This window comes from Schistocerca cancellata, chromosome 2 (assembly GCF_023864275.1).
Source record: "Schistocerca cancellata isolate TAMUIC-IGC-003103 chromosome 2, iqSchCanc2.1, whole genome shotgun sequence".
Classification (NCBI taxonomy): domain Eukaryota; kingdom Metazoa; phylum Arthropoda; class Insecta; order Orthoptera; family Acrididae; genus Schistocerca; species Schistocerca cancellata.
Window position 1 is genome coordinate 905,050,777 of NC_064627.1, and position 288,358 is coordinate 905,339,134.

Genomic DNA, 288,358 nt, shown 5'->3' on the forward strand with positions numbered 1-288,358 from the left:
AAGCGTTCCACAGTTAAAAAAAAAAAAAAAAAAAAAAAACAGTACATAGCATGTCATTTTCAATGGAGAGAATTCTTCCGAAGTAAGAGTGATATCAGGTGTGCCGCAGGGGAGTGTCGTAGGACCGTTGCTATTCACAATATACATAAATGACGTTATGGATAACATCGGAAGTTCACTGAGGCTTTTAGCGGATGATGCTGTAGTATATCCAGAGGTTGTAACAATGGAAAATTGTACTGAAATGCAGGAGGATCTGCAACGAATTGACGCATGGTGCAGGGAATGGCAATTGAATCTAAATGTAGACAAGTGTAATGTGCTGAAAATATATAGAAAGAAAGATCCTTTATCATTTAGCTACAATGTAGCAGGTCAGCAACTGGAAGCAGTTAATTCCATATATTATCTGGGAGTAGACATTAGGAGTGATTTAAAATGGAATGATCATATAAAATTAATCGTCGGTAAAGCAGATGCCAGGCTGAGAGTCATTGGAAGAATCCTAAGAAAATGAAGTCCGAAAACATAGGAAGTAGGTTACAGTACACTTGTTCGCCCACTGCTTGAATACTGCTCACCGGTGTGGGATCCGTACCAGATGGGATTGATAGAAGAGATAGAGAAGATCCAACGGAGAGCAGCGCGCTTCGTTACAGGATCATTTAGTAATCGCGAAAGCATTACGGAGATGATAGATAATATTCAGTTGAAGACTCTGATAGAGAGACGCTCAGTATCTCGATACTGGCTTTTGTTGAAGTTTTGAGAACATACCTTCACCGAGGAGTCAAGCAGTATATTGCTTCCTCCTGCGTATATCTCGCGAAGAGACCATGAGGATAAAATCAGAGAGATAAGAGCCTACACAGAGGCATACCGAAAATATTTCTTTCCACGAACAATACGAGACTGGAATAGAAGGGAGAACCGATAGAGGTACTCAAAGTACTCTCCGCCACACACCATGATGTGGCTTTCGGAGTATGGATGTAGATGTAGATGTAGATATCACAAAAGATATTGGATTTAATTGATGAAAGGAGAAAGTATAAAAATGAGGCACATATAACATACTATAAACTTCAAAAGATGATGTTCACAGAAAGTGCAGCATGGCACGCAAGTGTGGCTACAGAATAAATGCAAGACTGCAGAAACATGCATTGATAGGAGGAAAATAGATACAGTACATAGGTAAATTGCAGAGACCTATGGGGAAAAGAGTATTAGCTGAGTGAATATCAAACTCTCTCATGCTAGCCAGTAATAAGCAAAGAATGAAGAGCTCAAAGGTGGAAGGAATTAACAAATGTACTGAACAAGGAAAATGAAGTCAGTATGATAGAAATGAAGGTCGTAATAAATGAAGATGAGATGGAAAACATGAAACAGAGAAGAATGTGACAGAGCTCTGAAAGTCTTCTAAGCTGAACCTAGGCCTCTGCAGTAGGCGACATGTTGGCGGGCCCATATCTAGTTGTAGAAGTTTCGCTGGGAAGCCCGCCCTGCACAACCTTGACACAGTCCCGATCGCTACACAAGTGCTTTCTATAATTTTGGATCCCTGAAGAAAGACGTTCGTGGCCGTCGATTTTCTTCCGACGAAGATGTGCAGCCGGCCTGGTGGCCGAGCGGTTCTAGGCGCTACAGTCTGGAACCGCGCGACCGCTACGGTCGCAGGTTCGAATCCTGCCTCGGGCATGGATGTGTGTGTATGTCCCTAGGTTAGCTAGGTTTAAGTAGTTCTAAGTTGTAGGGGACTGATGACCTTAGCAGTTAAGTCCCATAGTGCTCAGAGCCATTTGAACCATTTTTTTTTTTTTATAAGATGTGCTCGCCTGGTTACAGCCATGGTTCCGTAGCCAACTGCAAAAATTTTTCCATGAAGGCATTGACCGTCTTGTCTCATGTGGGATAGATGTCTTAACATTCATGGTGATCACTTTTGAAATAATAATGAGTTTACTTAGTTTTTTTTTCCATCTGTGTCGTTTTCGTTTGACTGCTCCTTATATTTAGAAATATCGGAAATATTTACTCTCACACTTCGTTCCCCTTTAAGACTTAAATGTCTTGAAACACAAACTTCACTAAAGTTAGCTGTATAATAAGCCTGAAAAGTAAGTTTCTTCAAAAGTTGCAAGATTCTGTCTTAAATAATTTTGAATTTTATAAACCGTCACGTGAAATAGAATTTTTCTGCGTAGGGGACTACCCATTTATTGTTAAGACATGAGAAGAGAGGCGATAAAATCATATATAACTTAACTGCTGAAATTCCTAGAACATACAATCCAACAAGTGTCGGGTTATATATTACGTCCTCTCTCATTTGTATCGAGAAATTGTCATTACGAGAAAAACAAAGAAAATACTCATACAGATTTTAACCGGCAGTTATTCTTCCGACGCATCATTAGCGAATACAGGAGGTGGGAGATTGGGCGAGGGGCGGAGGTAGTGGTTCCAGAAATATCCTCTGGGAGTGTACAGCGTCTTGGGGAGTGTAGACGAAAATGCAGAAATTTTATTCACAGTTTCATACCCCAATTCAACAATGCAATTGTGCCCAGGTTTAACAAATGTCTCGTCACGTGTTCTGTTTTCGCATCACACTATATATATCGGGCGCTGAGAACATTTTCTAGACGTCCTTCACTGTGTACCACACCCACGTTAGAGCAGATATTAACCTGGTTAACATGGAGTCCATTGAACGATGAGTGAATGGAGAATCTGAGAAGTTTTATGCTTGTGTATGCAGAATGGTTATTGTCAACAGATTTTACCGACTTGAACCTGTTGGTCTTATGAAGGTTCACATTTTTGTTGCAGGCAGAGCAATACTTGTAAGTCACGCTGTGTGTACATAACGCCAGTACACATGCAACTATTCAGAGGAAGCATACAGATAATTCCAGTACACATGCCAATATTCAGATGTCCAGTTAGTCTAGAACAACTTTTTATCGACGATAACGCGTTAGTGGATAAATTTATTACGGGATACACCTCACACGGATTGGGAATCATGATTCACGTATGACCTCATTACATTGTGGCTGTGAACGCTATTGCACAATAATGTTTAGAATGCACAATTATATTTAGAACCCCTTTTGTTGGTATTCATGCTAACATCTATTCTGCTACAACTATATTTCCAAGATGGAGGAAGCAAATGGAATAGTCAGTAGCCATAGTTTTCTGGCATTTTCTCACATAATTTTTTCTTCTATGAGCAAGCAAAGAAGGCAGTCACAAGATTGTCCTCCCAGTATCACTCTTGATACAGCCTCCACACGTCTTTGTACATCTGCTGGCCATTAGTAATAATAGGCGTCTAAGTAATGGCTCGCAATAATCGTGTAGTTAACGAAAAGTGGGCTCCGTCAACATATTTCTCACTGCAGTTCAATTGGTTCATATGGCTCTGAGCACTATGGGACTTAACATGTGAGGTCATCAGTCCCCTAGAACTTAGAACTACTTAAACCTAACTAACATAAGGACATCACACACATCCATGCCCGGGGGAGGATTCTAACCTGCGAACGTAGCAGTCGAGCGGTTCCGGACTGTAGCGCCTAGAACTGCTCGGTCACCGCGGCGGGCTCACTGTAGTACATTACTGGAATACAATCATCTGACACATACACATGTACGGTGACATCCCGTTAGAATAAATAACTAAAACACATTGGTAGCTAAATGGAGGACGACAACCTATTTAAGCGTTTTGCATCATCCAGGTATATAAACTTGTCTACTGGTTGCAATGACTTTGTTGTTAGACAGAGCTTGAGTACCAGTTGAGAGAAAAATGTCCTAACACCACAGAGTTTTAAATTCTGTGCCCATTATTAGTATAAAACAATGATTAACAGTATTCGCTTTCCAGGAAGCACAATTACATGTTAGTCTTTACTCAAGCGCGTTTCTCCACATTTCACCACATTTCGGTGTCATTATGGGGTTTTTTGGATCTCCTATGAAAACCTATTAGAAATGATGGAAATTTTTAATACGTCAATTGTAGGTTATCTCTAATACTTGCTTTATGTTTATATATGTATCGATGAGAATAAATTGGTCTAAATACGTTTCTGTTTATTGCTACTCTTCGTCTACCATGAGATCAAAGCTGAGCGTGCATAAAACAGAATTCAATCTACGTTGTAATATAAGCTATGTCTGTGCTTCCTGCAGACTTATTTGCACGATTTATCTCATTTATTAGTATGTCTTACATTTAAATTACATTTTGTTTACTGTGACTATCTATGTTGGGTCGGCAGAAGAGCCAACACCGTGTTACTAGAGGAGGCCGAAATGCACGCGTTTTAACTCACGCCGGTTGGCCTGAGGAGGGAAGAACTATAATAACGTGAGGTCTGGAACATGACAAGGAATTAGAATTCAGAAAGCGGACGAAGTTAGTTTGATACTTAACTTTCGTCCATTAATGATGAACGTCACTCTTGACGGTTCGTGATTCATAATATTATCTGTTCAGAATACATTCTGGAAGTAACTGAATATGGCGCCTTGCTAGGTCGTAGCAAATGACGTAGCTGAAGGCTATGCTAAACTGTCGTCTCGGCAAATGAGAGCGTATGTAGACAGTGAACCATCGCTAGCAAAGTCGGCTGTATAACTGGGGCGAGTGCTAGGGAGTCTCTCTAGACTAGACCTGCCGTGTGGCGGCGCTCGGTCTGCAATCACTAATAGTGGCGTCACGCGGGTCCGATGTATACTAACGGATCTCGGCCGATTTAAAGGCTACCATCTAGCAAGTGTGGTGTCTGGCGGTGACACCACAATCTATTCATTTCAGACACAGGTGTACAATAAATTCAGCGATCATCTCTACATCTACATCTACATACATACTCCGCAATCCAGCATATGGTGCGTGGCAGAGGGTACCTCGTACCACAACTAGCATCTTCTCTCCCTGTTCCACTCCGAAACAGAACGAGGGAAAAATGACTGCATATATGCCTCTGTACGAACCCTAACCTCTCTTATCTTTGTGGTCTTTCCGCGAAATATAAGTTGGCGACAGTAAAATTGTACTGCCGCCAGCCTCAAATGCTGGTTCTCTAAATTTCCTCAGTAGCAGTTCACGAAAAGAACGCCTCCTTTCCTCTAGAGACTCCCACCCGAGTTCCTGAAGCATTTCCGTAACACTCGCGTGATGATCAAACCTACCAGTAACAAATCTAGCAGCCCGCCTCTGAATTGCTTCTATGTGCTCCCTCACTCCGATCTGATAGGGATCCCAAACGCTCGAGCAGTACTCAAGAATAGGTCGTATTAGTGTTTTATAAGCGGTCTCCTTTACAGATGAACCACATCTTCCCAAAATTCTACCAATGAACCGAAGCCGACTATCCGCCTTCCCCACAACTGCCATTACATGCTTGTCCCACTTCATATCGCTCTGCAGTGTTACGCCCAAATATTTAATCGACGTGACTGTGTCAAGCGCTACACTACAAATGGAGTATTCAAACATTACAGGATTCTTTTTCCTATTCATCTGCATTAATTTACATTTATCTATATTTAGAGATTTCCTGTAGACAATATTTGCATCCTAGAATTAGCTCTAATTTGTAAAGACTGAAATTTATGCACTGAAACAAGAAAAGTTAGCCTACGTCAACACTGACAAATCCTGTTCCTGTAGTGGATCGGCTCAGAGCCTCCTGATATCTATTGTTAGACATTTGGATCCTTTCGCTAAAGGTTGCGACTTGTGGAAGTCAGTCAATACAGTTATCACAGCTCATTTCTGGAAACAGTTAAATGTAGTTCTTAAGTGTTACTATAATGGAGTTTGTGTGTTTTCGTCTTGCACGGTTTTAGTTGTTACTCGTTTGACGGTGTGATTCCATGGCTGCCTCAGTGTATTTTTTTTTTTTTTGCTACTGTGTGGGTGTGTTGTTTAGTATTCTAATTACAAAACGTTGTTTGTGTGTTGATGAGAGTTTCATTTGCATAAGTGTTCGCTGAATGTTGTTGTTTTCTTCATTCGCGTCTTCTGGCACTGGCGATGTACGTGCTTCAATATACCGAGGTCTGTTTTTGTGCCGGGTTGCTGGTAATTGTGTACTGTGAAGTGGTCTCTAAGTGTGGATTGTGCGCTTTCTTTTTGTCCGGAAGCAATTCTTCAGTTGCTCTGGGCTCTCCTCTCTCCAGAGCTCCAGAGGCGTGAGGCAGCCTTGTAACAGGATGCTGCGGTATCTGTGCTGCGCCTGGTGACTATGTCTGGAGACTGTGTCTGGAGATGGCAGTCCGGAGGATGGAGGCGCTATCGCGCCTTCCGCACTTCCTGCAAGTTCAGTGGCTCGAACACAATGGCTGGCGTGGAAGCTGCAGCAGGCCGCCTGAAATGAAACGCAGCCGCAGCGCATGGCCTTGGTCCGCAGCAATGGCGGCCTTGTGAGACTAAGCGGTTCCGGTGCAAGAAGTCAAAATTTTGCTTTCCGTAATCAAACAAAGCGTTGAAGATTTCGTGTTTTATATTTAGCGACAGTCATGGTTTCAAGTCATAAATTTCCCTTTTCTCTTCTGTTATTGTGCCTTATTTTCTGTCTGTTATCGGAGCTGTATCCCGAAAAATAATACTCATACATACCGAATGTGTATATTACTACTTATATGCGGCTTTGAGTAACGAGAAGTTACTGTCTTCTTTACAGAAAACTAAATGAGGAAGTTCCAGAATGGCCGGCCGGGGTGGCCGAGCGGTTCTAGGCGCTACAGTCTGGAACCGCGCGACCACTACGGTCGCAGGTTCGAATCCTGCCTCGGGCATGTGTGTGTGTGATGTCCTTAGGTTAGATAGGTTTAAGTAGTTCTAAGTTCTAGGGGACTGATGACCTTATAAGTTAAGTCCCATGGTGCTCAGAGCCATTTTGAAGTTCCAGAATGAATTGTGGAATAGCAGGGCGAGAGTTCTCTTCTACCTTTATTCTACAGTAACTATGTGAAGGGCAGTTCCCCCAAGGGATTCAAAGTTGCACGCAAGGGCAGGTCTATACAATGAGGCTACAAAAGTCATGGGTTACCTCCTAATATCATGTCGGACCACTTTTTTCCAGGCGTAATGCAGCGACTCGACATGTTGTGGACCCAACAAGTCGTTGGAAGTCTCCTCCAGAAACGTTGAGCCATGCTGCATCTACAGCCGTCCGTAATTGCGAAAGATTTGCCTGTACAGGATTTTGTGCACGATCTGACCGCTTGATTATGTGCCATAAACGTTGAGTGGGTTTCATGTTGGGCTTTATTGGTGGCCAGATCATTCAACCGAATTGTCCATAATGTTCTTCAGAGCAATCGGGGACAACTGTGGCCAGGTGACATGGCAGACTGTCATCCATAAAAATTCCATCGTTGTTTGGGACATAAAGTACATGAATGATTGCAAATGATCTCCCAGAAACCGACCATAATTGTTTCCAGTCAAAGATCGTCTCAGCTGGACCAGAGCACCAAGTACTTTCCATGTAAATACAGCCCACATGACAGATAATTTTAAAAAAGTGCCAACCACAGCTAAAAATTTTTATGCAGGGTGTTCAAAAAATCACTTCGCAGTGCCGTATGATTGTTATCCGCGCGTGCCGTATGATTTTTCGCCTGCCTGGGTTACTTACCTTCACGTGGACTCTCCCAACATTCCTTCCACTGTTTCGTTTATCTCAGCCAGCGTCCGTAGTATAGTTGCTGTTTGTCGTTATGTGTTGACTTCAACGTTTAAGCTTAGTTCCTTTGTTCGTTTGTTTCGTTTTTGTCACTGTTAAGACGCTAACCATTGAAGAACGTGTGTTTTTAGTCGAACAAATGTTCAGAGCTGACGGTAAGTACACAGTTTCAGTTCGTCAAACATTTAATTCAGTTTTCCCGGAGACAACACTCCCACTTAGCGATACTGTGCGAGATTTGATTAACAAATTTCGAAGTGTGGTTCAGTAACAGATGCACCGAGAAGTGGTCGTCGTAGCGTATTGTCTAAAGATAAACTACTAGATATTTCCGATAAAATGGCCATTAGTCCGAACTACTCAGTACGAAAACTCGACCTGGAAATCGATGTTAGTGTCGGAACGGCCTGCACAGCTGTAATAAAGAAATTAGAACCTTTCCCATACAAAGTGACGGTCGTGCAAGAACTGAAAAATACTGATCATGTCTAGAGGCTGCATTATTGTCAATTGTTAAAAAATTTCGTTCAACAAAATGGAAGGGATATTTATATGAGGCGTGGTTTCATTTATCCAGGTACATGAACTTGCAAATTCTCGTATGTGGAGTACTGAAAATCCATTGTATATTCATGAGGAACCACTTCATTCTATGAAATTAGGAGTTCGTATGGCAGTTTCTATACGTCAGATTGAGGGTCCCATATTTTTCATAGAAACAATATACGCACAAGGATACTGCAGTAATATTCTGTACCCATGCATAGGAGACCTTGTGTTAAGTGAAATACTGAACGGTTATTTTCAACAAGATGGTGCAACCGCGCATACAGCTCGCGTTTCAGTGTCGCTGCTTTCTGATGTTTTTAGTGATCGCATAGTTTCACAGGGACTTTGGCCTCCACGTTCGCCTGACCGTCGGCCGGAGTGGCCAATCGGTTCTAGGCGCTACAGTCTGGAACCGCGCGACCGCTACAGTCGCAGGTTCGAATCCTGTCTCTGGAATGGATGTGTGTGATGTCCTTATGTTAGTTTAGTTTAAGTAGTTCTAAGTTCTAGGGGACTGATGACTTCAGCAGTTAAGTCCCATAGTGCTCAGGGTCATTTGAACAATTTTGAACAATCGCCTACTTAACACCACCTGACTTTGTCTTCTGGGGTGCAGCGAAAGCAACTGTCTATAAAAACCGTCCAAAATCAATCGATGAATTGAAAACTGCAATATCCACTTTCACTACTTCTGTTACAGAATAAATGTTACAGCTCGTGCTTAGAAACGTGATTAGACGAATTGGAGTGTGTACTCAACAACAGGGGGGACAGATTCAACATTTAATGTGAAAATTTGTAAGTAAAAATGTATATTCAATAAATTAATAATTTCTGTTTCACTGAGTTTCATTTCGATATATTCACTGCGGCATATGGCACGCGCCGCTAACAATCATACGGCACTGCGGAGAGACTTTTGATTACCCCGTACATGACTGATTGACGAATCACCCAGTAAACAGTTTTTTTAATAACCGTGTTAAAATTATTAAACATAAAACTGAATTAAAGGTCCAATAATGTGCTGTAGCTGTATTTATTTAAGTCGATTACAGATGCAAGCAACCTGTTTCGCAACTTTTAAGATGCATCTTCTGTTGCATATAAATGCTGTCATGGGCTCTGGGGAGTAACTACATGATGCCTCAGAGTTAATGTTGGCGTGGCTAGGCAGAGTTCTCAACCCTCCTGAATCGATAAAAAACCATTATCAATTGCTAAACAAAACATCATCTATGATAAATGTCATGTCTGTGTTAAAATCACGAACTTTCAAATCATTACTGAGTAAAATATATTCCGCTGCTAGACATTTATATACACTAGAAGATGCTGTTTTAAAGTTGCGAAAATGGTTGTATGGGTCTATAATTGACTTGAATATATACAGCTATTGCCGACTATTGAACTTTTCATTCAGTTTTATATTTAGTAATTTTAGTACTTTTATGAAAGTCTGTTTACTGTATCAATTGTCAATCAATCATGTACAGCCACCAGCTTGCACAGTGTCTTAACAACTTAGGTCCATGGCTGCTTGGGGTTGGCGTCGCACTCGAACCGTACTATCAGCTCGTGCATACCGAAATCAGGGCTCATCCGACGATGCTACGGTTTTCCAGTTATCTAGGACCCAATTGAGGTAGTCACGAACCCAGGACAGGTGCTGCAGGTGATATTATGCTGTTAGTTAGCGAAGGCACTCGTGTCAGTCAAATTCAAATGGCTCCAAGCACTATGGGACTTAACATCTGAGGTCATCAGTCCCCTAGACTCAGAAACCTAACTAACCTAAGGACATCACACACATCCATGCCCGAGGCAGGATCTGACGTGGAAAAGTATTTAGCACGGCGGTTTTCTTCCTCAATAGTTCTTTATTAGCCAGTTTCTTGTCCACTCCAGCTAAGTGACCTGGCCGACCTGGCTCTCTCTGTCACTGTAAAAAGATTTTATCTTTATTTATTTTCGTTAACTGAAGTACATCGGCGTGTGCAATATCGAACAAATCATTCAACATGACAAACTCTTGGCGGAGCTGCTCAAATACCTTTTGGGTTTTTTGTGCATTTTTTTGCAACTCCCTACAAACTTAAGATAGGTCCACTAATTTCTTCACGCAATTAGGCACAGATTTGGTAGGTATACGTGCCTTTTCCCAAAAGATAATACATTCCTGAATAGTGAGATCTGCACTTTCACTGACAGTTAAATTCACATCTCGAAAATTATAAAATAAAACTGCTAGAACTTGTCCATTAGATGGCAGTTTTGAACATTTTATCTTACGTTTTACAGCACCTATTAAAAATATACGCCTTTTAGAACTAGTGCGTAATTCCGCTGACATTTTCACTTGCTGACAACAATTATGACTAACAATGTCAGAGACACACCGACACGAGGGCGCGCGCCTTCGTCTTTCTTACCAAGTACAGCCAACCTGACATGTTTCAATGCAATCAGCACGGTTTGCCTACATCCCAAGGTTCTGAAATTTTACTTGTTGTTTTGGCATCGTACAAATAAATTAAGAGGGTATGCGTTCAAATGGAAAATACTTAGAATTTTTGGGACACCCTGCCTTACATGTCCATCTGCTCGATATAATTCTAAAGGAGATTCTTCCGACCAGGCAACATGCTTCCCTTTCATCAACAGTCCTACGCCGGTGTTGACGGGTCCAGGCGAGCCTCAAGTCTTTGTGTAGTGCAGTAATGAAGGGTACACGAGTGGGCCCTTATCTCCGAAAGCCCATATCGATGATGTTTCGTTGAATGGTTCGCACGCTAACACATGTTGATGGCCCAGCTTTGAAATCTACAGCAATTTGTGGAAGGATTGTACTTCTGTTCTTCAGTAGTCGTTGGTCCCGTTCTTGCAGGATCTTTTTCTGGCCGCGGCGATGTCGGAGATTTCATGTTTTACCGGATTCCTGACATTCACGGTACACTCGTGAAATGGTGTGACAAGAAAATGCCCATTTCATCGCTACGTCAGAGATGCTGTGTCCCATCGCTCGTACGCCTACTACACCACCACGTCCAGTCTCACTTAAGTCTTGATAACCTGCCATTGTAGCAGCAGTAACCAATATAACCACTGCGCCAGACACTTGTTGTCTCATGTAAGCGTTGCCAACAGGAACGTCGTATTCTTCCTGTTTACTTGTCTCTGTATTTGAATACGCATACCTATAAAAGCTTTTGGCGCTTCAGTGTAACTGTATTCGGTCAATACAAATTAAATTGAGTAAGGGAGACCCTGATGTTGAAAAAAAGCCGAAGTTGGAAAAATACTGTAACTCAAGCGAATAAAGTTCAATGTTGAGGTTAGGAATGAAATTTACAGAATACATCGTAAATTAGAAACTGAGTGTTCTACATTGTATGTAAGTAAACTGCGTGTACATCTGCAGCAGCCAGATACTATGAATGAATGGGATACAGTAAAGGCAGTTGAGGCCTCATTCCGTGCAGCATACGGTGGCCGACGGGCAGTGACCAGTTTTCAACCAAAGCGGTGGGCGAATTGACCCGTTTGTTCGGAAGGGGAACACACCACTTGCTTTCGGCGCACGCCCTGTAATCTTTTTCAGTTTACAGAAACAATTCGGAAAAAAAGGATTATGCGTTACTTATAGCTATATATGTCAGCTTCATGATGGAGTTCCCATCATGCAATTAATGGTTGTAGCTTGTGATGCACTGACGTGAGGCGCTACACGAAATTCGAAAAGGTCTGGAATCAAAAATAGGAGTCGCTACGATTTTGCGTTTGGTGCATTTTACGGCAATATGTTGCTGTGTATGAAACTAAGCTAATGTAATGAATTTTTTTAGACTTGGGTGGACGTCTCTATCTCTCTCAAGTCTCGAGAAAATTTATCTCATGTAGCACACTCATTTGCGATCACGCCCAGCCAGCAGTTAAGCCAGAATGAAATTTCCACAACATTCACCATATTTCATAAACGGTATGAGATATCGAAATGAGATTTTGGCAAATAACAGCACGCAGGAAAGAGAGTATTTGGCTTATGGTTATTACGCGAAACTTCATGATGTACCCCGTCATTCCATAAAATAGAGGGTTTGTAGGTGAAAGAATGCAATTTTTAAGGGCCAGCAATAGATGGTGAAACAAGAAATCCTGTGGATTTTGGAGCAACATAACTGAAGACATTACATGTTAATGTCATAATGTATTGAACTTACTTTTCCTTAGTTCCTCAAATTGACGAACCGCTGTTTCAGAATTCTCTCGGAACTGCGTCTGCACAGCACGTTAGTGAGGTGACGTTGTGTAAACTCCGCTTTCGACAGAAGAAGCAAGTTTTAACATGGCTGCAAAAGAAACGTAGGGTTTACTCAAAATTCAACACTATGATGTTTCTCGTAAGTTACAAATGATTAACAAGACAGGCGATAGTAAACTGATATTTTTTTGCAAGTTCATCAGAATTATTTTTAGATGCTAACCAAAATTTTGGAATGGTGACAGTGCAAGTGTGGGCAAGCAGGTGCTCCACCACACATTTAGAAAAAAGTGAGCATAGGCTTTAGTTTAGAACGGTACTTCCCCTCCAGTGCACGCTATTTCCTCTACAGCGCCTGCCTACAACCACCACTGTTCTTCCCAGGCGAGCCTTGACGATTGCGCATCTATCATCCACATTATTCTGCTTCCACTCTAATATCCATCACAATGTACATCAAAATTACATTGATTTTCAGGTAAAAGGTATCCCTCATAATTTTGCTGATGTTTGTGTTGATGTGGTTGATAGTTTTATTTCTGTTAATATTGAAATCAGTGCTAATGGAGCTATGAGTGCTGTAGTTGGTATTGATGCAAACAGTCATGTAGCTATTAACGGCATTGTTGATTTTCCTGACAATGTAGGGAATATTGATAAGGCAGAGGTCATTATTGTGGAAAAATCTGATGCAAGGGATGGGTAAATAATGTATGGTTCTGTGAAACCAAGAGGGATTATTTGAAACATTGGAACACCTTTGGTAATTATTACACAGTGTTAAGTAGCTAACATTGTACGTGCTGCCGAACTAATGGACATGGGGTTTTTTTATGAAATGATTATGACGTTGCGGTAAGCAGGTGACAACGAAAAGGAAGATGATCAGATTTACGATGATTACTATAAGAGAGACCGGAAAAAATTTACCCGTCTGTGACAGCAAACAAGACCGAATTATTGGATAGCCAATTGGTTCACCTTTCCCAGAGAGTTGTTATGTAAAGTAAATGGAAATAGGTAATGCAAGGAGACATATGATATTATTATAAAGTGAACTGGAAACAGAACTATTTCAAGACGAATGTACGTGAAAGAGGAAAGAGCCAGTCAGTTGCTTATAAACACATGTTTTTTAAGAAATTCACTATGATTTTTAACTGAAAGAAAAAGTCTTTTGGAACGAACGAGAAGCTAGGTTTTAGCCAGAGTTAAAGTAAGTCATATACTTCATAGGGCTTACAGAAGTCAGGCAATTTGCTGATTTGAATGTGTGATGAAGTGCTCAAGTGTGGATGGAGTGTTTACGAATTTTGATTGACGTGTTATATTGTTTACATGTGACTTTGCCTGACTTTAAGTTTTATTAATGGATATTGTTTCACCATATCTGGGTATGTTTACTGAAGAATTTTGGGGGATAGCATTTATTGTTTTCATAATTTTAAAGTTAATAATTATTTGTTGGTTCTGTAGTAATCTAAAACATGCTGATGAATGGAAAATGAGCATAAAATGTAAGGTTTCTGTGTTCTGATTGAGGAGATATGAGTGTATTATTTCTGTGGGTCATGTACATGTAATATATTTTGCTGCCGTGTGGAACAAGTAATGTTACGTTACGTGGGAGGTAGCATTTTGTCACCTGAGTAATTCTTGGTGTAGTAATGACCATATGTGTTTATTTCTCATTGCTTCTTTAAATTTCTTATATTGGCTAAGATATAAACTTGATACATTAAATATATTACCACCAACTTAAATCTGCAGATCAAATCATGAGCTAAGGCTTTCAACTGATCATTCAGTTTTACGAATTTAGTTCTTTTAGTAATGTCTGTATAGTTTTCAGTATTTTTTGTTGCAACTGTTCACTTCAATTTGGCAGCTTGTTATCAGTTTCATATTAGAGAGAATGATGAATTTGATGGGTCAGTGAATAATAGACTGGAAGCAAATGTAGGTTCATTTTTATGTCCAAAAATCGGAAGCTTTCCTGAGCCTGAGCGCTGGATGTATCACAGGAGGTTCAGCTATGGTACTATGTACCAATGCGATAAACAGTTATGAGAATACTCCCAAGAAATGAAGAACAAGTAATTGAATGTGTTGAAAGTGCTTTTATGAAAATTTAAGGAGGAAATGTTCTGTAGTTATCTCTGTTTTTCTTATGAGTACTCTGTGATGAGAATCTGTGTTACTTTTAAGAAATCTTTTTATCAAAGATTCAAACTGAATTTTTCTTGTAAATTTTTGTTTCTTCGGATGGAATATTTATTCCCAGTATAACTGTTTTGAAGACTAAATAGTAAATTATAGATACAAAAACCCAGTTGAAGAGGAAATTTTGGTTTGTTTGATATTCTATAGAGTTTGTAGAAAATTTTCTTTAAAATTGATTTTTGGTACCATTTTCGTAGACAAGAGCCTTCTTATGCTAGCTTCTTACCATATTTGAATAAAACCATGAATTAAAACTACTGGTATGAATCTAAGGCTTTGATGCTCAGAGTTTCGTATTTAAGTACCTTCAGCATATTATTATTCTTATTGTTCTGATATCTGCTTTTATCACTATAAATGACAATTTATTCTCTCTGAACGCCTGTTTTTATTTCATTACAGTGTTAGACTAGTGTGCAAAACTTGCAGACGATAGTAACATCCATATAATGTGTCAGTGAAAACTAAATTAGCAAGATAAAACTTGAACCGTCCATAGAAAGACGTGCTACGGTCTAGTGCAGAATGTAACTGGTAGAAACACCCAATGAGACCGATAGAAACCGCATTTCTATACAAAGAGAATAATCAAACAGTAGTGACTGTATTTCACAATGATCCCCAGCGCGTTACAAAACGTGGAGAATGGTTCTGCGGTGATCACTTTGAATGGCAATGCGTAATCTGTCATGTCCCCCCACGCTGGCCACTAGGTTGGTAAGGTGTTCTTGTGGCTGAACGTTCCATTACTCCAACAGCGCGGTTGGCAATTGCTGGATGGCCATTGGTGCATGTGGATGTGCTGTAAGACGTCTCTTCAAAGGAACCCTGCACGTTCTAGATGGAATTTAATTTGAGAACATGAGCAGGCCAATCCATGCACGAAATATCTTCTTGTTACAAGACGCCTTCCACTTGCGCATTTCGATGTAGTCGAGCACTGTCATCAATAAAATGAAGTGAAGGCCGAATGCAGACCTGAGATGATACTCATGGAGAAAAGGTACAGTGTCACAATAACGCTGAAGTTTAGTTTACCACGTTCAACGATCTGGAAGTCAGTACGCTCATGTAGCATTATGAATTCTCACAGCATAGCACCTGGTCCTCCAAATCGATCATGTTTGACAATATAGGACATACCCTCACATGCACACAAAAACAGTGCCGAACATGATCGTTTTGGTGGTCCTTTTGCTATGGTGTTAGGAGGCATAATGTTGCGTGGGTATACTGATCTCTAAATCTTTCAATACAGTACACCAACGGGTCAACGTTGTTGTGATACTGTACTCCTTCCTGCGTGCATCTTTTCATAGAGTGAATTTGGTTAACTTCATTTTTCTGGATGACAGTGGGCAACCGCACAGAGCAACTTAGGTGGAGACTAGAGGATATTCAGCCATCGGAATGGCCTGCCTAATCGCCTAACCTAAAGCCCACCGAAAACATGTAGGATCTGGTGGGAAGACGTCTTGCAGCTTGTCTAGTTGCACCAACGACCATCTAGCATTTGGCAACCTTACTGGTGGAGGAATGAAATGCTCTACCACAAGAACTCCTTAACAACCTAATGGTCAGCACGGAAACATGTTGCAGAGCATGCATTGCTATCCATGGTGATCACATGCCCTGTAGGAACCGAGCCTCCTCTTTTCTAATGACCTGGGGGCGTCATAAATCATGGTGACTTAAAATTAATTATGGTCTTCGGATAAGTGTTCTTTGTGTTTGTCTCATTGTGTATTTCTTTCAATTACTTTTATACTACGCTGTAGTACTTCTTTCTATGTATCGTCACAATTTTATCAATCTGTTACTTGCAGCGACACATCATGAGGAGATGACTTTCATCCTTAAGGTCTACACTCTAGGTGCGTACCGGAAAGGCAGCAGCCATTAGCATTAACATTTTGGCTCTCATATTATTCGTATCATCGTTTTAGGAGACATTGTGACTTACGAGTCACTATCTCTTCTAAATTTCATTGTATATGTGGTCAGAGATTTCAGATTGCATTGCTGTAGTGAACGAACCCTTCTTGGCTGGCAGATATGACATCACACAGTGAGTGTGGGGAGGATTCTCTTTCGTTCACACCCAAAATGGTAACTAGTTTGTATATTCTGAGAGCAGCAAATCTGTTTTAGTAACTGTGTTCTGTGCAATCGAAATTTTATTGAACGTGTCACGACAAATATTTTAAGATTCAATTGGTGTTATTTTTAAAAATGTGTATGAGAACTTCGTACGCCAAAAAGAAAACATTTTATTCGCTAGTGGTTTCGATTATGTGGCCATCCTCAAATATCGTTAAATTGTTGTCAATGTTCCTCGTTTTTGTCATTATATCTATGACTGATGCTGACTGTGTCATCAGAGTAGCACTTATACACATTACACCCAAAATCCGTTACTATCTGTCTCTTCCCCTGCAACTTTCACGTCTCCCTCTAGTACCTTGGTAGCTATGCCCTGATCTTTTAATTTATTTCCTATCCTTTTGCCCATACTTCTTTTCAATGTTTCCCATATATTCATTTCCTCACCGGTTATGAAGAGGACCCCATCGTTTGTTATCCGTCCATCAAATTTTTTATATCCTTCACTAACACCTTGTCTCAATTCTCTTTTCCGGTTTCCCTTACCATTCATGATTCAGTTCCAAACAATGAAGTAGTCCAGACACACATTGCCAGAGATTTCGTCCTCAAATGAAGACCAATGTTTGAGACCAGTTAACTTCTTTGTTCAAGGAATGCGCTCTCAGCCTGTGACAGACTGCTTTTTGTGTTCTGCTTGCTTTGTTCGACGTAACAGAATTCCTTTACTTCGTGTACTTCGTCATCACCTGTTTTCATGTCATGCTTATCACTCATCTCATTTCCGCTACTCCTTATCACTTTCATGCTTCTCCTGTGCACCTTCAATCTGTAGAGTGTGATAAATAGATTGTTCGTTTCAAGCAACATTTCCCGTAATACTTCACGGTTTTTACTGAGGATACTAACTCAATCAGCGAATCTTATCTTTGATACTCTTTCTCGCTCAATTTAGAACCCACACTAGAACCATTTTTTTCTTTCAAAAATTGCTTCTTCGACGTACAGACTGAAAAACGAGAAGGACTGCAACCCTATCTTATACCTTTTTTTATAACCCGGCACTTCATTCTGGTCTTCCATTATCATTGTTCCTTCTTCGTTCTTATATGCCTTGGGTAAAACCTGTTTTTCCTTAGAGCTTACTCCGATTTTTCTAAGAATATTCGAACACCTTGCACCAATAAAAACAGTGGAATGCCTTTTATTGGTCGGCAGATCCCATCAATGTGTCTCTATTTCCCTCCGGTTTTGCTCCGAATATCAGTCGCAAAGTCATAACTGTCTTTCCGGTGGTCTTGCTTTTCCGAAAGCCAAACTGACTGTCACCTAACCGATACCTCGAATTCCTTTTCCATTCTTCAACATATTAACGTCGTCGTCTAATTGTATGCATAAAATTTAAGCCGAATGTGCGATAATTTTCACAGTTATATGTTCGGCCTTCTTTGGAATTGTGTGAATGATATTTTTCCAAACGTCTCATGTTATGTCACCAGTCTCACAGTTTCTGCACACTTACTTGAGTAGTCTTTCGGTTGCTGTTTCTCTCAGTGATCTTAGAGATTCCGAAGGAATATTATCTATTCCATCCGTCTCATTTGATCAAAAGTCTTCCAACGCTTTCTCAAACTCTGACAATAATACTGGATCCGCCATGTCTTCCCAGTTGCATACCACTTCTTCTGCTATGTCGGCAGACAGTTCCCTCTTTTCGCAGAGGGCCTCAGTTTATTCCTCCCACCTTCCTCTCTAATACACCACAAATATCCTATTTAATCCATAAATGAAACAACTTTTTTTTAACATGAATGATAATTTTATTAAAATTTGATTTAGACTGCTGTGCTTACCTAATACGTTACTGAAAGTTGCTACTCTTTGTTTTCCGATATCTTCACTTGTTTTATGCTGGCATTTCGTCTTAGGATTCCTGCACTTCCTCTTTATTTTTTCCTATGTTATTTATGTTGGCGTATTTTTCTACTTTCTTCTATCGGCGATCAATTGATGTTTTTTTCCGTTACCCAAGGTTTCTTCGCAGTTACCTTCGTTATGTCTATATTTATTTATTCACCTCTGTGATGCCCGTTTTAGAGAAGATCATTCCACTTGAAATGAGCTGCTTACTGTCGCGCTCATTAATGCAGTATTTGTATCCTAGAGATCCCATCCTTATTCGTCAGTTCTTCAATATTCCACTTCCTCCGCGCTTATTCTTCCTAACGGCTCTCATAAACTTTAGCCTGCTCTTCATCATTATTATATTTTGGCCTGGGTGTATGCTCCTGGGTATGAATTACAATCCAACTCTGGGATTTCTCACCATATTGTAAGCAAGCTGGTAGTTTCCAGTCTCTCAAGCTCTTATAGGAGCATACCTCCACCTTTTGAGATTTTTAAACAATATATTCGACATTACCTGCAGAAGTTTACGGCAGAACTTTATTAGTCTTTCTTCTCTCTCATTCGTTCTGCCTTGTCGATAATCTCCCGGTATACCATCTTCAATAAGGTCCCCCATCACAGCGTTCAACCTCGATGACTGGAAGATTATCATCTCCCTTCAGTGAACCCACAAACGCTCTAATTGTTCACATTGTGCTTGTGACCACGGCATGTTTACCTGAACAAACTTTGCTCTCCCTCGTTGATTCCAATGAGAAAAATTCTATCACTGAGTTGCTCACGGTGGTAACACACCCTCTGCCCCAACATTTTATTCATAACCAAACCTACTCCCTTGATACCATTTTCTGCCGCTCTTGGTGTTGCCCTGCATTCGCCTGACCAGAAATGCTTATCTTGCTCAGATTTCGCTTAGCTGACCCTTTCTGCATTCCCCATTTTCTGAATCTTATACGGCCTTTGTGGATTTTCAAGAAGCCTATACGCCTTTCGAAGAACGAACGTTGCAATCTAGCAGTTATCAATAAATTTGTGGTACTTTATGATATTGAGATGATCGAACCCGGTACCAAATAAATAATTATTTCATCAGCTGCTTCTAATTACATTAAAATATCACTCTTTTTGCGGGTTATTTAAGATAATTAAAGTACACTTTAACACGGAAAAGAAAAGAAAAAGAAAGTCTAGCCACGAAGGAATTACCCGAATGGGATGGAAGTCAGTAAATGTAATGTACATGTACAGACAAATAGATGATTAGAGTATCGGAAATTGGATGACTTGTTCAAGAGAAACAGCTTCAATAATTGAGTACGTCATTAACGCCTTGGTCTACCTCTGGCCCTTATCCAAGTAGTTATTTGGCTTGGCACTGATTCACAGAGTCGTTGCTTGTCCTCCTGAGGGATATCGTGCAAAATTTTGTCTTAACTGGTGAGTTATATCTTCAATATAATGAGAGGGTTACAGGCCCGTGTCCATGTCACTCCAAACGGTCTCAACTGGGGAGAGATCCTGCGACCTTTCGAGCCAAGGATGGGCTCGGCCAGCACGAAGACAAGCACTAGAACTTCTCGCCATGTGCCGGTGGGCGTTATCTTGCTGATATATCAGCCCAGGTTAGCTTTCCATGAAGAGCAACAAAAGGGGGCGTAGAATTTCGTCAGCGCAGCACCGATGAGCTATAAGGTTGCCGAGGATGACGACCAAAGGGTGCCTGCTAAAAGATATGGAATGGCACCACAGACCGTCACTGCTGGCTGTCGGGCTGTGTAGCAGGCGCAGTCCACCGCTGTCCGAGGCGTCTCCAGACATGGCTTCGACCTAGAATCTCATTGACTGGAGGAGAATTCCGGCTTATAGCTGAACCCCTGTAACCAGCGAAGACGTATCTGGAGACGCCTTGGACAGCGGGGCAATACCAAAGTCTCTGTCATCCACCACGTGACCCGACGACCAAAAGTTAAGGTCTGGGAGGGCATTCCTTTTGTAATGTAAGTCCCATAAGGTTGTCACCATTGGCACCCTTACAGCACAATGGTACGCTGACGATATTCTACGACCCGTTTACTTGCCCTTCTGGGTAAGCCATCTTACATATCAGCAAGATAACGTCCACCCGCACATGGCGAGAGTTTCTAATGCTTGTCTTCGTGTTTGCCAAACCCTATATTGGTCATCAAGGTCGCCGAATCTCTCTCATATGGGGAACGCTAGGAGAATTAGGGACAGGGTCGTCATCACTATCCCACTCCGTTGATCAGAGAACAGCAGACAGCTTACGAGGCGCAGATCTGTCACAAGCTGTACCGAGTAATAGTACTTAGCGTTGTTGTTCAGGTGTTGCAGGCTAAATGAAATTCGCGTGTCTTAATAGAAACTTTATATTTAAGGTAACCGCACTATTAGAAATTAGTTAAAAATTTAACTGGTGCGTTTAGGAGGTATGGATGGTATGTAATTGGTGCCAGATGGTCGTGGCACTCTTCACTTCCATTGTAACTGATGGCCGTAAGGTGGTACATGTGTGAGGGTGGGGGGCGGGGGGTGTCACGTTTTAATGAAATCCATGCGATAAGATGGGTTGATGTGGAGACGTGGAGGAAAGGCAGAAAAGAGCTATCGTGTTTGAATTAGGTGATTTTATGGTGCTTTCTGGATGTCTGTCATGCAGTGACTAGGATTCACACGTCCATGTTACCGTGAACATAAGCTCGAGGTCTAAAGGTACCTTGCGTCTTTGATAAGTAAACGAAACGTCCTCGCTGCGGGTTCGAACACCGCCATCGCTTAAATACTGATTAATAATCAGCATAGGCGGCGAAAGATTTCTGGCAGAAGAAGTCATCCTCATTCTATAAACGGCCTTGTCAAAGAGGGCAGAAGAGCGGACAAAGGTCACGGCACTCTCTTGTCCTTGGGGGACACTGCCCTTGAAGCCGAAAGAATCAGCAATGACCAATGGCATGTGGATGCAAAAGGCAATGGAAACCACTGCATTAAAGGCACACTGCATGCATCAACAGGACATGTGCTCTGCAACTGAAAAAGTGTCGTGATGATCTCTAAATTGGCAAAAGATTCTGGAGTAGTCCCCCATTCGGATCTCCGGCAGGCGACTGCCAAGGGGGAGGGGGACCAGGAGAAAAAGACTGAATAACCAACGAAAGGATACGTTCTATGATTTTGGCCGTGGAATGTCAGACGTTGGAGAGTGGTAAGGAAGGTAGACAATATGAAAAGGGAAATGCAAAGGCTCAGTCTAGATATAGTAGAGGTTCAGTGAAGTGAAATGGGAAGGACAAGGGATTCTGGTCCGATGAGTATAGGGTAATATCAACAGCAGCAGAAAATGGTATAACGGGAGTGGCATTCGTTATGAATAGGAAGGTAGGGCAGAGAGTATGTTACAGTAAACAATTTCGTGATACGGTTATACTTATCACAGCTGACAGCAAACAAAAACACTGATAATGATAGTTCATGTGTACACGTTGACATCGCAAGCTCAAGATGAAGGCTTCGTGCCGGATTAAAACCGTGTGCCACACCGAAACTCAAACTCTGGAGCTTTCCCTTTCGCGTGCAAGTGCTCTACCATCTCAGCAAACCAATAACGACTTACACCCTGTCCGCAGCTCGTGGTCGTAGGGTAGCGTTCTCGCTTCCCGCGCCCGGGTTCCCGGGTTCGATTCCCGGCGCGGTCAGGGATTTTGTATGCCTCGCGATGACTGGGTGTTGTTTGATGTCCTTAGGTTAGTTAGGTTTAAGTAGTTCTAAGTTCTAGGGGACTGATGACCATAGATGTTTAGTCCCATAGTACCCAGAGCCATTTGAGCCATTTTGAACTCAAGCCCTGTCCTCACAGCTTTAGTATGACCAGTTCCTCTTTTCCTGTCTTCTTACTGGCAGAATTAAGGCTGTGAGGATGGGGCATGAGTCGTGCTTGGGTAGCTCTGTCGGTAGAGCCCTTGCACACGAAAGGGGAAGCTCACGAGTTTGAGTTTAGATCCGGTACCGAGTTTCAATCTGTCAGGAAGTTTCGAATCAACGCATACCCGTCTCGCAGAATGAAAATTTCCTTCTGAATATGAAGAGAGAGAGAAAGTATATAAGGATAGTACATAAAGTGAGACCAAAATCTAACAGTTCCTGTCCAAGAGATGTTTGCTAGTATCAAACATGGGCCTTGATATGAGAAAGATATTTCTGAGATTGTACGTTTGGAGGTCAGTGATGTATGGATGTGAAACACTGACAATTGGGAAACCTGAACTTAAGAGAATCGAAGCATTTGAGATGAGGTGCCACACATGATTGTGGAAAGTTAGGGGGACTGATAAGGCAGGGAATGAGGAGGTTCTGCGCCGAATCGGAGAGGAAAGGAATATGTGGAATACACTTGCAAGGATAAGGGACAGGATGGTAGGATATCTGTTAAGACATCAGGGAGTACCCCTGTTGGTACTAGAGGGATCTATAGAGGATAGAGGGCAAAATATATAGAGAAAGACAGAGACTCGAATACATTACGTAAGTAATTGAGGACGTAGGTTGCAAGTGCTACTCTCAGGTGAAGAGTTTGATTCAGAAGAGAAATGCATGGCGGGCCACATCAAATCACTCAGAAGGGTAATGACTCAAAAAAAAAAAGAATAGATGCCAGGACTTTTATTCAAAATTCTTGGTGATCAAGTGATCAAGTGTTCCCACTTCTGGACACACTCGTTTTAGAATATGAAAACAGCCTTGTCCCTAGGGCGGCGAGCATACGGTTCTCATATGTCGAGGACTGTTTGGAACAGCAGGTGAAAAGTAACAGTCGACCAGTCGACATCAACGTTATTTGGTACCTCTGTAGGATCTAACAAGCAGTGAGTGGATGCAGCTGGATACGGCGACCCCAGAAAATCATAAGGACCCTATTCAATGTAATTTCATATAGGTACTCATCATCAGTCGAATTGTATTTAATTAGAGCTGCAGTTCTCTGTGACAGAATGGCCATTGGACTGCATTAGTATTATTCGTCTTTAATGTTGTTACCAGGCCTGGTAACTCGTGTAAGATAGCTTTATCAGCCCCTGAAAGTTTCTATGGCACTTCATTGTGGGTCTCCATTTGTCCGTCTAGTCTAATCGCGTAACATCCAGATTTTGGGGTCATTCTGTTGTTACAGTGGCCCGTGTAGGACTACTTGGGAACAAGACGGCCGGCATACTCCTTGTCTCTGATGGACTACTTGGGAACAAGACGTTAGGCATACTCGTTTCAAGCTTTTAATCGACGTTGTTTGGCCGTCACTAATAGGACCACCATATTGAGCACGGGATACATAGTAACCCCTTCGCATCTGCGTCTGCATTCGAAGAATGAGTAACGGTATGTTAGTAACATTCTGTGTCAATCATTACCAGAGGTCAGGGACCAGCAAAGGCCGGACTAGGGAATTAGTGACCGATATGTAGGGTGCCATTGACACACAACACAAACGGCTGCGTTGACTGCTGCCATTGCCAGAAAGAATGGATTGGTGGCGAATGGCACTGTAAAGTGTTCAGCGACGAATATCAGTTCTGCATTACCGCGGGTGGCCATCGTCGGCGATGATGATAGTGACCTGAGGAGAGGTCTCATTCTTCTTTTGCTTTATAGAACCGCAAACACGTCATGGCGTGGGGAAACACTGGGTATGACTTCTGGTCACAGTTGGCAATGACAGAGCGAACTGTGTCCGTGCACGATATGTCACAGACACCTTGCATCCATACTTGTAAACTACGAGGGTTGTCCAGAAAGTAAGTTCGGATCGGTCGCAACATGGGAACCACTCTGAAAATCTGGTAAAGCTTAGCACATATGTTTTGGGCAGTGTGACTAGTATGCCCGCCGATCGTGTCGCGTCGCTCTTTCCAGTATGGAGCGAACAACGAGCACGTAAAGATGTGTAGGGAATAGAGTCTCCCGCCAAGTATGAGGATCTGGTTAGAGATTTCGCCTGTGCCATGCAGCCCTCATAACACAGCTGTCGAGCAGTTCCTTCTTCATGGCAATTCTCGGCAACACACTTCAGGGACAATGAAGACGCTCCTGCAGCTTTCCCGATGAGTAGTGCTTGGTCACCCACAATACAGTCCGTGATTGGCTACCCCTGAGTCTCATCTCTGCTCACAAGAACCGCTGGCTATGAAGACAAAATTTTTCCACAGACCTGTGCAGATAACTGACCGAAAACACAGGCGGCTGCTTTCTATGACGAGGATATTGGAAAGTTGATACAACATCATGACAAAATTCGTAGTTGGAGCGGCGACTATGTAGAGAAGTAGATGGAAAGTGTACCTAACTGTTGCAAATAAAACGTTCCTGGTTTTCCCTGTGGTTTCCATTTCACGACCGATCGGAACTTACTTTCTGGACATTCCTCTTATTATGAGGCAGTATCGTGATGCCATCTTTTCTACAGGATAGCGCTCTCCACAAATGACACGCGGCTCTATGAACTGTCTGCATGATATTGGGGTACTCAAACCTCTCGAGGTCTGTCTCCGATATAACATGTGTGTGACCAACTCGAACGTTAACTCCGTCGTACCGCCAGTATCCGTGATATCGAGGACCAGTCCCTTGTCGGTCAGCTTGTCTCAGGAGAAAAGACATGGGCTTTATGACACTCTTAGAAACTGAATCAGTGTATGCATCCCAGACGAAGTGGGAGCAGCGTCATTCTGAGAAATGGGCTCAAAATGCCAAACTGTTTTTAAATCTGATTGGAATTTCTGATCACTGAAATAACAACACATACCCTGGAAACCCGTAAAGCTCCATTCCGATTTCTTTTTCCTGTATGGTAGCTTCTTGATTTTGTGTCAGACAGTGCAAATTTTATTTGTTGTTGACCAATTGGATTTCATATTATGAGTAGATATATAGCCCACTATTCTTCAGGCCTACTATTCTTCGTGCTTTGTTGTGACGGAACAAAAGATCCATACAAAATCTGCCGAACCTTAGGTATAAATTCTCCAGCGACACAATGACAACTGCATTGCAGAACATATTCTCCTTTTCAGACCAGTCCCTTACTAGAGCTGCAGACGAAGTCGCAAAATAAGAGCCCGTAATAAAGGAAACTCCTTACAAGGGAAAGATTTCGTCGAATGCAATGTGCTTTGGTGCTCTCTATGGAAAGAATATTTTTCTCTGAGTGCAACACTTCACTGAATCATTATTAATACAAGGGCGAACCCTTTGCACTGCTCTTTACTATTGTGCTGATGATGCGAAACTCAGCTTTCAACACAGGTAGTCCCGTAGCAAATATAAATTTACGTCTGATGATGGTAATTTTATTTCTACATGACTGTCCATTAAAAACCTATTCAATGTGCATAGCTTGAATTTACGAATGATTTTAGGAGACCATCACTCGAAGTTCAGCAAACCAAGTCGAAGAGTATGTTAAAATATAGTTTCCACTAGCTACATTTTTCATTTTATCTTCCTGAATCCTCTGAAATTATTCAACAGTGACTGTACTTTAAGTATTTATGAAACATAAGTCAGGAAGGTAGTATGGTCCGGCAAGACAGAAGACTAGTTAAGTGGAAAATGGACGTGGGAAGACTGGTGTTTAATATTACGTCGTCGATGTCAGTGGGTAGGGAGTAGAAGGTCGGATTCTCCTCTTCGAAGGAACTATCACAATACTTGCCTTAACTGATTCAGAGAAACCAATAAACCCTCAAGTCAGAAAGGTCGAACCGTGATGAGAACTTCGGTAGATGTAAAAGAAAAAGTAGAAGGAAAGCAGAAAAAAGGACAAATGAGAGTAGGCCGCTGGTTCTGAGGGTTCCGTGAAAACTTCATTATATGTGCGGATAGTTCATCCATAGGTTTACATTTACTTAGAAGCTCAATTTTTTTTACATTGTAAAGGGACAGTAGACTTTGTATTTATAAAAATTTCAAATTCATACCTCTAGCCATTCTTGAGGAGCATCGGTCTTAATAGAGGGACAGCAAAGTGATTCCATAAGGCACCCGTCCTTACCGAGTCAGGTACGGACACTCATAAAAAAGCGGCTCATGAGAGATCTGTTGAGAGTCCATCTGTATCCTTTACTTTTGTGGCCAAATCCCTCTTCACGCAAACAAAAGAAAGATGGAAGTAGTGTGTGAGGACAATTAAGTGACTGAGTTCCGAAGTTTCGAAATGTGATTTAAGTTTGAATCGAAAATGATAACATGACATGAAAATAGGAGTGAAACTTATCATGTTGAGGAGAACTAATAAGAAAATTTCCTATCTCGGGTATTTAGTTCACGTTTACACACTGACAGAAGAAATATTACTACAAAAAAAAAACGTATTTGTGCGACGTAAACGAAAGTTGGTAGGCGGATTTCTGCATCTGAAAGATAATGTCTATTCAAATTGCATGCTAGTAGCATAAAAGTGTTGTTAGTATGAGGATGTACATCAGGTTTGCTTTAAATAGAGGCTGTAACGGTCGTAACCGTCAGTTACCATCGAGATGGACGTGGTGAGCTGAAGTTAGTCAAGAGTACCTTTAAGGCGACAAAGATGCTATTATTAGTAACTCAGTGAGTTTCACCGAGGTTGTCTAATAGGGCTACTAGTAGCTGGACGTTCCTTCTGTGTTGCTGCACAATGACTTGGCAGGGAAGTAGCTACTGTGCATAATTGTTGGCAGCCTTGGTTACGAGAATGTACGGTTTCTAGGAGACCAGCGTCCGGACAGCGAGGTGGAACTACCGTGCCAGACGCCCTCTAGCGTGCTTTCCAATGACCAAAAACTAGCGGCATTTGCGACATCAGTGGTGTCAAGAAAGAGCTCATTTGAGGGCAGGTGGAGATCTGTTGTGTTTCCTGATGAAAGCTGGTTCTGCCTCGGTGCCAGTGACGACCGTGTGTTGGTTAGGAGGGTCTAAAACAACCTGCCTGTGTGGTAGATACACTGGACCTACACCTGGATGCAATTTCTTGGGTGCGATTTCGTAAGACAGCAAGAACACTATCGTGGCTATCCAACGCACCCTGACTGCAAATCTGTACGGCAGTCTAATGATTCTATCTGTTGGGGTGCCATTCATGAACAGCATTCCAGGCGCTGTTTTCCAACAGGATAAAGCTTCCACACGTACCGCTGCTGTAACACAACATGCTCTATGGAGTGTCGAGATATTGCCTTGACCTGCTCGTTTACCATATCTGTTTCCAATCGAGCACATATGGAATATCGTCGACGGCAACTCCAACGTCATTTACGGTTGCTTGGTTGCAGTCAATGTGCTGGCGCTTACACCAGTTATTAATGCACCAGTATTCCACATTTGCTATAGCGTATTTCGCTCTTACATTAACTATGATCTTGTAGTGTTAATCATTAAATTATGTTGCCTAGATAAATGTTTTCCTGAGATTTCATAACTCTACATTAATTATTGTTTGGTGTTGCGATTATTTATCAGTCATTGTATTTCCAGAAACAGTTAATTGCGATACGATCTCGTTTTCAACAGGAGTATACATAATCGTTTGTGGTCGAATAAATTTTGTGATACTGATTGGTCAAGTCATCCAATTAAGAGATAGGAACGTGTTATTGTGGTACTGAGTATTTAAGAAAAGAATTGTGTTAATTTACTGAATTAAGAAAATTCTATTATTTTGTATCTAAGTCTCGTCGTTGTGATTAATAAGATTTAAAACTACATTTACAGCAATCGTAAGGATAGTTGTTTCCTTATACACATTTAAGTGGAAATATTAAACAGTATAGTGTCACATAAACCTCAACGGTAGAGATAGCTGGCATTCATGTAACTTTGACAAGAGTGGTGAACGAGCAGAAGTGCATGACACTCGTTGACAGCGATCAGCGTTTCTAAGGGGACAGAAAACCGGTGCTGCTACTGTCGTCGATGCCAGAGGAGATTCATTTCTCACTTTGACAAACGAAGTTGTAGATACGAAACATGGGTCTGCAGAGGACAGCGTGACGTTGAGAAATGGATCTTCATGTAGCCAGCATAATACTGCACTTTGAGGAGCTGCGTGTGGTATCGGAGGAACTCACTGAATCGCTATACATGAGTGGCCACTGAATACCTGTGTACCTAGTGAATGGAAACTATGTATCAAATATTGTATAGTGAATCTATATCTGCCTGCTGAAAAGTGAATCGAATGAAACTGTTGCTTCTTTTAGGCAGTCTTTCGAAAGAGCTTCGTGCGACTAAGGCGACCACACAGGTACTATGTTTCTAAATCTTTCGACAACATCGTTACAAGTACTTGTCTCTTCACAATAGGAAACAGCGCCACAATAATAATAGCTCAGTATGTCTTCTGATATCTCTCGTGTTCGTATTACCGATAAATGATGTTTACGTGTAGCTGTTCCTCAGAATTTAGACCATGTGGTATACAGTTGAACTTTTCATGTATTTCACCCGAATCAATGGTACTAGTTGTACTAGGAACTACTCACACGGACTCCATATTTTCCCCGATGGTGCAAGGGTTTTATATTTTGCTGGTACCATTAAAATGAGAGAGATGCTGACAAGTGTAATAATGGAACAATGAAAGAAGAAACACAGCTGAAAAATGAACAAATCGATATCAACAGTACCAAATCTTAAAGCATTCCAAATGGCTTAAACATAATTGTATATATTGTAAATAAATACACAAAAAGCATACTTTTCTACTACCTTTCACACACACATAGCGAAAGTGATACAAACACTGCGTAAACCTGTATCAGTTTCAGAAATTATAGTGTTCTGTAATGTTCATAACATTTCACTTCACAGAAAAATGAGGAATTTTAAATGCCTACCACTCTCTCCCATCGACACAGAGGATAACAATATCATTTTCTTTGTATTTCGACGTAACTATCATCAAAGAGTGTGACTGAATGAAATTGAAAATGTTTGTTTGACACCAAAAACAGTCGTCAAACCACAGTCACTAATGGGATAATATTATGTGTGGATGCACTCAGTAAGAACTACACATACGGTAATATAATCCAAGACGACCTAATTAAACAGTTATGTAACAAAATACTAAGAAATAACTGTGGAATTAATAACAAGGAAAAAATTTATTATATTGTAGTCTGTACTGCGGAAGATTATATTTGTTGTATAATAAGGTGGAATTCGTTGATGAGCTTGACAACTTAAATAACTTACGTTCATTGAAGAGGAACGATTGAAATTATTGAAGAGGAACAATTTAAATTACCAAGCTACACTGAAGAGCCAAAGAAACACGTACACCTGCCTAACGTCGTGTAGGGCCCCGACAAGCACGCAGAGGTGCCAGAACACGACGTGGCATGGAGTTGCATAATGTCTGCAGTAATGCTGGAGGAACTGACACCATGAACCCTGCAGGGCAATCCATAAATCCGCAATAGTACGAGGAGGTGGAGATCTCTTCTGAACATCACATTGCAAGGCATCCCAGATACGCTCAATAATGTTTATGTCTGGGGAGTTTGGTGGCCAGCAGAAGTGTTTAAACTCAGAAGAGTGTAGCAATTCTGGACGTCTGGGGTGTCACATTGTCCTGCTGGAATTTTCCAAGTCCGTCGGAATACACAATGGACATGAATAAAAGCATGTGATCAGGCAGGATGCTTACGTACGTGTCACCTATCAGAGTCGTATATGGAAGTATCGGTGGTCACATATCACTCCACCATTACAGAGCCTCCACCAGCGTGAACAGTCCCCTGCTGACATATAGGGTTTGTGGATACATGAGGCTATCTCCATAGCCGTAAGACGCCCATCTGCTCGATACAATTTGAAGCGAGACTCGTCCGACCAGGCATCGTGTTACCAGTCATTAACAGTCCAATGTCGGTGTTCACGAGCCCAAGCGAGGCGTAAAACTTTGTGTCGTGCACTCATCATGGATACAAGAGTGAGCTTTCGGCTCCCAATGCTCTTATCTATGATGTTTCGTTGAATGGTTCGCACGCTGATACTTGTTGATGGACCAGCATTAAAATATGTAGCAATTTGCAGATGGGTTGCACTTATGTCACGTTGAACGAGTCTCCCAAGTCGTCGTTGATTCCGTTGTTGCAGGATGTTTTTCCGGCCACAGCAATGTCGGAGATTTGATGTTTTACCGGATACCTGATATTCAAGGTACACTCTTGAAAAAGTTGTGCGGGAAAATCGCCACTTCAACACTACTTCGCATATGGTGTGTCCCATCGCTCCTATTCCGCCTATAGTACCATGTTCATACTCACTTCAATCTTGATAACCTGCCGTTGTAGCAGAAGTATCCGATCTAACAACTGCGACGGACACTTGTTGTCTTACATAGGCGTTGCCGATCGTAGCGCCGTATTCTGCCTGTGTACATATCCTTCGATTTGAGGACGCATGCCTATACCATTTTTTTTTCTTTTTTTGCTTCAGTTTAGTTGGTTTGGTGCATGATAAATGATAATAAACGCGATTGTCAGCTGCAGAAAGAGAAAAACATTCAAGACATGCGTAATTCACTGTACATCACACAGTGTGCCACAAGTGAGTAACAAATGTAAAAATGAATTAAGTAATCCATATTTCTAAAGTCAACGGTCTTAGAGGTATGACAATTCCTAGGGATCGGATCGTTACCTATATGGTGGCTGAGGAAACAGCTTGCGTCCGTGGCGTTCTGCACGTTTCGATGCCATTCCCCTCGATGACGGCGATTGTGGAGACGACCAGCGACCTAGTGCAGCAAAAATGTAGTTCACCCGGAGAGCTGACATGCTTTCATTTATCGACGGTCGAATTCCGATGGTCCGTGCCCACTGCAGTCGTAATTGGCGATGTTGTTGGGTCAACATGTGACCACGTAGGAGTTGTCTGCTGCGGAGCTCCATATTCACTATTTTACGATGAACGGTGTGCTGCAAAACACTTGAGCATGCACCAACACTGTGCTCTTTTGGCAGAGATCTCACAGAGCGGACCAGACAAGCCTCCAAACCCCGTGTTCTGTGAAGAGTCGTGAACTTCCAACAATTTAGTGCCTAGTGGTAGTTTCATTGTACCTTTACCTCTTTCGGTAGGTGCTCACGACAGTAGCACGTGAATATTCCACCAGCTTTGCCGTTTTCCATATACTCGTTCACGCGCTCTACGTAATAATAATCTGAGTTTTGTCAAAATCGCTTATCTCAGTCGAGTTCCCCACTTGCAGCCCATACCTTCGCTAGGGTGGCCTCCTTTCGTATTAGCTCCCCTTACAAAATTTTTGTTAGCGTGTTGCGTGCCCGTAACGCCACCAGGCGACATCGAATGTAGCAGTGGGCAGTGGTCGTAATGGTTTGGTTTATCGGTGTACATATCGAACAGTGAGGGCGAAAACTACAGACCAGTCTTACAGCATTTCTAATTCGAGTACTTCGTTCCTGATCTTCCAGTCTTACTGTTTCCTCTTGATTTACTAACATATTGCATATTATCCACCTTCCCCTGTAGCACGCCCCTATCTCCCTCAGATTTTCGAACATATTTCACCATTTTACACTGCCGAACGCTTTTTCTGGGTCGACGACTCCGATGAGCGTGCCTTGATTTTTCTTCAGTCTTATTTCCGTTATCAGTTGCAACGTGAGGTTGCGACTCTTGTGCCGTTACCTTTCTTAAAATCGAAAATCATTATCTAACAGATCCTCAGTTTTCCATCCTATTGGTCTGTGTACTATTATTGTCAGGAGTACGGATGCATGAGCTGTTAATCTGACTTTGCGATTGTTTTAGCACTTACCTGACTTTGGGTATATGATAATTTCCGGAAGTGTGATGGTACGTCGCAGGTCTCGTAGATTTTACACGCTATCCTGAATAGTTGTCTGGTTCCCACGTCACTCAAACCATTTAGAAATTCCAACAGAATCTTATGTATTAGTTCTACCGCATTTCAAGTCTTCCAGGGCTCTTTTAAAATCTGGCTCTAGTATTGGGTCCTTTATCTCTTCCCTGCCGACTCCATTTTCTTCTTCTAGTACGTCATTAGATATGTCCGCCCCATCATAGAGGCCTCGATGTACTTCCGTATTCTGCACATCCTTCCTCCAGCCATTTTACGTTGTTTTTGGTCTAATCTTGCTCTTTTCATTATTCTCAAACCATTCACATTGATGTGACAAAAGCGGTGCGATAGCTATATGAGCATATGTAGATGATGGTAGTGTAGCATACATCAGATATAAAGGACAATGCATTGGTGAAGCAGTCATTTGTATTTATGTGATTCATGTGAAAATCTGTCCGACTTCATTACGGCCGCACAACGGACTTTGAACGCGGAATGGTAGTTGGAGCCAGACGAACGGGACATTGTTTCGGAAATCGTTAAGGAATTAAACAATTCGAGATCCGCAGTGTCAACAGCCTGCCTATAATACCGAATTTCAAGAATTAGCTCTCATCATGGACAAGCTAGTGGCCGATAGCCTTCACTTAACGATCGGCGTTTGCGGAGAGTTGCCAGTGCTATCAGACAACAACACAGCGTGAAATAATGCAGAAGTAAGTGTGGGAGATGTGGCCGAGTGGTTCTAGGCGCTTCAGTCCGGAACCACGCTACTCCTACGGCCGCAGGTTCGAATCCTGTCTCGGGCAAGGATGTGTGTGATGTCCTTAGGTTATTTAGGTTTAAGTAGTTCTACGTTCTAGGGGACTGACGACCTCAGATGTTACGTCCATAGTGCCCAGAGCCATTTGAACCATTTTTAAGTGTGGGACGCCCGACGAATTTATCCGTTAGGACAAAGCGGCAAAATTTGGCGTTAATGGGCTATGGCAGCGGACGACTGACTTCAGTGCATTTGCTAACATCACGACATCACGTGCACCGCCTCTTCTGGGCTCATGACCACATTGGTTGGACCCTAGGCTATTTGAAAACCGAGGCCCGGTCAGATGAGTCCCGATTTTAGTTGGTAAGAGCCCATGGTAGGGTTCGAGTGTGGCGCAGACTCCACAGGGTAATGGACCCAAGTTGTAGCAAGGCAGTGTGTAAGCTAATGGCGGCTCCGTAATGATATGGCTTGTGTTTACATGGAATAGACTTGGTTCTCTGGTCCAGTTCAATCATTGGCTACATATGGTTATCTTCAGCTACCTTGTGTCCATTTGCAGCCTTTCATGGACTTCATGTCCAAAGTAACTACTAAATCTTTATCGATGACAATGTGCCGTGTCTCTGGGCGACTGTTGTTAGCGATTGGTTTGAAGAACAATTTGGGTAATTTGAGCGAATTATTTGGCCTTCAAGATCACCCAACATCAATCCTTAGAATATTTTAGGACATAATCGTGATGTGTATTTGTGCGTAAAATCCTGCGCAGGCAACTGTGTCGCAATTATGAGCGGATATAGCGGCGGCATAGCTCTATATTTCTGCAAGGGGCATCCAACGACTTTCTGAATCCATACTACGCCTAGGTACTGCACTTGGCCGGCAAAAGTAGATCCCACACCATATCAGGAGCTATTCCATGACTTTTGTCTCCTCAGCGTACAAGTTAATTACTTATTTCTGGTAATTAATAAGAAAAACTGATACTACCGCTACTTCTGCTATTACAAAACGACAATAACACGCGTAACCAATCACCCAACTAGTAACGCCACTGCTTGTAGCATTTAATCTGAAACTTCCTGGCTGATTAAAACTGCGGGCCCGACCGAGACTCAAACTCGGGACCTTTGCCTTTCGCGGGCAAGTGCTCTACCGACTGAGCTACCCAAGAACGACTTACGCCTTGTCCTCACAGCTGTAATTCCGCCAGTACCTTTCATTCTAGCATCTAATCTGTTTTACTTTTTTTGATTTCTTTTGGTGTATTTCAATTGTAGATGGTTGAGTGCACTACTGGAGTACTAAACCTGCCAGCAGCCTTTAGCTGTTGCATTCGGTCGCTGTGCAGCACGCGTTTCTACTAAAGGATTTCCGTCTCGAGAGTTAGAAAGCTGTGCATATGAGTGACTTGTACCATTTCGTTGTGGTGGTCTTTTTGGTGGCATTAGTGTGTCTCCAAGATTTGGGACTTAAACGGTTAGGCCGCTGTTGGTGTTGTAATTTGTGGAGTAGTAACTTGTATAAGGGTACTTTATTTTGACGAAACACGGTGTGGTTATGTGGGGCCTGGATACTGTAAGGCAGTGAATTATCTGAAAAGCTGTATTTTATTGATGAGCTGTCAGGGATTGAAGTTGCCGTTCTATGTGCCTTGGTGATTGACATACTTTTGGTTCTTGCGTGTAGTCTGTTTGGTTATTGTGTGTAGTTTCTGAGTGTTGCGCAAGTTATCTGGATGTTTTTTTTTTTTAATTTTGGTTTCGTGGGGTGTCATGGTTCTGCCTTGTTGACTAATGTGTTATATCGTAGTTTGTAGTCCCAAGGGGAGAAGTATTTATGAAGGAGTTTTCTACACTCCTGGAAATTGAAATAAGAACACCGTGAATTCATAGTCCCAGGAAGGGGAAACTTTATTGACACATTCCTGGGGTCAGATACATCACATGATCACACTGACAGAACCACAGGCACATAGACACAGGCAACAGAGCATGCACAATGTCGGCACTAGTACAGTGTATATCCACCTTTCGCAGCAATGCAGGCTGCTATTCTCCCATGGAGACGATCGTAGAGATGCTGGATGTAGTCCTGTGGAACGGCTTGCCATGCCATTTCCACCTGGCGCCTCAGTTGGACCAGCGTTCGTGCTGGACGTGCAGACCGCGTGAGACGACGCTTCATCCAGTCCCAAACATGCTCAATGGGGGACAGATCCGGAGATCTTGGTGGCCAGGATAGTTGATTTACACCTTCTAGAGCACGTTGGGTGGCACGGGATACATGCGGACGTGCATTGTCCTGTTGGAACAGCAAGTTCCCTTGCCGGTCTAGGAATGGTAGAACGATGGGTTCGATGACGGTTTGGATGTACCGTGCACTATTCAGTGTCCCCTCGACGATCACCAGTGGTGTACGGCCAGTGTAGGAGATCGCTCCCCACACCATGATGCCAGGTGTTGGCCCTGTGTGCCTCGGTCGTATGCAGTCCTGATTGTGGCGCTCACCTGCACGGCGCCAGACACGCATACGACCATCATTGGCACCAAGGCAGAAGCGACTCTCGTCGCTGAAGACGACACGTCTCCATTCGTCCCTCCATTCACGCCTGTCGCGACACCACTGGAGGCGGGCTCCACGATGTTGGGGCGTGAGCGGAAGACGGCCTAACGGTGTGCGGGACCGTAGCCCAGCTTCATGGACACGGTTGCGAATGGTCCTCGCCGATACCCCAGGAGCAACAGTGTCCCTAATTTGCTGGGAAGTGGCGGTGCGGTCCCCTACGGCACTGCGTAGGATCCTACAGTCTTGGCGTGCATCCGTGCGTCGCTGCGGTCCGGTCCCAGGTCGACGGGCACGTGCACCTTCCGCCGACCACTGGCGACAACATCGATGTACTGTGGAGACCTCACGCCCCACGTGTTGAGCAATTCGGCGGTACGTCCACCCGGCCTCCCGCATGCCCACTATACGCCCTCGTTCAAAGTCCGTCAACTGCACATACGGTTCACGTCCACGCTGTCACGGCATGCTACCAGTGTTAAAGACTGCGATGGAGCTCCGTATGCCACGGCAAACTCGCTGACACTGACGGCGGCGGTGCACAAATGCTGCGCAGCTAGCGCCATTCGACGGCCAACACCGCGGTTCCTGGTGTGTCCGCTGTGCCGTGCGTGTGATCATTGCTTGTACGGCCCTCTCGCAGTGTCTGGAGCAAGTATGGTGGGTCTGACACATCGGTGTCAATGTGTTCTTTTTTCCATTTCCAGGAGTGTATATTGTACCTGTTTTTAGCTTTTATTTATTGTAGCCTAAACAGTAAGTTACAAAATTATTAACACAATTTAATCTTCAACTGCAGAATGTTGGTCTTGGAATCTGATTCATGGAATGGAAATTCTAAGAAAAATGAGTACACGACACTTAATTTTCTAAATGCCTGCAAATGGTAGAAATTAGAAATTTTGTTTCCTAATTTATACCAGTGGGTGCAAAATAATATCACTCCCACAAACTATGTCCCTGATCTTGAAGATACGTACTAAACTAAGTTCAGAAACGTTGCTTATTTTATTTCTTACATGAATCTTTACAGAAATTTTTTCCACTTGATCTTTCACGCAAAAGTCGCAGCACCATGCTTCTGTTTCACTAATGAGTTTCTTCAGTGCTGTGGTGGGTTCCCGGCAGAGGGTTTATTTTCTTTTTGCTGGGATACTTATCATCTGAGAGGCTCCCTCGGTAGGTATCTGAAGTATGTTTGAAGCTTCCGTCATTTTCTTTCGATACGCCGATATTTCTGGGACTCAAACTTCACTTTTTGGTTACCATGACTTCTGTACTGAAGTTATGAGACATCATGTGTCGTTTAGCAATATCGAAGTTTTGTTACATCCGACATACATGTTATGTTATTATGTTAGGCGTAAAGTCATTTGTAAATTTGTGCGTGGACTCCTGGTTTGTCTTACCAGTGGCATGTGCTGTGGTAATTGGTAATTGTATGCTTAATACTGTTACCAAAATTGAATGATAGTTGGTTAAGAGCCCCCGCTTGGACAACCCTCTTGTGAGACCCCACAGCCACAGAAATCCTGCGACACAGCTAATTTATTTCGGGTCGCTGTGTTGCATATAAGCTAAGAGTTGGTGTCATTACAAAAATTCCTCATGTTCTATTACGTTCCTCCTTCCTCTCGGGCCTTGCCTTTCCTCCTAATAACAACTTCTACCGAGAGGAAATATATTCCCTGGGAAATCTGCCTTCGATTCTCTCGGGAATACTGGCCGGGCTGCTATTCTAGTTTTCGATTCTGCCGGAAACGGTGAGCGGATACTCTACACTCACCTACTTTGGCGCCGGCCTCGTACGTGACGTCTATTGTCAGAGCGAGCCAGTCGGAGACATAGCGGTATCAGGAGGTCGCAGTCTTTTGGAAAACAGGTCACACACCTTTTTAACTACTAGTCCCTTCTTTCGTGAATTTCTTTGCGAGTGATGGCTGTCTCAACGACGCTGGGCCTCCTTTCTCGAGAACCGGAATTGGGTCAACTACACAAGTCTTTCCTAGCGAATAATTAACTATTGTGGTATTATACTCCCTAAGTTTGGTATGCCGATTTACTGGAGGCCTTACACACCCAGAACGATTCTTTCTATTCTGCTCAGTTCCAGTCAAAATGTGCTAAAGCCTAATTTCATTGTCATAGCTCATTAGCAGAAAAATTTGATATCAGTGACTCAGAATTTGTGCTACCATGTATGAAATTAATTAACAGTCGTTTTATAAAAAAAACTGGTGGTTGCAATGTAAAGAAAATAATTCGTTAGGATCCCTCATAATATATGCAGAGAAGAGAACAGTTGCAAAAAGTGCTGTATTAATTCTATGTATTGATGAAGAATCCGGAGAACTCAAAAAAGAGCAATAAGCTCCTACTCACGTTTACAGAAAGACAAGTGCGTCGTACGCTCACGTACTGAGAATAATTCAGCCATGTAGTGCCAGTGAGATATCAGCTAATTTCTTTCTCTTCTGCACTTCTTGGATTATCTGTTTCTTTTCTTTCATCACTGTTATCTTTTCATTGACCTTTCGATACGTATCTTCCACTGAATTTAATTCACGTCTTGGTATCTTCTATGATCCATTGCCTCTGTGTAGTCTGACTAGACGATACATAATTAATCTGTATCCACTGTGCTCACTAATCAGTTATTGCGACACTATTTCTCTTTTCATATTTTCTGCTGTGAGAAACCTGTGGCCCTTTTCAGAAAACTTTATCCTTCATGCAGTCTATTGATAGTCACATGGAAATCCAGATAACTGCTCCAGTTTCACAGCGCTTACAATTTCCATCATCTTTATTAACTAGTGTTTTACTTTTATTTATTTCTTGCATTTTTATTCTCCCAATTAGGTTTCCTATATTGTGTCCAAAGAGTGAACGTATATTACAAACACACTGAACCCAAGGAGATGTAACACCAAAAAATAATTAAAGCAATTAAATATCGCGTAAAATTTTTAAATAATTAATATTGCTAGGTCATAGGCTAATGTATGTGCGAGGTAAGCTGTTCCAAATGTGATATGATGGCAGATTAAGGCCCGTGTAGCCTCCAGAACGTTGAATGCAAGCATGTATTGTGTAGTACACCTGCTGGAAGTCACTTGTCGGATGGAGTTCCATGCCAGTGGCACTTTCTCTGTCGGTACAGAGGTTACTGTGGGTGTGGAGTTGTCGTCCTGTGATGTTGCAGTCCCATAATTGCTCCATTGGACACACATACTGATCAAGTAAACCAAGGCACCATGTCGCCATTATATAGGGAATGTTGCGTTACCGCATCTTTATGAGGGTGAGTTTTATCCAGTTGCAAAACACCCCTTGAAATTATTTTCGGCCATAATGGCTATGTTTGTAAACCGTGACTGTGTGGGATAATTATTCATTTCTAATGCCTGCTACGAGTCGCTTTTTTTATTTTATGTTTAATCTACCGTAATACAACACGTTTCGAACATCTTCTCTTTATCTTCAGGTGTTTATACATACATTCATACATACAGAGGAATGTTATTTAAAATTAAACAAACTAGATTAACCTAGAACTCTTAATCCATTGCGTGTTACTGTAGTGGCTGGTGTGGCATTTGGGGGGGGGGGGATGGGGGAGGCGGCAGTGTATTAAGACTGCTATAGGCTTGATAAATGTAACAAATCAACAGTAGTAACTCACATTAAAGACACAGGCCATTCTTCGAAAATCGAGGACAACCTCGAAATCTTCCACAAAATAGGAAAAAGTAAATGAATGGATATCATGGAAGAAATGGAAATTTTAATACACAATACAAAGCATGGAGATAACATTCTTAATGAAATAACCAAATTCAAAAACTCTAAATTCTTCAGCAGCCTTAAGCCATTTCTAACTCAATAGATTCAAGGCATGTCAATGTAAATAATAGACAACAAATCTGTGAGTACGAAGAATATTGATGCAAAACCTCGATAATCGATACAGACCCACATGCTACAGTCCGCCATGTTGTGTTGTGTGCATAACGTCTAAGCAATCTGTGCAGTGAACTACGTTGGCAATCAGTGACAGAATACAATGTACAATAGTGTAATATCAATCACCAGCTCCGCCATTACACCTGTGATGCAAGTGAAGCAACAGGATGATGAAATTGTAAGTGATCAACTGTCATATAAAAGCCTTTCACATTATTTTCGTAACACGTAACTGATGCAAATCTATCTGCATTCTATACAGGCTGTGATATCATACTTAGTCAACCACAAGGAAGAAAACCAGTTGAAGACATCACTGATTTCGGTTTCTAGCCTTACATTGCCCTATTCCTCCCCCCGCCCCCCTCAATTGCCACACCAGCCGCTAAAGTAACAAACAATGGACAGAGAGTTCTAGATTAATCTAGTTTAAGACTGTTTATTTCTAAGTAACATTTCTCTGTATGTTGAATGTAGGTATAAGCGCCTAAAGATGAACAGAACATGTTCGAAACGTGTTGTACTATGTTAGATCAAACATAAAGCAAAAAAGTGACTGGTAGCAGAAATTAGAAGTAAATACCTACCCCATGAAATGCTGTTCATGATTGGCAGCGTAACAGGTCGAATCACCAGACTGACATACAAAGTTTAATACCAGACTGACGTAGAAATTTGCAGTCAGGCAGCGTGGGATAACCACGAGATTCTTCCTGCTGTCGTATGAAATTGCATCCCAGACCACTACTCCAGGTGTTGGCCTTAGTGCGTCTACAACACAGACAGGTTGGTTGGAGACACTCAACTGGCCTCGCTCTGACTAACACACGGCCATCACTAGCGTCGAAGAAGAATCAGATTTTATCAGAAAACACAACAGGCTTCAACTTTGTCCTCCAATGAGATCTCTCTTGACACCACTGAAGTGGCAAATGGCGGTAGTTTGGGGTCAGTGGAATGCACGCTACTAGACGTCTGGCTCGAAGCTGTATGTTAAATAACCGATTTGTAACAGTTCTTTGTGCAACTGTGGTGCCAACTGCTGCTCATAATGCAATTGCAAATGTATTAATGACCCAATGTTATACGCCTAACACGATGGACTTCCCTCTCTGTGGTCCCATGTGGGCACCCGGAACCTGGTAGTCTTGTGATCGCACATTCTCGTGTCCACCACTGTCAGCAATATTGTACAGTGGCAACATTCCTGGAAAGTCTTAGTTAACAGTCGTTTTATAAAAATAGCAAAAGTAACATCCAGCTTCTTGTATCGTGATGTCGTTCAAACTCAGTGAGATGTTGTTAAAGGCGTCTTTGACACCTTAAAAACGTTCCTGACTAACATTAGCTCACCACTCAAGTGTCAAAGGTAGCTAGCGCTCAGAGCCATTACAGCGTGTATTTAAAGCATCATTAAGTTGCATCCTCATAGTAGCGCTACTTCGACTGGTGTCAAATTTGAATAGACATCAACTTTATGATGTCGAAATATGCCCTAACTTTCGTTTACGTCGCACGTCTCCTCTTTCGTGTTATAACTTTTATTTTTCCGTAAGTGTACATGCCAGTACAGATGTGCATGTGTACACATATCATAGCGTTAATCTATCGGAGTCCTGTTTAGGAAGCAGCAGTTCTTAATTGTTGATGTTGTGGTCCTCAATCCGAAGACTTTTTCAGCTGAGCTGTCCACACTGGTCTGTCCTGTGGAAGTCTCTTGATTTCTACATAACTAGAGTAACTTACAGAAACTAGTCGGATTCAATCAACCATTTTTACTGACGCCCCATGCACGTCTCTCCATTACAAAATTAATTACGCCTGTACTTCTTACGATATGTCCTGAGACTATCCCACATCCTAGTCAAGTAAAATTTTCTCCCAAATCCGGTGCACTACCTCTTTATGAGCTGAAGTGTGGGAATGGAAAACGTTCTAAATGTTTTTTTTAACAAAAATCATTTCCAGTGTTTTTACGTTCTCGGTGCTCTAAACTTGTGTATAGTGACGAATCTTGGAGAGTATGTTTCAAACATTCATTGCTAGAGGGTACATAGTCTTCGTAGTGTTTACCATTGGGGTTGCCAGTGCCGTGCATCAAGGTCTCATCCGTTCATCCATTTAGGATGGTTCAAAACAACAACACACCAATTTTCGGTGAATGGGCACATCTTTCTGAACGGCGACAAAGGGTTTGGGTTTATAGTGAAAAGAGGTAATGCAAGCAGATCTTTTGTTTCGCAAGGTTTACACTATATTGAAGTGCGAGTAGAGCCTTAGGAATTCCAATAGTCACAATTCTTTGATTGATGTTGCTGAAACATTATTGTCAAAGCGGGTTCGTAAGATCCCCAAATGCTATGCAATTAAAATGACTCATGTTCATCAATCATGAACACTTATAACTCAATTCCTACTCTGAAAAAGAAGAATGGAATAGTTTATACATATTCAATAGAGGAAAGACCATGGCATATGTATGCCATGCTGTTCTTCATCCAAAAGGCCAGCCATGTTTCTCAGTTGCAAATCAGAATGACCTGCTAACGGTTTTTCCATTTGTTCCTTAACTGCACAGGGAATTTTAAAATAAAATTGGCAAGATCTGATCCTAACAACAGAGTTGGTAAGAAACAGAAGTTGATACTGAGAAATTTTCTTTCATATGAACTTTGTTTTTCTTCTGTAAAAATTTGTAAACAAAAGAGAAATAATTTTTGTTGACTACAGTTCTACTAGTTACTATATTATTGCCTTATTTCAGCAAATAAAACATTGTACCTTTTCATTAACATCACTTTAATGTAAACATTCTTATAGGCACTCAGAACCAGTCATATTCCTGATGTGACAAGTAAAAAATTATTAACTTTCCTTTAATTTACACCTATGGTCACAAAATTTTTGATAACAGATTACCAGTTTTGGTCTTTAATGACCATCATCGGATCTGTCTCATAAAAACAAAGTCCTAATGTACTGCAACCAGTTTTAAACAGTAGTATTACTGACAACATGACTCATGCATGTCATGTTATTTATATGTATTTGATGATGCAGATTCCACATTTAATATTTGACAACACTCACTATGGCTGCAGTACATTAGGACTTTGTTTTTATGAAACAGACCTGATGATGGTCATTAAAGACTGAAACCGGTAATCTGTTATGAAAAAGTTTGTAGTCATAGACATAAATTAAAGGAAAATTATTACATATATGGGCCACCGTTTTTTCGCAATGAAGCGGCAGCTTGTGTAAAAGATTATTAATAGAATACTTATTTCGTAATTAGTTTCATCATTTTTGCTGTGGCAAAGTGGACAGCATAACACTGTGGTGTCAGAATAAGTTATCAAATACTTCGGAAGTAACTAGTTATTTACATAAAGATAAAGGCTACATTGTTTTTTGATTTAACAGGGAAAAGTGAGGTTTGGTATTAAGATTCTTTTCCATTGCCACTCTTCCACTCTTCAGGACCATCATTATCAGTTGCTGCCCACCGACTTCCACAATCTCCCACTGCGCTGCTTCTACAGTTAGTACAGTTAGTGTCCAACAGACCAACTAGCTGTGAAAGGGAGGAATGGCTGTGTGTGTTAGGAACAAAGCTCGTTTGATGTACCATCACACAAAGAATTTAAACAAATTATGAAAGCTATCACTTTATAACTAACTTAAAAACCATAGGGACACCTGAGTAATGTCTGTCAAATTTGAAGATTAGCAAAACTTGGGGTAAGAAGAAATTCATTGGTGCCAGAAAGGAGCTTGAAACACCATCACATACAAACATATTAAAGGAAGTCATAATAAAGTGCAGCACGACCACGTAATGACAGCTACTCCAAGACAATGCGTACACCCATTGTGCCACAATTCTGCTCCAATTGTGGTGTCACAGTGGTTAGTCCACTGGACTCGCATTCGGGAGGACGATGATTTAAACTCGCGCACAGCCATCGTGATTTAGGTTTTCCGTGATTTCCTTAAATCGCTCCAGGCAAATGCCAGGATGGTTTCTTTCAATGTCACGTTAGTAGGATGTTTTTGTATGTTCTGGCTCACTAGCACAATTTTATGAAAAATTAAAAATTACTCATTAACACTCACATTTATCATTTCTTATGAAATAGGTCAAATTATCCAGAAAATACAAAAACATCCTACTATCCCTTTTACCTAATAATAATATAATACAATATAATAATATCTATAGTAAAGAATCATTTATTTTACATACATCTCCCTTTGGTGAATGTAGTAAAATAAATAAAATAATTTAGTTAAAATACATTATTTAAAAAATTTTATAGTGAATGTAAGTAAATAATCAAAAAGGATCAGTTAACAGAAGTAAATATTTTACATTGTGAACTCTATATAATGAAATTCATTATTTCTAATTTTCAGTTTCTTCATTCCTTTATATTTCAGTTTCATTTGTCCTTTTTTAATTATTTCAAGTTCGGAAGGATCAATTAATTTGTAATATCTATTTGGTAAAACAACTTTAAAATAATTATTAAGCTACACACAATTTTTTTCTCCGTATTTAGTATTTCAATATTCACAGTCAGTAACATGAAATAAAATATTTATCTGTAGTTCAGCTATTTTTTAATCTCTTTCGAGACCCTAACATCATTGAGTTTATTGATTATAGTCTCCACTTTGTAGAAAAAATTTTATTAGATTTATATATAATAATTTTTTATTGAGTAATGACCATAAATTAAAGTATCTATTTTATTTTCCAATACATTCCTATTATTATGATGAGGACTTAGCGCTTTTTTGTTTACTTGAATTGTATATATTTAATGTTTTTCACTTTTAATTAAATTAAATTTTCTGTATTGTTAAACAAACAATTTTTATAATCTTCTAAATGTATTTGGTTTTTAACAACACACTTTTTAATTCCTTTAGAATTCTTTTCAATTTTGTCTACAGCTTTATAAGCATACGTCTTTGATCTTAAACCAAAAATTCTTCCCTATTTTTCCATTACATACAAATTTCTTCTTTACTTGTGGAATACCATATATATTATCTGTTGGATAATCACTTGTATCAAAGTAATCAATCATTGACGTCATATCTTCATAGAAATCTTCGGTTTTAATATTGTAATTATAACTACCTGTATCTTGATAACATAATTCAATGTTTTCTCCATATTTAGGTTTCATAGCTCTATAATAAAATCATACATTAATTCCAGTATGCTTAATCCAATATAAATTAGTTTATTAAATAATATTTTAGTTTCATTCATATGAATAGCAACAAGTTTTCACTAAATATAGTTCTATATTGAAAGTTTCGTTTAGCGACATGTTTATCACATATTTTACTAGTTGAAACTAATTTTATGTCTTGTCTACTTCTTATATTTTCCATTGTTTTACCAAATACAGATTTAACCATTAATTTATAGAAATTTTGTTTAATCATTTGCAGATTTGTTCTTAACTGTGTGTTTAGATCTATACACTTCTTTGACCTATTAGTTTGTTAAAATTTTAAAACTTTATGTATTTATGTAAGTTGCATTCCTATACATAAATATTGTCTAAGATTTCTATAATGCACTACATAATTACACTTTTTAGCTAAAGTATATTTTAATTTACTTTCATTTGTACCTGAAAGAAATTCGGATTCAGGAGCTAGTGGTAAATCTTTATGTAAAACACGTAATTCTTTTGGGTATTCCAGATCCACTTAAAATATATAACCATTTTCTAATTTGTTTGAAAGTTCATTAATTTTTGTATGATTAAAATTATTTGTTTCTTGCCTTTTATATCCTCCATATGGTAAATATTTGTTCATAACATAATCATATAAATTATTTGCATCTACTAACATTATATATTTTGATACTCCTTTACTATTAAAATCTTTTAAATATTTATTATTTGCTCTTACAATCTTAACCAACATTGTAAATAACATCTCTTATTCATTTTTCAACCATTAACAGCATATCATCATCATATAACAATTCAAGTTTAGATTAGTAATTTTTAACATTACATCCCAAAATACACCTGGTGCTGTAAAATACCAGGATGGATCTAGATTATATGTATTTATACATGTTTTCTAAAATTTTCGAATACATCACTTAATAATTATACATTAGTTTTAAGATATAGAACACAATATTAACCTAAAATTTTTATATTGAACTTTTACCAAACAAATTTCGTATGTTCATAATCTTCACCACTTATGTCACGATCATTTAATGCACCATAATATTTACCTTTTGTTGGTAATTGTGTTTCTTCAAACTTTTTTCCAAGAATCTATGTAATCATATGGATAACCACATTTTGTAATTCCTTCCACTAGGACAACGCCTAGTATGGCATCGTTGGTTTCTCACTTCGTTCCCTTATGCTCCGTCATGGAGTATGGGACTCCATCATTATAATCATCACCATCATATATTTTACTATTTAAAAATCAAAGTCTTTGCTCTTCTATTTATTAAAAAAATTCATTAGATTTGTCAGAATTATTTTTATAATAAAATGATAATTATGTAGTAGATGGACAGATAATTAATCGTAAAGAATTATTATTTTAGGTTAAAATTTTCTTAATTCTTAATATACTTTAAGGTACATTTCGTAGATTTATCATTCTGTTTATATTTCATTTCTTGGCCTATTTTGCATTTCTTTTTTCCTTCAAGTATAATTTCTTCATTATTCAATGTAGATTCATTTTCTATTTTTATATATTACTCACCTGGTTTTCGTCATACATGTCTCTTTTAATTTTATATAGCAAACGTTTTTCCAGATACACAAGGAATCAGATTCTATTGTAATTTTCTACATGATATTTATTTAAACGTGGTCCACAATTAGTTCTATATCCATTTATGTATACTTTTGTAAAGTGAAATTATCAACTCATTTCTCTTTATTATAATATCTACAAAATTCAGTTTTCACAGAACAATCTTGTTGCACTTGCTCTGTTTATATAGCAAAAATGTATTAGAATCATAAAAAAGTAAATTAACTTTCATCAAATTCACCATAATATCCTGCATCATCTACAACATCAAACATAGCATTAATATCAATTATTTCTAATTTTTCTGGCACTTTTTTTTAGTAACAGTTCTACAAAGTGGACAATTTTCCTTTTCCTTTAACCATTCATCAATTAACTTGAGTATTATTTTCATCACTTAAATATATAGACAAGCAATATCTTTTTCACATTCCTAAATTAGTATATAAGTTTCTTTTAGTTTTGTTTGCATTTCGTTTTGGTTCTCCATTTATAAGAAAATAATTTTTATGAAGTTTACAAAAAAGTTAAATTCTCTAATATTTCTACTGTATCTTTCAATATATTTATTACTTTAGGAATTAATTAAATTTTTTATGACAATCAATAACAAATAAAGGTAAATCAGTTGTACCAGCTCTGATTACCTTTTTTGTAAATTCACTATATTCATAAAATGTATCATACTTGAAAAAAATACAACAAAAAATATGTGTATCTAAAACCGGAATTCATTGGTGGTAATCCTGGAAATTCTCTAGTTATAGCTCCCTGTTGTAAAAGTACATCATCTAATTCTGCACAGAAATTTCCGTTACAGAATAAAAATGTTATACCTGAATTAGCGTTTACTCTACTATTCAATAAAAATTTTTACGTAATCCTTTAGAAGTTTTTGACTTTGTATACCCTGACATTAATTGTAATGTTCTTGATTCTACCATATAAAACATATTGTCAACAAATATTACAATTTCACAACTTTGTCTTTGCTATATTCCATCTATTTTTTGTAAATCTAGTGGTAAAAATGTGAACCAATTAGTTATAAATTTAAGTTTATTCTCATTTATCGAAACCCAATTTTTATGACAAATATACAAAATTTCATTTGTAAATAGTAGATGATCAAATTTCTTAAGTTCACATAACGATTAAATTTGTTCAATTGGTGTTGTTAATACAGTAGTAGTAGTATTAGTTGTTGCTGTTGTTGTTGTTCTGTTTGTGTGTGTTCCATATAAACTTTGAATGGCATCAATAACATCTTGAGATAATTCTAAACGTGAACCTTTATAATATGCATACATTTGTTGTTGTTGTGGTCTTCAGTCCTGAGACTGGTTTGATGCAGCTCTCCATGCTACTCTATCCTGTGCAAGCTTCTTCATCTCCAAGTATCTACTGCAACCTACATCCTTCTGAATCTGCTTAGTGTATTCTTCTCTTGGTCTCCCTCTACGATTTTTGCTCTCCACACAGCCCTCCAATGCTAAATTTGTGATCCCTAGATGCCTCAAAACATGTCCTACCAACCGATCCCTTCTTCTAGTCAAGTTGTGCCACAAACTTCTCTTCTCCCCAATCCTATTCAATACCTCCTCATTAGTTACGTGATCTACCCACCTTATCTTCAGCATTCTTCTGTAGCACCACATTTCGAAAGCTTCTATTCTCTTCTTGTCCAAACTAGTTATCGTCCATCTTTCACTTCCATACATGGCTACACTCCATACAAATACTTTCAGAAACGACTTTCTGACACTTAAATCTATACTCGATGTTAACAAATTCCTCTTCTTGAGAAACGCTTTGCTTGCCATTGCCAGTCTACATTTTATATCCTCTCTACTTCGACCATGAATCGGTTATTTTACTCCCTAAATAGCAAAACTCCTTTACTACTTTAAGTGTCTCATTTCCTAATCTAATTCCCTCAGCATCACCCGACTTAATTTGACTACATTCCATTATCCTCATCTTGCTTTTGTTGATGTTCATCTTATATCCTCCTTTCAAGACACTGTCCATTCCGTTCAACTGCTCTTCCAAGTCCTTTGCTGTCTCTGACAGAATCACAATGTCATCGGCGAACCTCAAAGTTTTTAGTTCTTCTCCATGAATTTTTAATACCTATTCCGAATTTTTCTTCTGTTTTCTTTACTGCTTGCTCAATATACAGATTGAATAACATCGGGGAGAGGCTACAACCCTGTCTTACTCCTTTCCCAACCACTGCTTCCCTTTCATGCCCCTCGACTCTTATAACTGCCATCTAGTTTCTGTACAAACTGTAAATAGCCTTTCGCTCCCTGTATTTTACCCCTGCCACCTTCAGATTTTGAAAGAGAGTATTCCAGTTAACATTGTCAAAAGCTTTCTCTAAGTCTACAAATGCTAGAAACGTAGGTTTGCCTTTCCTTAATCTTTCTTCTAAGATAAGTTGTAAGGTCAGTATTGCCTCACGTGTTCCAACATTTCTACAGAATCCAAACTGATCTTCCCCGAGGTCGGCTTCTACCAGTTTTTCCATTCGTCTGTAAAGAATTCGCATTAGTATTTTGCAGCTGTGACTTATTAAACTGATTGTTCGGTAATTTTCACATCTGTCAACACCTGCTTTCTTTGGGATTTGAATTATTATATTCTTTTTGAAGTCTGAGGGTATTTCGCCGGTCTCATACATTGTGCTCACCAGATGGTAGAGTTTTGTCATGACTGGCTCTCCCGAGGCCATCAGTAGTTCAAATGGAATGTTGTCTACTCCCGGGGCCTTGTTTCGACTCAGTTCTTTCAGTGCTCTGTCAAACTCTTCATGCAGTATCTTATCTCCCATTTCGTCTTCATCTACATCCTCTTCCATTTCCATAATATTGTCCTCAAGTACATCGCCTTGTATAAACCCTCTATATACTCCTTCCACCTTTCTGCCTTCCCTTCTTTGCTTAGAATTGGGTTGCCATCTGAGCTCTTGATAGTCATACAAGTGGTTCTCTTCTCTCCAAAGGTCTCTTTAATTTTCCTGTAGGCAGTATCTATCTTACCCCTAGTGAGACAAGCTTCTACATCCTTACATTTGTCCTCTAGCCATCCCTGCTTAGCCATTTTGCACTTCCTGTCGATATCATTTTTGAGATGTTTGTATTCCTTTTTGCCTGCTTCATTTACTGCATTTTTATATTTTCTCCTTTCATCAATTAAATTCAATATATCTTCTGTTACCCAAGGATTTCTATTAGCCCTCGTCTTTTGACCTACTTGATCCACTGCTGCCTTCACTACTTCATCCCTCAAAGCTACCCATTCTTCTTCTACTGTATTTCTTTCCCCCATTCCGGTCAATTGTTCCCTTATGCTCTCCCTGAAACTCTCTACAACCTCTGGTTCTTTCAGTTTATCCAGGTCCCATCTCCTTAAATTCCCACCTTTTTGCAGTTTCTTCAGTTTCAATCTGCAGTTCATAACCAATATATTGTGGTCAGAATCCACATCTGCCCCAGGAAATGTCTTACAATTTAAAATCTGGTTCCTAAATCTCTGTCTTACCATTATATAATCTATCTGATACCTTTTAGTATCTCCAGGATTCTTCCAGGTATACAATCTTCTTTTATGATTCTTGAACCAAGTGTTGGCTATGATTAAGTTATGCTCTGTGCAAAATTCTACAAGGCGGCTTCCTCTTTCTTTCCTTCCCTCCAATCCATATTCACCTACTATGTTTCCTTCTCTCCCTTTTCCTACTGACTAATTCCAGTCACCCATGACTATTAAATTTTCGTCTCCCTTCACTACCTGAATAATTTCTTTTATCTCGTCATACATTTCATCTATTTCTTCATCATCTGCAGAGGTAGTTGGCATATAAACTTGTACGACTGTAGTAGGCATGGGCTTTGTGTCTATCTTGGCCACAATAATGCGTTCACTATGCTGTTTGTAGTAGCTAACCCGCACTCCTACTTTTTTATTCATTATTAAACCTACTCCTGCATTACCCCTATTTAATTTTGTATTTATAACCTTGTAATCACCTGACCAAAAGTCTTGTTCCTCCTGCCACCGAACTTCACTAATTCCCACTATATCTAACTTTAACCTATCCATTTCCCTTTTTAAATTTTCTAACCTACCTGCCCGATTAAGGGATCTGACATTCCACGCTCCGATCCGTAGAACGCCAGTTTTCTTTCTCCTGATAACAACGTCCTTCTGAGTAGTCCCTGCCTGGAGATCCGAATGGGGGACTATTTTACCTCCGGAATATTTTACCCAAGAGGACGCCATCATCATTTAATCATACAGTAGAGCTGCATGTCCTCAGGAAAAATTACGGCTGTAGTTTCCCCTTGCTTTCAGCTGTTCGCAGTACCAGCACAGCAAGGCCGTTTTGGTTAATGTTACAAGGCCAGATCAGTCAATCATCCAGACTGTTGCCCCTGCAACTACTGAAAAGGCTGTTGCCCCTCTTCAGGAACCACATGTTTGTCTGGCCTCTCAACAGATACCCCTCGGTTGTGGTTGCACCTATGGTACAGCCATCTGTATTGCTGAGGCACACAAGCCTCCCCACCAACGGCAAGGTCCATGGTTCATGGGGGGGATGCAAACATTATTGTATCAAAATCATCTGAATGTTCTAAACCCAATACATGACCAATGTCATGTACTAAAACTTCAAATAGATTTGTTTGCTATTTTGGTGTGTTTTTATCTATTTCCAAATCCCAGTTTTCATCTTTGTCCATATGTATTCCTAAATGATCAGTATTCCTATTTGGGAAAAAGCATGACCTAACACATTTCCATTTCCATCTGACTCCTTTGGACAAAGTTGACCATAAATGTATTCATCTTTTACCTTTAATTAAAATATTAGGATCATTATTATTATGAATAAATTGAATACAACTATATTTCTACCATAAACTAAAAGCTGCATTTGTTAATTCCAATGCTCTTTCATTTGCTCCTCTATATTCCCATTTCATATTCTTTTTATCCTATTTATACTTACAAGTTCTATTACTACCAAATGAATCTTCTACATCTCATCTAGGTTTGTTCATGAAATGTGAAGTTTCTTCATGTAATTCACCAGAGACCTGAAGGTTGTGTGTTTGTTGTAATAACATTAATGATTCTCTTAACAATCAATCACTACCTTCGTTATTTCAAATTTTTGTGAAATATCTAAGTAACAAAAATCAAATAACTATTTAACTACCATGTTCTTTTGCAGTTCTAAGCCTGCTGCAGCTATTATTATTTTCACCAACAGTAATAACATAAGCATCTCAATTTTAATAGAATTAAAATAATACAATACATAAAGGTTTTTTCACTTAGAATCTAATTCCATAAATTGTATAAACAAAAAATTTCAGCTAATTTATATTTTTTGAAATACTAATAAAAAATATGTCTCTTAAATGGAACCGATTGTAGATATCATCTACAATAAGCTTACTTTCAACAATATGCAAGTTTTTATGATTATTGATGAAGAAAATACTCCATGGTTTAAAGCTAAAGATGTTGCTGAGATTTTAGAATACAATAAAACAAATGATGGATCAATTAAACATGTAGATTCAGAAGATGAAGCGAATTTTGCTAATATTTTGTGCATCACGTTTTTTGAGCCATGACCAAGAATTGATAAACAAACTATTTTCTTCAATAAAAATGGATTACACTCTTTAAATTTAAAATAAAAAGAGAAGAAGCTAAACAATTTAAAAGATGGGTTACTAACGAAGTTTTACCATCAATTAGAAAACATGGATAATATAAATTTAAATTTTTTTACAAAGATTGAATAAAGATTATTGTATACAACTACAAGAATTGAATAAATTAATCACAGAAATAATTCGATTACAACATGATAGAATTAAAATGAAAGATAATCATATTCAAAATTTGAGAGAAACAGTTAATACTGCTTCAGAAATAGTAGGTGAAAGAAATGAAGAAAGAAATGTTTATTACCACACATGTAGTTCCTAAAACAACAAATGAAAACTTAAGACCAGCATTCATTGAAAAAATTTACAAAAACAACTACATAAAATCGAAGATATACATCCAAATTGTGAAGAAAAGTTAAGATCGAATTATAATGTTAACTTAATAAATCAGTATCAAAGAATGAAAGAAAATTTAAGGATTGTCTGTCATCTGAACTATTTCAATATGTTGAGTAACTATAGACAAGAACAATTGATTAATGATATAATTAGTCTTCATCAAACTGAACTTTTATAAAATAATCGTCAGCTACAGCAGATTTTGCGTCAGCTAATTCAGACTGTTGTCTGCACATTAGTCTGTGACTACTTTGTCTTTATTTACCCAACTATTGTGAGAATTATCAAAACCTAACCATTTAACATAAACTTTATTACCTTCCTTTTTCAAAGCTTTTTCAACTAAGTATACATTTGGATGTTTTGTTTTCTGTAGTTATTGTTCATTTAAATTAATCTAATTGGATTAGAATGAAAAACATCTTCAATTTCAAATATTTCTGTTGACCAATTAGCTGTATATCCTTTTTAAAAAAAGACCTTTAAGTTTACTGATTCTCTCGTTATCACCTTTTTTACATTTTGCTGTCTCATTAGATACACAGTTACTTATTTATAATATCTTTCATTTACTTCTATTGGTTTCATTTTTATTGTAGAATGTATTGTATTATTATATTCATCAAACAGATCTTTAACTAAATTTAACCATTTATCGAATTCTTGTAAAGAGATTTCTTCCCATTTTTCTTTACGTTTTCTGTTAAATCGTTCAATTACTGTTGCTTTTAATTCTGAAAATGTAGAATAATGATTAATGTTATATTTTTCAATTAATTCTTTAAATTCAATGTTATAGAATTTTTTAGCATCATCTGTATGTAAATTATTTGCCTTTTTCTAAAACATTTTTTTGAAAAGTGTCAACTACATTCTTACTTGTTTTATCTGTAATATGAACAACATAACCAAATTTTGAAAAAAACATCAATAACCGTTAATAGATATTTATAACGTTTGTTTATCTTTGGAATTCCTTTTAAATTACCATTATCAATCTCTATTAAATCAGCTTGCCATAAATCATCTTTATTAAAAGAAACAACACTTCTTTTAAATTTCTTTCTAATTAGTTTATGTAATTCATTATTTATTGCTTCATGTATATTTTTATTTTTTAAACCTTCACCAGCACTTACAAAATATATTAACACATTTAATTTTTTTAGATTTTCATATTGTACAAAGACCTTCAATTCTACGTCTTCCGTTTTTAATTATTACTCACATGGATTATGTGTATCAGTAAACTTTTTAAACTTCAATGACAAATATGACAGTCATGTGAAGTATGATTTTCCATTTATGTAGATACAAAATTTCCTAAATTTTAAATTATTTCACCAAATATATTTGTTTTTTCATCGCCTGGAAAATTTTTAGCTGAATCTTTCAATTGAACAAATAAAACGTGTGATATGTGTACTGGTATGCATTGATTATTATTATTTATTTGTAGATATGCCTCATTAACTAAACTTACTAGTATATAAAATTCATTAAAGCTTAAATATCGATTTGTATTTTTAGCAAGAACAATAATTCTTTTAATTATAAAAAGATTTTCAAATTTGTACATCTTTAGTTCATCAGCTGTTGGAATAGTAAATTCAATTATGTGTTTATCATATACTTTTTCTTTAAGATGGCTTAACTGTTCTAAGTATAGAGTTCAATCTACTTTTAAAAATAATTTGAGAAAGCTTTTTCTACTTCTTTTTGGTAAAATAATAATTGAACTTTGTTAAAATGCTTGTATATTCAGGTTTTTTTAACATTTTCTTTTTCTAGGTTGTTTGATTGGTTTGGGCAAGGAGACCACACAACGTGGTCATTGGTCTCATCGGATTAGGGAAGGATGGGGAAGGAAATCGGCTGCGCCCTTTCAGAGGAATCATCCCGGCATTTGCCTGGAGTGATCTACGGAAGTCACAGAAAACCTAAATCAGGATGGCCGGTCGCGGGATTGAACCGTCGTCGTTCTGAATGCGAATCTCTTTTTCTAGGTATTGTTTGTTAACTACATATTTTTCATCGATTGGATCATTTACATTCTCAAGTGTTCTACCTTTAAAGCCAATATAACCTCTAGTTAATTATTAAAAAAAGCATTAAATTCTTTTTGAAATGATTTAATTGCATTGGTTACCTTTGGATCTATTGATGATTGTAGTTGTTTAGTAATATTCTCATTTTTTTCAAAATCTAATGTTGGTGTACTAAGTACTTGTTCGTTTTGTTTAAATAAATATATCTTATTTCCAAAAGATTCATTTATTAAATCTAAAATATCAGTAAAATATTGAGTTTCACAAAGCAATTATAAAACAAATAAAGAGCAGCAAATTACTTCATTAAAATTTTGTATTCTTTCTGTATTGTAATATAATTCATCTTTTCCTAAATAATTAACTAATTGTTGTTGTATATTACCACCAAATGATTCAAAACAACTTTTTTATTTTTATTTTTGTAATAACTAATCCAATGTGTACCAGGATGATCAGATGTTTCTAGATTTACATACCACATTCAATTTGTAATGGTTTATTTGGTAATTCAACAACCATGTATACATGACAAAGGTGTTTAATTTTCAGATGTTTTGTATGTTCTTGTATATCAAAATTACTTAATGCATTGGGATATTTATCAATTACTGTTTTGAATTTTCTTTGTTTTCTTTATTCCAGTACCTACTTTTCTTCCCATTTCTAAGTTATGTCATTTTTGTTCCTCTAATTCTTTATCATTTTTCTCCTTGTTTATTTGTTTATTATTTAACTTTAATTTAATTAATTTTGTTTTGTTTTGCCACTAGTTAGCAAAGTATAATCAGTTGTGATGTTATTAATTTACATAGTTCAAAATTTAATAATAATTTTTAAAACTTCAGTTCTACATAACTCCATAAAAGCTTCCTCCAGTTAGCCTTTCTTTACTTCATTTTATTTGCATTCTAAGTTTATTTCTATTTTTCATTTTCACACTGTTGTGACTTGGCAAGACAGCCAAGCCACTATAATGGGTAGCCGAAAAGCATGCGTTAAGCTCACGCAGGCTGGCGTGAGGTCTGGAACAGTTAAGGGAATTTATAGTAGCCAAAAACGTAATTAACTACTGGAATACTTAACTTTAATTCATAATTGGTGAACATCGTTCTGACTTTACATGCATCACAAGATAAATAGCAAATGATAATGGCGCCTTGCTAGGTCATAGCAAATGACATAGCTGAAGGCTATGCTAACTATCATCTCGGCAAATGAGAGCATAATTTGTCAGTGAACCATATCTAGCAAAGTCGGCTGTACAACTGGGGCCAGTGCTAGGACGTGTCTCTAGACGTGCCGGCGCTCGGTCTGCAATCACTGACAGTGGCGACACGCAGGTCCATTGTATACTAGCGAACCGTGGCCGATTTAAAGGCTATCACCTAACAAGTGTGGTGTCTGGCGGTGACACCAGACACACCATTCTGGATCTTGCATATGTTTATGATAGTAATTGAAACTTATACAAGTCTGTGCTTAACCTGACACACAATGTTTTTAGCGCAACGCAATCTGACTTTCAATAATCCCTACAAAACAATGGCCCTGACTAACTTTAACCTATACCTTTCACAAATCACTTACCTCACAAAAATCTTCGTTACTGGAACTACTGCAATACAGCGAGCGCCAGTACTGCCAGCTAAATAGAAGATTCAAACTACTGAAGGCACTAACTACTGATAGGGATAGTTATCAAATGAAAGATTTTAATAGAGAACAAACAATGTATTTACCTCAATAGTCAGAATATATGTAGCAGTTCATGACAAATTACAAAACTTCGCCATCTCTCTCCCCACATCCACCACTGCTGGCGGCTCACCTCTAACTGTGCAACGCTACGAGCTGTTCACATCCAGCTGCCACTGCCTAACACTACAATGGCAGACAACAATGCAAACTAGCCAAAGGCTGCACACAACACAGCCAGTGATTTTCATACAGAGCGCTACGTGGCATTACCAATATAAAAATCTAAACAGCCTACTTACATAGCCCCCATGCTCCCCACAAAAAATTTTACAAAATATTTTTGGGCAGTGGCCAATAATGATTTGAAAAAATTTTTCATAATTACAATAACAAAGATATCAAATGCACACACTTATTTATACAATGCTGGTCAAAAGCTAAAATTTTCTCACAGTCCATAAAGACAGTCCAGATTGTTCATCACTGTAAAATTGCAGTGTTTTTCTCAAAGTCTGAGCAGTAAAAGAAAATGCACACGGAAGTAGTGGATTTCCATGGAGTCTTGAAGAAGCAGTGTTGTCCTTCCAACGGAAAGACAGTGCTGACTCTTGACATGCAGACAGGTAATGGGCTACAACAGAGCAAACCCACAGCAGATTCAGTCAACGTTTTGAAGAAGATTGGTAGGTAGGTCATCACAGAGCAGACCCACGGCAGTCCTGGTAGAGAGTATTGGTGGGCCACCAGAGGTGCAGACCCACTGGAGTCCTTGTAGAGATGGCCAGCAGCCATCTGCTGCGACTATGCAGGTGCACAATCACCATCAAAGAGTCTTGCAGAGAAGATAGCAAGTCCATAAACCACCACTTGTGCACGCACAAAGTTTTAGGAATTGTCTTTAGAACCAGCAATGCTGTTATCCAGTCCCTTGCTGAATTATTAACACACGTGCTAACACTATCAGTCCCTACTTCTCACATGTTGTCCATATACTATGACCAACGGAAATGTGTGCAATGAAATGTAACTTACAAGTTACTAATATGATGAACTGGTGTCAATTACCATTTTATAAAATGAGAATACAATTACAAAGGTACAAAATACATCATTAAAGAAAATAACAATACAGATAACATATGTAGTACAGGCTTTACAACAGAATAGAAATAACATATACATCAGTGTTACAGGAATTATGACATGAGTACATACATAAAAGATCAGAATAACTTTCGAAACATCAACTTCACACATGAGCATTCAAACAGAATAGAATACATAATGTCTAAACATCTTTACAAAGAAAATACCATATTATTAATGCAAAGTATATTTGAGGATAACAGTATTCCTCATCATAGTGAATGTAGCTGAGTATTAGAAAAATTCTACAACATAAGTCTTATCAGATAAACATATAAAGACAGGAAGAACATAATTACACACAGGTACATAAACATATAGAGGGATGACACAAAAGGAAAGGACAGGGTTTTTATTCCCAAAAAGTCCTATCTAAGCCTGCTTTCAGTATTCTGTTCACATCCTCTGTCAAAATAGTTTTTCTCCACTCTACAGTATCCCTTTTTTTTTTTTTTTTGCCCAAACCATTTTCATTTAGCTTCTCAATACATTTCTTCCAAGTCATCATAGTTAGTTTCTTATATAGTCTACCCCTCTTAAGCTAACTTAAATCTACTGAGCTCAGATATATATACCAAGGGACGAGGCAATGCAGCATCACATAACAAATTATCACAAACAGCAATGACAAAAAATGCAAATTGGCAAAGCTAGCAGCATAAATTAGCAAAGCAAGTGCAATATTACAACTAATATAAGGCAATGCGCAGCAAACAATAAAAATAAGCTTAGAAGAGTAACACAAAGTCAAATTCAGTAACACTATGCCTGGCAAACAGCAGTAACTTATACCTAAACATGACATAGCTCAAGCAGAAAAAAAATTACAGTAAAAACAACAATGCAGAGAAGGAAAATGTATATTCACATCTTAATGTCTATGTAATTAAAGTGGTGCACCACAACAACTTACTGTAAAAAAAATATTACCATGTACTTGAAAAGAAAATTATCTGTCCAGTTACTGTTACTACTCCCTTCTTATTGTTCTTTCCTTTCCAAGTGCTCCTTTTTTAAAGAATGTGGATTACAAAATTATTATTTAATGGATCTGTTGACAGAAAGTGTTCACATTAGCAAATGCATTTTATTTTATAAAAGCAATGCTGCAACACAGCTGGAAACCAGATATCAAATGAAATAAGCAATTACGCAAACCAAAGCATAAAAATATCATTCAATAGTCATGTGACATTTCATAAGTTAGTGGAAATTCTCTCAACTCTCGTAGAAAGACGCTTGTCGTAATCAGATGTGCAGATGTAAAAATATTTCTCGTCATTTCATTAGGCATTTCAGTAAATATCATAAATTAAGAGCTCCACAGTGTAATCATATGTTTTCAAGTTCGACCAAGTCGTTTTTGCGATGCTTTCTACAAAGGAACGTCAATAGCGAGGACAATGGCCTCCCTCTTTTTTCTCCACCTGTACCTCTGAAAGGACACCGTAATGGATTTTTCTCAAGGCGGCTGGCACACCTGGCTGCTCACAATGCATTACGTCATGGTCACTTACCTTTCTTACGGAAATATTTACGACAGCAGTTTCCGCTACAGTGACAGTCTCATATAAAAATTTCACAGGTCGAGAATTTACGTTGCAAACGTGTAGAAACAAACTCCTATGAATATAACAGTGTCCAAAAAATTTTCGCCGGCATTGTGATACATTCACGCATTTACACACATTTCATAACTCTTAAAGTACGATTCTTGGTTTCCAACATCCTTTTTCACAAGTCAAGAGTCCCTAACTTCTATTCATTATTCATATACATATAAACACGTAATCACATTCCTCATATATGGTAGCATCATCTTATTGACATAAACATACCTCAACAGCATAATACACATCGTCGTCGTAAAAATAACATCATAACACCTCAGTCAAATCTCAAAATCGTCGTAGCTTTCTGCAATAATTTCAAACCATAAAAAATATTCTCTGCTCATTTCAATAGTGTCATCTGCCTCAAACGGACTTTAAAAATCATGATCTCATACCAAATACATCATTCAAAGCTCTCATAGTATCACAATGGTTCTGAAAAAATATGAACAGTTCGCAAAGTACAGACAAAATACAATTTCTTAAGTGTGAAGTTATCCAACGGTGTAATTACGTAAACATCTGTCACTGCCATAGTAAAACAGTTTGTCTCAGTTAAATGATCAGATAGCTGTGTAATTTATGTATTAGAGAAATATGGTACCGATGTGTAAAGTTGTATAAGCAAATACCATATTAGCTAGGGCTCCTTGTGCTTGCCAAACACATGATACACAAAGTAGGCGTGTACCCCCCAGAGTATTAAAGTAATTATACCCTCAGGTGTTACAGATTACAGCAATGGAATGAAATGTATCACGGAAAACTTTCTTTGTAATTCAAAAATCTTTAAAAATAAATGTTTTAAGTACAAAATTAATCACTCAAATACATGTCCTGTAGTGCTAAATGTGCGTCTTGCTGTAAGATAATCTCTGTGGGAGTGTCGTAGTTATCGTCTTCTGAAAGCTAAGTTCAGCAGAAGCCAATGTACTTACCTCATGATAAACAAAAGTGAAATGCTTTACGTATAGATTTCTTATTTATTACGCTTATTGTTGTGATGAAGAAAGTTCTGTGCTGTAACGTATTGTTGTGCTATGGAAAAGGCTGTCTCCTTGTAGCTATACCACAAAAGTTACTAATAAAACATGTTTCCAGAAGAATTCAGAAAAACCGTACAGATATAAAACAGAAACACCGCAAAAGCAACATTGTAAATTGTCACTCATTAGTAGCGTCGTGATAAAATCGTGTAGCTGTCACATTAACTAACCACTGTGTCATCTGGTATCTCCCAGAAAGTACTTTGAATCCAGAATGTATTTTCAAGTACACCAAAATGTTGCATTAAAATCTCATTAGCAGTACTGGTAAATGTTCTAAGTATGTGAGCCTTATAGTCGTTACGTAATCGTGCAACTAACAAGCAAGAATGCACACACACAATAACACTGTGTCGTCTGTTCGCAATAACAATGCATTCGTAATTTCTGTTTAAATAAGTTCTCTTGGTTCTTGACTGGATATTTAACTTCAAACATTGTTGCATGTTAACAGTTTCTAAAGCATACTAGTAACGTGAAGTGAAACCTTTTAAGGCAAAGACAAAGTTAAAAAGTAGATTATCTTTCAATAAACGGTTTTACATCTGAAATGTGGTGTAAACCTTTACTCTTCCTAGTATGCAGAGTTTCGACTTCAACGCAATTATCATGTGGTATACGTCGGTAAAGAATACTGGAATTTTTCTCAAGGTTAGCGTCTATGTTATTTATCCCTGAGCCAGTGGGCACAGGTGGCTGCCTGCGGTGCGAGTTATTGTCTATTGTCTCTTTGTTGGCGTGCGTCGTTATTGGGATTTGGAGACCTAACTTCTACAAATTCATCGTGACGAGAGTGCTCTGCTCTGTTTAAATCTCGCCAGTTCTGATGCAATTCAGGTCTGTCATTACGATCATATCGTCTGTCGTCATGTTGGTAGATTCGATAGTTTCTTTCTTGTCAGTCATGTGGTGGAGAATTTCTCCCTGAATCGTAACTGCGCGCTGGACTGTTGCATCTAAAGTTATTCTGTCTCCCTTGATAATAATTATTTTGGTTCCCATATTGTCTCTGATTGTCTCTGTGATAGTCATTACTGCGGAGAGGTGATCTTTTCCTGTAATTTTTACTACTCTGCCAACGGTTGTCATACGGGTGGTGTCTATTTTGGTCACGATTTGTGTGGTGAGAATAGCCTTGTCGCGTCCAGTTATCGTTTCTGTCGTCACGGAATTGTGAAGGATGTGACCTGTAGTGATTGTTTTCCTGTTTTCGCATCCCGCGACTGTCTGTGTCAATTTCTAATTCTTGTAACAGTCCCTGAAAATCTTCAATGTCGTCTTTGCAACGTCCTGCTAAAATAATATGTCGTAAATGTTCAGGCAGTTTGATTAAGCAAATGCGGATAAGTTCTGAGGGGCTGTATGGGTTTGACAGGTACTGATTCTTATGCAACTTGTCTTCAAAATATTTCACAAGACTGGAAAATTCAGATTGTTCGAAGTGTTTCATCATTATGATGCTATGTTTTACTCGGTCTTGTGTAGCTTGAGACCAATACGCTGAGAGGAAGGCATGATAAAATTCTCCTTCACTGTGATAATCGTGAATGACCGATCGCATTCTTACAGCTGGTTCGTTCCTTAAATAGCCACACATAAATTCTAATCTGTGCTCTAATGACCAGTTGGGAGGAAAACAATGAGAGAACTGATGGAGCCACGCTTGTGGATGAATGTCGGTTGGCAGAATTCTTAAACGTTTTGAATTTACGTGTAGTAATGAACAGCTTATAGTCAAAATCATCGTGTCGGCGAGTAGCATATCGGTCACTGTTACGTCGTGTCGGCGGTTCCATCTCAAAATTCGGTGCACATTGCCAATTTCTTTCATAACTTCCGAAATGCCCTGTGTTATTATTTTGTGGCTGTTCCGTATTTCTATCTCCCTCTTCCCGTATTGGAGCGCGAGTGGCCTCTGAAATACGTAATTCTTGTATTACCTGTGTCAGCCGATCTTGTACTTCCCAGATTTCTCTTTGGTGTTGCGTATTAATTTGATTCTGATTTTGTTTGAATTTCCTAATTTGTTCGCACTCTTCTGTGTCAGTGATGGCTACAGGTCTTGTGTCATTCAGATCATCATCTACCTTTGTAGATAAGTTAGTGACCTGATCCGAAAGTTCGGCTACTTTCTCCGATAGTGAACACATTCCCTCAGTGTGTCTTTCTACTGTGTCCTTTAAGTTTTCCTGAGTTTTTGCCAGTTGCGTAACCGAATCGGTAGATGCAACTGAGTCAATTTTAGCCCACAAGGTCTCATGATTTTCATGAACAATGGTTTGCAACTCTTTTATGGCTGCTTCGTGATTCTGTAATGCATTTTCATGCCGCGAAAAAATAGGTTGAAAATGCTCACAAATTTGTGTTTTTACGTCATTACAGACTTTTTGACATTTCGATTCAATGTTATGTAACTCTGTAGTTAAATCTTCACGTGTTTGTTCAAGTGTGGTGTCTAACTTTTGCAGCTTTTGCTGTGTTTGTCTCTGATTTTGTTCCATTGTGTCTAACTTTTGAAGATTCTGTTCCATTGTGTCTAACTTTTGAAGATTTTGTCCCACTGTGTCTAACTGTTGCTGTGTTTGTCTCTGATTTTGTTCCATTTGTTGCATTGGTTGTAATAACAATGCATTAGTGTCTGGAATCTGTTCCTCTGCTCTTTTCGGCAGTGCATTTGCACCGGCAACATTCACATTTTGACAAGCTGAAAATGTGTCGTGACTTATTTGAGAAAACGGTGAGGACGCAAAACCTGAATCTACAGTATTTGTAAAATTGTGTCCTGTCATTTCGGATTCCTGAGGCGAGCTGTTGCCGACCGATCGATGGATAATGCTTCCCTGTTCACAACCTGTTTCACTGTCTACACCATTATTTGCCGCCCCTCCATTTTCCTATGCACAATTACCAAATTACTACTTGGAATGTCTGTTAATTCACTACACAGTGGTGCTGATAAGCTACGCTCGTCGTCACTATTATTTCTCAGTTTACTTTGAAGCCTAGTGTTACGTTTTCCACACGCCATTATTGTGACAATATTTCACACGATAACACAGAAAAACACAATTTGAAGTGCAAAAATAAGAGAACACATTAATATAGCACTGAAAATAATATCTAGCTAATTGCAGCTGCGAAATACTTGGTGCAAATCTACATGCATGCCACAACTGTTTTACAGTACAACAATGAAAGACTGCAACTACAAAGGAGATTCTCACTACAATTACGCGCTAGCAATAAACAAAAGCTACACTAAATACACAAACTACAAGAAAAAAATCAGAAGATTCCTGTGAGGTATCCTAGGCTAAGGGTCGACATATGAAACGTCCCCTTAGAACAACTTATACAAGACTGTGCTTAACCTGACACACAATGTTTTTAGCGCAACGCAATCTGACTTTCAATAATCCCTGCAAAGGAATGGCCCTGAGTAACTTTAAGCTATACCTTTCACAAAACACTTACCTCACAAAAATCTTCGTTACTGGAACTACTGCAATACAGCGAGCGCCACTACTGCCAGCTAAATAGAAGATTCAAACTACTGAAGGCACTAACTACTGATAGGGATAGTTATCAAATGAAAGATTGTAATAGAAAACAAACAATGTATTTACCTTAATAGTCAGAATATATGTAGCAGTTCATGACAAATTACAAAACTTCGCCATCTCTCTCCCCACATCCACCACTGCTGGCGGCTCACCTCCAACTGTGCAACGCTACGCGCTGTTCACATCCAGCTGCCGCTGCCTAACACTACAATGGCAGACAACAATGCAAACTAGCCACAGGCTGCACACAGCACAGCCAGTGATTTTCATACAGAGCGCTACGTGGCATTACCAATATAAAAATCTAAACAGCCTACTTACATAATCTCTTCTAACTTCGCATATTTTCTCTTTGTCTCTTGTTTCTTTACGATTGTAAGAATATGCTAAAATTACATTCCATAAAATTGACTTATCATTTTTTTCTATTTCATTCTGCTCTCCAATTCTGAGTTCTTTTCTTTATGAAACTACAACTGATTTTATATATTCAGTTCGAAAATTTTGAATTCCTAATTTTCTTATATGAACTAAAATAGGTTTTGTATGCCCATTTCTTGCATCACATCGGTGTCCTGTCATTCTTATAGATAATTTTGTTGTTGTACTTCCAATGTATGTTTTATTGTCAATGCTGTTTGTTATCTTGTAAATTGTGCCATGTAGTACATTCATTTACATACAGGAAATTTTATTACAGAAAAAATAATTACAAACATTTAATAAACCCCAACCATTTTCATCAACATCAATGCCCATACCTAGTTTCATTTTACCATACATAATATCTCTAACTGCTGTAGCTGCAATTATCTCTTTCAAACTGGCATCATTTGCAAGCATTCTTTCTTTTGCAGCTAACTGAAGTTGTTATCTGCTTCATGTCTAAATTTAAATCTTTATGATTTCTGTATGCAGTGTCATGTTGTTTGCAAGCTTCATCTAATGAATTAATTCCTTGATCACCATGTGTCAGTCTTTCTTCAAGTTTAGTGAATGGTCTGCAGTCATTAAATCCAGGTAGATGCGTTTCAGGCATTGGAACATTATTTAAAACCCAATTTACTAACCCTTTTCCATATTTATAACTTTTCCAAAATGATTGTGGAAGATTATGTAAAAATCTAATTAAATATGGAATTCGTTTTGGATTATGAAATCAGTAAATTTATTTGTTAACATTTGTGCAGTACTAACTATTTCATTATGATAATTCTTTTTCTAGCTAATTTTTGACCATGAATTACTTCTAATCTATCAATTAATTGTCTAACATCATTCATCCAAACATATTCAGTTGCTTTATCTGTATAATTTTAACTAACCCTTACATTTTTTTCAGGAGAACTAATATCTGAAGGATCTAAAGTTTGGAAAAGTTCTTAAATTCGGAAAATAATCTTCACTAATTGGTTTTGTTAAATATAAATATTTATTACCTTTACTGGGTTTTATTTTATTTGGATTATTATCAGAATATAATGCACCTGAATTTAATAATGTATCTGTATAATTTGATAAATCCACACTATCAATCTTTTTATTTAAATCATCTATAGTAATTTATTTTTCAGTTAAAAGTCTCATTAATGCATTTGTACCTTCACATGTTTTTCCTCCAATTGTTAGTTCATCCTCATTAAATTCAACAGGTAATTTACCAACATATTTAAATATACCCACAGGTTTTAAACCAAATACTTTACCTTCACTATGATTAATACAGGGTGTTTAAAAAATGACCGGTATATTTGAAACGGCAATAAAAACTAAACGAACAGCGATAGAAATACACCGTTTGTTGCAATATGCTTGGGACAACAGTACATTTTCAGGCGGACAAACTTACGAAATTACAGTAGTTACAATTTTCAACAACATATGGCGCTGCAAGTGATGTGAACGATATAGAAGACAACGCAGTCTGTGGGTGCGCCATTCTGTACGTCGTCTTTCTGCTGTAAGCGTGTGCTGTTCACAACGTGCAGGTGTGCTGTAGACAACATGGTTTATTCCTTAGAACAGAGGATTTTTCTGGTGTTGGAATTCCACCGCCTAGAACACAGTGTTGTTGCAACAAGACGAAGTTTTCAACGGAGGTTTAATGTAACCAAAGGACCGAAAAGTGATACAATAAAGGATCTGTTTGAAAAATTTCAATGTACTGGGAACGTGACGGATGAACGTGCTGGAAAGGTAGGGCGACCGCGTACGGCAACCAGAGAGGGCAACGTGCAGCTAGTGGAGCAGGTGATCCAACAGCGGCCTCGGGTTTCCGTTCGCCGTGTTGCAGCTGCGGTCCAAATGACGCCAACGTCCACGTATCGTCTCATGCGCCAGAGTTTACACCTCTATCCATACAAAATTCAAACGCGGCAACCCCTCAGCGCTGCTACCATTGCTGCACGAGAGACATTCGCTAACGATATAGTGCACAGGATTGATGATGGCGATATGCATGTGGGCAGCATTTGGTTTACTGACGAAGCTTATTTTTACCTGGACGGCTTCGTCAATAAACAGAACTGGCGCATATGGGGAACCGAAAAGCCCCATGTTGCAGTCCCATCGTCCCTGCATCCTCAAAAAGTACTGGTCTGGGCCGCCATTTCTTCCAAAGGAATCATTGGCCCATTTTTCAGATCCGAAACGATTACTGCATCACGCTATCTGGACATTCTTCGTGAATTTGTGGCGGTACAAACTGCCTTAGACGACACTGCGAACACCTCGTGGTTTATGCAAGATGGTGCCCAGCCACATCGCACGGCCGACGTCTTTAATTTCCTGAAGGAATATTTCGATGATCGTGTGATTGCTTTGGGCTATCCGAAACATACAGGAGGCGGCGTGGATTGGCCTCCCTATTTGCCAGACATGAACCCTTGTGACTTCTTTCTGTGGGGACACTTGAAAGACCAGTTGTACCGCCAGAATCCAGAAACAAATGAACAGCTGAAGCAGTACAACTCATCTGCATGTGAAGCCATTCCGCCAGACACGTTGTCAAAGGTTTCGGGTAATTTCATTCAGAGACTACGCCATATTATTGCTACGCATCGTGGATATGAGGAAAATATCGTACTATAGAGTTTCCCAGACCGCAGCGCCATCTGTTGTTGAAAATTGTAACTACTGTAATTTCGAAAGTTTGTCTGCCTGAAAATGTACTGTTGTCCCAAGCATATTGCAACAAACGGTGTATTTATATCGCTGCTCGTTTAGTTTTTATTGCCGATTCAAATATACTGGTCATTTTTGAAACACCCTGTATATTTTTGAATATTCTTTCACTAACATTTATTCTTTTTAGTTTCATTTACCTTTTTACTTTCTTTTTCTTCTTGGTATTTATTAAATTCATCTTTAATTTCTGATTCTCTTAATGTATAGTGATATTTTCCAGGAATATCATCATACCAATCAATTAATTTTGTAATTGGTGATAAATCTTCAAATTCCTCTATATGATGATACGGAATCATTTGTTTTCCAAATTCTCTATTTTCTTCATTTGCTTTTAAAACATTATCACCTAAACCTTCAATACCTTCTTTTACTTTTTCAATAGCATCAATAACTGGTTGATCTTTCTTTTTATATTTTTCATATTCTGTTCTTCGTTGTTTTTTCCAAAGCTTAAATTGTTCTTTTAATTCTTGCTTGTTTAACTAATTTTTAATCATACTTTGCAAACATTTATTAAAGAAGAAAAAACATTAGTTATATTTAAAATTTATGTTTATTTTCATGTTTAACGTTTATTTTACTAGCAGTAACTAGCAGTTGCCTCGCAGAAGGAATTCACAGTATACCACACCGCCGCTGTTTCACCAGATGCATAACATTATCTTTTGCAGATGCGAGAAGACGTTTGTAAGGAGAGGTGCTCCTTTAATTGGGCTCAACCATCCCATTCTTTTAATTACATCAGCACAAAGATGACATTTCTCATTACAAAAACGATACGGGGTACGAATGGTTGGTGTTGCACATGAGCCAATAGATGATGAGCCAGCAGAAATGCACATTTGGTCAACCTCTGATTTTTGCGATTTTGGCTTAGAGCAAGAGATACCCATACAATCAATTTTTGTACTTTTTGCATGCCATGCAATCATCGCACAATGGTAGAATGGACACAGTTTATCACATTTGCCAGTCCTAGAGGACAGTGACGTGGATCATAGTGGATTAATACGTTTAAAGGGTCTTCATCTAATGCCGAAGGTCTTCCTAACGTGGAGAGTCATTGATATCCAAATGACCCTAGTTAAAACAAGAAAATTATTTTCTTGCTCTGCTCTGCCCAGTGGCATTATACCCATAAACAAAAATATGTATTTGGGTGCCTCCTCTGCTGTAATCCCTCTACTGTACTGTAATGGAAGAATATGTCAAAAATAATCCGACTTCTCCACTCGACACTATTACATAGCATCCACAGCTCCACTCACTACCTCCAAATGCCAACATGACAAAATGCAAAAAGAAAGTGAACTACAAATAAAATATTACAATTGACAAAAAGAACCATAGCAACCTTACCAACATGCAAAACAGAAACGCTACAAACTTACACCTTACACCCCTGCCTAAGATGTATAGAAGATAGATGCTAAAAGTGACTCCTTTCAAAAAAAACTTTTCTTGGTAAAGTAAATCAGCATTCTGTGCCCCCTTTTGCTTCTGCCAACGTTATTTATTTTGCTACATAAATATCAGAACTCGTTAAGTGTTTTTAGCTAGTCACTTCCTGATATATTTCCCTTACATTAACTGAATTAATACGACTGTTTTCTATTAGATTTGTCTTACTGATTCTGTACTGTATCTCCTGGAGTGGTCATGAACTTGAAATTTATAAATGCCATATAGTGATAACTATTATACGAACTGCTGGCAATGTACACCAAAGAATATTCAAATGAATTGTGTTGCAATATATTTCATGGCCATTTGAGATTCAGAGACTGAACTCTCTTTTTTTGGACTTCTTCTGTTCTTGGATTCGGAGAGGAAAAAACGATTGTTTGAGGTTCATCTTGCTATAACAGTCTATGTAAGTTGTAAAATAAACTAAATTATAGTTGTTCATGACTTAAAATTTGTGTAAGGTATGCAGTTATTTGTAAACCTAAACCTGGCTTGTCCTGAGTAGACGTGCCCTTAATGGAACATTGACCATCTTTAGGCGCCATACCAGAAAATAATTATTAATTTTCATTGGCCTCATCTTCGAGACATGCCGCCAGTTAGGACACTAAACTTTCTTTCAAATTATATGAGCTATGCGGCGCTACGAATAATTTAATACGAGGGTGAGTCAAATCAAAACCTTAAATTTGTAATAACAAATCGAAATTTCGGCCATTATCCTTTAAGTTTGTATGCATGCTACAAACAGAGTGCAGAATGGCCTGTAGGTGGCAGCATAGTGGAGATGCACACATACCGTCGCTGTATCAGTATAAAGATGGCTGCTCCACTTGCTACTTGCACCAGGGATGTTATTCTGTTTTTGCGTAATGAAGGTGTGAAACCTATTGAAATTCAATGATGAATGAAGGTTCAGTACAGTGACGCATTTTTGTCACAGCAGCAAGTCTACGAATGGAGTAGGAAGTTCGCAAATTTTGTGACTTCAGTGGAAGATGCCCCTCGTCCAGGTCAGGCACAAGTAGTTACGGCTCCACAGAACTTTGAAGCAGTTGAAGCCATAGTGAAGGAAATCCGCCGAGTGAAACTGAATGACATTGCAGCATGTTTACAGATTAGTCGTAGCTCAGCACACCACATTGTGCATGATGTGCTGCTGTTTCACAAAGTGTCTGCAAGATAGGTGCAACGGCAGCTGAGGACGACCTGTTGATGCTTGTGTAGAAATTCTTCGGCGCATTGAACGAGTTGGGGATGGCTTCATTGCAAGAATCGTTACTGGGGACGTAACCTGGGTTCACTTCCACCAACCGGCAACGAAGAGAGCGAGCAAGGGATGGCGCCGTTCCTCATCACCAAAACCAAAGAAGTTTTGAACAGAACCATCAGCAGGGAAGGTTATGCTAACTCTCTTTTGGCACGAAAAAGGCGTCATTTTGGAGCATAACATGATTAGAGGGACCACAGTCACCTGTGTATCATACACAGATATCATAAAGAATCCTCTGCAGCCTGCAATCAAATCAAAGCGACGTGGGTTGCTATCAGCAGGTGTCCATTTGCAACATGACAATGCAAGGCCCCACACTGCCCATACAACAGTTGTAACAATCACAGATCTGCATTTTGAGTGTCTTTCTCATCTATCATACTCACCAGACCTTGCCCCAAGTGATTTCCATATGTTTGGACCACTCAAAGACGCAATGGGAGGAAAGAAGTTCCATTCTGATGAAGAGGTAAGCCACGCGGTGCATGAGTGGTTGCGCGGGCTACCAAAATAATTTTTTTTCTAAAGGAATTGATGCACATTGTAAGTGTTGGAGGACTTGAGCGTGGGGGAGATTACGTTGAAAAGTGATACAGTTTTGTATCACTTCTGCACAATAAATAATATTTCAAAAAATATTTAGGATTTTCATTTGATCCACTCTCGTGTAATTCACTTTCAGATTTTCTTTAGATCGCGAGATAACGTCCCAGGAAGAAAAAGGCCTAGTCACATGATTCTTGTTCTAGTATAAGATTTCATCTGCAAAAGATTATGCTTATATTATATTGGTATTCGAGACGACACCACGATCTTAAGTTACGGATTTTATTACTTCACAATTAACTGTCATACGAAATATTATATGCTGCTATATGCACGTGAGTTGTAACTATACTTTTGATATATGTTGAGGAATATCTGTGATGTTTCAGTAGACAGACAGTTAATTATTTATAACCCCTTAATAACGGAGAGTACTGAGCTAGTTTGCTGATTGCTGATCTTTGTCGGGCTAAATTAAATTACATTACACTGTTTGTGGTATTATTAGCGTTATTTCTCTTTTGTTTTGACGTCGCTTTATTAAAAGCTATTAAGGCATTTGTAAATAAAATTAAATTTCATTACACTGGCTCTGGCAGTAAGTGTTCTGCAGTGCGTGTAACTGTTTTTTCAAAGATATTCCATACTGCTATAGAGTTTAAATTTTTCATTTAAACAGCTCGGTTCATATACACCAACAGCTGATTGCACTGAACACTTACTCGTAGGACCGAAATCAAAACTAGAATCCTGAGACCTAATTTCATTGTTGTCATTGATTAAATGTATGTATAAAAGCATATAGTGAATCGTAGTTAATGAATAAAAACGTTTCCGTTGAATGTATTATACGCACCGGAACGACAACAAGCTGACTGAGAATCTGGATGATCGATCGCAGACCCATGCTGTTCCTTACGTACAAGACAAACTGTGAGGTAAGGAATCGAATGCACATGGCCAAGTTTTTAATTGAAGTTGGTCGGTAGTACCTGGGTGCATGCAATTAGTAACAGACTTCCCACGTAGTGGCCTTCTGTCATTTCGATTGTAACTGTTACTGTAGAAAGTTTTGTTCTGTGACGCTATTTCATCAGTTAGCACCATGGTTAGACCGAGTACAAGACGTGACCGTTTGGAACTCGAAAGGTATGTTACCGATGACCAGGTGGAGAATATTCCAGGATCGTTGGTAGGGGGACTGTAGTTAGTGAAACTGAACGAGCTACTATTCCACCTCGCAGTGTAGAATCGCACACTGATATTTGTCAACAGAGTTTACAATCGCTAGGGGGGACAAGACAACAAGAGCTCAGATGGAAACCCAGTTCTAAGCAAAGAAGGGAAAGCAGAAAGGTGGAAGGAGTATATAGAGGGTCTATACAAGGGCGATGTACTTGAGGACAATATTATGGAAATGGAAGAAGATGTAGATGAAGATGAAATGGGAGATACGATACTGCGTGAAGAGTTTGACAGAGCACTGAAAGACCTGAGTCGAAACAAGGCCCCCGGAGTAGACAACATTCCATTGGAACTACTGACGGCCTTGGGAGAGCCAGTCCTGACAAAACTCTACCATCTGGTGAGCAAGATGTATGAAACGGGCGAAATACCCTCAGACTTCAAGAAGAATATAATAATTCCAATCCCAAAGAAAGCAGGTGTTGACAGATGTGAAAATTACCGAACAATCAGTTTAATAAGCCACAGCTGCAAAATACTAACACGAATTCTTTACAGACGAATGGAAAAACTAGTAGAAGCCAACCTCGGGGAAGATCAGTTTGGATTCCGTAGAAATGTTGGAACACGTGAGGCAATACTGACCTTACGACTTATCTTAGAAGAAAGATTAAGGAAAGGCAAACCTACGTTTCTAGCATTTGTAGACTTAGAGAAAGCTTTTGACAATGTTGACTGGAATACTCTCTTTCAAATTCTAAAGGTGGCACGGGTACAATACAGGGAGCGAAAGGCTATTTACAATTTGTACAGAAACCAGATGGCAGTTATAAGAGTCGAGGGACATGAAAGGGAAGCAGTGGTTCGGAAGGGAGTGAGACAGGGTTGTAGCCTCTCCCCGATGTTACTCAATCTGTATATTGAGCAAGCAGTAAAGGAAACAAAAGAAAAATTCGGAGTAGGTATTAAAATCCATGGAGAAGAAATAATAACCTTGAGGTTTGCCGATGACATTGTAATTCTGTCAGAGACAGCAAAGGACCTGGAAGAGCAGTTGAACGGAATGGACAGTGTCTTGAAAGGAGGATATAAGATGAACATCAACAAAAGCAAAACGAGGATAATGGAATGTAGTCGAATTAAGTCGGGCGATGCTGAGGGAATTAGATTAGGAAATGAGACACTTAAAGTAGTAAAGGAGTTTTGCTATTTGGGGAGCATAATAACTGATGATGGTCGAAGTAGAGAGGATATAAAATGTAGACTGGCAATGGCAAGGAAAGCGTTTCTGAAGAAGAGAAATTTGTTAACATCGAGTATAGATTTAAGTGTGAGGAAGTCATTTCTGAAAGTATTTGTATGGAGTGTAGCCATCTATGGAAGTGAAACATGGACGGTAAATAGTTTGGACAAGAAGAGAATAGAAGCTTTCGAAATGTGGTGCTACAGAAGAATGCTGAAGATTAGATGGATAGATCACATAACTAATGAGGAAATATTGAATAGGATTGGGGAGAAGAGGAGTTTGTGGCACAACTTGACCAGAAGAAGGGATCGGTTGGTAGGACATGTTCTGAGGCATCAAGGGATCACCAATTTAATATTGGAGGGCAGCGTGGAGGGTAGAAATCATAGGGGGAGACCAAGAGATGAATACACTAAGCAGATTCAGAAGGATGTAGGTTGCAGTAGGTACTGGGAGATGAAGAAGCTTGCACAGGATAGAGTAGCATGGAGAGCTGCATCAAACCAGTCTCAGGACTGAAGACCACAACAAAAACAACAGGGGGGGACAAGAGACTGTCGGCCCCGCGGTTGAAATCAGCTGCGAGAGAGTAGCCGAAAGTGAACGAACGCAGACAGAGCTAGCAAATACAAACGACATGCTTGCGTTACTGTTCTGGAAATTGTAAATAAGGGAACAGCAGAGAAAAAGAGAGCGGGAGGAAGATTTCCAACTGCAAATGGGTCTTTTGAAAAGGTTGAGACTACTATAATCGCTAAAGTGGACGAGTTGTTAGTCAAATGCGAACAGAAGCTCAATCGTGCTCTAGATGACAGGGATCAACGTATATTAGGACACGTTAACAACAATATAGAAAAGGTAGAATCAGATGAATCGTAAGTTAAAAAAAGTTTGAAAGATGTAGCAGAAAAGGTAAATAATTTGACCGGAGAGGTATCCGAAGTCAAAGAAGTACAGGAATCTCTCGATGCCAAAATCAAACAGCTAACCATGGGTATCGATGAGATTTCTTTAAACATAGAACGGAAGGTAGAAGCTGAAGTGAAGTTAGTAATGCTTGACCATACTGGACCTAAGTCATGAAGGCACAAGCATAAACCACGAACCTTTAAGAACCGAGAGAATCGGAAAACCGTTGGGTGACTGTGATCATAGAATCATAAACTGTGCCGCACCTAGTCCAAGGTGCAGTAGTACATTTAGTGTACAGCAGTATGGAAATAGTGAGTCAAATCGGGACACGCACGGAAATTCACCAGCAAATAATGTGACTGTTAGTCCATACGTAGTGAATGAATGTAGAAATAATCCGATAGATGTGCGCAATGATGTACCCACTCTTGCTACACTGAAACACGAAGAGTCGTTGTTGAAACACAGACAGTTTCAGGTGTTTTCCGAAGAAAATAAATCTATTCATCCGGTAATATTCATAAAGTGTTTTAAGAATGTGTTACCTGGATCGTGGTAGGAAAGGCAAAAGATACAGTTTTTTTGTCATATATTACTGGAGATGCCGCATAGGGGCGTTAGAGATGGCAGAGAATTGTCATTCCTTTAGCGAGTTCGAGCAACACGTTTTGGACAGGTTTTGGTCAGTTAGTTTGTAATAAAGAGTACGGAAACAGGTATATAACCCTGAGATGTACAATTTCAAGCTAGGAACGCTCAGAAAATATTTTGAGAAGTACATCAACAAAACGAAGTGCTGGTCAGAACCGATCGTCACACGTGACGTGCTTAGCATATTGAAATCCAAGTTGCCTAACTAAATACGGAGAGAATTGGTACATGTGCCTGTCAGTGATTTAGAGACATAGCCGTCGGTCATGGATTCTTTGGAGTTGATACAAGAGGCTGCACGACAGCAAAATAATAACGGTCAAGAGACAAGTAATAACCACAAACATAGGAATAACTGTTATGGAAACCAATACCGGAATAATAACTCGGGATGCGAATGTGTTGGTAATAGCTATGAGAGATCGAACGGACAAAAAGGAGGGAATGGAAGTAGAGTACATGGTATGTCAAGCGGTAACTGCTTTCCCAGTAAGAACAGAAGCGATATGATGGATCGGAAAAGAAGGGAGGAGAATTACGGAAGCAATTTTCAGTAAGTATGAAACAAGGAGGTGATCAGTCGCGGCAGAATATATGTGCTAACTGGTCGGCAGCGTCAAATAGACAGGAACAGGAAGTCCCAATCAATAATAACGAAGCCATCCCCATGCCGGCAAATACTTCGACGTCGACAAGGGTTACTAACTCGGGAACCACACAGAATAACACAAATACACAGCACAATGTGTAAATAGTAGAAGTTACAGATGATAAACAGCTAACAAACTATTGGGGTCGACGTAAGCCTTCGGCATACGACCACTAGGAATGGAAACGAAAGCAAACTAGAAAAAGATAATAATCAGATAGCTATGCTGCGGTATAATGACGGCCAGGATTTGCTGGAGGAATTAGTCACAGAACCACGTAAATATTCTGACCAACAAACCGAGATCATGCAAGCTGCGGTACATGTAAAAGTAAATGGTATATTCGCAACGGTTTTAATTGACACAGGAGCGGCTGTGTCGGTGATGTTTGAGAATTTGTTTAACGTCACTAACTAAAATAAAAACCTGCGTACGTTGCCGGTGCCTAATTGTAAAATAACGGAAGCAAAACGTCAAATCTCAGGTGCAGGCAGGAATAGCAATAGGAAATGATGCGATATTATGCACGTTCCTCATTGTTAAGAATTTAACTGCAACTTGCATGTTGGGATGGGACGTACTGACGGAAAGAAGCTCTGTGATCGACATCCCTCAGGGCTTGTGCTTTCTGCGAACGCCTACCAAGAATTTGCAATTACCATTCATCAAAACAATGGCAAAGCACAATAGGTACTGTCGGTGGTTCTAACATGTAGAAGTAGATCCCTTTGTACTTAATGTACAAATAATGCACCACTGAGGGAGTATCCTGTAGTAAAAGGAAAGTATGATGAAGAGATCGTTAAAATACTACAAGAGATTCGGTTAAAAGTCAGGGAGTCAGAATATTTAACTAGGGAACAGCAGCATGAGCTTTCTCGATTATTGAGCAACTATGGAGGCACATTTTCGTAAAAACCCGCGATAATTCGAGGAAATGTGTACGATTTGCAGGTATATCCGCACCAGACGTTCTGTCATGCTTCCTATTTCGTACCTTGGAGTAAATGCGAAGCTGTGTTGAAGGAAATAAAGAAAATCCTGGATTGGGGAATAATTGAACCGTCCCTTTCTCCCTATAGTAGTGCCTTGGTAGCTGTGGGAAAAGCAGATGGGAATATGAGATTGGTATTTGATGCTAGAGATTGGTTGGTTGGTTGGTTGATTTGAGGAAGGAGACCAGACAGCGTGGTCATCGATCTCATAGGATTAGGGAAGGATTGGGAAGGAAGTCGGCCGTGCACTTTCAGAGGAACCATCCCGGCATTTGCCTGGAGTCATTTAGGGAAATCACGGAAAACCTAAATCAGGATGGCCGGACGCGGGATTGAACCGTCGTCCTCCCGAATGCGAGTCCAGTGTCTAACCACTGCGCCACCCCGCTCGGTCATGCTAGAGATATCAGTAAAATTTTAATACTGGTAAGAACAAGGCCAGAAAAACTTGAAGAACAAATACAAAGATTTCACGGCGTGAAATTTCTCTCAAGCATTGATTTGAATTGTCATATTGGCAGGTTCCCGTAACAGAACTATACCGGAAATATACTGCCTTTGTTTTTGGTGGACGGACGTACCAATCTCATGTGCTTCCATTCGGGTTGAATGTTATTGCGGGTGTATTTATCTCAGCATTAGACACAGTGTGCATGTGATCTGAACTGTTAACATGTGGTGCAATATTATTCTAGAGTCCATTTGCACTGTGTGAGAGCTGTGTTGGCGTACTATTTTCAAGATCTTTACAAGCGTTGTTTTTATTATCGTTTTTCACAGTCTGTTTGGATTTTTATAGGCGACTTTTGGCACGATTTTTGGCAATATGTTATTGAATCTGTAGCTGTGCTTATGGTTTCCTTAGACTGTTGATCTGTAGCAGTGTTGTTACAGAATACGACATGTAGCTGCTGGATAATGGTAATACTTTCACCTTCCTGAGCTTTTCAAGCCAGTTTTAAAAGATACTGGAAAATTCTTTTCACAGGATGACACAAGTTACGCCCAAAACATTGAAAAAATTACGCTATGTTCTGCCAAAAAGGCAGCTTAGCACACAATGAGCGTTTTCCGCCATTTTCCAATTGGAGGATGGAATGGGGAGGGGAGGGTTAGGGATAGGAGGGGGGAGGGTTGGCAGGGTTGGGGAGTGGGGGAGGTTGGAGAGGAGAGAGAAAAACCCATGACATCATCAATGTGACATTGTCGCATCTATGGCCCCCATCTTGAATAAATCTGACAACACTACAAACATATCCAGTATGAAAATAATGTCTCTACTCACAGTAGGAAGGCGACCATACGAGCAGTCAACTGGAAGCTCGAAATATTTTTATAAGTTCATGTCGCTGTGAGACCTTGCATTCGTATGTAAAGTTGTAACCTCTTCCCTAGAAACGTAATTCATTTCGGAAATTTCTCCTCTGTTTCCTTTACTGCTTGTTGGAAACATAGATAATGTGGGGTATGGGCTAAAACCGCTTTCACCTTCTGCCTCCCTCTTTCTTCCATAGACTCCGGAAACTAGAGGCCAGATTTCCATCTAAGTGTAAGATGCACGAACAGTTCGACGACGTCTGCAGCAGCATGGACTATCAGCTCGGAGACCATGTCTGCGGTTACCCTTGACGCTGCATCACAGACAGGAGCCTGGAACCTGGGTACACGAATGGCACCACATCATTTTTTCGGATGAATGCAGGTTCTGTTTACAGTACCATGATGGTCGCATCCGTGTTTGGTGACATTGTGGTGAACGCACATTGGAAGCGTGTATTCGTCATCACCATACTGGCGTATCACCGGGCTTGATGGTATGGGGTGCCATTGGTTACTAGTCTCGGTCACCTCTTGGTCGCATTGACGGCACTTTGAACAGTGGACATTACATTACAGATGTGTTACATCCTGTGGCTCTACCCTTCATTCGATCCGTGCGAAACCCTACGTTTAAGCAGGATAATGCACGACCGCATGTTGCATATCCTGTACGGGCCTTTCTGGATACAGAAAATGTTCGACTGCTGCCCTGACCAGCACATTCTCCAGATCTCTCACCAATAGAAAACGTCTGGTCAATGGTGGCCGAGCAACTGGCTCGTCACAGTACGCCAGTCACTACTCTTGATGAACTGGGGTAACGTGTTGAAGCTGCATGGGCAGCTGTACCTGTACAAGCCATCCAATCTCTGTTTGACTCAATGCCCAAGCGTATCAAGGCCGTTATTACGGCCAGAGGTGGTTGTTCTGGGTACTGATTTCTCAGGATCTATGCACCAAAATTGCTTGAAAATGTAATCACATGTCAGTTCGAGTATAATATCTTTGTCCGAAGAATACCCGTTTATCATGTGCATTTCTTCTTGGTGTAGCAACTTTAATGACCAGTAGTGTACAACTTTCTTTCCGGCGCTCCACGAATTCCTCGTCTGCGCAAACCTCTTCATCTCAGCGTAGCACTTGCTACCTATGTCCTCAATTATTTACTGGTCGTATTCTAATCTCTGCCTTGCTGTGAAGATTTTACCCTCTATGGCTTCCTGCTGTATCATGGAAGTTATTGCCTGATGTCTTAACAGATGTCCCATCATTCTGTCCCTTCTTCTTGTCAGTGTTTCCCATAATTCCTTTCCTCCCCGATTCTGAAGAGAACCTCCTCATTCCATTCCTGTACAGTCCGCCTAACTTTCAACATTCTCCTGTAGCACCACAAATCAAATGCTTCGATTCTCTTCTGTTCAAATTTTTCCACAGATCATGTTTCACTGCCATACAATTCTGTGCTTCACGCCCATTCTTTCTTCCTCAGATTACCGCCTATCTTTGATACTAGTAGACCTCTCTTGGCCAGAAATGCTCTTTTTGCCAATGCTAATTTGCTTTTTATGTCCTCCTTGCTCTTTAGGTCATGTGTTGTTTTGCTACCTACGGAGCAGAATCCCTTAAGCTACTTCTCATTTAATACGTGTTCTTTCCATTTACACTAATTTCATATTCTTTACCCAATAGATTGTTCATATCATCCAATACATCCTGTAATTGTTCTTCATTTTCACTGAGGTTAGCAGCTTCATCAGCGAATCTTATCACTGATATCTTTTCTCCTTCAACTTTAATCCCACTCATGAACCATTCTTTTAGTTCCGTCATTGCTTCTTCGATGTATAGATTGAACAGTAGGAGCGAAAGAGTACATTCCTGCCTTACGTCCTTTTTCATTCGAGCGCTTCGTTCTTGGTCGTCCACTCTTATTGTTCCCTCTTGGGTATTGTTCGTATTGTATATTACTCGTCATTCAATGTAGATTACTACAGTTTCTATGCGAGTTGCGTTTGCGTGCGTGTGTGTTTGTTTATGTTTTATCTCCGACGAAAGCCTTGTTGGCTGAAAGTACATTTTGTGACAGTTTTTTGTTGTGCCTATCTGCGACTCAGCATCTCCAATTTATGGTGAGTAGCAACTATCCTTTTCATAATATTGTTAGATTCCATCCTGGATTTTCCATTGTCCAGGTTTTCGAATATCTTGCCCCACCTCACATTTTCGAACGGTTTTTCCAGTTTCCACTATCAACGGCAACGTAAAAACTGCCTTTCTGTTTTCTTAACTTTCTGAAAGCTAAACAGATCGCCATCTAACACATCCTCGATATTCTTCACCATTCTTCTTTTAATATAACATCCTTGATTTTAATTTCACTGTACGTTGTTTTGGCTTATTACATGCTGAGTCAGTCCTTCCATCAATTATTTCTTTTTCGGTTTATTTACGTATTTCATGCAGTCATTTCAATGTAGCTTCCCTGCACTTCCGATTTGTTTCATTCCTAAACGGCATCTCTTTCCGTATATCTGGATTTCCCTGAACATTTTTGCATTTCCTTCTTTTATCGGTCTTTTGAAGCATTTCTTCGGTTGCCCATGGTTTCTTCGCATTTACATTCTTTGCACATACGTTTTTCTTTCCAACTTCCGTGATGGATGTTTTTAGAGGTGTCCAGTCCTCTTTAACTGAACTGCCTATTGACCTATTCCTTATCGCAGTATCTATAGCCTCACAGAACTCGAAACATATCTCCTCATTCCTTACTACTCCCGTACTTAACTTCTTTGCAATTGATTCCAGGAATCCTTGTCTTCTTTTCATTTGACTTCACTGACTCCACTAGATCTAGATTGTGCCATAGCACTTTCCTTTTCGGATTTTATAGCTTCCCTACCTCGTTCAAACTTCAGACTTCCCACGCCCCGACTCGTAGAACGTCACCCTTTCGTTGATTATTCAGTCTTCTTCCCATGGCTACCACTGCTTTGGCAGTACCCTCGCAGAGATCCGAATTGGGGACTAGTACAGAATCTTTTGTCAATGAGCAGATCCTGACACTTTTCCAGTAACAGACCACATGTTCTGTGGCCACATATTATGTGCCTTTAATGCTGTGGTTTCTATTGCTTTCTGCATCCTCATACCGTTGATCGTTGCTGATTGTTCCGCCGTTATGGGCAGATCCCCAAGAGCAAGAGAATCACCTTGATTTTGAACTTAAGCAGATAAAGTCTTTTGTGGCTAAAATACACTCCTGGAAATGGAAAAAAGAACACATTGACACCGGTGTGTCAGACCCACCATACTTGCTCCGGACACTGCGAGAGGGCTGTACAAGCAATGATCACACGCACGGCACAGCGGACACACCAGGAACCGCGGTGTTGGCCGTCGAATGGCGCTAGCTGCGCAGCATTTGTGCACCGCCGCCGTCAGTGTCAGCCAGTTTGCCGTGGCATACGGAGCTGCATCGCAGTCTTTAACACTGGTAGCATGCCGCGACAGCGTGGACGTGAACCGTATGTGCAGTTGACGGACTTTGAGCGAGGGCGTATAGTGGGCATGCGGGAGGCCGGGTGGACGTACCGCCGAATTGCTCAACACGTGGGGCGTGAGGTCTCCACAGTACATCGATGTTGTCGCCAGTGGTCGGCGGAAGGTGCACGTGCCCGTCGACCTGGGACCGGACCGCAGCGACGCACGGATGCACGCCAAGACCGTAGGATCCTACGCAGTGCCGTAGGGGACCGCACCGCCACTTCCCAGCAAATTAGGGACACTGTTGCTCCTGGGGTATCGGCGAGGACCATTTGCAACCGTCTCCATGAAGCTGGGCTACGGTCCCGCACACCGTTAGGCCGTCTTCCGCTCACGCCCCAACATCGTGCAGCCCGCCTCCAGTAGTGTCGCGACAGGCGTGAATGGAGGGACGAATGGAGACGTGTCGTCTTCAGCGATGAGAGTCGCTTCTGCCTTGGTGCCAATGATGGTCGTATGCGTGTTTGGCGCCGTGCAGGTGAGCGCCACAATCAGGACTGCATACGAGCGAGGCACACAGAGCCAACACCCGGCATCATGGTGTGGGGAGCGATCTCCTACACTGGCCGTACACCACTGGTGATCGTCGAGGGGACACTGAATAGTGCACGGTACATCCAAACCGTCATCGAACCCATCGTTCTACCATTCCTAGACCGGCAAGGGAACTTGCTGTTCCAACAGGACAATGCACGTCCGCATGTATCCCGTGCCACCCAACGTGCTCTAGAAGGTGTAAGTCAACTACCCTGGCCAGCAAGATCTCCGGATCTGTCCCCCATTGAGCATGTTTGGGAGTGGATGAAGCGTCGTCTCACGCGGTCTGCACGTCCAGCACGAACGCTGGTCCAACTGAGGCGCCAGGTGGAAATGGCATGGCAAGCCGTTCCACAGGACTACATCCAGCATCTCTACGATCGTCTCCATGGGAGAATAGCAGCCTGCATTGCTGCGAAAGGTGGATATACACTGTACTAGTGCCGACATTGTGCATGCTCTGTTGCCTGTGTCTATGTGCCTGTGGTTCTGTCAGTGTGATCATGTGATGTATCTGACCCCAGGAATGTGTCAATAAAGTTTCCCCTTCCTGGGACAATGAATTCACGGTGTTCTTATTTCAATTTCCAGGAGTGTATAAAAGAATTTCACTTAGTCTGACTTGGGCCGAAATTTCCTCACTTGACTTTGCACCTTTCAGGTCTCGTGACGCAGAAAGTACATTCTATATGTCCAAAAATAAGCCTTAGTGAACAAAATTTAATGAACGTTGTTTTTCTGTGTACTGTCGTAGCAGGAAATGAAAATAAATACGGAACTGAATTTTGATAACGGGCACTTTTATTGTTTTGTATGTAATTGTGAATTGTAATGATATGATGCTGCATGAATGCATATCTGTTATACTATTTGATGGTGCATTAAAATCCGGGCTCTACTTACAACCGTCTTTACTTTTCATATGACGACAATCACGAAATCTTTAACAATGCACGTTAACTACATTTTGTCTCTACTTTTCTTACGACAACAATCAAAAAGTTTCCACTTTAGGTTACTACATTTTGTGGTACTTTTGTAACAGCTTTCTTATGAAAATAAAAGAAGAGAGTGAATGCAATATTTTATCTAATTGTACGACTCTTGTAACTCTTGTCTTCCTTCTGCAAAAATTGTAAACTATCGCTACCTGCTTTGTATCCCTTACAATGTCAAAGTTGCAAAGGGTATACTCCAGAGAACGTTGCCCACAAACTCCACTGGACAGATCCGATTCGAGACCAGCATGTGCTAAATCTTGGGAGCAGCGGGTGTGGCTATCCAGGCAGGAAGTATTTTGCAATCACCACTTCCGAAATTGGTGGTTCAGCACCACTAGCACCTGCAAGCACCTACCTTCCTTGCTATGGAAATTAATTCATTTTTCTTGAAGCTGTGGTGTCGTCCAGAGATCGCTGTTCCATACCGAAGTCGGGAACGAGAATCGATACTGCCCACATGAGCGAGATCTCGCTATAATTCGCAACAGCCAATAGGAGGGACGCCAGGTGACACGTCCTCGCTCTCAGCATAGCAGCATTCTAGCACTGAGTTTGTAGTTAAGCATCCAACAAGAGATCTCCTGCAGTTCGTGACCTCATCTGAAGGAGCCAACATCATCCTGTAAGATCAACGAGTTGTTGAAGTTTCTGATGAAATTTACTTTCGTAAATGTTGCGTTATGTAATGCACTAGAACTGTTTGATAATAAGTGCGTCTAGTGATGCCTTAACTGCTAATGACAGCTGTTAATTATATGGGAATCATGTGGCAAATATCAGTGTTAAAATTAAGTATATCTTTTACTTATTAATGTATAAAGTGAATAATAATTAATGTGTTCTAGATTGATGAGCCTCGTCCCAGAGTAGTCAGAGAATCCATTATTGCTGTTCCACGAAGGTCTTTTCGTCTTGTGACAGCAGAAGCCCTTGGGAATTCTCTCAGACTCAAACGTCCGGCACAATGGGTATAGCAGCTTCGTCTTGTTGGTTTTCACAAGGATCTTAGTAACTCTGGTTGAATGTCACTGCCGGCCGGTGTGGCCAAGCGGTTCTAGGCGCTTAAGTCTGGAACCGCGCGACCGCTACGGTCGCAGGTTGGAGACCTGCCTCGTTCACGGATGTGTGTGATGTCCTTAGGTTAGTTAGGTTTAAGTAGTTCTAAGTTTTAGGGGACTGATGACCTCAGATGTTAAGTCCCATATTGGTCAGAGCCATTTATTTGAGTGTCACCTGCTTCACGGCTGTATATGTTCCAAAATTATATTGTTCCTGTTGTTCTGGTCTTCAGTCCAGAGACCGGTTTGATGCAGCTCTCCATGCTACTCTATCCTGTGCAAGCTTCTTCATCTCCCAGTACCTACTGCAACCTACAGTTTCCCGAATCTGTTTAGTGTATTCATCTCTTGATCTCCCTCTACGATTTTTACCCTTCACGCTGCCCTCCAATATTAAATTGGTGATCCCTCGATGTCTCAGAATATGTCCTACAAAGCGATCGCTTCTCCTGCTCAAGTTGTGCCACAAAGTTCTCTTCTCCCTAATTCTATTCAGTACCTCCTCCATAGTTATGTGATCTACCCATCTAGTCTTCGGCATTCTTCTGTAGCACCACATTTCGGAAGCTTCTATTCTCTTCTTGTCTAAACTATTCATCGTCCACGTTTCAATTCCATACATGGCTACACTCCATACAAATACTTTCAGAAATTATATTATTATCAGTTATTTTGAATGTGAGCATGTTTTTCAACTTAATTCATATTTTTTGAGCCGGCCGGGGTGGTCGAGTGGTTCTAGGCGCTTCAGTCTGGGACTGCGCGACCACGGTCGCAGGTTCGAATCCAACCTCGGGCATGGATATGTGTGATGTCCTTAGGTTGGTTAGGTTTAAGTAGTTCTAAGTTCTAGGGGACTGATGACGTCAGATGTTGAGTCCCGGCTTTTGATAATGTTTGTACAAACCTTACAGCTAATTTTGGGCAATATAATAAATGTAAATATTCGAAAGAAGAATTTATCCTGAATATCACTGTGTCACGTTTACTTTGTTTCAGCAGTGTTCGTTACGATGTTTGATGAATCCTGATGCTCACTATTGCATCATTGGCAGTGTCGTAAGTATTACTCTTTTATCTTCACCATCGTTTTCAGTTGTACTCGGCTCCTCCTCTTCAGGCCAGAAGACTAAGGCAGAGTAAAGAAACAGAGTGGGAGAAAGAAACTCCTGGGACCTATAATACGTTCCAAAAACAGAACCAGCGCTTTGTCGGCGATTACATCAGCGCATACCTCCTTCTGCGGAGCAGTGCCCGGTGCCAAATTTACTGCCGAGGGAAAAACACTTTGCCGACGCTGGCCCCTCCTTTGGCGGGCCGTGTTTACGAGAGGCGCGCCTCCTTGTGCGGCGACGAGCTGTGACGGCAGACACGCGCAGGCCCTTACGACCGGGGCGCCGGCTGAGCCAGCAGGCCGTGTCCGGCAGGTAAGGCGAATCAAGTCGGACACCTCGGCGAGTTAGGGCGTCGTAAAGCCGCCGCTGCTTTACGGCGAATCCCGGGCCGTGGCGAGTGCCCGCGACGCCCTCGGCCACATCTCACGTACCAGCTGTAGGCCGGCCGACGAATTTCTCTCTGCGGTCGTAACGGAAATGAACCGCACCAGCTCTCGCAGGCGAAACCTGCTGTTGGCGAGGACTGTTTTACAGTTTCTCCTCTTGACCGTTTTCAAGGTTAATTTGCACGGAGGTGACGAAAGTCACGGGATAACGATATATACATTTAGAATAGGCGGTATTATCGCGCATATAAGGAATAAAAATGCAATGCACTGGTGGAGCTCTCGTTTGTACAGAGGTCATTCACGTGAAGAAATTCCCACGTGATTATAAGAGCACAACGAGAAAACAATTGAAATTGATATGGGCAATGACATAACAATTGTAAAGGCAAACATTATTTGTTTCACAATATTATTACTGACTGAAAAGACATTGCCCCTACATCTCAGGCAGTCACTGAGTAGTAGCTCAGTGACATTACATTCAGCATGGCGAGAGGCAACAGCTATTAGAAATTTATTTTGTAATTATTTTAAGTGTATTGTTGTGTACATAGATCTGCGTAGTCAGCGCGTACACAACTTTCCCACTAGGGCGCGCCCCGCTAAGCACAACAGCGCAGGCGCAGCTCTCGTTCGTCTCCGCACTACGAGATGGCGCTGTCTTAGAGACGGACCAAATTCTGCTTCCGCCGATCCGCGTATTAATATGTAACGCAGCCAGTGAGATTGCTGCTAACGTAGAGCCTTTTCTCCTCACGGATCACACTCGCGCAGTGTTACCTGAACACGCGAGGTATTATAACGAGTGTACAGACCTCCGATTAGTCAGTCTGCATTCGTCAGGACCAGTCTGTATTAGTCTATAATCAAGTTTCAGTCTGCGCCTAACAAGATTATCATATTCCTGTACATAGCCATGAAGATAAATGTATAGACACTTTTGTCAAGTATCAGAGATATGTGAGAATAAGATTAATCTACCAAGACCAAAGGAACTTCAGATTGTCAATTGTAAATAGCATCCAGAACCCAGTTAAATTATTTTTATGCTTGTTATTATTTTAATAAATGTATGTAATAATTAATCATGTTCTGTTTAAAGTTGGTCACCATCAATCTGCTACTCTAACCGTGCAAGTGGCATTTCTATTGTCTGACCTAACGGCAGAAGATAAACACGCCACGATAAGACCACGAGACATATTGCTGACACTCGCCTACTTCGTTAGAGCGACAAGTCAAATAATCTGATGGCGTGTGTACCGAAGGTCTTACAGTACGCACACCACATCTATGAAAAATGAAAATTTGGTATAAAGTTCATTTAAAAGTGTACATGAATGTTTCCCTTAGTAACTGTTGTACAGACATACGTGTTCACTAACATATGTGTAAATGAAGTAAACTGTTAGCTCTTTTAATATAAACTAAAGAAAAGAAAATAAGCACCATTATTAACCGTGTTTAATTAATATTCATGAGAGAGCTTTTATTCTTGGATAACGCTTGACGTGGAATTTATGGTGTAAATATCTGTCAGGAAAAATATTTATATCTGACAGTTACTGTACAGTATAACATTTCCGCTGACATAAATAATTGTCGAGAAAGAAAAGGAAAGGAAAATGCAAGGGAAAAAGGTAAGACGAAATCATTATTTCCGGCCGCACAGGTCATTCCGGCAATGCAACGGCGAGATCGAAAATTTTGCCCGGACTGGAACTCCAAGCTGGATGTCCAACGAAATAGTCACCACTCATGTCTACAATTCTAGGGACACGACAGCTGTTTGATGAAGAAGTTACAGAGCAGAGCAGATGCACAACCATGTCCGAACTCCAAAGTGAATAAGAAATCTGCGAATGATCGCGTTGTTCGCGGGGGTGGGGGGCTTCGTTGTCATGGTCAAGTTGGAAATCTGGGTCTAATAGAATGCGTGTCCGGATGGCCGAGTTGGTTAGGGTAACAGTTTTAGAGGAGTGGAGCTTCCGGGTTAGGGTCTCAGTCCAGCAAAGATTTTCATCTACCGCTGTTGCATTTTTGCTATGCCCTGTGCAGCTGGAAGCCATTCCTACCTCTTCCTCTTCTTGTTTCCTTTCCATTCCTTTCACTCCAATCGTTCAAGTATACAGGGTGTTACAAAAAGGTACGGCCAAACTTTCTGGAAACATTCCTCACACAAAAATAAAGAAAAGATGTGATGTGGACATGTGTCCGGAAACGCTTAATTTCCATGTTAGAGCTCATTTTAGTTTCGTTAGTATTTACTGTACTTCCTAGATTCACCGCCAGTTGGCCCAATTGAAGGAAGATAATGTTGACTTCGGTGCTTGTGGTGACATGCGACTCATTACTCTACAGTACTAGCATCAAGCACATCAGTACGTAGCATCAACAGGTTAGTGTTCATCACGAACGTGGTTTTGCAGTCAGTGCAATGTTTACAAATGCGGAGTTGGCAGATGCCCATTTCATGTATGGATTAGCACGGGGCAATAGCCATGGCGCGGTACGTTTGTATCGAGACAGATTTCCAGAACGAAGGTGTCCCGACAGGAAGACGTTCGAAGCAATTGATCGGCGTCTTAGGGAGCACGGAACATTCCAGCCTATGACTCGCGACTGGGGAAGACCTAGAACGACGAGGACACCTGCAATGGACGAGGCCTTCGTGCAGTTGACGATAACCCTAATGTCAGCGTCAGAGAAGGTCCTGCTGTAAAAGGTAACGTTGACCACGTCATTGTATGGAGAGTGCTACGGGAGAACCAGTTGTTTCTGTACCATGTACAGCGTGTGCAGGCACTATCAGCAGCTGATTGGCCTCCACGGGTATGGTTCATCCAACAATGTGACAATCCTCATTTCAGTGCAAATGTTCTCTTTACGGATGAGGCTTCATTTCAACGTGATCAAACTGTAAATTTTCACAATCAACATGTGTGGGCTGACGAGAATCCGCACGCAGTTGTGCAATCACGTCATCAACACAGATTTTCTGTGAACGTTTGGGCAGGCATTGTTGGTGATGTCTTGATTGAGCCCCATGTACTTCCACCTACGCTCAATGGAGCACGTTATCGTGATTTCATTCGGGATACTCTACCTATGCTGCTAGAACATGTGCATTTACAAGTACGACACAACATGTGGTTTATGCACGATGGAGCTCCTGCACATTTCAGTCAAAGTGTTCGTACGCTTCTCAACAACAGATTCGGCGACCGATGGATTGGTAGAGGCGGACCAATTCCATGGCCTCCACGCTCTCCTGACCTCAACCCTCTTGACTTTCATTTATGGGAGCATTTGAAAGCTCTTGTCTACGCAACCCCGGTACCAAATGTAGAGACTCTTCGTGCTCGTATTGTGGATGGCTGTGATACAAGACGCCATTCTCCAGGGCTGCATCAGCGCATCAGGGATTCCATGCGACGGAGGGTGGATGCATATATCCTCGCTAACGGAGGACATTTTGAACATTTCCTGTAACAAAGTGTTTGAAGTCATGCTGGTACGTTCTGTTGCTGTGTGTTTCTGTTCCATGATTAATGTGATTTGAAGAGAAGTAATAAAATGAGCGCTAACATGGAAAGTAAGCGTTTCCGGACACATGTCCACATAACATATTTTCTTTCTTTGTGTGTGAGGACTGTTTCCTGAAAGTTAGGCTGTACCTTTTTGTAACACCCTGTATGTCCCAGTTGCTTCAGCGCATCTATATTTCTACTGACTCTTAATGTACATCTGCATCAGAGCTTATAGTACCAGATGCGTACGGGCTTAATCTAATGATTAAACATCTTAGTATCTATCAACCACTGTGTCACTAGTAACAAATAAATTGTCTTTTCAATTACAAAGCTTTTAGCAGAGACGGCAAAATGATTTAACCCGAGTCCTATTACCTGTTCTACCAAGTTTAATCTATACACTTTACACTTTAACCCATAGTACATCTTTAAAGTTTTACCCACCTTCATTAACTTTAAATGTATACACACGTCTCAGTATAATTCCTAATAAACCATATTGAACAACCCAGAAATGTTGCAGGTACTCAATTGTTGGGAACATTATTCATCAGCAGCCAATGTCAATGACAATTCCAATAAAGTGGGCATCAGGCATATGTCTAACAACACACACATACTTGTGTCAAGATGGTATCACTCTGTGAGCGATATAACAAACCGTGGATGAAGTGTTCTGTAGGATGTGTTAATGCAGAGCAGGAAGGTCGTGTACGTGAGAGGTGCTTCCACGTATGGGCGTGTTTATCGCCCTTCACTTGGTCAAGTCACACATGGTATGGTTCGCGTCCGAGTGCATCTCGTAAGAGGTAATTTGCACAGCTGATTGCCAGGTGAATTCATTCTGTCCTAAGAGATATCCATCCTATCGTAGTGATTTCCAATGTTTTCGCTAGACATTTTAGGGTTAATTTAACCAAAGGTAAGAGCTACAGAATAAAGGTAATTAAAGTGGATAACATTACAATTAGAAGAAATTACTGCATCTTGCACAAAGACCAGCGTATTAGAGAAACTGTAGTTAGGGTCTTCGTTCAAACGTTTGAAATCCTGCCGATAAAGGTGAACTTCTCAATGGAACTCAGGAAAATGGAAGAGGTGACGGAATTTTACCAGACTTGTGGTGGACATCAGTACATCGCTCTGAAATTACTGGTAATAGAACAGATTAACCTTGATATCCGTCTACTATAAGACAACTACAAAGTAAGAGAGAATGGCCATATAGTGGGTAAAAAATGGAGTTGATGAACATAGCTTTGAACAGCTTTTTGAGTGCTGTGTCACAATAATGGATCTGGAAAGACAAGCTCGTAGTACTGATAGTTTACAGACTACCAGCACGGAGTATGGTAAGCTTAATAAAGCAGCTAGAAACAGCTTAAATAAAGATATCCCAACATGACTGGAAAATCGTTGTTTGTGAGTAATTAAACATTTCTTTTCTGTCAGTACTAAACGAGGGCATCCGAATTTCTTGACGTCCAGCTTTGTTATTTTTACAGTAACATTGTCGTCGGGAATTCCGACGACAACCGATGCACGTAGTGCTACATCTTTTGACAGTTTATTTTTAGACCTAACAACATTCAATGAGTCAGCTGTCAAACCTGTAATCAATGGTTTATCTGAGTATCATATTGAAAAGTTACCAACAAAATTTAGTTGTCAGTTAGCTACTGATCATAAAAGTATTATATAGCGTTATCACGAAATTACGAGAAGAACGCTGGGGAGATATATGCGTACAGCGCGCTATGTTAATAGTATATTTGACACTTGCTTAACATATTTCTGAAACCTGTTTTGTCGTTAAACAAATAAGGGCAAAAATAGAACACAAGCAAACATAAAGTTTCTGTAGGTCCTGGCGTTAAAGTTTCTTGTGCTGGGAGGAGAGGTCCAAGTAATTCAGTGGCTGTCAATACTGAACCCATTAATAAACAACAGAATACAGGTACTTGTGCAGACACTGCAAGCACACCTACAGACATTAGTGTATATCTTCACTCCTTCCACATCCCTGAAGGTTTTCCCTCTTGATGGGATCTACGCCACATGATGAATGATTGAAAACAACTCCCTGCTTGCATCACCGCATATCAAATTAGCTATCATATTTCAAACAGTATACAACCTATGGCTAATTCCCCACTTCTATCACATAAAACAAAAATGTAAATGTTTAATATCATGCGTCGGTAGAAATACATTCACTATTCTTGAAATGTACGAACAGGTTTCCCAGTACACTCATGTACAAGTTGCTGCAACGTTCTTGGCCCGCCACTAATTTTTTGGTCACCCTACAGATCAAGTTAGTTATCAGATTTCATTTAAACACAACATACAGTACCCTTCTCACATAAACTATATTAATCTTGATATACGTCTACATGTTTCTGCGCCTCTCAAAAGCAAAATTGTGAGAGTGCTTTATAAAATTACCTTGTAAAAAGCTTCTTGATAAATTGTAAAAATTAAACATAGCAATTTAAAAGCAAATGAGTCATTGGGAGAAATCGTACTGGTAGTTACTATTCACAGGTCTGCATCATCTAAACTGAAATAGTAGAGAATAAGACAAGATTACAGACATAAAAAGCATTTCATTGTGTCATTTTTTATTTTAAATAAAGCAGCTCCATTATTTGACCCACTGCATCCAGTTTCACTAGTAGCTATAAAATACGGAACTGCCGATAGTTAAAACTTGGTATCGTCGCATTCGACTCCTGACGCCACCATTTTTAGTTTTTTCACTCCATTTCAAGAAGTTGTCTCACGAAAATGTGCCAATGTTGATGGTGACGGAGATGATGGTGTGCCATCCAGAGTGGAATGTTCGTCTGTGCTGGGCAACAATTCCTCCGTGACAACACAGTCAAGGATAACATCGAAGAGTATACTCCCATCGGAATTAGCTTCCGATACTTCATTGTCACTGTCACCATCCGATGATTGCGTTCGTGGACTTTCAGTGTCATATTTGTTCCACTGTCTCACTCGGTGTTGTTATGTCTTTCCAGGACATCAGAGAATGGAAGTGGCACTACTTACTACTGCACACAGTAGCTGGATAATCAGATGATAATGTCGGCATTTCCTTTAATTCTCCTCGAAAATAGTCTGTTAGAGACTTCCACTTTTTTTGACATCGTCTTCTGAAACAAGATAAGCACATACGTAATTACAGGCTATCTCGAAGACTCTGGAATAATTTTTTGCCTTAAATCGTGACACATTAATAACGTTAGGATGAAAGTAGCAATATGTAAACTAATTGCTGCATATCTGGAAACATTAGCTAGCATCATACAAGGAAAATGTTTCCAGTTTTTCCACATGAGCCAGCACGACACAGAAGCCAATTGAAAGTTAAATATGTTGTTCTAAAAATTATGCACCACCTAAAAAATTAAGTGTCATTGTAAAACAGTAAACTAACCTTGGGTTCCTACTCATACGAACATGAAACAGAACCTAAATGAATGACCTGTCGTAACAGTATGGAGCCCTTACAAATAAACCATACAGTTTAAATATTTACAACCACACCACAAACAATAGTGAGTAATGTGATCCAGATACATGGCAGCTACACAATAGATCATTAGGTACGTTATCACATAATATTTTGATTTGAAAACATTCTTGCATAAGGTAACTTTCTACACATTCTTGCATAAGGTAACTTTCTACTTATGAGCAGCCAAATTAAAGTCTTCCTCATGCTATCACTGAAAAAAGAAAGATCTTTTGTCATATTCATATTTATAAGAGAGTTTACTGCAGTTCACGATCTATAAACTCTCTACCAGAATGTTAAGGAATACTGAAGGACACGACGATTTGACTTCCAGAAATTACATTTTTTGCACTATATTCCCAAAATACAGAAAAAGAAACTCAGAAGTAGGACAGATGACATGAAACAAAAAAAGAAAATCCTTCATTACTGGCATGTATAGGGCACACAGACACATACACACACATACATACACACACACACACACACACACACACATATATATATATATATATATATATATATATATATATATATATATATATATATATATATATACCAGTACTGTAATACAATGTCTAATTTGCACGTCTCGTATTTAGCAGACATAGCGTTATAAAAATTAAAACTGCTATATTAAAACTGCAATACATATTCAGAAAATCTGTATTTAAACGATAGGTAATCCCCTGATCATTTCTTTTGGGCATATTATGTACATTAAGCATGGAAAATTGTGACGCCTCTTATTGCTGCCTACTGGTACTTGCAGGATCAGTGAAAGTGTAACCTTTTTTCTATTCCCAGCCAGTATTCTTCATCTCATCGAGATACGTGAAAGCGAGGCGACTCAACACAATCTGTTGTGGCATTCAATATTAGTTGACAATTATCCTCTCTTTTCACTAATTTGAGTCTATACTCGGTGTTACAGAAATCTTTTAAAGTCTCTTTCGTTAATAATTTTAGATTGAAATTATTACTCTCGGTTAGCTGCGTTGTTTAGTGGTTGCCACAGAAGATGCTCATTAACGGTTACTAGGCGGCCGATTTCCGTTTCAAAATGAATTGATATCTTTCATTAACATAGCACTTGTGCATCGTAATTCTTTCAAAAGCACTAGGTTCATTTAACACAGCACCATGTTTTGTCCGCTGAAAATTATTGCCTTTAATATTAATGTGGAATAAATTAATATTATTATTATTGTCCAGAGATAATCTAATACACGGTGCACTACTTGTAATATTCTGTTCGAGATGGTGGGACACTGCAGTTTTTTCTTAAGTCAGTTTTTATCAACACAGTTTCTTGATGTGAATCACTGCTATGAATGGTCACACTTTGGATCGATAATAAATGTCCAAACAAGGTGCATAATCGAAAGTCAAGTTGCGGCGGAATGTTCGAATAGTAACTTCTGCAACAACTGAATTTAATTAACGAAATCTATTAATAATAGCTATCTTTTACCATTTGAGATGTTCACTGGACGTTAGCGTTATCCCAATTCTGTCGGTTTTAAGACTTTTTACAGTATGTTTAAAGGACAGAAATTTACTTTTAATCAGCCCGGCTTCCAATGAAGTTAACAATTTAACGCAGTGGAGCATGAACTTACAGGAAGCGAATACTCAGCACTCAAACGCTAAAAGCTCGAACACTAAAATCTCGAACACAAATACTCCCAGACGCTAAAGAATCCCAGACGCTATGGACGTTAACAATACGTGAGTTGGGTTTATATAGTAGTTGTGCAAAAAAGGGACGTTCGTTAGAAACTCTTTGCGTAAGGCTCCTTGACACTTCGCATATAATAGTCTATTTCATCGTCCCTTATTATTCTTTTATGCGTGACCAGTTCGAATAAATTTCAGTTTCAAAACGTCCTGATCCTTAACGAAGGGCTGCAAAATGTGAATGGTAGAAGTAGCCCCTTAGGTTACATTATTATGTTCAGTAACAACACTACGGATAGTAATGTAAAACGCTTCTTACGCAGTAGTTAGAGTTTTAAAAAACTGATACACCAGTAACTTCTATTACTTAAAATATAAAATATAATCCAAATAGCCGCCAATGAGTTCTACATAGAACTGGCAAACGAACGTATACAAAAACCAACATTTTTTCAAATGTAGTTATAAATCGGAATATTCGTGCTTCCAAAGGAGAAATAAACAAATATTTACTTGTTGAGCTCGCTGCATTGGCAACAGCCACTCATTCTTTGTCACATATTCATCTACTGCGATAGTTTTTCTGTCTGATGTTCGACTATGAGCGCCTCTTCCTAACTTCAGCTATTAAAATTTCACTGAAATCCGACGACATGCTGCCCCCGTTCTAGCAACAGACTGTGTAATCTCGCCACAGCTGTTGTTGCCGCACGTGCAACAAGCGACAGAATTCAAATACGTTTTACTCCAAACAGCACCATTTGCAGGCGAAGACAGGCAGCGACGGGGATGTCGGTCACATACGATACTTTCGTAACTATACTTGTGGTTGCGTTCTGTCGCCTGAAGGTGCTACATGCTGTGGGTTGCTTCTGGCTCTTAAGTAAGACGCGGCTGAATGGAAGAAATGAAATAAATATTCTTCTGTTACGTGAGGCTACTTTTCAGTTAGCTTCCTTGTATCTATATTTGTCTGTCCAACATCTTCGATTGCCTTTTTTAGAGATGTCCATTCCCCTTCAACTGACTTGACTTTTCTCCTGTTGTAATCATTACCGCAGTAGTTACAGCCTTAAAGTACATCAGACGCACATCATCATACCTTAGTAGTTTTTTATCCCACTTTCTTACACAATGTTTCCGCTGGACCATTCTCTTAAACTTCAGCATACTCTTCATTATTAATAAATTATGATTTGAAACTGTATCTGCGCCTGTATATGCTTTACAATCCACCATCCGATTTCAAAATGGTTCAAATGGCTCTGAGCACTATGGGACTTAACATCTGTGGTCATCAGTCCCCTAGAACTTAGAACTACTTAAACCTAACTAACCTAAGGACATCACACACATCCATGCCCGAGGCAGGATTCGAACCTGCGACCGTAGCGGTCACGCGGTTCCAGACTGAAGCGCCTATAACCGCACGGCCACAACGGCCGGCTCCGATTTCAGAATCTCTGTCTGACAATGATGTAATCCAGCTTCGATCTCCCATATCTCTAGTCCTTTTACACGCATATTTCCAACTCTTGTAACTTTTGAATAGTGATTTCGTTATTCCTGATATTTGTTGCAGAACTAAATTACTCTTCCTCCTCTTTAATTCCTAATTTTACAACAATATGCTCTGTTAACTTTGTCTCCCGTTCATCTCCTGCTACCATGTTCCAGTCCCCTTCACTAACAGATTGTCATATCACTTTACATCCTGAATTAGGCTTTCGATATTCACATATAGTCTCCCTGACGCTCTGTAGCGACGACATGTAAACATATGCTACTTGTGTTGGCATCGATTCTGATGATAGCAGCCCCGTCTCTAAACTGTTCACCGTAACACATCCTATGACCAATCTTGTTATTCATAACAAATCCAACGCCAGGGGTGATGCTTCGTGCTGCTGTTGATATTATCCTATATTCGTCTTCACTTCACTCGGCCCTGCTGCATCCAGATTGAATCTTTGCAATTCTTTTTGCAAATTTTCTAGATTTGCCTGCCATGTTCCACGATCCTTCACGTGGAATGGTACTGAACTTTTTTCTCATGGCTACTTCACCCTCGGAAGTTCCCTGTCCTAATATTTTACCTGGTGAGAGATCATAATGACTTTATTTTCAGTGACAATATGTGTTTTTAATTTGTGGTTTTCATGGTCTTCTGCAACCTCGAGCCGTTGTTCATTGCTCAGCCTTCCGCCCTTTAGAGACAGTTTCCACCCCAAGGGCAAAAGGATGCGCTGCTATTAATATTATGAGACAAGGGACTTGGTGTCTTTGCAAGCATCCCATTCATTCCTGGGTCCTTTTTGCCATTAACCCCTGTACTACCTTTGTAAATTTTTGCTGTATGTGGAAAACCAAAGTCGCACTGCGCATCGAATTCACATTAAACACTAAAACTACACTTCAAAATAATAATTTAAGCTATATACAGATTGGAAGAACTCAAATGAATAAAGGACTACAGTGATGACCCATATGTATCAACGCAAAGTGTTAATGCCAGCGGTTATTTGTCCGTAGCTCGTGGTCTAGCGGCTTGTGTTGCTGCCTCTGGATCACAGGATCCCGGGTTCGATTCCCGGACGGGTTGGAGGTTTTCCCTGTCTGGGTGTTTGTGTTGTCCTCATCATTTCATCTTCTTCATCATAACTCGTGACAGTAGCTAGATTGGATTGTATGAAAATTGGACTTGTCCAAACTGGGACTTCGTACAGGAGCTGATGACCGCGCAGTTGAGCGCCCCACAAACCAAAACATTATCACGACAGCCGTTTTACTTTCATCATGCATGCATTAATTTCAGATGAAGCACAGTAGTATCGCATACTGTGATTAGTCCCCATGTAGTTCTCGTCTGGATGATTTGACGCTCAAATTAGAGATTGAATTACTATGACAACTCTCGTTAAGAAAACAGAATTAGATCTGTTATAACGTCAATACTGTGTCCGTTCATCACAAATTTGTGGCACCTGTTTTAGGCGATTACACAAGAACATTCGAGAATCATTATTACTGATAGTTACTTTACAATGAAAGGGGGTAGCCTTGGAAAAGTCGTAGGAAGCGATGCTGCTAATGTACATTTAAACGAATACCTCATACGAATAAGTTGGGATATTTGTGGGAAATTAATGGTCGCGGAATTCCTGTGGCACATTCTAGCATTCCATCCTCCAACACACCTGTAATGCAGCAATTATTTTTCTCCATGAACACCACAGAATCACAAGCGACTCCTCCGTGGAGAGTAATAAACAATAGTTTGCAATCCTTTAACTTATCGTAAGAAAAGCGACTGTCGTATCCCTATGTTCTGTTGCCTATTCCGATAAGAAGCGAGAAAGAGCTAACTTGCCATTATTCATTTTCGTGAACGATTGTGTACTGATTCGTCTACGATTAGATTCCATTATTTGAAGGTTAATGTACAGCTGTGAGATCACATTTCCTAATAATCCAGCAATATTTCTTGTATCTTGCTGCAACCGGTAACTTATCCTGAGGATGGACGACCATGCAGTCTGGTCAAATCGTTATTAAAAACATTGTACACACCTTAACTAGCCATAGCACTAGTGCTATATACTGACAACATATAGAGCCACAATATTTGCTTGTTGTTCTACATTTCGATCATATGTCTTTTGACTCTCTTTGTGGTGATAGTGAGTTGTTTTATACCAATCTACCGACACACACTCACTGTATTACCTTGTGCCAAAATATTTTGACCGATTCCAACATTATTTTAACGGTATGGATATGAAATGATAATCTTGCTCGAAACAAACGCATCAATCTGTTGTAGCGTGTGGAAGCTATCAAGTCCTTGTACTAAATACCGACTCAGAGAAATTCTACTTTCTAACACTGTGGACGTTCTCGTTTCTAAACCTAGCTTTTGGGTAAGGTTAACAAAAAAAATTCTCTTTGATGTGCTGCTCACACAGCTTTCAAACCTACAAAAACTGTTCGAGAAAGTAAAGTGATGCGAAGTGATTGAAACAGAAATATATTTATAAGTTGTTGAGAAAGGCGAACAGTACACAATTAGAACAAAAAATGAGAATGGAGGACCGAGAGAGAAGGTCTCGGATGAATAATGGTATCTGTGGCAGTCTTTCTCTTCCGTTAATCGAAAGTGGAATAAAGGAGATGAAAGTAGGATTGAAACTGAAAGTGAAGGGAAATCTGTGAGATTTGGTGTAAACGTTGTTATCGTCGGTTAATACGAGGAAGAAGTGCAAGACCATTCAAAAGACAGACTCCTGAACAATGTATATTGTCTGAAAAAAAAGTAAAATAATTGTGGAAGTATTAAGTAGTGGTAAAAATGTGATTGTCGACATATGTAACATCCAAACTGATGAACTGTATGAAGTGAAAGGTTTTATCTATTTAGGAATCTAAAGTAAAGCTTGTTGGACGAATCAAGTAGAGTTTAAGAAGCACCCTAGGACAAACAAACGCAGGAGATCGTTTTTGGTGACTTACAGCTTTGACAACCAGTCGTGACTTGTGTATGGATATCATAGTTCTTAAGGCACTGCCTGCGAAATGCAGGGTTCCAGGTTTCTGTGCGGTACAACACTGTAAATGGTTCATCATAGTTTTAAAGCTCTATGTTATCTAAAGTGCCACTTTGGTCACATGACACACGTCTAAGCGGTAGTCAAGTTCATTCCAGACCTTCAATAGGAACATCCTCGCACTGAGTGGTGTCATACGTCGTCCACACCACCACGAAGGTGGACGTCAGTTCTAAGGAACAGCAGAGGCATACCAGTCTGAGACAGACAATCAAAACAGCAACAACGGAGCACCGTATAGAGCTTGGTCGTTCCATGAACTACAATGATGTCAAGATTATGATAGAGGCCCCGAGATACTGGGACAGTGTCATAAAAGTGCCCACCGAGATCAAGCTCGCGGAGAATCTCATGAACCGTGACTTTGGATACCTGCTCAGCACCACCTGGGATCCAGCACTTCTGAGAACACAACGGAGGCAATGTTCAGGTTCCGTGAGAACTGGAAACCAAGAAAACAGATCTTGGACAGAGCACCAAACAGTACAGACCGAAGGTAGCACGTAACCAGACAGGCCCAACTGTACTGGGCGTAGGAGCAAATATCTCTCCGTTCCCAGGGCTGGAGATGGAACATCTGGAGTGCCGATGGGAAGTACCTCACTGGAGGCCTACGCCAACAGGCGAGGACCTCACAAACAACGCCAAGGACACTCGGAGGACGGACAAGGCGGCAAAAGTCGTAGAATACAACGCAGGGCGCTGCGCAGACACGGAACAGAGCGTTAGAACACGGGCATACCACCAGGGGAAGGCCAAGACGGATGCGGATGGTGGTCGGAGCACCAGGACATCTGGAGCCGCCTCTGGTGGGCGCGGATCACGGACGGGACACGTAACACCATTCAGGCGTAAATACTGGACCTGATCCATAAAATGGTGCCAAGACATACTGACTAAAGAACTTACCATCCATACCAGCACTACAGACGCAGAGGACCTAAAACACATAGTTAATAGACTTGGACCAGATTTCGAAACAAGCACAAATGAAGTAATACCCACAAAAGCAATAGAGAATTGGAAACCATCCATCGCTCACCCCCCCACCCCCTCCCCACACACCCAGAATCTCTGTAATCCTTCAAAATAAAACCTAAAGAGACAAATGAGTTATGAGACAATCCAGATTTACAACGTTAATGGAGCTGAACGGAAGAGTTAAAAGTATTATTTAAACACACAAACAACAAAATGGGACGAAACTTCTGCATAGCTAAACTACAAAGAGAGCAGAAAATTCTGAAATACATTTGAAACGTTAACAGGACAACGAAAGACGACTTACTTCACCCTAATAATAAACAGCGAAGCAACGACAGTCGACGAAGAACAGACAGAAGCATAAAAACACGTGTTACAATAAGTCTACTCATTCCCAAACGACATTAAATTTTACGAGCAATTTAAACAACAAGCAGAAACACAGCTGACACAAATGCTGACAACCCGCAAGGCAGAAACAGAAGAATACCAAGCCTTGACCGAAGACACAACAGAGACGAAAATAGGAGATGAAGTCCACTCAGGGAGAAATTCAGCCCCCGGTCTAAACGGAATAAAAAGAATCCAGTTTCAAAATCCCTCCCATCTTATTTTCATTTTACTTGAACTACGAAGCCGTACCGATAAGTTGGAAAACCAGCAGGACAATTATGATAACCAAACCGGAGAAACCCAGGACTGGCCCCTTCTCACGTAGACTAATATCACTGCTTGTGGAACGTCCACTTAGATAAATAATGAATAGCTGTGCTGGTAAACCTTTTAAGTTATTTGATTTACAAACAGCTGTCCAAAACTCAACGTACTCAAACAGTTTTCTCTATACTTATTCTGATCATCACTAAACTGACACATAATATTTTTAGCGCAACGCAATCTGACTCTCATTAATCCCTACAAAAGAATGCCCTTGACTAACAATAACCTATACCTTTCATGAATCACTTACCTCACAAAAATCTTCGTTACTCGAACTACTGCCATACAGCGAGCGCCAATACTACCAGCTAAATAAAAGATTCTAACTACTGAAGGCACTAACTACTGATGGGCACAGTTAGCAAATGAAAGATTTTGATAGAGAACAAACAATGTATTTACCTTAATAATGGCCGGCCGGGGTGGCGGAGCGGTTCTAGGCGCTACAGTCTGGAACCGCGCGACCGCTACGGTCGCAGGTTCGAATCCTGCCTCGGGCATGGATGTGTGTGATGTCCTTAGTTTAGTTAGATTTAAGTAATTCTAAGTTCTAGGGGACTGATGACCTCAGATGTTAAGTCCCATAGTGCTCAGAGCCATTTGAACCTTAATAATGTCCAAACGTCATTATGTATATATATATATATATATATATATATATATATATATATATATATATATATATATAAATCGATTCATTACATCCATCTTTACAAATTTCGTTTTTCTGGCGGACATATGTCCAGATCGTCCGCTTATAGTAACCTCTGAAAACTCTGTCATCTCTCTCTCCATATCCACCACTGCTGGCGGCTCACCTCCAACTGCGCAACGCTACGCGCTGTTCACAATCACATCCAACTGCCCAACACTACAATAGTGAATATTCCAACAATGCCAACTAGCCAAAGACTGCACACAGCACAGTCAGTGATTTTCATACAGAGCGCTACGTGGCGTTACCAACATAAAAACCTAAACACCGCACTTTCACCTGACGTAAAGGACAAAACCTACGAACGCACAGGATAAGGAAAGTTACGGAGCTAAAGGACCACTTACTCTCATGCAGTACAGGCTGGATTCAGAAAAAAACACTCGACCAATCATCCCTTACTGAAACTGACTGACAGCACAGTGCAAGGTTTCAACAAAGCCGCTGCACGATCGCTGTCTTTCTGGACATAGAGCATACCTTCAACAAATTATGGCATAAAGGAGTGCTGAGTAAGCTGTTCAAAATGGACTCCCAACAAAAAAAAATCAGAAAAATAAAAGCTTAGATCACAGACAGAAACTGTATTGTACTCGTATGGAAACAAATTCTGGGGCATTTACACCACAATCAGGAGTACGCCAAGGAGGGACACTACCCCTTCTACTATACAATTTATATACAGCTGACATGCCAACAGACAGGACACGAACAGAAACCCTAGGACTGTATACAGACGATACAGCACCGAGCGAGGTGGCACAGTGGTTAGCACAGTGAACTCGCATTCGGAAAGACGACGGTTCAGAACCGCGTCCGGCCGTCCTGATTTAGTTTTTCCGTGATTTCTGTTAATCGTTCAGGGAAATGACGGGGCGGTTCCTTTGAAAGTGCACGGCCAACTTCCTTCTCCATCTTTCGCTAAACTGATGGGACTGATGACCTCGCTGTTTGGTCCCCTCTCCCAAAGCAACCAACCAACCATACAACCCACCAGACGACGCAGCCTATCGGTGTACAGAACAGCGAACGACTACAATACAACGAAAGACGACCTCTTACACGACTAAAACAATGAATGACAAAGTGGCGAATTTGTCCCAATCCAAACAAGACGCCAACAGTTCTCTTCCAATACAGTAACCAGACCAGAAAAAAACAACAAGACGACAACTAAATTCAACTATCGTTGTGGGAATTCCCCCCTTATACTTAACAACACAGCTAAATACCTTGGAGTACACCTCCACCGACACCTCAACTGGAAAAAACATCTGACTTACCTAATAAACAAAACACGACTCAGACAAAACCTAATAATAAAGGTACAAGGACGCTTACACGGCTGCAGCGACGAAAGAGCTCTACCTAGATACACAGTATACATAAGACTGGTGCTAGAGCGTGCAGTCGCCCCACTCGGAGGAATATATGCCCATATTGCTGAAAGATTCCGTAAACAAAGAAGACTGCTCGGTAGCGTCACCAAACTGCCACCCACAACTCCCAGCAATGTAGTCTATGAAAACACTGGGACTGAACCACTGCAAACACAAATGGGCAAGCTAAGGGCGAGATATAGCTACCATATTCATCAAAAGACCCGGCATAGAAAATAAACCTACGATTGGCCACATAAAAAACAGAAAACCCAAATACAGATACACACAATCATCACGCACAATAGCCCAAAACACAGCCAAATCACTCCCTGGCCTTGCCCCAATCCTGCTGCCCTGACTGAAAATACAACACCTGCACACCTGAACTAAACGATAATGGCTTAACCACACATTCATGAGCACGGACACGGACACACCCACGTAATGAATTGGCAGAAGAAACCAACAGATCACATCAATCCCAATAACAATGACCAGTCGACAACTCTGAACATGTCCCTCTCAAGGATCAACTGAAAATGCCAAGGAAAGAGACGCAGCACCATTTATAAAACCAACACCATTATACTGAAACATACTACAATGCTACTACTCTCACAGCTCCGACATTATATTAGATATAAAAACATTTGAGGTTCGACGATGACATTGTAATTCTGTCAGAGACAGCAAAAGACGTGGAAGAGCAGCTGAATGGAACAGACAGTCTTGAAAGGAGGATATAAGATGACATCAACAAAAGCAAAACGAAGATAATGGAATGTAGTCGAATTAAATCGGGTGATGCTGCGGGAATTAGATTAGAAAATGAGACACTTAAGTAGTAAATGAGTTTTGCTATTTGGGGAGCAAAATAGCTGATGATGGGCGAAGTAGAGAGGGTATAAAATGTAGACTGGCGATGGCAAGGAAAGCGTTTCTGAAGAAGAGAAATTTGTTAACATCGAGTATAGATTTAAGTGTCAGGAAGTATTTTCTGAAAGTATTTATATGGAGAGTAGCCATGTATGGAAGTGAAACGTGGACGATAAATAGTTTAAACAAGAAGAGAATATAAGCCTTTGAAATGTGGTGCTACAGAAGAATGCTTAAAATTAGATGTGTAGATGACAAAGCTAATGAGGAGGTATTGAATAGAATTGGAGAGTAGAGAAATTTGTGGCGCAACTTGACTAGAAGAAGGGATCGTTTGGTAGGACATATTGTGAGGCATCAAGGGATCACCAATTAAGTATTGGAGGGCAGCGTGGAGGGTCAAACTTGTAGAGGGAGCCAAGAGATGAATACACTAAACAGATTCACAAGGATGTTGGTTGTAGTAGGTACTGGGAGATGAAGAAGCTTGCACAGGATAGAGTAGCAAGGAGAGCTGCATCAAACCAGTCTCTGGACTAAAGATCACAACAACAACATTAAAATATATGGACATACACCAACAAAAAGTCCTTTACCGTAACTGTATTACATACTGTTACCTTCACTAACTATCATATCCCATTACCTATGTACAAATCCTTTTATTCCACTAACTAATTTATCAGTTATGTATCTTCCACTGCTATTTAAACGTATCTATTATTACGACTTCATACCCAAAATGCATATCTTGTAAGGAAATTACAAAAATATATATAAATCAAGCAGTTACGAGAAATATAAATTGAAATAAGGAATAAATAAAATGTTAAAAACTCTAGGGATGTGCAGTGACGCCAGTATGTCGTAAAACAGCCCACGCTCATCACTCAGTTGTGGCAAGAAAAGTAACCTTACACTTTGCCTTACAGAGAGGAATCCTGAAAGCTCTGGTAAGCCCCTCTCCTCCAGGGAGGGAATGAAATGAGGTGGAAAACATCCAAGGACTAGCGTCATGGAGCATCTGAATAAGATAACGAGTCATTTCGTCAACATATCGTGCGAGAACGGCGCGAAAAACCGGCAGAAGACGTGATCGTTCAACATTTCATCATCGTGCCAATGGTAATCACAACTGATCTGACACGTGCTCTGAGATGTTCCAGTGTTCTTGGCAGTACAGGTACGTAAACACCGTCGTTGATGTACACAAAACTAAAAAGTCACAAGGTATTGTTATGTCTTCCTTTGGCTCATCGCCAGTCTGTTAGTCTTCTTTCGCACGCTGTTTGACACTTTAGTGGATACAGGAGCGAAAAACAGATGTCAATCAGGGACAGAGAATTCAGATAACAATTTATTCAACATCTAATACCAAATAGTAATAAATACATAACTTAGTTGCTGAAGTAGAAGCGTCAGTTGGAAACAATAGATTTGAAGGTAGAAGTAGATACAGATACCAATTATTTTAAATCTGTCACTCTTTAGTACAATGTCAGTTCAGAAAATGTCTAGTACTGGCCACTATGAACCAGGAAACACACAAAATGAGTTCAGTGATTGAATGTTCGAGTTTAAGTACATCCGTCGTTGGAGCTCTGGAGAGGAAGTGCTTGCATTTCTTTGGCAGCGGAGTAATCGTTTGTGGCAGCACCCTTAAGCCGATGCGGCGGGTGTATGAAACGTGGCGGCCTAGGTTACACGTATTTGAAAATGCGCCGGTGCCGTAGGCGTTAGGTCAGGCGACGTGGTGCTGGGAAAGGAGGGGGAGGGGAGGGGGTAAGGGAACAGAGCCACATCATTTTCACCACGACGTCCAATCCCCCGATGCGGAAGTTCATCGTTTAGGTAGCAGACGAACAACAATGCTCCAATGAGGGGTCTCCCCGTATTGTTGGAAGATGAAATTCTCGGGTATTTGATTTTTATGTTATTGCTTACGATCTGCTATTTCTGGACAGCATCAGGAACTTCACCTCACCCTCTCCGCAGTTCCATCAGGGACAACTGGTCAACCGGTACTGTTCTGTTGACCCAGGTAAAATACTCTGTTTACGTTGCGGTTCTTTTCCATAATTCGCTCTGAAAGCACACTGAATTGTTGTAACAGATAAAAGTCTCGTATTTTTCAACACACAGAAACTGTTATCGTACTGTCAATTGACGGACACAGTGCAAACTTAGTGAGTTTTCGCCCCTGTTCATGTCCAGACATATTTGTACACGAGTTGAGCACTCTGCGTGGGTCTGGCAAGTAGTTATTTCATTTCTACTAGTACTTCTCCTCCTTCTCCTTCTCTCTGTCCAACTCCTCTGCCACCCTTACTGTCTATCATTTTCTCCCTCTCTGTCCATCTTCTCCACACTCCATTCTGTGTCCAATTCCTCCTGCCCCTCTTCCTGTACATCTCCAACTCTCCCCCCCCCCCCCTTTCTCTGACCATTTCCTCCTCCACCTCTCTCCGTCTATCTCCTCCTTTTCTCATATCTTTAACTATGTATTGTACTATAACATAGTTCTGTAGACACATTCAGCAGCACATATGGCTACCGGCTGCCGAATAAGTTGTGAACAGAATTAGTAGAAAAGAAGGAATAAAAATATACATCATGCTGTCGTGTCTGATGCAACTATGCAACTATGAACTGCGAAAACGTAATAAGCGATCAGCTTTTTTCCTTTCATCATTTATTTGGGATTGTCAGCGAAAAAAATTTTCGTCAAGGTTTTAAACCATACGTGAAGTTTGATGCAAGTCGTAAAGTGATCTCGTTCTCAAACACCGGACGATTAAAATCTTGGTGTTCGCGCGTCGTTGCCGGCACGCCTTTACCGCCATCTCCCTCACACGTTTGATAGGGGGTCACAGCGATTCTTTCCAGATGGTAATCGATATGTGCACTAAGTCTGGTTGAAATCGGTCCACCGATTTCGGAGGAGATGTGGAACACATAAAAACATATACATGTTTGGAACATGTACGACTATCTTTTTTTTGTAATTCCATTTTGATGAATGTACAGTCGGAAGTTACCCTTGAAAAAGCAAAAGAAAAATCCATGTAGTAGTTTTTGAGATTAGCGTGTTCAGACAGACAGACCGACGAGAAAGTTTCAGTAAAGCTTTAATCCACGGTATCTTCCTTTCTCGTCATCATATTTTGATGAACGTAAGTCTGTATGGTGTTCCAAACAATGCTCAAGTTCCCTGCGAGAACCCCATGAAAATTCGTCTAGCAGTTTTGGGATTAGTCTATTCAAGGACAGACGGACACGGCGGTTTTACTGATTTATAGTTTGGAAAATATAGAAGTTTGATAACGAACGAATCACTTATGGGAGCCATGCATAACATCTAACTGTAGGATAAAATAGTGCAAGTGTATGTTGCAAAAAAATTACACTAACGTAAAAAAATCATAATGCCAAAAAGGTGTTGTGCAACATAAACGAATGTTGGTAGTTGTGTTTCCACATCTGAAAGATGATGTCTATTCACATATCATGCCAGTCGCGTAAGAGCGACGCTAGTAGCGCCACTATGGGGATACATATAATGTTTGCTTTAAATACACGCTGTAACGAACGTGGGCGTTAGTTACCTTTGGGATTGGACGTGGTGAATTGATTTTAGCTAAAACGAGGTAACAAAGACGCAATTGTAACACCTCACTGAGTTTAAACGAGGTCCTGTAATACTGCTATGAGAAGCTGGGTGTTTCTTACAATATTTCAGAATGAAGTGGCAGGAATGTAGCAACAGTTTCTGGCTGCGGTGGTCACGAGAATGTACAATTGCAAGAAGACAGGGCGCCAGACCGGCACGTGGCACTACCCAGAGGGAAGACCATCATGTTTGGCGTACGGCTCTGGTGCAGCGTACTGCACTTGCAGCAGCAATTTGAGAAGCAGTTGGCACCTCAGTGACACAACGAACTGTTGCAGCTCCGAGCCAAACACCCTGTAGCGTTCACTCCACTGACAACAAACCATCGCCATTCGCAACTTCAGTGGTGTCAAGCGAGACTTCACTGGAGAAGAGGGTGGTTGTCTGTTGTGTTGTCTGACGAAAAGTGGTTCTGCCTCGGAGCCAGTGATGGCCGTGTGTTGGTTAGAAAGAGGCCAGTTGACGGCCTGCAAACAACCTGTCTCCGTGTTGGGACACACTGGACTTAGAGTTACGCACTGGTGTGCTATTACGTATGACAACAGGATCGCGCTCGTGGTTATCGCACGCATCCTGACTGGAAATTTGTACGTCGGTCTGGTGATTCTACCTGTTGAAGTGCCATTCATGAATAGCATTCCAGGGGTGTTTCCTTACAGGATGAAGCTCGCCCACATACCGCTATTTTAACACAGCACGCTATACAGAGTGTCGAAATGTTTCCTTGGCCAGTTCAGTCACCAAATCTGCCTCCAATCAAGTACATGTGAGACATTATAGGACGACAACTCCAGCGTCATCCACAAAAATTATTAACTATCCGTATATTGACCGATCGAGTGCAACATCCATGGAACCCCACCCCACAAACTGACATCCGGCACCTATATAATACTATGATAGCACGTTTGCATGCTTGCATACAACACTCTGGCGGTTACACCGAATATTACTGTACCAGCATTCCACGTTTGCAATGTTAATTACTTAAATATGTTACCTAGAGAAATGAATTAGCAAAATTTTACTCCCCTACATTAATTAATTTTTTGCGAAATTTTTTCGTCAGTGTATTACGTTTTTTAAGGAAACTGTAGTGCTACAAATTCCCTTGAGCTACCAACTAAAATTGAAGACGTATCTGTCCCTGCTAATAGCAGAAATGAATCACTTGACATCGATAATTTATTGAGTAACGTTCCCATTAAAGACACTATTCAGATCATTAAAGAGAATCTTCTCGAGCACAGAAAAGGCACTGTACAGGAACTATATGAAGGGATTATTTCAGTAGTGATAAAAGTCCATTTTTGTTCATTTTGAGATACAGAGTCCTAAAGTTAAGCGAGCGCTGAAAAATCTGCAGTTGAGATACCAGAAATATTCAAGCACATGGCTTCTTGCTGGAGATGAATCTTTCTTTTTGTTTGTTTGCATCATAAATTTCAGAAGCATTATAGGCAGAAAAGCGGAGGTAATGGACTTGTACCACTATTGAAATAAGCCCTTCATATGTTATCATTAGCTTATTACATCTGGTTCTCTCCTATAATTGTTTCAAGTTTAATGACGAAATATTTTCAAAAACCTAAGGCACTGCTATGGGCAATTGTAGCGAGTAGACTCACTAACATTAATGTCAATCATCTTCATCATCATCATCATCATCAGTGTTCTGCCTAAAGGCAGATTTTCACATGGTAGTTCTCCAGGCTGTCCGGTCTTCTGCCATCCTCTTCAGGTCTGCATAATTTCCTCTTCCCTTTATGCCGTCTACCACCTTGTATCTCCTTCTTCCTCTCAGTCTTCTCCCACAAACCAAGCCTTCCAAAGCGTCTACTAGCAAGCACTCCCTTCTCAATGAGTGTCCCAACCAGTTCTTTTTCCTTTCTCTTACAACCTTCAGCAGACATCTTCTCTCACCAACCCTTTCCAATACTCTTTCATTACTCACTCTTTCCATCCCCAGCTTATTCTCTCCATTCTCCTCCACATCCAAATCTCACATGCTTCTAACCTTTTTTCATCCTCTCGTCTCAGTGTCCATGTTTATGCCCCATATAGTGCCACACTCCAGACAAAACATTTGCCAGGCCTTTTCCTTACTTCTTTATCTAATTTGCCACATAAGAGTCCCCTCTTTCTGCTGAATGCCTCCTTCGCTATGGCAGTTCGAGTTTTCACCTCCTGGTGACATCTCAAGTCTTCAGTTATTGTGCTTCCGAGATATTTAAATTCACATACTTGGCTGATGGTAGACTGTCGTATTTTCATATTGGACAGTCTGCGTCTTGTACTGATGACCATACTCTTTGTTTTTGCTGTATTTATTTGCATCCCGTAATTCACACAAGCTTAATTCAGATCTTTGAGCATGTTATTCACTGTCCGTTCACTTTCTGCCACTAATAGCATGTCATCAGCAAATCTTATACATTCTATTCTCTTTCCACCAATACATATTCCTCTTTTCCCATCTAAGGTTTTCGCAATAATCTCTTCAAGGTATACGATAAACAACAGTGGGGAAAGGCAACAACCTTGTCTAACACCTCGTCCAATGCTGCTTCCTTCTGACATTTCATTTCCAATCCTTATCCTTACTTTCTGGTGTAAATATACACTCCTGGAAATGGAAAAAAGAACACATTGACACCGGTGTGTCAGACCCACCATACTTGCTCCGGACACTGCGAGAGGGCTGTACAAGCAATGATCACACGCACGGCACAGCGGACACACCAGGAACCGCGGTGTTGGCCGTCGAATGGCGCTAGCTGCGCAGCATTTGTGCACCGCCGCCGTCAGTGTCAGCCAGTTTGCCGTGGCATACGGAGCTCCATCGCAGTCTTTAACACTGGTAGCATGCCGCGACAGCGTGGACGTGAACCGTATGTGCAGTTGACGGACTTTGAGCGAGGGCGTATAGTGGGCATGCGGGAGGCCGGGTGGACGTACCGCCGAATTGCTCAACACGTGGGGCGTGAGGTCTCCACAGTACATCGATGTTGTCGCCAGTGGTCGGCGGAAGGTGCACGTGCCCGTCGACTTGGGACCGGACCGCAGCGACGCACGGATGCACGCCAAGACCGTAGGATCCTACGCAGTGCCGTAGGGGACCGCACCGCCACTTCCCAGCAAATTAGGGACACTGTTGCTCCTGGGGTATCGGCGAGGACCATTCGCAACCGTCTCCATGAAGCTGGGCTACGGTCCCGCACACCGTTAGGCCGTCTTCCGCTCACGCCCCAACATCGTGCAGCCCGCCTCCAGTGGTGTCGCGACAGGCGTCAATGGAGGGACGAATGGAGACGTGTCGTCTTCAGCGATGAGAGTCGCTTCTGCCTTGGTGCCAATGATGGTCGTATGCGTGTTTGGCGCCGTGAAGGTGAGCGCCACAATCAGGACTGCATACGACCGAGGCACACAGGGTCAACACCCGGCTTCATGGTGTGGGGAGCGATCTCCTACACTGGCCGTACACCACTGGTGATCGTCGAGGGGACACTGAATAGTGCACGGTACATCCAAACCGTCATCGAACCCATCGTTCTACCATTCCTAGACCGGCAAGGGAACTTGCTGTTCCAACAGGACAATGCACGTCCGCATGTATCCCGTGCCACTCAACGTGCTCTAGAAGGTGTAAGTCAACTACCCTGGCCAGCAAGATCTCCGGATCTGTCCCCCATTGAGCATGTTTGGGACTGGATGAAGCGTCGTCTCACGCGGTCTGCACGTCCAGCACGAACGCTGGTCCAACTGAGGCGCCAGGTGGAAATGGCATGGCAAGCCGTTCCACAGGACTACATCCAGCATCTCTACGATCGTCTCCATGGGAGAATAGCAGCCTGCATTGCTGCGAAAGGTGGATATACACTGTACTAGTGCCGACATTGTGCATGCTCTGTTGCCTGTGACTATGTGCCTGTGGTTCTGTCAGTGTGATCATGTGATGTATCTGACCCCAGGAATGTGTCAATAAAGTTTCCCCTTCCTGGGACAATGAATTCACGGTGTTCTTATTTCAATTTCCAGGAGTGTAGAATATATATTAGCCGTCTCTCTTTCCAATCTACTCCTTTCTTCTTCAAGATATCAATCAGCTTCTTCCACTGAACTCTGACAAAAGCCTTTTCTAAATCTATAAAAACAGTAAAGATATCTCTACCCTTTTCCATATATTTTTCCCCTATAGTTCTTAGCAGGCCAATAGCATCTCTTGCTCCTTTTCCTCTTCTAAATCCGAACAGCTCCTCTGCAAACTCTCTATCCAGCTTGCCATATAACCTGCTATTCAACACTCTCAGCAAGACTTTAGCTGCATGAGGAATTAGACTGATGGTCCGGTGCTCTTCACATATTTTAGTGTTTCTTTTTTTCTCTATTGGTATCATAACTGTTATAGCGAAGTCTTCAGGCCATTCCCCTTTGTCATATATCTCGTTACAGAGGTAGACTCTTTCTTTTGTTGCCAATCATCTTGAAAGCTAGTTTTTTTTTTTAAAGAATTCCCTATTACAGCTAGCAAAACTGTATTGTAATAGATACGTGGGTGACACGTTAATGCAATTTACATGGCCACTTAATGACACTGACGTTATGTTAGTGCAGCTCAACAGCATGATTGTCAACATTTATTTCACTGTGAATCTGGGGTTTCACTGTTACGAAAAATAAGCCATGAGGAAAAATAAAACTGATAAATGAATCTTTATGTTTCTAGTACAGATCGGCAGAGAAAAATTTTTTGTGTGTTATGTGCCGAGTCCTCGCGTAGGTGGTTGAGAATCGCCGCGCGCAGCGTCCCGTGTCCCCTGTTCGTCCCGTGGCTGGGCTGCCGATGTCGGGTCGCCCGGTCCATTAGGCGCCGACAGCCGCCCGCCGGGCCCATTCCGTAACGGCAGCGGAGCGGTCCCTGACCTTTTGCGAAGCCCCACAAGGACCCCGGCTTTCTCCTCACTTTTCCCTCCGCTTTCCACGAAATTCCTACCAGGAGCAAACAGCAAGATCCGGCGTTTCCTGCTGCTGAAGTGTTCAGCTCCCCAGTGAAACGGTCAAGTGTCTTAAAGAAAATGATACTTACCAAGCAAAATAAAAAAAATTGGAAACAGGTTTCAATGCAGATCTCGAGGAACAAAATTGTCGCCTAATACGGCGTAGTAGTGGCTCCGTCAATGACAACAAAATCAGTCCTATCCAGATCTGTTTAATTCATTTCAATAACCAGTTTCGATAGATATGATCATATTCGTCTGTAACCTTAAAAGAAGGAGACAGATCAGTCTGATGATCATAAGGAAAAATATGGCCTGCTAATCATAGGAAATAAAAATGATTATTCAACTGAATAAAACAACTAGTTGTGACACAGTTACAAACAAAATTACAGTGGTCCAGGAAAATATTTTCTTCATTATATCTACAGTCTCCGTTCACAGTGTCTACGTGTACTCAGGAGATTACACTACTGGCTATTAAAATTGCTACACTACGGAGATAACGTGCTACAGATGCGAGATTTAACCGACGGGAAGAAGATGCCGTGATATGCAAATGATTAGCTTATCAGAGCATTCACACAAGGTTGCCGCCGGTGGCGACACCTATAACGTGCTGACGTGACGAAAGTTTCCATCTGATTTCTCATACACAAACAGCAATTGACCGGCGTTGCCTGGTGAAACATTGTTGTGATTCCTCATGTAAGGAGGAGAAATGCGTACCCTCACGCTTCCCACTCTGATAAAGGGCGGATTGTGGCCTATCGCGATTGCGGTGCATCGTATCGCGACATTGCTGCTCGCGTTGGTCAAGATCCAATGACTGTTAGCAGAATATAGAATCGGTGGGTTCAGGAAGGTAATACGGAACGCCGTGCTGGATCCCAACGGCCTCGTATCACTAGCAGTCGAGATGACAGGCATCTTATCCGCATCACTGTGACGGATCGTGCAGCCACGTCTCGACCCCTGAATCAACAAATGGGGACGTTTGAAAGACAACAACCATCTGCGCGAACAGTTTGACGACGTTTGCAGCAGCATGGACTGTCAGATCGTAGACCATGGCTGCGGTTACCTTTGACGCTGCATCACAGACAGGAGCGCCTGCGATGGTGTACTCAACGACGAACCTGGGTGCATGAATGGCAAAACGTCATTTTTTCCGATGAATCCGTGTTCTGTTTACAGCATCATGATGGTCGCATCCGTGTTAGGTCACATCGCAGTGAACGCACATTGGAAGCTTGTACTCGTCATCACCATACTGGCGTATAACCCGGCGTGATGGTATGGGGTGCCATTAGTTACACGTCTCGGTCACCTCTTGTTAACATTGACGGCACTTTGAACAGTGGACATTACTTTTCAGATGTGTTACGACCCGTGGCTCTACCCTTCATTCGATCCCTGCGAAACCCTACATTTCAGCAGGAGAATGCACGACCGCATGTTGCCGGTCCTGTACGGGCCATTTTGGATACAGAAAATGTTCGACTGCTGCCCTTGTTAGCACATTCTCCAGATCTCTCACCAACTGAAAACGTCTGGTCAATGGTGGCCCAACAACTGGCTCGTCCAATACGCCAGTCACTACTCTTGATAGACTGTGGTATCGTGTTGAAGCTGCATGGGCAGCTGTACCTATACATGCCATCCAAGCTCTCTTTTAACTCAATTCCCAGGTGTATCAAGGCCGTTATTACGGCCAGAGGTGGTTGTTCTGGGTACTAATTTCTCGGGATCTATACACCCAAATTACGTTAAAATGTAATCACATGTCAGTTCTGGTATAATACATTTGTCCAATGAATACCCGTTTATCATCTGCATTTCTTTTTGGTGTATCAATTTTAATGACCAGTAGCGTAATTTCAGTTGGTGTGAACATCTTCAGACCTAGAAAAATATGATCACATACAAATGTGTAGCCTGGCTGAAAGCAAGGGGAAACTACGGCCGTAATTTTTCCCGAGGGCATGCTGCTTTACTGTTAAATGATGATGGCGTCCTCTTGGGTAAAATATTCCGGAGGTAAAATAGTCCCCCATTCGGATCTCCGGGCGGTGACTACTCAAGAGGATGTCGTTATCAGCAGAAAGAAAACTGGCGTTATACGTATCGGAGCGTGGAATGTCAGATCCCTTAATCGGGCAGGTAGGTTAGAAAATTTAAAAAGGGAAATGGATAGGTTAAAGTTAGATATAATGGGAATTAGTGAAGTTCGGTGGCAGGAGGAACAAGACTACTGGTCAGGTGACTACAGGGTTATAAACACAAAATCAAATTGGGGTAATGCAGGAGTAGGTTTAATCATGAATAGGAAAATAGGAATGCGGGTAAGCTACTACAAACAGCATAGTGAATGCATTATTGTGGCCAAGATAGATACGAAGAACTCGCCTACCACAGTAGTACAAGTTTATATGCCTACTAGCTCTGCAGATGACGAAGAAATTGAAGGTATGTATGATGAAATAAAAGAAATTATTTAGATAGTGAAGGGAGACGAAAATTTAATAGTCACGGGATACTGGAATTCGTCAGTAGGAAAAGGGAGAGAAGGAAACGTAGTAGTTGAATATGGATTGGGGGTAAGAAGCGAAAGAGGAAGCCGCCTGGTAGAATTTTTCACAGAGCACAACCTAATCATAGCTAACACTTGGTTCAAGAATCATAAAAGAAGATTGTATACATGGATGAAGCCTGGAGATACTGACAAGTTTCAGATAGATTATATAATGGTAAGACAGAGATTTAGCAACCAGGTTTTAAATTGTAAGAGACTTCCAGGGGCAGATGTGGACTCTGACCACAATCTATTGGTTATGAACTGTAGATTAAAACTGATGAAACTGCAAAATGGTGGTAAATTAAGGAGATGGGACCTGGATAAACTTACTAAACCAGAGGTTGTACAGAGTTTCAGGGAGAGCATAAAGGAACAATTGACAAGAATGAGGAAAAGAAATACAGTAGAAGAAGAATGGGTAGCTTTGAGGGATGAAGTGGTGAAGGCAGCAGAGGATCAAGTAGGTCAAAAGACGAGGGCTAGTAGAAATCCTTGGGTAACAGAAAAAATATTGAATTAATCCATGAAAGGAGAAAATATAAAAATGCAGTAAATGAAGCAGGCAAGAAGGAATACAAACGTCTCAGAAATATAATCGACAGGAAGTGCAAAATGGCTAAGCAGGGATGGTTGGAGGACAAATGTAAAGATGTAGAGGCCTATCTCACTAGGGGTAAGATAGATACTGCCTACAGGAAAATTAAAGAGACCTTTGGAGAAAAGAGGACCACTTGTATGAATATCAAGAGCTCAAATGGAAACCCAGTTCTAAGCAAAGAAGGAATAGCAGAAAGGTGGAAGGAGTATATAGAGAGTCTATACAAGGGCGATGTACTTCAGGACAATATTATGGAATTGGAAGAGGATGTAGATGAACTTGAAATGGGAGATATGATACTGCGTGAAGAGTTAGACAGAGCACTGAAAAACCTGAGTCCATTAGAACTACTGATACCCTTAGGAGAGCCAGTCCTGACAAAACTCTACCATCTGGTGAGCAAGATGTATGAGACAGGCGAAATACCCTCAGACTTCAAGAAAAATATAATAATTTCAATCCCAAACAAAGCAGGTGTTGACAGATGTGAAAACTACCGAACTATCAGTTTAATAAGTCACGACTGCAAAATACTAACGCGCATTCTTTACAGACGAATGGAATAACTAGTAGAAGCCGACCTCGGGGAAGATCAGTTTGGATTCCGTAGAAATATCGGAACACGTGAGGCAATACTGACCCTACGACGTATCTTAGAAGCTAGATTAAGGAAAGGCAAAACTACGTTCCTAGCATTTGTAGACATAGAAAAAGCTTTTGACAATGTTGAGCGGAATACTCTCTTTCAAATTCTGAAGGTGGCAGGGTTAAAATACAGGGAGCGAAAGGCTATTTACAATTTGTACAGAAACCAGATGGCTGTTATAATAGTCGAGGGACATGAAAGGGAAGCAGTGGCTGGGAAGGGAGTGAGACAGGGTTGTAGCCTCTCCCCGATGTTATTCAATCTGTATATTGAGCAAGCAATGAAGGAAACGAAAGAAAAATTCGGAGTAGGTATTAAAATCCATGGAGAAGAAATAAAAACTTTGAGGTTCGCCGATGACATTGTAATTCTGTCAGAGACAGCAAAGGACTTGGAAGAGCAGTTGAACGGAATGGATAGTGTCTTGAAAGGAGGATATTAGATGAACATCAACAAAAGCAGAACAAGGATAATGAAATGTAGTCGAATGAAGTCGGGTGATGTTGAGGGTATTAGATTAGGAAATGAGACAAAGTAGTAAAGGAGTTTTGCTATTTGGGGAGCAAAATAACTGATGATGGTCGAAGTAGAGAGGATATAAATTGTACACTGTCAATGGTAAGGAAAACATTTCTGAAGATGAGAAATTTGTTAACATCGAATATAAGTTTCAGTGTCAGGAAGTCGTTTCTGAAAGTACGAGGTGCATTCAAGTTCTAAGGCCTCCGATTTTTATTCTCCTGACTGGAAAGAGATACAAACATGCGCATTGTTTTTAAAGTGAGGCCGTGTTCATTGTCAATACGTCCCAGAGATGGCAGCACCGTACGGCAGATGGAATTTTACTGCCAAGGGCGAGAATGATAAGTGTTTTAAATACTTAAAATGGCGACGTTTTCCTTACTTGAACAGCGTGCAATCATTCGTTTTCTGAATTTGCGCGGTGTGAAACCAATTGAAATTCATCAACAGTTGAAGGAGACATGTGGTGATGGAGTTATGGATGTGTCGAAAGTGCGTTCGTGGGTGAAATAGTTTAATGAATGCAAAACATCGTGTGACAACAAACCGAAACAACCTCGGGCACGCACAATGACATGATCGAGAAAGTGGAGAGAATTGTTTTGGGGGATCGCCGAATGACTGTTGAACAGATCGCCTCCAGAGTTGGCATTTCTGTGGGTTCTGTGCACACAATCCTGCATGACGACCTGAAAATGCGAAAAGTGTCATCCAGGTTGGTGCCACGAATGCTGACGGACGACCACATGGCTGCCCGTGTGGCATGTTGCCAAGCAATGTTGACGCGCAACGACAGCATGAATGGGACTTTCTTTTCGTCGGTTGTGACAATGGATGAGACGTGGATGCCATTTTTCAATCCAGAAACAAAGCGCCAGTCAGCTCAATGGAAGCACACAGATTCACCGCCACCAAAAAAATTTCGGGTAACCGCCAGTGCTGAAAAAATGATGGTGTCCATGTTCTAGGACAGCGAGGGCGTAATCCTTACCCATTGCGCTCCAAAGGGCACTACGGTAACAGGTGCATCCTACGAAAATGTTTTGAAGAACAAATTCCTTCCTGCACTGCAACAAAATCGTCCAGGAAGGGCTGCGCGTGTGCTGTTTCACCAAGACAACGCACATCGAGCTAACGTTACGCAATAGTTACTCCGTGATAACAACTTTGAAGTGATTCCTCGTGCTCCCTACTCACCTGACCTGGCTGCTAGTGACTTTTGGCTTTTTCCAACAATGAAAGACACTCTCCGTGGCCGCAAATTCACCAGCCGTGCTGCTATTGCCTCAGCGATTTTCCAGTGGTCAAAACAGACTCCTAAAGGAGCCTTCACCGCTGCTATAGAATCATGGCGTCAGCGTTGTGAAAAATGTGTACGTCTGCAGGGCGATTACGTCGAGAAGTAACGCCAGTTTCATCGATTTCGGGTGAGTAGTTAATTAGAAAAAAAATCGGAGGCCTTAGAACTTGAATGCACCTCGTATTTGTATGGAGTGTAGCCATGTATGGAAGTGAAACATGGACGATAAATAGTTTGGATAAGAAGAGAATAGAAGCTTTCGAAATGTGGTGCTACAGAAGAATGCTGAAGATTAGATAGGTAGATCACATAACTAATGAGGAAGTGTTGAATAGTATTGGGGAGAAGAGAAGTTTGTGGCACAACTTGACTAGAAGAAGGGATCGGTTGGCAGGACATGTTCTGAGGCATCAAGGGATCACCTGTGTAGTATTGTAGGGCACCGTGGAGGGTAAAAATCGTAGAGGGAGTCCAAGAGATGAATACACTAAGCATATTCAGAAGGTTGTAGGTTGCAGTAGGTACTGGGAGATGAAGAAGCTTGCACAGGATAGAGTAGCATGGAGAGCTGCATCAAACCAGTCTCTGGACTGAAGACCATAACAACAACATAGGTAGCCTAATTTACTGACACTCTCTTAACTACAAGAGTGTAAAGCAGAAAGCACTAAAAAACAGCTGTTCAACTTATCCATACCTGAGATTAGGATCTTATGTCTAATGAGATTTTAATATTTTATCGTTTTTTGCGAGTCGCTTTTGGAGGCTCCTATTTTGTCGAATAGATTGTGAGAGCACAGTATGAACGATCGATGAATTTCCTTGATGTTGTTACCAGGAGAAACTACTGTCATCCAGCCACAACTGTGGGTTATTTGATATCTCTGGCAGAATGCCCATGAAACTAGAAATATTAGCTCACATTACTACGTAAGTGAATTAAATATTTACTTTTCTTCGACGCGCTCCTTTGCCACAGTTGTACTGCATAATTTACGACCGTCGTGGAGTTGCAAAGCAGAACATGATGCACTCATTAACAAACTGTTCTCTTGTACAGTGTTCGACATTAATAATAGTACAAGTTCACCTGAAGCTTTAATTAATGGTTGGTGCTAGGTGATGAAGCTGACTGCTGTAGCTGAGTCTGGAACTGGACAGAGCTCTTGTATGCTCGACCCTGGTTGGTGCAAATGGCTCTGAGCGCTATGGGATTTAACTGCTAAGGTCATCAGTACCCTAGAACTTAGCACTACTTAAACCTAACTAAGCTAAGGACATCACACATATCCATGCCCGAGGCAGGATTCTAACCTGCGACCGTAGCGGTCGCGCGGTGCCAAACTGTAGCGTATAGAACCGCTCGGCCGCCCCGGCCGGCGCTCGACCCTGTATTGACCTCAGTGTGACGGCGCTGCTGTACTGAGAAGGAGGCATGGTTTTCTGGAGTGCCTCCCATACGTTGTTGTGGATTGCAGCAAGCCCTCGCTAACGTCTGTGGTACCGATTCACATTGCCGACTTTGATGTGGCACCGCGAGCTGTGGACGATTCAGCTTCTGGCTGTATTTATCAGGCGGCAGAGTTTTTCTCTATTTCCTTCTTTTTCCCTCAATTTTTTGTCTATGTGTATTTTATGAAGCGCATCCAGAAAGTAAGTTTCATTATCTTTTTAAAAAGATAAAGGCGTCATAGTCACAACAGCTGCTTTATTGGCACCATTTAGAGCAATGTTTGACCTGTTATTCGACATAGTCACAAAAAGAAGTGAATCACTTGTCACATCGTCTGACCAACTTTTGTATTCCTATCCCACAGAATTCTGCTGTAATGCTGTTGCCTTGTAGAAAGATGTTCTGCAAAGTGTTCAAATTCGTTTTCGCTATTTTGTAATAAAAACTATTCGTGCTCACATGATCAGATAATACTATTTCTCAGTAATTTTTTCACGCTACCCTATTACTTTTCTCAGAGCCATTTTATCTACTCTTGCTTAGAGAGTGGAATGCATGAGAGGAGCCCGCCCAGAAAAAAAAAAAAAAAAAAAAAAAAAAAAAAAAAAAAAAAAAAAAAAAAAAACGTTTTATTCATGAGCCAAACACAAGAAATTTCTTGAGCAATTATGTTGCACAGTGGCTTGGGATTCCAGTTGCAGTGTATGTGTTATTATATCTTTTTAAACTGTGTTCTTATAACGCCGGTTTTACCATACTGATACTTTATAATTACGGTTATTGTGTTGATGAGGTGAGCCGTGAAGTTGTAGCGTCCAATGATACACTCCTGGAAATTGAAATAAGAACACCGTGAATTCATTGTCCCAGGAAGGGGAAACTTTATTGACACATTCCTGGGGTCAGATACATCACATGATCACACTGACAGAACCACAGGCACATAGACACAGGCAACAGAGCATGCACAATGTCGGCACTAATACAGTGTATATCCACCTTTCGCAGCAATGCAGGCTGCTATTCTCCCATGGAGACGATCGTAGAGATGCTGGATGTAGTCCTGTGGAACGGCTTGCCATGCCATTTCCACCTGGCGCCTCAGTTGGACCAGCGTTCGTGCTGGACGTGCAGACCGCGTGAGACGACGCTTCATCCAGTCCCAAACATGCTCAATGGGGGACAGATCCGGAGATCTTGCTGGCCAGGGTAGTTGACTTACACCTTCTAGAGCACGTTGGGTGGCACGGGAAACATGCGGACGTGCATTGTCCTGTTGGAACAGCAAGTTCCCTTGCCGGTCTAGGAATGGTAGAACGATGGGTTCGATGACGGTTTGGATGTACCGTGCACTATTCAGTGTCCCCTCGACGATCACCAGTGGTGTACGGCCAGTGTAGGAGATCGCTCCCCACACCATGATGCCGGGTGTTGGCCCTGTGTGCCTCGGTCGTATGCAGTCCTGATTGTGGCGCTCACCTGCACGGCGCCAAACACGCATACGACCATCATTGGCACCAAGGCAGAAGCGACTCTCATCGCTGAAGACGACACGTCTCCATTCGTCCCTCCATTCACGCCTGTCGCGACACCACTGGAGGCGGGCTGCACGATGTTAGGGCGTGAGCGGAAGACAGCCTAACGGTGTGCGGGACCGTAGCCCAGCTTCATGGAGACGGTTGCGAATGGTCCTCGCCGATACCCCAGGAGCAACAGTGTCCCTAATTTGCTGGGAAGTGGCGGTGCGGTCCCCTACGGCACTGCGTAGGATCCTACGGTCTTGGCGTGCATCCGTGCGTCGCTGCGGTCCGGTCCCAGGTCGACGGGCACGTGCACCTTCCGCCGACCACTGGCGACAACATCGATGTACTGTGGAGACCTCACGCCCCACGTGTTGAGCAATTCGGCGGTACGTCCACCCGGCCTCCCGCATGCCCACTATACGCCCTCGCTCAAAGTCCGTCAACTGCACATACGGTTCACGTCCACGCTGTCGCGGCATGCTACCAGTGTTAAAGACTGCGATGGAGCTCCGTATGCCACGGCAAACTGGCTGACACTGACGGCGGCGGTGCACAAATGCTGCGCAGCTAGCGCCATTCGACGGCCAACACCGCGGTTCCTGGTGTGTCCGCTGTGCCGTGCTTGTGATCATTGCTTGTACAGCCCTCTCGCAGTGTCCGGAGCAAGTATGGTGGGTCTGACACACCGGTGTCAATGTGTTCTTTTTTCCATTTCCAGGAGTGTATTTTTATTCAGTTTTACTGTTGTGCCTTTCCCTTATTGCGAGCACCCACCTGCCGGGCATGTAGCGTGAGTGTATTGTCCACATTTGATAATGTTTTCATTAGTGAGCTGCAATTATTTGTGTAATTAAATTTTTTTGATTGTGTAAAGAGACTATATAGTCCTCTATCATAATTGTTCAATAAAGCAGACTTTTCGTATAAATTTATTGTACATTGTCTTTTATAAAAAGTAAACTAAGTTTTCATGTTAACTGCCGTGCAGCAGCCACTTCTAGCGGGTTTTGGTGGAGGCATGCCTCTTGCCGCTGCACGCTAGTTTAATTAACTCTCCCTTCATATACAGTATGTGCGCTGCATCGTGTTCTTTACACACTATAATTTTATTTTTTTGTCGAAGCCGAAGTGCCTAATGATTTTGACTGCATCATCACTTTTAATGGCGTGATATGTGTAATGCAACGTATTTCCACTCAAGTAGGGATATGTTGGTGAGTTGTTTTGTAGTGTTTTCTGCTCTACAGGCATATAGTACGTGTGCAAATTAGGCTACAACTGTGAGCTTATATTTTTGTAGGTCCGAAGATGATTATTACCGACCAAAACTAATAACCTAATACAAATTAACATTGTGATCCAAGACCGAAATTATAGTGAAGTGAATGAAACAAATTTGCGACGTAACAATGTTTTGATTTCCGCATAGTCTCAAACATTCGGTCGTTGTTCTCTTCAAGCGGGGCTTCCCATTACTGTCGGTGAATCTCCGTAAAAGTAATTTCTAGGTAAAAGAAATCTACTAATACGAAACATCGGCTTTAATTTAAAAATGGAGGTATGGGAATGTGCGTATGGAGCACAGAATTCTGCGGAAATGAGTCACATACTGCACATACTGTGGTAAAACTGTAAAAGAAGATATTCTCAGCACTTGCGATGTGATTCTACAAAAGGACGTTGAAAGTTAGGTGGAATGATGAGGTAATAAATGATTAGGTTGACCACAGAATCGACGGATATATAAAAGTTGTTCTCAGTGACATTTGCACCCGTAAAAGAACTATGACACGAGTACATCCTGCAAACAATGTAGGGCGTACGTTTCCACAGCTACTTTTAGATGAGAAGGCTGACACAGGAGAAATTCGTAGATGGGAGCGTCAGTCCAATCAGAAGACTGATTCCAGTCAGAAGACTGATGATTAAAGGAAAGGAGCTTTCAAACCTAGATAAATAATTCATAGTAGCGCTGCACACGACAATGCATTATCCCATCTTCTGCAGTTTAGATTCTACTGCCGCTGTAAGATTGTTGCTGATTGAAACCACGAAGAGTCGAGGCAGGTTAAATGTGTACGTTGGACCGGACGCAAACCAGAAACCTTGTATTTATCAGAAAATGACTCGAGAATTGAGATATACACACTCAAGTCACGACCGGCCAACAAACATTTACTTCGTCAAAACCAGTCTCCCGCATTGGTTTGTACTAGTCCGTTTCTTATGCCAAACTTGCTTCGTCCGACATGCTTTACTTTCGCCTCCAAAAAACATAAAGAACTTCACTTCGTCCACCTTATCATTTTGGATGTTGTATGCCATGACTTAGTAAGCAGTGAATCGACAATCAATGTGGGTCGCATCAAACCAGTCCAAAAACGACAAAAGGTTATAAAATATCCAGTTATTACCATTCAAAATGCGTTAAAGTCTTACATTTTCTTGACGTGTTCGACCATGCCCAAACCCATAACTGTTTCGGTTATAGTACATCAATTTCTGTTACTTCAGTATAGTATTCTGCAGGTTCCAAACCTTATCAGATTTTAATAAATGCTTCAACAACTGTGAAAGAACTGTTAAGTCATTACGTGCGCTGGGTGTACTAAGAACTGTGGTGACGTTTCTCCAACTAGTACTTCAATGTAGATGAGTATAACGTCCCGAGGCGGCGAAACTTCGTAAGTCTACAGTGATGCAGAGGAGAATGGTGCAACCTTCGGCTGCGGTATTAATATTATATGTTAATGAACTTCCCACCTATCTTGTTTTACAAATAAATGAAAATTCTTGCAAACTTCTCGTTCTCTTTCATTCTGGTTCTGGTAGCAGACGGACGAATCTTTGAGTACCAGCGCTTGGCGACATACTATTATTGTGAAGAAGCCCCTCTAGAACTTAAGATAAACAGATAATTTGTCATACACGTATTATTTAATTACTCATACCATGAGCCATGAACCAAATGAAAATCTGTAGCCCTAACGTTTTATCACTAACAACGGGTACAGCCAGACCGGGTGGTCACTTCAAAGAAGATAATTTCGGTAGTGACACAAGAGATAAAGTTTTAATTAATTTCCGCAGAAGTTCCTGCAGAAAAAGAACAGTGAGAGAATGAGACGTGGTAGTCAAACTAATGCATCTTTCTTGGATCTGATGACCGGAAAACGCATATAAGCAGATTAATTAGAGCGAAAATATTGGAAACTGCGAAATGTTAAAAAGATTCTTAGTATTGTACTGTACGACAGTTTCTAACGTATGTGAATTTCTTACAGACACCACAAAGCAAGTTGTAAAACTATCGTGTTTGCTACTCACTAGAAGAATCTGGAAAATGTAACTGTGGGTCCTGCCTAGATCCGCCCGAATTTAAACGTGCTCGTCCGATTGAGCGGGATGCAACTTTCGGTGCCTTCCGCGCCGCTAACCGCACGGCATCGCGTGACGTCAGAATTGAAGATCACGTCCAACAGCCTCGGCGTCAGATTTAACGACCTCTCCTCGCGCCGAAATTGAGTTTCAGATATTTTGTAGCGTCCCTTGCAAACATCTGTCGCAGAAACCGCTGGCATCGGAAATCGATGGGAGGCAGAGGTGCTCGCGTTTGCCATTTGTATGCCGATTCTGCTAGTGGCAGAAAATGAATCTTGGTGCGGAGTGAGCGAGCATGTTTTCTTACTAGTCATAAATCCAGCACCCGTCTAGAATTCTGAATTCATTATGCTTGGTCAGTAGTAGCGAATGTGAAGCTTGATAAAAATCTTCACCATAGCAGGCTCCAGGCCCGGCTGAGAAAAGTGAAGAATAACACCTGCTTAAGAAACCTTGGGTCACTTGGCCCTGTGATAGCACTTCGTGAGAGCCCTCTGCCAGGATACGGCGGAAGCTTCAAGGGCTGTGAAGGCGGATAAGGAGACAATCGGAACGGCAGAGCTGGCAGATGAAGCAACCTCGATTTTACGGGCAGTATAAAAGCGATGAGAACAGGGATCTCACAACCGCAATGAAAAAAGACCCGCTACGGCGAGGGTATGCCCGAAAGAGAAGTCGCCTGGTCCTCCAGATTGGGGGCTCTGTTACCGATTGGCTCCCCATATACGTAAGAGTTTTGCTACGTACCTCAGAAAGCAAGAAACCTGTGTATATAATGGAAAGCGGTAATGGTTTCGTAAATAACTATTCGAATTGGAACATGTAACAGTTAGGGCCTGAGTAATAAATTCTACGAGGTCATATCAGAGACTGAGAAACAAGTAGATATTATAGTTTTGACATAAACGAAAAAGAAAGGTATAGCGAGTGAAAATGTTAAGAAGTACCCGCATGTATGAAGTGGTGTTGACAAAAGCGGACTGGGTAAAGTTGGGGTGTGTATTTTACTATAGGTGGAAAGGAAGAATAAAGCACAGGGATGAAGTGAATGAGAGGTTCTTCCAGTTGGTGACTGAAATGTTTGGTAGTGATGTGCTTATAACAGCAACATATGATTCCTGTGACGATGCTACCATCGCTGATAAAGAGGAATATTTTGACTGTCTTAGAGATACGACTGGTTCAACCTCTACGCATCTGGAAGTGTTTGTTCTGGGAGAGTTCTACAGCAGAGCTGGATCTCGATTAAATAATAGTGTGCTTGGGAAAATCGATGAAGAAATAATGTCAAGAATTGGAGCACATTAATTGAAGTATGTAATTAGACGCGATGTCAAATTATGAATGGGTTTTTCCAATACAAGGGAATCCATAGGTACACATGAATTCCACGAACTAGGGATTTAAGGTCAGTTATAGATTTAGTAATTGCCAAGTAGGTAGTTCATAATGCGAAGATTGTTTCGAGGGCCAGAATGAGCGGAACACATCACCAGACGGTATTAGAAAGAATCATAATTCCCCTAAGATACAAAGACTTTGAGAGGTAACAGGAAGAAGGACTCAGTACAGAAATCCCACGGCTAAAAGTAGGGCTTCTGCAGGACCGGAGTAGACGAGACATATACCAGAGAGGAGTTGACTAGAAACTTAGATTTCATACGGACGGAACTGCAACATCACTGTACGAGAACTACAATCATGCTTATTGGGAGCTGCTGAGGAGGCGCTTGGAAGAGAAGAAAGAAGACGGAGCCGAGAGGATGACTGAGACGTTAAAGGACCGAAGAAAAGAAGACTGCTTACCAGAAATGGTTAAACCCTAAAAGGCACGAAGATAGACATCACTACAATGCAATTAAGAGAGAAGTAAGAAAGATGGTTACCCGAGATAAAGAGGAGTCGCACGAGAACGGATGTGCCGACGTAGAACATCAGAAGCTTGACAATATATGCGTGAAGTGAGAACTCCAGCTAAAATTAGGAGGTAGAATGATTGTTATTTCTGAGTGTATAACACTTTCTTCTTATAGAGGATAGAGAATAGTTTTGAGGAAAGTAGAATGAAGTGGACATTAATCGGATGGAAGTGGTGGCTGCTAATGAAGTTTGCCAGGCCCTTCAAAAATCAGAAAATGGAAAAACAGCCGTTCCTGTATGTACAGTAGTAGAATTATTAAAGGGCAGAGGATCCAACAGCAACTAGTAACTACTTTTAATAAAGTGGTACATGGGGATGAAGCATCCTAAGAATGGAAAGTGTCATACATCACCACCAGTATAAGAAAGAGAGCAGAAGAGGTCCGAGTAATTACAGGGGAATAATTGTAAAGACTTCAGTGAGTAGGTTGTTAAGGAGTATAACACAGAATAGATTGGAGAAAGTTGCACAGATTTTTGTACCACAGTAACAGTCGGGTTTTACAGTTGGGAAAAGCTGTGTCGATAGTATCTCTTGTGTACGCGAGACGTGTCAGAAGAAGGTCGCAAAATTCAAGATCTCCTCTTGGTGGTTGTTGATTAAGAAAAGTCCTATGATCCTGTACCAAGGATGATGTTATGGACAGTATCGGAAAAGGTTGAAGTGAATGGGGCATTAATAAGATCTGTAGAAAGGATGGAACACTTGTGAAGGTTGGTTGATATCGGAAAATACTGAGACAAGTAAAGGATTAAGTCAATGATGTTCTGTGACAATAACCTAATCTATGTTTTGTTTGGAAGTTATTCTTGGTCACTGGAATAGACAGCGCAGAAATTTGGGTATGAGAATACAATATCAAGGTTTAAATCCATTGCTGTTGGCTGACGGTCAGGTATTTATGGCTCTGGATAAGGATGATGCCATTTACTAAATGAGAAAGTTAATGGATACATAAACAATGGGCACTAACAGTTATTATGAACAAGACCGCTGGCTGCTGTGGCCGAGCGGTTCCAGGCGCTTCAGTCTGGAACCGCGCTGCTGCTATGGTCGCCGGTTCGAATCCTGCCTTGGGCATGGATGTGTGTGATGTCCTTAGGTTAGTTTGGCTTAAGTAGTTCTAAGTCTATGGGATTGATGAGCTCAGATGTTAAGTCCCATAGTGCTTAGAGCCATTTGAACCATTTTGTATAAGGCCAAATAGCTTCTTGTCGAAAGTGGCCAAAGTAAAAATTTGGATTCTGAGTTCGAGTAAGAAATGTGGAAGTGTTCCGGTATCGGTAAGACTAGGCGGTCTGACTTGGGCACATCCCACAGTATAATTCATGCGAGTGTGGCTGTCACAACATGAAACATATCTTTTAGAGTCCGCACATGTCCAGGCGAACCAAAAAAGTATTGTTACGTGCTGTGGTTGAAAGCATATGGCACATAGTGTTTGAAGCCGAACTAGAGACTAGAGGCACGTCCGACGGGTGGAACAACAACGATGTTTGAACTGGTGTCCGCCAGTGAGAAGAAGACGAGGGATGCCGAGGGCAGCGTAGAGTGGAACTATAGCCGAAGCCCCGGAAAGGGGAGATCTGTTTTAAGGAGACTGACAGGACAGAAATTTAGAACAGGTGCAAACGCCTGCCGCAGTAAAACTAAGTAACATAAACTCTTAAATTTGAGTTCTCGGAGAAATTCAAGTCTCGTTTGGACTCGAATGTTTCGCCTTAAGGCATCGTCCCCTTCTCTCTAGAAACATGGCCATAAGACTTCTACAAGCTCATTGCATGAAACCGAGAATGGTTTTATATCACTGTATATCATCGTCGTTTATTGAAAGCGTTGTTGTGTAACAGGACAATATTACAATAAAACACATTTGATATTCGAATATGGTTCTGTTGCTTCTCTTTTGTAACACATAATTGTCTTCAACTCCATGTAGCTAAACATCGTTTCATACAGTTGATTCCCACGTTATTTTCGTTTCCTGAATAGTAGCTTATCGTTAAGAATATATTTTCGTAATGACACATTTGCCTCTGTGCTATTTACAGACAATTAAAGTGTTCAAATCTTTGTATTATTTTAATGTTGATACAAATTTGTCTATTCATCAGTAGATTCATAGCTTTTTATTAGCTTTTAATACTCTGGATACGTTACTTACAATTGCCTCGCAGGAATGTTCTGTATTTGTATCAGCCTTCATTTTCTACTGCCAGTGTGATATTTATAACAGTCTCTATGGTGTTTCTGCACAGATTCCTCGAACAATTTATCAGTAGTGCTGGATATCAATATTTCTTCATAATCGTCCATTGCGTGTATTTGTGTATTTCGTTACTTTTGAAAAAGCTTTTCCAGTGTCAACAGATTGCGTATGATGTCGCTGTACAATATATTTTTAAGTAATTTATTGCATTATTGATCTGCCTGAGCACTCTATATGTACCAGTATTTAATCGCACCAACGTCTAACAACGGTGGGTACTGATTTTTACATTTTTCGACTAGTTATTCGCACATTGGGCAATTTGCGATTTAGAGCAATTAGATGTGTCTCAGTACATCGAACTCCACACAGACTAATTACATGATTTTCTGCGGTACCAAACAACTCGTCCGTATTATTTGACGGCATTAACGGCATACTAAATTAGTTACATCAGATTCCACATACAGTGCGTCGCATTTATCTTGAGCACACCAAGACGGTGGTTAACTGTTTGACACACAACACCGTTGTTACAGGTAGTTAGCGAAAACCAGGTTATAGATGTTGGCCACTGATGAATCGTGTATACGATTGGAGTTAACACCCTCAGAGCCAATTAAGACTTGTAGATGGTGCACTGAAGAACCTAAACTGGCAGTCATTTGATAAACAGCACCATAAGGACTGCTGAAGGTGTTCCACTTTATTACATAAGTGAGCGGCCGATGTCCCTCAAACTTCCTATGGGTGGACATTCAAAAATACCAAACAACATTTAGTCTACAACAAAAAAAAATCAAGCCAATGTTTACCAGGCAAAAGGGGAACGATACCTTGCTCGATTTTTATTCTTGTTGGAGCAATCGACCTCGTCGTTGTAGAAGGTCTGTCCACAAAGTAAGTTCCGTGTGGCTATATAAAACAAACGTGTACAGATAAAGGAAAAATATTTATTGCACAAAAATCTTCAACTATTGAACTACTTTTCTATATAGCTTCCGAAATTTTGTAGGCACTTGTCACAGCGGGGCACAATTTTTTCTATGCCTTCTTCATAGAAGGTTGCCGCCTGTGTATTCAACCATGTGTTAACATGTTCTTTCAGCCCGTCATCATCGTTGAAGTGTTGACCACCAAGGACACATTTTAGGTGTAAGAAGAGATGAAAGCCGCTAGGAGTGAGGTCCGGGCTATGCGGAAGATGATCAAACGTGTCCCAGTGAAATTCACGTATGAGTTGTTTGGCCACATTCGCCGTGTGAGGTCGGGCATTATCGTGGGAAAAAAAACAACACCTTAGGACAGTAATACTTGGCACTTTTTCTGTATTGAGCGGCGCAATTTCTTAATGGTCTAGCAGTAACCATGTGCATTGACTGTTTGCCCTCGTGGTAAGAAATCAAGCAGCAAAATGCCATTTCTGTCCCAAAAAACGGTGCACATGACTTTTCGAGGTGACAAGATTTGTTTAGGCTTAACCTTCGTTGAGGATGAAGTGTGAAGCACTACAAAGCACACGTCGGCAGCAGCGATCAGAAAATGGCGTACGTGTCTTCTCCTTGAGTCAGAGTAACTGCAGCGCATGCGCGGGACTGCGATCGTAGCGCTGCTGCGGCAGGAAATTGGAACAGAACTTACTTTGTGGACGACCCTCGTATCTCGGACGGTCACAACGGTAAGTCGTAGACTAGGAAACAAGAGACAGAGCGGGGTGGCTCGTCGCATTACAGAATGTCAATGGACAGTGCCATAATTGAATAATCAACCAAATTTAGTTATCTTTTAAGAAGCTGTCGTGCAGAATATAACAAGCGTTTCCTTCTCTGAATAAAGTTTTTGTCTTCTCAACAATAAACTATGTAGCTGCGCTGGTTCTCGCAGACATAACTAACTATGACGTCTGCAGCCACTTTCCTGTGAAACTGAGCTGTCAAACTGTGGAGACGATGTATGCTAACGAACTGGCCTTCGAGCGCTGTCGTCGACGTCCTTTTTTGCCAGCGCCGGAGAGGGCGCTAGTGTCCTGTTGCCTTTCCAGAGAGGGGAAGTGCGGTACCTGATTTGCTTATACTGCCACGCTGGCGCCACCCATCAAGGTTCGCAGATACTAAAATTCGCACGGGTGGGCTTTTGACTGCCAGCTCACGAGTGGTGTCTTACGATGACAACCACAAACCTCACCAGATGTTATCGAATTCGTTACTTGAAACAGATACGTACCCACCACTGGCGTGTACCCTATCCTCACGATATGCACTACTGGCCATTAAAATTGCTACACCACACAGATGACGTGCTACAGACGTGATATTTAACCGACAGGAAGAAGATGCTGTGACGAGCAAATGATTAGCTTTTCGGAGCATTCACACAAGGTTGGTACCTGTGGCGACTCCTACAACGTGCTGACATGAGGAAAGTTTCCAACCGATTTCTCATACACAAATAGCAGTTGACCGGTGTTGCCTGGTGAAACGTTATTGTGATGCCTCGTGTAAGGAGGAGAAATGCGTACCATCACGTTTCCGACTTCGATAAAGGTCGGATTGTGGCCTATCGTGATTGCGGTTTATCGGATCGCGACATTGCTGCTCGCGTTGGTCGAGATCCAATTACTGTTAGCAAAATATGGAATCTTTGGGTTCAGGAGGGTAGTAGGAAACGCCGTGCTGGATCCGAACGCCCTCGTATCACTTGCAGTCGAGATGACAGGCATCTTATCCGCATGGCAGTAACGGATCGTGCAGCCACGTCTCGATCCGTGGACCAACAGATGGGGACGTTTGCAAGACAACAACCATCTGCACGAACAGTTCGACGACGTTTGCAGCAGCATGGACTATCAGCTCGGAGACCATGGCTACGGTGTCCGTTGAGGCTGCATCACAGCCAGGAGGGCCTGCGATGGTGTACTCAATGACGAAACAGGGTGCACGAATGGCAAAACGTCATTTTTTCGGATGAATTTAGGTTCTGTTTATAGGATCATGATGCCAGCATCCGTGTTTGGCGACTTCGCTGTGAATGCACATTGGAAGCGTGTATTTGTCATCGCCACACTGGCGTATCAGCCGGCGTGATGGTATGGGGTGCCATTGGTTACACGTCTCGGTCACCTCTTGTTCCCACTGACGGTACTTTGAGCAGTGGACGTTACATTTCAGATGTGTCCCGACCCGTGGCTCTACCCTTCATTCGATTCCTGCGAAACCCTACATTTCAGCAGGATAATGCACGACCTCATGTTGCAGGTCCTCTACAGGCCTTTCTGGATACAGAAAATGTTCAACTGCTCCCCTGGCCAGCACATTCTCCAGATCTCTCGCCAATTGAAAACGTCTGGTCAATGGTGGCCGAGCAACTGGCTCGTCACAATACGCCAGTCACTACTCTTCATGAACTGTGGTATCGTGTTGAAGCTGCATGGGCAGCTATACCTGTACACGCCATCCTACCTCTGTTTGACTCAATGTCCAGGCGTACAAAGCCATTATTACGGCCAGAGGTGGTTGTTCTGGGTACTGATTGCTCAGGATCTATGCACCAAAATTGCGTGAAAATATAATCACATGTCAGTTTGAAACGTCCCCTTATAACAATTATACACGACTGTGCTTAAACTGACACACAATATTTTTTTTTTTAGCGCAATGCAATCTGACCTTCAAAAATCCCTACAAAAGAATGGCCCTAACTAACATTAATCTATACCTTTCACAAATCACTTACCTCACCAGAAATCTCCGTCACTCGAACTACTGCAATACAGCGAGCGCCACTACTGCCAGCTAAATAAAACATTCAAACTACGGAAGGCACTAACTACTAATAGGCATAGTTAGCAAATGAAAGATTTTAATAGAGAACAAACATTGTATTTACCTTAATAGTCATAATATATATAGCAGTTCATAACATCCACTCTTACAAATATCAAAACTCCGCCATTTCTCTCCTCACATCCACCACTGCTGGCGGCTCACCTCCAACTGTGCAACACTACGCGCTGTTCACATCCAGCTGCCGCTGCCCAACACTACAATGGCAGACAACAATGCAAACTAGCCACAGACTGCACACAGCACAGGTAGTGATTTTCATACAGAGCGCTACGTAACGTTGCCAATAAGAAAACATAAACAGCCTACTTACATAAAGAAAACATAAACAGCCTACCTACATAGCCCCCATGCTCCCCACAAAAAATTTTACAAATGGTTTTGGGCAGTGGGCAATAATGATTTGACAAAATTCTTCATAATTACAATAACAAAGATATCAAATGCACACACTTACTGATACAATGTTGGTCAAAATCTAAAATATTCTCACAGTCCCATAAAGACAGTCCAGATTGTTCATCACAGTAAAATTTCAGTGTTTTTTTTTTTTTCAAAGTCTGAGCAGTAAAAGACAATGCACACGGAAGTAGTGGATTTCCATGCAGTCTTGAAGAAGTAGTGTTGTCCTTCCAACTGAAAGACAGTGCTGACTCTTGACATGCTGACAGGTAATGGGCCACAACAGAGCAAACCCACAGCAGAGTCATTCGACGTTTTGAAGAATATTGGTAGTTAGATCATCACAGAGTAGATCCACTGTAGTCCTGGTAGAGATTACGGTATTGGTGGACCACCAGAGGTGCAGACCCACTGCAGTCCTTGTAGAAATAATGGTACTGGTGGGTCAGCAGAGGTGTAGACCCACTGTAGTCCTTGTAGAAATAATGGTATTGGTTAGTCATCAAAGATGCAGACCCACTGTAGTCCTTGTAGAGATGGCCAGCAGTCATCTGTTGTGACTGTGCAGGTGCACAATCACCAATGAAGGGTCTTGCGGATAATATAGCAAGTCCATAACCACTACTTGTGCACTCACAAACTTTTTGGAATTGTCCTTAGGACCAGCAATGCTGTTATCCAGTCCCTTGCTGAAATGTTAACACACGTGCAAACACTAACAGTCCATACTTCTCACATATTGTCCATATACTATGACCAACAGAAACGTGTGCAGTGAAATGGAACTTATAAGTTAATAATATGATGAACTGGTGTCAATTACAATTTTATAACGTAAGAATACAATTACTAAGGTACAAAATACATCTTAAAGAACATAACAATACAGATAACATTTGTTGTACAGGCTTTACAAAAGATTCGAAATAACATATGCATCAGTGTTACAGGAATTATGACATGAGTACATACATAAAAGATCAGAATAACTTTCAAAACATCAACTTCACACATGAGCAACAAAACAGAACAGAATTAATAATGTCTAACATCTTTACAAAGTAAATAACATATTATTAATGCCAATTATATTTGAGGATAACAGTATTCCTCATCATAGTGAATATAGCTTAGTATTAGAAGAAGAAAAAATTCTATGAAACTACACAGAGACAGGAAGAAAACAAATACACAAGGGTACACAAACACATAGTGGGATAACACAAAAGGAAAGGACAGGGTTTGTTTTCAGTGTAACATTTGGTACTGCAGTCCAACCCAAAACTTCATTCCATAGACCTTTCGTCTTATTTCAACCTTTGCTTCCACCAAAAAAATCCTATCCAAGCACGCTTTCTGTATTTTTCTCGTATAACCTCTCAGTGCATTTCTTCAAATTCATCGCAACTCATTCTCTTATAGGCTACCCCCTCTTAAGCTAACTTAAATCTACTGAGCTCAGATGCTAAACTAAGGGATGAGGCAATGCAGCAGCATAAAACAATTAACACAAACATCACGGACAAAAATTTTAAATAGGCAAAGCAATTGCAGTACTACAACTAATATAAGGCACTGTGCAGCAAACAAGAAAAATAAATCAGTAGTAAAACTAGCTTAGAAGAGTAACAGAAAGTCAAATTCAGTAACACTATGCCTGGCAAACAGCAGTAACTTATACCTAAACATGACATAGCTCAAGCAGAAAAAATATTGCAGTAAAAACAACAATGCAGATAAGGGAAATTTATATTCACATCTTAATGTCTATGTAATTAAAGTGCTGCACCACAACTTATTCTACAAAAAATATTGCCAAGTAGTTGAAAAGAAAATTATGTATGCAAGTCCTGTGAAGGGAAATGTCTTTTTGTGCTCCTTCGTTTTTTTTTTAAGTTATTGTTTACTGGATCTGTAGGCATAAAATATCTATATTAGTACATTCATAAAATTTTATTTTAAACAATGCTGCAGTGCAACTAGAATCTAGATATTAAAGAAAATGATAGACATAAAAATATTTCTCGTCATTTCATTAGGCATTGCAGTAAATATCATAAATTAAGAGCTCCACAGTCTTATCATGTTTTCAAGTTTGAGGGTGTCGTATTTACGATGCTTTTTACAAAGGAATGTCAATGGCGAGGATAATGACCTCTTTTTTTTTCTCCACCTAATGGCTTTCTTTTGTCAGACGACTACCTCTCAGCTGGGCGCCCAAAACGCATTACGTCAAGGTCACTTACCTTTCTTACTGAAATATTTACGACAGCAGTTTCCGCTACAGTGACAGTCTCATATAAAATTATTTCACAGGTCAAGAATTTGCGTTACAAATCTGTAGAAACAAAAATGCTATTGATATAACACTGTCCAAAAAATTTTCGTCGGCATTGTAATACATTCACGCATTTACATACATTTCATAACTCTTCAAGTACAATTCTTGGTTTCCAACAACCTTTTTCACAAACCAGAGTCCCTAAACACTACTCATTATTCCTTACCTTATTCGTTGACATTTCTTCAATATTTCATCATCATAAATACGTAGCATAATCAAATTTCTCATATAACATCGGCTTATTGATCATAAACATACCTCAACAGCATAATACACATCGTCGTCGTAAAAATAACATCAAAACACCCTCAGTCAAATCTCAAAATCGTCGTAGCTTTCTGCAATAATTTCAAAACCTAACGAAAATTCTCTGCTCATTTCAATAGTGTCATCTACCTCAAACGTACTTTAAAAATCATGATCTCATACCAAATACATCATTCAAAGCTCTCACAGTATCACATTGGTTCTGAAAAAATATGAAGAGTTCACACAGTACAGACAAAATACAGGGTGATTCAAAAAGAATACCACAAATTTAGGAATTTAAAACTCTGCAACGACAAAAGGCAGAGCAAAGCACTATCTGTCAGCGAATTAAGGGAGCTATAAAGTTTCATTTAGTTGTACATTTGTTCGCTTGAGGCGCTGTTGACTAGCCGTCAGCATCAGTTGATGCTAAGATGGCGACCGCTCAACAGAAAGCTTTTTGTGTTATTGAGTACGGCAGAAGTGAATCGACGACAGTTGTTCAGCGTGCATTTCGAACGAAGTATGGTGTTAAACCTCCTGATAGGTGGTGTATTAAACAACTCAGTATGAACGTAACTCGCCTAAGGTGAACGTTTTCTGTGCCATTTCAACCAATAAAGTCCCTTTTTCTTCGAAGGTGCTACTGTAACTGGACTACAGTATCTGGAGATGTTAGAGAATTAGCTGTTCCCTCAGCTCGAACAAGAAGCACAACAATTCATATTTCAGCAGGATGGAGCGCCACCACATTGGCACTTATCTGTCCATAACTACCTGAACATCAACTACCTGAGGCGATGGATCGGCCGCCAGGCAGCCCGTGACAGAGCACTTCATCACTGGCCTCCAAAAAGCCCTGATCTTACCCGCTGCGAATTTTTCTTATGGGGGTATGTTAACGATATGGTGTTTTGGCCACCTCTCCCAGCCACCATTGATGATTTGAAACGAGAAATAACAGCAGCTATCCAAACTGCTACGCCTGATATGCTACAGAGAGTGTGGAACGAGTTGGAGTATCGGGTTGATATTGCTCGAGTGTCTGGAGGGGGCCATATTGAACATCTCTGAACTTGTTTTGTGTGAAAAAAAACTTTTTAAATACTCTTTGTAATGATGTATAACAGAAGGTTATATTATGTTTCTTTCATTAAATACACATTTTTAATGTTGTGGTATTCTTTTTGACTCACCTTGTACAATTTCGTAAGTGTGAAGTTATCCAACAGTGTAATTGCGTAAACATGTATCACTGACGTAATAAAAAAGTTTGTCTCTCTCAGTTAAATGATCAGATAGCTGTGTAATTTGTGTTAGAGAAATATGGTACCGATGTGTAAAGTTGTATATGGAAATACCATATTAGCTAGGGCTCCTTGTGCTTGCCAAACACATGGTACACAAAGTAAGCGTGTACCCCCCTGAGGATTAATGTAATTATACCCTCAGGTGTTACAGATTACAGCAATGGAATGAAATGTATCACAAAAAACTTTCTTCGTAATTCAAAAATCTTTAAAAATAAATGTTTAAGTACAAAATTAATCACTGAAATGCGTGTCCTGTAGCGCTAAATGTGCATCTTGTTGTAAGATAATCTCTGTGGAAGTGTCGTAGTTATTTTCCTCCGAAAGCTAAGTTCTGTAGAAATAAATGTACTTACCTCATGATACACGAAAGTGAAATGCTTTGCGTAGAGATATCTTAGTTATTACGCTTATTGTTGTGATGGTGAAAGTACTGTGCTGTAACGTATTTATGGCAAAGACAAAGTTAAAAAGCAGATTATCTTTCAATAAACGGTTTTACATGTGAAATGTGGGGTAAACCTTTACTCTTCCTAGTACGCAGAGTTTCAACTTCAACGCATTTTTTATCATGTGGTATACGTCGGTAAAGAATACTGGAATTTTTCCCAAGGTTAGCGTCTATGTTATATTTCCCTGAGCCAGCGGGCGCAAGTGGCTGCCTGCGGTGTGAGTCATTGTCTATTCCTTTGTTGGCGCGCGTCGTTATTGGGATTTGGAGACCTAACTTCTAGAAATTCACGTTGTCGAAAGTGCCCTGCTCTGTTTGAGTCCCGCCAGTTCTGATGCAATTCAGGTCTGTTGTTACGATTATCTCATCTGTCGTAACATCGGTAGATTTCATTGTTTCTTTCTTGTCGGTCACATGGTGGAGAATTTCTCCCTGAATCGTATCTAAGCGCTGGACCGTTGCATCTGAAGTTATTCTGTCTCCCTTGATAATAATTGTTTTTGTTCCCATATTGTCTGTTTCTATGGTAATCTCTGTCATATTCATTACTACGGAAATGCGATCTATCTCTGTAACTCTTACTCTGCCAGTGGTTGTCATATGGGTGGTGTCTCTTTTGGTCACGATTTACGTTGTAAGAATAGAATTGTCGTGTCCAGTTATTATTTCTTTCGTCACAGAATTGTGATGGATGTGACCTGTAATTGTTGTGTTCCTGTTTTCGCGTTCCGCGATTTCCGCGACTGTCAGTGTCAATTTCCAGTTCTTGTAACAGTCCCTGAAAAGCTTCAATGTCGTCTTTGCAACGTCCTGCCAAAATAATATGTCGTAAATGTTCAGGTAATTTGATTAAGCAAATGCGTATGAGTTCTGAGGGGTTGTATGGGTTTGACAGGTATTGATTCTTGTGCAACATGTCTTCAAAATATTTCACAAGACTGGAATATTCAGATTGTTAGAAATGTTTCATCATTATGATGCTATGTTTTACTCGGTCTAGTGTAGCTTGAGACCAATACGCTGAGAGGAAGACATGATAAAATTCTCCTTCACTGTGACAATCGTGAATGACCGATCGCATTCTTACAGCTGGTTCACTCTCCAAGTAGCCACACATAAATTCTAACCTGTGCTCCAATGACCAGTTGGGAGGAAAACAATGAGAGAATTGATGGAGCCATGCTTGTGGATGAATGTCGTTGGCAGAATTCTTAAACGTTTTGAATTTACGTGTAGTAATGAACAGCTTATAGTCAAAATCATCATGTCGGCGAGTCACATGTCGGTCATTGTTACGTCGTGTTTGCGGTTCCATCTCAAAATTCGGTGCACATTGCCAATTCATAACTTCCGAAATGCCCTGTGTTATTATTTTGTGGCTTTTCCGTATTTCTATGTCCCTCTTCCCGTATTGGGGCGCGAGTGTCCTCTGAAATACGTAATTTTGTATTACCTATGTCAGCTGATGTTGTACTTCCCGGATTTCTCTTTGGTGTTGCGTATTAATTTGATTCAGATTTTGATTCAGTTTCCTAATTTGTTCGCACTCTTCTGTGTCATTAAAGAGTACCGGTTTTGTGTCATTCAGATTATCATCTACCTTCGTAGATAAATTATTTAGCTGATCCGAAAGTTCAACTACTTTCTCTGATAATGAACTAATTTCCTCCATGTGTCTTTCTGCACCAATTTTCAGAGTATCTACTGTGTCCTTTAAGTTTTCTTGAGTTTTTGAAAGTTGCGTAACCAAATCGGTAGATGCAACTGAGTCAATTTTAGCTTGCAAGGTCTCATGATTTTCATGAACAATAGTTTGGAGTTCTTTTATGGCTGCTTCGTGATTCTGTAATGCATTTTCATGCCGCGAAAAAATAGGTTGAAAATGCTCACAAATTTGTGTTTTTACGTCATTACAGACTTTTTGACATTTCGATTCAATGTTATGTAACTCACTAGTTAAATCTTCACGTGTTTGTTCAAGCTTATGTTCCACTGAGTCTAACTTTTGAAGATTTTGTTCCATTGCGTGTAACTGTTGCTGTGTTTGCCTCTGGTGTTGTTCCATTGTGTCTAACTTTTGAAGCTTTTGCTGTGTTTGTCTCTGATTTTGTTCCATTGTGTCTAACTTTTGAAGATTTTGTCCCATTTGTTGCATTAATTGTAATAACAATGCATTAGTGTCTGGAATCTGTTCCTCTACGCTTTTCGGCAGTGCATTTGCACCAGCAACATTCACATTTTGACAAGCAGAAAATGTGTCTTGACTTATTTGAGAAAACGGTGAGAACCCAAAACCTGAGTCTACAGTATTTGCAATGTTGTGTTCTGTCAATCCCAATTCCTGAGGCGAGCTGTTGCCGACCGATCGATCGATAATGCTTCCCTGTTTACTACCTGTTTCACTGTCTACACCATTATTTGACGCCCGCTCCATTTCCCTATGCACAGTTACTAAATTACTACTTTGAATATTAGTTAATTCATTACATGGTGGCGTTAACACACTGCTTTCGTCTTCACTGTCATTTCTCAGTTTACTTTGGAGCCTAGTGTTACGTTTTTCACACGCCATTATTGTCACAATATTTCACACGACAACACAGAAAAACACAATTTGAAGAGCAAAAATAGGGGAACACATTAACATAGCACTGAAAATAATATCTAGTTAATTGCAAGCACAGCTGCGAAATACTTGGTGCAAATCTAAATGCATGCCACAACTGTGTACAACAATGAAAAACTACAACTACAAAGGAAATTCTCTCTATAATTACACACTAGCAATAAACAAAAGCTACACTAATTACACAAACTACAAGAAAAAATCAGAAGATTCCAGTGAGATATCCTGGCAGGGTCGCCATATGAAACGTCCCCTTATAACAATTACACACGACTGTGCTTAAACTGACACACAATTTTTTTTTTAGCGCAACGCAATCTGACTTTCAAACATCCCTACAAAAGAATGGCCCTGACTAACATTAATCTATACCTTTCACAAATCACTTACCTCACCAAAAATCTCTGTTACTCGAACTACTGCAATACAGCGAGCGCCACTACTGCCAGCTAAATAAAAGATTCAAACTATGGAAGGCACTAACTACTAGTAGGCATAGTTAGCAAATGAAAGATTTTAATAGAGAACAAACATTGTATTTACCTTAATAGTCATAATATATATAGCAGTTCATAACATCCATTCTTACAAATATCAAAACTCCGCCATTTCTCTCCCCACATCCACCACTGCTGGCGGCTCACCTCCAACTGCGCAACGCTACGCGCTGTTCACATCCAGCTGCCGCTGCCCAACACTACAATGGCAGACAACAATGCAAACTAGCCACAGACTGCACACAGCACAGGTAGTGATTTTCATACAGAGCGCTACGTAACGTTGCCAATAAGAAAACATAAACAGCGTACTTACATAAAGAAAACATAAACAGCCTACTTACAAGTTCTAGTGTAATATATTTGCCCAATGAATACCCGTTTATCATCTGCATTTCTTCATGGTGTAGCAATTTTAATGGCCAGTAGTGTATATTCGAATCTGTATATAGGACTTCGTTGCTATTCGATACTGGTTCTTAATAGACTCACGTGATTAATCTACGATTTCGGCAGGAAGTTCCGAAAATGTGGCAGATGTCTTAATATACTTAATCCAACCTAGCAGCCGCTTCCTGTGTGTAGTGCGCTTCTAAACTGTTGACGGTGAGGGTGCCCTACAATACTCCCCCCAGTAGCGGAGGTCGAGAAATTCCCATATGGTAGCACAAACGTGTGAACCTCTGGTTAAACATTTCGCTCTGCTCGAAACCAAAGAAACACAATAGATTTTGGGTACGATGCTACACCCAGTGCACGTATCCGGAGTAACATATCTGCTCCACTTGCTAGAGTTCACACTAAACAAATAGAAACACATGGAAAATTGAACAGCTGTCGTTCAGTCAAACATCTGCAGTTTTAGGTTTGTGTAGGTAGACCGTACGCCAATGAAAGGAAGATAGAAATGATTCTTACCTAAGGAGAACGAAAGTTTGCAGAACTGTAATAACAATGTTGTTTTCTTATTTACAATATACCTTCATTAAGTAGAAAAGTGTGGTACTTTTAAACGATACGTTGTGTACACAAAAGGCCGCCCTTGGTTAAAAACTCCATATTTTTGTTTTGTTGTGGTTGAAAAAAAAATGTTTCAAATGACTCTAAGCTCTATGGGAGTTATCATCTGAGGTCATCAGTCCCCTAGACTTGTTGTTGTTGTTGTTGTTGTGTTCAGTCCTGAGACTGGTTTGATGCAGCTCCCCATGCTACTTTATCCTGCGTGAGCTTCTTCATCTCCTAGTACCTAGTGCAGCCTACATCCTTCTGAATCTCCTTGATGTATTCATCTCTTGGTCTCCCTCTACGAATTTTACCCTCCACGCTGCCCTCCAATACTAAATTGGTGATCCCTTGATGCCTCAGAACATGTCCTACCATCGATCCCTTCTTCTAGTCAAGTTGTGCCACAAACTTCTCTTCTCCCCAATCCTATTCAACACCTCCTTATTAGTTACGTGATCTACCCATCTAATCTTCAGCATTCTTCTGTAGCACCACATTTCGAAAGCTTCTATTCTCTTCTTGTCTAAACCATTTATTGTCCATCTTTCACTTCCATACATGGCTACACTCCATACAAATACTTTCAGAAACGACTTCCTGACACTTAAATCTATACTCGATGTTAACAAATTTCTCTTCTTCAGAAACGCTTTCCTTCCAATTGACTGTCAACATCTTATATCCTCTCTACTTCGACCATCATCAGTTATTTTGCTCCCCAAATGGAAAAACTCCTTTACTACTTTAAGTGTCTCATTTCCTAATCTAATTCCCTCAGCATCCCCCAACTTAATTCGACTACATTCCATTATCCTCGTTTTACTTTTGTTGATCTTTATCTTATATCCTCCTTTCAAGACAATGTCCATTCCGTTCAACTCCTCTTCCAAGTCCTTTGCTGTCTCTGATAGAATTACAATGCCATCGGCGAACCTCAAAGTTTTTATTTCTTCTCCATGGATTTTAATACCTACTCCGAATTTTTCTTTTGTTTCCTTCACTGCTTGCTCAACATACAGATTGAATAACATCGAGGAAAGGCTACACTCCTGTCTCACTCCCTTCCTAACCACTGCTTCCCTTTCATGCCCCTCAACTCTTATAACTGCCATTTGGTTTCTATACAAATTGTAAATAGTCTTTCGCTCCCTATATTTTACCCCTGCCACCTTCAGAATTTGAAAGAAAGTGTTCCAGTCAACATTCTCAAAAGCTTTCTCTATGCCCTAGACTTAGAACTACTTAAACCTAACTAAACTAAGGACATCAGATACATCCATGCCAAAGGCAGGATACGAACCTGAGACCGTAACAGCAGCGCGGTTCCCGACTGAAGCGCCTAGAACCGCTCGGGCACTGTGGCCGGCTATTGTGGTTAAAGGTAAGCATAATGTAACTCAAGCACAGGAACTCAACAGAATGCGGTATCCTGACAAGGACCCATGTTAACGGCTGATGTTTCCTCCTCTTGTGCTGGCGCTTCAGTAAACGAGAAGTTTTCGTCCACGTCATTGTAATCGTCGTAGAACTGGCCCAGACGAAGCCACCGAAGTTACTATTCTCGATCATATTTCTATACAGATTTGCAAACAAATCCTTGGTAAAATAATTGGCTAATTGCCACGACTACTCGTTCTATGAGGGTTTCGTGAAAACTTAATTGTATGCACTGACTGGAAAAAAAACATCACAGCAAGAAGGAGTTGTGCGTCATAAACGAAAGTTGCTAGGCGTGTTTCTACATCTGAAAGATGATGTCAAATTCTACGCCAATCGCATAAGAAGGGAGCTGGTAGCGCTACTATGAGGGTGCAAATCAGGTTTGCTTCCAATACACGTCCTGTCGGCCGTGAGCAAATGGTTAGTTGACGTTAGAGAAGAATGCCTTTGAAGTGACAAAGATGCCATCATCAGCACCTCTCTGAGTCTGCACGAGGTCATGTAATACATCTACTAGGAGATGGATGTTCCTTCTGCGATATTGCACAAAGGGTTGGCGGGAATGTAACCATTGTGCATGATAGCTGGCAACGGTTATGAAGGAAATGTACGATCACAAGAAGATCTGGTGCGGACGGCCACGTGGCGTTACGGAGAGGGAACACTATTGTCTTCCTCGTACGGCTCTGGTGCATAGTACAGCAACTGTCGTAGCAATTTCACCAACAGTTGGCACCATAGTCAAACAACGAACTGTTAAAAATTGGTTACCTCAAGTATAGCTCCGAGACAGACGCCCCGTAGCGTGTATTCCACTGACCCCAATCCACCGCCAATCATGCCCTTAGTGGTGTCGAGCAAGATCTCATTGGCGGGCAGGGTGTGGGTCAGTTGTGTAGTGTGATGAAAGCTGGTTCTGTTCGCTACCAGTGATGGCCGCATGTTGATTAGAATGATGCCAGTTGGGGGCCTACACATAATGAACTTAACATGGCTCTAAGCACTACGGGACTTAACATCTGAGGTCATCACTCCTCTAGACTTAGAACCACTTAAACCTAATTAATCTAAGAACATCACACACATCCATGCCCGACGCAGGATTCGAACCAGCGACCGTAGCAGCAGCGCGGTTCTGGACTGAAGCACCTAGAACCGCTCGGTCACAGCTGCCGGCGACGAACTAAACACGTGAAGTTATGGTGTGGAGTGTGATTTCTTATGCCAGATGCAGCTCTCTCGTTATTATCCGACGCACCCCGACCGCAAATTTGTTCGTCAGTCTGGTGACTCGGCCTGTTTTGCTCCATTCACGAACAATATTCCAGGGATGTTTTCCAACATGATAACATCGGTGAAGTCATTGATGACAGAGCCACGAAAGCAGAGTTATTAAACACGGTTTTCCGAAACTCCTTCACCAAAGAGGACGAAGTAAATATCCCTGAATTCCAATCAAGAACAACTGCCAAGATGAGAAACATAGAAGTAGATATCCTCGGTGTAACAAAGTAACTTAAATCGCTTAATAAAGACAAGACCTCCGTTCCAGATTATATTCCAGTTAGGTTCCTCTCAGAGTATGCCGATAAAATAGCTCCATATTTAGCACTTACATACAACCACTCGCTCGCAGAAAGATCCGTACCTAAAGACTGGAAAATTGCTCAAGTCCCACCAATACTCAAAAAGGGAAGTAGGAGTAATCTTCTGAATTACAGGCCTATATCTCTAACGTCGATTTGCAGCAGGGTTTTAGAACGTATACTGTATTCGCACATTATGAAGTACCTCGAAGAAAACGATTTATTGACATATAGTCAGCACGGATTCAGAAAATGTCGTTCTTGTGAAACACAACTAGCTCTTCATACCCATGAAGTAATAAGTGCTATCGACAGGGGATGTCAAATTGATTCTATATTTCTAGATTTCCAGAAAGCTTTCGACACCGTTCCTCACAAGCGTCTTCTAACCAAACTGCGTGTCTACGGAGTATTGCCTCCGTTGTGCGACTGGATTCGTGATTTCGTGTCAGAAATATCTGAGTTTGTAGTAATAGACGGAAAGTCATCGAGTAAAACAGAAGTAATATCCGTCGTTCCCCAAGGAAGTGTTATAGGCCCTCTATTGTTCCTGATCTATATTAACGACATAGGAGACAATCTGAGTAGCCATCTTAGATTGTTTGCAGGTGGTTCTGTCGTTTATCGTCTTGTAAAGTCATCAGATGATCAAAACGTTTAGAAAATGATTTAGATAAGATATCTGTATGGTGCGAAAAGTGGCCATTGACCTTGAATAAACAAAAGTGTGAAGTTATTCACATTAGTACTAAAAGAAATCAGCTAAATTTTGATTACGCGATGTCACACAAATCTGAGGGCTGTAAATTCAACTAAATACTTAGGGATTACAATTACAAACAACCTAAATTGGAACGATCACATAGATAATATTGTGGGTAGAGCAAACCAAATACTGTGATTAATTGGCAGAACACTTAGAAGGTGCAACGGGTCTACCAAAGAGACTGCTTACAATACGCTTTTCCGCCCTATTCTGAAGTATTGCTGTGCGGTGTGGGATCCGCATAAAGTGTGACTGACTGCTGACATCGAAAAAGTACAAAGAAGGGCAGCTCGTTTTGTATTATCGCGCAATAGGGGAGATAGTGTCACAGACATGATACGTGAATTGGAGTGGCAATCTTTAAAACAAAGAGCGATTGTCGTTGCGACGGGATCTTCTCATGAAATTTAAATCACCAGTTTTCTCCTCCGTTTGCGAAAACATTCTGTTGGCACCCACCTACATAGGGAGAAATGACCATCACTATAAAATAAGAGAAATCAGTGCTCACACAGCAAATTTAAGTGCTCGTTTTTCCCGCGTGCCGTTCGAGAGTGGAACGGTAGAGAGACAGCATGAAGGTGATTCATTGAACCCTCTGCCAGGCACCTTATTGTGAATAGCAGAGTAATCACGTAGAAGTAGATAACGTTCGCCCACATACCTTTGTTGTAACCCAACACGCTCTACACAGTTTCAATACGTTGCCTTGGCTTGCTCGATCACTGGATCAATCCCCAAATGAACATATGTGGTACATCATCGGATGACAACTGCTGTGTCATCCACAACCAGCATTAACCGTGTCTGTATTGACTGAACAAGTACAACAGGCGCGGAAGTCGACCTTATAAACTGACATTCGTCACCTGTACAACGCAATTATGCACGTGTGCGTGCTTGCATTCAACTTTCTGGATTTTACACCGATTATTAATGTACCTTTATTCCACATTTCCTGTGGCTCATCTCAAGCTTACATTTACCTATGATCTTACTATGTTAATCGTTTAAATACGTTACCTAGACAAATGCATTCCAGAAATTTATTTACTCTACATTGATTATTTTTTGATATTGTGACTTTTTTCGGTCAATGTGTATAGACGCTTCATCCACTCCGGGAATCGAGAGTATCGACAATTTTTGTCTTTTATCGATTTGATACTAGCAGGACTTTGGGGAGTGTTTCCTTTTTAATTTTAAAATTTGTAATTTCGAATTTTCTTCTGTAATTCCTAAGAAAAAGGTTTCTTAACAGGCGGATAGACCAACTGTCGGATAAAAAATGACAGAAAGATAGTTATTTCATGTGATATAATGATAAATTAACAAGCTTGGAATTTTTCCCCTTACTTGTGCTGTGAAACCTTGCTTCTTGGTAAAGTTCACGGTTCTAGGTCTACGGGAAGCACCTTGCAGATACTGATGAGTGAGTTTGACAGTATCAAATCATCTGACGTAATTATCCGTATCGTCTTATTGCATTGGTTTAGAAGCGTAAATTTTTACGCTGCCAAGAGACTGTAGACTTCAGTATGCGGCATAAATTTCAACTTCATACGTCTATCCGCTTGTACATCTACATCTACATGGATACCCTGCAAATCACATTGGAGTGCCTCGCAGAGGGTTCATCGAATCACCTTCACAATAATTCTCTATTGTTCTTATGTCGTACAGTGCGCAGAAGAAACGAATACCTATACCTTTCCCTGCGAGTTCTGATTTCCCTTATTTTATTATGACGATCGTTTCTCCCTGAGTAGGTCGGCGTCAAAAAAATGTTTTCGCATCCGGCATAGAAAATTTGTGATTGAAATTTCGTTAGAAGGTTCTGCCTCAACGAAATAGGCCTTTGTTTTAATGATGTCCACCCTAAATCCTGTATAATTTCAATGACACTTTCTCCCCTATTTCGCCATAATACAAAACGCGTTGCCCTTCTTTGAACTTCCTCGATGTACTCCGTCAGTCCTATCTGGCAAGGATCCCACACCGCGCAGCAGTATTCTAAAAGAGGGCGGACAAGCGTAGTGTCTCTTTCGTAGATCTTTTACATTTTCTAAGTGTCCTGCCAATAAAACGCAGTCTTTTGTTAGCCTCCCCCACAACATTCTCTGTGTGTTCCTTCCTATTTAAGATGTTCGTAATCATAAGTCCTAGGTATTTAGTTGAGTTTACAGCCTTTAGATTTGACTGATTTATCGTATAACCGAAGTTTAACGGATTCCTTTTAGCACTCATGTGGATAACCTCACATTTTTCGTTGTTTAGGGTCTACTGCCAATTTTTATACTACATAGATACCTTTTCTAAATCGGTTTGTAATTGTTTATCATCTTCTTTTTACTTTATTAGACGATAAACGACCGCATCATCTGCAAACAACTTAAGACGACTACTCAGAGTGTCTCCTAAATCATTTATACAGATAAGGAACAGCAAAAAGCTTATAACTCTACGTGGGGAACGCCAGAAATCACATTTTTTCACTCGATGACTTTCCGTCAATTACTACGAGCTATGACCTCTCTGACAGGAAATCACGTAACTGACACGATATTCTATAAGCTAGCAATTTCATTACAAGACGCTTGTGTGGTACATTGTCAAAAGACTTCTGGAAATCTAGAAACACGGAGTCAATTTGAAATCCCTTGTCAATAGTACTCAACACTTCATGTAAGTTAAGAGGTAGTTGTGTTTCACAAGAACGATGTGTCCTGTCAATATACCGTTCTCCTGTAGGTAATTCACAATGTTCGAACGTAATATGCATTCCAGAACCCTGCTGCATATCAACGTTGATGAAATGGACCTGTAATTTAGCGGATTTCTCCTACTGCCTTTCTTGAATATTGGTGTGACCTGTGCAATTCCCAGCCTTTGGATATGGACCTTTCGTCGAGCGAATGGTTGTATATGATTGTTAAGTAAGGAGCTATTGTATCAACATACTCTGAAAAAAACCTAACTGGTATACAGTCTGAACTGGAAGACTTGCTTTTGGTAAATGATTTAAGTTGCTTCATTACTCCAAGGATATCTACGTATAGGTTACTCATGTTGTCAGCTGTTGTTGATTCGAATTCTGGACTGTTTACTTCGTTTTCTTTGGTGAAAGAATTTCGGAAGCCTGTGTTTAGTAACTCTGGTTTAGCAGCACTGTCGTCTATAGTATTTCCATTGCTATCGCCCAGACAAGGCATTGATTATGTCTTGCCGCTAGCATACTTTACATTCGACCAGAAACTCTTTGGAATTTTTGCCAGATTTCGAGACGAAGTATCGTTGTGGAGACTATTATGAGCATCTCGCGTTGATGCCCGCGCTAAATTTCGAGCTTTTGAAAAAATCGCCGGTTTTGGTGACTGTGCGTTCGTTTAAATTTGACATTTTTTCGTTGTTTCTGCAATAGTGTTCTGCCCCTTTTTGTGTACCAAGGAGGCACAGCTCAGTCGTTTGTTAATTTATGTGGTATAAATCTCTCAGTTGCTGCCGATACTAATTCTTTGAAAAATGATCTCCACAGCCAGACAGAGACAGAGACATAACAAAATGTTCCGTTTTTGAGGTACTAAACACTGAAAATTATCGTTTCCCTTGCTAAAGATTTCCTCTGCTTTCCCGACTACTGGCCCTGACGATTGGCTCATTACGCCTTCCACTACCGACCAACCGGCCCGTCACCCTCTAACGGTAGCGTCACTCAAATGCCATACGGCGGCTCATGGTGTATTCACACCGCTCTCCCATACGTTGTCAGTTTCTCGGCCTCTGGAGCCGCTACTTCTCACTCAAATAGCTCCTAAATTGGGATAACGAGGTTTAGTACAACAAGCTCCAGTCCTCCCATCAAGGAAAAATCCCTTGCAGTTCTAGAGATCGAACACAGGTCGTCTCTATGTTGACCATTGATCTACAGAGGTTGAAATTTAGGAAACTTGGCAAAGTGACTGAAAACACAGGAGGGTACGCGTGTTTGCCATACCACCACTCAGAATTCATAGTTTGGTCTCTAAAATTTCAACAACCGTTGCATTGACGCCAGCATTAGTATTGGCTAGAGATCGCCTGTTATCTGTGTCCATAATTTACCTGGAGTACGATCGGAAATATTACCAAGAGGTTTGTAAAATGACCGAATTGATTAATAGATGCAGATAGTTCAGGTATACTTTGAATTCCACTCACTTCTGTATGTTCGGTTAGGTGGTAACGATATAACCGTAGATGAAGCTTTAGCTACATACATTCCTGACGGAAATAACCTTATACATTGAAGAGCAAAAGAAATTTGTACACCTGACTAATATGATGTAGGGCACTCGAGAGCACACAGATGTGCCACGGCCGGCCTCTGTGGCCTAGCGGTTCTAGGCGCTTCAGTCCGGAACCGCGCTGCTCCTATGGTCACAGGTGCGAATCCTGCCTCGGGCATGGGTTTGTGTGATGGCCTTAGGTTAGATAGGTTTAAGTAGTTCTAAAACTAGGGGACTGATGACCTCACATATTAAGTCCCATAGTGCTTAGAGACATTTTTTAAGATGTGCCGCAGCACCACGTGGCACGGACTCGAATAATGTCTGAAGTAGTTCTGGAGGGATATGACACCAGGTATCCTGCAGGGATGTTCATAAATCCGTAAGAGAACGAGATTTTGGAGATCTCTTCTGAACAGCATGACGCAAGGCACCCCAGATACGCTCAATAATGTTCATGTCTCGGGAGTTTGATGTCTAATAGTGTTTAAATTCTGAAGTGTTTAAACTCAGATAAGTATTCCTGGGGCTATTCTGTAGCAATTCTGGTCGTGTGGGGTGTCGCATGGTCCTGCTGGAATTGACCATGTCTATCGGAATGCACAATGGACTTGAATGGATGCAGGTGATCAGACAGAATGTCACCTGTGAAACTCTTATGTGGACGTATCAGAGGTCCCATATCACTCCAACTGCACATGCCCCACATCATTACAGAGCATCCACCACCTGGAACAGTTCCCTACTGACATGCAGGGTCCTTGGATTCATGAGGCTGTCTCCATACCCCTGCACGGCCATCCGCTCGATACAATTTGAAACGAGGCTCGTCCGCCCGGGCAACATGTTTACAGTCAACAACAGTCCAACGTCGATATCAACGGGCCCAGGCGAGGCGTAAAGCTTTGTGTCGTGCAGTCATCAAACGTACACAATTGGCTTCTTGGCTCCGAAAGCCTATATCGATGATGTTTCGTTGAGTGTTTCACACACTTTGTTGATGGCCCATCGTTGAAATCTGCAGCAGTTTGCGGAAGGGTTGCACTTCTGTCACGATGAAAGATTCTCTTCAGTCGTCGTAGGACCCGTTCTTGCGGATCTTTTTCCAGCCGAAGTGATGAGGGATATTTTACGTTTTACCAGTCCCTGATACTCACCAGGGATGAATTTCGGCCGGAACGCATTCTGGCACCTCTCAGAGACCCTTTTTTTTCTACGTCGCAATGGGTTTCCAACGTGATGTGACGGGCAGGAGATACTGTGTGTGTGTGTGTCTTTTCTTGTGTAAGTGTGTGTAAGCGCGTATAGTATACCCAACACAAGCTATCATTTCAAAGTTGTGACCGGTACATATAGCCTTCTGTTTACGACTGCCAACAAACTCAGCGATGTAGTAGCAAGCCGACGTCTCATGTTATGTGTGTCAATCATAAATAAATAACGTAAGCCGTTTTTGGATGTGAACGTCTGTATAATGTGCTTTCACGAAATCATTTTATTCCGTGTCGTAATTTATGTCATAGCTACTACTCAACATGACTGAAAGTTGGTAGCCGATACGTCCCTTTGTCCACGGCACTCTTGACCTTTCAATCTTTATCTGCCCTCACCCTTGTTAGAACATGGTTGACGCTATACAGTAGAGGGGAGCTCCCACAAGGGGCAAATTTGACCTCCCAATGCAGAATGGAGGTGTATATGTTTCACCCGTAACTCTGTCTGTCTGTCTGTCCCAACATAGTTCTCAAACGAAAGTTACAATTTTAAAGCCGTTTTTTTTATTTGTAACCTGGTTTAATCGGGATGGTTCTTAGCTATATTTCTGAAAGTCTGTTCAGCCGTTTAAATTTCATCAGCTATGTGAAGTAAAAATGTTTTCCGCCAGTGTGCTCTTTTGAAATACGTTACGTAGTCCATAAGAACTATATCGCGTAATGTAGTACCAGATTGTAGAGCTCCCCGTTTGAACGATAATGATGAGTTTTGTCTTCTGAAGTCGCCTGTTTCAGCACCTACAAAGCAGAAAAAGTGTGATTGTGACTCAGCTGTGAAAGACAAACATATGCTCTCGCCTACTTTTTGCGGTTCTTTTTGAGGTCTACAACTCATTACTAAATCAAATGATTTTGCTCTAATAGTTTAAGCAGCGCACTGCAGGATAGCGCGACGGCAGCCCACTTTCTTGCGACTTGACTAACAACTATAGCAACAGCTTATTTCTTATGCTGCCTAAAATAGCTAAATATATACTAATAGATAGTAAATGTATATATCTGGGAGTTAAAGAAGGTTCTCGAGTTATAATTGCCTATCTGTATGTCTGTTGGTGAATTCAGTCTTTGCAGTCCACGATTCAGACAGGTCGTGTCTACGGCTTTTTCAGTTTGAATCAGTTTACCTTGTTAGCCATCGCTGCCTCACAGAGTAGCCAACTAACAATCCAACAGCCACTTTCGGAATTCATATTCAACAAAATTACTCACTCACTCTATGTACGTCAGTCTCTTGTAGTTCAGTTGTTGTTCTGCTCAGAACCGACAATATTGTTTCGATTTGTTCGTAGTGTTTATTTACACATTGTGACTGTGAGTGGACACGAGAGGATAATAGTTATGTATACTTTTACAAAATTTAGTGACTCCTTTAAATCTAAAAGACAAAAAGTTAGTGAGAGCAATGAAAAACGCAGTTTAGATGTAGAATCCACGACTTCAGCTGTGACTGGAGAAGAAGATGCTAACAACAAAGTAGATGATACTTCCTCCTACGTCGTCGTCGCTAAATGAAAATTTCTGTACGTTGATGGATATGGATACGGACAAATCATCTATAGACAGTAATGATAATTTTAATGATGATGAAATGCCAGATTGTTGGTCTATTGAACATTTTACAGATTATAAAGCTACAAATCCGCGGTTAGTTGTTTAAAAAAAGCTATGTTGCCAAGTTTGTAGAAGTGTATCTACACTAGGTGCTGAGAAACGAAAGGGTTAAAACTGAGTGAGCAATGGGTTTTAGGAACTGTAAGCTCATATGCGACAAATAAAACACATCAACTAACATCTCTTAGGAAAAGAGTATTTGATCACCGCACATCTCAAGCTCATGGTTTAGCGAACGAAATCCACACTAACGCAGAAAAACATCACATTCAGAACTCATATGCTACCACGGTAAAGGAACAACAAGTTGTTACTGAGCGTGTATTTCGCCCAGCTTATAAGCAAGCGAAGTTAAACAGACCGTTTCATGAGTTTAAGACAGCAACTGATCTCCAAATTAAAAATGGTATGTATATGGGCCGAGTACTACATTCAAATGTTGGTTACTCTAATATAGTGCTTCATATTTCTGACCAGATGATATCAGATCTAATAAATAATGACTCCAAATTTTCACTTCTTTTGGATGAAGCTACTTCTCTTTCAAATAAAATCGATTACATTGTATACTTTGGAACCTTGTTAAAAGGAATGGAAAACCCCATGACAATTTCTGACTTTTTTTGAGCTAAATGACAAAACAGCATCTGGTATCTTGAAAGAACATTTAAAGCAGAATCACTAGGTCTAGGCTATTTCTTTTTGAAAGGTCATTTAATCGTTTTGGCTTGCCATGGAGCTTCTGTCATGATAGGAAGAAAGACTGGCCTCGCAAAGCTCGTGACGGAAATGTTTGTAAACTGATTCATCTGGCATTGTTTGAATCATCGTTTAGAACTCGCTGTGCACGACACGACAGAAGAAGAGGCGGGAATTAATCGCTTTAAAATATTCATGGATAAAGTTAGAAGTATCTTCAGCTGCTCTCCGAAAAACAGCAGGGAGCTGGCCGTTGGTGCTAAAGGTTTGGAGCAAGCAATTTTAAAAATCGGTCGTGTGCTTGACATCATTGGGTGGCCTCCAGTTTATTGGCAGTAAAAGCTGAATGGAAAGATTACAGGGCTCTGTACAGTCATTTTTAGGAAGGATCAGAGGACACGAAACGGGACTCAAAACAACGGTCTACTTACAAAGGGCTTTGTAATTCATTGTCGTCTACATCTTTTGTCTCCAACCTAGCTGTAATGTATGATGGCTTAGAAGAGTTGGCCGATCTATCCCTACAGCTTCAAAGATCAAGTGTAAACCTTGCTCAAGCTCACAATGACATTACAGTTTTATTAAAAGTGTTTGAAAGTCGGTTTGATGCAGTAGGGCAACATGCAAATGTAGCTAACATTGCACTGGAAAATATTAACTTTCAATGTATCTAACTTTCTTAAAGAACAAATATTTCTAAGATTTCTGATAAACAGTTTTATCGCAGCTTGGCAAATAAATTGTCATCCTGGCTGTTATCAACAGTGAGTGTATCTGAAAGCTACGATGTTGTTATGAATGACATGGTCATTCACCCCAAATTCTGGCCCAAGAACATATCTAGCACATAGGGAGAAAATGGGATTTTTCGAATGTGTGAAGGATTTATGATTAATAGCCCTCGTGAAATAATAAAAGACTTAAGAAAGTACAAACAAGTTCTGTAACCAGTACTAAGCGGAGAAACGCCAACTATTCTTGTACAACCACCAATGTTCCAAAAATTCTTATCACTAATAAGCAGCACTGCAGTGTAGAGTGCATATTGTGAACGTAGCATTTCTGCAATGAACTTAATTATGACACCACTGGGATCTTCACTCTACATCAGCACTGTTTGTTGTTTATTGCACATCAGACTTCTAGGACCACCTGTAGCTAGATATGAACCTGGGCGTCATGTAAAGTCTTGGCTGGCGCAGGGATGTCATTCTGCACTTGCTACACAGTCAAAAACACGAAGTGATAAAATGTACAACGAAGACAATATTGTGTTATGGAAATGTTTTTCTTAATCCATCTCAAACTGTTTGTGATTGATTGCCTTTGAAATAATTTCGCGATACTTACTTTTTCTTCCTTTGTTTGAACCACTGGGTATGAACTTAGTTAAAACTATGAGCTCAGTTAAAATTCAATACGTCCTAAAAAGGTACTTTTTAACAATAAATATACAACGTATATTCTGTATAAATTGACTGGTCATATTCCACTGAATTTTGTCAGAATTACAGTTGTTTGTCATTTTAAGTCAATATGCTATGTTGAAAGCGTAATCAAATTTAAAGGGAAGTATTTAAACAAAGTAGTATACCCTTCGGTCAAAGATATATACTGCATATGGACAGGACTTGTTATTTTATGAGTGAAGGGAAATTAAATTCATATTTAAGACTACAAAATTGTAATTTCAAAATTACCGCTGAATACGATTTATTATTAATGTGATATTCTTGATTTGGATCATTTGTAATTTTATCATAAATGAGTTAACAGGTCGATACTCAATCAGACCGATTCGATTTATTGGTCATTAGCGTTTTAATTGTTGAACGGCAAATCGAGCCAAAAATCTACTGAGATGCAGGATTCTTAAAGTTCTGAATTGGTGCTTGAAACAGTGTAACATCTTCGTGCAGCATACTGAAGTAAAATTGTTTAAATAATGGTTTAATGTACCAACCAATTTTTTTATATACACAATATGTTACTGGAAATGAAAAAGTAATTTTAACAGAGCTACAATGGAACTCAGGAAGCTTTGATATTTTTGTAAAATATTCGACCTTGATAGAAATGGTCAGCTTCGCTGTGAAGTTGATTTTAATTAAAGTATGTTTATTTTTGTAATAATTCTCTCCCAATGGCAAATGTGTTGACTCCATTTCCTACAAGATGTTTTCTACCTGTAAAATGTTTTTCGGTGACATCGCAGCAAATGTGTTAACATTTATGATAACAAGTCCCCTTTGATTGTTTGTGGTTTAACAAATAAATATTCAGTTTGCAGCAGCTACTCATGAAATATGGTTTTCTCAGTTAAATGTGTCGTCTTTATGACGAGTTTATCATTTTCTGATTATTATAACATAATGTATACTGTCACAGAATTTGCCAGTTTAATGGTTAGGTCGGAATAAAATTTGTCATTTTTTATCAGATCTCTCTGTAATTGCTGTTGCTAACAACAAAATCCCACGATCCTTGAATTTTCATAATTGTTTTCCAGCAATTAATTTCTGTATATATTTGTGTAAATTATTTTTGTGTGAATCTGTACTAAAGATAGAGAAAGCATTTCTTTGGTTATGCTCACGGTTGGAAGCTGGATATTGAAATATTTGTATTACATTGCATTTTCCACAACTATTGTTTTCGTTTAAAAACAATACCTGTTGGTGCGTATTTTATGGTCAGTCATATTGTAACTTAACTGCACTACAGTTTTGTTATAGACGTAATTTTATTCAAACTAATTTCTGTGGGGTCATAATTGCCTGTGTACTGTGTTTACAATAATGTATATTCAATAGCGTGAGCAGAACAAAAGTTAATGTTTATTGAGCGATTTGGTAGACAGTACTGACAATAGTTGAATACAATGTTTTGACGTCGCGCAGCGTCACAACGGCAGTGAGGCCTACATTCCGTATAGATTCAGAATTAATTTCCCAATTTACAATGATTAACAAGTTTCACTGGTATTTTCAAGCGCGCTTCATGTTTTAGTTTGATTACAGAGAAGTAATCAGTAGATGTAGAAAGAAAGAGACAGAACTGACTTTATGAGTAAAGTGCAAAAGGCCTCTCCACATGACACCACCGAGAAGCGGTTTTCTGCGCGCCTGAGCATTCAAAAGGCACGGATCAGCATGCCACCACCGGCAACGTGTGCTGCTGTTCCTGTGATCGGTTTTAGTGCCTCCGCGACCAGCTTTGATGCTGCTGCCATTGTTAATACTATGCTGAAGTTACGTGCCGGTTGTTCATATGCGGCGACCCGCTGCTTGGCTCGGTCAGAGGCGCCACGGAGTAGAGTTGTGTCAAGGCCGCCAAAAATTACAAACAACCATAGTGGTTTTACAGTTCAAATTTTACACGTAGAGTCTCATGTTAAATAAATGGCTAGTAACATAGAAACTACTTAATTATTCTACGAGTGTAGAAGTAAGTCATAGATATTTTTATTCTAATAGTTACATTTTACATTTAGAAGCCAATTTATTCATTACCTGTATAAATAAAACTTGTGATTTCTTTTTCACTCACAATCGTGAAAGTTTAAAATGACAAAATCTGAAGTACATTGCATACAGTCTTTCCCCACGGCAGTGTAACATGATGTGGAGAGGAGAGGAGACGAGAGGAGACGAGAGGAGAGGAGAGGAGGAAGGTTGCGGCAGCCTCAGGGTGAGGTGAGGAGAGGGGAATGTTTTATCTTTATCTTGCAATCTTATCACCTCAGACGCGACGCAACGATCAGCTGCTATGGTACAAAATGCACAAGAAATTAATGTTTCTTGAAGACGTGGGAAATCGGAATTGTATGAGACCAAGAGGGAGCAGGAATATCTTGTAGGAAGTCTCCGCTAAATGCCTTGTTGATTAATACTGAACACACGTTCATAGAGCAGCTACAAGGCAACTGTTCGAACGTTGCGGCTGGCAGCTTTTGAAAACATGATGTCATTGTCCCGAAGACTACCGACTAGTGCCAATGCGTATGAAGCAGAACTATGGAGCAAAGTGACACTGGTACGGCGGCAGGCGGTAGAAGCTGTTGTTTATATTGAAACCTTGTGGTGTTATGTTTTTGATTATAAGATATTATGGTTTAAAAACCTGAATTTCATAACAGTATTTTCAAAAAATTATTTCTGATTGTAAGTCTTATCACAAGTCTCTCTCTGTGGACGGGGGGGGAGGGGGTGGGGAGGTGGGGTGGAAGTGGTAGAAGGGGGGCGTTCCGGCACCTAAAAGATTAGAAATTAAGCACTGCGGTAAACTCTTGAAATGGACGTACGGGAAAATCCGCGCATCATCGCTACCTCGGAGATGCTGCGTCCCATCGTTCGTTCGCCGACTGTGACACCACGTTCAAAGTCATTCAAATCTTGATAACCTGCCATTTTAGCGGCAATATTTGATCTATTAACTGTGCCAGACACTTCTTTTATATAGGCGTTGCCGACAGCAGTGCCGTATTCTGCGTGTTTACATATCCCTGTATTTGAATACGCATGCTTACACCAGCTTCGTTGACGCTTCAGTGCATAATTGAAATTATGTACCATTACAAGTTATTGATAGCAAATTATGGAAAGAATAAGGCAAATGAACGGAAATTTTCATTATTCTATACGTTACAATATGTTTCAACTAACACTTTTGTGATACATGGGAATTTTCGTGAAGACTATCCCATATTTTGTAAGAACTTTACTTCAATTATACATCTACTGCTATACCCCGCAAGCCTCCTAACTGCTCGTTTCGGAGGTAACTTTGTGTCATGGTGCGCAGGAAGAGCGATTGCTAGTAAGCCTCCGTTTGGACTTAAATATCTCTAATTTTATCTTCTTGATGTTCTTACGAGGAAGCCCAGTATTGGTTACTGTTCTAGGAACGTACACTCTAATTATTCTAACAGTTATCCATCACGTGATGTAGAACGCCTCTCTTGCAGGGGCCTGGCCGCGGTAGTCTAGCGGTTCTAGGCGCGCAGTCCGGAACCGAGCGACTGCTACGGTCGCAGGTTCGAATCCTGCCTCGGGCATGGATGTGTGTGATGTCCTTAGGTTAGTTAGGTTTAAGTAGTTTTAAGTTCTAGGGGACTGATGACCTTAGAAGTTAAGTCCCATAGTGCTCAGAGCCATTTGAACCATTTTTTTCTCTTGCAGGGTCTGCCACTGGAGTTCACTGAGCTTCTCAATTTACACAATATAATGGTTCAAATGGCTCTGAGCACTATGGGACTTAACTTCTAAGGTCATCAGTCCCCTAGAACTTAAAACTATTTAAACCTAAGCAACCTAAGGACATCACACACATCCATGCCCGAGGCAGGATTCGAACCTGCGACCGTAGCGGTCACGCGTTTCCAGACTGTAGCGCCTAGAACCGCACGGCCACCGAGGCCGGCCACAATACAATCTTTCTTACTTTGAATATACTTACCACCGAATGTGATCATTTCTCGCGTTTTATCAGAGTAAAGCACACCGTAAAAGTGACTGTTCTATGGTAGTCTACCCTGTTCTTTTACTGTATATTCCTTGGTTGTACCATTAGAGTATGTCAGTCACCACTTCAATTTTTTATGTGTGAAAAGTTGTCTTCATATCTATTACTCTCAGCTTCACTTATCAGTTACACATAGAGTTTTTGTAAGGGCATTATTGCTACATTTCACAAAGGTTTATACTTACTTTCATCTCCGTCTGTTGGATCACATGTTACATCAGGCTTCCTCCTTTTATATTCTCGAAAGATCCACCGTTATCTTAATAAGTCATTTATTTCATACTTTTTCACTCATAAAATTTTTCAACATTTATTTCTACACTTCTATTTTTATTTCAGTTTCATTTGAAAAGAATATTTGGTGCTTATTTCCTTCGGCCTTGTAATGCCTCATTCACCTTTCCTTCATGTTAACACTCTATCTTTTAACTTTATGCTTATATTTAATGTAGTAACACAAGAAAATAGTCTGTTCTTGTATCATAGCCGCCAAAACTTTTGTCGAATTTATGTTTTTCTACCTCTGATAACTTTGGTATATCGGCGAACTATATTCAAGTCCATATATAAAGTATCTTCGAATTCCACGAATTAATGCTTTAATATATTTATTAATGTCATGTCAATACAGCGGAAGGTGATGGCGACATATGAAACGATACCAAAAAACTAGTCATAGACCTTAGGTCTCAGGTGACCTTCATCGGTGCAGAATAGGATCTAAGTATGGGGTTTCATGTTCTGGCTATCAAACACGGAATAAACCACGTTTACCTCTACTGTGGAGTATATCAGCAGAAATGCGTGGTGCGGACGCCTTCACTGCAAGATCGACATCTTCTTTAATTCATTATTCAATAGAGCATTCAATGTTTGTTAATCGGATTAACGTTCGATTTCGGAGTCTCCTACTATAGCTGACTGGTAGCCCCAGTTGAAGGTACTTGTTGCTACCTCGGGACTCCTGGCCCTCCAGTATAACAGCGATGCAATACGGGTGGCCTTTGCAAAAGGTCGTCGGGGTTACAACGGCGAACACCGCAACTGAAATTTTGAGCGCCCGCCCGTTGGTCTGTACGGTTTGGACCTTTGGGACTATGCTGCTTGGGCATGATGCAGTGTCCGTGTAATTAAAAACGTCAATGTAAAGGTAGTTTATGAAACTAAGTTTTTTATTGCCTTGATAGCATCTTCCGATCCAGAGAGTACAGCTTGTGAAATCATGCTCTGCAATAAACCGAACGCTTGTTTTCGTAAAATTATAATGGGATCATAGTAAGAAGGGAGTAGGACATTAAAACATAGAGCTGTGTCTTCATGGCAAGATAGAGTCGTACAAATGCGGCACATCAAAAACTGCCGTATGTGTCTGGGTTGGCTGCCGTCTACTCACTCATTGCCGGCACATCTGTAGCTCCTTTTCATCCGATCGTTCAAACAGTCCATCTGCAAAGCCCAACGCACGTATTTACAGCTCATCCAACTCGCCAAAGCAAGACTCCTGTTCCCCTAGCCAGCATGATTCATTGCACAAGTCCTCCTTTGGCAAAGTCATTGTGGGCGCTTGGCGCACCTAGGAATTACCTTCATTCAGTAACACGACAGAACCTGCAGTACTTCATGCGTAAAGCAAGATACATGTCATGTGAGAAGAACGGATACAAAGCTAAAGTTTATTGAGGACCTATGAATTTGAATATCCATGATGCTAGAGTGAGCTCCTGGGATTCTGATTCAGATGACGTTGATCCATCTTCAGTCCTGATGTCCTCCACTTTCATGCTGTCCTAACTATCTCCATTATGGTGGGAAGTGACCTTCAACGTCGTCCCAGTTGTGTTTCAAACTGATACAGGATTTTCTAACACTGCTGCCGCCGCCCGGAACCCCCTCAAGTAAAACTAATCTCTAATGAGCCTTAAGGTTACAGTAACGACACCATCAGGGTCAAGAGCTGGCTTAGTATTCGGATTCATAACCAAGCATAACCTGTGAACTCGCTTCCTTGTGATCGACATGACAGGTACTACGAACGTTATGAGTTTGACTATGTTAAGTGCCCTTGATTTGTAAGTACAAGATTCAAAAATCGCATCCAGTCATTCCAGTTTCGACCTTTGGGAACTTTGATCAAAATATGTTTAGGATTTTTCACTTCTATCAACCACTGTCACCAATTTTGAAGTACACATCTCTTTACTGCCTTCACTGACGTCACTGACGTTTTAAAACACATAATGTTGATTTGGCTCTGCATGACAATCTTTACCGCTAGCTCCAACTCTTACAGGAAGCAGGAGTTCTGGTCCCACACCTGCTATGATAACTGAAAACGGATGGTATCACAGAGAATACAAGGAAATTGTGAGTTAATTATCAGTCCACTATCAACACATAACCTATTCCTAAGGTGGAGCGTATCATAGTGTGCCCTGTCGGAGGCAACGATTTGCAAAATATTGACCTACTTGACTCTTAATTGCGCCTCCCCTGGCACAAAGTCAAAAAAAGTATCCTGGTTATTAGAAAGCGATTTTGTCTCTTTCGGTTTAATCACCTCTCCCTCAGTATGGCCAGTGCACTGGATATACTCCAATGCTGTGTGGGACACCTCGCAAGGAACTTCCTGGTGATAGCAAATTATTTCCACAATATCTTTGTCACTGTCATCAATGCACGAGATGTAGCAACCAATTCGTACTCCTCATTCACTTTGCCCCAACAGTCTGATCTGAAATCCAATAAGGGAAAGCGCTATTTCTTTGTGCTGTAAGTGGTTTATGTGTGGCATGTTTTCAGGATATCTGGGTATATCCTACTCCACATGGTACTGATACCCTGCAAAACCTTCCATCCCCAGCGATGCGAAAAGAGAACGTTTTTAGATCAAATAAAACATTACAGTAAGTTTATTACTCATGTAGCAGCTATTGCCGAACCACTAATCAGCTTCTTAGCAAGAATGTTAAGTGGAAATGGTTCTCCACTTGTGAAAGGCTTTTTGATACCTTAAACGTACTCTACATCTTCCGATGTGTCTATGGGCATACTACCCTTCCCAGCCCCAGACAGTAGCAGCAGCTGCATCCAGTTACAGCTTGTGGGACATTCTTTCTCACAAAGTCGATGGAGTCGAGCATCAAATTGCACTTTTTTAAGATGTTAGTGCAGACAGTTTTTCACTGTTGAAATTTCACTACTTTATGTACCCCCTCTTAGCACTATTCGATGCCCATGGTAGTATTCTGTACAAGACCACAATATGCTGGCAGAGACGGGAGCTGCTATGACATCCATTATCGGTCCAGAGCACAGCCTGTCAACTCGGACATCCTACAATGTTTCCCAATGGGACGACCCCGAGTTTAAGGCAGCTCTTCAACTCTGGTTTAGTACCAATGCAGAAACTGAGGCAACATTGATCAGCTTATTCGTTGATGTCTTGGTCATCTCCTACCAGACGCCAGAAAACCAGGCCCTCAGTGAAGTCATGACACTGGCCATCTGATTGGAGACTCTTGAGCCTTCAGAGATTAAGGGCTACTTGTGCCGACAGCATGGGTTATCAACTGTCAGTGGCGTCGTGTTGCGTCACCAGAGTGGTTATTCTGCAAGCACTCCAATGCCACATCTGCACATTAGTTCATAAAGGTCACTGCAAGCCGTCTGCTCTAAATGAGTGACCCATCAACATGTGTTTATGACGGACATGTTGTGTATTGTATGTTAACAGGGGACCTAGAAACGACGGAGAGGCCCCATCCCCGCTGCAGCTGCAGTGGTCCACAACCCCATTACGACTACCGCAGTTCACTTCACCCCTCCGCCGCCCCACACCGAACCCAGAGTTATTGTGCGGTTTGCCTCCAGTGCCACCCTCCCCCCCCCCCCCCCCAGGGAACGTCTCCCACCAGACGAGTGTAACCCCTATGTTTGCGTGGTAGAGTAATGGTGGTGGACGCGTATGTGGAGAAATTGTTTGCGCAGCAATCGCCATAGTGTAGCTGATGAGAAATAAGGGGAACCAGCCCGCATTCGCCGAGGCAGATGGAAAACCGCCTAAAAACCATCCACAGACTGGCCATCTCACCGGACCTCGACCCAAGTCCACCGGGCGGATTCGTGCCGAGAACCAGGCGCTCCTTTCTCCTCCAGAAAGCCATGCGTTAGACCGCTCGGCTAACCGTAACGGACATAGTCGAAGATGTATTTAACACCTGGTTCTGGTGTGCTTGACATGCCAAAGCAGGCAGGCAGCATCTGCCTCACAGCATTCTCCTCGGCCAGATGTGACACCCTCTGGTCTCACATTTAGACATATATTGAAGGCTCTTCATGGGCTGCTCTTGGTTGATTGTAATAGATGACAGCTGCAATTTTCCTAAAGTTCCACGGATACACTTAAAGTCAACATCAAAAAATGTTCATGCATAACTCACATATTCTCAACTAAAGGTCTCCCAGAAAGCAATGGCCCTCAGTTGACATCAGCTGAATATAGCTGTTTTTGTGTGAAGAAAGACATAGCTTTGTTACATATGGCACCATTCCACCTGCTTCCATTGCAATGACAGAAAGGTTCTTCTGTACTTCTGAAACACAGCTCTCGAAGTTGCACCGACGTAATGATCTCGATGGAGCACAGAATTTATTTCTTGCCTCCTACTGCTCCTCCCCGTTGGAATGATCCTTTATAGCTGAAAAACTTTATCACGAGCTGGAAATACCTGTCACCTGTTCCACCACTCTCCTTCTATTCACCCAGCATTCACACCATCACTGTTATACCCGTCACGATGCAGTCTGCGCACTAAATTTTTCCATGAGTCGCCACCTGTGGGTACTGGCCTATGTCACACTACGTTTGGTCAGAGTGATGGTCGAAGTCCGTCCCATGCCTCCCACTGCCATCTAGGCTCGCCTTTGCAGGGTAGGGGCAGTCCAGACAGAAAAATTCCCATAATTTTGTGTTCCAGAGTGATCTGTGTCCACAACTGTCGAACGAGGCAGCTGCCTGCCTCAGGCTTATGACCACTGGCCACAGTACCTGGGATCACCATCCTTTTGGTGGGCCAAGCATTCGCCTCCATGGACATCGACAACAGCTCTGCGTGTTTTCCAGTTTTACAGGACACTGACACTGTCACTACCACATTCTTGGACAGAGAGATGTATCACTATCTCTTTTCTAAGGGTGGGAGTAGGGAGGGAACATCGCCAGCAGTTGGCAGTGGGTAGAGGGTACAATCAGTATGGACTTATTTGCTAGAATTTGTTTTGTTTTTCTGTGTCATCAGTATCCTGACTGGCCCGATGCAGCCCACCACAAATTTCTCTGCAGTGCCAACTTCTTCATCTCGGAGTAGCCCTTACTGCCAAGGTCCTCAATGATTTGCTGGATGTATTACAATCTCAGTCTTCCACTACAATTTTTACCCTCTACAGTTCCGTGAAAGTTATTCCCTGATGTCTTAACCTTTGTCCTACTACCCTGTCCATTCTTTTTACTAGTGTTTTTGATACATTGGTTTTCTCTGTCTCTGTGGAGAACATCCTTATTTTTTACCTTATCAGTCTACCTAATATTCAGCATTCTTCTGCAGCACCACATCTCAAATGGTTCGACCCTTTCCTTTCCTGGTTTCCCACAATCCACGTTTCATTACCATACAATACTGTGCTCCAAACGTACATTCTCAGAAATTTCTTCCACTAATTAATGTCTAATGTTTCATGCCCAGGAATGCCCTTTTAGCCAGTGCTGCTCTGATTTTTATGTACTCCTGGCTCCACATTTTAGGGGTTATTTTGTAACCTAGTTAGAAGAATTCCTTAATTTCATCTGCTCATTAATCACCAAACCTAATTTTTAGTTTCTTACTGTTCTCATTTTTGCTACTATTCATTACTTTCGCCTTTCTTCGATTTAGACTCAATCCATAGTTTTTTTACTCATTAGAATGTTTGTTCCACTCAACATATCCTGTAACTCTTCTTCACTTCCACTGAGTACAGTAATGTCATCGGCGAATCTTATCATCGATATCCTTTTACCATGAATTTTTATTACAGTCTTGAACCTTTCTTTTATTGCCGTCATTGCTTCTTCGATGTACACACAGAAAAGTTGGGGTGAAAGGTTACGTCCTTAGCAGTTTGTACTTGGTCTTCCACTCTTGTTAGTCCCTCTTATACATAATGTATATTACCCATCTTTCTCTATAGCTTACGCCTATTTCTCTCAGAGATTCAAACATCTTGCTCTATTTTACATCGTCGAACGCTTTTTCCAGGTCGACAAATCCTATTCACTTGTCTGGATTTTCTGTAGTCCTTTCCATTATTAACCGTAATATCAGAATTGCCTCTCTGGTGACTTTATCGTTCGTAAAGTAAAACTGATCATCATCTAAATGAAAATTAAAATACCTGCAACTATTTGTTTTGCCTTTAATTTATGCAACCCGTCTTTGGTGTTCCATTACTCCATCTTCAGGTCACTGCACCAACATAAATTGCGATTAATATGATCTCATGTGCGGCCATAATAGTCATCGGTTGATGAACAAAAGACCTTTGGACACTGGTTATTTAATATGGCTCCTGTTACGACTACAAAAGAGACGACGGCCGATGTAGTAAATTTCATTTCATGCTGAGTAGCCGAAGCCTTTGTAACCGTCTGTTACGTGGATGGACATATAGCGATTTGCTTCAAAATTGGTCTCAACATATCTTGGCAGCTTATCAGTATTTAGGCTGCCGCGTGAATACAGGTAGACAGTTGTTCACAGACGAGATCTCTGTGCTTTACGCCGACCACAAACGCGGTTCCTCATCAGAAGCTCTCTTGGGAAAATCCTGCGACCTGTCGCAGTAGTAAACGTAGTTACTTTGATTTTTGCCCAGAACGCTACGTTGAGCTGTCAACAGTGATTCACCAGCTACACCGACACTTCGCTTCTACAAGCGGACCTCTAGGACTTTGGTGTTCGGGCACAATTTCCTGTGTAATTAAAAGCAATCTGTTCTTCCTGAACCAGTACTCAGACCTTAGTGATTGTGATCAGTTTCCCTGGCTGACAATCCACTATGATTACGTATCTCACTCACTTCAAAGACAAAGACTTAATTTTGAACCATCTACGGTGTTTTTTAATTAAGCACCGAAGGTGGATTGAATTTTATCTTTCCTTCAATATGCTTGCTTTCCATTGCCTACCCATGGTCCTGTGTATTTCTGTCTCGAACCTGGAATGTGTCAGTTTACTGATACACAGGAAGAAAACATCCGTTTATCATTAAATGATGAGATCCACAAAGAACAGAACTGACAAATTAGACAGAGAGAAAGAATGCATTTTTGAGTGTGCTCAACATGATGCAGACCAGAGAACTGTGAAACGTCCCCTTAGAATAATTATTTAATTACTGTGCTGATTAAAATTAAAAATAGTACTTGAAAAGAAAATTATGTATGCAGTTACTGTTATTAGTCCCCTCTTATTGTTCTTTCCTTTCCAAGTGCTCCTTTTTCGAAGAATGTGGATCATGAAATTATTATTTAATAGATCTGTTTACAGGATGTGTTCACATTAGCAAATGCATTTAATTTTATTTTATAAAACCTATGCTGCAACACTGCTGGAAACCACATATCGAATGAAATAAGCAGCTACATACAAAGTAAAGCATAATAATATCAGTCAACAGTCATGTGGTATTTCATAAGTTAGTAGAAATTCTCTCAACTCTCGTAGAAAGACGCTTGTCATAATCAGGTGTGCCGATGTAAGTATCTTTACAAGTAATGAGTGTGTCATATTTGCAATGCTTTCCAGAAAGGAATGTCAATAGCGAGGTTAATGGCCTCTCCTTTTCTTGTTGTGCCTCTGAAAGGCATGGCTTTTTTTTTCCAAGTGACTGTCGCATAGCTTGGCGCCTACAGCGCATTACGTCAAGGTCGCTTAGCTTTCTTACCAAAATATTTACGACACCAATTTGCACTACAGTGACAGTCTCATATAAAAATTTCACAGGTCCAGAATTTGCGTTGCAAATGTGTAGAAACAAAATGCTATAAATATAACAGTGTCCAAATATTTTAACCGACATTATGATACATTCACTAATTTACACACATTTCGTAACTCTTAAAGTACAATTCTTGGTTTCCAACATACTTTTTCACAAATCAGCGTCCGTAACCACTACTCATTATTCCTTACCTTATTACACATATACATATTCGTCGACACTTCTTCAATATTTCATCATAATAAATACATAGCATAATCAAATTCCTTATATAGCATCAGCTTATTGATCATAAACATACCTCAACAGCATAATCACATCGTCATCGTTATAATAACATCATAAAATCTCAGCCAAATCTCAAAATCGACACAGCTCCTCCAATAATTTCAAAAGCTAAAAAAAATTCTCTGCTCATTTCAATAGTGTCATCTACCTCAAACGTACTTTAAAAATCATGATCCCATACCAATTACATCATTCAAAGCTCTCGTAGTATCACAATGGTTCCGAAAAAAATGTGAACAGTTTACGAAGTATAGACAAAATACAATTTCATAAGTGTGAAGTTATCCAGCTGTGTAATTGTGTAAACAAGTGTCACTGACATAGTAAAAAAAATTTTTGTCTCTCAGTAAAATGGTCAGATAGCTGTGTAATTTATGTGTTAGAGAAAGATGGTACCGATGTGTAAAGTTGTATAAGCAAATACCGTATCAGTTAGGGCTCCTTGTGCTTGCTAGACACATAGTACACAATGTAGGCGTGTACCCCCTGAGGGTTAATGTAATTATACCCTCAGGTGTTAGAGATTAAAGCAATGGAATGATATGTATCACAGAAAACTTTCTTTGTAATTCAAAAAATCTTTCAAAATAAATGTTTTAAGTACAAAATTAATCACTCAAATGAGTGTCCCATAGCGCTAAATGTGCGTCTTGCTGTAAGATAATTCTGTGGAAGTGTCGTAGTTATCGTCATCCATAAGCAGAGTTCTGTTGAAGTTGATGTACTCACCTCATCATCAACAAAAGTGAAATGCTTTGCGTATAGATATCGTAGTTATTAAGCTTATTGCTGTAAAGAAGAAAGTACTGTACCGTAATGTATTATTGTGCTACGAAAAGGCTGTCTCATTGTAGCTATACCACAGAAGTTACTACTAAAACATGTTTTACTTTCCATAGTAATACATAAAAACTGTGCAGATATAAAACAGATACACCGCAAAAGCAACAATGTAAATTGTGCCACACATTAGTAGCATCATGATATAATCGTGTAGCTGTCAAAGAAACCAAGTGCTAAGTCATCTATAATCCCACAGAAAGTACTTCAAATAAAGAATGTCTTTTGAAGTAAACCAAAATGTTGCATGAAAATCTCGTTAGCAGTGCCGGCGTATGTTCTATGTATGTGAGCCTTATGGTCGTTACGTAATCGTGCAACTAACAAGCAAGTATGACACTCCTACCTGGTTGCTACTGTACCATAACCTCAATGCTAGAAGCAAATTGTGACATAAAACAATTTTGTAAAAGCAACTATGGCACAAAGCAACAGAACAGTGTTACCCTCTGAGAGGAATTTTGTTCAATTGACCGTGTTGTTCCTAACGGAGGTGGCTTATCGGAAATGAAAGTAAGAATTACGTAAATATTGGAATAGTGACAAACAAAATTTTGCCTAGCTATATTATTCCTAGAATAAGAGAAACGGTCGCCAGCCTAATTAGGCAAGAGAAAGATTAACATTCTCGTTTATGAAAGTAGGTATAAGTAACTATAATGGACAACACAACAAACACAACCTAGATTTAGCAACTCTCGAGTGCAATGAACTCTGACACACATATGTTTTAAGATTGAAGCTAACAACTGGAGCAGCACAAAAACAAAAAAAAACTATTTGCAAAATTATAACACGTACAGAAAAACACTATCACTTTCAGGGTTTACACAAACTGAATGGTCTTTATACTGATAATATGCACACAAGAGAGATAAACACTTAGTAATCATGACCATATAATTTCCTACTATGCAGTTTTCTACTGTTACTACCGTAAAACATAAAATTAACATTAATGTAAGATACTGACCCACTTTCTGATATTAACAATAGGCAGTAGTGTGATTATTTACTAAGCAAAACTCTATAAACCACTGTATTGAGAAATTTTAATTTGCAGTTGGCAATAACACTTTAATAAGCAGTTTTACTAGGAAAATTATTTCAGCAAGCATCATTAACCATAACTTTCTCTTTACTATGTTCAAAGGGGCATCAATTAGAAAACTGGGTTTCAATGTACTTTCAGTAAGGACACTCGGTAATCACTTTACTTCAAAAGGAGAGGACCCTGAGAGGTGTTATGATGAGGAGTAAAATCAAGGTAGGAACATAAATTCCGATATGAATTACCTTATATTTCAGCACACTAACACAACCATTAGGCTGATCCTTCACTGTACATCAATAAAGTATTACGTTACAGTGATTGCGCAACGTGGTGGCAACTGCATGTTGGTAGGTGGATTCGCAGACAGAATTGCTGGACTCTGTCATTTCTTCGTGGCGATGATTCATACAAATTCCAGAATAGTTCCAGCTATTTGTCCATCCATCCGAGGCCTTGGAAAGAAGCAGGAAAAGCCTCTCTCTGAATCATCACAATATGCACCTTTATACTAGCAGTGCACGGACTCGTGGCTCGTCTCCGACTGACTATCAGTTCCAACTTTTCCACCTATGCCAACCACAATTTGCGCGCGCTACACATTTCCGTTCCAGAGGGGAACCACTACACCATTTACATACAAACTAACTAAGAACCCTAAGTGAGGATCAGCAATTTACATAACAGCAAACAAATACATTAAATAAAACAGAACATTTTCACATATTGACACTTCTACAAAAACTTATTCACACAAAATTACAATTACATACAATAAGTTCTGTTCCCTCCAAATGGGACAAAGAACTTTAAATTACAGATACACTACTTTGCATAGAATCAAATCACGACATCAAAGGTTTGACAAAGAAAAGAGTACACAACTTTATGTTATCGATTCAATCACACTTACAGAAGATCAACAATGTAACATTAAATAAAGCAAAAGCAAAATAAATCCATACAGCATAAGAGCTGTGGTGTTACACTAGAATGCACAAATACCAACACTGTGTCGTCTGTTCACTATAACATGCATTCGTAATTTCTGTTTAAATAAGTTCTCTTGGTTCTTGACTGTCTGCTATCTCTTTGTTGGCATGCATCGTTATTGGGATTAGGAGACCTAACATCTACAAATTCACCTTGCCGAGAGGGCCCTGCCCTGTTTGAATCCCGCCAGTTCTGATGCAATTCAGGTCTGTTGTTGCGATTATATCGTCTGTCGTCATGTCGGTAGATTCCATAGTTTCTTTCTTGTCGGTCACATGGTGGAGAATTTCTCCCTGAATCGTAACTGCGCACTGGACCGTTGCGTCTGAAGTTATTCTGTTTCCCTTGATTATAATTATTTTTGATCCCATATTGTCTGTTCCTCTGATTGTCTCTGTGATAGTCATTACCGCGGAGAGGTGCTCTTTCCCTGTAATACTTACTACTGTGCCAACGGTTGTCATATGGGTGGTGTCTGTTTTGGTCACGATTTACGTCGTAAGAATAGCCTTGTCGTGTCCAGTTATTATTTCTGTCATCACGGAATTGTGACGGATGTGACCTGTAATTGTTGTGCTCCTGTTTCCACGATCCGCGATTGTCAGTGTTAATTTCCAATTCTTGTAACAGTCCCTCAAAAAGCTTCAATTTCGTCTTTGCAACGGCCTGCCAAAATAATATGTCGTAAATGTTCAGGCAATTTGACTAAGCAAATGCGGATGAGTTCTGAGGCGCTGCATGGGTTTGAAAGATACTGATTCTTGTGCAATATGTCTTCAAAATATTTCACAAGACTGGAAAATTCAGATTGTTCGAAATGTTTCATCACTATGATGCTTTGTTTTACTCGGTCTTGTGTGGCTTGAGACCAATATGCTGTTAGGAAGGCATGGTAAAATTCTCCTTCCCTGTGGCAATCGTGAATGACCGATCGCATTCTTACAGCTGGTTCAGTCTCTAAATAGCCATACATAAATTCTAATATGTGCTCTAATGACGAGTTGGGAGGAAAACAATGAGAGAATTGATGAAGCCACGGTTGTGGATGAATGTCGTTGCCGGAATTCTTAAGTGTTTTGAATTTACATGTAGTAATAAACAGCTTATAGTCAAAATCATCTTGTCGGCGAGTCGCATGTCGGTCATTGTTACGTCGTTTCGGCGGTCCCATCTCAAAATTCGGTGTACCTTGCCAATTTCTTTCATAATTTTCGAAGTGCCCTGAGTTATTATTTTGTGGCTGTTCCGTATTTCTATGTCCATCTTCCCGTATTGAAGCGCGAGTGTCCTCTGAAATATGTAATTCTTGTATTACCTGTGTCAACTGATCTCGTACTACCCGGATTTCTCTTTTGCGCTGTGTATTGATTTGATTTTGATTTTGTTTGAATTTTCTAATTTGTCCATACTCTTCTGAGTCAGTGAAGGCTACGGGTCTTGTATCATTCAGATCATCATCTACCTTTGTAGATAAGTTAGTGAACTGATCCGAAAGTTCGGCTACTTTATCCGATAGTGAACTTATTTCCTGAGTGTGCTTTTCTGAACCAAGTTTCAGAGTGTCCATTTGTGTTGAAATCGTATCTACTGTGTCCTTTAAGTTTTCCTGAGTTTTTGCAAGTTGCGTAACCGAATCGGTAGATGCAACTGAGTCAGTCTTAGCTTGCAAGGTCTCATGATTTTCATGAACAATAGTTTGCAGTTCTTTTATGGCTGCTTCGTGATTCTGTAATGTATTTTCATGCCGCGAAAAAATAGGTTGGAAATGCTCACAAATTTGTGTTTTTACGTCATTACAGACTTTTTGACATTTCGATTCTATTTAATGTAACTCAGTAGTTAAATCTTCACATGTTTGTTCAAGCGTGGTGTCTAACCTTTCAAGATTTTGTTCTATTGTGTCTAACTTTTGAAGATTTTGTTTCATTGCGTCTAACTTTTGAAGATTTTGTTCCATTGTGTCTAACGTTTGAAGATTTTGTTCCATTGTGTCTAACTTTCGAAGATTTTGTTCCACTGTGTCTAAATTTTGAAGCTTTTGCTGTGTTTGTCCCATTTGTTGTATTAATTGTAATAACAATGCACTGATGTCTCAAACATGTTCCTCAGTGCTTCTCGGCAGTGAATTTGCACCGGCAGCATTCACATTTTGACAAGCAGAAAATGTGTCTTGACTTATTTGAGAAAACGGTGAGCACCCAAAACCTGAATCTAAAGTATTTCCAAGATTGTGTCTTGTCATTTCGGATTCCTGAGGCGAGCTGTTGCCGACCGATCGATCGATAATGCTTCCCTGCCACTAAATGTTTCACTGTCTACGACATTATTTTCCGCCCGCTCCATTTCCCTATGCACAATTACCAAATTACCACTTTGAATGTCTGTTAATTTATTACACAGTGGTGCTGATAAGCTACGCTCGTTCTCACTATTATTTCTCAGTTTACTTTGAAGCCTAGTGTTACGTTTTTCACACGCCATTATTGTCACAATATTTCACACAATAACACAGAAAAGCACAATTTGAAGAGCAAAATAAGAAAACACATTAACATAGCACTGAATATAATATCTAGTTAATTGCAAACGCAGCTGCGAAATACTTGGTGCAAATCTACATGTATGCCACAACTGTTTTACTGTACAACAATGGAAAACTACAACTACAAAGGAAATTTTCTCCATGATTACGCACTAGCAATAAACAATAGCTACACTAATTACACAATGTACAAGAAAAAATCAGAATATTCAAGTGAGGTATCCTCGGCTAAGGGTCGACATGTGAATCGTCCCCTTAGAAAAATTATTGAATTACTGTGCTGATAAATCTCTTATATTATTTGACTTTCAAACAGCTGATCAAAACTGAACGTACTCAGACGTTTCGCTCTTTACCTATTCTGATCAGCACTAAAACTGACACACAATATTTTTAGCGCAACGCAATCTGACTTTCAAATCTCCCTACATAAGAATGTCCCTGACTAACATTAACCTATACCTTTCACAAATCATTTACCTCACCAAAATTCTTCGTTACTCGAACTACTGCAATACAGCGAGCGCCACTACTGCCAGCTAAATAAAAGATTTAAACTACGGAAGGCACTAACTACTGGTAGGCATAGTAAGCAAATGAAAGATTTTGATAGAGAACAAACAATGTATTTACCTTAATAGTGTTCAAAAGTCATAATATGTATAGCAGTTCATGACATCCATTCATACAAATGTACTGTTTCTGATGGACACACGTCCTGATCATCCGCTCTCAAAAATCCGCCATATCACTTCCCCACATCCACCACTGCTGGCGGCTCACCTCCAACTGCGCAACGCTACGCGCTGTTAACAGCCAACTGCCCAACACTACAATAGCAAACAACAATGCAAACCAACCACAGACTGCACACAGCACGGCCAGTGATTTTCATACAGAGCGCTACGTGGTGTTACCAATAAAAAAACCTAAACAGCCTATTTACAACTGCTTCCACCAATCTGGTCTCTTTTCTCTCAGGTAGGAAATGAAGCAGTGAGCATTATAAACTTAAACACAATACTGTAGCTACATGTATACTTGACAAGCCACCTAATGATGTTTGGTGGAGGAAACTTGGTGCACCAGGGGGTGTAGTGCACGGAAAGAACAGAAACCTCAGAGTGAGATCCTCTCTTTTTACTTTAGTTTTAGAGTCCATAGTCAACTTTTAGGAGTCAATTTTGATGGATAAGTTTATGTTTATACGTATGTGTGTGAGAATTACATTGTGAAAATTTATGTAAATATTACATTTTTTGTGTTGTTGAAGTAATTCTGCAGATATCTGTGATGTGGAAATAACATTCAGTCATTGGCCAGCATAATAGAATAATTTGCATGTGTAAATATTTGAGTGTCTATTGTACGTTACTGTATGGTACAGAGATCGAAATACGGATATTAACATGTTCTGTTTAACCTTAACCTATAAGTTCATGGCATGAACATTTTAGCTTGTTGCCTCACGCGGAAGATGACATTTTAGACAAGAAGTAATGGCTTGTGACCCCTTTTGTGGGGGCACATGATAAGACGTGTGATGAACTTTGGCTGATGGCTGAAGATCAAATTAGACTGGAACTAATATAGCTACACTACTTACTACATTATTGTTTGGCCATCAAGTATTCTAGTGACCAGAAACAAACGGAACAGGTCTGAAGTTTTCTGGCTTCTGCCTGGTTTAATTAGTCAGACGCAGAATGTATGAAGTATGTGAACTGTACAGATCAGTAATTTCATTCTTTGTAATTCTCTACAGCAATCCTACATCAGGTTTCAACTAGACCAATTATGATTGCGCAGCTCTAGGCCTATACAAGTCTGTTCGTCTGTCCATGCATTCGGGAATGACTTTCTGCCTGCCTGCCTGTGTGTGTGTGTGTGTGTGTGTGTGAGAGAGAGAGAGAGAGAGAGAGAGAGAGAGAGAGAGAGAGAGAGAGGGAGAGAGAGAGAGAGAGTTCATATGAGCGTGTATTTATACATTGGTAAATATCACGCAAGAGAGGTAGCGGGCACGCCAGATACTATACAGTGAAACATCTATATAACGTTTTTCAAGTGACCACAAATTCTGAATACTGTATAGACGAAAAGACTCTAAAGAGGAAGGCATCCAAATAATAATTATACAGCATTACCGAAGATCGGGATACCACTAATCAGCTTAGACAAATGGTGCGATAGACGACATTTTAAATTTTCACAACACTGTAATATGATATTCACTGCAAATGATCAATGTATCAAATGATTAGTTTTTTGTAATGAAAACATGGGGCCCTGTAGGTGGATGGGTGAAGGCAAATGGATCAGTTTCTACTGTAAAAAGTTATAACAGATTCTTAAGATCATTTTCCAAAGTTGACAGGTGGTATCCCGTTCTTCAGTTGACCCAATTATAGAATATGAGCCAAATTTTGTTTATGATATACTGAATATATTACATATAAAGACACAGTAAATGGTACAGATTAAAAAAGAATTAGTTACGAAAATTACTTTAGTAATTAAATTATGAAACGGAACTTAATTTTGCACAAAACTCTAGGAACCTACGCAATCTGAAAATCACACACCTATAGTTTTTTAAAAATATTCAAGCAAGCATGTTTGTTTCCTATTTCTCCTAGACTCTATGGCAATCATTTCTCGCTGCAAATGAGCAAGTTCACCTACTGTTCTGTCATCAAGTCTATGGGCCATCAAATATCTCCTGAATGTTTCAAAGGCTTCAGCTGCCTTAGTATATGAGAGCACAGGATCATCTTACTTGTCACTATCGCTTTCACTACCACTATTATTGTCCAAGCTTCTCTCTGCAGTAAGCTCCTCAATACTTTGTACTCCTGGGCTTTCCGAGTGCAAACTGTGAATCCACAGAACGGAAAACGATGTGTCTACATCCAGTCATTTAAACGTTATAAAGAGGTAAATAATTGACCAGGGTTCAAAAATATGAGCGTTACATGGAGGAAATTGTTAATATAGAAGAAACGCGGTAAAGGGGAAACATTGCTTATGTGGTCTTTTAGTCGGGACCGAAAAAAACGGACGTAACAAAGAGGGAAAAATTATATGGAGGAACGTTATATAGAGGTTTCACTGTATAAGGTTCGTCAAAATCCGTGTAAGGAAACGTTATCAAATTTTGTTCAGTTCTCTCCCTGACTGAAATTTAGCTCTGGTTTCAGAGTGAGGAGATGCAATTCGGTTCCCTCCGTGAACGTGTAGCGTAGGCGCCCTCGTCGTGTTCCCTTTCCTCAGCTGACCACGCCCACGAGAGGTTCAATTCTCGTTAAGGAGAGAAAAAAAAGAAGGGAAATGCAGTCCTTCTGGTCCAGCGGACGAGCTACAGATTCCAATTATGCTACAGGTTGTTTGACTTCGCGAGGGGCGCGCCCTGACGTGCTCTGTGCCGCAGACCTCCCTCAGCGCTTCATTTATTTCTCATGAACCTTTCAGCCTTCTCTTCGGTAGCCGCCTACGGCACTGGCCGAACATTTCTCTTTTTCTTCCTTTCTTACCCGTTGTTCCTAGCCACTTTATTTGCATTTTTGCGTAACCTTAGGAAATACATGAGGAACGTCTTTAGAATTTTTTTGTTTCTTTTTCTTGTGGCTACTTTAGATTATTCCGTTTTACTTCGCAGACATACCTTTAAACTTCCGGGATACTTCGTAATATCTCAAGCAGAAATATGTTTAACTTTTTCACATTTTTTTTGCTTTCCTTCTATTTCTTTTCTATTTCTTCGGCGATTTTGAGCTTCGGATGTAGCATGAAGTAATTCCAAAAACTATTTCAGAGCGTTGCAGTTTACTGTAAAATGTGTGTGCGTGCGTATGTTTGGTGTGTGTGTGTGTGTGTGTGTGTGTGTGTGTGTGTGTGTGTAAAACTGTGTGCACGTGTGTTTAAAAGCACTCCCATTAGTAATAATATTCGAGCCCTGGTAACTGCAACATACAAAGAATGTGTGATTGTAATGTCCAGAGAACAATCTGACCCATAAGTTAAACAGAGGTTAGTCACACAACAGGCGCAGTTTTAAAAGTTAGTGACTAAAGACTGCCACAGTAGGCCTGCCATGACTATTATATTTCACCACAGAAAAGAAATTCTAATGATCTGACCCGATTACTCATGCATTGTAATGTCTACATCTACATCTACATCCATACTCCGCAAGCCACCTGACGGTGTGTGGCGGAGGATACCTTCAGTACCTCTATCGGTTCTCCCTTCTATTCCAGTCTCGTATTGTTCGTGGAAAGAAGGATTGTCGGTATGCCTCTGTGTGGGCTCTAATCTCTCTGATTTTATCCTCATGGTCTCTTCGCGAGATATACGTAGGAGGGAGCAATATACTGCTTGACTCTTCGGTGAAGGTATGTTCTCGAAACTTTGACAAAAGCCCGTACCGAGCTACTGAGCGTCTCTCCTGCAGAGTCTTCCACTGGAGTTTATCTATCATCTCCGTAACGCTTTCGCGATTACTAAATGATCCTGTAACGAAGCGCGCTGCTCTCCGTTGGATCTTCTCTATGTCTTGTATCAACCCTATCTGGTACGGATCCCACACTGCTGAGCAGTATTCAAGCAGTGGGCGAACAAGCGCACTGTAACCTACTTCCTTTGTTTTGGGATTGCATTTCCTTAGGATTCTTCCAATGAATCTCAGTCTGGCATCTGCTTTACCGACAATCAACATTATATGATCATTCCATTTTAAATCACTCCTAATGCGTACTCCCAGATAATTTATGGTATTAACTGCTTCCAGTTGCTGACCTGCTATTTTGTAGCTAAATGATAAAGGATCTATCTTTCTGTGTATCCGCAGCACATTACACTTGTCTACATTGAGATTCAGTTGCCATTCCCTGCACCATGCGTCAATTCGCTGCAGATCCTCCTGCATTTCAGTACAATTTTCCATTGTTACAACCTCTCGATACACCACAGCATCATCTGCAAAAAGCCTCAGTGAACTTCCGATGTCATCCACCAGGTCATTTATGTATATTGTGAACAGCAACGGTCCTATGACACTCCCCTGCGGCACACCTGAAATTACTCTTACTTCGGAAGACTTCTCTCCATTGAGAATAACATGCTGCGTCCTGTTATCTAGGAACTCCTCAATCCAATCACACAATTGGTCTGATAGTCCATATGCTCTTACTTTGTTCAATAAACGACTGTGGGGAACTGTATCGAACGCCTTGCGGAAGTCAAGAAACACGGCATCTACCTGTGAACCCGTGTCTATGGCCCTCTGAGTCTCGTGGACGAATAGCGCGAGCTGGGTTTCACATGACCGTCTTTTTCGAAACCCATGCTGATTCCTACAGAGTAGATTTCTAGTCTCCAGAAAAGTCATTATACTCGAACACAATACGTGTTCCAAAATTCTACAACTGATCGACGTTAGAGATATAGGTCTATAGTTCTGCACATCTGTTCGACGTCCCTTCTTGAAAACGTGGATGACCTGTGCCCTTTTCCAATCCTTTGGAACGCTACGCTCTTCTAGAGACCTACGGTACAGCGCTGCAAGAAGGGGGGCAAGTTCCTTCGCGTACTCTGTGTAAAATTGAACTGGCATCCCATCAGGTCCAGAGGCCTTTCCTCTTTTGAGCGATTTTAATTGCTTCTCTATCCCTCTCTCGTCTATCTCGATATCTACCATTTTGTCATCTGTGCGACAATCTAGAGAAGGAACTACAGTGCAATCTTCCTCTGTGAAACAACTTTGGAAAAAGACATTTAGTATCTCGGCCTTTAGTCTGTCATCCTCTGTTTCAGTACCATTTTGGTCACAGAGTGTCTGGACATTTTGTTTTGATCCACCTACCGCTTTGACATAAGACCAAAATTTCTTACGATTTTCTGCCAAGTCAGTACATAGAACTTTACTTTCGAATTCATTGAACGCCTCTCGCATAGCTCTCTTCACACTACATTTCGCTTCGCGTAATTTTTGTTTGTCTGCAAGGCTTTGGCTATGTTTATGTTTGCTGTGAAGTTCCCTTTGCTTCCGCAGCAGTTTTCTAACTCGGTTGTTGAACCACGGTGGCTCTTTTCCATCTCTTACGATCTTGCTTGGCACATACTCATCTAACGCATAATGTGTGAATAATAGCATGCATCTCCGACAGACAATCGCCGCCTTCATCTCAAGATCAGAACACAGCACATGACGTCGCTAACTTCACCCTACAGAGTAAGAACAGAAACTATAATAGTAAAGTATTGGAGTATTTCGTTCAAATCAATAGATCCTCTTCAGCGGAAGCAAAACAGACTCTTCAAAGACTTAAAATTTTCACAGTGGCCAAGCAAAGAAGTTGTTTCAGTTCTTGTATAGGTTTATCGAAACTGGTTGGAGCAGACTCATAGAGACTATTTCTTCTTTAAGTCATCAGACTTCTAACTGGTTTGATGCGGTCCGCCACACACTCCTCTCCTCTGTCAACGTCTTCATCTCAGAGAAGCATTTGAAACCTACGTCTTCAACTATATGCTGGATGTATTTCAATCTCTGTCTTCTTCTACAGTTTTTGCCCTCTGTAGCTCCCTCTAGTACTACAGAAGTCATCCCCTGATGTCGTAACAGATGTTCTATAATTTTGTTCCTTCTTCTGGCCAGTGCACATAAAAATACCGAGAGCCACAGAAAACAAGCTATAACGGGAGGAAACGAAACAGCTGAGTAAACAAGCACCTTTCAACTGGAAATAATACTTTATTGTAATCCTTATCTGATTGGAAAACTTTGATGTCGGTAGTAACTAAGCATTTTAAAGCTATGGTCTTATTTTGTGGTTAAGAGACATTACCTCTTGTAAAAATTTTTTTCGATGCACTGAATTTTTCTGCGTTATAGGGAACACTGCAGATAAACATAATACCAGATTGTAGCTGTGTGCCAAAGTGACAACAAAAGGCTGAATATCTGGATCACGGTATATATTCGCACAAGCGTTCCTCTTTCGAAGAATATTGGCACTTGCGTTGGATTTTATCTCAGTACTACGTAAAGACGTAATATCTGGAGGAGGAGGGAACTGGTTGCTTGCAGGCTATCACACTTTCTCTCCTGTGTCCACTTCATGTCGCGTACACGCTGCACTATCACGCCTCTAAAATGTATAATATCAAGAATTACTTAGATATCTGTAAATGCCACAGACCATGCGTGGCTTCTGTGCACTCGGAGGTAACAATTCCCTTACGGAACCAGCAGATGCCGGTGGGTATGCACTGCCTGTTCTGGACCAAACACGTGGGTTCTGAAACTCTTTTCAAACTGAGCACTTCGTTTTGAACTCCTATTCTAAACTATCCCTATCAGTACTTGTACATATTGTAAAATTCTCGCTTTTCTACCACTTACACTTATTTTTCTAAGAATCTTCAATGTCTTTCATCATTTTACATCGTCAAAAACCTTTCTTCGGTTGACAAATCACAAGAGTATGTCTCAATTTTTGTCTTTGTTTCGCTATCAAGTAAAATGTCAATATGCCCCTCTGGTGTCTTTACATTTTTTGAAGCCGAACTTAATAAATCCTCGATTTTATTTTCTATTTTATATTTTTTAGCAACTTCAGTGCATGAGCTGTTAAGCTGATTAGGGATAGTTCACGCAGTGATGTGCCGTTACTATCTTTGGAGCTTTGAGGTAAATACTGTTTACAAAGGTCTGATGGTACGTCTCTAATCTCATAGACATTACGTACCAACTTGATTAGTCATTTACTTGCTATTTTTCCAATGGATTTTAAAAATTTCCGTCGTACGTTTATGCCTTAGAATGACTGCAAGTCTTCCAAAGCACCGTCTAACTCTGATGCAATACTGGATTCCCCTTCGTCTTAGAAATCGCCTTCCATTTATTGTTGTACTACGTCAACAGACAGTTCCTGCCATTCATAAAACCGTTCGATATATTATTTCCACATATCTGCTGTATCCTCTCCGTTTAGCAGCGGAATTCCACCTGTACCCTCAATGTTGACACGTTACTTTTAATTGCACCGAAGGCTGTATTTCATTTCTGTATTGTAAATCTATTGTGACAGCCATTTCTTTTACGATTTCTTCACATGTTTCTGTAGCAGTTTCGCCTTAGCCTTTCTACACTTCCTCTGTATTTGATTCCTAAGTCACTTATATTTTGGTATTTTTCGTATTTTTGTACTTCCATCTTTCGTCAGTCAGTTGAAGTATTATCTAAATTACCCGTGGTTTCTCTTACCTACGTATGTCTCTGGAACTTCTGTAATTTTACTTTTTAGACAAGAACTGTGGCACACACTACCGCAATATGAAAAACCTTACCGAAATTCATATGTACATCACCATTCGTAGTACTTCCATATTCCACTTTGTTGCAGCTTGATCTTTCTCGTAATTCTCTTAAGCTTCATTATTATTAAGCATAAGCAACATTGAGCATAAGCAACATCAGTAAGCTTCATTATTATTAAGCAAATGCCTGAGTCTACGTCTGCTCGTGGGTACACCCTGCATTCCAATATCTCATTCAGAAATCTCTGTCTGTCAGTGGTATAACCATATATCTGGTGTCTGCTCTTTCGGACACTAAGCTTGAACTCTCAAGAGGATTGGCGAAATGCTGCGAGTAGTGACAATAATGGGAAAAGAGCACTACATCGGTAGTGTACGGAAAGGTTGAGAATTTGGGTCTGACGGAAGGCGAGCTAGGGTAGTCCGTGCGGCCACAATGACCACTGTGCCCGGCAAGCCCCATTGCCTAGCAAGCGGGAGACCCAGGTTCTAATCGTGTCCGGCACAATTCTTCAACTTTCTCCATTGACTTAAAATCAATGTCCATTGTAAGCTAAGGTCATCAATTATTTGGTGCTCTGAGTGATATAAACCGTTGGAATCGTCCCACGTGTCCTGACTTTTTCCAACCATAAGTCTTTATCTTGTGACATGTGAACAGTGTAGTGGCTGTTAACAACTGAACACCTGAAGTTTACTACAGAGCTCTATTTATCTATCTCGTCTCTCATTCGTACTACTTAGTCCATATTCTTCTGAAACACCGTTTTCAATTTTTTCCCGTACAACAGCCTCCCCCCCCCCTCCCCACCGCAAATATGGAGGTTCTCAGTACAAGCCTTAGTATACAATCTCTTTCATATTCTGCCCGTAATGTATGTATAGTTGACTTATTGTTGCTGGAATTGGTTTGCTGTCGATTCTGATGAGAATAATTCCATCACTGAATCGTCCAAAATATCTTAATCTCCGACATCTCTTCCTATTCATAATAAATTTCTCTTCATTTATACAGTTTTCTGCTGCTAGTAATAATGAATGCATTGACTACAAACAAGCCTTGATATTTTGAAGATAAGTAAAATATAAATTTCTGAAGCACAAGAGAGCAAATTTAGCAACATGATCTGCCTCCAAAACAAATAGAAAAATATTCACACAACACCACTTTCATAATTTCAACGGTACACAGAGATCTGAAGGTGTGATGTCTAATCTGTGTACGTAGTGAGCAAATGAAAAGATTAAGGAATGCGCTAGTTTACTACAAACGCGTTTTAATTTTCTGATTTTAGCATCTAGTTGTGCTGTGGTGCATTATCCCTGGTTTTGTACAGATACATTCTGAATGAAGTAATTCGTTATCGGTGTAAGCACTTGCAAACCTAAGCGTTTTCTTAGTTAACACAGCATTAGATGAGTGAGGGAAACAGCTTGATGTCTCATTACTACGCCACCAGCCAAGAATATGACGATCTATAATTTTTTCAGCTCTGAAACCTAATTGACAGACAGAGAGGTTCTGCTGATTACTGTTTTTTAATATTCTTAGTGTCCATTCTGTACCTGAGGATCATCAGAGAAACTGCGACTGTCGTACTTTCGTAATGCTAAATGATGGCATCCCACCAGCGTGGCAAAGTCAAGTAGATCAAGTACAAATTGGTTCTGTCAAATGAGAGTTTCGCATCAATAATAAGAAAAACTATCTACTCAAAAAGCCGTACAAAAACTTTACAACCGCGTAGGAGTAATCCAGCCTACATTCGCTTTGGAAACCAAAGTAACAGCATACGAACACGTAATGCTGACTCCTTAACAAAATATTGATTTTACACGCCATGGGTTTGTGTTAGCACGAAACTGAACAAAGCAGTCAGCGATAGAACAACCTGCTTACAGGCATTTACCGATAGCAGCTATGAGTCTTTCGCGACGTATTTCTTGAATAAAAGTCTCTCGTTGTAGCCGGCCGGTGTGGCCGAGCGGTTCTAGGCGCTTCAGTCTGGAACCGCGCGACCGCTACGGTCGCAGGTTCGAATCCTGCCTCGGGCATGAGTGTGTGTGATGTCCTTAGGTTAGTTAGGTTTAAGTAGTTCTAAGTTCTAGGGGACTGATGACCTCAGATATTAACTCCCATAGTGCTCAGAGCCATTTTAACCATTTTTTTCTCTCTCGGTGTACATGCCGCGTCAATTCAGGATAAAAGTCCAAGCTTCCGACCGCTACCTCCATGGTCGTCGTCAGGGCTAAAACTGACTGTCGAACACCGTTCAAATGTTCGACGAACTGCTGCAGCGTGTCACTGCCATGTGGCCAGATTAAAAAAGTGTCGACGACGTATTTGTAAAAGCATGATGGGCGGAGGTGAGCACTGCTCAACGCTCGTTCTTCAAAAGACATAAGAATTGGCACAGCATCGCTGAGACAATTATATCCCTCTTGCCATCTGCCGTAGCTTAAAGTACGCGTGTACATGCAGTGTGCAAGACTTGCCTCCACTGTGTCTATACGGTAGTTTCTCGCTGTCGTCATAGGATGTCCGTTGTATTGCAGAATGGCACGAACAATAGTCTGGAAATAATTTTACATAGTGACTTACCAAAGCAGTACAATGCTTCATTTGTTTCAAAAGATTAAAAATTTGTCTGCCATCTCTATTACAGCGTAAAATCAAGCTCCGGCACGCCAGTCGGGAACGACAGAGAAGAGAGGGCTGTGAAGGAGACGTCAGCCAATTGCACGCCGACCGACCCTTCTCCAGGACGACAACGCGACAGCAGTGGCCTCTATGTGAAGAGAAAACCACTGCGCCCGGTTGGCCGCGGGCCAGCTCTACAGCAGCATGAAGGCACTAGACCAACGACTGTATGTACTGAAGAACACTGTTTATTTTATTTGTCGCCCTTTGCCTGAGACACACCTATTCGACAGAAAGTTAAGTATTGTCATGTACTTTTCGTAATAAATCTCGTTAATACGATTTGCTTGAATTGTTTTCTAGCGATCCGAGAAGCAGGTTTAGTAGAAACCACATCTTTGACAACTAGGCAGGATTCAACAATTTCTATGAACTAATAAAAGGGGAAAGAAATTGTGGTGACAGTAATATATTAAACACGTAACTATGATTCATTCATAGTTGTTGTTGTTGTTGTTGTGGTCTTCAGTCCTGAGACTGGTTTGATGCAGTTCTCCATGCCACTCTATCCTGTGCAAGCATCTTCATCTCCCAGTACCTACTGCAACCTACACCCTTCTGAATCTATTTAGTGTATTCATCTTTAGTCTCCCTCTACGATTTTTACCTTCCACGCTGCCCTCCAATACTAAATTGGTGATCCCTTGATGCCTCAGAAAGACCGATCCCTTCTTCTAGTCAAGTTGTGCCACAAACTTCTCTTCTCCCCAATGCTATTCAATACCTCCTCATTATTTGTGTGATCTACCCATCTAATCTTCAGCATTCTTCTTGAAACCTCCCCTTAGAAAAATTAATGAATTACTGTGTTGATAAACCTCTTACATTAACTGATTTTAAAACAGCTGAGCACAACTGAACGTACTCAGACATTTCGCTCTTTACTTATTCTCATCAACACTAAACTGACACACAATATTTTTAGCGTAACGCAATCTGACTTTCAATAACCCCTACAAAAGAATGGCCGTGACTAACATTAACCTATAGCTTTCACAAATCACTTACCTCACAAAAATCTTCGTTACTCGAACTACTGCAATACAGCAATCGCCACTACTGCCAGCTAAATAAAAGATTTAAACTACGGAAGGCACTAACTACTGATAGGCATAGTAGCAAATGAAAGATTTTGATAGAGAACAAACAATGTATTTACCTTAATAGTGTTCAAAAGTAGTAATATATATGTTCATGGCATCCAGTCTTACAAATTTACTGTCTCTGATGGACACACGTCCAGATCATCCGCTCTCAAAACTCCGCCATTTCTCTCCCCCGCATCCACCACTGCTAGCGGCTCACCTCCAGCTGCGCAACGCTACGCGCTGTTAACAGCCAACTGCCCAACACTACAATAGCAAACAACAATGCAAACCAGCCACAGAATGCACACAGCACAGCCAGTGATTTTCATACAGAGTGCTAAGTGGCGTTACCAATAAAAAACCCTAAACAGCCTACTTACATATAAACAGAATACTTACCTTCTGTAGCACCACATTTCGAAAGCTTCTATTCTCTTCTTGTCCAAACTACTTATCGTCCATGTTTCACTTCCATACAAGGCTACATTCCACACAATAACTTTCAGAAACAACTTCCTGACACTTAAATCTATACTCGAGGTTAACAAATTTCTCTTCTTCAGAAACGCTTTCCTCGCCATTGCCAGTCTACATTTTATATCCTCATTACTTGGACCACCATCAGTTATTTTGCTCCCCAAATAGCAAAACCCCTTTACTACTTTAAGTGTCTCATTTCCTAATCTAAATCCCTCAGCATCGCCCGATTTAATTTGACTTCATTCCTTTATCCTCGTTTTGTTTTTGTTGATGTTCATCTTATATCCTCCTTTCAAGATACTATCCATTCCGTTCAACTGCTCTTCCAGGTCCTTTGCTGTCTCTAACAGAATTACAATGTCATCGGCGAACCTCAAAGTTTTTATTTCTTCTCCACGGATTTTAATACGTACTCCGAATTTTAGTTTTGTTTCCTTCACTGCTTGCTCGATATACAGATTGAATAACATCGGAGAGAGGCTACAAACCTGTCTCACCCCTTCCCAACCACTGTTTTCCGTTCATGCCCTTCGACTCTTATAACTGCCATCTGCTTTCTGTACAAATTGTAAATTGCCTTTCGCTCCCTGTATTTTACCTCTGCCACCTTCAGAATTTGAAAGAAAGTATTCCAGTCAACATTGTCAAAAGCTTTCTCTAAGACTACAAATGCTAGAAATGTAGGTTTGCCTTTCCTTAATCTAGCTCCTAAGATACGTCGTAGGGTCAGTATTGTCTCACGTGTTGAAATATTTCTATGGAATCCAAACTTATCTTCCCCAAGCTTGGCTTCTACCAGTTTTTCCATTCGTCTGTAAAGAATTCGCGTTAGTATTTTGCATCCGTGACTTATTAAACTGATCGATCGGTAATTTTCACATCTGTCAGCACCTGATATCTTTGGGATTGGAATTATTATATTCTTCTTGAAGTGTGAGGGTATTTCGCCTGTCTCATACATCTTGTTCACTAGATGGTAGACTGGCTCCCCAAAGGCCGTCAGTAGTTGTAATGGAATGTTGTCTACTCCCGGGGCCTTGTTTCGAATCAGGTCTTTCAGTGCTCTGTCAAACTCTTCACACAGTATCATATCTCCCATTTCATCTTCATCTACATCCTCTTCAATTTCCATAATATTGTCCTCAAGTACATAGCCCTTGTACAGACCCTCTATATACTCCTTCCACCTTTCTGCTTTCCCTTCTTTGCTTAATACTGGGTTTCCATCTGAGCTCTTTATATTCATAAAAGTGGTTCTCTTATCTCCAAAGGTCTTTTTAATCTTCCTGTAGACATTATGTATCTTACCCCTTGTGAGATAAGCCTCTACATCCTTACATTTGTCCTCTAGCCATCACTGCTTAGCCATTTTGCACTTCCTGTCGACCTCATTTTTGAGACGTTTGAATTCCTTTTTGCCTGCTTCATTTACTGCATGTTTATACGTTCTCCTTTCATCAATTAAATTCTATATTTCTTCAGTTAACCAAGGATTTCTACTAGCCCTATTCTTTTTACCTACTTGATCCTCTGCTGCCTTCACCACTTCATCTCTCAAAGCTACCCATTCTTCTTATACTGTATTTCTTTCCCCAGTTCCTGTCAATTGTTCCCTTATGCTCTTCCTGAAACTCTGTACAATGTCTGGTTCTTTCAGTTTATCCAGGTCCTATCTCCTTAAATTCCCACATTTTTGCAGTTTCTTCAGTTTTAATCTACAGTTCATAACCAATAGATTGTGGTCAGAGTCCACATCTGCCCCTGGAAATGTCTTACAATTTAAAACCTGGATTTAAATCTCTGTCTTACCATTATATAATCTATCTGAAACCTGTCAGTATCTCCATGCTTCTTGCATGTATACAACCTTCTTTTATGGCTCTTGAACCAAGTGTTAGCTACGATTAAGTTGTGCTCTGTGCAATATTCTACCAGGCGGCATCCTCTTTCATTTCTTAGCCCCAATCCACATTCAGCTAATAGATTTCCTTCTCTCACTTTTCCTACTACCGAATTCCAGTCACCCATGACTATTAAACTTACGTCCCCCTTCACTATCTGAATAATTTCTTTTATTTCATCATACAGTTCTTCAATTTTACGGTATATTAATAATTTTTACTTATGGACAGTCTGACAGCAACTGAATAAAACACAATTTTAGTGTCACACGCGTTTTGCCTTTATTTTCTGCAAGGCATCATCAGTGGCCTGGAATATGTACATATGTTAGCTATTTTATTTACATTTTTGTCATTGTGCATATAGGTTATAAACATTTCTGGTGGTTGGTATTTCCTATTAGGTAGTAATGTTTTGAACTGTACTTACAGGTTGCGTGGACAATTTCCTACATATTACGCTCCTGTTGCATTTTTGGTGTTGTTCTTCTTCTTATGAACGCCAATTTGCGGTTTTTTTCCCCATTCCACAACACTATGCACTGAACGCTTGTTTTAAAGCAATGTTTTGGTTTCTGTTGCCGACTGTCAAATGTTTTTGCCAAAGATCAAATGTTATTGCCAAACTTATGAGTGTAACTGTTGAAGTATCTGAGGAATGGTTTGTTTCATCCTTCCACCATTTGATATGTTCTTTGTATCTTGTTTGAAAATTCCTGCATGTCATGCCTATGTATACTGCATCACATCTTTGACAGGAATTTTCAAACAAGATACAAAGAACATAGCAGATGTTGGAAGTATGAAACAAACCATTCCACATTTGCAGAGCATTTAAAACACTACAACCATCATCCTACAAACATGGAACAAGAAATGACAATAATGAGAATAAGCAACGGTGACAAACATCTTATACAAATGCAAGAAAACTTCCACATCCAGAAAGCCATAGCAGAAAACAAACATGTGATAAATGAACAAACACACATCAGCACAGTCTCCCTACTACACTTAGTAAAGGAAATGACAACATAAAACAAAAAATTAAAAAAAAAGAAAACTCTTGCCCACATCAGCTGGAGACACACACACACAGAGCAATATATATATATATATATATATATATATATATATATATATATATATATATATATAACACCAAAATACACACACACACACACACACACACACAGCACAAAAAATATATATCACACCAAAATGAACACACACACACACACACACACACACACACATACACAAACGCACACACTAATGCATACACGGACAGACCACAGATACTTCAATAGTTACATTCATAAGTTTGGCAATAACATTCGATCTTTGGCAAAAACATTTGACAGTCGGCAACAGAAACCAAAACATTGCTTTACAATAAGCGTTCAGTGCATAGTGTTGTGGAATGGGGAAAAAACCGCAAATTGGCGTTCATAAGAAGAAGAACAACACCAAAAATGCAACAGGAGCGTAATATGTGGGAAATTGTCCACGCAACCTGTAAGTACAGTTCAAAACATTACTATCTAATAGGAAATACCAACCACGAGAACTGTTTATAACCTATATGCACAATGACAAAAATGTAAATAAAATAGCTAACATACACTCCTGGAAATTGAAATAAGAACACCGTGAATTCATTGTCCCAGGAAGGGGAAACTTTATTGACACATTCCTGCGGTCAGATACATCACATGATCACACTGACAGAACCACAGGCACATAGACACAGGCAACAGAGCATGCACAATGTCGGCACTAGTACAGTGTATATCCACCTTTCGCAGCAATGCAGGCTGCTATTCTCCCATGGAGACGATCGTAGAGATGCTGGATGTAGTCCTGTGGAACGGCTTGCCATGCCATTTCCACCTGGCGCCTCAGTTGGACCAGCGTTCGTGCTGGACGTGCAGACCGCGTGAGACGAAGCTTCATCCAGTCCCAAACATGCTCAATGGGGGACAGATCCGGAGATCTTGCTGGCCAGGGTAGTTGACTTACACCTTCTAGAGCACGTTGGGTGGCACGAGATACATGCGGACGTGCATTGTCCTGTTGGAACAGCAAGTTCCCTTGCCGGTCTAGGAATGGTAGAACGATGGGTTCGATGACGGTTTGGATGTACCGTGCACTATTCAGTGTCCCCTCGACGATCACCAGTGGTGTACGGCCAGTGTAGGAGATCGCTCCCCACACCATGATGCCGGGTGTTGGCCCTGTGTGCCTCGGTCGTATGCAGTCCTGATTGTGGCGCTCACCTGCACGGCGCCAAACACGCATACGACCATCATTGGCACCAAGGCAGAAGCGACTCTCATCGCTGAAGACGACACGTCTCCATTCGTCCCTCCATTCACGCCTGTCGCGACACCACTGGAGGCGGGCTGCACGATGTTGGGGCGTGAGCGGAAGACGGCCTAACGGTGTGCGGGACCGTAGCCCAGCTTCATGGAGACGGTTGCGAATGGTCCCTGCCGATACCCCAGGAGCAACAGTGTCCCTAATTTGCTGGGAAGTGGCGGTGCGGTCCCCTACGGCACTGCGTAGGATCCTACGGTCTTGGCGTGCATCCGTGCGTCGTTGCGGTCCGGTCCCAGGTCGACGGGCACGTGCACCTTCCGCCGACCACTGGCGACAACATCGATGGACTGTGGATACCTCACGCCCCACGTGTTGAGCAATTCGGCGGTACGTCCACCCGGCCTCCCGCATGCCCACTATACGCCCTCGCTCAAAGTCCGTCAACTGCACATACGGTTCACGTCCACGCTGTCGCGGCATGCTACCAGTGTTAAAGACTGCGATGGAGCTCCGTATGCCACGGCAAACTGGCTGACACTGACGGCGGCGGTGCACAACTGCTGCGCAGCTAGCGCCATTCGACGGCCAACACCGCGGTTCCTGGTGTGTCCGCTGTGCCGTGCGTGTGATCATTGCTTGTACAGCCCTCTCGCAGTATCCGGAGCAAGTATGGTGGGTCTGACACACTGTGTTTTTTTTCCATTTCCAGGAGTGTATGTACATATTCCAGGCTACTGATGATGCCTTGCAGAAAATAAAGGCGAAACGCGTATGGCACTGAAATTTGGTTTATTCAGTTGCTGTCAGACGGTCCATAAGTAAAAATTATTAATATACCGTAATATTACACGCAACTGAGGAAGACAGGACTATAAAAGTTCTTCAACTTCATCATCATCTGCAGAGCTAGTTGGCATATAAACTCGTACTACTGTAGTAGGCGTGGGCTTCGTGTCTATCTTGGCCACAATAATGCGTTCACTATGCTGTTTGTAGTATGTTACCCGTACACCTATTTTTTTATTCATTATTAAACCTACTCCTGCATTACCCCTATTTGATTTTGTATTTATAACCCTGTATTCGCCTGGCCAAAAGTCTAGTTCCTCCTGCCTGCGAACTTCACAAATTCCTACTATATCTAACTTTAATCTATCCATTTCCCTTTTTAAATTTTCTAACCTTTCTGCTCCATTAAGGGATCTGACATTCCACGCTCCGATCCGTAGAACGCCAGTTATCTTTCTCCTGATAACGACATCCTCCTGAGTAGCTCCCGCCCGGATATCCGAATGGGGGGCTATTTTACCTCCGTAATATTTTACCCAAGAGGACGCCATCATCATTTAACCATACAGTAAAGCTGCATTCCATCGGGAAAAATTGCGGCTGTAGTTTCCCCTTGCTTTCAGCCGTTCACAGTACCAGCACAGCAAGGCCGTTTTGGTTAGTATTACAAGGTCAGATCAGTCAATCATCTAGACTGTTGCCCCTGCAACTACTGAAAAGGCTGCTGCCCCTCTTCAGGAACCACACGTTTGTCTGGCCTCTCAACATATACCCCTCCGTTGTGGTTGCACCTACGGTACGGCTATCTGTATCACTGAGGCACGCAAGCCTCCACACCAACGGCAAGGTCCATAGGTCTTGTGGGAAGTCATTCATAGTATACAATAAAAAGTAGCCGATATAGCGCCTGTTTCCACGTAATACCCCATTACCGGCTTGTAGTCCCCTAAAACGGAAGAACTAACACAAAGTACAGTCCTCCAAGCTCAGTTGTAACGCTTTATCATTGATTATTCGTAATGCCCAAATTGTGGTGGGTCCCCGATACTAACATGTTTTTTCAGCAGAGCTTCAAAAATTTAGAGTTAATGAGAGGATACTGGTGATTTCTTGTAGTTTTCAACCTCGTCTCACTTTTCGAGAAAAGCAACGTACGGGGGCTGGACTAAGTTTTCATTTATTTGCCTATTTACATTATTATTTTGATTATGTGTAGAATGAGATTTTCACTCTGCAGCGGAGTGTGTGATGATATGAAACTTCCTGGAAGATTAAAACTGTATGACCGAGACTTGAACTCGGGTTCGCAAGGTTCTCAGGAGAGCTTCTGTGAAATTTGGAAGGTAGGAAACGAGGTACTGGCTTAGTTAAAGCTATGAGGACGGGGTGTGAGTCGTGCTTGGGTAGCTCAGTTGGTAGAGCACTTGCCCGCGAAAGGCACAGATCGCGAGTTCGAGTCTCGGTCCGGCACACAGTTTTAAGCTGCCAGAAAGTTTGATTTTGTGTAGCTTGAAACTCAGTGAGTCAAAAATTTCCTATCTTTGTTCGATTTATACGTTTATTACAGGGAATAGTAGGAATGATAAACGGAAAATTGGTTTTCACTTTGAGTGGCTCTAACAGTCAGGCTGAACTATCATGAAATATGCCCATATGACAAAAAACCCGTTGCCTCAGAGGTAACTGCCTTCCCTGTCTGTGCCCCTATTGTACCGTGCAGAATCACGTGATCGGCTACGTACGTGCGGAGTAATACTTCCAAGTATTCTCAAGATAATCTCGCTAAGCAAAGGTAAGCTTCACCACAAGAAAATAAACTGAACTGCTTTCAGTCAATCTTTCCTCATTTTTATGTCTGCTGAATGGCGCGAACCTCGGGCACACAAAAATGGCTTCCTTCTCAACATCAGAAACACAATACATAGTAATGTTCGTCTATCTCATACGAACTCCACACGAGAAACGTCCACGAGTGATGGAGAACTATCTTCAAATAAGTAAGACCATCGCCCATACCACGAACGAATACCACTTGACTGAGAACAAACCCGACTCGCCAAAGACTACAGTTAGTCACAGTGAGTAGTAAGGTGGTTGCTGAAGAGCTAGTATCGATATACTGAAACTGGTTAGAGTAAGATATCATATACTGTAGCAAATATGGGTATCACAATACACAAAAAGGCAAAATATACTATTGGGAAATGGAACTGCTGACTAACAGCCACCTTTCAATATTAGCGTAGAAATGTCTGACTAAAAGGGTCACCTACTTTCTGTTTCACTTCACAGACCTGCACTAAGTTTTTACCTGCCCTCTACATTTCCCTTGTTAAAGTTTCTAACTTCCCTACGAAATCAGACTTCCTACAATCCACTCTCCTAATCGTAGAAAATTACCCTTTCGTTCGTTATTCAATACCTTTTTACAAAGTCACCTACCCTTGACGGTCCGTTCCCTAGGATCCAAATAAGGCTCCTGTTCGGAGTCTTTTGGCAGAGGATGCGTTCTATCAGATGATACGCTCTCTTAAATGGAAGCCATATATCTAGTACGTAAGTAAGTGTCTTTATTGCTGTGGTTTCCACTGCCTTCTGCATCTTCTTGCTGTCGATCGTTGCTGATTCTTGCATCTACTAGGGAAATTTTCCCAGCTTAATGACAAGAGGTTAACGTGGGTCTCTTTCTGCGTCACCGCTTGTCTGCTTTGGAGAGACTCTTGGTGGAATGTGGATGACCCCTTAAGCCAGAAATGCTCGGCCACAAATTTGGAAAGTTTTTATTTAGAATTTAGTCAGTATCTGTGTTCGAAACTCGAACCCAGTATGTCTTTATTACTACTAATTGTACCCCTGGAGCACTTTTTTATCGTGTCAGGATATCGGCACAGAACGTTTCTTCGACGCATGTCATCTGCTAAGTATGACCAGTTGTGGAGCATGAATTGTGATATCACACTGCGAGTCTATCACACTGCGAGTCTGTGAAAGTGGTTTAAACTAAGTATTTAGATTTTCGAGAATCCTTCTGTTACCTAAAAAGTAAGAGTACTTTCTTCAAAAACTGGAAAATAAAGATTTTTCAAAATATGCAAACGAATGACCCACAAATGACTGTTATGCGACGTCAAATGATTTTAGCTCTGTACAGCATACCTGCACTGATTAATTTGTAGCAGCTGTATTTTACATGACGAACACTGTGTCCTCAAAGTTTGGAGTCGGAGACCGAGCTCACAAATGTGCGTTGTATCCACTCCATCGGCTGGTGATCACTCTTGTCAATTGTCTACAGTGATAAAGTATTAAGGTGTAGCGAAAGACTGTTAACTTTCTCCGAGCTAAGAGGCGGAGTAAGTGTCGGCGATCATCCGTGCAGAAGGGAAGAAATGGGTGAAGTAGGCTACGAGTTATCTGTGAATAGATACAAGAAATAATTTAACAATATGGAAAACGAAGGCGAATACAATTACTTTAAGCAGTGATGCAGATGGAGGGAATGTGGCGTATGTTCGATTCACCCCCAGCAGCTAGTAGTGATTTTCAGCGACGTCAGTCGAATTGGAGGCTGTGATTGAAGTGGAAGGAAGGTGTAAGATTGGAGAAGGTGTTCGAGGTGTTTTAGAAGGCTTACGAACTTAACGAACTGGCATAGAATGAAAGAAAGGAAGGAGCTGTTACATGAGAATCAGTCTGGCTTTAACCGAGCGAGGTGGCGCAGCGGTTAGCATGCTGGACTCGCACCGAAGACGACTACGGTTTAAACACGCGTCCGGCCATCATGATTTAGTTTTCCGTGATATCCTTAAATCACTTCAGGTAAATGCTGGGATGGTTCCTGCGAAGCGACACGGCCGACTTCCTTCCCCACCCTTCCCTAATCCGAAGGGACTGATGACCTCGCTGTTTGGCCCTCTCCCCCGAATCAGCCACCCAGTCAGTTGGGCTTTAGGCGCCACAGAGGCAGTAATGACATTCTGCTTATACTGGAAACAAGACAAGAATAATGAAGATACGTTGACCTAGAAAAACCTTTCGTTAATATAATCTGATTAAAACAATAGAGAAGGCGTGTAATATAAAACGTACGAAAGAAAGTGGAGAAAATATAAGGTGCGGTATACCGAAAACGAAGTGTTCGCTTTAAAGAGATTGTAAGAAGGGAATGCAGTGTTTCTCATCAACTACTTAGTCTCAATAACAAAGAAGCAACGACAGAAATAAAAGAAAGTTTCTGGAGTTGGATTAAAATTCAGAGTGGAAGGGTGCCAGTGATAGGATTCGTTGATGACGTTCCTGTTCTCAGCGAAAGTGAAGAAGATTTACAGGACATGTTTAGTGAAATGAAGAGTCTCATGATCACACACAACAGACTGAGAGTGCTTCAAAAACTACGAAAATAAGTAGGGCTAGCAGGGGGACTACGAATTAGATAAATCTAAGGAATTCTGCTGCCTTTGAAGCAACATAACCCGTCGGACGAAATAAGGAGGACATATAAAGTACATCATCATAGTAGACTGGCCAAAAGGAGTTCACAAGTATCAAATACACTCCTTTGTTTGAGGGACAGCTCTCTGAGAATGCCGTCTGAGGCTCAGAATTTTGTGGAAGTGAATTACGGATTTTGGGAAAACTAGAAAACAAATCAAAGTCTTTGAGAGCAAGAGCTAGAGCAGTATGTTGTAGATTAAGTCACTGATAAGGTAAGGAAAGAGTATTCTCTCCGCAGAATCGTTCAGAAAAAGAGTATACGGAGAACACTGACGAGAAAACGAAACTGGATTACTGGATATGTGTCAATACACCAGTAAATAAGTTCCCTGATAGCAGAGGGAGCTGTAAAGATTAAAAATCGCAGAGTCTGGAATACAGCCAGCCACTAACTGAGGGAGTAGGGTTAAATGTCTTATTTGAGATGAAGACATTGACATAGAAGGAGCATTCGTGACGGGCAGCATCATGCCATTCAGAGGTTGATGACTCTGAAAAAAAAAACTGTTTTAGAGTGGGAGAAGGTAGCTGAAAAAGCGATCTTGATGGATACATAGCTTTCAAAGATTTTAGAGGAGTGGTAATATTTGGGGAGAACTTACATACGTCACAATCTTGTACGTGCAGATGTTGGGTTCATCAATACAGCCTGTAGCCATGCATATTTAAATTTTCTCGTTGGATGTTATGTTATAGATTAAAATGACAACATTTTTCGTATTTGTTCAATAATTGGTTCTCGGAATCATGTACAATTCAGTGTAAATATATCTCTATTTTCTTTGTTGTTTGTCATTCCTCCATTATAGCTATCTAGCAGAAGCAGTCAGACTACTTTTTAGCTAAAGGGAGAAAAGTGTGATTTTATGAATAGAATCAGATGCTATTGATGAAGTTGGCGTGGTAGTGTCGCTGTAGATATTGATGCTTCATCTGGTATTATTCTTTAGCCTGTCAACAAGTAATTGACATACAAGCTGAGGAAAATAATTTGGTATGAAATTACGATATTACTACAGTTACCTAACGGAATAGTATCTTGTTGTGGCAACTGATTGTAGGACTTTGCTGTGCAAGTAAGTAAGAGTATGAAGAAAAGAAGAGGAAATGGGAGTAATTCTGCGAGTAAATGGCTGTGACACCGAGGGGAAATTTCGAAGTCATCTGTGCTGCAGATAGCGAATCAGTGGGAGTATTTACTCGTTCGCACAACCGATAGTAAGCAGTCATCGGCTGGAGACACTCCCTTCTTCATTAAATGACTTCACGTGACGCGATCCTCTGTCCATCGGAGCGGCATAAACCTGCCCACAAAATGGTAGGAACCCAGTGTTGTATTCAATCTGCACGCTTGCAACATACGCGCCGGCTGCCTTCTTGTTGGCAAACCTACTCTGCAAGCTTGTGCTATCTTTTATGTTTGACTCTGGCTAGATTTCTCATTGCAGTATGACGGACATCGTCTTTATTCACAGACTTTAAGTACTTCACTGAATTCAGTCTTTGTGTAACCACAATAAACCAGAAGATTGTGTTTCGTGCCGAACTCTCAACGTGTACCGAATTTTTAACTTACTAGTGTCTTTGTTCCATCAAAGAGAAGATCCGTTCCTACAGTTCGGTTCTCTAAGGTACAGCAGAGGGCACTTGACACAAAATGAGTTACACAATCGTCTTTATGAACTGGGCTACAGAGGAATTACCATGCCCTCACTGAACTCCGTTCCCCAACGCTCAACTCAAATTTTAATACTCTTCATTTAAAATCAGTAAGCGAATTTTTCAATATATCTTTACTAATTTGATACTGAGTGAAAGCAGTTGTCTGCACATTAATTAAATACAATACATCAGGTGTGACAGCACAGAGGGCACGTGCCCCACCACTTTGTTTCCGTCCTTAGAGGAAACAGCGTTTGGAGGCGTGTCAAGGGATGACAAAACAGGTGCAACCTTTGTGTAGGTGAAGTCAGGGCATGACCTGAATGTGTACACGTGAAAGGCATGTGTAGCACGCCGGGAAAGCTCTACAACATTGGCGAAGGTGGAAATCCTATCTGCAGAAAATTTAAGACACAGTTAACGTGCGAAGACACCCCTAACACGAAAGAATGGACTAATCCGTAGGAGTTCATCAGGGATGGAAAAATAGTGCAGCGCAGCCTAATAGCTTTGACAAAAAAATTAAATAAGAAATTTCGCCATAGCTTCATGTTGAACTTTAACGGTTAACACAGGTGTTGGTAACGCATAAATTTGTGTCAGTCACAATACGTGTAACCACAATGGACATCACATGGGCTGGCTCAAGATAGCAAATAATGGCGACTATGGCTTGTGTGAGAGCCTCACCATGCAAATGGCGTAGGAACTGGAAGTTCGCCTGCTCAACCTCCTCCGCTGTTATCTCAATTAAAATTTACTTGTTAATGATTGCTCGTGGGAGCCGAGAGGTTTGGTGTTTTAGGATGTAGGGACCCGAAGACGTGACACGAGTTGCAGTTTCGCAGGGTTGCTCGCAATGGCTCTTAGAGCAGGGAATAAATACCAATGCTGATTAGGGAGGAACACAATCTAACTATAGGCCGGCATCTTAAACAGAGATTCGAGAAACTAGGAGGGGGGTCCTAAGAGCCTTACCTGAATAAGCAATTAAAACGACATTTATGGGGTGAGCCTAAAAACTTCGTTTTGGTACAATTCAAGCACCTACCATCCTGCCCACCCTACGCATTATGAACAAAACAATGATAAATATATAGAGTGACTTGGACGATTATTTGCTAATCAGTCTCTCTCCAGACAGCTCTAAACGTAGATAATAACAGTCATTCAATGCACTGTTGTGAGTTGAGTTCAGAGTGTGCTAAATTAATGTCCTATTCTCATTTCCTCGAGAAGAAGCTGTGGTAGCGATAACCACACCGCTATGTGCCAAAGCACCGGGTCAGGTGCTTGGCCACCTATGTGATACAGTAGGCTGCCTCAATCAGCGTGATGTCCTTAGCACGTCAGCTGAATGACGCACCGAGACGGAGCAAGTTTCCGGAACATGGATATCTGCATGTGTTATCATCAAAAGGGAAGACCTTGATAGAGATGCCGCGCAGCCAAAGATCTTTAAGCTTACAAGCTTAGTAAACACCTTAGAAAAATCTCAGGAGCGGCTACTGTGCGAGCGTCTTCAAGAGCACATGGGTATTTGGGAGATCACCCCTTGGTCTGTTTGGTTTTCGCAGAGGAAACTCGATAGATTATGTCAATCAGGCTCTCAAAATTTTAGACTTAACAAATAATAAATATTCTGCCGTAATTATGGTCGGCTTTGCTGGAGACTTTTCCGATTTATGGTGATGCGTTATTCCTTTCAACACATCGAAATTAAACACTTAACCAGCTTGTAGTTGCCATACACTTCTTTATTACAAACACATGCTCTCAATGAAATTAACAGTAACAACGATTATAATAAAAGGCACCTACCCTACCGAACCACCAGCAGGACTCACATTAAAACATTAATGCATATAAGTCCTATAGACACAGATCTTTCAAATTTTACTCAACCAATTTTCTCTAATTAAAACAGTGTTCATAAAACCACCATTAATCAAATTTAACTGACATAACTGACTCACACAAACCTTTTAAATATGCTTCAAGACTTACATACAAACCAGCTTTTACATAACTCAAATCAAATTCTAAAACTACACTCCTGGAAATTGAAATAAGAACACCGTGAATTCATTGTCCCAGGAAGGGGAAACTTTATTGACACATTCCTGCGGTCAGATACATCACATGATCACACTGACAGAACCACAGGCACATAGACACAGGCAACAGAGCATACACAATGTCGGCACTAGTACAGTGTATATCCACCTTTCGCAGCAATGCAGGCTGCTATTCTCCCATGGAGACGATCGTAGAGATGCTGGATGTAGTCCTGTGGAACGGCTTGCCATGCCATTTCCACCTGGCGCCTCAGTTGGACCAGCGTTCGTGCTGGACGTGCAGACCGCGTGAGACGACGCTTCATCCAGTCCCAAACATGCTCAATGGGGGACAGATCCGGAGATCTTGCTGGCCAGGGTAGTTGACTTACACCTTCTAGAGCACGTTGGGCGGACGTGCATTGACCTGTTGGAACAGCAAGTTCCCTTGCCGGTATAGGAATGGTAGAACGATGGGTTCGATGACGGTTTGGATGTACCGTGCACTGTTCAGTGTCCCCTCGACGATCACCAGTGGTGTACGGCCAGTGTAGGAGATCGCTCCCCACACCATGATGCCGGGTGTTGGCCCTGTGTGCCTCGGTCGTATGCAGTCCTGATTGTGGCGCTCACCTGCACGGCGCCAAACACGCATACGACCATCATTGGCACCAAGGCAGAAGCGACTCTCATCGCTGAAGACGACACGTCTCCATTCGTCCCTCCATTCACGCCTGTCGCGACACCACTGGAGGCGGGCTGCACGATGTTGGGGCGTGAGCGGAAGACGGCCTAACGGTGTGCGGGACCGTAGCCCAGCTTCATGGAGACGGTTGCGAATGGTCCTCGCCGATACCCCAGGAGCAACAGTGTCCCTAATTTGCTGGGAAGTGGCGGTGCGGTCCCCTACGGCACTGCGTAGGATCCTACGGTCTTGGCGTGCATCCGTGCGTCGTTGCGGTCCGGTCCCAGGTCGACGGGCACGTGCACCTTCCGCCGACCACTGGCGACAACATCGATGTACTGTGGATACCTCACGCCCCACGTGTTGAGCAATTCGGCGGTACGTCCACCCGCCCTTCCGCATGCCCACTATACGCCCTCGCTCAAAGTCCGTCAACTGCTCATACGGTTCACGTCCACGCTGTCGCGGCATGCTACCAGTGTTAAAGACTGCGATGGAGCTCCGTATGCCACGGCAAACTGGCTGACACTGACGGCGGCGGTGCACAAATGCTGCGCAGCTAGCGCCATTCGACGGCCAACACCGCGGTTCCTGGTGTGTCCGCTGTGCCGTGCGTGTGATCATTGCTTGTACAGCCCTCTCGCAGTGTCCGGAGCAAGTATGGTGGGTCTGACACACCGGTGTCAATGTGTTCTTTTTTCTATTTCCAGGAGTGTACTTCGAGCTACTAAGATATCTTTCATGGACTGATCTTAAGCAATTGTAACAAATTAAAAGTATTATCAGATTAATACACTCAACTGGGCTTCTCTTTAGTATTACTTACAGGTACGAGGTGCACATACATTTCATCCCCAGAATATAATAACAGCATATTAAATAGTCTTGAAATGGGGCCGTTTCAATTTTACGTTGAAAATTAGTGATGGACGCGAACATACCGAAAGGTTCTAACAGATATAGGAGATTCCTGGACCAGAAGGGGAAGTAGAGCTATACCCAGCTTTGAGCTACAATTAAGGTTCCGATAAACCACAACGCTCCACCGGAAAGATGGAACTGCAGGACACTAACACCGATCCAGGTCCTTAAATTTCCCTTTTCCACCATGATACCCCACTCGCGTCGACCACTGCCAATTATCTGAAACATAAACGCATCAGCGGCAGACAACATTCTGGCGCATCAATACACGAAATATATCTGCCCAACTGGTTATAAATAAACCTTTAATTATAAACGGCACAAAATGAACCCAAGCAGAACTAACCTACGTGACCACTTGCCCGCTTAAAATTTGATTAGCCAATTCTGTAGAACGAAGAAATAAAATAATAACATCGGAACGACCTCTAGCTACGCATTAAGTACGGTTTCATGTCTATTGTTTGTGCTTACCTAGCACTCCCTTAAATACCATCAACATATCAGGTGGCCAGTCCAATTACAGTGACAAGTAACTGAAACAATCAAGATAGTTTTCAGTGCACTCGGGTATTCAGTTAACATGAACAGAACCCACCAAGGAACAATTCGACGACTCCAGTTCATTCACATGGAGTAACATGTAACAGACGCGAAGGAATTCTGTCCAAATCACAAGGAAATCCCAATCACCGTTGGAAGCGGATCTGCATTCCAACGGCTAAACACGAGGCAGCAGCTGCCCACGCTATCCCGTTGTACCGACTCGGCCACTCGCCACGCTGCATAGATCCACTGCGCGACACGTCACTGTCGCTCACACAGCTGATACCTGAACGCAAGCCCCAGCAGAGCGTGCGCGCCGCTGTTAAACACCCATCCGCCAAAGATGCGATGAAGACAAGCAGGTATCGAAAATCCGCTCTCAACGATCTGGATGACAATCGATGGAAACTGGCGCCAGCAGCGCACCAGCTCATATGGAGCCCTGGATCTCTGGTCTCAAAATGTCTTTATCAAAGTTTTTATATGCTATGTAAAGGTCGCACCGTGGAATGAGTTGCTGAGACACTAGGTAATAAAAACCGCCTGTCTAGAGCCTACGGTGTCTTGGTTTGCTCTCATAATCTTGGTGGTGGACTCTGGGAAACCAGAAACCATATATCAATTCATTACATCCATCTTTACAAATTTCCTTTTTGTGGCGGACACACGTCCAGATCGTCCGCTCAAAACTCTGGCATCTCTCTCCCCACATCAACTACTGCTGGCGGCTCACCCCCAACTGTACAACGCTACGCGCTGTTCACATCCAACTGCCCAACACTACAATAGCGAATATTCCAGCAATGCCAACCAGCCACAGACTGCACACAGCACAGTCAGTGATTTTCGTACAGAGCGCTCCGTGGCATTACGAACATAACTTCTACGGGGGCTATGTAAGTAGGATGTTTAGGTTTTTATGTTCGTAATGCCACGTAACGCTCTGTATGCGGTGATGAGGTGAGCATTATAATTCCGAGTTATCAGAATACCTTCTCAATTTTTTGGATACAAATCAGTTTTGTAAAAACAGAGATACTCTGTTTTTTCTTTATTCTGACACATGTCCATTTTAATTCTTTATATAGTCTATATAGGGACAACATCTGTGGGAAATGCACAGTGGAAACCTCTTTCCCATGAGGCGCAGACAAAACGCGAAGATGTATCGAGGCAGGCGCAAACCGGAGGCCGGGAAGAGAGATCAAAATGAGGAACAGTTAAAATTGTTCAAATGGCTCTTAGCACTATGGGACTTAACAGCTGAGGTCATCAGTCCCCTAGAACGTAGAACTACTTAAACCTAACTAATCTAAGGACATCACACGCATCCATGCCCGAGGTAGGACTCGAACCTGTGACTGTAGCAGTCGTGCGGTTCCGGACTGAAGCGCCTAGAACCGCTCGGGCACCGTGGCCTGCAGGAACAGTTCATTCCGTTTGTTGTTTGATACATTAATTATCTTCATTTCATTTTGTTTCTCACCAATTATGATTTTTTGCTGATTTATCCATTAATTTTATGTAAAAGGTAACATTTACTACCGCATTTTTCTAGTCAACAATTCAAAGAAATGTACTACTATGTAGAGACTTTTCAATGTCGTTAATACATCGAACGGCCTGCTTTGGACACACAGGAGAGCAGAGTTTCAGAGTGGAATAAATAAATAAACAGTGAATGACAGGAGATTGGTAGAGACTCATCGAAGAGAAAATGAGTTTCCTTGTATGTAGATCTATCACGTAAAACATTGTTGTGGGGAGGGACGATAAATGCAAACAAATTCCCTCAAGTCAATCAAACAAGCAAAAAGGTTTTCTTCGTAAATTTGTGGATCAGTTAAACTCCGCGCATACTCCATTATAGCCGGCGTCCGCCCATTCCCTTACCGCTATGGCCAACACCGCGTGTTTGCGAAGTTCATTACTGATCTCACAGAGTCGGCGACGCCATTAACCAGCGGGCTGTGACAAACCGCACAGCTGCACAACACGACGGAAATGGAAACTAAAACATTAAGTACTTGCAGTTCCGCGAGCTTTTTAAATCACTTTCCTACGCTTGTAGCCGGCGGTGGGTTTAAGCAATAAAAATGTTTTAACAAGGGAAAAAAGTTTTCAGGCGGAGATTACAAAAGGCTTTTAACTGGGCGGCCGAAACACAAGTTAGAGAGAGTTCATTTGTTCCCCGGGAGGAACTCGCCAACGCAAAAATAAAGAGATACGAGTTTTTCGCCGAATAATTCGGGAAGCCTGTCACAGTGGTAATAAAGGCTTCAATCTTAACTAATATGGTTTAGGACAAAAAAGAATTGCCAATTTTATACTATATATAATTACGTTATTTTCAGATTTGATTGTAGACCATGCAGCCATTTCAGTGTTTTAGGGCTGCTATAGGACATTACAGAGCAACGTGTTGTTGGTAGTCATCAGTCTTCTGACTCGTTTGATGCGGCCCGCTACGAATTCCTCTTTTGTACCAAACTCTTCATCTCACAATGGCACTCACATCTCACGTCCTCAATTATTTGTTGGATGCAAACCATCCCCGGTCTTCCCCTGCAGTTCTTATGCTGTCTCTTTCCCTCTGGTACCACGAAAGCTTTTCTCTGATGTCTCACATCTATTTCAAAGTTTTACTATCGTATCTAACAATAGTAATGTATAACATTTAATAAAAACTAATTGCTTATTAATTGCTAATTTTTCATCATATCCATTACAGTATATCCCTAAAATTGCTTGCAAGCAGAATATGATTTATTTCCTCGTGTAAAAACACCATGCCTTGATTTCAGTATAAAAAGTGATAATCCGACGGATAAAGTAGGGATTACACGAGAATGACAAGCGGGAAACATTTTTCTTACCGTGCGCCTACTCTACACTCTGTATTCTGCTTCCTGCAAAAGGGAACAATGGCTAAGACTTGTTCACAAAATAACGATGCAGGTCATTCATTTTTACCTTTTTATAGTAATTTCTAAACGAAGAAAATCAATAAACCGATGTCATTCTCAACTAGCTTAAACCATGATAGTCGTTACGACTGGTGACTGAGGTAATTTCTTGCATTGTCTGCGGTACTGATTTCATGATCAACCGCTACGTCAAAACAGCCTCCCTGGTGCCTTTATCTTTCCTGCAGCCGAACGGAACATCATATAACAAATCCTCAGTTTTCTTCTCCATTCTTCTGTATTCTGTTCTTGTCAGTTGCTTGGATGCAAGAGTTGTTAAGCTGATTGTGCAATAGTTCCGCATTTGCTCTCCTTGCTATGTTCGGCATTATGTAGATGATTTTTCTAATGGTACGTCGTCAGTCTCACAGTTTCTACACACCAGCTTGAATAGTCGTTACGTTGCCACTGCCTAATGAGTTTAGAAAAAAAAGTGGTTCAAATGGGTCTCAGAACTATGGGACTTAACATCTGAGGTCATCAGTCCCCTAGAACTTGAAACTACTTAAACCTAACTAACCTAAGGACATCACACATATCCATGCCCGAGGCAGGATTCGAACCTACGACCGTAGCAGTCGCGCTGAGTTTAGAAGCTCCGATGGAATGTTACCTATGTCTTCCACCTTATCTGACAATAATGTCGAAGTTTGGCTGTGGTTGCCCGCCCTACGAAACAAAATTCAGATTTTTCAGATCCTTTTGAGCACACGCAAGGTGGCTGCCCTGGGGTTATATTGTCATTGACTGTACCATTTTAGTACCGCTAAAATACTACGCTGTAGCTGGTTGCTTCATTACTACAGTTTGATTAAGTGGGTGGATGGGGGAGGGGGACCCCATGACTTGTCATTTCATGATGACGCCATTCATAAGACTAATGACAGTGATAATAGTCATGGTGTCACTAATAAGAGGGTGAGGCACACCCCTACCCCTGGATAACAAGACGTCACAAACGAAAGCAAAGTGGTTCACAAAGTCTTTAGATACGCTGATACTTCGCGCCTTTTTTTTTTTTTCTCAAACTCAGACCGTAGCAAAGCAGCATTTTCTGCTGCTTCAGCGACTTCCTTGTAGGGTTCCAGAACTCACTTCTTGCTTTCGTTCAGGCTTATTAGGTACTCTTCAATTTACTGTTATCTTCGCTTTTAACTGTTATTACCTGCAATTCCATAGTTTATATTATTCTTATTGACTTCCAGAAAATTGTGTTTGTTATTTATACAGTGCCACATTTCGGGAATAAGACTCCTTTTTCTGTTTCGTTTATAGTTTCTGATTTCATTTCCTAGAAAAAGCATAAAGCAATGCCTGCCGGGGTGGCCGAGCGGTTCTAGGTGCTACAGTCTGGAACCGCGCGACCGTTACGGTCGCAGGTTCGAATCCTGCCTCGGGCATGGATGTGTGTGATGTCCTTAGGTTAGTTAGGTTTAAGTAGTTCTAAGTTCTAGGGGCTGATGACCACAGAATTAAGTCCCATAGTGGTCAGAGCCATTTGAATCATAATGCAGCCTAAATGGCATTTCCAATTTTTCGGTTATCAGAACAGTGATTACCACCCGCACACCCCTCTCTTTCTCAGTCTCTCTCTCTCTCTCTCTCTGTCTTGTAAGATTGGATAGCGAATTTTTCACTGCCTAATTATGAAATTACGCTGATGCCAATTTAATTTTACAAACGTTTCCGTACAGTACAATTAAGTAAATTAACAGTGAAATTGTTTCCTTTGTACAATTTTTGAGTTTGTTCCGTTCTAATGAAGTGCCCAGATAGCTATGCCTTTTAAAGCACCCGCTTCAGGGCACACGGAGGCGCGCCGCGCCCGGTTAGAATCCTCCCGGCAGATTAACGAAGGGAGGGAGGGAGTAATCGGCAGCTGAGCTGGCTAGCCTAAATGTGTTTGTAGGCGGTTTCCCACATCCCTCTAAGTGACTGTCCAGTTGGTACCACGTCCCGCCTCAAACACACAAAACCCTAACATTTAAACAAATTTCTAACGGTTAAATATCGAATTTACTCTAGACGCAGAAACTTCCTCTACACTGAAACTTCCTGGCAGATTAAAACTGTGTGCCGGACCGAGACTCGAACTCGGGACCTTTACCTTTCGCGGGCAAATGCTCTAAACGAGCTACCCAAGCACGACTCACTCGACGTCCTCACAGCTTTACTTCTGCCAGTACCTCGTCTCTTACCTTCCAAACTTAACAGAAGCTCTCTTGCGAACCTTGCAGAACTAGCACTCCTGAAAGAAAGGATATTGCAGAGACATGGCTGAGCCACAGGCTGGGGGATGTTTCCAGGATGAGATTTTCACTCTGCAGAGGAGTGTGCGCTGATATGAAACTTCCTGGCAGATTAAAACTGTGTGCCGGACCGAGAACTTGCCTGAGAAAGGCAAAGGTCCCGAGTTCGAATCTCGGTCCGGCACACAGTTTTAATCTGCCAGGAAGTTTCATATCAGCGCACACTCCGCTGCAGAGTGAAAATCTCATTATGGGATACACTAATTCTGTCCTGGGGTTTCAATATGTGTTTGATGACCTTCAGATTTTTAGTTCACTTAAATAATCAGCAATCATCCAAATGTATCAACTGCAATATCGTGGCATAAAATTCTTTTCTTTGGACAGTTCACCACCAACGAAATTCGTCCAACATTAGCACGTATTGAGTCTGTCTCTCTATTTTTTAGAACAGCAAAAAGTGCGGTTAAGGTCAATGACGTCAGCGACACAGTGCGGGAGAGAGCGCTATATAGCACAGTAGGATGATGTCATATTCAACATGGCCCTGCGCTATCAGCAGAAATTACGCACTTGTCGTTGTCGTGGCGCCTTAAGAAACGCCAGACGTCTTCAGTTCCGTGCAGCAAAGTGGGTGAGGACGGGTGCAGTTACGGTTATGGAGCTCACAAACGGGGCTACCATTTCCGGCGGATGCGGATTCGGCGGACTGCCGTTGCACGTGGTCGCCGCCTGTCCGCCACAGAAGATATACTCGCCCACTCCCCGCTGAATGGCAGACTGCTGCGCGGACGCGCTGAGTGCTGCCCGTCCAGCCCTACCCTTCCCCATCTACCCCCTCACCGCCCACAGCCCCTTCTTGACGACCGACAGGCCCCGCCAGAAGTTTATGGGATGGCGTCGTCCAACATTGTTCCAGGCAACATTAGGGAACCTTTGCTGCAGCCTGCTAGACCCAAGTCCTTTTTTAACGGGTGCTACCTAAAGGCACCTAGAGGCGTTAGGATTGCTTCAGAAGGGTGATGTTGATTCAATAGAGGAATATTTTGCACCAATTCTGTCACCATGGTAAGCTAGTATGTAGCCAGACACGTTTTATAAGAATCCGTGTTCGTATCTTGCAGAAAAGAACGAAAATACTGGCAGTGATGTTACAGGAATGGAATCTGTAACCTCTCAATAGCTATATTGTGACCACAATTCAACTGGTTTTGGCAATCTGAACAATCTGAATTTGATGGGCCCTGTTCAAATATAACCATACGAAAAATTACGTAAAGTTAGTATCTTGTAGTATTTCCAATCTCAAACTAGGTCACCAACACACACAGATACACACAAACACAAACGCACACACAGACACAGGCCCATACACACACACATATACACACATCATGCACATACACACAAAATTTTTGCACCATGAAATTGCACAATAAGCAGCACTGGTGAATGTGCAAATTTCGATTTCTGTTCCATACATGGTGTAACGCACAATAGGGACTGAAAATAATTTATTTTCCACATCTAAAACTTTCTGTGACACTTGTCAAACAATACCATATCCATATCGTCTGCGAAAACGCGCTTAAAACACAAAAAATGCGATGTTTATATCACGTATCACTATGTTATTTCCCACACACAAACATAAACGTCAAACTGATAAATTAAACATCTCTTTCGATTCGCAAAATAAGTTCCTCAATGCTATTTTTATGCCTAAACATATGTGGTAGAATTATAACATACTAGAAAAACACCTGACGCCTACTTAGGTTTCAATCAGGTAATGTAGCACAACTAATCTGAGTGTCCTTGTAATTGCAGAAAATACATGTTGGCTAAAATAGTACACTAACCAGGTAAGTACAAAAGCAAATAGGCAACATCATTTACAGCCAGCTATTGGAACAATATAACTGATTCCGAAATTTAAGTCTACACTTGGTGTGAGACCTAATGCACACTCAAATTAAGTATTCACACTTTTAAATTGATCTGTGTTGGTTCTCAGATGTTAATATCTCTGCATCTTTAGTACTTAAACTTAAATCTGACGAAAGACGATTTCAGTCTATGAACAGTCATTACTTGTTGCTTTTCCAAGATTTTCTGTAATGGTTCATCTTAGGTAGCACCACTTCAGGAGGGCAAAGAAAATGCCTCATGTTCTAAACTAGAAAATATGTTCAATGATGGTGACATTATTTCGTAATTATTGCTTTTTGTTACCAGTGATGGGACATGGTATGTACAACAACAATTTTTGAGCAAGGATGAAATACCAATCATAGCTATGAAGGAAACCGCTCTAAAACTTTAAAACGCTATATTTCCCATAATCACTTACTAAATAACACTAAAATCAAATGAAAATACGAAAAACACACACACACTCACTCACAACATCGCGAAAATGCCAGCAATAATTTAGGTAGTACGGACGAACAGATCTTGAAGAGATTTTATTGTGGTGTATAAATTAAACAATATATTTTCGTAATATACAGACATAACATCTGCTATGTCTACATTTCTCAGAACAAGGCCGTAGACGGCACCAGAACAAGACAAAAACGAAACAGAGACAAAGACGGTGGTGTAAGAAGACAGAGATCGAAGGTTGATACCTTGAAAATAGAATTTTTGACAGCGAAATAAAACTGTTTATCACTTATAAGACAAAATCACACATACAAATACAGGTAGCAATTTCTAATATAAAAAGATAATTAGAGATGACTGACCACAAACGAAAAGTCATACCCTGCATCAAATGAAATTGCATTATTTTTCGAAATACGGAAGAACTTCAACACAATATACTCATGGCCCTACTGCTACAATTTAATTATTCTGTGACATTAAGGAAGAGTAGACATGGCTTTCATACTGCCACTGCTGATAAGAGCTTGTACATTAAGTGTGACATGTTAATCACCATATTTCTATTTTTGTACCACGCTTTGCAATCACAGCCGACGCTCAAATTAAATATTTCCAAGTATATATTGTCCCTATTACTTACAAAAGTTCACACAGTACTCTTCCTAGCAATATTTAAATAAATTGTGAAGAAGTAGACATATGAAATTTCATCTCTGTGCTAAATGTTACATTCAACTAAATGTATAACATTTGATTCTGAAATACTGAAAAACACTAAAGGACACTACTTCTGATCTAACTTACAGCTTAGAGTTCACTTTTAACGATAATTACGAAACTAGACATTGTTATTCCTGCAACTAATTTAGTCGGAATTTGGTCTGTTATGAAAGTCAATCAAATGTTATAGTGACCCGATCAGAGTGTGTTAATCTCATCTAGCTGTTGAATACATTGCCTTGTGCTGCTGATACATAGAGGAATTTTGGGAAAATTATATTTGTTTCATTTCCTTTGTAATATATTACAATGTTTCCGCCTCATTAAAGTAAGCATTACAGAGAAAGAGATGGAGGGAGAGAGAGAGAAAGAGATATAAAGTAGGGAGTTATTCATCACCACCATCATCATCATCATTATTTTACATTTGCACACATCCACAATAAAATCAGCCATCACATAGCGGAATGCATAGTGTCACTGCCATCAGTGCAGAAGAACCCAGTTTCGGTTCTCAGTACCTTACCAAATTTTTCTGAAATAGGGAAGTCTGGACTGAGGTCTGTACTCTGACTTGTGAAGCCAAATGAGGAGGACACACTAATGACTCCAAGCCAATGTCTTCATCATATACACAGTGTTTATTATCTTTTGTAGATGGGCATAGTTTGTGTTGTCTAACAGCTGAAACTCGTTGGTGCAATGAATTACATATGCAAAGTTGTTTCAACTTCTAAATCCATTATGTCTGATCTCTACTATCATTCGCTAAACCATTAACAGTGTATTATTTCACACCCTATTCTCTGCATGTTTTCATCACGACTAGGTGTAGAGACCATACATTTTTGCTTATAGACTGACAAACGTGGTAATAGGCTTACCATTGAACTTATCTTCGATAAATACCAGAGCGACAGATCCCATGAACATGTCTTGATTTTTATTTAGTCTTACTTCCATTATTAGTCGCAACGTCAGAATTGCCTCCCTGGTGTTTTTAAGTTTTATAAACCCAATATGATGGTCATCCAATACGTCCTCAATTTTGTTTTCCATTTTTCAGCAAAATATTCCTGCCAGCAACCTGCATGAGCTGTTAAGCTGATAGTGCGATAATTCTTGCGTTTGTCAGCTCTTGGAATCTTCGGAATTGTGTGGATGATATTTTCGCGAAAGTCCGATGGTATGTCGCCAACATGAAGAGGCGTTTCGTTGCAACTTCCGCCAATGATTTTAGGAATTCTGATAGAATGTTATGTAGCCCTTCTTCCTTATTTGATCTTAAGTCCTCCCAAGCTCTCTTAAATTCTGTTTCTAATACAGGATTCGCTACCGCCTGTAAAACGACTCCTCTTTTTTTTCTATCACATCATACAAATCTTTCGCCTCACATAAGGCTTCAATGTACTCTTTCCACATAACCGCTCTCTCTTCTGCATTTAACAGTGGAATTCCCGTTGCTCACTTAATGTTGCCATCCTTGCTTTTAATTTCAGCAAAGGTTTTTTGACTTTCCTATATGCTAAGCTAGTCCTTTTGACAATGATTTCTTTTCGATTTCTTCACAATTTTCATGGAGCCATTTCGTCTTAGCTTCCTGCACTTCCTATTTATTTCATATCTCAGCGACAAATATTTCTGTATTCCCGAATTTCCGTGAACAATTTTGAACTTCCTGGTTTCATCGGCCAACTGAACTATTTTTTCTGTTATGCATGGTTTCTTCGCAGTTACCTTCTTCGTACCTATATCTTTCTTCCCGACTTTTGTGACAGCCGTTTTTAGAATGTACATTGCTCTTCAGCTATACTGTCTATTGCGCTATTTATTATTGCTGTATGTATAGTGTTAGAGAACCTCAAGCGTATTTCGTCATTCCTTAGTACTTCCGTGTCCCACTTCTTTCTGTATTGATTCTTCCTGACTAATGTCTTAAATTCAGGCTACTCTTCACCACTCTTACATTGCGATTTGAGTCCATATCTAATCCAGCTGATAAAAAAATAAAAAACGCTAGCATACTATGCTTACTGGGATTCCATAATGTCGCAAAAGACTATTTTCTGGGGTAACACATCAAGCTAAAGTTCCAGAGCCTAAAAAAGGGAGTGCAAATACGAATTATTTGTGCTGTGCACTCAAAAACGTCATGCTTAAGTAACTGGGGTACTAACTATTTATTCCTTAATGAAATTTGCCATTAATATATATATTTTTTTTCTAACCTACAGCTCAGTTCATGGAACCAATACTAGAAATAGGAATGGGTTCTACACAGATTTAAAGTCACTTATTTTTGTTCAAAAGAGGTGTCCATTTCTAATGATACAACATAAATTTGACCAAAGATTTCTAAAACTTGTTCTATTAGGCAAACGCTTTGAAAATCTATACGTCAGGTATCTATGGTATCAAAATGTTAAAAGAATTCCCTAACGGTTATAAGATGCGCAAAGGAATTTTGGTTTACTACACGAGAAGTAAAATAATAAATGTTTATTATGAACGTGAAGACCAATATTCACGACCAGATTTTAAAAAACATGTAAAAGCATTTGCCATTCTAAACAGAGAGCTAGAGAATCCACTAAAGATTTTCAATTCTTGGTTGTTTCGATGACATTGACGTGCAGGATGAGAGGGCAGAACGGAAAAGAGATTAGTGGAAGACAGTCACGATAGAGCCACAGGCGAGGAAGCCTGTCTAGCGCTCTTGGCGATGTCAAGTGGTAAAAAGTGCTAAAACTGTTGTTATTACTAGGAACGCCGGCTCGGTAACAGCATTTGTGTACTAAAGTCATCTCTGGGAATTAAGAGCCTTGGAAAGCAAGATTATCCAAGGTCAGTCTATGATGGAATTTTGGTACATCAAGAAAATGGCTAACACAAGTGGCGTGGTAGCAATGTATTAATTCCATACTACTAGAGACGTGAAGTGTCCCATGTGTTCATTTTCTGGTAGAAATTGTGACTTTAAAATTCTGTTCCAAGTTATTTCACGGACATTTCCAAGAAACTATATTCTCATTTCGTCAATTGTTTTAACCGATTTTGTGTAAATTCAAACGATCAAAAGGTTTGTTAGAAAACGTTTCAGAAACACGACAATACAAGACTGTCGTAATTTCAGTGAAAGTTAGCTAAGATGGTAAGAACAGCTTCAAAGTTATAAGAGTATTAAAGATAAAAACAAACCACGCTGTGGTAAAGTAATTGCTAACAAATTTCTTGAGATTAATTTCACTTATTTCAAGTTATAAAATTCTCATTTCTTAACAACAGTCATATTTCTGTGTGGTATCCACTGTGCTACGTCATAATATCACAGTTTCCATCGAATTTTATTGCAAGTAAGAAAACGCTAACAAATTTTATCAAAATAAAGTCCTTATGTAATGACGTAAAATAACCTCAAGAACAGTAAAGTTAAACTGCTCCTTTAGATATGGCGACCATAAATTTTCTACAAGGGACTGTCGTAAGGGAAGGTAAGAACCAGTCTACAAGCCAATGCTGAGGTGAAAATAAAACTATAAAGTAGGCAGTGAAGTGATAGTACAACGTGTTTCCCTTCACTGTGTGTCGAACTAAATGTAAATCGATCCCCGTTTTCCCACATCGCTTTGGAGAGAGGTCCATAACAATTAGCACCCTTAAAATTAAATTTACATTCTCTTATGTTATATATACTCACAGATAATTAAAAATCATTTAAGTCACCATAATATTAACGGTTTTTAACTGCAGAGTAGATTCCTATGCTCAACTGAGCGGTAAAAGCTTTGGGTTTCACTGGGAGGAGGGAGCCGGTTTTTTTTTTTTCTTTTTTTTTTTGTGGTGTGGCAGAGGGCACGGGGCTCGGGCCGCTAGCAGATCGCCCTCCTCAGAAACTGCCAGCGCCAGAAATTCTCGGATCCCGTAAGTCGGGAAACCAAATTCCCTCCAGCAAACCAAACTATCGTTCTGTATATGTCATTTCAAGAGCAAACACGGTTTTATTTTAGCTAAAAATAGCGAATGTCGTAGTTGAAAAGATGTACTTTCCCGCCTACGAAAAGTTTCAAAAAGCTCGATTACACGCTATTCAATAATTTAAGCGAATCGATCACACTTCGCAGTCGGTGGGTTCGGTTACACACTATTCAGCAACCTTATTATCAACATGTCAGCAGCCACAAAAAGTTTAACTAATAGTAAATTTCAGTTTGAGAAGAGCCTTTATTGGTGGCTAACACCCTCTACTCCATTGATGTACTTGTTAGTAGAAGTGACATGCGTGTGTGTTATTAACAATATCATGTAATGTGAATACTGCGCACAATCTGACATCCGTACAAAGTTTTTGCAGTAATGCAATGATTGTAGACACATGCTTTCTTTTTTTTTACCGTTTCCCCATCCACAAGGGCATTCTCATTTGGGATATGTGGTAGGTACAATAGTAATGTGTTCTTACTTTGTAATATTGTGTATTCTTGTATTCTGACATGTTCCACATCCCAGAGGTTTTCCTCCCTATGGATCAACTGGAACGAAACACACATCTAATCTGTGTTTCTCTTTAAAAATGTAATAATTTTTCCGTATTACAACATGATTTCTGTACACAGTTCACACGCGTCTACCTTGTTCTCTGCGATCATAAATAGTATCCAAATAGACACTTAGCAGATTACTTAGCATGCACTATTTACCTCCATATCTGCGTATAATTTGCAGGCAGTAACAAAGCTTCAACATGATCAATACTGTTTAGATAGGTTTTGGGTGTGACATATTCAGCAAAAATGAATCACAGATCGCGTTTAGTTCATTGTATGTACTTCGTGAACTATGGTTGACTCGGCCGTCGTTTAGCTTTAGGTAGTAACAGGAGTTGAACAATCAGTCTTGCATACTCATTACCGACAAGTTTTGTTATTGATGACATCGTTAAAATAGTCACTTACATCCATTCAGATTATGTTTGAGGACTCCGACTGTCAATTAGAATTATATGTTTCTTCGTCATTAAAACTTTTCTAGTATCCCGCAGCTATATTTATCGGTTTGTATATTCATGAGAATACAAATGCATCTACAGTTTGGTATGAACTGAACATAGTATATCCATTTCATTTAAGTATCTTCAGCTCATCAACAGAGATAGTATTTGTTCTATGCATCCAGCAGACATGAAGAAGTTCGATCTCATGAACTGTTATGTGTCTTTCCACTGTTTTCCATTTTCACTGCTTGTTGTATCTCTGATTTTTTATGTTATTGACTTAGTTTTCATAACATTACTGTTAAGGAATTTATTTTGGTGGAGGGATTAAAGAGATGCTCACAACTTATCTGTTATCTGTAGCAGAAGTTGACCTTCATGACGGAAAGCCAAAAATGTAAATATGATCCGCAATGACGTCCTGTGACAGCACTGACTAATAAAGCAACGTTTTACAGCCCCAACAGGTCCTCAGTGCCTGTTAATTGAATTACTTATCACCTATCATAGCAACTTGCGTAATAGCTCAGTTCTGTGGTCATGGATTACGTGGCATTGTTTTACTGCTGAAACTGCGGGTGAAATGTAAGAAACTTATGCAAATATAAGTGCAAATAATACTAGGAAATGTAGCTAAAGCCCGTCACATGAAATAGGAACAAATTAAAAGGCACACTGAAAATTGGTTTATGATATGTTGAATGGTTTACAAATTCCAATCTTACAACAAAACAGCTACAGCTTTTCTTTTAGCTGAATGTTTATTACCTTTCCAAAAATATCTTTGGTTTCCACTTTACTACCTGCTTACAGACACGGCCAATAGATTAGAGTCACCTTGGCAGGTCACTTGTGTACTGTATAAAATTAAAGGTTTAACGATATTTTGGCTCAACACCCCTCCGGTTTTGAAAAAACCACCCCTAAAGTTAGTAACGCGCAGATGACTCAAATTGACGCGATAGATAAATAACGGAAAACTGAGCATTCTTCAGTATCACATATAACGACCGCAAACGCATATTTTCCTAGGAATCGAGGGAAGGAACTGTTACGATTGCCGTTTACGAGGTGCGATCAAAAAGTAACGGGAATTTTCATTTTTCTTAAAAAATCCGTATTTACACATCAGCATTAACTCTGTCCCATTCAAAGTAATGCCTATCATATCCAATACACTTAGGCTAGCGCTTTTCAAATCTTGGAAGCATTTCTGGAACTTATTTTTCGTTGTGGTGTTCAGCACCTTCAGCAATTCTGTTTTCGTCTCATTACTGGTGGCAAAACGACGTCCTTTCATGGTTCTCTTCATCCCCGGGAACGGAAAGACGTCGCAGGGGCCATGTCCCGCGAATACGATAGGTGAGGCAACATAGTGGTTTTGTTTTTGCCAAAAAATCACGAACAAGCATTGAGATGTCAGAGTGAAGGTCACCGTGATGCAGTATCTATGTGTGGTTTTGACACAATTCTGGTTGTTTACTTTGGAGTGCTTCACGCAAACGGCGCGATCCCAGTGGTATCCCCCAGAAATTGTATTTGGTCGAAATTCAACAACTACGGAACAGACTTCGCTGCTACACATTTCATGCCCAAAACATCCGAAAAATTGCTTGCCATGAGCGACGGATATGCCAACATCATTAGCAACCTCTCTGAAAGTGTCTCCCCGATTTTCCAGATCCATTTTACTTAATTCTTCCGCAATGTCGTCAGTAAGTGACGTGCTAGGGCGTTCAGGGCGCTCGCCATCAACAACGTCTATGCTCTCTTTGAAACATTTATACCGCTCATAAGCTCTTGTCTTACTCACAATATATTCGCCAAAAGCCACAGCCAACATTTAGAATGCTGTGCAGCACTTTATTCCATTTATTTTCAAATATACCATTTTTGAAGCAAAATTTAATGCAAATTCGTTGATCATTTCGAAAGTAAAAATTCACGAAGCACTCGAAAACATGTATACCGTTTTTGACTGTCAACAATAGTTTAAACTTTCAAACATAAAACAGGATAAAGTGTTCCAACAAGTTAAAAAAATGGGAAATAGGATGCAAAAAGTCCGCGAAATTAAAAATCCCCGTCAGTTTTTGACTACACCTCGTATGAATCCGTAAGGCAAACGCTGTTTAATGAAAGCATCGCTGGCGCACTGACTAAGGCATCTTGTTGGGGAAGCAGAGAACCTGTGCTCGATTCTGAAATACTTTCTGTATTTTTTTTTTCAATTTTATTTGTGTGCCTTCCGTATCGAATTTTGTAGTCGATAAGGGCTAATAACAAGGTAGAAAAACTAATTTCTGAAACGATTTGGACTAGTAAAGAATTAAAATTTTAGGTTCCTTAAATAAAATCAGTTACAAATAATACTGGTTCAAATTCGTCACGAGAGACCACAGACAGCTGACTGCGCTATGCTTGTTTACAGCGAGGCGCGGTATAGAACTTTATTTGGAGGTTTTTTAAATTGGGATACGTGTCTTGGAAGCCAGCGCGAATTGCATAATTGAATTGGTAGAACAAAGATTCGTAGGATGATTTATTATCAACTAACTGCATAGATTTTTCAGGCGATTTATCATTTGCATGGTATGCATTAAATTAATTCCCGAAGAAAACGGCGTATTTGCAAGAAGACTGCATTTTCTTGGCGAAGTTGGTGCCGCGAGAGTATTTGCTTCGAATGTTTGTGTGACAAGTGCCATCGATTTAGTTATTCGAAGCAAAGTGGAACATGTAAAAGAGTGAGTGAAACAGCCATTGTAAGACAATCGGGAAAAAAATTTTAATTTCCTACTAATTAAAGTCTTTGAGAACTATTTGCTTACCCTGTGATTATTCCTTATTGGTTACCTTATTAACCCTCCTATTCCTACCAATTTCTATACTGAAAAAGTAAATTGAAAAACGAACTGCAAAATGCATTTGGGAATCAAACACAGGTTCTTTGCTACACAGCTATATATCATGGACGTTACGCCAGCGCGGCTTTCATTTAACAGTATTTACTTTTGGGCACATAAGCGGTATTCGTAAAGTATTCTTGCTTGGATTTCCATGAAAAGAATCAATATAAGATGATAAAAAAGCTCAGTTTCCCATTATATACGGATTTTGTCAATTTTGAGTCGACCACACATCATGAACTTCAGGAATGTTGAGCCATGATATTTTAGTGTTCCGTGTTAGGTTGTACGCGACCTTAAAAATATAAGCCGAATTGGTTGGTCGCGACTGAGGACTTCCGCTTGTGTGTACACATATCGAATAATACTGTGGATAATCTATATTTAAACTGTCCGCTTATAAGCGTTCGTTACTTGGTTTACGAATTTTGAGTATCCCCCAGTCTTCCCTTCACCGTCGTAAGAGAGGTAACTTGTGAAACTGGCCAACCTCTAAAACGCTTCTCTCAAGTAGAATATAAACAGTTTGTATGCTCACCGTACGTCTATACTGGCATCAGTACATCAGAGTTCAACACTCTGTCGGTATCGATGTCATTAGGGATGGCTAGACAGTGCTAGATGTTAAGGTTTAGCCTTTTCTTCTTAGCCTATTGTCTAGTGATTTCCTGCTCATGAAAACCCTCACCAAATGGAGGAGGTCGAGGAGCTACTCTCTGTGTCTCAGAGATATTGTCGAGCGCTCATTTCCCATAATTCTCTAAAGGCACTCTATCACGAATGTTACACGTACAAATGATTACTGCACAAGTACATTGACCAAAAAAAAAATCACAACGCCACGGAGCGTTGCGGCATAAACGGAGGTTGTTGAGACCTGATTCTGCATCTGAAAGATTCATGTCTATTCATATTTCGGACTAGTGGAATAACAGTGGAGGTAGTAGCGCCATTACGAGGACGCACAACAAGTTTACTTTGATTATCCGGTGTAAGGGTCATGAGCGTTAGTTACCTTTGAGACCGGCCATGGTGAGTTGAGGTTAGTCAACAATGCCTTTAAGGCGACAAAGACGCCATTATCAACAGCACACAGAGTTTAAACGAAGTCGTGTAATAGGGCTTCGACAATGCAGAAAGACTTGGCAAGAATGTAGGCACTGTACATGATTTCTGGCAGCGGTGGTCATGAGCTTGTACTGGGCTCCGGATGGCTGCTTGTAAGTAACGAGAGGGATGATAATCGTGTTGGGCTTACGGCGCTGGCGCATCTCACTGCATCTGCAGCAGCAATTTGAGGAGTAGTTGGCACCACAGTGGCACAACGAACTGTAACAATCGGTTACTTTGAGGACAGTTTCTACATCTACACGTATGCTCCGCTAGCCACCAAGCGGTGTGTGGCGGAGGGCACAATTCGCGCCAAAGTCGTATTTCCCCCCTTCTGTTCCACTCGCGGATCGTGTGAGGGAAAAACGACTGTCTGAACGCCTCAGTACGAGCTCTTATTTCCATCATCTTTGCATTAAGATCATTGCGCGATTTGAAAGTTTGTGTTAATAATACGTGCTCTACATCCTCAGTGAATATCGGATTGCGGAATTTAGTGAGCAGCCCCTTCTGTTTAGCGCTCCATCTATCTTCAAGTGTGTCCCATTTCAAACTTTCTATGAGATTTTTAACGCTCTTCTGATGGCTAAATGTACCTGTCATGAATCTTGCCGCTCTTCTTTGGACCTTCTCAATCTCTTTAATCAGACCCAACTGGTAAGGGTCCCATACACACGAACAAAACTCCAAGACTGGACCAACTAACGTATTGTAAGCTATTTCCTTTGCTGAAGGACTGCATCGCTTCAGGATTCTACCAATAAACCGCCTTACCTGTTACTTGTGTAATCTGATCATTCCATTTGAGATCATTTCGAATAGTCACACCCACATACTTGACGGACGTTACCGCTTCCAGAGACTGGGCATTTATTTTGTACTCGTACATTAATGGGGATTTTGGCCTTCTTATACCCAGTAGGTTACACTTACTAATATTGAGAGACAACTGCCAGTCATTACACCACGCATTTATTTTCTGCAAATCCTCATTGATTTGCTCACAACTTTCGTGTGATACTACTTTCCTGTAGACTACAGCATCATCGGCTAACAGTCTAAGGCTACTGTCAATACCATCAACCAGATCGTTTATGTAAATTGTAAAAAGCAGAGGACCTATTTCGCTGCCCTGGGGCACACCTGAAGTTACGCTTGTTTCTGTTGAAGTCACCCCGTTCAGGACGACATACTGCTTCCTGTCTGTTAGATGGGCCGGGCCGCATATGTCATCGGACAGACCGTAAGCGCTCACTTTTTTAAGCGAGCGACAGTGCGGAACTGAGTCGAACGACTTTCGAAAGTGGAGAACTATGGCATCAACCTGGGAGCTGGTATCTAGAGCCTGTTGTATAACATGCACAAACAGGGCCAGCTGTATCTCGCATGACCGCTGTTTCCTAAAACCGTGCTGGTTTCTGCAGATGAGCTTCTCAGAGTCTAGAAAGGTCGTTATGTCTGAACACAAAATATGTTCCATGATTCTAAAACAAATCGATGTCAGTGAAATTGGCCGGTAATTGTGTGCATCCGATTTTCTACGCTTTTTATAGATTGCTATGAACTCGGCCTTCTTCCAGTCCCGTGGAACTTTCCGCTGTTTCAACGACCTCTGATAGATTATGGATAAGAATGATGCTATATTTGTAGCATAGTCATCTTACGGGGATACCGTCTGGGCCATATGCCTTCCTGGCGTCTAAGGATCTGAACTGTTCTACAGTTCCAGATACACTAAACACTATGTCAGCCATCCTTTCGTTTGTGCGATAATTGAAAGGGGGAATGGTGCTGCAGTCCTCTACCGTAAACGAATTTTTGAAAGCTAGGTTTAGAACTTCGGCTTTCTGTTTATCATCATTAGTTACATTCAGTCAGACGTCCTGTAGCGCATATTCCACTACCCGAAATCTCCACCATTTTCGACTTGAGTGGTGTCAAGTGAGAGGTCATTGTCGGTCAGGGTGAAGGACTGTTCTGTGTTCTGATGAAAGCTGATTCTGCCTCGGTGATAGCAGCGGCCATGTGTTATTTAGAAGGAAGCCAGGTAATGGCCTGTCACCAAACCGTTTGCGCGCTACACACACTGGACCTATACCTGGATTATAGTACGGGGTGCGATTTTGTATGACAGCACTCTCGTGGCTATCCCTCGCACCGTGACTGGGAATCTGTACGTCAGTCTTGTGATTCGACTGTTGTACTGCCATTCATGAGCTGTGTTCCATGGGGTGTCATCCATCAGAATAACACTCGCACACATACCTCTGTTGTAAGCGAACATGCTCTACAGAGTGCCGACATGTTGCCTTGGCCTACTCCACCACCAGATCTGTCTCCAATTGAGCACACATGGGGCATCATCGGACGACAACGCCAGAATCAACTACAAACAGCATTAATCATCTCTGTACTGATATACTAAGTGCCACATACATGGAATTCCACTCCACAAACTGACGTATGGCATCCGTACGACACAATGCAGTCACATTTGAATGTTTGCATTCAACATTCTGGAGGTTAGAGCGGCTATTAATGTAGCGCCATTTCACTTTTGCGACGGCTTATCTCGTGATTACATCATCCTGTCATCTTGCAACATTAATCACTTAAATATGTTCTCTAAACAGTTGTATTCTCCAAATTTCATTACTCTACATTATATTTCTGGCGTGGCGACTTCTTGTCTGTCAGCGTACTTAATTTCAGAAAGAATAAACAAGTATTTCAAATTAATAAATTTGCTGTGCGAGTCAGTAAAACGGTGTTCACGCGTTTCGAGTCAGATAAAGTCGCCTCGCTGTTCTCTACAATACAATCGTAAACCGAATCGAGATTCACTGTTTGAGTGCGCGACATAAAGCTCTGCAGAACTTGGTGTTGATTGGCTTCCCTTAACGGCCTGCTGCGCGTACTCATTACGGAGCCAATTAGCGCGTGGCTTATTGTCACGCGTTACGTTACGGCGCACGCGAAAGCCGGCTCGCATTATCTCGGTGCTCCCATTACGTGCTCTGGATCTCTCATCCCATTACGGAAGTCTCTGTGCCGAGCACGCATAAACGAGCCTTTCTCTTTTCGCACTGACAATTTGACGTGACCAGCTTCATTCTACACATACTTTTATTGCTATCCATCGATAATACGCACTAACTGTCCAGCTACGTAAATGTTATCACACTTCAAACACGAGGTAATTAGTACAGCCAACATATAACATATATGCTACACAAACGCTGACGAATTTGTGAAAAATAGCATGTCGAAGATAATATAACACAATTTGGAACTGAACATGATGGAGAACGTGACAGCAGTATGGGGGAGTTTGTGCACACCCACCTCCCGACGGATCACTGGACAACAGTTGTTGCTGTATCTTTATGTAGTAACGAAGACAGATTCAACTGTATTTGTAGGTCTTACTATATTTGCAATTAGTTTCAGTATTATGCTAAACATGGTGATAAAAATTTGGTTTGAAAGGACATCAATAATAACGTACACTGAGTACAGTAAAGGAACTGTTTAATGGAATAAACAATTCAAAGACTGCAGAATATGAAGAGAGGGATGCAAAAGTACCAAGGAGTAGCAATAGTGAGACTAGTGGTAACCGCAACACAAAAATGAAGGAATTCTACTATCTTGGAAGCAAAGTAATGCGCGACAAAGAGAACAAAAACATTATATCAAGCAGGGTACTGCAGACAAAGAATGTAGTAAGTTAGTTAGTGCCTTGATCCATATATAAAATACACGACAAGTGCTACGATGTGGAGCTCGTCAACTGAAAAAACGAAGAACTCTTAGGTACGACTTAAAAAGTGTAAAAAGCTATATTTATATGACTAGATGCTGGCCATTCTTCTTCCTCCATTGTCACTACATCCCGGGATGGGACTTGGCTCCTCAATAATTTTTTGCCGCTCCTCTCTGGACTTCGCTGTGGACCTCCAGTTACGGCAACCGACTCTGGGTGCGTCCTCTTTAACTTTGTCCCTCCATCTCAACCTAGGTCGTCCTCTTGCTCTTCTTCCTCCAGGTTCACTGCAGCAGGCTTTCCTTGAAGAATCTGTCTCATTTAGTCGCATTACATGTCCGGCCCATCTCAATCTACACAGCTTTATGAACTTTACCACATCATCTTCCTTATGGCAGTCATGAAGTTCGTCATTTCTTTGTCTTCTCTAGGTCCCATTATCATATAAGGGTCCCAGAATCCTCCTAAGTATACTTCTTTCGCGTGATCTCAGTTTGTTTTCACCCTGCTTCGTAACTGTCTATGTTTCTGAGCCATAAGTAAGTACTGGGCGTATCAGCGTTTTGTCAAGTTTGTACTTAGTCCCTCGTGATATAAGCTTGGATTTAAAATGTCGCAACATTCCAAAGTAGCCATAATTTCAGTAAAAGTGGTGCCATTCGCTTCTATCTTTGAGCCCAGATAGGTGAAACATCCCACTTGCTCAAAAGTCGTTCCATCAAGGATTATTGTGAGCTGTAAGGGTTGGTTAGTGCCATTATACATATACTTCGTCTTTCCTTCATTAAATCTCAGGACCATCTTCTCTGCACTCAGTTTTTGAGATGAAAATGCGCTTTGTAGATCTCTAAGTGTTCTGCTCATTAAATCCAAGCCATCTGCATATCCCAACAATTGTGCAGACTTATAGTAAGTAGTTCCTCTTGTCTGAAGACCCGATTCGCCTACCACTTATTCAAGCGCCAGGCTGAAAAGTATGCAGGAAAGCCAATCTCCTTCCCTTTAGCCCAGTTCAAGTGGGAAACTGACTGCACTCACCCGCTACACTGGGGATACTTTAGGGTGACCTCTGTTAAATGCACCAATTTTTCAGGCACTCGAAATTCCTGCACTGACTCATAAAGTTTGGAGCGGTTTATTGTGCCATACACAGATTTAAAGTCAATAAAAATATGGTGCGTACCAACATTGAATTCATTAGTCTTTTCTACTATTTGTTGGAGAGTAAATAACTGGTGTACAGTTGACTTTGCTGGTCTGAACCCGCATTGACAGCTTCCCATAATATCTTCTGCCATAGGTGAAAGTCTACTAAACAGGATATTTGATAGTACTTTATTTATAATGTTTAAAAGTGTCACGCCTCTGCAGTTGCTGCATTCAAATAGATCTCCTTTCTTATGCACCTACATTCAATTCTTCTGGTAATTCTTCCTTTGCCCATATGAGGCACACAATCTTGTAGAGCCTACGATTTAGCTCAACTCCTCCCGCTTTCAATAGTTCAGATGTTATATTGTCTGTCCGTGGTGCTTTATTGTTCTTCAATCGGGCAATTGCTTTGTTCACTTCTCCTTGCGAAGGGGGAGGTACTATGGCATCATATTCTGGAGCGACTGGGGTATCTTGGATAGGGGACTCTGAAGCATCCAACAGTTCACTGCAGTACTCTACCCAACGCTCCAGTACCTCTTGATCATCGGTTAGTAGTGTCCCATTTTTACATTTACACAGGTTGATGAGTGGCTTAAGTGCTCTTCTTTCACTATTATTTTTTTGATAAAATTTTCTAACATCATTTGTTTTTCCAATTGTCTCCAGTTCTTCAATCTTCTTTCTTTCCCATTCCCTTTTCTTTCTCAGATGCAGTTTATTCTCTTCTTTCCTTTTATCTTGATAATTCCTTATCGCTAAATGAGTATATGATTTCTCAAGCATTTTTCTGTATGCCAGATTTTTCTCCTGACTTATTCCCTTACATCTTTCATCAAACCAGGAATTCCTCGGTTGTTTTCCTTCTTTCCCTAGCACTTCTTCTACTGTTTTAATGACTGCATCCCTGCAAGCGTTCCATTCCTGTTCCAGGTTATCACTTACGCTAGGGGTGTATAATGCAAGATTCTCAGCAAACTTCTCAGAGTACATTTTAGAGATGTCTTCATTTTTTAACTTCGATACCATATACTTATTTTGAGGTGTTCCTTTGACTATTCTTGCGTTGGATATTCGAGCTCTTAGTTTCGCAATTACAAGGTAGTGGTCTGAATCTACATGAACTCCACTGTAAGTCCGTACATCAAGTAAGTTTGTGGAATACCTGCCATCAATAATCACATGATCAATTTGGTTGAAGGTACGCTTATCAGGGCTACACAACGTTGCTTTATGAACCCTTTTGTGTGGGATAGTACTACCTACAGCCATGCTATGTGACAGTGCAAACTGAATGACTCTGTGTCCATTGTCATTTGTGTATTCATGGAGGCAGTGCTTTCCCATTGCTTGGAGGTAATGTCTTTCTTTACCAATCCGTGCACTAAGTCTCCAAGAATTATTTTAGTGTCATACACAGGGCATCTGTCATAAGTTCTCTCGAGGTTCTCAAAGAGCCGGCCGGTGTGGCCGTGCGGTTATAGGCGCTTCAGTCTGGAACCGCGTGACCGCTACGGTCGCAGGTTCGAATCCTGCCTCGGGCATGGATGTGTGTGATGTCCTTAGGTTAGTTAGGTTTAAGTAGTTCTAAGTTCTAGGGGACTGATGACCACAGATGTTAAGTCCCATAGTGCTCAGAGCCATTTGAACCATTTTTGTTCTCAAAGAAGTTGTCTTCGTCCTGGTCATCTGATACTTCTGTGGGTGCATGTACATTGATCAATGAGTAGTTTGAGAAACGGGTCTTCAATCTCATATGTGAGATCCTAGATGATTTTCCAGTGAATCCACTCACTAGGTGTTTAAATGTTTGTTTTATTGCGAACCCTGTACCAAATTCATTGTGGCTCTCTCAACCATGGTAGAAAATTATTCAGCTTCCCATATCAATCTGTCCATGTCCAGTCCATCGTATTTCCTGTCGGGCAGTTATGCCTGCCTTGGTTTTATCGAGTTGATCTAACAGTGACCTCAGGGCCCCCGCCCTGTACAGCGATTGTACGTTCCAGGTTCCAATAAACAAATCATGTTTTGGTTTTCGTTTGCCTTTAACAGTGCCATGTCCATAAATTCGTCCCACTTCTTTACTCTGAGGTTTCTGAACAAGAATTTTTTTCAGGGAGGGGTTGTTAGCCGCTTGCCCAACCCCGAACTTGGAGGACCATTATTTATATGAGGTTTACTCCTTTAGAGACACTGGCTTCACTACGCCTAAAGAGCCCTCCCTGCCTTATGTTGTGGGACACACTTTGTCTGGCTCCTAGGTCAAGACCACTGCGGCTTGGGTGAGCCTGATAGTAGCTACGCTACCGCCGACACAGCTCTCGACTTCATCGGAGCAAGCAAACCCTCCCGCCTGGCAGTGAAGCAACCTTGGATAACGATGCCACTGGGGAGGAGATACAGGCCATTGGCACTGATAACGACTAGTTATCTCTACTGAAGAATCTGTCTGTGGTATATAAGGAACTGTTATGGAGAAACATCTTTAATCTATGAGTGCATGGTCTCGTGGCGGTATCAGTTAATGAAATCACCTCGGGTGTCCAGCCTCGATTGGTAGTTAAAATCCCACGAGCTTTCGACGGTGCTGTCCTTGTTCATTGTCAAGTGGTAAATAACTGCAATACAGCCGTTGCGTCGCCCATACATAGCCGCGCTGTTGACTGTCACGTCACTGGCACTCTCTTCTTCGTCAAATGCGGTAATGTCTTTGTCCCGCGTCCGACACTGTCGTTTGAGTCTCAGACTGTGCTGAGCGTCTTTGTTGAAGGTTTTTCCATATATTTTTATTTCTACCGGTTCTTTTATGACATTATCCCAAAATCCCGTCGTCCTCATAACGACAGATGTTTTGTCGAATAGAATTTGGTGTCGATTTTCTAAACCGTTTCCCGCCATGTCTGATTTTTCAGGATAGTGTTCTGTCGGGCGTTTCTCAACAATGTGTACTGTTTGGTCGACATAGCAGCAGCCGTACTAACATTGTATTTTGTACGCTCCAAGCTCTCTATGCCCTAGATTACACAAGGGGTTAACATGTAACAATAAGTTTACAGAAAGAAAACAAACAAAAAAGTCCTGCAGGTAGCACATAAAGCACTGAAATACGTCTGCGACTATAAGATTGTGTCTTGCCTGAGGCGGAATTCCTCTGCAGTTTATTTATTTGTCTATTTTTTTGTCAGTAGTTATTGATATTTTTGGAGTCATACTTCTTATACAGAGAGCTAACAACAAGTATTTCGATCCTTCTGGGAAAACACCTTTAGTTAATAATCCATTACGTAAGAGCCTAATAACGTTACATATTACGGAGCTGCAGCTTTGTAGTGTCTTGTTGGAGGTATTTTCTACTTTTAATTTCTAGAGTCATGATTATTTCATGCATTTCAGATAGGGATGTGAGATTAATTTGAAATTCACTAATTGTCAAAGGTATTGCTTCTTCAATGGTCTGTTCTGTTTTCTCTTCAGAACTATCTCAGGTATTTTTATAAAGTAATTATTAAACATAACTGTTGCACGTGAATTGTCTTTTACAAAACTCCATCCTCTTTAACATATATGATATGTTCAATGGCTTCTTTCTCGTGTACCTTTTAACATTATCCCATACTGATGTTATTTTGTTATCTGATCTGTCAGTTTCAGACAAGGTGAGCATGCTCCTGGATTTTCATTGCAACTTTTATTAATATGTCGAAGCACAGTTTGTATTAAGGAAGTATTTCTTAATCATTACTTGTTCTGGCTATTTTATACAAGTCCATTTCTCATTCTGAATAGACTCTGATACGTATAGTGACCCACGATTTGAGTAATGACTTGCCTTTACGGTGTTACATTTAATAATGTTTTTCGGAAAATTACTTTCAAAAGATGGATACAAACTCATTCATCGCTAATAGAATCAGACATGATAGTAATTTGAGAAAGATTTTCTGAAAACGTGCGTCTGGAACGAAGCATTGTAAAAATGTGATTCACGAACTGTGGCGAAGACGGAAAAGAGAATCGACACGTTTGAGAAGTGATGTTGAAGAACGGTGCTATAAATCAACTGTTAGGTAAATAAGAAACGGGGAAGTCCTCCGAATAATCGTCCAGGAAACGATATGTGGTAAAGGAAACGACAGGGTGACAGACATATGTTAAGATATCAGAGAATAACTTGGATGTTGCTGGAGGAGCTGCGTAGGGGAAAAACCGTTGAGGAAGTTAGGTGTCCAACAACTATTGGTCTTATTGTAAATAATGCTTCGCGATGAAGACTTTTGCACGGAATGGAAATCGTTAGGCGCTGCAGCTGATATGCTCATCGACCCTCCCCCCTAGACCCTTCCCTTCCCCCAAGCAACGTCACCAAAATTAAGACATAACATCCACATCCCTAATTACTAAAGAAACATAGTGGTCTACTGGTTCGCGGTAAATTTCACCACAAAGAAGGCAGTGCATCGGTACCCCTAATTAGGGTGCGAGTGAAACTCCATGATCTGTTGGTTCACTGCCTTTGGAGGCAACTCAACAACGTGTTGTAATGTACATTAGTACGTTTTTCGCACTGAAAGACCAAGTAATACATTCGACCAACTAATGGACATAATATCCCACTCCAGATCAACACTGGAACTGCGTACACAATGCTTAAAATCCCATTTAAGGAGACGGTGAGGTTATGATCTACATTTTTCCGCATTTTGCGCAGATATTATCTCCGACGTTGGTAACTACAACAAATACAGTAGGGACGATCCCCTCACAAACACTTATCTGCTGATGACCCATTTGACAGCTCCGCTCCTAACGCTAAATGAATGATGTAAGACATCTGGTTACCACTTTTTTTTTCATCCCGCATGAAACTCGACACCAAAGCTGTTGGTCAGAAACTAAAGACCAAATGGAGAAAATGACGACGACGGCGATCTCCAAGGATCGTCTGAGATGATTTACTAGTTTACTAGCTCGTATAACTCCGACCAGCCTCCTCCTCCCCCCCCCCCTCCCACCCGTACCCCGAAATGCGGACATAGTCCAGCCGACATAAAACACTGACTGAATCATGATCGTTACTACTGCTGTCTGTGCCTCCAGGTCGGTCCACATCAAGACGGCCACATCTAAGATTTCCACACACTGCTAATCAACGCTTCTGTACTCCATGCCTGTAAGTCGAAAACCCGTGTCTCAAATTGCTGTAGTTCATTTCCCGTTGGAATAGGTGTCTAAAGCTCCTACATCTCAACCCATACCACTGATTTTCAAGAAGCCATTGGCTGGGATGCTCACCTGCCCTGCGTAGTTCCGTATGCTGCTTAAAAGTGATTTATGAGAGTGAAGTGCTATTTCTTTTCATAGAAGGATCTCTTTCGTTGTCATCCGCGGCTACTTTAGAGCACAGCGGTACGTTGTCGATATTTTATGGTCCTTTCTGTTGCCCCTCAAGGCAAGCCATCGTCACATTTCAACCAGACACTGCTAGCCCGCACACAGCGACAGTTTCTGCTGATTGTGTTCGTGCTAACAAAATCCTACTCTGGCCAGCAAAGTCATAGGATGTCTCCCCAACTGAGAACATTTGGAACGTTATGGGCAGGGCCCACCAAACAGCTCGAGATTTTGTCGATCTAACGCTCCAGGTGGACAGAAGATAGCACAGTATCCCTGAGGAGATCATCCAATAACTCTGTCAGTTAATGCTAAGGCGTATAACTGCTTGCATAAGGACTAGATGTCAACCAACGCGTTGTTTACTCACTCTGTTTGTGCACTTCTTTCTCTTGAACATGTTATTGTTGTTGTGGTCTTCAGTCCAGAGACTGGTTTAATGCAGCTCTCCATGATACTCTATCCTGTGCAAGCTTCTTCATCTCCCAGTACCTACTGCAACCTACATCCTTCTGAATCTGTTTAGTGTATTCATCTCTTGGTCTCCCTCTACGAGTTTTACCCTCCAAGCTGACCTCCAATACCAGATTGGTAATCCCTTGATGCCTCAGAATATGCCCTACCAACCGATCCCTTCTTCTAGTCAAGTTATGCCGCAAATTTCTCTTCTCTCTAATTCTGCTCAATATATCCACATTAGTTATGTGATCTACCTATCTAATCTTCAGCATTCTTCTGTAGCACCGCATTTCGAAAGCTTCTATTTTCTTCTTGCCTGAGCTATTTATCGTCCACGTTTCACTTCCATGCACGGCTACACTCCATACAAATACTTTCAGAAACGACTTCCTGACACTTAAATCAATACTCGATGTTAACAAATTTCTCCTCTTCAGAGACGCTTTCCTTGCCATTGCCATTCTACATTTTATATCCTCTCTACTTCGACCATCATCAGTTATTTTGCTCCCCAAGTAGCAAAACTCATTTACTACTTTAAACATCTCATTTCCTAAGCTAATTCCATCAGCATTACAAATCTTTAACATATTGCAGCGTGTCAGCAACTGTGAAATGTACAGCAAATAAACAATTTTTTCAGCCTTCAGTTGCAAGGTAATTTTACTCGTTTACCTAGGTTTCGATTCCAGTAATCTTATGATTATGCGTCTTTAATGTTTTAATTTTTAATCTGTAACATGGCCAGTGTTTGGCTCACAAAATAATTTCATTTTTGTTCTGAAGAAGATTCCATTACTGGAATCGAAACCTAGGTAAACGAGTAAAATTACCTTGCAACTGAAGGCTGAAAAAATTGTTTATTTGCCATCAGCATTAACCGATTTATTTCGACTCGTTTTACATTTGTTGATGTTCATCTTATATCCGCCTTTTAAGATACTCTTGAACATATCATACAGATTTGTTTGTCTTCAAACATAAAAAAATTCTGCCGATTTTCGTCCCTTTAGGATAATTCCTTCGTGATTTATCCGTTCGGATTGTAGTTTTAAGCGTGAATTACATTGTCTGTTATAGTTGGATGAGTTTTAGAGAAGTAACATTAAATAAGATGGGCTGCTCTTATCAGACTCGTACCAAAAGTTCTTCGCATTTAACACTGATCGCGTCTCAGTGTTATCCTGTCTTTCCGCTTGCCCTGCACTTTTTACCGCCGTATCTGTTGCCTCTAAGTGCCTTCTCAATTTTCGGTCCACTCCATTGCTGTCTGACCTGTTTTTATTATTAAGCAGCATTGCTACGCTCACGAAATGCTGCTTACGGAAGCTCGCCACGTTTTATTTACGCAAGGCGACGACAGGAAACGGCTGGGAGGAATGCACCATTTGAATAATCACAAGGCGACCGCCTTTCGTGTTTGCTCTGCAGGCGGCCTTAGTATTGGCTTCGCTTCTAAACAGCAGTCGCTAGTTTATGCACAGAGGGAATAGTAGGTGGGTCACGATATTTGGAGGATATAATGCGCAGGCAGCAAGTACCCATCGGCGGATGGCTTCACTGCAAACAAAGCTCATACATTCTCAACTTGCTTCGTCTGTGAAATGGAAGCTTAAACACAAAAATTTCTTCGTAACAGGTGATTCTATATCTTAGAATTACTACAGGAGCCGCAAGCTATCTTGAAAAGAAACTACACTCCTGATAAATTTGATTTAGGAATCAAAGCTTTTCTCATTCTCGACTTCAGTTGAATGAACATTATAAATATCGTGTGGATTAAGATGCTAATGAAATAGTGTAAATATTGGTAAGAGACTAGAATTAAAATACTCATTCGCATTAATTCACTGCAACTTCTTGCTGACTAATGGTTATGGCAATATGAAAAATATCAATAAATTTTAAACCAAAAGTAACAGACGAAGGAAGCTTTCATTCCAAGATATATGATTAAAAAATGAATTGTGGAACTTGAATTTGTCCCAGCGTATGAAATATTCGAGCAACTACGAGAATACGGTCGGAAACGACTTCGACAACTGCCGACACTTCGAAAGGTGCGCACCTGATATTTTTCAAGACCAATTGGCTACAAGAGAGCGTTGGACAGAGAAATTGAATACTTCTATATGCAGGGCATATGCAGAGACACACCATACACACGCACACATGCACAAACACAAAGGCACACGCGCCGTAAACACTAGCGCCACCAAGATACGGCAGAAGGTATCGACGGTGAATATTCATTTCTAAGACGTGAGCTAATAGCATTAACTCCATCCCTCCGTTATTTGACCATGGAGACAGCAGGGTTTCAAGCAAAAGTTAAACAAAAACCCCGGTCTTTATTTATTACGTCACTTACTAATTTAGTCTCAACTCATTCCTTAGTAACACTATCCCAAAAACTGGAAGTGTACTCTAGGATCTTTGTGTTTTTATATGTGGTAGTACGATCTGTTCAAATGCCATGTTCTGCAGGAGCAGGCATTTTGCTTGGCTGTAGTAAGTGTACGTGATGCTTATGTTCAAAACACCGATCCCCCCATAATCCTCATGATATGACTAGTGTGTGAATATGGTGGACAGCTGCCTAACGCAAACACCATCATTAACCGAAACAGCTCTGGAAGGCGCAGCTTTATCAGTGACAGGGAAAGGGTTAAATTTCACACTCACCACCAGCAGTTTTCCAGTTGTTTGATCATGCAAGCACAGTCTAACAAACTGTTTTTAAACCACCTCCTGAAGTCTCCGTGTAAGTAGGCTGTTTATGTTTTCTTATTGGCAACGTTACGTAGCGCTCTGTATGAAAATCACTGGCTGTGCTGTGTGCAGTCTGTGGTTAGTTTGCATTGTTGTCTGCCATTGTAGTGTTGGGCAACTGGATGTGAACAGCGCGTAGCGTTGCGCAGTTGGAGGTGAGCAGCCAGCAGTGGTGGATGTGGGGAGAGAGATGGCGGAGTTTTGAAATTTGTTAGACTGTATGTTATGAACTGCTATATATACTATGACTATTAAGGTAAATACATTGTTTGTTCTCTATTAACATCTTTCATTTGCTAACTATGCCTATCAGTAGTTAGTGCCTTCCGTAGTTTGAATCTTTTATTTAGCTGGCAGTAGTGGCGCTCACTGTATTGCAGTAGTTCGAGTAACGAAGATTTTTGTGAGGTAAGTGATTTGTGAAAGGTATAGGTTAATGTTAGTCAGGGCCATTCTTTTGTAAGGATTTTTGAAAGTCAGATTGCGTTGCGCTAAAAATATTGTGTGTCAGTTTAAACACAGTCATGTACAATTTTTCTAAGGGGACGTTACAACCGATGCGATTAGGAGACAAGAATGTCAAACGTAAATTGGGGCTCGTTCACTCTTAAGGACAACATTTCAGCAGCTGAAAGGGCTTCATCGTCTTAATTCAGGTTGTATCTTAATATTGCTCTCTAGCCTGAGGACAAGGGCAGCGCAGTGATTGTGCTGGCCAAGCAAGATTGCATTCGAAAAATGCTGTGTTTAAATGGGCTTACAAAGGTCCGCTAGGAAAGAGCTCGACTTTGGCCTATTGTTAGTAACAATGGTGCTCTGACATTAGTGTACCAAAACACATAGCCCCTCGGTTGGGCCCATTAGTAGGTTGGTGCACGTATCGCATTAAGAACCCAGGGTATTCGATAGGTCGGTGATACAGATTGTTTTTGAATGACTCGGAAGTTTTACTACGTTTTGATGTGGTCTGACTGATTTGTTACGGTTAATTGAGCTGATTGAGGTTAGGTTTGGTGGTGAATTGCCAAACTATTTTCATATTGGCTGACTTCAACTCAGCCGTGAAAATCTAATTTCACGATTTTTTTGTCTCCCACAAGCCCGGCACATGTCAGGTGCAAGTCGAGCCAGAAGGCTACGATGGCGGCGAGGAGATGAGATGACAGTGGCAGCAGCAGCATTCTGAGACTCTCTGGGGCGGCGTAAAGGGTGGTTGGCCGTTGTAAGCAGACAACTGAATGGCGTACTCCGTCTGGAATCCAGCGCAGGATTGCAGTCTGGAAGTGGCTGACACGGGGCCATCGTTGACGCGATAGCCAAGGTCGTTTTAAATCAGTTGACTGGCTAAGGACGTGAAGGGTGGAGCGGAAATGTTGATATCGACATGATGTAGTACCAGAAGCCACTGTGGGCAGTGGTTGAGAGGTAATGAGGCGGTTTTAGATTCTTGTACGCCACGCTCGCCTGACTTGTTTTACTTCAGCTTGGCTCGCCAAATTAATTGCCGTAGGACGCTATTCGCAGAAGAAGATTAGAGTTAGTTGATGGTCACCAAGGAAGCAAAGTCCTGTGGGGCAGAGAGCAGCGCGAGGACAGCAGAAGTGACCCGCAAGAGTCGGAACAGACCGTTGCCGGTTGTAATGCAGACACCGCCAATCTTTGGTGGAAGATGGTCCCATCCATCTGGCCCTGCAAGAAAACGGCAACACATACATAAGGATGAAGGATGACTAAGAGTTCCAGTTAATGGCGATACGGAGAATATCACGAAATAAAGTACTCTTTTTGTGTGTCATAATTGCAGTTGGAGGGCGTTGATGGCTGCCAGCGTTATGGCTGACAAAAATACACTATGGCAGTGTGTGCTGGACTGGTGAAATCTGCCTGGTAATGTTTGTTGTGAAGAAGCACGGCGAGGTTATGAGGAATTTCATTGTACCATCACCGTTTTTGTTATTATTACATTATTATTATTGTTTATCAATAAGACCATTAGTACCTTGTATTTCATTCGTTCTGTTCCAGTGGGCTTCTTTTCTCTCTACAGACTATGTTATTACAGTTTTCCATTTTGGTTTTTCATCTGGTCAACTTGTCATTAGTGACTTTTGGATCTGAAGATTTCACGGTTTCGGATATCACCTGAAGATATTATTGCGAATTTCAGATTAGTTTCGATCTCGCCATCCCATTTCGTCGTTTTCTTTTAGTAAAATACAGGGAGGCTCAAAATGTTCAAATGTGTGTGAAATCTTATGGGATCTAACTGCTAAGGTCATCAGTCCCCAAGCGTACACACTACTTCACCTAAATTATACTAAGCACAAACACACACACCTATGCCCGAGGGAGGACTCGAAACTCCGCCTGGACCAGCCGCACGCAGGGAAGCTATTTCTTTTGTAAGTCTATCTCGGTTCATACTTTTTATGTATCCACAGAATCATATCCTCTGATTACTGATGTCGCTATGGATATTTATGTATTATTTGATTTCCATATTACTTATGAGTAAGTATTGTTAGTATAAATATTTTGGACTTAGAGTTTTTATGACAGTTTTGTGTTTTTTTTCTCATTGTTTTCAGTTATTTCATTAGTGTTTAAAATTTGTGATTGTGATCCATAGAGGCATTCCGATTTCATTACTGTATTATAGTGTCTTTGTTGTATGTGCTTAGGTATATATTTCTTCTGACAGATACACTCCTGGAAATGGAAAAAAGAACACATTGACACCGGTGTGTCAGACCCACCATACTTGCTCCGGATACTGCGAGAGGGCTGTACAAGCAATGATCACACGCACGGCACAGCGGACACACCAGGAACCGCGGTGTTGGCCGTCGAATGGCGCTAGCTGCTCAGCATTTGTGCACCGCCGCCGTCAGTGTCAGCCAGTTTGCCGTGGCATACGGAGCTCCATCGCAGTCTTTAACACTGGTAGCATGCCGCGACAGCGTGGACGTGAACCGTATGTGCAGTTGACGGACTTTGAGCGAGGGCGTATAGTGGGCATGCGGGAGGCCGGGTGGACGTACCGCCGAATTGCTCAACACGTGGGGCGTGAGGTCTCCACAGTACATCGATGTTGTCGCCAGTGGTCGGCGGAAGGTGCACGTGCCCGTCGACCTGGGACCGGACCGCAGCGACGCACGGATGCACGCCAAGATCATAGGATCCTACGCAGTGCCGTAGGGGACCGCACCGCCACTTCCCAGCAAATTAGGGACACTGTTGCTCCTGGGGTATCGGCGAGGACCATTCGCAACCGTCTCCATGAAGCTGGGCTACGGTCCCGCACACCGTTAGGCCGTCTTCCGCTCACGCCCCAACATCGTGCAGCCCGCCTCCAGTGGTGTCGCGACAGGCGTGAATGGAGGGACGAATGGAGACGTGTCGTCTTCAGCGATGAGAGTCGCTTCCGCCTTGGTGCCAATGATGGTCGTATGCGTGTTTGGCGCCGTGCAGGTGAGCGCCACAATCAGGACAGCATACGACCGAGGCACACAGGGCCAACACCCGGCATCATGGTGTGGGGAGCGATCTCCTACACTGGCCGTACACCACTGGTGATCGTCGAGGGGACACTGAATAGTGCACGGTACATCCAAACCGTCATCGAACCCATCATTCTACCATTCCTAGACCGGCAAGGGAACTTGCTGTTCCAACAGGACAATGCACGTCCGCATGTATCCCGTGCCACCCAACGTGCTCTAGAAGGTGTAAGTCAACTACCCTGGCCAGCAAAATCTCCGGATCTGTCCCCCATTGAGCATGTTTGGGACTGGATGAAGCGTCGTCTCACGCGGTCTGCACGTCCAGCACGAACGCTGGTCCAACTGAGGCGCCAGGTGGAAATGGCATGGCAAGCCGTTCCACAGGACTACATCCAGCCTCTCTACGATCGTCTCCATGGGAGAATAGCAGCCTGCATTGCTGCGAAAGGTGGATATACACTGTACTAGTGCCGACATTGTGCATGCTCTGTTGCCTGTGTCTATGTGCCTGTGGTTCTGTCAGTGTGATCATGTGATGTATCTGACCCCAGGAATGTGTCAATAAAGTTTCCCCTTCCTGGGACAATGAATTCACGGTGTTCTTATTTCAATTTCCAGGAGTGTATTTTTTGTAAGTCCGTATGCAATTTCCATCTCTTAGCATCTAACTTCATTGCTATTTTTCGATCTTTTAAATGTCGAACTGGTTTATCACCATATTCGTCACAATGAATACTCGTGCTCCCTCGCTGCACATCATATAACGTAACTTTTCGAAACATATATGGACACCAACGTTTTATGCAGTTTCTTTCAAGAGTTCACTCTAATTTTGGGTTGATGAAATCTCCAGAGCTAATGCTGCCAAATCGTCTGCAAATGCTTGGCAGTGGAAAGATTGCTTTCCTCTGTCTAAAATGGTTGGTTGGTGAAGTAAGAGTATTGATTTTTATTTGTGTCACTCTTTTATCACTATCCAAAGGGCGCAGTTGAAAAGTAATGGAAACACCACATCTCCTTGTTACACTTCTGTTTTAACTTCGAAGGTGTCTAAGGGTTCCCCCATCAATTTAACCTTAGACTTACTGTCTCTCAGTATCTATGACGGCAAGTGTTTTCAATTCTAGGGTTAATTTCAATATTTGAAAATGTGATTCGCGCTCAACTGAATCATAATCACTTTTGAAATCAACAGATGTGCAGACTTAAATTTTGCTAAAAATTCTGTCATATATGTGTAAGGAATAGCTTTGCTCTGGACACGAACGATCGTGTCTGCAACGTGTCTAATGTTTTGCAAATTTTGGTTGAAGTTATTTCTTTATTAAAATGAACTTTAACATCGGAAATTGCACTGGTGTCATCTGAATGTGTCATTATTGTTTTGACCTTGAGAACACAGCGAGGCTGTTGTGAGATCATTGTGTGTTAGTGATAACTCATTATGCTTTTTGCTTGTAATGAGCTGCAAGATTGGATGATTTTTCTCGATTAGAGCACAAACTGATCATAATAAATAAAAATAAAATTTGTGGGCCAGATGGATTTCGAGCGATTATCTCACAGCTTAAAGAAGTAATATACTTCGTAACTTGAAGTTAGCCTCTGTTAATCTGAAAATAAATGTCTGTATACTCCCTGAAGACTTATGAGAATATTTTTGATTAGCAAATCATTATCCTGATGAAGTACGAGGGTTCTCCAGAAATTAAGTTCCGATCGGTCGCGAAATGGAAACCACAACGAAAACCAGAAACGTTTTATTTGCAACAGTTAGGTAAACCTTTCACCTACGTCTCTACATAGTCCCCACTCCAACTTCGAGTATTGTCGTAGTGTTGTAACAACTTTCCAATATCCTCGTCATAGAAAGCAGCCGCCTGTGCTTTCGGCCAGTTATCTGCACTGGTCTGCAGCTCGTTGTCTGTGGAAAAATTTTGTCTTCATAGCCAGCGGTTCCTGTGAGCAGAGATGAGACTCAGGGGGAGCCAGTTATGGTCTGTATTGTCGGTGATCAAACACTTCTCATCGGAAACCCAGAAGGAGCGTCTTTATTGCCCCTGCAGTGTGCGGCCGAGAATTGGCATCAAGAAGAAACTGCTCGACAGTTGTGTTATGTGGGCTGCATGGCACAGGCGAAATCTCTACCCAGGCCCTCATACTTGGCGGGAGACGCTATTCCCAACGCATCTTTACGCGTTCACTGTTCACTCAAAGCTGAAAAGAGCAAAGCGACACGAGCGACGGGTATACTAGAGACACTGCCCAACACATCTGTGCAAAGCTTTACCGGATTTTCCCAGTGGTTTCCATTTCGCGACCGATCGGAACTTACTTTCTGGACAACCCTCGCATAATGAATCATTTAAATGCACATACGCATGGATTACTGTTTATATCCGAGGTTGAGTGGATAAATACGAGTCAATCAGAACATCTTGGAAACAGATCATTAATTCAGAAACCGTTATCCTGAAGACAGTCTACGTCAGCTTACTTACAGAAATTCCGGTATAATCAACTCATGGCATGTAAGTGACACAAGAGGTGGTAGGTATCCTTCAATCATGTTTTTAAGCTAGTCAGACAGTGTGCAGGACTGGGACTCTAACCTGGGACCTTCGCCTTCCGCGGATAAGTGCTCTACCTACTGAGTTATCCAAGCATCACTCACGATCTGCCCTCACAGTATACTTCCAACAATATCTCGTCTCCTACCTTCCACACTTCAAGCAAGATTTTCCACATACTCATGGGACAAGCACTCCCGGAAGAAAGGTAGATCACATTCCCACGAAACGCAAAGGTCCCGCTTTTGGAGTCCCCGGGCGTTTCATATAAGAACACACTCCACTGCAGAGTGAATGTCCATCCCGGTCTCAGAAAATTCTAGAAATGTGAATGGGATCACTGTTGCGTTGGTACGCAGGTAGTGCACGAGGAAATACAGACTGTAAATTCGATGAAGGTGGTGTTTCCTAATACCACCGTAATCCTGTCCTATAATCCGTCCACACAAGACAACAACTAGGCCAAAACCACGGTGCGACATCACGTTCTACAGCAACACCCGCGTCATTCTTGACAGGAGAACAGAAACAGTAAGATGATAATATGATAAATATCTGGGGTTCATCTCCAAACATAAGCATAACCAGGGCTGGAAATTAATGTCAACAACTATTCATCTGAGCATATAACATTGTTTCATTGCTGTTGCGATCGATTATTTTTATGCTCGCGTCACAAGTCTCCTGATTTAAAGACATAGTGTATTATTCACTGATTTGCAAATACCAGTTTACCATCAATAACTGCTGTTTGCAGTCGACTCAGGGTAGTTTTGAAGAGAATTTTTCCTATGCACGTGCATTCTCCTAGTTGTTATCTGAGATTACGTTTCCTTGTGATTTTGGAACATAATCGCTTCAAACCGGTCCTTTCTCCAATAAGCACTCTTGACTTTCACTTCGGTCGACGATATTTGCCTGTTTAATTTGACATGTCATTACAGTCAACGTGATACTTCTCCTGGCTACAATATGGGTATTCGTTTTCGTTATTAAGGCATCGCTATATCGGGATACAACAAATTGTTCGATTTTTATATTTGAGAAGTAGTAATGAAATTGTACCTCTTATAATGTTTAACATCCGACCTCGATGTGTGTACATTGTTGCCCGCTGCTGTGGTACGCCTAGTCGCCAGCGAGCAGCAGTATGAGAGCACAGTACTCCTTTTACATAAACATTTTTGTTATTTTGTCCAATCCCTGTACAATCCTTATACATACATACCAAAACATGAGAGTGCGTCAAAATCCAAGAAATGCAAAGTATCAAGTCTTCAGTGGGAAATGATTTTTTAATGACATAAAAGAAATACACGAAGTTACTAAGGCAAAGGTACATATCACTTTCCCATATAGTTAACATGGTTATCCAAGTACGTGATCTATAGATGAAGTGGTCTGTAGAAACTGCATAAGGATAACCAGAGTACCCTCTAAATTTGCAAAATCCGCTTAACAACAGCCTCATGAACGTTAACATCAGTTCTGAAGCGGTGACAACCCACGTGATTCGTAAGCTTCCACTAGTTGGCGATGAATGTCAGCTTCATATTCTGACCACGTACCCGTCAACGTCAGGACCTTGAAAGCGTAATTCTAAGCGTAACGGCACTATTACGTTCATCTCCCAGCCGCGTTCAACTTCTTTTATCGTCTCCTGCAATTTAATTACACGGATTATTTATATACGTGTTCTAGGTAGCTTACTTACTGAATCACCCTAAAACTTCCTAATGGTTCTTCCGATAAAATCCCAGCCTGGAACATTTCCCTCCCATGGTCAGATTTATGGGGTCGTCATGCCTTGAGACTCTGGACACACACTCTTGTCTTCCTCCCTTCTTAAACGCTCTACGCTACATTTATCTATGGTGCAATTTAAAACAGCTTTAGCGAACTGTAAACAGTGGAAAGCAGGTCGTTTACGTATATCGTCATCAGTAACCGTCCTATCACACTTCATTTAGGTACCGTACGCCCGTAACTTTTAACAATGTTTTCATGTTGACATCGATGCATAAGCAATAGCTAACGTATAATGACGCCCGCCTCTTCATGGTCCTGGACTATAACCAACGATATGCTCGAACAATAGTAATGTTTGCCATATGATAATCAAAATAAAACACTTGCGCCATCTTTAGACGCCAACACCCGTCGTCCCTAAGAGGAACACTCCGAGACAACCGAAACGATGCCTTCAAGGTTCCAATTTTGTTTCTGTTTGCATAAATAGAGGTACTGAAATTAAAAAAAAATGTATTCACCGGAACATTGGATGATGATTCCTACCGGCATCTTTATCCATTATACGCCTTATGATGGATGAAGGCGTCCTAGAGAGCTTTCCATTCGCTGTACTCTTGGTTGGTTGGTTGATTTGCGAGAGCGGACCAAACAGCGAAGTCATCGGTCCCATCGGATGAGGGAAGAATGGGGAAGGAAATCGGCAGTGCCCTATCAAAGGAACCATCCCGGCATTTTCCTGAAGTGATTTAGGGCAATCACGGAACCTAAATCAGAACGGTCGGACTCGGGTATGAACCGTCATTCCCCCGAATGTGAATCCAGTGTGCAAGGCATGCGCCACCTCGCTTGTCCATTGTACTCTGCTATCATGTTGTTACTACATGAGTTTCCATATCATCTACTGACCTCCCATTTGGTCGACATCTGGCACTGTTTTTTTTTCCTATCTCTTCCAAACGAGTAAGGAAATTCCTTGGAACATCCTTCACCCAGAAACCTGATTACATGTGGCTCCCACATCCTAATTATTTTCATTAGAGTCATTATTACGTCCTTAGTTCGATTCGGTTCCGTGATCAATTGTTTGTTTTCGTTTCTCATCACTCATTTCCTCATTCCTTGCTGAACATCCCTCACCTTGTTACTGGGTTCCCACTTAAAAGCCCACGTTTCACTGTCGCAAATCAAAATAATGCATATTCACAATAAAATTTCCCTCTCATATTGGATACCTTATTTTGTACAACCAATAGAATTGTTCAGAAGTATTGTAAGCTACCTTTAGTTTTCGTTTATTTCTTTTTCCATTCATTTATTTGTTATCTTCAGCTGCTCTAAGCACATCATCTAGTTTTTATGACTCTGTCCTTGATGTTCCCTTGGGTAAATATAATTTTAATTTAATTATAAGTAAATTTCTGTTCTAGTTTCACAGTTGATTTATCGCGAAGAAACAAAGAAACACAGAAGCTTCCGGTGCAGCATTGTTTCATATAACATGCACTCACATGCGAAACACAAGCCTCTTGATTTCTTATCGGCTTTTGGCGAATTCGTCTGCCAGCGGGGTTTGTCTTTCCATTGCACAGCGTGGCATGTCTTTGTCTCTCGTGGAGCCTTGACTTGTGACATCTAACCAGGTAACCAAAAGTCTGGTCTCGAAAATTCAGTTAGGGAACCTCATAGTGTGGAACAGAATCATTAATTCTCTCTCTTGCTTGCTTCAGCATCTGCTCCGGACGCTGACTGCTGCTTCTTCAGCGAGTAGGTTTGGGGTAGACGTTTGTCTTGTGAGTTTCGACATGGGCGCATTCAACAGCTTTTTTTTCAAATAATTAGGCGGTATAAATGCTTGCCTCGTGCACTGGTGTTTCGTACATGTTGCTGGAATTTAACATATGGTTCAAGCAATGTTAAATCGATCTAATTACTCAAATTGCGTTTTTTGCAAGGAATTTTGTTCTTTCTGGTCCATTCGATTTCACCTGTATTTGTGGAAGCGGCTGTTCAGTCCCTACTCATGCATCCATGGCTACAAGTGACGTATTGTTTCTCTCTCTCTCTCTCTCTCTCTCTCTCTCTCTCTCTCTCTCTCTCTCTCGCTCTCTCACTCTCTTATAAACTCACCTTAACAGGCTTTCTATTACTATGCTCGCCATCTCTTGTGTGATAATATAAGTTGGAAATGTTGAAAACCAAGAGTCGAACGAGTTTTTTCTTGAATGAGCGGTAATTCATTCCGTGTAACCATCTGGAGAATCATAATGCTTATTCAGCACTTTTGGTGTTCGTGGGTTCATTATTTTTCATACTTCTCCTTGTCTACGCTTCCAAAAACGTTTCCTTCAAACGATCATAGTTACATCAGGATTACTTCATGGGAATGGGCTACGCTTCCCAACATTAGGTTATTTTCGTTATTATTTAATCATTCAGCGCAGTAGCTAGTGTCCTTCAGAGTAATTTCACGACAATACGGATAAATGCTATGACAAGCAGTATTCTGAGGTTTGCTGCTGCTGCTGTAGAAATAGTGTCAACAGTTACCGTCTTTCCACAATACAGTCAACAGAATATCATGTTTTTCATGCACTGAAAGTCACAGATGACAAGCACGTTTGTTCTGCACGAGGTTAGACTACAAGGCAAAGCATAATAATCAAAATTTTTTACAACATTTTTGGGAACAGTGATCTTGTACTATATATAAAACCAGTGAAAACAATCTAGATAGCAATGGGTATTTTGTTAAAATGACGAGTTTCGGCATAGGTTTAGGCCATCTTCCGACAGCACCATCAGCTAAAGTTTACGACCCGTAGAACAGTCAGGGGTCAAAGGATTATTCGACGCATCGTCACCTTCAGCTGATGGTGCTCTCTGAAGATAGCCTAAGCCTAGGCCGAAACTGGTCATTTCAATAAAATACACATCGCGATCTAGACTGTTCCTTCACTTATTTTACAAAATTTCATAGATGACGGTAGTTATTTATGCAGTGTAGGCTCCCAATGTTCAAATCTAAATCTTCAACAATCAATTTAGACTTCTTGTTGCTCTCGCAGAGGTTCTGAAACGTCTAAAGGCTTATTATTTAAGTCAAATTGTGTTTAAAAGGGTACAATGTTCCTTAATTTTGGTATAAATATCAGGACCATCGAGGTTTTAATTTCTCATGAGCATACAGCTGTAAATTTGCAACGTAAGGTAGATTTTTCACGTCCTTGCATATATAGCTGAAGCTCATCTGTACTGGAGGCAGACTGTACAATGTCATCTAGGAATGTTGGGGTATCATTCACTAACATATACGCCATCTTGTTGAGCACCTAATAAGAATCATCCAGTAGGTTGCTGAGGATAGTTTGCCTTATGTAGAATGTCATTCTCTGATACCTCATATATTTCTTGCATTGGCATCGTACCGGTGAAGTCTAATGGCACATCTACTGTACATTACACAAACACTATCAGATAAAAAATAGGCGGACACCACTGTGTGATGCGGGGTGAACCACTAGATGTCAAGAGAGGCGGATCCGCTACTACAAACATAAAAAAAGTTTTGCATCACTCCGGTTCCCAGAACTCCTGAAGATGGACGTTGACAGTGGATATTGTATCACAGACACAGTCCATTTGACTGTTCAGAGATGTCACTAAACCCGCCCAAAGGTGTAAACAACCACGCATGAAGAGCACCTATTAGACGGAGGGGGTCCGACAGCCGATCAGTTCCAGTCATTCCACCAGGAAGGAGGTACACGGCTCGTGTTGCCTGTGGTTTAGCCATGCCTGGATGGTCAATACGGCGGTTCGACAGCATCAGTATTGTTACTATGTGCCAGGAAGGGCTCTCAACAAGGGACATATGCACGCATCTCGGACATGGAGGGGATACAGAGAGACAGGACATGGAGGAGATACAGAGAGACAGAAACTGTCGATGACATGCCTCGCTCAGGCCGCCTAAGGGCTACAACTGCAGTGGATGACGGCTACCTACGGATTATGGCTCGGAGGAACCCTGACAGAAAAGCCACCATGTTGAATAATGCTTTTCGTGCAGCCACAGGACATCGTGTTACGACACAAACTGTGCGCAATAGGCTGCATGATGCGGAATTTCATTCCCGACGTCCATGACGAGGTCCATCTTTGCAACCACGATATCATGCAGCGCGGTAAAGGTGGGGTCCAATAACATGCTGAATGGACCTTTCAGGATTGGCATCACGTTCTCTTTACAGATGAGAGTCGCATTTGCCTTCAACGAGACAATCGTCGGAGACATGTCTGGAGGCAACCCGGTTAGGCTGAACGCCTGGGACACACTGTCCAGCGAGTGTAGCAAGTTAGAGGTTCCCTGCTGTTTTGGGGGGTGGCTTCATGTGGGCCCGACGTACGCCGCTGGAGGTCATGGAAGGCACCGTAACGGCTGTACGATACGTGAAAGTCATCCTCCGACCGATAGTGCAACCATATCGTCAGCATATTTTCGAGGCATTCGTCTTAATGGACGACTATTCGCGCCCCCATTGGGCACATCTTATTAATGACTTTCTTCAGGATAACGACATTACTCGACTAGAGAGGCCAGCATGTTCTCCAGACATGAACCCTATCGAACACGCCTGGGGTAGACTGAAAAGGGCTGTTTATGGACGATGTGACCCACCAACCACTCTGAGGGATGTACGCCGAAGGAGTGGGACAATCTGAACCAACAGTGCCATGATGAACTTGTGGATAGTATGCCACGACGAATAGAGGCATGCATCTATGCAAGAGGACGTGCAAACTGGGTATCAGAGGTAACGGTGTGTACAGAAATCTCGACCACCACCTCTGAAGGTTTCCCTGTATCGTGGGCCAACATGCTATGTGTGGTTTTCATGAGAAATAAAAAGGAGCGGAAGTGATGTCTGTGCTGATCTCCATTCCAGTTTTCTGTAAAGGTTCCGCAACTCTCGGAACTGAGGTGATGCAAAACTTTTTTAGGTGTGTGTATAAATCGCGGCAGGGAGAATCGCGTTGTCAGCAAAGAAGCAGGACGAGTCGATCAGGAGAGCTCAGTGACTTCCGACGTGGACGAGTCATTGGATTTCAATGAGTGACAAATTCGTTAGATGCGTTTCAATGCTTGTAAACCTGTCCAAGACGAATTTTTGTGACGTGACCGTGAAGTGGAAACGCGAAGAACAACAGCTAAACCGAGACCAGGAAGACCTTATTTACTGTCGAGCAGGATCGCCGAGCATTGCGGAGGGTGGATGTAAACCATTGCATTGTAAAACATTGCATGAATTTAGTGGAAGTGTGTTGCAAAATGCTTCGAGCAGTCCAACGAGCACAATCTGCGTAGGGTGTTAAAGAGAATGGAGAGCAGCGGTCGAGCATGTCCTCACAAACCAAACATTTTTACAGTCAGTGCTTAGCGACGCTCGAGGCGGTGCAAGTAGCGACGCCACTCGACGTTGGACGACTGTAAACGAGTTCAAATATTCAAATGTGTGTGAAATCTTATGGGACTTAACTGCTAAGGTCATCAGTCCCTAAGCTTACACACAACCTAGACTATCCTAAGGACAAACAAACACATCTATGCCCGAGGGAGGACTCGAACCTCCGCCGTGACCAGCCGTACAGGAAAACGAGTAATTTGAAGTGCTGACTCAACGTATATCTTCTGACAATACGATGGAATGGTTTGGGTTTGGTGAATACTTTCAGAACCTTACGTTAAGTGCCGTATGACTGTTAGCCATGTGTGCCGTATGATTGTTCGCCTGCCTCGGTTACTTCCCTTCAAGTGGACTCCCCCAACATTCCACTGTTTAGTTTATCTCAGCCAGCGTCAGTAGTATCGTTGGTATGAGTCGTTACGTGGTGACGCGAACGCTTAAGTTTAGTTCCTTTGTGCGTTTGTTTCGTTTTTGCCACTGTTAAAATGCTAACCACTGGAGAACGCGTGTTTTTAGTCGAACAAGTGTTTAGAGCTGGCGGTAAATACATAGTATCAGTTCGTCAAACATTTAATTCTGTTTTCCCGGAGACAACACTCTCACATCGCGATACTGTGCGAGATTTGATTAACAAATTTCAAAGTACGGGTTCAGGGACAGATGCACCAAGAGGTGGTCGTCCCAGCGTTTTGTCTGCAGTTAAACTAGTCGACATTTCCGATAAAATGTCCGTGAGTCCGAACAAGTCAGTAAGAAAACTCGCTCAGGAAATCGATGTTAGTGTCGGAACGACCTACACAGCTGTAAGGAAAATTAGAACTTTTCCCATCCAAAGAGACAGTGTTGCAAGAACTGAAAAGTACTGATCTTGGAAAGAGACTGCATTATTGTGAATGGTTCAAAAATTTCGTTCAACAAATTGGAAGGGATATTCTTAATGAAACGTTTCTCACTGATAAGGCGTGGTTTCATTTATCCGAGTACATGAACTCCCAAAATTCTCGTATGTGGTGTACTGCAAATCCATTGTGTATTCATGAGGAACCACTTCATTCTGTGAAAATAGGAGTTTGGATTGCAATTTCTAGACGTCGGAATGTGGGTCCATATTTTTCCACGAAACAATGAACGCAGAACGATACTGCAGCGATATTCTGTACCCATTCATAGGAGAGTTTGTGTTAAGTGAAATACCGAACGGTATTCTGAGGTTTGCTGCTGCTGCTGTAGAAATAGTGTCAACAGTTACTGTCTTTCCACAGTACAGTCAACAGAATATCATGTTTTTCATGCACTGAAAGTCACAGATGACAAGCACTGTCTATAAAAACCGTCCAAAATCCATCGCTGAATTGAAAACTGCAATAGCCACTTTCACTGCTTCTGTTACAGAAGAAATGTTACAGTTTGTGTTTGGAAACATTTTAGGGGGGGGGGCACTTTTAACATTTAATGTGAAAATTTGTAAGTAAAAATAAATATTCAATAAATCAATAACTTGTATTTCATAGAGTTTCATTTCGGTATATTCACTGCGGCATTGGCACGCGCGGCTAACAATGATACAGCACCGCGGAGAGACTTTTTGCACACTCCGTATAGCGTACAGTGTGGAGAGTGAAGTATGGAGGCGTGATATTGCGGTATGGAGATGCTTCACGTTTTTGGGGTGTGGTTATCTTATTGCGCTTGAGGACAAGCAAAATGCGGAAGGTTATGAACTGCGTGCATTTGAGGAGACGATGACTGTATCAGCATGACAACGCACACAGCCGTAATTCAACATCTGTGGGGCAACGGTTTGTGGACAATAATATTCCTGAAATGAGCTGGTCTGCCAAAAATCCAGACCTTAACCTTAAAGAGAACATTTGAGATGCGTTACAGCGTCGACTTCGCTCCAGACCCCAATATCCAAGACTAAACTGTGGTTTTACTTCACGGTCTATGTTCAGAGGAGTCCAGAAAAATGTAGACACTCTTTGATAATATCTTTGGAACAAAATGTCATATCATTGCAATTTTTTGCAGTATCGTTTTCCATTGTTTTCTCAACAGATCTTGGCGCGTTTTCCAGCAGATGACAATTGAGCAACAAATGAAGTAAGATTGGCGTTTGAGCAGCGGAAGGCCGTATTGAAGTGGTACTGGATGTACACCAAAATGTAATGGACTTACAACGGCAGTACCGTGATGTGTACGGAACTCAGACTCAAACATGTACAATAATTTATCGTATTCAAATAAATCTGAAACCGATGGTAACGTTCAAAATGAGCATAAGGAAAGATATGGCAGACCAAAAATATCAAGTCCCGCTTCCAGCGCTGCTGTGTTGCACCATTTTAGTAATTCGCTAGAAAAATCTGCGAAGCACGGTGCACGTGAATGCCAAATAAGCAGATCAAGCGTATGACGAATTCTGAGGGCTGCAAGATGGAAAATGTACATTCCAAGATCGCTGCACACTATGAACGAGGACGATCCGGATCGAAGGATGGAGTACTGCTAGTGGTTTGAAGGTATGATTCGCGAGGATGAACGGTTTGCAGCAGTAGATGTCTCGTCTGACAAGGAGCAATTCAAACTGAACGGTACTGTAAACCACCACTACTGCTTCTACTGCGCTCCTGAAAATCCTCTCGTTCACGTGGACTAACATTAATCTACCGGATGCTGATGTGTCGTGTGGTCTGTCATCCCGCGGTTACATCGGTCTATTCTTCTGGTTAGGTGTATCTTCATATGCTGCAAACATTGATTTTACCTGCTATCCGAGAAGTGTTTGGAAATGAAAGATTTTTACCTACAACAATAAGGGGCTCCGCCTCACAACCACAAAGGTGTCACAGCCTGCTTGCATGAAAATCTACCTGGACGATGGAGCGGTCGAAGAGGAGCTGCTGAGTACCCACCACCAACTACAGACATATCCTCTTGACTTCCATGAGGGATCTTGAAAAATGAAGTTTCTCAATAGAACGTAGTTACACTAAGCGAACCAAGAAAAACCATCGAGGCGCCCCGTGCTGCTACCACACCGGCAACACTGGCAGCCGTAGTTCGGTCAACAGTTCAGCGGCATAGCTGTTGTTTGGCTGCTAATGAGCGTCACTTTGAACACGTAAAATAATCTGCTCCCGTGCAGGAACAGTAATGGTATGGCTTTTGGTCCATTACCACTGGCTATCAAAGACTGTCTAAAATTTTCTGAAGCCGCTGTATACAAAAGCCCAGCAAAAATAATGATGATGATGAAGTCCCATACTCCTTGACAGAGCGTAGGGGAACGATGAAGGATATCCGCACCGCAGTACTAGGCAAGGTCCTAATGCCTTCCTCCGACCGTAATGCGGATGAAACTATATCTAAATGTTATTCTTTTTTTAAAAAAACAAAAGTAAGGAAGCGTGATCTTTTCCTTCTGATATTCACTTCTTCTTCTGTTTTCTTACCGAGTAGAGGTGGTTGTAATTCATACGTGAAATTTGTAATTACTACTGAATAATAACTGTTAATTTCAAAATAACGTGTCTTTAGTCATTTGTTGGATCCTTTTGAACTAAATACTGTACTCTGGTTTACGAGTTAGTGACAAGAAGCTAGGTGAAATCCTAAGCGAAAACAACATGTGGATACGAATCACAAGAGCAACACTGTGATGGAACGAAATAAGTATCTCTGACAACCTCTCACTATGAGAGCTAATACTCCAGTCGAATGGAGTACTTCACGTAGCCCCGCTGAGTCCTCTGTTATTTATACCTGCATGGAAGTAGGCCAAAGGGAACGTCTAGTATTATACGCATAAACAGAGGATATGGCAATAAAGAAAGTTACAAAGCTATAATAAGTAATAAACGGCATGGAAGATCGGTGCGTCGAACACGTGTTCGAAAGAAATGTGCCAAAAACAAAAATTATGGTGCTCAGATATGAACGAAGAGCACTAGAATAAGCTGAGACCTTCATATCGGACAGAAAACTAATAATCATACCAGACTTTAGGTATCTAGGAGTCACGATACAAATAAGTGTAAAATGTTTTACAAAACATGTAACAGAGATGTAAAGCAAGCAATAACGGCCACCAGTGAAATAGAACACATTAGATTCCTCAGCTTAGAGACAGAAATTGCAGTATTCAAAGCCAAAATCTCCCCAGTAATTATGTTTGGCATAGACATCTTCGGACCACCTCTCACACGACTAAAAGGAGTTAAGGCGACCCATGTTAACCAAGCAATTAGGGTGTCCAAAATAACACGATCGAGACTCGTATACCTGCTGGTGAGGGAATCTTTCCTTATTGAAGGTCTACGGAGAAACCTGATACAGTCCAACTTCAGCGCTTCGGAAAGTGGACTAAGATCATTGAAGAAAAAATGGAAGACCTTACAGCACAAAGGAAAACTTCGAGATGAGACACATGATCATTACAATGGCAGTAAGTTCACGGTTTCCACCACCTTATTTGCAACAACTCGTCATATCATGAAAGAAACACAATGTATGAATGTAAATTGTGTCATGGTACATGCAAATATTACTCTACAGAAATCTGTACCAAAAGGACAGGGACAGTAAGTGACTATTCAAACCACGATACGTGAAATTTGTAATTGTGTGTGTTCCTATAAACGTACATTGAACATGTATGGCTATTTGGCTACAAACAATCATATTATTATTATTATAGGTCCTACGTCAGTATACAAATGTTCACGGCAATATCAGGACAGCAGAAGGCGCGGTTAGTAAGTGGTTGGTAACCCTCGCGCCCCGCTGGGCGGCATCAGTATGATACGCTGTGGCCGGCCTGCGGCGGTGCTGCTCCCTGGCGGACAGCCCGGGCACTGATCACCGAGTCGCTCATCGCGCCGTCGCTCAGGTCCTGCCGGCAGGCGTGCTGATGACGTCCCATCCCATACCACCAGACTCCTCTACCGAGAACCTCCTGGATAATTCCTTCATACCATCTCTGAAGATTAAGGGAATAGTGATGTGCATTTGACGTTCTCTGAGACTACAAACACTGCCATAACAAATACGAAAATATGCAGTTCAATTAAACAGAAATGAATGAAATAGGGGACTCACAGAAGTTGGATGGATAAATATAGGTAAGAGGGAAGTAATAGAAATGAAATCCGACGTAACGGAATATGTAGGAGGGGCGTTGAGTAACTAAGGTAAGAATTTTTTTTTCTTTTCTCGACAAATTTCAGTTCAATAAATGCGAAATTTGTTGTGGGACATCGTGAAAAATTCCCGCGTCAGCCCCTATAGTTTCACAAGGATCCGATAGTTGGCGGCGCTATACAGAGACTTTATAATGGTGTCTTTAATGGAGGTTCATTTCAAGCAGAGAGATGTAATGTAGTTTCTTTTCGCGGAGAGCAAGACTGACGCAGATATTCATAGGCACTTGCAGTATGTTTGCGGAGACCTGGCAGTGAACAAAAGCTCGGCTTGTCGTTCGGTGAGGCGTCTGTAAAATCATTGCAAAAAGGACTCGTAAACCTGTCTGATCTTCCGCGTACCGGCCAGCCGCACACAGCTGTACCTCATGGAATGTTCCAATATGCCGTCTCTCTCACACGAGGTGAACGACGGATCAATCAAACACCTCGCAGCACAGTTGGACGTCTCTAATACACTACTGGCCATTAAAATTGCTACACCAAGAAGAACTGCAGATGATAAAAGGTTATTCATTGGAGAAATATATTGTACTAGAACTGACATGTGATTACATTTTCACGCAATTTGTGTGTATAGATCCAGAGAAATCATTACCCAAAACAACCACCTCTGACCGTAATAACGGCATTGATGCGCCTGGGGATTGAGTCAATCAGAGCTTGGATGGCGTGTACAGGTACAGCTGCCCATGCAGCTTCAACACGATACCACAGTTCATCAAGAGTAGTGACTGGCGTATTGTGACGAGCCAGTTGCTCGGCCACCATTTACCAGAAGTTTTCAATTGGTGAGAGATCTTCAGAAAGTGCTGGCCAGGGCAGCAGTCGAACATTTTCTGTATCCAGAAAGGCCCGTACAGGACCTGCAACATGCGGTCGTGCATTAGCCTGCTGAAATGTAGGATTTCGCAGGGATCGAATGAAGGGTAGAGCCACGGGTCGTAACACATCTGAAATGTAACGTCCCATGTTCAAAGTGCCGTCAATGCGAACACGAGTTGACCGAGACGTGTAACCAATGGTACCCCGTACCATCACGCCGGGTGATACGCCAGTGTAGCGATGACGAATACACGCTTCCAACGTGCGCTCACCGCGATGTCGCGAAATACGGATGCGACCATCATGATGCTATAAACAGAACCTGGATTCATCCGAAAAAATGACGTTTTGCCATTCGTGCACCCAGGTTCGTCGTTGAGTACACCATCGCAAGCGCTCCTGCCTGTGATGCAGCGTCAAGAGTAACCGCAGCCATGGTCTCCGAGCTGATAGTCGATGTTGCTGCAAACGTCGTCGAACTGTTCGTGCAGATGATTGTTATCTTTCAAAGGTTATCTGTTGACTCAGGGATCGAGACGTAGCTGCACGATACGTTACAGCCATGCGGATAAGATGCCTGTCATCTCGACTGCTAGTGGTACGAGGCCGTTGGGATCCAGCACGGCGTTCCGTATTACCCTCCTGAACCCATAGATTCCTTATTCTGCTAACAGTCATTGGATCTCGACCAACGGGACCTGTAATGTCGCGATACTATAAACCGCAATCGCGGTAGGCTACAATTCGACCTTTATCAAAGTCGGAAACGTGAGGGTACGCATTTCTCCTCCTTACACGAGGCATCACAACAACGTTTCACCAGGAAAAGCCTGTCAACTGCTGTTTGTGTCTGAGAAATCGGTTGGAAACTTTCCTCATGTCAACACGTTGTAGGTGTCGCCACTGGCACGAACCTTGTGTGAATGCTCTGAAAAGCTAATCATTGGCAAATCACAGTATCTTCATCCTTTTCCTCATACACCCAACAGCCCGGATCTGTCACCTTCCGACATCTATCTGTCTCGAACACTTGAGCATGCACCCGGTGGGAAGCAGTGCATGGATGATGGGAAAGTTATTGAGGCATCAAGATGTTACCTCCGACATCGACCAGTAGAGTCGTACTATGCGAGCATATAGGCCATACCAGTAAGGTGGCGAAGGCTGTCGCCTGATCGGAAACTATATTGAAGAATATAGTTTTATAATCAAAAGAGAGGGAGAAATGTAGTGTACTTCAATCCTAAATAAAGCTAACCTGCTTTCAGTAAAAAATGTGTTGTCTTACATCTTGAACGCTGCTCGTACTTCCAGCAATCGACGAAAGGAGAAAGTACAAAGATGTTCGGGAAGAGCCAAGAATACTGTAGTACGTCCATAATTAAATAAATGTGAAGTGCAGGGAAGCAGACGCGAAATGACTGCAGAAAAAATTAAATAAAATGTTCTTCGGAAGGACTGGTTTAGCCTATAGGAAAGCCAAGCAGCCTTCTGTGAAATTAAAAACAAAATTCTCAGCTTTACGAATACGAGAAGAATCCAATGTTAAATACAAAGGAGAGAGCAGATTTGGGACAATAAGATATTGGATACAGTAACTAAACTGAAACCACCAATATTTATGATGGACCTGTAGATATTACAAAGGGCGGGAAAGGGTCCTTAATAGTGTGTGTGAGCACTGCGGGTGGCAATGCATGCTCTGCAACGTTCTCTCACGCTGGCCACAGGGATGTTAAGCAGTTATTGTGATATGATGTTCCAATCCTCATCCAGAGCTGTTGACAATAGCAGGACAATCATTGGTGCATGAGGACGTGCTGCTATACTTCCCCATCACAACCTATATGTACTAAATGAGATTTAAGCCAAGGGAAAGTGCACATCAGTCATTTAGACAGGGATCCTATCGTTCCAAAAGCTGCTCCACCTTTGTTGGTCGGTGCATCCGCGCATTGCCATCCATAAAAATGGAGTCTGGGATGAATGTGAACGTCAAAAGACGCGCATGGGGAAGAAAGTCACTGTATCATTCACATCGCGCGTTCCTACCAGAAGACGGACACAACTGCAACAATACTAAAAGAGCTTGATGGTCCAACGGTAATGCACGTACTTGGAAACTGAGAGATCGTGGGGCTGAATACTAGGTCGGGTCACGAGAATCTTCACTCTGCCTGAGGAGTCTTCAAAAACGGTACGTGGTTAGGATTCCACGTTCAACTGTTGGTCCTGTGCCCACAGTTCCACAACTGGACTAGATTAGGGACGCTCAAGTCGCCAAGGTTGCATCCAGGTGAAAGACTTGCTCTCGGTTATTGACCAACAAGAAAGAAATGATTTCAAACCAATTTGTCAACATACACACACATTTAATATGCTCTCCACTGTTACTGCAGCCACTTGCCTTCTGTGAAAAGTTACGGCACGTTGTCAGCTATCACAGGCGTTGGTCACTTTGTGACTGGACAGTGCAGTATCAGCTGCTCTGACTAAGCAGGACACAAATTTAGGACTTGCTATTGCTCCTGCTTAGAAGCTACTTATTACAATAACCCAAGCAGGTAAAATTTTTAATGACATTGAAAATACCACCATGGAAAGTTCATTTTTGCTAAGACCGCCTAGTATTCAGTGTGGTACAAACATAAATAATGGCCGAGCGAGGTGGCGTAGTGGTTAGCACACTGCATTTGCATTCGGGAGGACGAAGGTTCAGACCCACTTCCGGCCATCCCAATTTAGGTTTCCCGTGTTTTGACTTAAGAGCTTCAGATAAATGCCGGGATGGTTCCTTTGAAAGGGCACGTCTGACTTCCTTCCCCATTCTTTCCTAATCCGATGCGATCGATGACCTCACTGTTTGGTACCCTCCCCCAGATCAACCAACCATCCATAAATAATGGGTAAAAGTAAATAGAACAGCATGTTTAATTTTCAAAGTAGTATTTGATTAAGCTTGAGGAGTTTTTTAAACAACAATGCAATGAAGCGATATCACTTACGATGGATGGTGTAGCAGTGGATGGTGAACTCAGTGTGGGGGTAGGCAATGTGTTTCAAGAAACTGAAGAAGCTCATTACAGTAAGGAGAACCACGACGTGTTCTTCTCGGCTATGTCCAGCTATTCATTCAAAAGTAACAGACATTTAGCTTTCAGATCTATTTTATACCCGTTACATAGTTTCCTAAGGTTAGGAAAATCAGCTGATGACTTCTGATGTCGTTTCATCTAAGTGTGTTTTTCCACTTCCAGCTTCGGTCGTATTGGTTCTGCACTCCATGTAGCCGGCCATAGCAAGCGACAATAACCTCGTGTGTGTGACACAGCGGCGAACCTCGTCTCGGACAACCTCCAATATATCTCACTTATTTTCTCGAAAATGGAAAGAGGTACCATCCCTCTTCCACCGTTATAAACAATTTCCACGTGTTAGCTACATTTCGTACGCACTAATGTATGACATAAAACCCACCAAACGTTAATTTGGCCAGCGACTCTTCATTCTTCAACTTTTAAAAATATGCTGTGAGTACCGGGCGTGAGTCGTGCTTCGGTAGCTCAGATGGTAGAGCACTTGCCCGCGAAAGGCAAAGGTCCCGAGTTCGAGTCTCGGTCGGGCACACAGTTTTAATCTGCCAGGAAGTTTCATATCAGCGCACACTCCGCTGCAGAGTGAAAATCTCATTCTGCAAACCTCCCCCAGGCTGTGGCTAAACCATGTCTCCGCAGTATCCTTTCTTTCAGGAGTGCTAGTTCTGCTAGGTTCGCAGGAGAGCTTCTGTAAAGTTTGGAAGGTAGGAGACGAGATACTGGCAGAAGTAAAGCTGTGAGTACCGGCCGTGAGTCGTGCTTCGGTAGCTCAGATGGTAGAGCACTTGCCCGCGAAAGGCAAAGGTCTCGAGTTCGAGTCTCGGTCGGGCACACAGTTTTAATCTGCCTGGAAGTTTCATATGTCCGGTAGTTTCCTAATTTTCTAAGTACCACAGTAACAACGGGCAGTACCGAAAAGAAACCTAGTTCATTATCAACCTCGGATTGCGGCGGCGCGGTTCCTTCCGTCCCTTTACGACGAACCTGCACCTACCTGTGAACACTGTCTTAGCAGGTCATCAGTAGGGAAGCCGAGCAAAACCTACTGTACTTCGACGTGAATCAAGCTGCAATTAAAGTCAATAATCTACGTTTCGGGAGAAATTTTTCACACGAAATGAAAGGTTGGAAATTTTGTCCTTGATTAATACATTCTGAAACTTAGGTGAACAAGTATCACTGCCAAGCCTGCGCTAGTCTTTAACACAGTCACTCACAATCCCTTTCACCCACGTTAGCAAGTTTATGGTGTTGCATTTCCCAAAAACGTAATAGCTACAAAAATACGGATTGTTTTTGATTGAGAATGCTCGACAAATATTAAGCCTGTCGGTGCCTAATGCAGTCACAGTTTTTAGCCATTGACCTGCTCAATACGCCACGCGGAATTTACGTCTTCTCTCGTCACAAAATTCACTTAAAAATTCCGAAATTTCTACACATCCATCGAAATAATTATGCTGTCACTTCACGACATTTTTGATGTATGAAACGCTGCTAGATCCGGCAACTTAGCATTTCCATCGGTACTACTACACACGTCCGAACTGTTTCATGGCTAGGCTCCGACTCCACTCCAGAATACTCTCAGTCTTCTCTACCAGCAGAGAAAGGCGCGCGTAGAATATTGCTTTACCATTGGTCAGTTTACTCAACAGCCAATAGCAAAACAACAGTCTCCCCCGTCAGTCCGCGCCTTCCATCAGTAACCAATCGCAAAATAATAAACCTAACGACTACACTCTTTAGCTACTTAATTATCTAATATGCTGAAGTTTGTTTATGCATAAAGTTATTCACTATTGTTACTTATACCTGAATTAACTGCCGGTCGGTGTGGCCAAGCGGTTAAAGGCGCTACAGTCTGGAACCGCGTGGCAGCTACGGTGGCAGGTTCGAATCCTGCCTCGGGCATGGATGTGTGTGATGTCCTTAGGTTAGTTAGGTTTAAGTAGTTCTACGTTCTAGGGGACTGATGACCTTAGAAGTTAAGTCCCGTAGTGCTCCGAGTCATTTGAACCATTTGAACCTGAATTAACTTTCCCTTTACCATAAACTTACTTTACAAATCTATTCTACAAAAATCCCCTTTATACACATCCATACTTCGAAATGTTCCCACACTAAATCCCACTACATAACTCGTTAAACAATTATCTTCACATTAACCTTAAGCCACCCTCACGCATCATTCATACTGCTAAAACACATTTATAACATGTTACATACACAAAAAGACATAATAATACTTTCTGAAATTACTAGAACAGCTTGTGAAAAACATTCTATTACTTTAGTGCAATCTAGTGGGCACAATCGAAACTAAATCACTGTCCCCCATTCAATACAGTCCTCTATCGGCTGATACATCAAGTACGTGCGCGTCCAGTCTCGCGTCACCATCTGTCACTATCCAGCTCTGAGACACATCTCCCACTTAACCGCCTCCAAGGCAGGATCGGTACACTGCGCTACGCCTCAGGACGAGGAACTATCAGCCGTGACTTTTTTAAATTACAAAAATGTTCCCTTGAATCGAATGAGAAAGCTTGAATAGCGGAACAGCGGAGAACACATGCAAATCTAAAAACCGTGGATTTTGTATGAGAAAAGAAAGACCTTTACTGATAAAGAAGGGATACGGATGCACCTTCGCTTCAGTTACATATAACAATTTTCTTCTAGGCAGTTTTGATGAAATTCGTATCGTACGATAGAGTTGCGTGGAGCAACCAGCACTCGCTGTCACGCTGGACGGTATAATAGATGTGTGTCCATCTCTACATCTACATCTACATCTACATTTACATTTATACTCCGCAAGCCACTCAACGGTGTGTGGCGGAGGGCACTTAACGTGCCACTGTCGTTACCCCCTTTCCTGTTCGAGTCGCGTATGGTTCGCGGGCAGAACGACTGCCGGAAAGCCTCCGTGCACGCTCGAATCTCTCTAATTTTACATTCGTGATCTCCTCGGGAGGTATAGGAAGGGGGAAACAATATATTCGATACCTCATCGAGAAATGCACCCTCTCGAAACCTGGACAGCAAGCTACACAGCGACACAGAGCGCCTCTCATGCAGAGTCTGCCACTTGAGTTTGCTAAACATCTCCGTAACGCATTCACGCTTACCAAATAACCTTGTGACGAAACGCGCCGATCTTCTTTGGATCTTCTCCATATCCTATGTCAACCCGACCCGGTACGACCTGAAGTATAGGTCGAACGAGTGTTTTGTAAGCCACCTCCTTTGTTGATGGACTACATTTTCTAGGGACTCTCTCAATAAATCTCAACCTGGCAACCGCCTTAGAACCAATGAAGTAACGTCAACCACGTCTCTTATGTGCTCGACCATAGCGGGTTACCTGTGCGTCGCATAACGAGTGACATCGTGTGTGGTATCACATATCGTAGTGCCTCAGTGGTGGTAAATAGTAAAATCTATTTTCTACAGTGTTCTTGTGGATCTAATCACAACACATTACATTTAAAATACTCCTCGCCGATGTTGTATTGTTTCGTACTGCAGCCTGCGAATCTAACACAAAAAACTAAAATTATTGATTGACGACTCCATGGCGTGTTGTGTGCACCACGACCAAATAGTGGATAGAATTGGAAGGAAAATCAGTATTGGCCGTATTTTGTTGTTTTATTGTCAGCAAAATCGATTTTCGTCACTTAGTGGCCATCCTCAGTGCTGTAATATAGGCTACAATTAAAATTGGTAGGCACTGGTATCAAGCTATAACCACAAGCTTAGAGCGATCACTAAGTGAGGAAAATCGATTTTGCTGACAATAAAACAACAAAATACGGCCAATGCTGATTTTCCTTCCAATTCTAAAAAAACTAAAGGCTTCCCTGCCATCGTAATAGATACTCCTTTGTAAACGCATACTTTATTGGATAACCTTTATGTGGGGTTTTGCAGTCTCACTCCTCTGGCATTACAGTCTTCTATTAAAACTGCTGGAAATTATTTTCATAGTAAAGCGGCCTATTTTCTTAGACAGCTGAACATTTCCTTTGAAGTGTGTCCTACACTCGCAAGAATATGAAGTGTCTGCCAACCGGTAAACTGCAGCACAGTGTTGTAAGTGTAAATACCATACACCGTTTCGATAGTAAAAATTACGATATGGACACAATAAATAAAGACATGTTGAAGTTAATATATTGTTAATGTAACTTAATATAAATAACATTTAGTATTTAATACAGTGGAAAAAAGGCATATACAACATATTTTTGACCATGATGAATATTGGAATCTGTGAACCATGATGATTCAGTATGTGATCAACCACTGATTCTACACTAAATTCAAAGGTATAAATGTTTCTCCTTAGACTTTGTCCCCACGAAATTGTTGTTGAATTATTTCGTCCATCTTCTCTTCCAGTTAAATACGACAGCTTGCCTCAGCTCATCATTACTGTACGTTTATCATATTGGTCGTTATTTCCTCTTTATTCATTTATTGTACTTGTAACTACTGTGAAAAAGTATTACCGAGTTAGGACAGTACACATTCGTGCTTACACCTCTCATTTGTTTTAAAATATGTGTAAGCAATGTTTACATATGCAGTACGCATTCAAAACCGACACACCAAATGAAACAGCAGTAATAAATGGCAGCAGGCAATAAAAATGGATTGTCCAGTCGTAAAATAAATAGGAATCGTTTCGGGGAAATGTTTCCTCTACTGTCGTCGTAAACTGCATAGGTTAAATAAACTGTAATCTGCTGTTCTGTTATGCTTATTACAGAAAGCATCACATGCTATTGCAACGAAGCGTACAATTTCTTTTCGCTACCATTTTTCCGAATCACATTTACGTTCTTCATCAACACGCTTTATTAGTTAGTATTTTCTTGCACATAGATAAAGAACGCTATTCCACCAACGTCACAGGCTTTCTCTGTTGAGAGAGGCCACGTTCTTAGAGTAATTACGGAAATGGAAATGTCGTGTGGCTAGGGCCTCCCGTCGGGTAGACCGTTCGCCTGGTGCAAGTCTTTCGAATTGACGCCACTTCGGCGACTTGCGTGTCGATAGGGATGAAATGATGATGATAAAGACAACACAACAGCCAGTACCTGAGTGGATAAAATCTCCGACCCAGCCTGGAATCGAAACCGTGACGTTAGGCATGACATTCCGTCGCGCTGACCACTCAGCTACCAGGGGTGGGCAATTACGGAAAATGAGTGTGATGTGAAATATTTCGTGCGAAACTGAAAGACTGTTCAGTTGTGTAATTCGCACTGAGCAGGACCCTACTCAGCGTAACGTCATCGGAAAGGACGGAAGGCTCAGATATGGCTGTACCATTTACATGCCTTCTTCGTTGATCCATTGTTGATCGTGGGACGACGGCTGACATGAACTTCTTGAAGCAATAATTTACCAACAGCCGTATATTTTGTAGAAATTTATTTCTACAATACATACGGCTGTTGGTAAATTATTGCATCAAGAAATATATATGCCTGGTTAGTAACCGGTAAACAGCTATGGGGCGGTAGATGAATCATGAATTCTTATAAATTAGAGACAGTGGCGGAACCTAAAATATTTTGCTGCGCGGGATGAGCCGAGCGGTCTCAGGCGCTACAGTCATAGTCTTGTAAGTAGGCTGTTTAGGTTTTTATGTTGGCAACGTCACCTAGCACTCTGTATGAAAATCACTGGCTGTACTGTGTGCAGTCTGTGGCTGGTCTGCATTGTTGTTTGCTATTGTAGTGTTGGGCAGCTGGATGTGAACAGCGCGTAGCTTTGCGCAGTTGGAGGTGAGCCGCCAGCAGTGGTGGATGTGGGCAGAGAGATGGCGGAGTTTTGAGAGCGGATGATCTGGACGTGTGTCCATCAGAGACAGTAAATTTGTAAGACTGGATGTCATGAAATGATATATATATATATATATATATACTTGAATATCATCGCTATAATTATGGTTTGTATCTTTAATCGTGACGATTATGATACCACGCAATCGGCAAATCACACTCGACAGATACCTGGAAAGGTATTAACGTGTTTACCTCTTTCGTCTAGCGGCCCTGTCTGGGTAGGCTAGTGGACACAGCAGGCCATGTTGCCTGGACTGACAGGCGGTCAGCCGAGTGTTTGTGTGCTCCCCAAGTCTGAGAATGTCTTTTCAACGTGACGTTAGACGATTAGATTTCTTGACCTACGATATCGACTCAATTTTGTGAGAATTTCTTCTGAAGACTGTTGGTTGTAAGAGTTGCATATCATATGCTGCAAGAAGACCTCCATCAATGAAGGTTTGTTGCCACGTTTTTGGCACCGTTGAGTTTTCATTGGAGTAAAGTGGTATAATGCACGAAACATGCTTACACAGCAGCGGATATGTTTTATTCCGTTTACAAGCTGAGCCATTAGTAGTTGGAAAGCTGATCGTCGTGGATGAAAGTTCAATGAAAATGGCGGATATAGCTGATGTATGATTCCAAAAAGTATAGAAAGAAAAATAGATCCATCAAATTGGAAGAATAAAGTTAAAAAAGTTGGAGGAACAGTCGCTGACTTTTTATTACAACATCTAGTAAAGACATGCCTAAAAAAACTCCACAAAAATGGTATACACAAAAACGTTGTACTTCATTATAAAGTAAAAATTGTAAATTAGAATATTTTTCAAATTAAATGAAACAACAAGTTTACTGTTACCAGTTACTGTTTATTCATCTCCACGGCGCCTTTCAAAGGTTTAAACCTCGGTCATCACCTGATGATGGAGGTTTAAACCTTTGAAACGCATTATCAGCTGATGATGGAGGTTCAAATCTCTGAAACACTTTGTGGAGGTAAATTAACAGTGACTGGTAACAGTAAACTTGTTGTTTCATTTAATGTAAGTAACAGTCTCGGTAAAGCCTAACCTAACATGTTCGCATTTAAAAATAGAATTTTTTTTGTTTGACTGTTGTTTTGAGCAAAAAAACAACTGTATGTGCAACTACTGAAAACAGCAGAGATATAGTTAACTGTTTCGGGGCATTTCTTTCTGTCCTGTGACAGTACTTTTGCATTGACTGAGAAAGAAAGAGAGTGATGGATGTCATGATATCTGTGACTATAAATACACAATATCGTAAATGCGTTAATAACACCTACCATTGTAAAGGAAGTGAAACAGAATGAAATCTGTTCTGGGAGGAATTATAAGTGTTACCCAAACTTAAAAATAACTGGTTACTTGACTGAAGGTTAGTGCAAATGATCCAAATGCATTGAATGTGATTCATAGTCATAATGTCATTCAACGTTTGGTATGTCACTGCCTGCCAAAAATAAAGGAGAAACTCCACTTGAAGTAAATATCCCCAAACCAATTACTTGGTTTCCTGTCTTAGAGCTTCTTCTTCTGTCGGCAAGAAAATGTATTAATAGCTTGGTGTGCAATACAGATAATTTTATTTGACCTTGTCTTCTGAGTCAACGGTTCAGTTTATTTTTCCCGTATTTAATTTTTGTTTCTTATTGTTTCTTGTCCTAAATTGAATTAAATGTTTCTAGTTTTCGAGTTCATTAAACAAACACATTATATCATTTCTGCCGCGCGGTGCAGTAGCGCGATCTCGGGCGCCTTGTCACGGTCCGCGCGGCTCCTGCCGTCGAAGGTTCGAGTCCTCCCTCGGGAATGGGTGTGTGTGTTGTGCTTAGTGTAAGTTAGTTTAAGTTAGATTAAATAGTGTGTAAGCCTGGGGACTGTTGAACCCAGCAGTTTGGTCTCATGAGACCTTACCACAAATCAACAAATTATTTCAGTATGTGAGATAAGATATTCGTTAATACTTCCCATTATTTTGGCCACTTTAACAGAAAACCAATTGTGTATTTTCAACTTCTCGCTGCGTAATGAATAGTCCATTAAATATCAGGCATGCAGCAGCGCAAATAAAATTTCCTCCACTGATATTTCGGCCGCGTATTTTCCGGGTATCCTCAGAGTGACTCACTCTCAGGATGGCCGGACGAAACGCTTCCGAAACGTGAGTGGAGAACATTTTATTTGCGCGGCTGCGTGCCCGACATTTAATGGACTAGAAAATCAATTATTTTAATATATAACCTCATTTCGCAACGTAATTTTACAGCATGAGAAAAACGTTCTTACACGAATAGCTACATATATATGAAGACAACAATTGTAATAGATACTAAATGCATGTTGATATTCTGTAACACATACTGTATCCCCTGACCATACATAACGAAATGTATGAGAAAAGAGTATCAGAGGAAAAAAAATTAGTTCTAATACCTGAAAATTACGAAACTGTGGCATACAACCTTCACTGAGCGAGGTCTTCACATATAAGTTACTCTAGCTTTTATCTAGTATTTGTTTTGTTCAACTGCAGTTCACTTGATATTTACTGAGCGAAACCGACCGTGACGTAATAAATGTACCTTAATATGACTGTGCTGGTTCTCATTAATATTTACGTAAACCGAGCTTGGTATTATCAAGATTATAGCCGAAAATGATGTTAGCGACTGTGACTGAAATTAAAATCGTTCTGTAATTAAATATTTTTAAAAAATGTTCAAATGTGTGTGAAATATTATGTGACTTAACTGCTAAGGTCAGCAGTCCTAAGCTTACACACTACTTAACCTAAATTTCCTAAGACCAAACACACATACCTCCGCTGGGACCAGCCTCACAGTCTGAAACGACCCCTTAGAAAAATTAGTGAATTACTGTGCTGGTAAACCCCATACGTTATTTGATTTTCAAACAGCTCAGCAAAACTGAACGTACTCAGACATTTCTCTCTTTACTTATTCTGATCATAACTAAACTGACATACAATATTTTTAGCGCAACGCAATCTGACTTTTAATAATCCCTACAAAAGAATGGCCCTGACTAACTATAACTTATACCTTTCATGAATCACTTACCTCACAAAAATCTTCATTACTCGAACTAGTGCAATACAGCGAGCGCCAATACTGCCAGTTAAATAAAAGATTCTAACTACTGAAGTCACTAACTACTGATAGGCGTAGTTAGCAAATGAAAGATTTTGATAAAGAACAAACAATGTATTTACCTTAATAATGTTCAAAAGTGATTTATATATATATATATATATATATATATATATATATATATATATATATATATATATATATATATATATACAGGGTGTTCCAAAGATGACCAGTATATTTGAAACGGCAATAAAAACTAAACGAGCAGCGATATAAATACACCGTTTGTTGCAATATGCTTGGGACAACAGTACATTTTCAGGCAGACAAACTTTCGAAATTACAGTAGCTACAATTTTCAACAACAGATGGAGCTGCGGTCTGGGAAACTCTATAGTACGATATTTTCCACATATCCACCATGCGTAGCAATAATATGGCGTAGTCTCTGAATGAAATTACCCGAAACCTTTGACAACGTGTCTGGCGGAATGGCTTCACATGCAGATGAGATGTACTGCTTCAGCTGTTCAATTGTTTCTGGATTCTGGCGGTACACCTGGTCTTTCAAGTGTCCCCACAGAAAGAAGTCACAGGGGTTCATGTCTGGCGAATAGGGAGGCCAATCCACGCCGCCTCCTGTATGTTTCGGATAGCCCAAAGCAATCACACGATCATCGAAATATTCATTCAGGAAATTAAAGACGTCGGCCGTGCGATGTGGCCGGGCACCATCTTGCATAAACCACGAGGTGTTCGCAATGTCGTCTAAGTCAGTTTGTACCGCCACAAATTCACGAAGAATGTCCAGATAGCGTGATGCAGTAATCGTTTCGGATCTGAAAAATGGTCCATTGATTCCTTTGGAAGAAATGGCGGCCCAGACCAGTACTTTTTGAGGATGCAGAGACGATGGGACTCCAACATGGGGCTTTTCGGTTCCCCATATGCGCCAGTTCTGTTTATTGACGAAGCCGTCCAGGTAAAAATAAGCTTCGTCAGTAAACCAAATGCTGCCCACATGCATATCGCCGTCATCAATCCTGTGCACTATATCGTTAGCGAATGTCTCTCGTGCAGCAATGGTAGCGGCGCTGAGGGGTTGCCGCGTTTGAATTTTGTATGGATAGAGGTGTAAACTCTGGCGCATGAGACGATACGTGGACGTTGACGTCATTTGGACCGCAGCTGCAACACGGCGTACGGAAACCCGAGGCCGCTGTTGGATCACCTGCTGCACTAGCTGCGCGTTGCCCTCTGTGGTTGCCGTACGCGGTCGCCCTACCTTTCCAGCACGTTCATCCGTCACGTTCCCAGTCCATTGAAATTTTTCAAACAGATCCTTTATTGTATCGCATTTCGGTCCTTTGGTTACATTAAACCTCCGTTGAAAACTTCGTCTTGTTGCAACAACACTGTGTTCTAGGCGGTGGAATTCCAACACCAGAAAAATCCTCTGTTCTAAGGAATAAACCATGTTGTCTACAGCACACTTGCACGTTGTGAACAGCACACGCTTACAGCAGAAAGACGACGTACAGAATGGCGCACCCACAGACTGCGTTGTCTTCTATATCTTTCACATCACTTGCAGCGCCATCTGTTGTTGAAAATTGTAACTACTGTAATTTCGAAAGTTTGTCTGCCTGAAAATGTACTGTTGTTCCAAGCATATTGCAACAAACGGTGTATTTCTATCGCTGCTCGTTTAGTTTTTATTGCCGTTACCCTGAAAAAATATATATATATATATATATATATATATATATATATATATATATATATATATGACCGAGGTTTAAACCTTTGAAAGGCGCCGTGGAGATGAATAAACAGTAACTGGTAACAGTAAACTTGTTGTTTCATTTAATTTGAAAAATATTCTAATTTACAATTTTTACTTTATAATGAAGTACAACGTTTTTGTGTATACCATTTTTGTGGAGTTTTTTTAGGCATGTCTTTACTAGATGTTGTAATAAAAAGTCAGCGACTGTTCCTCCAACTTTTTTAACTTTATTCTTCCAATTTGATGGATCTATTTTTCTTTCTATACTTTTTGGAATCATACATCAGCTATATCCGCCATTTTCATTGAACTTTCATCCACGATGATCAGCTTTCCAACTACTAATGGCTCAGCTTGTAAACGGAATAAAACATATCCGCTGCTGTGTAAGCATGTTTCGTGCATTATACCACTTTACTCCAATGAAAACTCAACGGTGCCAAAAACGTGGCAACAAACCTTCATTGATGGAGGTCTTCTTGCAGCATATGATATGCAACTCTTACAACCAACAGTCTTCAGAAGAAATTCTCACAAAATTGAGTCGATATCGTAGGTCAAGAAATCTAATCGTCTAACGTCACGTTGAAAAGACATTCTCAGACTTGGGGAGCACACAAACACTCGGCTGACCGCCTGTCAGTCCAGGCAACATGGCCTGCTGTGTCCACTAGCCTACCCAGACAGGGCCGCTAGACGAAAGAGGTAAACACGTTAATACCTTTCCAGGCATCTGTCGAGTGTGATTTGCCGATTGCGTGGTATCATAATCGTCACGATTAAAGATACAAACCATAATTATAGCGATGATATTCAAGTATATATATATATATATCATTTCATGACATCCAGTCTTACAAATTTACTGTCTCTGATGGACACACGTCCAGATCATCCGCTCTCAAAACTCCGCCATCTCTCTGCCCACATCCACCACTGCTGGCGGCTCACCTCCAACTGACAAAGACATTATGCAGTTACACAAGGAATTACCGAAAATGCTAAAAAAACTAGAGCAAAATGATTACATACAACAAAGAGGAACTAATATCAGTGCTTACACGATGTTGTGTCAACGTCAGATGGACAAAACTGTAAGTGACAAATGGATATAAAAAGAACGAGACAACAAAAAGTTATGTTATCTTTGTACGCATATGTAACACAGAATTACCCAATGTGATGAGTTCAGCATCTCGTCGGTAACAAAAGTAGATGACAAGCAACCATAAAGGGTGTTCCAGGAGGAATGGTCTATATTCAGGTGTGTAGCATCTGAATCAGAAAAGTCTAGTAAAGATTACATCTAAAATCCTTACCTTAAGAGCTGTGAGCACTTCTTTATCTTCGATACTGTGAGACAACAGTCTTCTATTACAAGCTCTTCGCTTCTCATTTTTTGGTAGTGGGTAGTATGGACCAAAATGATAAATAAATAGAACAGCTCATTACCTTTGCTACTGTGAGAAAATACGTCTTCTACTCCCGAAAACTTAAAGCGAAGAGCTTGCAGCAATAGAGATAAAGAATAAAGATGAAGAAGCGCTCATAGCTCTTAAGGTATGGATTTTAGAGGCCGTGTTTACTACATATATTTTGCCTGTCATATCGGTGATTACTAATCATTCCTCCTAGGACACCCTGTATACAGTATAACGGAAACAGTCGTGGTGATCACACGAAATGGTCTAAACTAATGGATAATGTAATGAAAATCATAATGTTATTGAAAATGTAAAACAGTTGAAATAAGTAAACTGTATACTTTCTGTCGTATGTTCTTAATTAAATTAAAGGTTAGCTGTGTTAAACTCGTTAATGTGTGTTAAGGGAGGACACTGCGTTGTTAAGATAAGAGGAACTCCTTAATTCTAAATAAAGCGATTAGGACTAGTAATGGTTTCGTAGCCTAAGTCATTTCCTGATCCGCCGAGGGATATTACTTTCTGTAATTGCGGACAGAAAACGATAAGCAACAGAATTTTTCAGCTGTGGAAAAGTACTGAAGTTGTCGCCCTCAGACAGATCAAGAAGAGCAAATGAAAACTAGAACAATGATATCACAATACGTCGATCATTGCTGTAAAAGTTGTTTGTGAATTTGCTGAAAATAAAACTATTGTCCTTTCGATAGTAATTGGAGCATGGGTTAACCATTGTGTAAAGAAAGATGAATTTTTAGTGAACAAAAGATACTTCCGAAGTACAGTCATGCTAAAGCCACAATATACTCAGCCCCAGCCGTCTTCAACGTAATAAATGCTTTCAGAAATATTTCAACTGTACCCTGAAAACACCGCATTGAGTCTGATGACTGGTACCAAAAATTACAGACATTTTCCACACCATACCTCTTTTTGTTGCTGTCGCTATGGGTAGTAAAAACTATTGTCGACGCCGCTACGTGTACGTCGCTCTGTCTCTAGTTTTGTCTCTACATAAGTCGACCTTTTGAGGAAGCAACATATGAGTATCTTTGGGACAGTCGGAATTGACCGACTGTTTAGTCACCGTCGCAGTTATAGCTGTGACAAATTATCGAAGCTGTGTTAACAGTCCATACAGCATTCCACCAGCTTCTTTTCGAGCTTAGCAAGAACTCACGTCATAATTTTAGGGAATTAGGTTTCTACAGTTGCAATACCCATTTGTTCATCGTCACGTGATCGTGAAATGGTATCAGAAGAGTGTGAAGCGTACACATAAAATTACGATCACTAACTGATAACGGAAACGAATATTCTGTTAAAAATCTCAACTCTGTAAGGTCGGTAGGCGCGTTTCAAATTTTCGTCAATGGGCTCATCGTGGTTTTCACAACAGAGTTTACTTAATTTATCTTCACCGTGAATCCTTTACTTAACAAAAAAAAAAGGGAAAAAAAACACAAAAAGAAACGTTTAAGGGCACCTAAAAGAAAAAAAAGCGTAGAATACTTGGTACAGGATGAATCAGGAGGAAATGTACATGATTTTGGGGGACGGTGGTATTGGTGAATCTGTACAAAAAAGCTTAAAATAAACGTATGCCCTTTCCTTGGGAATTTATGGTCAAGTCCTATGCGACCAAACTGCTAAACTCATCGGTCCCTAGGCTTACACACTACTTAATCTAACTTAAACTAATTTACGCTGACGACAACGCACACACCCTGCCCGGGGTAGGACTCGAACCTCATACGGGGAGAGCCGCGCGAACCGTGGCAAAGTGCTCTAGATCACGCGGCTACCCCGCACGCACCGTTTTCTTAACAATATCCGATATACAGCTGTTTTAAAGTTACGGGCGTCAGTCCCTTGTCCTTCTTCAGCAGCATTCACATGTGAATAGAACCAAAGCGACATTATGCTACATAGTGTTACCTTAACATACCATTTCATCAGCACTTCACTTACGCATTATGGGCGACTAAAGTGCGCGTCATTTATGTTGGCGGCCGAGTTTAGGTTCGTTCTGTGCATCTGACGTCACAAAACACAGTCAGCCAATGAACAGGAAACGACGTTGCCACATCTCGACTGCAGTGCAGAGCATGGACGAGTGTCTTCAGTTTTAGAAACGTTCAGTCATAAATAAAGTAATAGAACAAAAGCAATGTCTTGATAGCAGACATTCTTTTATAGGAAGTTTGGAAAAAGCATTCTTTATACCAGTTGCGTCATATTCTATTAATTAATTAAACCAAACAAGCAATAAGGTGTTTGTATCACTCTCACGAACCGCTTTTTCGCAATAAAGAACAGCGGTAATTGTTTATTTCCTATTGTACTTCGACGAAGCGTGAATAATTCATAGTCATACCAAAAGTGTTTGTCAGTATTTTGCATGACGTGTTATAGTCCTCATTACGTCATGTCGTCAGACAAGATGCGTTAGTATAACGGTTAGCGTGTTGGGCTACCATGCAGAAGGTTATGAGTTCAAACCTTGTGCAGTGTTTAATATTTTCACTATTTAAAAACAATATCGAAGTCCTTTACTTCACGAATTATATTCCTTTGAACGCAATTTTTTTAAATTTCTAGTGCTTTGTCTCTTTATTAACCCTTTCGCTGCTGCAGACACGAGCTCCCCGCATTCCGCGCTGTGCGCGATTTTGTCATCACTGCACTGCTCGCCTGTGCAGACACATGGTGTTCCCACTCCTTTGACACACTTATCATTCGATTTCACAAAAACTATTTGGCCCAAAAATTTGATTTTTACATGTCTTCTTGACTGATACCTTCCCCCCATAAATAACTTAATTTTGTTTCGATGTTCAACGCAGTTATTATGCAGCATTAAATGTAGTAAACCATTGCACGAAATTTTGAACAGTTTGCAGTGGTAGAAGTCCATAGCGTATACTTTCAGTATGGTCGAATTTAGTTGCCACAATGTTGAGAATGAAATGTGAACAAGATACCTAAATTTCATATAAAATTTACTGTATACCAATATCTCATTTAATTTAAGTACGACATAGGTGTCGTATGTAATATTGAAAAATATTCTGTCTTTCGCGACTGTAATAAAAGTATTATTTACAATGGACGCGTTTGGTTTATTTTAAAGCACTTCAATCAAGGAAAGGTATGCCAAATACACAATGGTACTCATGTTCTCTTTCTTGTTTTTGTTTCACAGTCGCACTTTTACCAATGGTACTGAAATATATTCCTCTTCTGCAACTGTAATAAGGGACTTATTTAGACCAGACGCGTTTCTCTCTTTTGAAGCATCTTCAGTGGACAGTATTTTGTCTCCTCCATTGCCAAGTCACCTTTCGTAGTTTTGTGCTGCGGTAACACAATATTCAACGTTTGTGTTGGCAGATCAGTGTTTTACCAAATAAATGATGTTTGTGTGTGCCATACACAAAAATTATATTTGACATAGCTCAGAGGACTTCACTCATAGACGGTATATTCAAGTCGTAATGTTTTTGTAAGTCCACAGTTTTGTTTAATGTATTTTGTCTACTTCCTTTTGATTGATTGAAGGGCTTTAAAATAAAGCCAAACGTGCTCAGTGTAAATAAAACTTTTGTAACAGTCGCGAAAGACGGAATATTTCTCAATATTACATACGACACCTATGTGGTACTTAAATGAGCTATAGTTATACAGTAAATTATATATGAAATTTAGGTATCTTGTCCACATTTCATTCTCAACATTGTGGAAACTAAAATCGACCATATGGAAATTATACTCTATGGACTTTTACCTCTGCAAACTCTTCAAAATTTCGTGCAGTGGTTTACTATATTTAATGCTGCATAATAACTGCGTTGAACATCGAAACAAAATTAAGTCATTTATGGGGGAAGGTATCAGTCAAGAAGACGTGTAAAAATCAAATTTTTGGGCCAAATAGTTTTGTGGAATGGATTGATAAGTGTGTCAAAGCAGTCGGAACACGATGTGTCTGCACAGGAGAGCAGTGCAGTGACAAAACCGCGCACAGCGCGGAATGCAGGGAACACGTCTTTGTAGCAGCGAAAGGGTTAATGCGGCCGTGGTGGCTTTACTTCATGAACTGCGCGCTCCCCCCTACACGTAAGCTTGCGAACTATGCTATACTATGGCGCTGCTTCTATTGGCGCGTGCGTCGCGTGCAACTGGCAACGCAGCAATCTCCCGCGTCTGGGCGGGCATGCGCGAGCCGCCAAGATAAAAGAATTGAACTATAGTCCTGCAAGTGTGCACGTGTTAGTAGTGCAGTAGTTGCGCCAGTGCGCTATAGTGTTGCTATATGTAAAGTTAAAACGGTACGCGTTAGTGTAGGTAAAGTGCCATAGCTCTGCACACTTGCAGAAGTATAGTAACATGATCTTTTTCTACGGATTTAGCAATTGGAATTCCAGAGCTGCTGTTAACGAACAGGAGCGACGGTTTCCTAATCGTTCAGTTCCGGAAAGCAGGTTATTTATCAGGGTGTTGTCAGATTGCGAGGGCGCGGTACGCTTCTCAGTGCTTGTGTTGTATCTAAGCGTCCCGTTAAACTAGGTCGTAACGAAGCTGAGGCCATTCCTGGAACGACAGAACGCAGCCGAATTACCGTCTGTAGATGAATTGCAGCACAGCTTGGTATTCCACAATCACGAGTGAAGTGCACAGTACATCAGCAGGGTCTGCGACCGCATCATTGGCAGAATTAGCAACATCCGCCTGTAGGGGATGATGCCAAACGAAAGGAATTCTCTCAATGGATCACTGACAGTAAACACAGTATCCCACGTATTCTGTTCACTGGTAAGTCAACATTCATCAACAACGGTATCAATAACACGAGCAACTCTCAGGGCACGCAGATCAGAATTGGCACGCTGCTATGTGAACAAATTGTCAGCGACGTTTCTCAGTCAACGTGTGGTGCGGTATTATTGATGGCCAACTCATCTGTTCAGTACCAACTCATCCGTCCAGCTGTTTTACATAACCGTCTTAATTTTAATACTGTATCTAGATATCCTTGAAAATGTGTTATCAGAATCTTTGGAGGATATTCCTTTGGTATACGTCGTATATACTTTCAACACGAGGGAACTCTTGCTCGTTCCCCAAGACTAGTGACACAGTATCTCACTGAAACGTATCCCGGGTTTTGGGTCGGTCGCATTGAAGTCGTCATTTCTTGACCACCGAGTTCAATCGAGCTTACTCCTTTAGAATACTGTTTATGGTGTTGGCTTAAGAGCGAAGTCTACAAGCGGAGAGTGGACACAAAGGAGGAATTTGTTGCTTTCATTTTAGATGCGTTTGCCCAAATAAAGGACCGTACAAATGAGCTCGAGTCAGCAACACAGCAGCTGTCTGCGACAGCTCAAAATTGCATTACCGTTGGCGGTGGACTTTTGAACATCATTTATGAGGGAAAGAACACAATTAAACAAAACATTACATCACAATACTTTATTTACTATCACTTACATGTGTCCTGTTCCGTTTTCATTAGTTTCCCCCAAAAATGTTAAGAACAGGACATATGTTCATATGACGTCTTTTTGTTCAGAGTGACTAATACTGCCATCTCTCAAGGCATGTACCTTTCCTCCATACTCATCATCTTGTGCATTAACCATGTAAGAGAAATAATAAGTAACGAGTAAACGTTATCCCTGACTAACATTGTTTCTGTTTACTTTTACTCCCGTCACAAATGAATAAAACTTTTGGACCCTCAACCCGTGCTTCTCTGCACCATTATCTAGACCAGTGATAGTGGTTGTCTAAATGTTTAGGAGGCAGTCATTTGTATTTGCTCGGTCTTTCACGGACATCTTGGATCGCAAATATGCTCGTTTATGTCCGATTCATAACTCTGCATGCCCGTGACACTAATTAGGTTCATGATACTTGTGACGTTACGGCGGCAGCTGCGAAATGCGCATGGCCGGAGAGGAGAAGTTGTCCGCCAGTGGCGAAAGAGGGCGCTGTGGTGGATGGGGCGAGGCGGTTCAGCGCTCGGCAAGGTGGTGCTGACTGGCATTCAGGTTGTTGTCCAGGAAAGAATAAACAGTTCCTGCACACTGACATGAGGTGAAAGGAGGACGTGTGTGGACATTGGCTGTGGCGATCTTGGTTGTGGACATGTGATGGCAAATGGTCGGTATAGAGGATAGGGCAGAATCTCTCAGAGCAATATATGCAGATAATGCGTTATTCATGCCTGAGGTTGTTATTTCATTAACTTCATCAAGGTGCGTTCTATTATTTAACGATTACACCTCATACTTGAATGAAATATGTTTAAGAATAAAAGCAGAATTGCTAGGATTGATAAGACAAGATTTTCATTTCTCAGGTTCGTCATCCAAGTAGTTGGACAAGGCCGATCCTGATCCAACGTATACAACGTTAACAAGATAAAGGCTTCACTGCGCTAAATTGCAGTGACGTTGGTCCTTTGCCGTTACTGTATAATTAAGTTTAATTTGACTTGATTTATTCACAGTGTTGTTTCCTATGACAAATGTGTTGTGGTTAGATATTACTTATATTTGAGGTTCTTATAATTAACAGCAGAATTATTTCGTAGTTGTTGCATTTTATAATGGAGAGTATGCTTCACCGAAACTAGTCATGAAAACTTTCAGTTATTTACTATGACTTTGGCTTGACTACTGCACTGAAGTCCAAAAATTAGAAAAAAACTTTGCAATTAATGCCTGATGGTGCTAAATTGTAGTGACAGTTGGTTTCTTGGAATGAAAACAAGTGACTGACATTTCATTGGTATTCTGGATATTCACTGATACTATGTAATTTATTTCTTATTTTTATGTTATTGGAAGTTATCAAATTTGATGTTCTAAGAAGGAAAACAAGTGACAGATATTTAATTGCTATTCCGGATATTCATTGATACTATGTGTTTTATTTCTTACTTTTAAATATTGCAGATATTTGTAATTTGATGTTAGTATAGCGTATGCTATCTGTGTCTCACGCTTTTCTGAAAGGCAATGTTATCAAAAGGAAATAAATGAAAATTGTGTGACCGTGTGTTCTTCTCTCAACCCAGCACCACCCACAACCACTGTAGCCCTGTCCTCGCTACAACACTGAACTAGCGCAGTAATTAAACTGATTGTCATTGGTTTTATGTGCAATGGGCAACTAGGGGACGAAACTGATTTTTTTCTTTAGTAGCATGTGGGAGAGAATGAAGGTCACACTACAGACAGCGTTTTAATTTTAAGTTAAATAAATTACCTCCTAATCATGATTCTTCCTCTTCTTAAAATACCCACTAGATCGACACACATTTTAATCATTCTGACAGTTCAGATGGAAGGGGACTGGGAAATGTGGTGTGGAATATGGGGTGCGTCTGAGTCGAAACAAGGTTCATTAACCACCACGCTCATTTTTTTGGTAACAATTAGTCATTGCATCCTCTGTTAAACTGGCAAATGAAGCCTTTGATAAATTACTGTGTAACAGTCGCTTAATACGAATTCAGGCAAGGAAAATCAGTAACGTACGGGGAAACATAAAGTGAAACAACCCAGTTTCAGAAAATGAGTGTTATTATGGAAACGGGGGAAGAGAACACTCATTTCACTTGCATACACACGCAGACACAAAAGCCAAAGAGTCACATCGCTATCATTCAGGTGATCAGAGAGCAATCGAGAGTGTCAGAGACGCACATCAGGACTGGGGAAACGTGTTCACGACCATCACGTAAATAGTAATATACAACCAGATATCAGAAATGCAGATGTCCATTTACTCATTTACTTATTTACTATAATGTTATTTGTAGTATTTGTATCTTTACTGGCTTGATTCAAAGTAGGTGGTGGCTGAAGGCCAGACGGTACGCTATGTTCAAGAAATTCCATAATAGGAAGAGTACAGAAATTCCACACACTTATGGGTATCCGCTGGATTGTTCACTTTGAGATATACAGTGTCAGCAGCATAATTTAACTGCAGCAGCAAACAGTAGGACATGTGTTGGGGTAATGCTCGAAACTTACCCCACCAGATAAAAACATAACACTATCAAAACATTATAAAATCTTGACTCTTAATTCAGCACACAGACTGCCGAGAAAAATGGAACCATCCCACCAACAGAGTCGTTCGTGATATTTTAACATTTTAGGCAAGGGCACAAGCTCGATAGTTTCTTTGTCAGTTTGTATCGTTCGCAGTCACATACAACTACACGAAATAACACGAAAGTGGAAATGAAATGGGTCACGGGACATTTGCTTACTCAAAACAAATGAAACAAATAAAATTAGCCATAGACTCAAATTAAACTAAGCGTAACTATTTCCTTGGTCACATTACCAGAGGACCGTTTCTACAGGCGTCCAACACTTACAGAATCCAACGGAAGAATTCTGGAAGGCAGTCTCATTCAAACTGCCCACCCCACTTTTGGTGATGTGGGATGTTCCCGTTAGAGCAGAGGTAGAGTGAGAACTAAACGGGCTCTGCAGAGCTGAATTAACAAACAGAACAATATCTCGTTTTCCATAAGTTACACGTCGCTACGGTAGAAGGAAACACAGTAATCAGGAGTGGAATAAATGTTTCCGGTATGCTACAACACCAGATGCACCTAACATTCGTGAAACATGTTCAGCTGACCCTTTTACCAGCGTCATGAGTTTTCTTAAAACGCAGACTTCTGTCACTGTTAATAGGTAACAAAATACTAATCATCCATGCCGAAATACATGAGATATTATAAGAGTTGTTAAATTCAAAAATTGTCTCATTTGCCCTAAGAGTCTCTCAACGGTTTCCTGTGTAAAAAAGGGGATAGCATCTTGCCGTTCCCCTTTTAATGGGTTATGCATTATCTTTGTTAATTTTCTGGCGTTACTGTTAAAGTTTTCTTATCAAAACTTTCCTTTTCCGTCAGTGTTTCATCAGAATCTCATTTTTCTTCCCTCTTGCCATAAGAAACGCCTTTAGAACGGAAAATCTCATGGGACTTGTCCATTCTTTTTGTAAATATTATCCATATCACGTTATAAGTCGTAATAAGACAAATGCGAGTAAAAGTACGACAGTATCGAAAAAAATTTTCAAGATCACTCTTAAAGGAAGTAGACTGCGAGGGAACAATAATTTTCAGTCCCTTGAAAGAGCAGAATGGTACCTTTGCAGCTCTGGATATTGTGTGTGTTATTAGTTCACTGTCATGCCACCCTCAACTTCTGCCTTACATCAATCACAGTGAAATGGTATATGTGTGACACTCAGTTGTATGACATCAGTGCAGTAAGATGGACTAACGTGGAAACATGATAGAATGGTACAAAGGAACTGTAGTATTTTATGTGCACTTGAAGACACCATGGACTAAATTGCCCTATGTAATGGTGTATCGACGCAAACTGTCCAACGTGTCTACAAGAGGTATTGTACTATTCGCAGTCATCTAATGCGACTTAAGAAGAGTGGGCATAAAAAATTCCTTATCGAAATCTCTCGGAGAACGAGTGTCATGGCTTCTCAATGACAGTCGGTTTGAAACCTAATTCGATTTCATGTTGTCAGTGAATACGGGTCCATCGCAAGCAGTCTGAGAGTGAATAATGCGAAGGGAAGAACATTGATCTGGTACTTGGAGTCAGATAGCGTTGCCTCGCAACAGTTGCAATCTTCTACGAGCCAAACAATTCAGAAACTGGACAGTAGCCGACAAGTAGCAAGTAATGTGCTCCAAACAGTCACGGAATTCTTAGAGGTAATCAAAGGGAATAGTAATGGGTCTACTAGAAGCATGAAATGCTTAAAATCTCAGCACATAATGCTTGAGAACAACACTGTTGACTGGTTTGAATTGCAAACAATCAACTAAACGAACAGCACATCTCTCTTTAAACCGAAAATAGCAGAAACATCGCTCACATACTTCAACTGAATGATGATGAGCAGTGATACTACCGCGTTCTAACCTCAAATAGTCTTTTATTTAAATGAAATGGGAAATTTCTGTGTTTTAGATATTCGGAATTAACAGATTCATACGCTTCTCGTATATCTAACGTTTAGAGACATAAAATGGAACCACCTCAAAATGCTTTGTTTTGTGTTCTTGTTTCCATCGTATAACCACCAGCTCGTCCCCATAGCACCGAATATCGTACACATCAACAGACATGTATTTATTGTTTTCTTGGAATATTTTCACATGCTTCAGGTTAGCAGGAAATAAATTCTTCAAATGTTCAAATGTGGGTGAATTGGTTCAAATCGCTCTGAGCACTATGGGACTTAACATCTATGGTCATCAGTCACCTAGAACTTAGAACTACTTAAACCTAACTAACCTAAGGACATCACACACCACCCAGTCATCACGAGGCAGAGAAAATCCCTGACCCCGCCGGGAATCGAACCCGGGAACCCGGGCGTGGGAAGCGAGAACGCTACCGCACGACCGCGAGCTGCGGACTGTGGGTGAATTCCTACGGGATCAAACTGATTAGGTCATCGGCCCCTTGACTTACACATTACTTAAACTAACTTATTCTAAGAACAACACACACATACCCATGCCCGAGGGGGGACTGGGACCTCCGGCGGGAGGGGCCGCGCTACCCATGCATGAGGCCTCAAACCGCGCGGTCAAAAGATTGCGGAAATGAAATGTTTGCACATTTCTACATGTATTAATTCAGTGGGAAAGGAAACATTCACAAAGTTTAGTGCATCTTAATAAAGAAGACAACTATTCACATGGCTCACGTGGTCATTTTCTCGAAACAAATCAGCTATAATTGACGATTTGGACCAACAGTCATCGTTCTTTGTAACAACATTTATCACAAGACATTTCTGTGGAATTAACTGTAGTAATTTCCTGTGTATTACCACATAAAATCCTTTATTTACGTTCACATTAATAAAGTTTCATGATTTCTTTTAATTCTTAATTAGAATCGCGAACTTTTAGAGTTCCAAATCTCTTTTTTTTTTTTGGATCGTTCTGTGACATTTGTTGAATATCACACATTAACGTCACCAGACAATGATAGAAGCACGTTCTTGGAGTTCACATGCGTTTGTCTAAGCTCATTTGGTAGGACAATATGAATTTACAGACAAATGAGACCTTTATCTAAAGTGGCCATTTTAGCTTCTGCACGCTGTTGCTGTAAACTGGAATACACGTGGCAAGATTTTGTTTGGGATCCTTAAGCCTAACATGACTGGCTATTACCTCAGTACATCTTCGATTTTTAAAATCTGAATCCTCACAAATCCATTCTATAATTTCACTGATTGTGACTTGCTTCAAAGATGGCTTATACATTACTTGTAATTATATGTAGTACCACCTACACTAATGAACTGTCTGCAGCAGCTCCACTTCTGCAAGAGCAGATTGTAAAATGGAGATGTGGCAGAATTCCGGTAGTTCCTCCACATCTTCACTACCAGATTGCAAACTGGAGATCTCACGGCATTCTAGTTACGTTTTGTATCTGCAAGAAGAAAAGAAAATTCTCTTAGCTCTCAAATACCAAAAATTAAATTTGAATTCATACTTTTGTTAGTAATGTCAGTAATACGTTTTGTAGCTGGAAACAGTTATGTTCAAAAATTGTAAGGTTTCATGCTTATTTTTTGTTTTCAAGAAAATGGATGTGAGCTCTATTTTTATTCGATACGTGATACTTCATATCTGTATGCCGTTGCATATTCAGTAGTCGATACGTTACTCCTCATAGATTCACAGTACAAGCAAAGTGATCTTTGGTTGCAAGTAGCATTGTCATTGCTGTATCATTCTAAGAGAAGGTAGGCAATGAGTCGGATGTTGGTCATGCTACTGAGGGGTCTGGAAACAGACAGCATAGCACAGACATAAATGTACAGAAAAATGAATTGAGGAAATTTGGTTTGGTGAAGATTAAATTGAGCAGTGGAGATTTCCAGTTACTGTTGTTGCTGCACTGCTTGCTCGCGCATCATTTATGATGTGTTGTGAAAACGGTACATTTTAGTAGGATTTTTCTTTATTAGTTGAGTTAATTTCATTGATCAAACTTGATTAAGTAAAGTTATCAGTCACATGACTTGCACTCAGAAGTTATAGATTAGCCATTTCTTTGCCACTTAAATAATTACTTTCATGGCAGAGTCATAATTTAGATAAGGAGTAATTTTGTAAGGTGATTGTGATAGTCATATAATGTGTTTCTTATTCACAACAAAATTCCTTAAAACGAAGGTTATTCTCTTTTCAGTCATCTACCACGTTTAAATTTCACCTCTGCTCCTTCACAAAAGTTTATTTTCTGGTTTTGTGTGTCGTCGCATTCTACTGAATGGGGCACAGTAACTAAAACTAAAAGATGACCTGCTTTGAATAACTGCACTTCCTTCCATGGAACTATGCAAGGCTTTCTTTCCTTTAGCTGTTGCTGCGCTGCATCTTGTATGTTTGTCACTCGAGCAGCGCCAAGTTTCATTTGCCACAGGTAAGCCATGAAAATTAGTAGAGACTATTTTCACATTACTGTCATGAAACTGTTACACCATATGCAGTTACCGTTGCATTTCAAACATATCAGGTTCAGTGTAGATGAAGTTCCGTTTAATATTGCATTTATTATGTAGAGAGTCTTATTTTTACAGTGCAGTTTTACATTGGCGTATACATCATTTATTTCGTTAGTTCATGCACGTAGGATCACAGGGTATTTTTTACAGATATTCGCACCAAACTCAATTTGTCATTTTATGTAAAATTTTTATTGTGTTTATTTTGTGTGTTAGAATTGCAAGTCACGTAGTGTGGTGCCCTGTGTACCTAATTATTTTGGTACAAGCAGACAGTTTGGCGACTCATTTTATCAGATAGCATTTTCGTAATTGCAGCAGTTGCATTATTCAGGACGAAACACAGATACACGACGTTAGAGATAGGAAATCAGTCTAGACCAGACTTAGTTCACAACAAATAAACTTGCACACTCAAGGAATCGCTATGTGTAAAGGCTGCTTGGTGCATGAGTGCACATGCTTAGGTGACGTAACACTGTCCTGTCAAAGTCATAACGCCAGCCAGCAGAGTGTGGTCGCTTCCAGTCGTCAGACCTCACTGCCCACCGAGAATGCCCTCTTTTGTGGAGGAAAACTCTGACGTAAAATACTATCTTCTCATAGGTCATTCGCAATGTGCCACGAAAAGGTCTTCAGTATAAGACTATCTTCCCTATAATGTAACTGATATTGACTTCCCATTTCAATGATGGTCTGTCTTAACGCCCCCATCCGAAAACATTTTGGAATATTTTTATATTCTACTATATTATAGTGTCTGTGTTATTCTGAACTACGATGGAAAGTTCTTTTGGACTTAGACACACATGCACGTCCTAAGGGACTGGCACTAAGGGGACTACAGTCGTTATGAAACACTATTGATGTATTGGCAACTACAAATATGGACAACCATCATCTGTATATTGAAATGACGACATTGAAAACTGGTGCCGGGCCGGGACTCGAAGCCGGATATCCCGCTTATTGTGCACTGTCGCCTTACCATTTGGCTATCCTAGCACGATTCACGACCCCACCAAACTTCCATAAGTCGTCAGTCATGTGTCTACAACCTGTACTCGTACATCCATTATGTATATTCCCGAACAGGTGAGGTATTTTACTTGAAAGTCGCTTGCCCGGTGCTGGCGGATAAATACAGTGTTGCAGTGTCAGTGTTACTCTGAATTACGATGTAAAGTTGTAGACACACGATTGACGACATGTGGAATCTTAAGCGTGGCCGTGAGTCGTGCACGTATAGCGAAGTGATGGTCGAGCACTCGCGATGAACGAGAAATCTGGGTTCTAGTCCCGATCAGGCAAAATTTTCACTGTCGTCACTCCGATACACAACTGATAGCTGTCCAAATTCGCAATTGCGAATAAATTAAACGTGTTTCGTAACATCTGTCCTTATGGACGGCATGCCCAAAAGAACACTGCATCGTAATTTAAAATAACACAGGTATTGAAATATTCTATTTAACTGCCGACACCGAGCAAGCAACTTACAAGTCAAATGTCTCACTTGTGCATGAATTATAGGAATATACGTAATGGACGTACTAGTAAAGGTTGTAGACACATGGTTGGCGACATACGGAATTTTTTGAGTGACCGTCAATTGTGCTCGGACAACCTGTTGGTAACGTGATCGCTCGCGATTAGCGGTAAATCCGATTCGGCACCAATTTTCATGTCGCCATTTCAATACAAAGCTGATGGTTGACCATGTTTGGAGTTGTGAGTAAATTAAACGTAGAACTTGCTGCCAGATTAAAACTGTGTGTCTGCCTGAGACTCGAACTTAGGGTCTTCGTCTTCTGCGAGCAAGTGCTCTACCGACTGAGCTACCCACGCACGATTCACGACCCCCCGTCCTCACAGCTTAAATTTCTCCAGTAACTCGTTCCCTAACTTGAAAACTTTACAGCATATCTCCTGCGAACCTTGCAGAACTAGCATTCCTGGAAGAAAGGATATTTCGGAGACATGGCTTAGCCGCAGCCTGAGGGATGATTCCAGAATGTTCTGGATACGTTAAATGTGTTTTTGTTTTCTGTTCCGTCCCATTTATTTCCACTCTGTTTACCGTCGGTGACAATGCCGCCATTAGAAACGCATTGTGAGATACAACGATTTATTGCCGTTCAAAATTAATAGCACAGATAAAGTGGCAAACACCACAATCCTTGTGACTTCACACACCGAAACAAGCTGCATGCAGTGATGCTCAGGCAAATGAAATACCCTTGAAGTAAGACAGGCTGAAGTAGCCTATGAAGGTACTGCCTTCATCATTATCCCAATATTTGATAAAGTGAAAGAAGAACAGGTACAAACATCACTACAGGACAAAAATTTAAGATAAATATACAACAACCATCCAATGCATTTTATTACATCAGAAAAGACTGCACAAACCTTCAAAACACACAAGGTAAAAACAGTATTCTCTGCATTTAACAAACCTGCACACCACCAATAGAAGTTTTGTAGGGTGTTGAGCGATATTTCATATTTCGGTACAACGGACCCATGATTTCCTGTAGTTATATACATCGAAATTACATTTCGTTTAACGTTTTAGACTTTTTTTGATCTTTGTATCAGTATTACACTGAAACTGACTACACAACAGTGCGAATGACGAAGGTATGCACTTCGTGTCTTGCTTGGAAAACGAACTTACTACATTCACTCACGCTACTCAATGTTGACAATAACAACGCTTACTTAAATCTTCACCTTCAAGCCGGCATTTTATACAGCTGCTTTCACGGAATTGTTGTTATAACAGCCTATGTTGTGCATTAACAGTGTTACACAGCAACACGGGCAGGTTTATTAAAGAAGTGTTGATAGATACACATCTAGTGCACAAGTTTACTGAATGCAGGCCAAGAGAGGGAGAGTTACGTTATGTTGAGCTGTTTCAGCAGTGACGGCATGAGTCTTCATTGTGGTGTGTAGACGTGGTGTAGTGGCGGGGATACTTTTTCCTTTGTAGTCGTATTACCGCACACGTCCGCAACAGAGTGCGTCAGTAACAACAATGAAGTAAATGTCCTACTAGTACCTACATGTGAGCGCGCTGGACAACAATACTACGCTGTTGACTGTAGGGCTAGAACATCAGTACAGATACACAGACATTCCCACAAGTCCGGTGTATTCTCGTCTGTACATTCAGTCACTGAAACCTGCACCGCCAAAGGTCTGTAAGAAAGCAGATGAATTCCTTCCTCCTGTTTTTTCTCTTCCCTCCCTCCTGCCAACCCCCCTCCCATCCGCCCCCTATATTTATATTTTATTTATTCATTTTAAGTTTTAGAAAATAAAATGTCGAATATTAACTCAGGGCTTAGCCGGCTTACCTTTATCATCAGTTGTATTCTTTTGGTTAAATGGAACTCATAAGCATAATTATTTTACCTAAAAACCATCAAATTACAAACACCACTAATATTAAACTTCGTTATCATTGTTCATGTGTAAACATATACATAGTTGTAAAATTTCTTCCACTTCATTGGGACAGCAAATACAGAGCCGTCTTATTGTTTTTAATATATTGTAAAAGGAAAATTTTAAGGTAATCTGAAGATGCCCCACGGAGAAAAGACGCATTGTTAATAAAAGAACAAGTTCAAACTAAGACTTTTTGTAATGCAAATGTATACCTAATTGCTAACATTTTGATAATGTAGACGAAAAAGCCATGTGAAAGACTGTAGCATTTATGCAGCTATTGCCGAAAGTGAGTTAGTAACTGTTGCAGTTATTTAGTTTCTGACTAATTAGTATTCTTAACAAAGACATTGTTACTGAAATAGAATATCATACTGTGGTCTACTATACAGTATAAATCCGTAGCAGTTATTCTTGTATCTAAAAATTTACTATCGGATGAATGTAGGTCACTGCAGTTTTAATTATTGCACATTTATAAAACACAGGCTGCTGCAAGGCGTTTCAGTCGGTCTGTGGAAGGTTGTGAAAGGTACAAGATGTATATCTACTAAAACAGGGAATTGTACCGCAGATAGTACAGCTCACGAGTCCTGAAACGTGCCGAGTTTCATCTAAATTTCACGTCTGGAATATCATTCTGTAATTTAATTACTTTATTTATTTATTTTTGAGGGAAGACTGTGATGTTACAATTAAACATTATTACGAACAGTGTCAAACTTCAATAATTATATCAAGGTGAAAATAAGATCATATTGCGATCTGTGTTGTTACCTCCAATGGTTACTCACTGTGCACATCATTTTTCATATTAATATGACTGACAGACTTCAAGGGCAATGATTCAAGAACTGTGCTAATTCTTAGTTTGCTGTAGGTGAACTTCTGTGTCATTTCGTTATTAGGTCATTGCACTCCGACAGTCTCATCATAATACATCAGTAGAATGTAGTACGTGGCTAACCATTTATGAGTGCATAAATTATAACAAGTGAGACTCGATCTGGCCGTAAACCGTAGGTTATTCAACATCGAAGTGCAATTAAAATATCTGAACTGCAAAAGTGGTGTACACCATATCCTTTGAAATAGCTTCTTTTCGACAGTCACTTTTCAACCAAATTCAAAAGAGGCGCAGATACCAGAAACATGCTAGTACAGGTAAACATGGTTATGTTTCAAGGCTTTTATCTTCGTCCTCAAGTGGCTGTACCCCCCTTGGAACGCAATTTGAGCTGTATATACTCCTGACTCTATTTGCTCCTTAAACTCTCAGGATTCGTTCTTTGGAGTTTGTTCCAATTTAACTAAGTCAAGTTGTATATTCTACAGGCAGTCAACACATCAAGCAAGTCGATGCAGCTACGTAACTGACAGTTTCCTGACAACAGTGACCGCGTCCGAATAATTTGCACACGAAAAACCGTAAAAATGTGTCGAAACAATAGATTCCAGCTCGTAACTACTAACATAACTTACTTACTGCATCTCAGGTACCCATTTGCAACAACGTCTGTTCTTGTAAGCCGTAATTGATTTTCTAGAAATTTGCTAATTTCGAGTCCCATAGAGGCTGCTGAAGTTGGATGTGAATCAAAGGAGAGAGGAAGGATGGAGAAATTCTGAATTTACACCAATCCATTAGTTTAATAAATCGTGGTTTGGAGAATACCGATACGAATTAATTACAGGAGAAAGGAACAATAGGTAGAAGCTGACTAAGGGGAAGGTTGGTTTAGTTCCTGCTGAAACGGGAGGGGTGAGGGGGGTGGGGGGTGAAGAAAAGCGAAGAAGTCCTGACACTACCAACATTTATGGCATCCGTAGATTTAAAGGAAGTTTTCTACAGTGCTGGTTCGAATGTTTTCTTTCATATCAAGAAGCTTACAAGTATAGCATATAGGGAGTGAAAGATTACCCATGACCTGTACAGAAAGCAAACTACAATTACAACAGTCGAAGCAGATGATAGGGAAACACGGAGTGCTACAAGCACAGGCGTCACCAGCAGTAATTCATTTTTCTTTGGTGTGGAGTTGGTGGGAGGGGGGTGGGTGGGTGTTGGGGAGAATCGATAGATAGGGTATAGACCACAAGGGGGTCTGAAAGGTAGATCCCCTTGGAAAAGGTTGAGAAAACTATGACCTAAAACCACTTTTTCCAGCATTCTGGATGAGTCAAATCACATACATTTGAGTGACATTTAAAATTCCTAAAGCTTTTGTATATAAGCCTGGAGTGTAACGTATTTTTCGATCACAGAGTATAAAAAATTTGTATAATACTACCATTTAGATTGATCGACGGTGTGTATGAATTACGTCTTAAACAAAAGTGAAATCTGTTTCAAATTGAATAATTTGTCAAATTAAATTCGGCTTGATTTTTATTGGAGTATTACATGTATGATTTAATTTAATTTCTTCTTCGAACATACAGAGAAATCTAAGAAGACAAAGGGAAAACCATGAAAAGTAGGAAAAAAATATAAGTAGTTAAAAAGTCAGAACATGAAATACTATGTCAAGAGCACATGGTAAATAATCTTACGAAATTCGTCCTATAATGATCCAAAAACATCTTTCCCTTTTTATAATAAATGGATATAAATATTCTAAGAACATTTCTTAAGCCTATTTGATCCAACCGCAAATTGTGTACACTGACACCCGTTACGTGACTGCGCCTCTGCTGTGTCACTGTCGAACGCGGACATGTCTACCGCCGTTGTAGGGCAGTAAAATGGCTTTCCTCTCCACAGTCACCAAAGATTCAACATTAGCAAACATCCAATAACTTCTTTTTCGTAGAAATCCCAGAAAATCTGCTGTGTCTTTCAGACATTTTACATTCCATCGTAGACGAAAGAGCTAAAGTCCTGTTTTCTAAGACTGAGCTTTGGTCTCCGGGTGTGGAACATCATGTTCTTTATTCTCCAGCGACACTTATTCCATGGAAACCTGCTTCGTTACAACAGGCTGGTCAAGTATTGGTAATCTAAGCTTTTGGACACCGTGTCAGTTATTTCAAATGGTTCCTGCTTCTAAAGTTTTAGGGCAATAAAAATTCATGTAGGGCCGTGCGCTCAGACAGCCGCTTATGAAATCCTTTGTCGCTGTGGAAGTTATCTCACGTCTTTCGATTGTTAGCCTTGTCCACTCCTCCTACAGATTTATAGCAAAACCAAGATGGATCATGCTTATCCACGCTGCTCGTTCAGCACTCGTAGTCATACCAATACAGTTTATTAAAACATAGAATATTGCTTTGTAGTGAATAATATAACTGGATATGACCTGCTGGTATATTAATATATCCCCCACGTTGACAGGATTGTAGCCTATACTATTATTATTCAATCCGTACATCGAACATTTTATGAAGAAAATCAAGGGAATTTCTGGAAAGGAAATTAAAATTCGGAGACAATAAATTAGAACTGCGAGGTCTGCCGATGGCCTCGCATTTCTATAGGTGATGGCAAAGGAAATGAAGATGCTGTTAAACGGAGTGGGTAGTGTCCTGAAACGACGTTATAAGATGAATATCAACAAAACTATATCAAGGGTTTCTGAACAAAAGGCGAATTAAATCAGGTGATACTGAGAAAATTGAAGGAAATTGTGCAATAAATAAAAACAACGATCACTGGAGTAGAAAACATATAAGAAACACACTATCAATAAGGAAAAAATCATTTTTTATGTTTGAGTATACAATGAAATTAAATTTAAATATTCGGAAGTATTTTCTGAAGGTATTATATGGATTGCAGCCGTGTACTGGAGTTGCACTCTACGAAAACTACCGATTGATAGTTTTGAGACACTACATGAATAACATAGTTAATGGTAGAAATTATAGTATTGGTAGCAATGGTATTGAAAAGAAATCTAAATCAATGTGTACCAGGGAAAGTGACATCCGGCGACATCACTTTTTTTTGTTGTTTTGTTTGTTTTGCACAAAATTTGAGCCGGACGTCCCTCAGTGTTAGTTCACTGTACATTTTATATCCTCAGAAAACACAAATTGCACTTCATAAGCAATAAAAATTAGCTGAGGGCGTAACTTTTATTCTGTTTTATACAACCAAAGCAATTACTTCTCAAGCAAGTACAGTTTACACACAGAAACGTAAAATATATATATAACTGCTGTTATTTTGTACTCAATAGAACGTTCTTAATCACGGTTAAAGGCAAGAGTTTCCTGTTAATACTGATAAAATGCGAAAGTTGTTTCTCAATAACAGAAACATGTTTAATTTAAGATCGACGAAGTACTGAATCGATGTTTCATATACAGTTCTTCGTTTTTTATTGCAGCTTTTTGTAGTTGAAATTGCTTTTTCTAGCGGTATGTGATACATACACTCCTGGAAATAGAAAAAAGAACACATTGACACCGGTGTGTCAGACCCACCATACTTGCTCCGGACACTGCGAGAGGGCTGTACAAGCAATGATCACACGCACGGCACAGCGGACACACCAGGAACCGCGGTGTTGGCCGTCGCATGGCGCTAGCTGCGCAGCATTTGTGCACCGCCGCCGTCAGTGTCAGCCAGTTTGCCGTGGCATACGGAGCTCCATCGCAGTCTTTAACACTGGTAGCATGCCGCGACAGCGTGGACGTGAACCGTATGTCCAGTTGACGGACTTTGAGCGAGGGCGTATAGTGGGCATGCGGGAGGCCGGGTGGACGTACCGCCGAATTGCTCAACACGTGGGGCGTGAGGTCTCCACAGTACATCGATGTTGTTGCCAGTGGTCGGCGGAAGGTGCACGTGCCCGTCGACCTGGGACCGGACCGCAGCGACGCACGGATGCACGCCAAGACCGTAGGATCCTACGCAGTGCCGTAGCGGACCGCACCGCCACTTCCCAGCAAATTAGGGACACTGTTGCTCCTGGGGTATCGGCGAGGACCATTCGCAACCGTCTCCATGAAGCTGGGCTACGGTCCCGCACACCGTTAGGCCGTCTTCCGCTCACGCCCCAACATCGTGCAGCCCGCCTCCAGTGGTGTCGCGACAGGCGTGAATGGAGGGACGAATGGAGACGTGTCGTCTTCAGCGATGAGAGTCGCTTCTGCCTTGGTGCCAATGATGGTCGTATGCGTGTTTGGCGCCGTGCAGGTGAGCGCCACAATCAGGACTGCATACGACCGAGGCACACAGGGCCAACACCCGGCATCATGGTGTGGGGAGCGATCTCCTACACTGGCCGTACACCACTGGTGATCGTCGAGGGGATACTGAATAGTACACGGTACATCCAAACCGTCATCGAACCCATCGTTCTACCATTCCTAGACCGGCAAGGGAACTTGCTGTTCCAACAGGACAATGCACGTCCGCATGTATCCCGTGCCACCCAACGTGCTCTAGAAGGTGTAAGTCAACTACCCTGGCTAGCAAGATCTCCGGATCTGTCCCCCATTGAGCATGTTTGGGACTGGATGAAGCGTCGTCTCACGCGGTCTGCACGTCCAGCACGAACGCTGGTCCAACTGAGGCGCCAGGTGGAAATGGCATGGCAAGCCGTTCCACAGGACTACATCCAGCATCTCTACGATCGTCTCCATGGGAGAATAGCAGCCTGCATTGCTGCGAAAGGTGGATATACACTGTACTAGTGCCGACATTGTGCATGCTCTGTTGCCTGTGTCTATGTGCCTGTGGTTCTGTCAGTGTGATCATGTGATGTATCTGACCCCAGGAATGTGTCAATAAAGTTACCCTTCCTGGGACAATGAATTCACAGTGTTCTTATTTCAATTTCCAGGAGTGTATGTATTGCTTTCTTTCCTTCTACTACAACATCCCTCTGTTTCACGAGACAAATCTATATGTTTCGAATGAAACCTGAATCGGCCGCAGTGGCCGAGCGGTTCTAGGCGCTTCAGTCTGGAGCCGCGCGACTGCTACGGTCGCTGATTCGAATCCTGCCTCGTGCATGGATGTGTGTGATGTCTTTAGGTTAGTTAGGTTTAACTAGTTCTAAGTTCTAGGAGACTGATGACCTCCGATGTTAAGTCCCATAGTACTCAGAGCCATTTATGAATAAAACCTGAACTAAACATTGACAATTTCGATTTTTCTGTAAGTACTGTTTACTTTTAAGTAATAGACTGGAGGATAACTAAGGAAACAAAAATGTTCCTTAGGTAACCCGGGCCTAAATATATCCTCAGTCACTTCCGAGACAGTTCCTTGCTTCCGGTTTTTGAGGGAATCATGCGTGAAGAAAGTGATCGTTATAAAATAACGCCCAATAGGTATGCAACACACTCAATGTGCAGATAATGTGTGTACAACATTAACTGACCAAGGCTGCTAGGAAAACTGTCTTATACTACGTTTACTTATGACAGTCTACGGTAGCCTATAGTAGTTTTATAACTCTATAGTGGCGAAGCTTGGATGTAAGCAGTTCAGACACGAATAGAACGCAAGCTTTTGAAATGCGATGCTACAGGAGAATTCTACAGATTAGCTATGTAAATCGTGCAACTAATTAGGTGTTGCGGAACATATTGTGGCCGAGAGGAATTTATGACACAACTTGAGAAAACAGGGGGATCGGTTGATTAGACATATCCTGAAACATAGAGGAATAATTAATTTATTCATACGGATTAGAAGAACATCTCTTTTGAAGAGATGCCATCAATAATTTGAATCAGTGAGCACTTTAATACTGATGCATTCTGCGCTTTGAGGCATACGTTGTTAATGCCCTACCTGTGCGCTCTGTACCGCAGTAGCGCACGTGGCGCTGCGGTCGAAGTTCTGTGTAATCCGACACGAGTGGGCGCTTGCAGCGCACCTAGCGACCGAGCCCGTAATTACGGCCGGCAGCCAGCCTGGGAAAGCGCGGCGCTGTTCGCGCGACCCCTTGATCCCGCCGCCGACGTGTGCGATCCGTGAAATATTATGGCTTTTTAATTGGCCGCGCAACAATGAGAGGTTCGTTTCAGCGGGACTTCACTCCGCAACTCGAGTCGCTTTCTTCCTCTTTTTTAGCATTCCTGTCGGCCAGCAACGCCGTTCTTATGTTTCATTCTTTTTTTCGAGTCTGCTGGTGAGAGAGAGATTCATTGCCGCAGCCGCTGCTGCCGCCCTGTAATTTCAGTGCCGGCCGACTATCCGGCACGTATTCCAACGGCGAGGTAGGGCTTCAAATTTCCGCTAGTCGACAGGTGGGTTCCTCAGAAGAGCTCTCCATCGAGATATAAACGAGAGAGTCGAAATATAAATGTAAGATCCTAATGACAAATTACTGATTTTCGATACTGTCATCAGCAAGTAACA